Source organism: Ambystoma mexicanum, chromosome 5q (genome assembly GCF_040938575.1).
Source record: "Ambystoma mexicanum isolate Mex_15411 chromosome 5q, UKY_AmexF1_1, whole genome shotgun sequence".
NCBI lineage: Eukaryota > Metazoa > Chordata > Amphibia > Caudata > Ambystomatidae > Ambystoma > Ambystoma mexicanum.
Genome location: NC_090933.1, coordinates 889414125 through 889702482, shown reverse-complemented (window position 1 = coordinate 889702482; position 288358 = coordinate 889414125). Strand labels below are relative to the sequence as shown.

Below are 288358 nucleotides of genomic sequence, written 5' to 3'. Positions count from 1 at the left end.
AGTTAGTAGAACCAATGGGACGTCATACTTTTAGTGACGTCTACAGTAGTCATTTTTGAAGGAAGGGCTTAGACGCCCACCTGACAGTGTTTACCCAATCCCCTCACTCTGTTAACAAATACAGATATAGTACCTATAGTAAAGTTACCTTTTCCTAACCAATAGATTTGCATGTTAACTTTTGAGTGTTACACGTCAATGACGACGATTTCTTAGTATGAAGTTCGTTGGAGTTGAAACGAGACGGACTATTGCATCACTGCTGATTGCCATGACGCCCCGTTTTTTGTACTTGTCATTAAACTGACTCCCTTTGCCAAACCATTGAGTTGTCCTTATTGATTGGTGTGGGAGTAATAAATCTGCACCCCCATCCATCTCAAGGCGCAGCTATCTTGTCTTAAAGTACTTTTGGAGCAAACCCTGACTCTATGGGCCGGCCGGGGGTCTCCTCAGTACACTTGGTAGCAGAGATCTGATGTTTATCGATTATCGATTATTGATTTGAATAAGACACCTATGACCGTAGACATAAAGTAACTCTAGGGGGGTCATTACGAGTTTGGAGGTAGCCATGGCGCTCTTAGCGCCATGGCTACCTCCGAACCCGGGTCCGGGTCCAGTCTGACTGAATGGGGACTTACCGGGTCATTCCGACCTTGGAGGACCCGGTAAGTCCCCATTCAGTAAACCATTTCCCATTCCCATTTGAGCCCCCATAGGACTCAATGGGAATGGGGAAGGCGCTAATAACGGGCCTGCAAATTGCGGGCCCGTTATTAGCTCCAATGTCCCTTAACGGGACCCGCAGAGAACGGCTGATCAGACCAGCCATTCCTGCTGCGACCCGCTAAGGTACCTCGGAATAGGGCGGTAAGGGTTTATCGGCACCGGCATCCTTACCGGTACCAGTAAACCCTTAGCGCCCAACTCGGAATGACCCCCTAGGTCTTCGGCAATATCACAAGTCCTTTGCCATTCGGCCGAGTAGACTGTGAAGCTCCACGTAGACAGTGTTAGATTAAAAAGAAATACTGCAGACGTGGGCCTGAAGGGACCCGTGTTCCCCATGCATCCCTTCCCATTCCTATAGGCAGCTGAGCAGGCGAAAAGTCGAAGAAGGCGGTAACAAAGGCAGTGATCCCGAGGGTCCAGAGAAGAACCACGCGAACAGTGAGTGAAAAAGACTAATTTTCTAGCAAAAGTGCATTCTTTAGAACAAGTAACGGGAAAAAGGTAACGGAGGGAGGCAGGAGAAATAACTAGAATATAGTTAGAAGTAGAGAAGACTGTATATATAAGGGGATAATGACTGGGGAATAATTAAATAAATAAAGGTTACCGGGGCAGACACCCAAGAAGAGAGAGGATACCGGGGCATTACCCGAGAAGTGAGAGGATTCGCCTTATACCTACTCTTTAATATAGCGGCTAGAAGAAACGTGTACCCTGAGTCCCACATAATGGGGAACAAATAGACTACCACAACGTTTAAAGATGTCATGAAAGGGGTACGTTTACACCCCATGAAGGGGTAAAGAATAGAGGCAGAGTTATCTGTGTCCAGCTGGTGTCTGTCTAGTTTGTCAAGCGTCTGTCTTATAGGTTTTTGTTGTGACGTCATATGTAAAAAAAAATCTTAAAGAAAACAGATTTGAATTTTTTGCGAATGGAAAGCTGAGATAAAATCGCATATGAATTGATGTTTTTTAATTAAATCAGAAGGTATAAAATTTTGCGAAAATTTGAATTGGAGCTTGCAGTGTTTGGTGCTTGCTCATATTGTTAGAAGTTGTTTAAGCCACACAGAAACGTTGACGAGTGTTATATAGGAGAAAAAGGAGCAGATTTAAGCATGGAAGACATGACTCCATTGACACACTTATGCAAGCAGTTGCCAAAACACACACCCAAGCTAAAGAAATATAGTACCGAGTGGGTTAAAGGTACCGCCCACAAGATGTTTATACCATGGCCACAAAATGGGTCTTTATCTAAAGCCATGTTACAACATATGACGACATATTTGCATGCCACATATACAGGCAATAAGTTAAAAAAAACACCTTGCTGTTCTCGAGTTGTGGAAAATGTATGAACAGAGAAAGGAGGAAGAGCCGCCAACAGATTGGATACTTAATGAATGCACAGAGGGGGTGAGACGCCTACCACGCCACCTGCCCCACCCGAAACAAAAATTGAAGAAAGTAAAGACGAGGGATTATACCCACTGAGAGAACTTAAAGCAGCCACAGGGTATATCAACCCCGCATATGAGTCACCTACAAATAGTAATGATGAAAATCAAGGGAAAGATAATAACAAGAATGTTACCTTCGCAGTCCCAAGGGACAAGGAGAGATGTGATGACGAAAGAAGAAATCAGGCACAGACAAGTGCATCTCTCGACAAAGATACATAAGGGAAGCGATAGAAGGGAAGCGAAGATAGAACTGATGAGATAGCATTCGCAAAAGACGAAAGGATGGGAGGACAAATTTCATTGAAACTCGATGGCAAAGGCATTGATGACGTGAACCAAAAGGAGAGGTTAGATGAGACATGAAGAAAGGGGAAAGAGAAGGAGTTAAGAGATGAAAGGATAAAAAAGAAAGACAGACTAAGGCGAGAACAGCTATATTGCAAAGAACAAGAGAGACAGCTTGATCGTAACCCAAGAACAGCCAATGATCAAGACAGACAGAAACATCAAAGGTTAGAGGAAGAGCAAAGGATACATGAGAAAAGAATAAAAAGACGAAGAGATGAGGAAATGCAAAGAGCAGATGAACGCAGAAATGAAAAGAGAAAGGAAGACAATAGGGTCAGAGAAGAGGCAAGGAAACGCAAGGAATTTGATGACGATGTAGAACGTAGGCGAAGACAGAGAGCATGTGATCTTGAATATCTGGGGAAAGAGGTTAAAAAACCCGGTCCAGTTGTAGACTGGGAAGACATCGAAGAATTCTTTCCTGAGTACGATTCAGTACCAGGCACGTCTAGAGCAAACATTGACGATGACTTCGACACCAGAAGCATCAGAGAAACGATTGACAGAATATAGGATGAAATGGGGCTAGAACAAATACCCCAAGGGGAGGGGGAAGACGAGCGCCTAGAGAGCACTCAGTTGTATGACACTGAGAATGTCTCCCAAAGTAGTGGGAATAGAGAGCTATCCCTGGATAGATTGGAAATAAGTAGGAACAAAGAGGACACGAGAAGTCACACTAGTTGGGGACAGACAATGTCCAACTCCGAAATGGAGGAGCGTGAGGAAAATGAGGAAGAGGGAAGGAGCAAAAGACGACTCCTGAGGGAAAAAGGAATAAGGTGGTCAGACAATAGCGAATCTGAACCAAGGGCACCAGAGTCCGCCACGCAGCCTGACCGATATGAAGAAGTATCTCACGGTCAGAGGGGGGGTGTCATCACCGCCCTATGTGGACAGACTAATGGCATTACCAGGTCGACAGAGATGCGGGAAAATTACCCCTGCAATAGACAGGAGAACAATGAGAGAAGAGAGAGAGGGCTAAACCTTCCAATTTCCGTTGCTCGAGAAGGGGAGAGTAAGACCGCAATATATACCATGGCCACACATGGATCGAGAACATTTGAAAAATAAGCTTCCAATGCTGACATCAGGAGCTGGAAAGTGGATACATGAGTTAGAAAAAATGACAGGTGGGAGCACGTTAGCTATAGGGGATATCAAAGGTCTATTGATCGCCAAACTTGGTGAGAGAGCAGACAACGTGTGGGCACGAGCAGGCTACCCTGGCGTAACCACAATTAATACTGCACACGACGGAGCTCCATTTAACAATTGTAGAGCCGCAGTAGGGAAAGCGCTACGAGTGCTTTACCCAGACACTTCTGATATGGGAGCTATAATGACGCGAAAGATGAAGGAGTCTGAAGATCTGTTGATTTACATACAAAATTTTCAAGACACATGGGTGCTCGAGACTCATGAATCTTGGTCGAAATCTATACCTGTGTTTTACCATATATTGTGCCAAGGGCTGCCAGAGCCAATACAGAAACAACTCAAGAAGTTGGTGGGAATTGAAGCCAAACCTTGGGCTGAAATATAGTTGACCATTGCACATTATTGTAGACTGCCTCAGGAAAAGAATCGCAAAAAGGAAGCAACTTGAAAGGGTGAGGAAGTGAAACTGTTGCAGAAGAAATTGTCAAAATATGCTCTTGAAGGAGCCATGATAACTAGCACAGCTAAAGCAAGCATGCAGCAGGTGGCTAGTCAACAGCAAAATAATCAAGGCAATATGGAGTTTAATCCAAGGGGAAGATGATTTAGGGGAAGAGGATGCCAGAGCAATCAGGAGGTTTCCAAAATAATCAAGGAGGTTTTCAAAATGTGCAAAATGGTAACCAAGATATGTCAAAAGGGCAAATGATCCGACCACCGCCAGTATGTTAGCTGTGTGGAATGACAGGGCATTTGGCGTGCACATGCAGAAATCATGGCATGATGCAGAGCGGCCAAGGAACAGGAGTAGGCATGGCAAATCCAACTATAGTTTTACAGCAGGGTGGTGCACCCAATCACATGGTGCAGCAACAAGCGCCAGGAGTGCAACAAAGTGTGCAACCGCAAAGAATGGGGAATTTTCCACAAGGACAATCCCAACAGGCATCGCTGCAACTATTGCAGACGATGGGCACAGGGCAGACCACGAATCCTGGAATGGGGAGTAGCAATGGGAATGTGAGAAATTCACCAGCACACAGTGGGGCAAATTTGTATATAAACTAGGACAGATCACTGGGAAACCTGATGTGTTCTATCCTATCAGTGACACCAGACCCTCACAGGAAACCTAGTGTGGATGTCATTATAGGGGATAAAGAATATTCCTTCCTAGTTGATACGGGTGCAACACGCTCATGCATACGTGAAGGCAAGTTTTCCTTGTCCGGCAAGGCCATAAATACTCAGACTTTCACAGGAGCAACGAGTCGTGTTCCCTTTACAAATGCACTCCCAGTCTCTATAGGAGAGTGTGAAATGAATGTGCCCTTCTTATACTCACGTCAGACACCAGTAAACATTTTGGGTTGAGATTTGATGACGAAGTTACACATGACAATCTCATTCATGGAGAAGGGCAAAGTATGTTCGATTCCAAGAATGCACTATTCAAACGTATGCAAGATAATCAGAGCATATGGAGGACACCCAGCCATGAGGGCTATACCATTAGAGCCAGAAATATTTGCATATGGTATGCTTGTTCTTATGGCAGGGATGCCAGGCCTTGCAGACAAAATTATGAGAACCCCTGATGAGTTCTTATTCAGACCCAGAATACTGATGCATGAGGAGAAGGGACACATATTTCCCTTGATGATATACACGGCTGCAGTGAAATGGAGAGTGGCCTTGATCGATGGTTATGACGACGAGGGCTGAAAATGGTGCACAGTAATCGCCATCGAAGAAGGATAACGATTGACTGACGTCACCGATGACGAGCTGTTTGAAGAACAAACAGATATGGGAGAGACAATGGTGGAAGTGAATCTCACCTTTTGGGTAAAGATGATTAAAAGAGAAGTACCTCAGAGAATGATGTTGGAACAAACCCGTCCTGAATATTTTGATGATGACATGGCCAAGGTGCCTGTCTCAGTATGGACTACAGGACCCTATGACGTAGGCCCCTTGAAGGGGTTTGGAGAAGCGAAGATTAAACTGAAACCAGGAGCAATTTTACCCAAGGCACGACAATATCCCATGTCCAGAGAGGCAGATGAGGGGATTTTTAAGACAATCTCTGCCATAATAGAGGAAGGCATCTTAGTCACGTCAGAGTCGTCATGTAATACATCAGTGTACCCTGTGAAAAAAAAAGTAAAAGTGGGTCATGGAGGCTAATTCAAGACCTTAGGCCAATAAACAATATTGTTGAGGCTGAGTTCCCTCTAGTCCCAAACCCGGGTACAATTCTATGTAATATACCTATTGAGGCAAAATATGCATTTTTCTCAATCCCTTTGCACCGTGACTCACAAGATCTGACTCAGTCACGTTCAGACAAATGCATATGAAAAGCACAAGGCCGCCACAAGAGTACTGTGAGTCTCCTTCTATCTTTAACAGAGTCCTGCAGATGGACTTGAGCAATATTGCACTAGAAAGTGTCATCCTGCAATACGTGGATGACATCTTAATCTGCAGCACCACAGAAGAGCAATGTAGGCACGATTCTGTTCAGCTATTGACTATACTGAATAGAAGGTATATAAGTTGACAAAGAAAAGTTACAATATTGTCAACAAGAAGTGTGTACATAGGCCAACTGATCTCACATGAAGGAAAGAAAGTGACCCCAGAAAGAGCTGAAGCCATATTTAACATGGCTAAGCCACACACGATAAAGCATATGCAAAGCTTTTTAGGCCTATGCAACTATGTCAGGGCATGGGTCTTCCACTGCAGCTCTTACACCAAGCCTTTACTTCAGGCCCTAAAGAAGGTCCAAGTGACGAAGGAAAAGATCGAATGGTGTGAGACCATGGAAAAAGGGTTTGCTGAACTCACATCCCAGGAAACACAGACACACAGAAACTATGTGGGAAGATGGGTTTACTGTAGCCCAAATGGACAATGTCAACTAATGACATGGAATAAAGACGAACATATAAGGACAGCAGGAAGCCTGAAAGGAGTAATAAAAATGTGGACTCCAAAGAGACACTTCTTCAAACCATCATGTATAGATCCAGAAGATGAAGAAGGAATGAACCCAGGCGATGGAGTGCAGATAAATATAGAAGAATTGAGTGAATTGCATCCAAATGAGGAGGTGAAAGTGGTTGATGAATCGCCCAGAGGGGGATTGTAAAGGAGGTCCCAAATAAAGCCTGCGCTCCCATCGCCCATTTTGAAGTACCCGGAGCATTCACTCCAAAATATGTGATGTATGATGAACAAATAAATCAGCAGAGAGCCGCAGTAGGGCTCTGCCCAGTACCCATCAGAAGAGCAACACTCATTGAAGTACCAATAACCAGACAACTATTGACAGTAAGGTATCCATTGAGAAAACCCTACCAACAAATGAGACCAAATGAAGATTGCCTAAGTACCGTCCCAGAAGAAACCAAAAAGGTCTTAATGGAAGAAGATTGGTGACATCACGAGAGCCCGGACGGACTCACAGATAGAACAAATGACGAACTAAAAATGACAGAAGGAGACGAAACGCCATGAGGAAAGAGATTGAGAGCTTATAGTGTATGAAAGCTACCAAAATGTATGAGCGTTAAGCTGTAAGCAAAATGACTACAGTCGACCAGTTTACACCTGTACATATGCTGGAAACCACAAGAAAGGTAAGAAAACAGTACGGCTTACTATGCTTAGTAGAAGAATAGCGCGGCAAGCGCCAGTGTACATAATCTACCTCAAAATGAAGCACAGTATTATAAGTGCAAGTCCACTTTGCACGAAAAGCAGAATCAACTTAGGTTACTAGAGGCCAAGAACGACAAGCTTCATATTCTAGCAAAACGGGGATAAACGGCTGAATCAAAACTCAGCAGATGCAACTCATGCCAAAGGAGCCAAGGTCATACCAATAGAAGAAACGAACAGTAGCTACATCTATTTGAAACTTAAGAACAGAATATCCTGCCTCTGAAAGTTCAAGATAAGGAAGAGTAGGCAGGTGGCAAGCCGAATAAGAATTAAATGCACAAATCGAGAGAAACTAGGCAAATTCACACATACGCGTGGCATCCCCCCAGGAGAAGATAGCAGAACTTTCTCAGTCAGAAGATGCAGTTTCGAGGCCAACCACAGTAACATAATTGACACATTGTTGTTGAAGTGAGGATTGATTGTAACCTTAATTGGAGGAAGGCCGGATAGCTGAGGGGGCACCCTGCACCTGGCTGTCCATTCTGCGTGCTGCTAGCAAAGTGGACATTTATGCATGGGGTTGGTGCCAACACAATCACAATGGACCAAATGATCTGGGGTCCTATAGTTAGTAGAACCAATGGGACGTCATACTTTTAGTGACATCTACAGTAGTCATTTTTTAAGGAAGGGCTTTGACGCCCATCTAACAGAGTTTACCCAATCCCCCCAATCCGTCCGCCATATACAGATATAGTACCTATAGTAAAGTTACCTTTTCCTAACCAATAGAATTACATGTTTATTTTTGAGTGTTACACATCAATGAAGACAATTTCTTAGTATAAATGTTACAACTTGTTAAACGAGACAGACTATCGCATCACTGCTGATTGCCATGACTCCCCATTTTTTGTACTTGTCATTAAACGGACTCCCTTTGCCAAACCATTGAGTTGTCCTTATTGATTGGTGTTGGAGTAATAAATCTGCACTCCCATCTGTTAGGAAAGATTTCGTAATTGTAGGTAATTTTCCTTCCATGTGGCAACCCCTAAACTTTTTGCTGTTGTTTTTCACCTTGTTCTTGACTTTGCCAGAGAAGTGCAGCCTTCTGCTGCACTCCTCTGGGCTTTCGCTCCTTTTCTTATGGGGAAACTGACATGCCCTTAAGACAGTCAGTACCGGGGAACGCTGTTTCCCGTAGTTTCTTTTATCATGTTGCGGCTTTAGTGCAACATGACACAAGAGGGCACTGTAAGCTAAGTTACAGCTCTCTTGGGTCTCTAGCCTTCTACAGGCCCTAGATACTCGTTTAGGATTGTATTTGATCAGTGCAAGTCATTCAGGGACTGGAATGGTGGCAGCGATCGTTTTGTGTATTTTGAGCTCCTTTTGGCGTTCTAAGCGCGTTTTTCGCGCTGAACCCAAAATGGTGGCCTGGCTCCCAAAATGGCCAGACCACGAGGCTCCTTTGTCCTGTCCACTGACCGTCTTGCTCCCTTCACCTTCCCCAGGTCGAGCTACCCGGGGCCTTCCTTATTTGGGCATGTACTTTCCCGCGAAACGTGGTTGCTTTCGCGGGCTTCTACATGTCTTTTGTGTGCCTCCAGGGTGTGGGCTGGGATGTCTGGTCCCAATACACATCCTGGGTGCCAGAGAGTCTAGGTTGGTGTGAATGCCTGGGACCACCGTGGTCCGTGATTGGTCCACGTATGGTATGTGTGTTGATGAGCGGATCTCCCATTGGCTCCCCTCCGTTTTGGCGCGAAGGGAACCGTGGATAAGAGGGGGCTGGAAACACCACTACCATGTCGATCTCCTGAGTTCTCACAAACGAAGGAATACAGGAGCCAAATATCCTGCAAACAAGAGGCTGGACCGAGGAATCGCTGGTGACCCGCTGAAGGACTCCTCCTTTGCACTGCTGTCGTCCTGTGAAACCCTTTCCTCCTTTGATCGAACCAGAAGGCCTGTACTGGTGCTTCGACCTTTGGAATAGCAGGAACAGCTATTCTCGGCGACTTCATCATCTCCTGCCAGTAAGCCTTCGGAAGCGTCTCTGGGCCATCCAGTTGACTGACCAGCTTTCACGGGAGTCCTGCTCTGTAACCGCCGCCAGGTTGTGTTGTATTTCGAGTCCTTGTCACTCTCACACGCTTAGTACACTTGGCGTTCCCAAGTCTGAAGTGAGTAGTGTACATTTGGCTCAGATACACACGGCCGCTCCGTTGCCCTGCTGTGGTGACAAAACTGTGCAGGTTTCTTCGATTGGGACGTCTTTTTTCTCTACACGACGACGAGGCATTCCCGGCTCTTCTGAACCTGCCAGCTGCTGAAACTAACGTGGAGAAGCCTGGGTCTGCTTGCATCGGGGACCGGTGAGTAGTATAGCTAGGATCTGGTCGCCCTCCTGCAGTAGCCCATTGCTGTTCCCCGCTGTGTAAAAACAGCACCCTTTTGTCCGTACTCGCGCTCTGCTTCTGCTCACTGTGGAGGCTGCGCTTGAGTCGCGGAACCTGTTCTTCTTCTGTTGTGCACTAACCCGAACTGCCTGACTTCCTCCGAAGAGCTTCTCCTTTTGCCCATTGGCACCAGCGTGTGCAGGTACTTTGAGCACAAGGCTCCACTCTTCGCAGGGCTCGGACTTCCATCTAGTTAGGTGCCTCTGAAGGCGAGCTGAGTCTAAAGCGTTATCGCACTGCCTGTTTTCTTTCCCTTTCAGGTGGACTACACATTTCGTGCAAATAACGCTTGCGACTGTCGTATTTGTATATATATTGTGTTGATATGGTATGTGTTGGCTTAATATTGTGATATTGTGATTTTCTCGCTACGGTCATTATTTTAAAGGCCTTAAAATAAATGTGTATATATTTTTGATATAACAACTGTTTGGAGTAGTTTGTAAGCGCTCTTGCTTTGTGTGCTCATTGCGGGCTTTCAGTCACCCTCACCCCTCTTGAGACCTAGTCTTGACCGCCGCGATCGCTACCTTGATTGGTCTGGCTCGTCCAGAGGTTACCGTGTTCCAAGTAATTTGGTTGGCCTTCTGAACTTCTGCGCCACCAGGACAGAGTTCAGAAATCCGTCTTAACACCATCCATCTCAAAGTGCAGCTATCTCGTCTTAAAGTACTTTTGGAGCAAACCCCGACTCTATGGGCCGGCCGAGGGTCTCCTCAGTACACACGCTTAAACTTAAACAATACAGTGCAGAGTGGATTAAGGGGGCCACAGACAAAATGTTTATGCCATGGCCACAAGGCGGATCATTAGCAAGAGCAGTTCTGCAGCATATGATGACATATTTGCATGCTGTGTACACAGGAAAAAAGTTAGAAAAGCGCCTAGCGAGTCTAGAACTTTGGAAAATGTATTACCACGAAAAGAAGGAGGAGCCTCCTTTAGATTGGATACTCAATAAATGCAAAGAGGGGGGTTAAGAGCCTTCTGCTCCACCCGCCCTGTATGAAATAAAAGATGAAACTAAGAATACCAATGGGTTATACCCATTAATGGAACTTAAAGCAGCGGCGGGATATAGCAATCCGTCATATGAGTCACCTACGCAAAGTAGTGACGAGGGCCCAGAGAAAGATACCGCAAAAGATATAACCTCCAAAGACCTGAGGGACAAGGAGAAACGTGACAAGGAGAGAAGTGATTGAGCAAATACATCTCTAGATACAAGGAGAGAAATAAAGAGATGGAAAGGAGATAAGGATAAAACTGATGAGATAGCGCTATTGCAGAAGGGATGGATGGAAGGACAGATTCTACTTAAACTTGATGGCAAGTATCGAAGATGTAAGACAAAGGGGAGGTCAAGATGAACGAGACAGAAAAGACAAAGAGAGGGAGGAACGATTGAAAGATGAAGGAGCAAAAAGAAAAGATAGACAAAGACAAGAACAGTTATATCAAGATGAGCAAGCTAAAAAACAGAGCAGAAGAGCAAAGAAAATGTGACAATAGAAAAAGAATCGAAGATGATGAACAGGAGAGAATAAGAGAGAAAAGAATACAAAGATGAAGGGATGAGGAAATACGAAGGGCATATGAAAAAGAAAGAGGAAGATAGAGTAAGAGCAGAAGCGAGAAAGCGCAGAGAAGTCGATGACAACATGGAACGCAAAAGAAGGCATAGATGGTCAGACTTAAGAAAACCAATGTCTAAGGCACCAGAGCCACTGACACAGTCAGATCGACATAAGGGGCAACCCCATGCTCAGAGGGGGAGACTCTGCCTTATGTAAGCAGGCTAAGATCATTACCAGGTAGACAGCAATGTGGGAATATTACCCCGGCGGTAGATAGACAAATGATGAGAGATGAGAATGAGTTTGGAGCATCACAGTTCCCCTTGTTAGAAAACGTAGGGGCCAGGCCACAATATATACCATGGACCCATATGGACAGGGATAATTTCAAATGTAAACTCCTGAGTTTCACTTTGGGCGCTGGAAAATGGATACATGAGTTAGAAAAAAGACGGGAGGGAATATATTAGCTATAGGGGATATTAAAGGTCTTCTAATCGCCAAACTTGGTGAGAGAGCTGATGACGTATGGACACGGGCAGGTTAACCTGGTGTGACTACAGTCAACACCGCACATGATGGAGCATTGTTTAACACTTGTAGAGCAGCAATTTGGAAAGCGCTTTGAGTGCTATATCCGGACACGTCCAATATGGGAGCTATAATGACAAGAAAGATTAAAGAAGGAGAGGATCCGTTGCTTTACATTCAGAGTTTTCAAGACGCCTGGATGCTTGAAACTCATGAGGCTTGGGGGGAAGTCTATACCTGTATTTTACCATATATTATGCCACGGGCTGCCAGAGCAAGTACAGAAGCAGCTCAAGAAATTAGTGGGGATTGAAGCCAAACCGTGGTCCGAAATCCAGTTAACCATTGCACATTATTGCAGACTCCTGCAGGAAAAGAATCGCAAAAAGGACTATACGCGAAAAGGTTGAGGAATCAAAATTAGTTCAGAAAAAACTGTCCAAGTACACCTTTGAAGGGGCAATGTTAACTAGTGTAGGTGGACCAAATTCGCAGCAGGAAGTGAGCATACCACTGATAAATAACCAAAGACAGTTTGATCAGACAAATAATGGATATGGTGCAAGAGGACGGGGATATCGAGGAAGAGGTTGGCAAGGTAATCAAGGGAATTGGCAGAATAATCAGGGAGGTTTTCAGAATATGCAAAACGGTAATCAGAACATGCAATATGGGCAGATGGGGAGACCGCCACCTATATGTTGGACATGTGGAATGACAGGGCACATGGCTCGAATGTGTAGAAGCCAAAGGATGGTGCAGAATTATCAGCTTTCTAGACAGGGATTGCCAAATCCATCTGCATATTAGCAGCAGAGTGGAACTGGATTTGCTCAAGATCAAACGGTGAAGCAGCAAGCGCCAAGAGTGCAGCATGGCTTGCAATCACAGCAAATGGCAGGTAATCAACCGCAAGGACAATCGCAGCAATCTCCTATGCAACTTCATCAGAACACAGACACAGAACGTAGACACAGAACAGCCTATGACGCTAAGAATAGGAGGTGTCACTGTTGATGGAGGAAATCCATTCACGAGTAATGGAGTGAGACTGTAACCCCTATAGGACAGCTCACTGGGAGACCTGATGTGTTCAGTCCTATCTATAATGCTGAATCCTCATGAGGAACTAAGAATAGATGTAAAAATAGGCAGCAAATCAATGAATACTCAGGGCTTAACAGGAGCAACAAGTTGATTTCCTTTTACAGAAGAATTACCAGTCTTCATAGGAGAATGCAATATGAAAGTGCCACTGCTTTATTTGAGGCAAACACCTATCAACATATTAGGATGAGATTTAATGACAAAAATGAATATGACCATTTTGTTTACAGACAAAGGCATAATATGCTCAACACCGGGAATGCATTATTTAAACGTGTGTGAAATGATCATGCCATTCGCAAGGCAAATAGCGCCTAGAGCGATACCGCTCCATTATGGGATACGTATTCTGTTAACATGGCTACCAGATCTAGTAGGCAGAACCATGAGAATAACAGATGAGTTTGTATTTAGGCCTCAGATACCCATGGACGAAGAGGAGGGGCACATTTTTCCTTCCCTTAGACATAAAAGCAGCTATAGTCCGAGGAAATATGGCTTTGCTTGATGCAACTGATGATAAAGGTAGACGATGGAGCACAATAATTGCCATTGAGGAAGGCTGTAGAGTGACTGATGTCACTGACGAGGAATTGTTTGGAGATGACCTATCTGATGATTTTGTGATATTTGAAATGTTCATTACTTATTGGGTAGAGCCGATCAAGATAGAATGACACTAGCAAAGAAGCGTCCTGAATATTTTGATGAAGATATGGCGAAAGTGCCAGTTTCATTATGGACCACTGGCCCCTATGATGAAGACTTAATGAAAGGGGTTGGGGAAGTGAAGATTAAATTGAAACCAGGAGAAATTTTACCTCGAGTACGGCAATATCCCATGTCTCAAGAGGCCGATGAAGGCATTTTCAAGACAATTTCCACCATGATGGACCAAGGTATCCTAGTGACGTCAGAGTCACTATGTAATACGTCAGTTTATCCTGTGAAAAAATGTAAAGGGGGGTCTTGGAGACTTATACAAGATTTGAGACCAATAAACCAAATTGTAGAGGCAGAGTTCCCTTTAGTCCCGAACCCGTCTACAATTCTATGTAATATACCTGTTGATGCACGATATTTCACGGTGATTGACTTGATGCGTTTTTCTCAATCTCATTGCACAAAGGCTCACAAGATTTGACATTGTTTACCTTTAGACAAGTGTGATTAAAAAGCACAAGGCTCCAGACGGACTTGAGTAATATTGCTTTAGAAAGCATTGTGCTGCACTACATGGATGGCATTTTAGTTTGCAGCACCACAGAGGAAGAGTGCAGAAGCGATTCTGTTCAGCTGATGACTATACTTGCTGACAAAGGATATAAGGTTGACAAGGAAAAGTTACAATATTGTCAACAACAAGTGTTGTACATAGGCCAATTGATTTCACATGAGGGAAAGAAGGTAACCCCTGAAAGAGCTGAGGCAATTTTAAAAACAGCTAAGCCACACATGATAAAACAGATGCAGAGTTTTCTAGGATTATTAAATTTTGTTAGGGCATGGGTCTTTGATTACAGCTTGTATACACGGCCTCTCTTACAGGCCTTGAAGATAGCACAGGCAACGCAAGAAGAAATCGTATGGACTGAGGCAATGGAAGAAGGGTTTGATGAATTGAAAAAAGCAATATGCACAGCCCCAGTTCTAGGGATCCCCGATTATGCAGAGGAATTCTTTTGATTCTCGTACACAGATGGTACTTTTATGACAGCAGTACTCACACAGAGAACCACATTGGGGTCCAAGCCCCTTGCATATTACAGTGGAATTTTTGACCCAGTAATGAGAGGTCACTTTCCATGCAAACAAAGTTTGGCAGCCGCCGCGTTCGCCATAGAGAACGCCACAAGCATAGTGATGGGATGTTCTATGACGTTATTTGTTGAACACTAACTATTTGGTATTTTGGAAAAACCGAAAGGCATGTTGACTTCTCAAAGGGCTTCTGCCTATGAGGTAGTCATATCTAATCCAGCAATTAAAATAGTTTTATGTAAAATAGTGAACCCAGCTATGTTTATAGCTGAATCAATCATAGAAGGAGAACCTATACACGATTGCACAAGCTATGAAATGTTTTGTGATGAGCTCCCTAGAGTAAAGGAGAATGCACTCGCAGGGGGAGAGATTGTTTTCATTGACGGGTCTTCAAGAATCGATCAAAATGATGGGCAAAGATATACGGGTGCCGCGGTAGTGAAACATCTGGCAAATGGAGAATTTCTAGTGCTTGTGAGTACTCGATTGCCATCTCAATATTCAGAGCAAGCTGCAGAATTATTGGCACTGATACTCGCGATTGAGAATCACGCAGACCAGGACGTAACAGTGTACAGCGACTCCGCCTATGTGACATCGATGGTGCGCACAGGATTAGCGTGCTGGAAAAGGAGGGGCTACCTCAGAGAGGACAGCACGCCAGTACAGAATGCAGCCTTATTGGACAGGCTCATTAAGGCACTACAACTCCCAGTGGGTAGAGCAGTCGTTAAATGCACAGCTCACACAAAAGGGACAGATTTCGCATGTATGGTGAATATTGAAAACATTGATGTGAATGAAAGGATGAATGTGATGATGATTGTCGGTGAGTGATATAATCATATGCCTACAACACAGATAGTGGAGCTCCAATAGGATAATAATTTGTGGAAGCAAAGAGGGTGTTCTTTAAACCCCTATGAAGCATTGTGGTGACAAGACAGCACTGGTAAGCCAGTGATGCATATAGCCTTATTAAGGGTGGCGCAAGAACAGTTACATTACCCAGCATATTCAACTGGGGAGAATCCAGCTGTAACCATTGCTGAGGATTGGTTCGTACCGAACCTAATGGAGCATGTTGCATTTTCTATGGTCAATTGTATTGTTCACCAACAATTTACAGCTGGGCATACACTGCGCATAGTGAGGGGAGTCATCCCAAGACCCAGTGGCCCTTTTCAGCACTTGCATAGCGACTATGTCGACATGATACAAGTATGCAATGGATATAGATACCTGCTTGTTGTAATGTGTCCTTTTTCTAGATGCATAGAGGCATGTCCATGCACACACCCAGACTGTACCTGTGTAGCTAAGTTCTTAGTGCGAGAAGTGTTTCCTAGATAGGGAGTGTGCAGATAATGAGATAGGATAATGGACCTCATTTTGTTATTACAGTTTCAAGCAGATCAGCTTGTTGCTTGGTATAAAAACAAGTTTTCGTCGGCTTATTCTGAAAAAAAGGTAGTTGCATTGCCTACCACTGCCATTATATGCACTAAGGAACCAACCAGGTTCTGACCATCATCTTCACAAAATCTTGACAGGAAGGTGAATGAGAACACCCTTAATGCCACCATCCCGAGTTAGAAGTGATGCTCAGCCAACAGCAGAAGTTTTAGGGCTTGAATTGCAAAACTATTTGAACTGTATGACTTCCAGTTTTTCTGTAATTTCAGGACAGTTGCAGAGACAAGGGTGTAGGGCAGTACAGAACACAGAAGGAGATCCTTCAACAACTCAAACTCCTGAATTTCAACTTCCCAAATGATACCCCGGAGATGCGGTCCTAGTTTGTAACCACACAAGGAAAAATTGGGATGAGCCCAGGTTCAACGGTCCATTTGTCATTGAGAGCGTAACACCATCTGCTGTCAAATTACAGGGTAAGTGCGCTTGGATCTTCCGAGGGGACGTCAACATCTACTCTGGAGAAACTCCTCTGCCCACACCCCCCTGCAAAGAAGCTACAATCATTGGGGAAGAACCACAGCACGTGCAGATGAGATCTATGATGAGGAAGAAGGACGCATAACCTGACAAGTGGAAAGCTTGAAGATCCCTTTAGTGGACTTTGGCTTGATTTTGGACACTCCCCTTTTGAGCTATAAATAAAAGGGTCAAAGGACACATTCAAACACTCTCTGCATCTTAGTTGCAGAGTAAAGGAAGATCTGCATGCTTAAAAGCCACAGAAAGCTTATTGACTTTGGACTGAGGCATACTTAAGCCTTGATAACAAGAAAAGTGAGAAAGGTTTATTGACTTTGGACTGTGGCATACTTAAACCTCAATAAGAATAAGGATATGCCAGATTCTGATTGTGGACACAGCAAATGAAAGAGGGTACAATACCCCGATTCCTTCTACACAGAGTTCTTGTTTGGTTCTACTCATGGTGTGGCCCAGGGATGACCTTTCTAGGCAAATAGTTACGTATTTTGTGTTGGTGTTATGCTCTTATCCATCACTGGTGGGGAGAACTTGCCACATTCCAGCTTTTATTCAAGATCCTGACAATGAAACGCTCCTAAGAAGATTGCTCATAATCATCACTGAAGAATTTTTGAAGTTGCCTGAGTACAGTGAAGAAAACACAAATGCCCTTATCAGCCGACGCAGCACATAGACTGGTCAGTGTGATGTTCTTTCGTCTAATTGAAGAATACCTGCATCTCGTTGGAAGACACACAGACGTGGGAACCTTTTTGAGGGATCCAAGAAACACTGCAAACTTGAATGTAATCCTGGAAGGAATTATAATCCAGGTGAGAATCTATCCTGAAAGAAATCACAGAGCGGTGTACAAACTTTCCTCCGGGGACAGATTGAGGAAGAAAATAAAAGACAAAACTTTTTGTTCATGCTGACAGGGAAGCAACATGTCATCTGGACTGAAGCAGACTCGAGGTATCGATTGGGAAATGATAAATGAAGCAGATCTTATAGAGACTTGCCGAGGACATATTTCTTCACGATAAAGGAACATTTGCATCCCGACTGGTAAAAAAATTGGTTGCAGAAAGAAAGATAAAGTAATTTCTTAGCAACCAGAAAGCAGATAGTTGATTGAGGACGAATGTTGAATGAAGACAACAACTTCCAAAAAGCAATCTAAAAATGCAGAGCCATTAAAGTTTGTTTTTCCTTCCTTAGCCTCAAATGATTGAGATGGGGAACTTTAATAGCAACGTTGTGTTGCCCCATCAGAACAGATGTACACATTGTCCAAGAAGTAGATGCTGCAAGCTCACGTACCACTGCATCATCTACACATGCATTATATTCATACTCCTATTGCTTTCACTGACAGTTAGAACTGCATTTTATATAGGAGCACATGGGGCAAAGACTCCTGTATATGTTTCTGAGCAGAAGGAAAAAGTGTGCATGGCAAGTACAAGGCAGCCTCGACCCTACATAGTTATTCCTGTTCCCAAGAAAAGATGGGAAGATACCTGAGCTTGAAATGGATGTTGTTAGTAATCAATCGCACCCAGCACTTGGTTCAGAAACTGCTTTTAAATGCTGGAGACAGGGTTGGCGAATCAGGCAAAGTAATGGGTTGATAAAGGTTGGGATGCACCGATAATGCATTCAGACACACCTAGTCCAGTGAAAAAAGGCCTAAGCACGAGTCCCAATGAAAGGTTACATGCATAGACTATAGCAGAATCTTTATGGCCGTTTTCAGCTGTTGCTAGAAAGAAACAGATGGATAAAGAAAGACTTGCTGAACTTTCTTCTACACAGGGAACCCAGATGGATGTTCCTGCAAACAAACCAGCCAGAAGAAGATATGTTGATGCTTTAGAGACGTAGTCATAGAAAACTACATGAAGAGTTTGACAACCAAAAGAAGCACCCAAGAAGATAATTATGAATTGAATGATTATCTGGACAGCACAGCACACTTGAGAAATAACATATGGTACCAACACATGAAAGAAGTTGGAAGAAGGACGTCAGATGAAGAATGCTTTGTATGTGCACTCCTGCCATACAGCATGGGGAAGTCAAAGATCTTCATAGCTATTGAAATAGATGTCCTAACTGCACACTGCATTGTGCACCTAGATTTATGTAGTACAAGATGCCAGTTCATGGGTCGAACAGCCTCTCTCAAATGGGAGACTGAAGGAACAGATCCAAATGAAGATGTCTATGTTCAAGACATAAAGACAAGAAACAATGTCAGGATAAAGAATATTGTGATCAAATACGAGAACCCTGGAGTAAAAGGAACTGGAATAAGAAGAGAATTAAATAAAAAACAGAAAGTTCCAGGACACTCTACAGAAGACATCTGTAGATGGAAAAACAGAGGCCAGATGCAGACGTTTGGGAATAAGGAGTAGCAATCTGCAGAGACTGGATAATTGTAACGCTCACCTGACTCCCACAGAGGCGCTGGCCTGGTTTGCGCTGCTGTGACCTCTTCTAAGGTGATTCGCAGGGTTCGGAAGACTAGACCGGGCCCCCAAATCTGGCTTGTCTGGCTCGCAGAAGTATCCTTCTGTAGGCGAAAATAGGGGATTAACTGTCTGCGGGGTAATGCAATCAGCCTCCCACTTTCCCCTCTCACCCTCCTCAAAACCCTTCTGTGATTCCTCGTAGCGTCTCACCTTAGGGTCTGGAAGGACGAGCTCTCCATCCTGCTTCTGATGCAGGGGCGCGTTGGTATCCAGTTACTTCACTGGATTTTCGGATTGGTGAGAACCAAACTTGCTTGGCTGCCAGGTAAGTTTTTTGATAAGAGGTTCCCCTTGTGTCCATGCATTAATGTACTAATGCTAGTGTCTTTTTCCCCATAGGGGCCGGGGTACGGAATGCCGGGGAACAGGCACCGACCCGAGATGAGAGGTGAACTTGTAGAAATCAGGTAAGTGTTTAATGAGCGTTTTTTGGTAATGTCTTTTCATTCGCTCATTAACGCTGATGTCTCTTTTTCCCCTTAGGGGCCGGGGTCCGGAAATGCTAGGATGCAGCGCGGACCCGAAATGAAGAGGGAATGAATCAACAGGTAAGTCTTCACATGGAGATTTAGCTTTCCTTATTCCCTTCTCTCTCTCACCTTTTGTTCTGGTCTTTTTCTCCCTAGGCGCTGGGGCGTGACTGCGAATCCGGATGATCGCTGCTGAACATGGAGGCGCCCTGTAAAGGTGAGTGGAATGCGGCGCTGCAGCGATCGACGTGATGAGCTTTTAAATTAAAGTCTTCCTTTTCAGGATTGTCGGCGAGATGTCTCCGGGATGCGGATTTAGCAGGTAAGGACTCTTCCTTCTTCTGTTCTCTTCTTCTCTTCCTTTGCAGGTGATCCAGGATGCTGGCAGGCGTGGCAGAAGTCAGGATGCAGGAGCAGAAACGGTGAGCGTCCAGCTGCTAGATGCAGAACAACGCGAAGCACGTGTGGCTGTTCGGGTGGGGTTTAAATAGCCTTGGAAGAAGTTCCAGGTATGTATCCTTCTCCAATCAGGTATGTATCCTTCCCCGACCACGCCCGGATGGTAAATTAGTCCCACAGGCAAAGTAGTTCCTTTCAGGCCTCAAGGAGGCCGGGATCCTGCAGCATGGTCTGCATCAGGTAAGTGCACCCAAGCATTCCCATAATGAGCCTGGCGCCTATGGCGCCAGGACTGATGTCTTTTATGAGCCTGGCGCCATAGGCGCCAGGACACTGTCCAAAGGGCCCCTATATGGGGTTGCTGGGTCCTTCCTGGGGGACTGGATGTCTGCTTTCGGGGACGCAGGGCTTGAACCGGCTCCCCGGGAGTGGGCATCATGACAATAATAATGGGTCACTACCAACCAACAATCCAGAATGCACAAATGTTGTGTAAACCATTGTGTATACAACAAAAGGGGTACTGGTAACGCAGGGGACGGCCCCTAAAACCTCATCGGGAGTTAAGTCCTGTATGGGTCCTATTCCCGAAATAACCTCATTGGTTATGTAGAACACTACACCCATTTGTATATTTCAAAGTCATAACCTCACATAACAATTGAGTTTTGTGTAAGATAAAAAACATATTTAATACAAGATATTTATACATACAATTAAGTCAAACATGTAATACACATACATAACAATAAGTGAAATCATTGAAATCATATATTAACTGGTTGAAGCCATATACTACACATGTATATAACAATAGGTGAAATCATTGAAGCCCTGTATTAACTGTCAAATCAACACTTTTAACCAAACAAGGCCAAAGGGCAAAATACAGGAGAAAAAAGAAAAAAGAAAAGGGAAGATGCCAGACCAAAGCCGGACATAAGTAGGAATTCTTAAATTGTTTTCAAGCTTACACTATTACTTAACAACAATAAGAGTTCCTAGAATACATATTCCTTTGAAAATGAAATCCCAGGTTGAAAATATTAGGAAGCTGGGATTGGGTCTGCCTGCGGAGAAAGTGGAATCTTCACAGTTGAGAGACTGTTCCGCCTTCATCAGGGCAATAAGTAGCAAGACCCTGTTATAGTGAGATGAAGGAAAAAAATAGAAAACAAGTGCATAAGGGTATAGACGAAAAAAGAAAACGAATTGCTGTCAATAGAAATACAATGTAAAGAGGTTATGAGACAAACATATACAAACTTGAGTTTCAAGTGTAGGGAAAATACACAAATGTATGTGTGCAAGTATAAGACCATGGTCCTGTATGCACTGAACTATTAAGGGCCATGTAAGGTTGAGCCTCTAATCCAGGGAGTACTCTGACAAATTGCAGATGAATCCCTGTCTGGTAAAGTATGAATAATGGCCCTTGGTCCCTCCCAGGGGATCCTAAACCACCCAGGGCCCCGGCCCACCACATGTATCCCCGGGTAGTCCCCATGGTCTGAGGGCACGGAGGGAGGTGGGAGAGGGGGAATATCCAATCATGCGGGATTCAAAATAAAAAATAAAAGGGGGGTGTAGCTTACCTAGAGTGGTACCAGGAGAACTCGCTGTAGATAAATCGGTTCTCATGTGCTCAAATGAGAAGATTGGATGTGAGTCGAAACCAGCTGATGAGCTAAAGATAGCCGTTTGGGAAGAGCGCAAATCCTAATTGTGGGAAAACAGGAGAAGCTGGACCTATAGGAACCGACAAAAATTTTTTGTTATTTTATCATGAATGGTAAGCATTCCTGTGCCAGAGGGGCAGGAAATACATAAGAGGTACTCCGATGCGCTGAAAGTGGAGGTTACCTTGAAATGGATCCTCTGCAGAAAGTGTTAGTGCGGGAGCTTGCTCCGCGCAAAGGGAGTGTCCGTGTCTTTCATAACATAGAGGCTGCGTCTTAAATCATGTAAGAGCACGTTCAGATGTGCTGGCTCTGAAGTGTGGAGGAAGAAAAAGAGAGAGTCTATGAGGCAGTGAAAAGAACCGCATCTGATGTAAGATAAGTGCATCGCCGTCAGGGCCCGTAGAGGACCTGCAGTGTGTGTGAGAGAGGGTGAAATACCTGGGAGCGGGTTAGGAAGTAGCTCCGAGTCGTCTCGAAGGAACTGGAGCGGCTGTGAATGCCGTCGTGTCCCGTGTGCTGCGTTCGTGGAAATGCAGCTACAGACTGCACTGAAAAAATGCGAGCTGAAGGCGTCCGTTGCTATGGCAACGACGTCACGTTCAGGAGGGCTCGCAAGACAGGGCCCGTATTGGTTGGTTGGAAAGGTATCCAATCCAATGGCCCTATGGGGTTGCCAGGTCCGGGGGTGTGTTGTGGATAGCCAATCAAAGTGCGGCACGTCCACATGTCGGAAGTAAGGCTTCAGAGGTGCCCTAAAGAAGAGGAACACGGGGAGACATGAAGCCGGGATGAACCAGAAAACAAACGGCTTGGTTCTTCGTGAGTACCACATCGCAAAATCTAGAGGGGAAGTGTGTATATTTATGAGCACTAAACTATATAGACATGAAAGTGCCTGTAGGAAATACCGTTGCCCTCTGCATCAGACGGTGTTCCTATATTCGTACGTCTGGGGCGCGTCCCGCACATGATGACAGTGTTGGAACGGGTACCCCTAATTGGATGTAAAAAATGTCTGACATCGCGGGAGGGGGAGTGTGGACCACGTGTGTGAAATGCGGACGTTGCCCCCATCCACTATCGAAGTAGAGAAACCCCCGGGGGTGTCTCAAATGAAAAAATGGAGGGAAGGAGCCGAGACCACTAATGTGTAGTTACGGATAAGTCAAAAGGCCCACAATCCCTGGTTAAAATGGAGATTGCTCGTTGAGACCATTATCCAACAAATCCAATCTGTAGATCCATCGCTTTTCTAGTTCCAAAAGTCTGTTGTGAATATTGGGACCTGTTTGTATCCTGTCCAGAACCCACCAAAGGATGTCATCAGGGGAATGTTGATGGGAAAGATAGTGTGTGACCAGGGGGGAAGTGGTGTTCTTGCATCGGATTCTAGAACGATGTTCTGATATGCGGGTGCCAACATTCTGCATGGTTTGGCCGACATAGCGCAGACCACATGGGCATTCAATGCAATATACTGCTTGGCTGCTTTTGCAATTGGATTGATTGTTCAGCACCCATTGTCTATCACCAATCCTAAACGTTTGGATTTTCTTGGTAAACTTGCATACCGAGCAGGCCCCGCAGGGGTAGTGGCCAGTAACTTTACGCAGGTTCCAAAGCCCTGTGCGTGGTGGTATTCGTGTAAATGAAGAGTGAACAAGGTGTTCCTTAATATTCCTCGTTCTTTTGAAGGCGAACCGAGGAATGGGTTCGTCCACGAGCTGTAGTTTTACAATGGGCCAATATTTTCGAATCACCTTTTTCAAATCAAAGGTGTTGGGGCCATGTGAAATCACACATGTAAGTCTTTCCTCATTGGATTCATTAGTATCAGTTCTGGGTGTTAAAAGGAGATCTCGATTGGTAAAACGAGCCCTTTTGGTAGCATTATTCACCAATTTTTGGGGTATCCACGTCTTCGCAGACGTACACACAATGAGTTTGCATTGTCGTAAAAGTCATTGAGAGAAGTGCAATTCCTTCTAATTCTGAGTAATTGACCGTACGGAAGATTTTCTTTGATGTGTTGCGGGTGGTCGCTCTTATAATGTAAAAGTGTGTTGCGATCCGTGGTTTTTCGAAAAAGGTTACAAACTAGTTTATTAATAAGACCTGAAATTTCAAGATCTAAAAAGTGTATCTGTGTGGCGCTGGATTCCATAGTAAATTAAATATTAGTGTTCCGTGTGTTTAGCCAATCAAAAAATAATTGGAGAGATGTCTTGTCTCCGGACCAAATGAAAATGATATTGTCTATGTAGCGATGCCAATGGGATATCTTCGAGAGCCATAGGTTTGTTTGGCTAAAAACATGTTGTTCTTCGAATGTGGCCATGAATAAAATTGCTAAACTGGGTGCAAAGGTAGCACCCATGGCCGTACCCTTGATCTGTAAATAAAATTGATTGTCAAACGTGAAAAAGTTTTTGCCTAAGGCAAAGGTTGCTAGTTCTATAATGGATTCTGGTGGCACCGGGGGTGAACCCGTGTGAATTGCCTCTTGTGTCAAATGCTCATATATACAGTCTATCGCTGCATCCTGTGGGATAGATGTATACAGGGCCTTGATGTCCATGGTTACTAACAGTTGATCTGAGGAGTTGAAGTCCAACTGTTCGAATACTTGAATGGTATGCATTGTGTCCCGTAGGTACGACTTCGTTTTAATGCTTAGTGGTTTGAGGAAGTAATCGATAAATTGGCCTATTGGTTCTAAAATCGAGCCACAGCCGGAGACGATTGGTCTCCCCGGTGGGTCCTCAGCATTTTTGTGTATCTTAGGGAGGGCATACAAACAGGGTGTGCGACCCGAAGATGTGGTCAGGAAATTTGCCTCCTTGTCAGTGATCCAATCCCTTTCTCGGGCGTAGTTCACCATTTCAGAGATTTCTATTTGCATTTCTCTGGTGGGGTCGTTTCTAAGGGTTTGGTAACTGACACCATCTTGTAGTAGAGTCATGATCATATGAGTGTATTGATCAATGGTCATAAGCACAATCCCTCCTCCCTTATCGGCTGGTTTAATTACCAGATTGCGATTACTCGATAACTCCTTCAGGGCTTTTCTTTCGCCCGTGGTCAGATTCTGATGAATTTTGTTTTTGTGCTTCTTAAGCAATCTGATATCTCGCAAAACACACCTCTCGAAGGTGAGCAGGTCGTTGGGTACCTGGTTGTCTGAGGGTGTGAAAGAAGATTGTGGATGCAAACCTGTGTCTAGAATGATATCTTGACCATTATGATCCTGGAAAAAGACACGAAGTCTGAGACTACGCAGAAAACGGCGTATCTCCATTTCTGTTTTATACCAATCAGTGTCGCTAGTGGGTACAAAGGAAAGACCTTTAGTTAGAAGAGAGATTTGGCATGGAGAGAGATCAAATTGTGCCAGATTGAAAATCGGTAGTTGATTATTGTCCAAGGTCTGATTTATCGTCTGCGCCTCCTGGGGCGTCGTCGTTGTCCTTGATAAGGGGTGTTCCAAAATGGGGGACCCCATCCTCCTCCCTGTCCTCCTCTGCCTAAAAAAGGGAAAGGTGGAGGGTAGGGGTCCTGAAAATGTGGTTGTCCGAAGTGTTGGGTCTGGTAGGGCGGGACGTTCTGGTATGGGCTTCCCCCTGAGGACCCAGAACTACTTGATCCTGAGAAAGAGACTTTACCTCGTCTGCCTCTCGCCGGTGATTGGGGTGAATTCCCTTGTTTTTTTAAAGAATCAATGTAGCCGTCTACCATATATGGATAGATGACTTCAGTCTTGAAATCTTTAAGGTCTTTATTTAATTTGTTTGTTTTCTTGGTTAAGGTGTTAGTCTTAAATTGTTCAAATTGTTTATTAATGTTTGAGAGTTGTGTCTCTATGTCCGTGAGTAACGTATTATCCTTAAATTTTGTTTCTTCTAATGTTAAATTTCTCTGTAGTTCTATGCTGACACGTTGTGCAAGGGTAATAGTGAGGACCATCAGGTCCCGACTGCATTTGGTAGCAATGAAGCTGAAGTTGGAAGTATACTCTTTATCTTCTAAGAATAACCTGGGTTCATTTCGCACTATGAGTCCGCTGGGTATAATGTTTTTTTTCAAATATTCCCTCAGGAAATGCCCATGGATTTCAGTGCGAAAAGTCTTCTTTTTCAATTTCAATAAGTCCTCAGCTGTGCTAGATGAGGTGGAGGGCTGATTAGGGTCTGGAGGGTCAAATAGAGAGGGACCGCGAGTTAACTCAAGGGTTTCCTCTTCTGAGTAGCTTAAGGTTGCATTCTCGGCCATATCCGTGTCTCCCGACCCTGGGGCTGCGAGAACACACAGGTGGGGGGGCCCAGGTGGAAGGAAAAACTGGTGGGGACTGGTGGCAGTGGTCTGCCCTCTGGGTAGCGTACCAGTGAAGGGCTAGTAAGACTTATATATACAACAAAAGGGGTACTGGTAACGCAGGGGACGGCCCCTAAAACCTCATAGGGAGTTAAGTCCTGTATGGGTCCTATTCCCGAAATAACCTCATTGGTTATGTAGAACACTACACCCATTTGTATATTTCAAAGTCATAACCTCACATAACAATTGAGTTTTGTGTAAGATAAAAAACATATTTAATACAAGATATTTATACATACAATTAAGTCAAACATGTAATACAAATACATAACAATAAGTGAAATCATTGAAATCATATATTAACTGGTTGAAGCCATATACTACACATGTATATAACAATAGGTGAAATCATTGAAGCCCTGTATTAACTGTCAAATCAACACTTTTAACCAAACAAGGCCAAAGGGCAAAATACAGGAGAAAAAAGAAAAAAGAAAAGGGAAGATGCCGGACCAAAGCCGGACATAAGTAGGAGTTCTTAAATTGTTTTCAAGCTTACACTATTACTTAACAACAATAAGAGTTCCTAGAATACATATTCCTTTGAAAATGAAATCCCAGGTTGAAAATATTAGGAAGCTGGGATTGGGTCTGCCTGCGGAGAAAGTGGAATCTTCACAGTTGAGAGACTGTTCCGCCTTCGTCAGGGCAATAAGTAGCAAGACCCTGTTATAGTGAGATGAAGGAAAAAAATAGAAAACAAGTGCATAAGGGTATAGAAGAAAAAGGAAAACGAATTGCTGTCAATAGAAATACAATGTAAAGAGGTTATGAGACAAACATATAGCAGGTAAGGACTTTTCTTTCTTCTGTTCTCTTCTTCTCTTCCTTTGCAGGTGATCCAGGATGCTGGCAGGAGTCAGGATGTAGGAGCAGACACGGTGAGCGTCCAGCTGCTAGATGCAGAACAACGCGAAGCACGTGTGGCTGTTCAGGTGGGGTTTAAATAGCCTTGGAAGAAGTTCCAGGCATGTATCCTTCCTCCAATCAGGTATGTATCCTTCCCCGACCACGCCCGGATGGTAAATTAGTCCCACAGGTAAAGTAGTTGCTTTCAGGCCTCAAGGAGGCCGGGATCCTGCAGCATGGTCAGCATCCGGTAAGTGCACCCAAGCACATCCATAATGAGCCTGGCGCCTATGGCGCCAGGACTGATGTCTTTTATGAGCCTGGCGCCATAGGCGCCAGGACACTGTCCAAAGGGCCCCTATATGGGGTTGCTGGGTCCTTCCTTGGGGACTGGATGTCTGCTTTCGGGGACGCAGGGCTTGAACCGGCTCCCCGGGAGCGGGCATCATGACAATAATAATGGGTCACTACCAACCAACAATCCAGAATGCACGAATGTTGTGTAAACAATTGTGGCCAAAACTTGCTAAACTGCTGACATGGGTCGAAGACAGAGGAGGACCCCTGCAGATAGTACCAATGATATGATGTGATATGATATGTTATTTATAACGCGCTTAATAGCCAGAGGTTTCTAAGCGTGGACCCGGGGATCGAACCTTTGTTCCTCCGTGTCGTCTTGCTTGCAAGCCGAGCACGTTGCCTCTGAGCTATCCTCCCGAGACAAAATGGAAAGTTCTAAATTATGCTTCAGAAACAATGGTACCAGAAAAATGGGGGAAAATCAGAACTGTGAACAAATCTTTGATGCACCAGTAATGAATATCGGAACAGGAGTAATCATGGATCATTATTGGGCTTGTGGATCCAAGGCCTACATCAGACTGCCTAAAGATTGGGGAGGATCTGCACATTGGTGAATGTCCATGTTCCTGCGTTGGTGATTCCTAAAAGTTACCTGAACATTGTTAGTTTCCCGAAAGCAGATGCTCATCTAAGGAAGAAGAGATCTGTGGAGCTGATGAAGCGAATAAAGAGAGAGAACTACTTCTCTGCCAAATCAACAGAAGCCTTTGATGCTTTTCCGTATGGACATAGACTGTTTAGCCAGACTTCTTCAGTGTTCATGTTGATCTTCATGCCAACGATCCAGATGGGAATTGCTGCAGACGATTAATACTACCATAAAGGGATCCAATGCAATTAGAGAAGAATTGAGAGCTGTAAGATTGATGACCCTCCAGAACAGATACGTCCTGGACATGATTACAGCAATGGATGGAGGTGTTTGTGCCAAAAACTGAGAATCATGTTGCTCACTTATACCTTTTCATGATGACGAGAATGGAACCTTGACAGAGGCCATAGACATGCTGACGAAGCTCCATGACCAGATGATATAAGAGGTTGAAGACATTGCTGATGACAGCTGGTTTGGATCACTCTTCTCGTGGGTTCCCCAATGGATGGCAGATATGTTCACATTTCTTGGAGCTTTGTTATTATTAGTGATGCTTTGATTCTGTGTGATCAAGTTAATAATCTCACAGTGCAAGAAGACAGCAAAGAAAGCCACAGGGATGAAGATCATGATTGATGGTGAACCAGGATGGAAGCCTAAAGATCTGACTGATGAAGAAATCAGAGACTTTGTGAAGGCCAGTATCCATGCACCTGAGGGAACAAAGTTCCTGTATCCAAAGGACCATAAGAAATATGTGGGAAGATGCATCTATTGCAGTCCATGTGGACAGTGCATGCTCATGATATGGAATAAGGATGAGAATGTGAAATCAGCTGGATGCTTGAAGGGAGTCATAAAAATATGGATCCCTAAGAAGCATTTCTTCAGAACAGGATGTCTAGATATAGATAATGTGAGAGTGGTCAATAAATCGCCCAGCGGGGGGACTGTAGATGAGGAGCCAAGTACCCCCACTCCAACTGCCCAGCCTACATTGCCTGAAATGTATGCACCAAAGTATGTGACGTATACAGAACAGTTACACTAGCAAAGAGAAGAGTGTGGACTCTGTGCAGCATCCATAAGAATACCTATTCCTAAGAGAATATAGGAGGTAAAGTACCCATTGAGGAAACCAGACATGCATCCAAGACAATATGATGGCCATTTGAAAGATTCCTGAAGAAACAAAGAAACTAAATGACAAGGATGAATGGTGACGTCATACAAAGTTGAATCGACACCCATATAGAAAGATAACCGGACCAGAGAGACTGACAATTTATAAAGAACAAAGAAGTACCAAGGATAAGTGACATCTTGGGATCAAGGTGAAGAGACTTATGCCACAGACCTGATGAAGATACTTAGTTAGTTTAAATGTGTACAGATGCAATGAAATACAAGCAGCAAAGCAATCACGAAGCTAGCCACATCCTTTTAAATAGATTAGACCACGGCACGTGCCAACAATATACACATATATACTTCTATAGATACATATCGACAAGTAAAGGATGAATGTTCTTAGGATCTGATCTTCTGTTCTATATAGTTTAGTCAATAGTGTGAGGGATAAAAATAGGCTTTGGACTTGTGACAGTGGCTATTTAATATGCACAAGGACATCCTGACAGTTTCCTTAGTTTTGTTTTGAGGCAGGGAAACCCCTCATAGATAAAGCAACAGGTAGGGATTTTCCTGATTTCCTTGGTTTCTGACAACAAACATGAGCCCACTGTGTCCTAGTCCTACTTCTACACCCTTACACAAGATAGGTGTTTCCTGTTTTAGACACAGAGCTCCCTATTGGGTTTGACTTCCATGCTTTACACTGTAGATCCATCATTTTGGGTATTAGGTGTGTTTATCTATGTTGCAAAGGCTTTTCCTCCATATTTGCTTTATCATTCTCTTCTCCTTTCTGAGGTCATTGAGTTAAATGGAGTACTAAAGGTACACTAAATAAGGATATTGGGGCCAGCATCTTACCATGGACAGCTTTGTGGACCTACCTGTTGAATAAGCAAGAATGCCTGTCTCTATCATGCACCCAACCTTCCCTTGAACCCAAAGTAGTTTAAGCACAGGAGCAGCATGGCCAGTTTCTCCCCCATAGAGTAATAACAGAGTATGGGCGACAGCAGTGAAAGGTTATGCCCCCATACATGCATCACTTTCAATCTGTCTCTCTTTCAGAAACACATCATGCACAGAGCAGAGGATACAGACGACAGTGCTATCACCTATCATCCCTTAAAACAACACATTCAGTAGAGTCAGCAGCAGGGTAAGATTCCTTCACCCATATAACAGATACAGAAGGGGCAGCAGCAGCGTAAGTGACCAATTTGCAAATATAACAGTTACTGTAGACTGTGGAAGCCCAAGTTTCACACACACATTTCTAAACCCCTTGCCATCTTGATTACAGCCAGACTGTTTTTATTGTTTATTTAAATGTTTCTTAAAAGGTAACTGCAGACTCAGAGAGAGGTTAACCTTTTCTCATTTCCCAGACCTGAGTATGGCATCACACCTTTATTCAATCTGGTCGCCTTCACTATAGGAGGCTAGGGGGTTTGGTGTCAGGTGATTGTATAACACTGGAAGATACATTGCTAGAAGACAGAGGAGTGACATGTGAGAGGACCAATGACAGAATGACAGTATTTAACAGTTACGGTTTGACAGTTAGCTTTTCAAAGAAGACGTTGGCTGGGGCCTGGAAAGGGTAGACTAGCTTCAGGTAAGTGCGATGAATCCTACGGAGTACTCACAAAAATCCTACCTAAAGTCTCCTTCCAGGTGGCCAGAGAAAGGCAGATGCTTCCTGATCCTAACCCTGGGGGTGGTGTTAGCCAGGAAGATAACCCGGTAGAAGGGCCCCATGGAAATAAGAGGAGTATGTGGGATAAGACTCAGTATTTGTCTTCCTCAAGCAAGAGAATATCCTTAATACAGGAATATTTAATGGCTTGCTGTCAGAGAGAGTTTGTCTTTTCTCAAACTGACTGTCGGAATATAAAGGAAGATAACCACAAGCAGTTATGTTACCGAGAGTCAGAAAACCCCTCTTAAAATCACTGACATTCATAAACATGAAAGTCCCTACGAGTCCCAGAGAAATAAGGAAGGAGAGTCTTTAAATATCACCAATTTAAATCCTGAGAAACCATACTCTTCTGGAAAGTCTAATAATTCATGGAACCCTTCTAGTACTTTGGGGAAAATGAATATGATGAATAGTGAATGTGGTGATATAATTTCACTAAGCTGAATTTTATATTGTGGCCTACATATTCCATAAATCCCAAAGTACTGGGATAGTCAATCGGGAAAAATGACCCACACCCGAGGAGGCCATGGGATGGAGCAATAGTAGAAGAAGGGGTAGTTTTCCTACTTCCTCGTGGCAGCAAAAGCAGAGGTTGTGTGTGAGCAGAGATGACGGGACCATGGTGGTATGTGAAGTAGATGCCAGTCCTGCGAAGGTCTTTAATGCTCAAGACCTTAATTGAAGAGCTGGCTGTTGAGAGGAATTTCTGAACTCTGACCTTATGGGCAGAGGTTCTGGAGGCCAGCCTAGTTTCTTGGAACAGGGTAACCTTCTGGAAAAGCCAGACCAATCAAGGATACCCAGAGTTTACAGTCTCCAAATGCTCAAGTGTCAACTCGAGACGGCAGCGGTTCCGGGGCAAAGGTCCCTAGTCAGTTCACTGGGCGGTCCAAGATCACTTCCGAAAAGGCTTGCTTACATGTTAAGTTGGAGGTGCCGAGAATAGTTAGTCCCACTATTCCAATGGGTCGTATGCGCCTTTTTTCAGACCTTCTCAGTTCGATCAGAAACAGGGAGTCCAACAGAACGACAGTGGGCTCAGGGTGCCAAACCTTCCAGCGGGTCACCAGCGGTTCCTTGGCTCTGCTTCTTGGTTTCGGATACTTGACTCCTTTACTAGGTTCAGTGTGGACTCAGAAGATTGACCTGGAATGGGTGTAAGATGCGTTCTCTTATCCAAAATCTCCTTCGAGACAAAACAAAGAGGACCTAATGAGAGATCTGCTCAAATACAGCCATCCCAGGTGTGTACCAATCATGGACCATGGTGGTCCCAGTCATTCCCAGCACACCAGACATCTTGGCACCAGGGATGTGTATTGGAACTAGACAGTCCAGCACACATCCTGGGCGCACACACACAAGCCATGCAGAAGCCTGCGAAAGCTTTGTATTTTTTGCGGGGGTCTGCATGACCAAACAAGGAATTTCCTGGGTCTGTTCGACCCGGGGAAGGCAAAGGAACAAGATGGCCAAAGGACAGAACAAAGGACCCCATGACATGGCCATTTTAGGCAATGGCCACTGTCCTGGGCAAAACACGTTAAACGGGGCATGGACCATAGGAAAGGGTTAAAAATACATGAAAAGTAACAGCTGCCACCGAGTCTGTCCAAGGCCCATTTGTACATTCACCAAAAAATCATTTGAGGGTGTCTAGGGCCTTAACAATGAAAATGGGACCCCAGCGCACTGTTTGATATGATATGATATGGCATTTATAACGTGCCTATAAACAAGTATTACAAGGCGCGACGAGGCAAGGGAGGTGAACAGAGGGAAGACAGAGACATCAATCCTACTAGGCCAGGTGACATTGAGATCACGCAAGTGCAGGGGAGGGGGCCAAGGGGAAAAGTGTGAAGGGGAAGGGGAAGTGCAGTACATAGGATAGACAGTAAATAATAGAACAATAAATAAGAGGTGCGGCCAGCTGGTGGCAGGTGCAGATGTAAGTGCAGACATCAGGTGTCGAGTGCTGGTAAGGGGCTGTAGGGATACAGAAGCCACCCCAGAGTGCAAGGGTTGCCATGGGGGCAGTGCAGGTGTGCAACTTGCAGGGAGGGGACTTGAGCCCGAGAATAGTGTGTAGCCAGGTGACGAGTGCAGAATCAGTTTCAGCGAAGAGTTCAACAGGGGAGAGGAGGAGAGAGGTCTTGAGGTACTTCAGGAACCAGAGATGGTTCTCCTCAATTTTCAGAGAGGCAGTGAGGCTGTTCTAGAGGGAGGCCCCAGCCGAAAAAAGAGATCTACTGTAAGGTACTTTGTGCACTGATAAAATGTTGCTAAAGAGTAGCAACAAAGTGAAAGACTAAGGGAAGCAAAGTCTCCCAGTACTGACTGTCTTAAGAGCATGTCAGTTTCCCCATAACAAAATGAGCAAAAGCCCAGCGGAGTACAGCAGGACTCGAGGCTGGACCCCACTGGAAAAAGTCAGGCTAGGATGGTCACACAACAGCAAAAAGTTGGGGGGGTTCACAACTGGAGGGAAAATTACACATAAATGGAAATCTTTCCTAACACCGGCACAGCAGAAAGCATTGGGAATAACCACTCTTCCTCTGAGGAATGCAACTGCAGAGGGTGCGCAGCAGAAAGCGCAACTTCTTGATAATTTTCCAGCTCGTTTGACAAACACCGGCGGCAGGCGAGCCCCAACGACTTCTGGGAATCAGGAGAGCCCTGCTGATTACAGGTGCAAGTTTCAGAAAAACATGGAGAGATTCCCAGACCGCTTGGGGGAAACTGAAGCGGAGGAGCTAGAGTCAGCGAGGCAAACGTATGCGCACGCCAGACCTGGTGAGGTTGCTCTTAGATAGTGACCCCAGAGCGCTCCGTAATGCCTGCTGGCCAAGTCCAGGGTCCTTAAACATACAAATGTGTTAAACAGAGTAAACCAAGTAAAGAAGAAACATTTGTAATAACAAATTAATACAAAGCATGTTAATTCTTCTGTTGTGAACCAAGCTGATTTAAAAGGGCACAGATGGCAAAATAAGAAACCCATTACTATATCAGAAGAGTGTGATTGTGACATTGTGGGGCATAATAAGAAGCAACAACTAAAAGGGGCAATACATATGAGAGCAAAGATAAACCATCATTGCTAAAGCCAAAAGAGAAACATACCCAGTCAAATTAAAAAGAATCAGAATTGCCAAAGCCAAAATAAGGCAGTTGGTGTTTTCAATGTTAATAAAAACCATTGCCCATATAAAAAGGAGAACCTAAGAGAGAAGAACCTAAACCAACATTGCCAATGCCAAAGGACTGTGATATTGAAACAGAAACCTTATCAGCAGTTGGTTAATGGAAAAGGGAAGAAACAAGAGTGGCATGACGGCTGTCCTTCTGAGGGAAGACGTTCAGAGGGAGTGGAGCATAACCTGCAGAGAGTGCAGCAATCACACAGGTATAACAAACAGCACCAGTGTGATTCTTGTTTCCCTTGAAGTGTTTCTTACATTTGATATTGTGGAGCAAAATACATTGCTAACCTGTTTGAGTTCAACCTTTACCACAGAAGGACTTGCAGTAGTAGTTTACTCTGGCCTGGCAGGGGAGTACATCAGGTCAGAGAACATTGTAGTAGTTGGATCTGTTCTGGCAGGAGAGTACACCAGAGCAGAGAACTTTATCTCAATAAGCATGGTAAGTGAGTGGAGCAGACAGAAGCTATTGAAGTACTGTGGTATGGTTAAAGATCTTGAAGAAGAAGTTGAAGAACCACTAAAGTGTTTTTGTGGATTAATACAGAATCATCCTGACAAATGAATGCCATTGAAGCAAGTGAAATGCTGCAGACGTATTTAATATTATCAAACAAGTGGTTGTGTAAACTGGTGCAGAAATACCCTGACAAAGACCTTCTATTTGAAACCAATGAAGTAAGGTAGCGTTCAAAGTTGCTGATTAGAAGTTGTTTCAGGAACTTTATGTCATCAAGTTGGGACTTTGTATTATCAGAGTTGGAACCAAAAGAGAACTAAAGTGGAACTTTGTCACGATACATGATTTCCTTAACCTTTTGGAAACTTGAACACAATTCTGCTGGGATCTGGGGAAGGGGAATTCCCCCAGATTAGAAGGAGAAACAGTTGTTATGATGTGAATTTAACTGTTACATGTATTGCTGTTGAACTGCCATAAATTGCCTTGTTAAGTTGTGTATGTTTCAGTGTGAGGGACAGAATCCTTTTCTTAGTGTTTTCTTGAGGTTTTTTAGGCAGGGAACTTCATGTCTGTGTAGGGATAGTGAGGAGTTTAAGCAACCTTTTGGGTTAATAAAATGGCATTTTTTGAAAAACCTTCATGAAGTTGTGTGCCTCACATTACTGACCCCCTCACACAAGGGAAGATTTTAAACATGGCCAAGGGATCTGGTTTTCTTATTGTGGAAGTTCCTGGGGATCCCAAACCTCCCCATCTCAGGTAGGATGGGAGCCTCCCAACATAAATGACAGACTTGCTGAATTGTGTGACTCACAGCTTTCTGAAGTAAGAGAAACAGGACGACGAGCCAGGGCAGTGCTCCTGAATGGGCTCCAATGCCAGAATGCTGTGTTCCATGACCTGGGTGAGGGGTCAGAAACAAGAGGCAGACACTAAGTTGCTATATTCTCAACATTGGTCATCTTTATTTAAAGACAAAGGGGTTTGGATAAAGTCCTAACCGTCCCTATCCTAAAGAAAGTGCCCCTGCCTAGAAAACGAAAGCACGCTGACCTTGTGTTCAAAATATATCCGACCCTCACACTAATATACTCAATCAAAAGGTGCAAGGTAAATGTCTATGTTTCCAACTCAACAAAAGTGTGCAAAAGTTCAAATGTGTAACACCAGCAAAACAATCTTTGTATCCAGGGGTTGGTTCCCTTCCCCTGAACTGTTTCAGGAAAAGAATACAAAATGTTCTGTTCCAACAGTTATCTGGTAAAGTTATTGAAAATGTCTCTTTCATCTACTGCTTTCCTCAGGATGGCAAGACAAATGTCTTTTCCACAACATTGGCGGAATATAGCAAAAGAAAGTATTTTCTACTTAACAGTATGGCAAAGATGTTTTAATTTCAACAACTATTTGACATGACACGGTTTCTCTTTCACACAACTGTTCCTTTCCTGGTTTACTCCCCTGCCAGCAATTTCTGAACTAAATACTCTGATATCCTGGTTTACTCTCCTGCCAGGAATACCCCCCAGTGTACCCTCCTGACAGGTATCTCTTTCTAAAAAGGGTTCACTCCCTGATCTATATCTTTCACCGGGTATTTTCTACAATGCTCACTTTCCTTTAAGGTATAACCCACATGCACTTCTTCACTGGTTATGCCTTATTGAATATAGGTATCACTTGCTCCAACTTTCCCCTTATTGATATCTAACATATGGGGGTCCGCTCAAGTTCTGTCTGTCAACTTCTTACTTAATGTGTCTTGGCTTTTGGCAATTCTTGTTCCAAGTTTCCCCAAATTGACATCTCGTATAAGGTGATTTGTACCACTTTTGCCTTTTTCCTTCAATTTTACTTGGTCGGTATTCAAAACAATTCCCCAAGTATTCATTAACTTGTTGGCACATCCCGGGGCACCCAGCACCTCTGGGCTGACTCACCGGTGTAACGTGCAGCTGCAGTGAAGGGTTTTCATTTGACAGGCTTCCCCTGTCAGACAGAGTCTCTTTTAGCCCCTCCGTCAGCTTTTCACTCTTTCACTCTTTCACTCTTTCGCCGATCCAACCATTGCCTCTCCACAGGATTGCAGTGAATGTCTCACTTCTAGCGGTCCCTCCAGGGCACCCACTATATCTATAATGGTGTTCCTCTCCTCCGGTATAATACGGCATGATACGCTTCCAGGCGGTTGCCTGTGAGCATTTTTCTCTTTCTGCACGGCTCCGCCTCTGCCTCTAGATTTGCTTCCCATTGTGCGCTCTCTGCAGCTCTCGTTCTCACTAATGCTTGTAGGTGATCTCCAACTGTAATTGCCCCATGCAGCTGATTGTGAACCTGACAACTAGACCAGATATTGTGCTTGGTATTACTTTCATTCCACATTGACTCCTTGCTCCTTTTCTTTTTCTCAGTATTGGAGGATTTCTAGGACTTGGGGTCCAAGGAATTTTATACTGTTTTAAGTTACATTGTTGGACACTTTTGTTTAACTAACAACCATCATAAACATTAGAGTTAAATGTGTTTTAGAGGTGTTATGTACATATGAATAATGACAACTTGCCATCAGAAACTCTGGAATCAGGGGGTCTTCTTCACAGGAAAGGGAAACATACTGCATCTCTCCTGTTGGAGTCATCTCTTACCCCAATATTCATCTCCTCCCATGTGATCCACCCTCAGAATACCACCCCCAGAGAAAATAGTTTTAAGCTATTGCTCGGATGGTATCTTACTGCGGAGCATATGCGTAAAATCACCCCGACCTTCCACCCCAGCTGCTGGAGGTGCAACGCACCCTCAGGTTCCTTTTTCCACATGTGATGGGAATGCCCACAAGTACAAATATTTTGGCAGGTAGTAGTCACCCAGATTAGAGAAATATGCAATTTTGACCTGGAGATGGATTCACTGGTTTTACTTCTGGGAAACGAAGACACACAGGGACACTACAAGTTTACAGCCAGATGCCCCAGACTAATTTCCCTTTTCCTAGTGGCGGCACGCGTAGTAATTGCACAACGCTGGAAGTCACAGAACATGCTAGGTATGAAGAATGGTGGGCCAGAATGTGGTATGGGGCTGCCATGTCAACACTGAGGCAGAAATGCAGGGTGAAATATCAACATGTTGGCAGATTGGGCCCCACTAATCACATTTGTAAATAATTCTGATACTCCTAACATTAACCACAAACCCCACAAGATGTCCTCTTTCTCATTACTGTAGCAAGTGCAATGAGCATGGATGTCATTTAGGGGTTGCCAGGGGTCGCAAATGTGACCCCTGGGGTCTACCTTGCTACCCCTGTGGTCTCCCTTGCTACACCTAAGAAACAATCTTTTAAAAAAAGTGTTTATTTTTTATTTTATTTTTTTCAAATTGAGGCTCATGGGCTGTGGCCAGCAGAATGTGGCTCTTGGTTTCTGGAGTGGCAGGTTTTCTGATAGCTATAGCCGGTAAGATAGCTCAGTGGGTTGAGTGCTGGCTGCTGCAATGTGTTTGTGATCTGCAGGTTGCAGGTTTCACTACCAGCAAGGTCAACTGAGCCTTTCATCCTGCTGAGGTTGATAAATGAATACCAACACAGGTTGGGTGATATTGTATGTGTATTTCTTCTATATGAAGCGCTTAAGCATAAGTGCTATATAATAACACTGGGTTGGTTCTAGGTGTGGAAACATCCTGTGCTAGGCTCTTCTGTTGTTCGAGACTAGTGAGTTATTTAGGCATTGCAAGATCACAGGAGCTGTTGGGGTTAAGCCAGTACCCCAATTTGTTGAGTAGAAAAAGAGAAGTTTTTCTCCTGACTATCTTGCTTCAGTAGTTGAAAAAATTGTTCTAACACTTTAGTTAATGTGATACAGGATTCGCTTTTATTAGTGATAGTGTTGACTTGTTCCTTCATATTACATCAGATAAGCGTTAAGTAAACTCAAAGGCAATAGTGCGCCTTGTTTGTCAGCTGACACGTGTTTCGACCCGTGGGTCTTTATCAAGGCTATTGTCAAAAGGTCTTGAGCCCCCTGTGGGGTCCTGGTCCTGATGTGGGTGCTGTCCTGTTGACAGGCGTGGCTCCTGTTGGGAGCCGTACGGACTTAGGATACAGCTGCTAACCAGGGCCCAAGACCTTTTGACAATAGCCTTGATAAAGACCCACTTGTCAAAACACGTGTCAGAAGTGTTAGAACAATTTTTTCAACTACTGAAGCAAAATAGCCAGGAGAAAAACTTCTCTTTTTCTATATAATAACACATCATTATCGTTTGGCCTTGGACGTCTGCTTACATTCACAGTGATTTGGTTATATGGGTCTATACACACTGATATTAATGATATATATGGTGATCCATTCTTGTATGAAATGTATATTACTTTACAGTGATATTGTAACCATATTTCTAGTAGTGATGTCACTTCTGGGTGGGGTCAAATTACATCACTTGCTGTGATGTCATCAGAGATCATGGGACGCGTGATGTCACTTCGCCTACCCCTGGCATTTTGGTGAAATGACATCCCTGGGAATATTCCGCTTTACCTGCGCCCCCGCATGTGACCTAATCTACAAGCCATACCTCACTAAATATTCATCAAAAGTGTATGAGGAAGTATTTACAAATTTGTTTTGTTTTATTTTGTAATTGATGTGTGCACTTAGATATGATTTGTTCATGGCGGAATGCCAGAGTCAGATATGATCTTATTGATATGATCGGGGATCGAACCTGTGGTGCTCTGTGTCGTCTTGCTTCCAAGGCGAGTATGTTGCCCCTGAGCTATCCTCCCGAGAGAAATGGAGAAAAAAAAAAAACATTGTAAATCTTACAACACTGACTTGTAATGGCATCAATGTTATGGTAACAGAAGCATTGTTGTATATGACTCAATACATTTTAAATGATAAAAAAAAGGTCAATTTATTTTGATCAAGTATGCTAATACCGTTTGTCCAGCACTGTTCCGTCCGAACGCCGGTCCTTTTGTTTTTCTTCTGGGGTCTTCTGCGCAGGACGTGGCATGTTGCCATGGCAACAACAAACTACAAGACGCGTCCGGACGCTGAGCGTCTACACTAAACGTTTTGGGACTTGGAGTCCCTGTCTCCATGGCACCCTCCAATCTTTGCCATAGTGACCACAGAGGCAGGGTAAAAGGCGGTTAGGGTGCCCATGGTTCCTGATAAGAAACATCCAGTGACAAATAGTATTGAGATAGTCCACAATCTGTACTGAGATGACTGGGGTGAAGGAGGGTAAGGAAAACAATATTTGAGTGTCATCAGCAAAAAGGTGATAGTGAAAGCCAAATGGTTAGATAAGTCTTCCCATGGCAGAGGTATAGAGGGTGAAGAGCAGAGGTCAAGGACTGATCCTTGTGGGACGCCAACAGGGAGAGAGGTGGGGTCATAGGTTTGCATGGTCCAAGATATTTTAAAGGATTGACCTTCCAGGTAAGAGGGGAGCCAGGGAAGAGCAGATTTGTAAAACCCAAAGTCCTGGAGAGTGAGAGGGAGAGAGAAGTGGTTGACAGTGTCAAAAGCGGCAGAAAGGTTCAAACGTATGAGTATAGAAGAGAGTTTGGAGTGGTGAGCATTAGAGAGAAAGTTGGAGACATGCATGTGTGCAGTCTCAGTGGAGCGTTTACTATGGAAGTCATATTGAAGTGGATCTTCAAGACCATTATCCTGAAGGCACTTAGTGATCCGAATGAAGACGACCCACTCAAGGACTTTTCAATAATGGGCAAGGAGATAAACAGGGCTGTAGTTTGCTGAGATGTTTGAGTCAGCAGAGGGTTTCTTCAAAGGGGTAAGACAGTTGCAAATATTAAGGAGGCAGGGAAAAGTCCAGCCGAGAGAGGAAAGAGCTCAGAGAGATAAGGGCAAGTGATTGAGACAAATTTGCTGACCATTTGTGGAGCAAAAGGATGGGTGCTAATTCAAAAGGAGGGGAGAAGTAGTTGAGCATAGGAAACGTAGGAGCAAGGGGTGGTGGACAGAAGTACCATTATGAAGGGAGAGAGAGGAGGGCTGTGAGAGTGTCATGAATGTTAGAGTTTTTAGAGGAAAGGTAGTGAGCAAAGACGTTAGCAGAAAGGAAGGAGGCGATGAATATTGACTTGGGGGTTGAGCAAAGATTGAAGGTTGAGGAAAGTTTGCAGGGGTGATTGTGAATGGAGGAGATTACATTTGTGAAGTAGGAGGATTTGGCAGAGTCCAGTTCAGGGGTTAGGGGGCAGCATGGGAATTTTTGTAGTCTAGGAGTAAGGATGGTGTCTGAGAATTTTGTCAGTGTTGTAGGTTACAGCGCATGTTTGTTTTCAGGGCCTGAATTTCAGAGGTGATCCAAGGCTGAGGGCGGGAATGGGAAGGTGTTAATGTGGGAGCAGGATAGTGTTGGTCAAATGAAGTTTTAAGTGCACAGTGATAATCAGAGACAGCACAGTCAATGGAAGAGGCATGAATAGCTAAAAGAGAAAAGAGAGAGGTCCTCGGATCATGAAGGTAAGTGGCAAGAGAGTCCTGCCTTAACTTTCTCTTAGTCATTGAAGAGGGAAGACGAGTAGTAGAAGGTGCGAGCCGAGGTGTTAAAGTGAACAGTGGAATTATCAGAGGGTGCAGGGTTGATGCAGAGGTCGGAGAAGGAGAGTATATTTAAGAGAAAGAGAAAGTCTAGAGTGTTTCCGCCAGAGTGGGTAGGCTTTTTGTGGAGGAAGTTGAGGGATTGCCCAGATAGGATGGATTTAAGTTCAAGGCAGGTGCCTTCAGAGGGCTTGAGAAGATTAAAGTCTACCAGCATGACAATGGGGATGTCGGAAGGAAGTGATTGAACGAGAAGGGTCAGATTAAGGAAGAAGGGGTTGAGAGGACCAGGGGATCAGTAGAAAGCCAGAACAGTGAGAGCAGTAGGAGGGAGGCATTAAATAGTGGCATATTCAAAAGAGGAAGAGTTGATATCAGAGAGGAATAGACAGGCAGAGTTGAGAGCCTTATTGAAAAGGAAGCCTTCACCTCTGTCCTTCCCAACAGGTCTAGGAGAGTGGGAGAAGGTAGCAGAGTCAGTTTAGGGAGCAGATAATATACCAGAATCATAAGAGAAGATCCAGGCTTCTGTGATAGCAAGAAGGGAACGTTGAGGATGATAAGAGTTGAAGTGGTCAGTGATGTAGGAAGACTTGTTGTAGATGGATTGTGCATTCCAGGGTACAAGTGACAGAGTGATAGGAGGTGTAGGAGAGGAGCATGTGCTGTGTGGTAGGTAAGATAATAGATTAGGTTGGAGATCCTGTGAGTACGTGAGTATCTTATTTGAGGGGTGTGGGTGCAAGGGAGAAAGAGGAGGATGGGGAGGCCAGAGAGTAATGCAGATGTTATACCAAGTTGACGCTGGCGGCTATAAGGGAAGGAAAATAGTGAGTAGAAGGAGGAGTGGAGCTATATGATAATGGAGGGTAGAATAAATAGGCAAGTGGAGACAATGAAGAAAGGGTGCAGCCCAAGAGATAGGGAGGGTAGGTGGGTGAATAGAAAGCGAAGGGGTGGGTGGTTGGCTGAGAAGAAGCAGGTGTCCATTCTGAGATGGGCTACAATGGGGATATAGGAAACCAAAATACAGTTTTCAGATCAAAAGCAGCAACGTTCCTTGGTCTGCTGTGAGGTAACAGAAGCTCGGCGATGAATGGATAATCATTGGGTGGAAGGGTCCTGTGGATGGAAGCAGAAGCCAGGGAAATGGTGAGCTTGGTGAAGTGCTGGGGTGAGTGCAGGCTCCCACCCTAGGTCCTTTCCAGCCCTATGCTCCTTTTGTCCCGTGGCTGTAGATGCCCAGGCTTGACGTCCAGGGAAGACTGAATAAGAGAGGCAATATGTCACGTGTCACTCTGGCAGGAAGTCACAGTGTTCCACTTGCAGGCAGAGTCCTGCGTTTTGTAGACCCAGGGAGCTTTATTTTGTGTGCAGGGCCCTCAGATGGTGCCCATGATCTCCCAAAACCTCAATCAAGTCCGACAACATGCAGGGGATTAAAACCATTTCGCATTGTCGGTGACTAGCCAAAGTATCATTGCCCTGTGCTATTCTGTAGATGTTGGATTTCCTTCGTTTCATTCAATAGAATGCTTGACTCAAGCAGTTTATTGATTAAAACAAACAACATTGTGCACTGATGAAATAAAACAGTCCAATGCGACAATGGTTTTTCAGCGACAATAAAAAAAGGATGTTTTTTATTGCCCTGTGGGGGGGATCCGAACTGAGCCCTGTCCGTGACAAGCCAGTGTCACGTTGTACGGTGCTATTTAATTTGTGCTCAATTTCTTTTAGTTTTTTTCAATAGACTGCTTTGCACAAAAATCAGTGCCAATCAACCTATTGGATGAAACAGAAGAAACAGACCAAAAATAGCACAGTGCAATGTAACATTGGCCTGTCACTGGCAGGGCTCTGTGTGATTCCCTAGGGCGGACAATAAAAAAAAGTAACCCAACAACTTTTTAGTATTGTCCCTTGCTAGGGACACGACAGGCCACCCCCATCATTTAGGCCACACACCCTCGTTGCATCCCCCCTCGATTCCTCACCTCACTTAAAGCACTGGGTACCAACCACCCAGTCCATTACGAAGCCTCCCCCGGCCCCCAATCTTCGATGACCACCCGACCCTGTGTTCACACTTAATGTCAGTTCATCAATTGGGGGTCTGTTTGAGATCAAAGCCTGGAATATACCTCCATATCTTAGGTCTCAACTTTCCGCTCTCGTTAAAACAACACATTTCTTTCCAGGGAGCTTCTGAGCAGCGTCCAGAGACACTTTGGGCTATTGGTCAACTCTGCAAGTGTGTTAATCAATCAATCCTTGCTGATCGACTCAGCCTGTCACAGTGCTTGCAAGAGTGCATCTATTTGCTGTGAGGGCACAGGCCATACCTACCCTGCCACCATGTGTCCAGCCCTCGCTTCCTGGTTAGAGGAGAACTGGAGCTCCTGCGCTAATCTCTACTCACTGAGAGGGTTATGCCGGTAATACCATGGTAACAAATATACCCCTCGCTGTTCAAAGTTAGATTAAGAATGTTGATGAGCTCATTAAAAATTACACTAATTACCTTCTGTCTATTTTCAAAGGAATCGTAATTTTGTTAGGACATTGGGGTGTCAGTCCAGCTGTACGTGTGCACGCTGTCAGCACAACTTCTAATGCACAGGGATGGAGTTAGGGCTGTACCCTGGTGCACCATATGATGACTGTGTAGATACCAGCAGCTGGCAAGGGTATTCTCCTGCCAACGAAAGGTGACAAGTAGTCTGGTGAGAGGAGATCGGTGCTGTCTCAGGCTGCATCAAGCCAACCCACCCCACCCAGATTTGGAAAAGTACCGAGGGCACCTTTGAGGATGGTTTCATATCAGCACTGCAACCATCCTCACTGGGGCCCGACCCTCAAAAACAAGTGGAACGGGTGCACACTGGTAGAAGGCTAGTCGAGTCCAGGCACACATACAATAGTGTCTGCTCATTGGGGATGCTCTTCCACAATATAGAAGTCTGCTTTGTGAACTGGGTAACTTGTTTGTTTTCATTGTTTTACGGGCCAGCGACATTTTATTTTGCTTAATGTTTTTGTCATTTAAAATGTAATTGTGAGAAGTATTTCCATTCCCCTTAATCATTGCCATGTTTACTTGCAAATATATTTGATACATTCTTTCATGTTGAGTTCTACACTGCATTGCAAAATATTAGTTTTGTCATATTTCTCTGTATGTCCCATCAATTTAGCACTTGGGCTAAATTGACATTTGCCATGAAAACAAGCTGTTCTGCAGGTCTATGCGTCAAAGGGCACAGTCTGACATGGGCGGCCCATATCAGAAGACTGCTCGTGGTCAGTTCCTGAAATGTGCAAAGTATCCGGCTAACAGCCCTTTCGGGTGCCCCACCTAGCTTTAACGCTTCTTGATAGAGGAAAACGAAGTGTATAGTTTCCTGGCATCAAACACCAGACGTCCCGTTAGCAAGGGGGCTGACTGGAGGGGAACGAGGCCCTTTCACAGTAGAGCAGGCCCTGTTCTCGAGTTTCTGGCACTGCTCGGGACTCGGGGCGCTTGCTTCCAGCATTCCTCGGCTGCCTAAGATGGCAGAGCAAGTGAGCCTTCCACATCTGCTGAGGAATTTCAAGATCACAGTTTTCCCAGTATTTTCCAAGACCGCAGGCTCCCGATCATTTTTCACATTAAAGACATGATAGTTAGCTCTGACTATCCGATAGGGACTCGAACATCCAGCACAGCTGCGAGGGGTGAAGGGACGGAAACCCACAATAGAGCCCGTGTCTTCTGGAGCGAATTTACCTCCATGCTACAGAGACCTAGCCAGGGGACCACTAAAAGAGCATCAAGGCGATTCAGTTCCTCCATCGCATCAGCCACTGGGATGCCCTCGACAGTCTTATTTCAAGCCTCTCCCCGCAGCTGTCATTAGGGCTAAGAATTAAAGGGAGCGTGGAAATGAAAACAGACATAAATCTGTTCGGAAAAAAAAGCACAGACGTGTAAAATGGAATTCAAAAAGGACGTGCAAGTACTGCAGCTGTGAAACAAGAAAGGTCAGCAACATGACAAGTGGGAGTCTTCCAACACTGAGGGGTCCCCTATTTATGCAACTCCCAACACTTGACTGCTCCAAAGCCAGCAATTAGGGGGCCTTCTTGACACGAGAGCTCGTAGCCCGGCTCTGAATCACCCGCCCCCACAACGAGATAATAATGTATTGAGCCCCAAAGGCCACAGAAATTAAGACCCCCAGCCTCCCTGATGAATGTCTAGTTAAAAGGGAAGTTTCCAGCAAAATAAAAAAGAACAAGTGGTCTCAGAAGAAATGTGCCTGTTTCGCAGTAATAACTTAGTTGTGCTGTTTTGCCCAAAATATACCAGGAGATCTCTTCCGAGTGAAAGGAGGGGGATGGGGGAAGGTACGCTTCCAAAAAGGATACAGAATGCCCATAATGCTGTCTGTTGCTCTCCCATTTTTTTGGGTATTCCGAGAGTGCTGAAGTTAGTCAGTCTACACTTATTTTAATAGGGGTATTCCTATAGGGCAGACCTGAAAAGGGTGGGGGGAGGGGGCAGGAGAGGGCTGGTGGGACTGAGGAATGCTTCACAGAGAAGAAAAGTTAGGTTCTGAGATATGTAGGGTTACTATATGCAGGAGGGCGTCTATATACCACAGGGAGACGGAACACAACACTCCTGGAACTGCTGATGGAAGAGTGGGAGTGGTAGAAGGCAACAGGGGGTGAATGTAGGCTGCCTGGGTGTTGGAGGAGAGACAAGGCGTGTTTCTTTTTCCTGAAATCATATAGGGAGGACGTTTCAAGTGGATTGCAAGAAAGTTCCAGAGACTGAGGCCATAGCATACAAAGGCATCTCTCCTGGTCTTGTTCTTGTTGACTTTCTTAGCCTCAAGAACCAGAAAGATTGGGTTGGGAGATGAATATGGGGGCCGGAAAAGTTATGATACATTGTTTCATATTGAGTGTGAGAAATGCTGGGTACCTTCGGGACACTAAGTAGAATTTACAAATCAAGAGTTAGGCAGGAATTATATGAACTTGCTCTAGATTCAGCAATGATGAGTTTTTAATCATTTTCTGAAGAGAAAATCATTGTTCTAGGAAAGGGCAGGGGCTGCAACCTTTGGATCTCTAGATATTTGAACTACCACTCCCATCAGCCATAGCCAGCACAGTTAATGGCGAGGGGTCATGTAGTAGTAATCAAAAACATATGGAGAGCCTCCTGGTGCTGACCCCCTATTCTAAGGTGGGAATGTTCCAATGTGAGGAAGCTTGATTGTCAAATCTTCTCCCTCCTAGTCTGACATTCATGACAAGAACTGTGATGAATCGCCATCTGGCATGGGTGTGAAAGCCCTGGCTTTTTTTATGTTTATTTAGTAACACAATGATGGGGTAATGTCATCTCTAAAAGGGAAATCGGCTAATCAGATTCCCCTGTCACAAGCTCCATGCCAAAAGCCTAGTTTGTACTTGTGCCCTACTGCATCAGTATCCTGATTCATTGCAAATGTTCTACCAGTGGCAAATAGCAGGATAAGAGGTCACGGTTCCCTCTTGACAGCTACAGTGACATCCACGTCTCTGCAGCGCAGGGGCTGCATTCAAAATATGCACCCCTGTTCCAAAAACCCTATAATTATGGGCCTGCCTCTTGGTGGCAGAATAATCCTTAAACAAAAGCCCTACCTGGGTGGTTAAGGTATGATGAATAGTATTCTCATAACTATTACAGCCACACCCACCATCATTTTGCACATGTGTCAGCCCTGTGGACCCAGTTCAGCTGTGGAAGGATTATGTGCATTCCTCACAGACAAGACCCACCCCTGTCCACTGGCAGGACTGTAGCCTTGGGCAATTGCTTCTCTTTGTTCGTTTGTATGGGCAGGTAACATCCTTTGCCCCAAGACAGCCACTCCACAGGAAGCTGGCCTGGGAACAGAAACCAAGAGCACACCCGTTCACAGAGTGCCAGGCCTCACACCAAGGGGCTGTATTTTTAAAGCCCTTTGATCCTATTGAGAGGTAATGGGGGTAGAGTTAGCGCAGCCATAGAGGGATCTGTACAGGTTTGGGAGGGTTCTACAATCTTGATTCTCTCTGCCACTCCACTTCCTTTGGAGCAAAGCACTTGGGTGTGACATCATAACGTAACGTCCACACAATTCAAGAGCAGGGATTTGAGCCTTAAAGCAGGCTAGCTTTACTCCAAATCACCTGGGGACTGTTGATTATAAAAGAAAGGGGTCTCCCACCACTTCTCTGAATGATCTTGAAGCATCTTTGGATCATCTCTTCAGAAGATTTTGCTGGATTCTGCTGAGCGAGCAGTCCTTTCTGTTTGGGAGCCCGAGAACCAGGACCCATCTTGTCCCTGAGTGGGACTCACATCAACCTAAGAAGTGACCTGCTGCTGGAGCAAGACCACCTCTCTGCAAGCCTCAGCGGTACCCTGGACCTCACCATGTTTAAGGACCCTGCGTATTTCAAAAACTGTTCAACACATTTGAACCGCAGGAACCTTCGTTGCTGCTTTTTGCTCTCTCACAATTGTCACACAGTGCCAAGAAGTCTGGTTCGGTGCTGCTGAACCACCAAGTGCTGCAAAGAAGGTACTATGGATAGCTAACTGCCTCTGTGGTCCACCGTTGGGCCCTAGTGACTGGTTAGGTCACTTTGAACCCTTTCTGCTCACAAATACCTATCCTTTTTCAAGAACATTGTTGCTCTTGCTTGCCTTTCACCCCTGATTCATTGCCCAGAGTGCTGCTTCTACTGTCTTTGCTTATTCTGGGTTCTTTCCTCCGGGGTGGGTTTTGTGTAGTGCTTTTGTAGTTGGTTATTATTTTACATGTTATGTCTAATTAAAGTGTATATATTTGTATAGAACCTTGATTGGATATTCCTTTATTTTGGACTGTTCTACTTCGCTGTTTGGATTACTACTGAACCACATTTACACCCCTCTTAAGTGTATAGAAGAAGTGGATGTGGCGGGCGACAGTGATAGCGCTTCCCACCATTCCCACCAGAGAGCAGGTAGCATGACTGTGAGATCCCACAGGCCCCAGGCCTCAGCCAGGTCCCAAACTTCTGTATGGTCAAGGGTTTCTGATAAGTGCAAGTTTAGCCAACCTGGAGCAGATTTAACAGATGGGGAACTCTTCCTGGAGGAAAGAAGTGGGCCTTACAGGTCTGGAAGCATCTGAACACTGCTTCTCTGGTGAGACAGAAACAGAGGGCTGCTGCTGCTCCAGAGAAGCAAAAGCAGAAAGCTGCTGTGGCGCTAGAAGAACAGAATCAGCAGAACGTTGTGCTCCTTCGCAAGATGGAGATAGAGTAGCAAAGGGAAGAAAGGAGGTCTTCAAATGGGGAAGGGATAACCTCCAGTGGTGGCACACAAGAGAAGTCTAGGTGCCACATCCCTAAGGACTTAGTCCCTCCTAATGAGATGAGGAAGGACATAATTGATTCGTTTGAGGCACTGAGCTCGTTTTACGCATGCAAGATGTGGAAGAAGAGTTGTGAGGTGCTGCCCTTATAGGTCATCTACCGACGACTGGTACTGATATAATAATTCAGTTGGCTCCTGAGGAGAGGCCCCTTTAAAAGAAAATAAAGGCTGCCATTCTCAACGTTCTGCAAGACCCCCAAACAGTACCCCAGCGGCTTTAGAGAGCTCACCAAGAAAGAAGTACAAACCTTTGATGGGTTTGTCCAACAATCTCCAAAATATCTGAACAGATTTGTCACAGACACATTCCAAAACATGTTCAATTTGATTGCATGTGAGAGTATCCTTGAAAAATGTGAGATGGAGTTACGACAGCATTTACTGAACAAGAATATCACAGACCCCATGGAACTTGCCAAGGCTGCTGACAGGTATGTCTGTACTTGAGTCGAGAAAAAGGCCCAGTCTAATTAAGCTAAGTCACATGACAAGGTAAATCATAACAAACACAAGGAGGGAAAGGACAGAGGTTCTGAACCTTCCTCAAATAAATTCCCCCTAAAACATGAAGGGAAATCCCAGTCCCACGTTTAATCGGCCCCCACAGAAAAGAAGAGTGAGGGTCCCTCTAGAACTGAAGCGCCTGTACCCTCAAAACACAGAGTTTGTTTTCTGTGTGGGATATGACACATAGAAAGGAAGATCCCGCTTGCAGGGCAGACTTAAGCAAGCAATGGTAACTGTTGTACTCCTGGAAGAGGAGGCCATAGTTAATGTGGGCATCTTAGCAGGCAAAGTCTCACTAGGCCAGCGATTGGCCAAAGGTTCCTTTATTCTAAGCGGGAACGGTATCAGGTCCGTTGAGAGGGATCCATCTCCTGCCAATACTCAGATATTTCCCGACAGTGTGTCAATAAATTGGGAAAAGTCTCACATTTTGCATAATACTGCTGCAAGTATCAAAGCTGTCAGACGACAATGAGTGAAGGAAGGGCAGTACATTCTAGGACCAAAGGAATTGGTAAGAGGGGTTGATGGTCTGACTTACTGTCCCCAGGCAATGATAGAGCTTTGTTGGAGGGGCGACACCTCCCTGTACCGTGTTGTAGTCAAGAACTCCCTTCCAGTAGGGTGTTTGTTAAGAAATGACCTGCCTGACCGGGAGGATAGTTCAGGGGCAACACGCTTGTCTTGGAAGCAAGACACCACATAGCAACACAGGTCCGCATCCCGGTCTTGTGCTTAGAACCTGGTCTCCATGCTCATTATAAAAGAACAAATAATATTATAGTCGAGGTAGTACTTAGAGTGCAAGCTCGAAGAGCAGCACTGGAGGAAGCACTTGAAGACCGAGGCCCTGAGGCTTCCTCAGCTAGAGAGTGAGGGAGACCGGTCTCACCGGTAGCTCCCAGTCCAGGTCTGAAGTCCTCTGAGGCTCCTACTCTTGCAAGAGAGAACTCAGTGGCCACTGAAGTGACTATGGGTTTAGCACCGAATTCAGTGATCTCAGGGTTCCATATGAGAGTAGAGGAGATACTGGAAATGGCGGACGGGGAGGTTTCAAGACCTGTAAGCCCTGCCAGAGATGGAGGAGTGTTCTTCCGCTAGAGGCCCAGGTCAGGTTGACTTTTGCCAGGAACAGAGGCACTGTCCAACTCTGGCAAGTCTGTTGAGGCAGACAGAGGAACAGGTGCAGGGTGTAGGTCCTGAACCACTCCTAAAAGCAGAACAGGTGCAGAGCGAAGGCCCTGGCATATTCCAAAAGCAGGAACCGGTGCATGGCGATTCCCTGGCCAGTTCGCAGACAAGGATCCCAAGAATTCTGGGTTAGGGCATATCCAGGAGTTAGTTTGTAAGGGCAGGTAACACCTTTTTAGCCCATGATAGCCACTCCACAGTATGCTGGCCTGGGACCAGAAACCAAGATGCACACCCATTCACAGTGAGCCAGGCCTCACCCTAGGGGCTGCATTTCTAAAGGCATTTGACCCTATTGAGAAAGAAAGGGGGTGGAGTTAGTGTAGCCAGAGTCGGGGGTCTGTACAGATTTGGGAGGGTTCTGTCATCTTGATTCTCTGTGCCTCTCTTTCTCTTTCCTGCCCCCCCATTTATTCTGGAGCAAAGCACTTTGGGTGTGACATCATAAGGGCAAATTCCAGACATTTCAAGAGCAGGGATTGGACCACTTATGCAGGCTAGCTTTAATCCAATCACCTGAGAACATTTGCCTATAATTAATGTTATGAATGTTAACATGTGCCATACTTAAATGGATTCCTCAACGTAGCCTGCGTCACATCTAGATAGAATTGTGAATGTTAGCATGTGCCACACTTAGATGGATTCCTCAACGTAGCCTGAGCCACATCTAGTTAAAAATGTAATTCAACGATTGATATACGACTCTTTTGCCAAGCCTGGACCAAGCTTGCAATCATGAATCAATAACCAACCTACTAACAATTTCACTCCTCTGCATACACCTCTCAAACTCGAACCAAACACAACCACAAGCCTTAAACGCAGAAAACCGCCCAAACATCACAACACTGCAACAACAAAACAAACTGCACATAGACTTGCACAACAGTACACGATGACTACCGACCGTAAAACACCCCAAACTCAGCCAACGGACCCACCGGGCTGAGCTGCCAACAGCTCATCACTGCTATCTTGCACTTTTCCTGCTCACTCCCACTAACTCACCTCCCCTCTCCCTTTTTTTAGAGCCACCAGAGCGCCAGGGGACCACTCCGGTGGTGATAGTGCGTGGTACAAATATCCTTTAACATTAACATTGACATAAAATAAGGGGTCTCCCACCACTTTCTAAATCATCTTGAAGCATCTTTCGATCATCACTTGAGAAGACTTAGCTGGAAACTGCTGAGAGAGCAGTCCTCTCTAAAGGCCTCCAGTTGCGAGGTGATCTAAGGCAGAGACCCGCTCTGCCCCCTTACCATCCCCAGATACCATTGGGGTGATTTGCTGCTGGAACAGGACCTGCTTCTCTGCCAGCCACTGCGTACCCAGGAGCTCACCATGTTGGAGGACCCTGCAGTTGTGTGCCGTCTCCCTTGTGCTTGGGAGCCTGAGAACAAGGACCCATCATGTCCCTTGGTCAGTGGAGTGGGACTCACAATAAAGTAAGTCAACTGCTGTCAGAGCAAGACCGCCCCTCTGCCAACCGCAGCGGTACTTAGGACCTCACCGTGTCAGAAGACCCTTGCAGTTGTGTGCCAGCCTCCCCTGTGTTTAGTAGCATGGGAATTGGACTCATCTTGTCCCTGAACCGCTGGATTGGGACTCACAGCAGCCTTAGAGCCAAAAGAGCCGGGATCCTAGTGTTTTTTACCATTGAACTGCTTGGAGCGTGTTTCAAGAACTGTTCAACACATTTCAACCAGCAGGACCGTCCATTACTGCCTTTTGCTCTCTCCAGATTGTCACACAGCGCCAAGAACCAAGAAGTTTGGTTCAGTGCTGCTAAACCACCAAGAGCTGAAACAAAGGTACTATTTACTACTAACTGCCCAGTTGGTCAATTGTTGGGCACTAGAGACTAGGTTAGGTCACTTTGAACCCTTTTTTGCTCACAAGTACATACCCTTTTTCAAGAACGTTGTTGCTTTTGCTTGCCTTTCAATCTTGATTCATTACCCAGAATGCTGCATCTAGTGTCTTTGCTTATTCTGTGTTCTTTCCTCGGGTGTGGGTTTTGTGTAGTGTTTTTCTAGTTTGCTATTATTCTTCATGGTCTGTTTAATGAAAGCGTATATATATATATATATTTTTTTTTAAACTTTATTTTGATTTTTCATATACGAATAGAAACAAGACTGCACCATCTGGTGCAGTCAACAAAAATACCTTCATGACTTGCACAATTCCCCGCCTAACCCCTCCCCTCTTGTAATGTCTGATGTGAGCTCTCTTCTGTCGACTTGTTCATTATGTTTCAGCTTGCCGCGTTGATTGATGTCGGATTAGACGCATTAGCCATCTGCGATTGGGAGAGTTGTGGTTGGGAGTCTGAGGTGTCTGAGTTGGAGAGTAAGTAGACGATGTATGGACCCCAGATGTCAGGGGTCGCGCGTGAAGGCGTAAAGTTCTTATGACTTCGGTGTACATATCTTGGCAGTAGATAATGTCTTTTTTCCATGCCGTTATTGTGGGAAGGGGACCACGGCTCCAAGTTAAGGCAACCCTCCTGCGTGCCAGCACCAGGAGAAGGGCAGCCAGTCTCCTCGACGGAGGTTGCAAATATTTGGTCAGACTTAAAAGTGCGATGGACGGACGAGGGGTCAGCTTCTCTCCCACTATGTTGGCCGTTATCTGTAGGATCGAAGGCCAGAACCGGGATATCCCAGGACAGTTCCAGGCAATGGGGAGAAAGTCCACGGCGGGGGCGCTGCATCTTTCACATTGAGCTGAAGCTTCCGGGTGATGACGCTGTTTTTTCGCCGGGGTGTAGTAGGTTTGATGCACTAAGTTGAAGTGAATTTGTTTGAAGCGAGTATTTATGGCGACTTTCTGGGTTTGGCGAAGAATGTAATTGTTCCGGGAGAATAGCTCATTGGCAATGTGCGGGCCTTGCAAGCAAGACGGCACGAAGCAACAGAGGTTCGACCCCGGGTAGGTGCTTAGAAACCTCTGGGTGTTTAAGCGTGTTATAAATATGCAACTAAGACAAAAAAACAATTACGCAACTAAATAAACAAAACAATTCCTGTAACAGCGCCTCGATGCCTGTGGGCTGTATGAGCGCTTTAAAAATGTAAAATGATGATGATGATGAAATGATGTAGGTCCAGTCGTCCTCTGGTATTGTCGACTGGAAGGCATTCTCCCATCGTTGTTTCGCCCGCTTGTCGGTGGTTATCATGTCTGTTAGTAATGATTTGTATATCGCGGACACTAGTCTTCCCTCTCCCCCTGCCTGGATCACGTTATGTAACAAGTCCCATGTCGCTGGTTGCTTGGGAAATGATGGGAACTGGGCTTGTAGGGTATGGCGTAGTCTGAAGTAAATGAATATATCGAGTGATGAATTACCTCCCCTCTCTTTGGCCATCTGAGGGGTTATAAACATCCCTTCAGGGATAAGATCACCTATGGATTGGATATTGATTTTGTTGAGCCATATATGAAATATCTTTGCGCTTGTCAGAGGTATACCGAGGATGAACTTGATTGGCAATAAGGGGGAGTATCTTGTGTGTATTCCGTATTTATTGGCGATTTTCTTCCAAATTGCATAGGTGGATAGGACAGTATTCATTGTGTTGTGCGATACTGGAAGGTTGCTGAGAATAACAGATCTTAGGAGGTTTGGAGAGGCTAGGGCTCGTTCGACCTGTACATGTGGGCGTATAAAGTGTATAGTATACCAATGGTTCAGGAATTGTGCCTGCGCGGCCCAGTGGTGTTTCTCCATATCAGGGAGTGCGAGGCAACCTTGTGATAATGGTAATGTCAACGTTGTGTAAACAACTCTTGCCGGCTTTCCAGCCCATATTAGTTCGAGGATAAGGCTTTTTATTTTTTGGAAAAATGAGCGTGGTAGTATTAGGAGTATATTTGTGAATAAATAAAGAAGAGGGAGAATCACTATTTTGGTCAGTGAGACCCGCTCCCATAACGTTAGTGGGAGAGACTTCCATCTCTGAATGCGCTCCTGTAGGGAGTTATTGTCATACCGTAGTTGTCTTTAAAGATTTCGTTACAGTTCAGTGACATAAAGATGCCGAGATATCAGACTTTGGAGCTTTCCCATTTCAATCTGTGATCGTCCTGGAATTTAGGGGTATTTGGGGTCAGCGGAAATATCACTGATTTGGAGTGATTGGTCTTGAGGCCTGAGATGTTGCTAAATTTGATCACTTTGCGCATTATCGGGTTGAGGTTTGTTTGGGGGTCATTGACAAATAGCATAACATCATCGGCATATAGGGAGACTACCAATCTATGTGGGCCTAGGGTGAGGCCTCTATCAATTTGGTGGGATCTTAGTCTAGAGGCTAGGGGTTCCATGATTAGGGTAAAGATGAGGGCTGACAAAGGACAGCCCTGCCTGATGCCGCGTTCTAGCCTGATATAGGTAGATTTCGTGTTATCTGGGGTAATGTAGGATCGGGGATCATTGGTGAGTAGCGAGATCATTTTGATAAAGAGTTTTCCCAAGCCCATTTGTGTAAGTGTCGCAAAGAGATAAGGCCACTCTACGGAGTCAAAGGCCTTTTCGGCGTCCAGTAGGACGGCGATTGCTTGTTGTGTTGGTTCAAGAGCCGCAATGTAGGGGTGTCACGGTATTAGTTTTATGACGGTACGATAACCTTCTTGCCAAATGACGGTATATCATGGTTATCGCGGTATAGCAGGTGGAGTTAACCAATCTTAACAAATATTTTCTAAAAGGTCATAAATTGTCAGATTTATCATCACAAACAAAACCAGGCACCCTGGCCCAGAATTGGGCTTTTCAACATAATTTCCACTGAAATGCCACCCCTTGCTTCCACCAAACACAAACACACATGTGGAGAGGAGGAGGGGGGAGCCCTGCTGTGACTGGCAAAGCAAACTGAATAGCTTTTCTTAAGTGGTCATTTAGGCTTTTAGCTCTCTCACTGGCTACTGGTGAAGATGAACATGTTGCCATCTTTATAACCTGCATGCCACCGATCAATGAAGGCTGATGGTAGTATACGCTTGTGCGCATAAACACAAGCATGCTCTCTTTACGTTACAGCCTTTAGTTTACTTGCGGGCCAAAAGGTGTTCAGTAATCACAGACTTGTTACCCTTTGGTGTGGCAGCAGGGATACCCACAGAGATGAGTGAAATTCGCAGTGTGACTTATTATATGTAAATTCAATGATAGAACCAGGGAAATCCCCCCATTGTCATATGTTTAGCAAATATTATCCATTATAAATATAGAAACCCCAAAGCCGCCAACCCAAAGTAAACCCTTTTCCTTCTTGGCACTGTATTTATTCTTCCTATTGCTAACATATTGATTTTGTGTCAGGCACGTGTGGTTTATGGAATGGCATTAAAAACTGCTCCAACTGAAACTACTTGGCAGATGGCACATCCAACAGTGCAAGACCAAGACTGTGCAGCACTTGCTCACTGCAGCCTTTCCAAATCAGATTGAAAGCACACTTAACGGTATAAACGGTATACCGGTATAAACAATGTGACGGTTATTATTGTTCAATTGATTGGTTCACGGTATCTTTAACGGTATACCGTTATACCGTTACATCCCTACCGCAATGACACTAAACAGCCGTCGGATGCCGTAGGTTGTGCTACGTCCGGGGATAAAGCCAGCCTGGTCACCTAGTACCAGTGCGGGCATGAGAGGGGAGTAGTCGTGTTGCTATAATTTTAGCAAAAATCGTGTTATCAAGGTGAATTAATGAGATTGGTCTGTAGGAGGTGCAGTCCTCTTGGGTCTTGCCTGGTTTATGTATTAAGAATACATTGGCTTCGCGGAGTGTGGGTGGAAGGAACCCCTGCTCTAGGGCTTCTTCGTATAATCGGAGGAGTAGTGGAGCTATGGTGGCCACGTGTGCTTTGTAGAATTCTCCTGTGAGGCCGTCAGGGCCCGGAGCTTTGCTGTTTGGAAGAGATTTTATTGCTTCTACTATTTCTTCTTGTGAGATGGGCGCGTTTAGTGGTTCACGGAGTTCTTGGACTACCCAGTATAGTTCGGTGTCATTGAGGAAGTCTTGAAGTGTCTCTGGGCTGGTAGTGCTTTTGGAGCTGTATAGGTCTTGATAAAAATTGCGCAATGTATTGACTATTTCCTCTTCTGTATAGACCAGGTTTCCTTGCGTATCTCGGATTTGTTCCACGCAGGCAGGTGTTTTGTCTATTTTTAGTAAGTGGGCCAGAAGTGCCCCGGGTTTTTTACCCTCGCCGTATTGTCGGATCTGGTGTTTGCATCCTAGAAACTTCAGCTCACGCTCAGCCAATTCCTGGAATTTCAGTAGTTCTTCTTTCAGGTCAGCTTGAGTCTGCGGATCTTGTGATGTTATGCCTTTAGTTTCGAGCTCCTTCAGACATTGTTCACTATTTGCCAATTTGCAGCCTATTAGTTTTAGAATTCTGTTTTCCTTCGCCATGTATGCACCTCGTACATGGCATTTCAGCGTTTCCCACAACGTACCGGCAGAGTTAACCGAGTCCTGATTTATTTCAAGAAAGGTTGTGATCTCTTGCTGGAGTTCCGATGCAAAGATAGAATCTGAAAGTAAACCTGCTTTGAATCGCCAGTTGAGGACCGACACCTTGGTGTTAAGCAGATCGAACTCAAGTGTTACCATGGAATGGTCGGAGAAGGAACGTGGGAGGATTTGACAGGATCCCCAGCTGTATGGACTTTGGGTCGATACCATAATATAGTCTATGCGTGAGCTGGTATTGTGGACTGCTGAGTGAAATGTATATTCACGTACATCTCGGTGGGTGTGTCTTCAGATATTGGATAATTCAAATGCTTGACAAATCTCTGTCACCTGATAGCTCGCTTTGGAGGGTTTTCTGACTGTGTTGTGAGATTTGTCGTTTTTGGGGTCTAGTGGGGTATTGAGGTCTGCGCCCCAGATGATTGTTGCAGAGGTGAGCGTTCCTAGTTGAGACATAATCCAGTTGAAGTTGTTTGGTCCATCCGTGTTGGGGGTGTAGGAGTTCACCAGGACTATTTCTTTCCCAGCAAGTATTCCTCTCACCAGGAGAGCTCTTCCTTCACATCTTTCTTTGAGTCAATTAAGCTGAAGTTGGCATTTTTGTCAATTAAGATTGCAACCCCTCTTGCAAAGGATGAGTATGAAGAAAAGTATCTATGGCAGCCCCATGATCGAGCCCAATGTTGTTCAGCAGCTGGCATGAGATGGGTCTCTTGTAGCATGGCAATATTGATTTTATGTCTTCTGAGGTATTGCAGGATCCTCCTGAGTTTAGCTGGTTGATTGCCCCCTCTGATGTTCCAGGTGGTTACTTTAAACGGACCCATGGGGGATGGCTAGATGAAGGCTGTTGGGCTCTGCATGGTTGGCTGGTTTCGGTTGATGCCTGGGCGCGGAAGAGCAGCTGTTGATACTTATGATCATCGTGGAGGGGGTATACGGTTGTTGTACAGTAGAACATTGGTGAACAGTCGAAAGTAACTTAGTGAGGTTAAAATCCCCCCCTGCGTGGGCAACCCCCAACTGGCCCATGGTGTACCCCCCCTTGTGAACAAAACTGTGAACAATGCTGTGCTTGGGGCACTGGTAGCCTTCCAAGAGGGGGGAAGGGCTCCCTGTTGAGGTAGGATTTTGTTTCTGTGGTGATTATCGTGCGTGAAAGTGGGGGTGGAATGGTACCACCAATGTTTGTTGCTGAAATCGGTTGTTAGGGTGGGTCTCTGCGCATGCGGTCTTCATGTCGTGGCCTTGGGTTGTTGGAGGCGGGTCTACAACAAGCGCGATCTAGGTAATGATTGGCTTCCTCTGATGTATTGAAGAATTGGATTTTCCCCTCGTGTTAGATTTGGAGCTTTGCCGGGAAGAGCATAGAATAGAGTATTTGGTTGTCTTGCAGTCTCCGCTTGACCGTTGTCTATGAACGCCTCTGTGCCTGTACTGTTGGGGAGAAGTCTGGGAAGAATTGGATTGGGTCTCCGTCGTATTGGAGTTTCCCTCTTTCTCTGGCAGCCTTGAGTATTGCATCACAGTCTTTGTAGTTTAATAGCTTTGCTGTTATTGGTCGTGGGTTTGCGTCTGGGACTGGTCTGGTATTTGGGATCCTGTGTGCTCTCTCTATGACAAATAGCTGAGAGAGAGTTTCTTTCCCAAATAGTTCCATGCAGATCTGTTCGACATGGTCCTCCATTTTAGCCTGAAGTTGTTGCTCTCTGACTCCAATAATTCTGATATTGTTTCTGCGGGAGCGCCCTTCTAAATCTTCGTTTTTAGCGCAGACTGCCTTCTTTTGGGATTCAAGGGTGGAGACTCTGGAGATCAGGGCTGCAGTGCCATCGTCGAGGTCTGATACGCGTTGTTCAACAGTGTCCAGCCTGTCTGCATGTTTATCGAGGCGGTGTTGAAGTTGGTCTACCTTTGACGATAGAGTGTCTAATTTACTCCCCGGGCCTCCAATTCCAGCCTTTAAGTCCATTAGGATTTCCCTAATGTCGAAATTTGGGGCTTGCTCCTCTATTGGGGCTGTGTCTGGTGCTGGCGACTCTGGTCTACTGTTGGAGTTGGGTTTGCTAGAGGAACTGGCTTCAAAGTTCAGTTTTTTTTGGGACTTGTCTGTTTTTCCCATGGCTTATCATTATTTAATTCCGGAAAGTTTGCGGAAGGTGGTAATTTAAGCCACTGACGGTGATGTCCGGGCGTGGTCAGTTGCTTGAGGTGCCTTTGCTGTTGTTTTACGTAGTTTGTAAGGGACTGGATGATAATTATAGCACGATGTAGCTTATTTGGGACCAGACTGAGGGTACTGTTGGGTTTTCCTTGCTGGTTGGCATGTGCTTGCGATTTTCTGTTCACACAGTTGCAGCGACGGATATTTTAGGGGGGATTGGGTAGCTCTAGGAATCTTTGACTAGCTTTCCTAATCGGTCAGTGTTGTGGCGCTCTTGCTGCAGCCCGGGAGGTGAGTTGTCAGCAGTTCTTGCAGTTTTGTCGCAATTACCCCGCAGGTGAGCCCTGTGGTTGGTGTTGTTTGTTGTGTTGCTTTAGCTGTGCTTTGCAGTGTTTCCAGCTGGATCAGCGTACGTGAGTCCAGAGTGCTTAAGTTCTTATGGCTTCTGTGCTTGGAGTTCGGCAGTGGGGAGCAGCTGTTGTTGCACGAGGGTGGGGCCTGGTGGCTTGAGCTAGCTGTTTCGTTGCTCACCTATTATTGGGGTGCCGTGGGGAACTATTGCGGCAGATAATTCCCAGCTCCTCCGTTGGCCGCGGGGTACAAGCTTGTTGCTGGTAGTTGTTTCGCCTGCAAATATTAACCTGTGAGGGGGTTATGATCAGTTGTTGCTGTAGTATCTATAGTGCAGTTTTTGGTGGATCTGTACCAGCAGCCTGCACAGTTTTGACCTAGATTCATGGCGAGCAGGTCTCTTGGAGGGTGTTATCTACTGGTGTCTGGATTAGCAGTGTTGCGCGGTGCCGCCTTCAGGACTTTATATGCGTACTGTGAATGTCTGCGGTGACCGTGGTATTGTTTAGCTATTAGAGGTATTTATAGCCGAATCACCGTGAGGTCCTGTGGCTTGGGTTATCAGGGCGGTCACCGCTCTATTGTAGGTGCATTGAATGGGCCCTTGAGAGGCGAGTGTGTTGTCCTCTGCGGCCTCGCAGGAGGCCACTTCTTTGCTGAAGCGCTGTTAAAGGAAGCCAGCGGAGGCGTTTGCTTCCGCGCCTTCCGCTGGCTTTGCTGGTTACGTGGGCAGGTCAGGGGGGTTCCGCGGGCCAGTTGGGGGCTCGAACTCCGAGCTGCGCATGCTGCAGTATATTCCTACCTGGTCGCTGGTCTGGGTTCGGTCGCCTGGGTCGGTGACGCTACTGCACCCTGCACCAAGCCGCCGCGGGGACGGAGACTCCTGCGTCTCTTTGGGCGCCGAGGGCGCGCACGTCCACCCGCTTTCTTGAAGTTGCTCTGTCTACTCGGCAGGGCTGGTAGAGCTTTCGCCGCATGCCCACATGGGCGACAGTTTGGGTCTCTGTGGGGCTCCTCCCTCACCGGTTGCAAGCCGGGCCTGCAGCTTGGGAACACAGCCGGCGCGGGCCGACAGGCCTGTGATGTATGGGCTGTAACTCTGGGGATATTTGCCCTTCAGAGACGAAATTGGTCTCAAATTATTCAGAAGGTCTCGTAGATTCGCCCAGCGTTAGCATTGGATAAGCTAATTACCTCAGAGGCATCGATGTCACAGGATTAATTAGGAGCTGCCCAGAGCTCTCTAGGAAGCCGCCATCTTGGTTGGCTCTCTAGTGCCCTCTGTGAAAGTGTATATATTTTTATAGAATCTTGATTGGACATTCCTTTATTTTGGACTGTAATACTTCGCTGTTTGGGTCAATAATGAACCACATTCACAGCTTCTGTGAACCAGAAGAAGGACTCAGACCTGTGGGAGTCATGTTCAAGGATTTTGTTTTAAATAAAGGAATCAAACGCCAAACTTGCCGTATTTCTAGGAGAGAAGTTCCCTACATAGCAAAGTAAAAAATAAGTATGGATGATGAAGTCCAAAATAAAGTTCTTGAGTCTGAATCCTAACCACTAACTGGCCCTACCACTCCTGGCAAAACATCTAGGATATGGTACAACAGCATCAGCACTGCTTCTGCCTGGCCCATTTGACACATAGATAGTTCATAGTCTTCAAGGGTGTCTTGTTTCCAGCAGGTTATTTTTATTGGTCTTTAACTCAAATTAAAGATTTCAAAAGCAACTGTTTCTTGATGCAAAACGATCCCACCCCTCTAAGTTGATTTGAAAACAACAACAAAAAGAATGTTTTTGCCTTTTCTCACTTCAAGGTGTTGGGATTCCCAAATGTTTGGTAGTTTTGCAGTTTCCTTGACTTTCTTAGCCTCAATTAAAACATTTGTGTCTGTTTCTTTCTATCCATTCATAGGTTATTTATATCTTTCGGATTCTCAGGCTCCCATAACTAGATAGCTTTTTTGAGCCGTTATACACCGTGCTTTTGTTTCTCTGTCCCTCTTTTATAATAGTTTCTTACTCTCGGGTTTCTCAGGCTCCCATGACCTCCATAGCTTCCTTAGCTCTTGTTCACAGTTCTTGCTTTACGGCCAATCCCTCTCTCGTAGGATTTTTGGACATCCAGGTTTCTCAGATTCCGGTAACCTTGGTAGTTTTTCCAATCATTAATAACACTATTCGTATTATTTTCACTCACCTTTTCATAGTGTTTTCACCACTTCTAGGTTTCTCAGGCTCCCGTAACCTTGATAGCTTTCCCAGCTGTTATTAACAAAGTTCATGTCTTTCTTGATCCCCCTTTTCATAGGGTGTTTGCACACTCAAGTTTCTCAGGCCCCCATAACGTTTATATCTTTCCCATTCATTAATCAGAAAGTCCGTACCTCGTAACAGTATATTATCCACAGGGTTGGACTGGCGGCATCGGCCCATCGGCCACTGGCTGATGACCTTTGAGGCCCTGGGGTGCCGGTTTTCATGAGGCCACCCCAGGGCCGTTATTTTTCCAGGTAAAAATGTTTAAGAAAAAAATCATGTCTAAACTCATGTCTCTTGTGGGCCGCGTGGCATGGCCCAAGCTGGGGCATTTTTTGTTTTTATTACATTGTTGATGTTGTACTTGTTGCTTGCTCATGTGTGAAAGATGCAGTGTGCACCGTCACTAGTACTGCCATGGGCCGTGGCGTCTATCCGGTCCCGCCCCAGAACCCTGAAGTAAAATCACAGACATATCTCGCAGGCCATTACAATTTGCGGAAAGTAACTGGCACACACTCTGCAGGGGGGGTGCAGGCGGGCTGCGGCGGGGCTGAGGCTGCTGTCTGCTGAGCTGTGTGCAGCATAATTATTTATCATCAAAGCAAGGTAACAACACACACACGTTGTTACCTTGCTTTGATGATTTGATTAGCATGCATGCATCATTCATATTATGAATGCATGCATATCAATGCATCAATGGCAAGAGGGCTGGGGATGCCGGTGGCTGTGACTGAGGTGGCAGGCAGTCTCAGGCTGCAGCCACTTGACTCTGGGGCTGCCGTACTCGCCTCGGGCCGGCCGCCCCGCTTAAAGTGCTAAATATTTAACACCAGCTGGCTTGGCTTGGCTGCTTCCTGTGACTGCTGCTGGGCTGGGAGCTGCCCTGGGGGTGGGCTGCCCCCCCCCCCGCCAGGAAGTTCATGCCATATAATAACAAGTTGCTTTCAACTTTGCAGGAAGTAACAACAACTAATTTGTTACACTTTGCAAAGTTGAAAGCAACTTGTGCCTGGGGGCTAGGGATGCGACTGACGGCTGAGTAGACTCTGTGCCTCCAACGCAACGCCGAATGGACTACCACGTGACTCCCTCTCTCAGACAGAGCCAGAGGATAAAGTTGGCCCTCTTCCTGACCCTGACATGATTTTGGTCAGCGGCAGCCGTCCACACGACACGACTCACGACTATGACACCCGCCATCCAGCACAGCAGCAGCAGGCCTTGGCCCTTGGGCAGTGTGCAGCAGTAGGACTAGGCAGCACCACTGGTAGTGGGCACACAGGGCACCGCACCGCAGTGTGGCTGGCAGCCAGAGCCAAGCACAGTCTCTACCGGCCCGTCCAACTGCCGCTCGGCTCAGCACTTGCTCCTCCACCTCTGAGTCCGAGTCCGAGGTGCAGTGCAGCCTCCGCTCAGGTCGGCCCGGCCCCCAGGAACACAGGCAGCCAGCAGCAGCAGTGGAGACGGAGAGAGACCCCCCTGAGGCAGTCTGGACTGGCACTACTAGGTAAGATAATCGTGCCCCCATGATCTCTGACCCCATGTGCGTCTTCCCCCTGAAGAAATACATTGCCAGCCAGGAGCCAGCCCTTTGTTTGTAATTGTAACCCACCTCTGTCCTCTGCATGCGATATGCTCTGCAACTGACCCTCACAGTTTGTTTCCATGGGTTGGGGACATTTAAGCTCTTTATTGCACAGTTAAGTGAACTTCCAAGGAAAATTATTCATTTAGTCAGGGTGCCATGCCACATAATCCTGCCGTTCCTGTTAACATGTCTTTCCTTATTAGATCCCGCGTGAATAGGCAGGCGGCCTGATCTACCAACATTTCCTCGAGTTTATCATAAAATAAATGTGCAATGCTGCACTGCAGACATCATCATCACACCCACTGAAACATGTTGCGCTAGCCTCCTGCCTCCTTCCAACCCTCCGCAGAGAGCGCCCCGATTAATCTTGCCGAGCCCAGGGTCCAGGGATCTCTGCTGCTCATCACATCAGAATGTACGGGTCTGCGTGACTGCGTCCTCGGCTCCCACCCTCTGCGTCTGGCCCCACACCTCCTGGTAGGAAAGTATGGATGGAAGGGCTGGTAGTTAAGAAAAGGTAAGTGGCCACCTTAATGTTGCAGAACGTGAGCCATCCAGACATCTGCTCCGACCCGAGAGTCCCCCTCGTCAGTGTCCAGTGGCAGTTATTAACGTAGAGAATGTTATTGTTAGAGCCTGCATTTGTATATATTTTCAGGCCATGAAGGGAGTGTGCTATGCATATGGTGAGCAAAAGTAATTGGACGGGACCCATGCTTTGAACTGTAGGGTTGGTGTGTGATGCAGAGCAGCACCGCCCTTTGCTCGGGAAGTGCCAGTGAGGCGCCCAACCTGCACTTCCGAGTCAGCAGTACATACCCCCATAAGCCTTCTGTGCCGTGCGTGCCCCGATCTCGCAAGCTCATGTCCCTTACCAAGTTGCCAGTAGCAGTCACACTGCCTTTAAGCCACCCTATAGGCTATGTGCCGTGCAAGGCAAGGCGCATCAAGGTGATCCAGTCCGATAGTGTCAACTTGACACTCTCGGATGTTTCATATGCTGCTTGTCAACTCACTGCTTCATCCCATAAAAAAGGTGCCTCTGTTATGCAGACAACACCCCCCCAACCCCCATATAAGCAAGCGACCGGTGCCTGCCCAACCCATCTCCTGGACTGTGACAACGCATTTTTTAAAGTCATAGGATTAACCAATTTCTCAACATATTACCACTCAGCAACAGTCGCTCAACCTGCTAGGCCACCATGGTAGCCCGAAACTGTAATGTTCTATTGATCCCTTATTGCTATCCTGCCTACCAATGGTATGTCTTCGGCACTATATGTGAGGATGCAACATGCCACCCAGTTGTTGAGCGCATCTACCCTCTGCTGGCTGCAGAAAGAACACCTTTTTTTTGCTGTGGTATTTAAGAAAGTGGGCCGCCCCTCCAAAGTTTGTCCTGCCCAAGTGGGTGCTTATTGGAATGTCTCTCTTCGCCCCACAAAGAGTAGAAAATGGGAACGTATGGTGTCACTGCGCTTCTCTGTGAGTGATGGTGGTTAGGAGAAGGCACAGTAACCTAGGCCCAATTGATGTGTATGGAAATAGCCTGTCCTCCATAGACACTGCAGCGCTTGATAACTTTGTGCGTTCCCCACGCCTCCATGAAAATTATGTTTCCCGACACCGCAGGCCTCTAATTATTTCTCTGGCTGATGTGACCAATCGAAAGACTATTCAAACCAATGGGGTGCAGTGCAGACCCCCTTTAGTGGCTTTGCACAGTAGATACGGGTGGTGATGTGTTCAGCTTCACAATTAGTCATTCAGAAGGGTGACAGCTTAGACAGGTACACAGTATTACTGTGACAATGGATTCACGTCTAATTCCTAGGGCAGGGGTCTGAACACTTTCACTCGCCAGATGTTTTGGACTACAACTCCAATCACCTCTAAGCAGCATAGTTAATGGTGAGGGATCAAGCGAGTCATAATCCACATCTTGAAAGCCGCATATTGCAGACCCCTTACCTAGGGCTTCTTAGAGGAACACCTTTTAAGTGGTCAACCCTTCGTCTAATTATGCAGAAGAATGTGTCCACTTATTTGGTGAAAGGTGGACATTGAATGAATAACATACATCAGTAGGCTCAACTGCATTTTGCTGTTTTCTGTGCTGTCTTTCTGTCCTTTTGGGGCAACGGGTCGTTACTCCACTGCCCTGTCCTAGCAATCTTTGTGTGATTGTTGAACCATTTCACTATGATCTAATTCAGGTTACTTTCTTGGCAGGGCAATGCAATTCTGCTGACCCACGTTTCAAGAAAGTATTTTGCTCAAAGAAAGATGCATTCTTTGGAAACAGGAATTGAAATAAATGATGGGTGCTCGCCTACTGCACACGTTGAGTGCAGCCGAAATCTTTACTTCAGCCAATACAAATGAGGCCCTAGTGGGGGAGGGTGCAGAGCAAGTAGTTATGGCCTTCATTGAGTGTTTTTTGGTTCCCCACCATTAAATGGCCCATCTCCAGGCGCCATACCCATGCAGGTCCACTCCGGGCATCCCCCCCCCTTTTGTATCCCTCTGTTAAGAGGGGAGGGGGATGTTCCTGTGGAGACAAGGACAAAATCCCTCTGCAGCCCTCGCTTGTTGATTTCACAAATTTGGCAGTGCATCTTTCCAAGGGAGTGCCACCAACCCATGCGAAGGAGTTCCTCCTATGCTGGAAACGTAAAGTGCTGAATGTCTATTACCCTACGAGCGACAAATGACACCAGTGTCAGTCTCAAAGCCTTGTACGGATTTAGTGCTCCGTTCATTCAGAACGAAGCAAGCAAGCAACATATTATATTGGGTCTGTCCGTTCTTCTTCCAGCCTTAAGTTCTGGTACAGATGCCAGCCACCGCACTGGAATAGCCTCCACTGACTACTTTATTATTGTCATAGTTTTCTGGAGTGCATACTTTCTGGACATGTCTGACTGCAGTTTCCCACATTTTGCTTGCTCCATTGGCACATTTAAAAAAACCTATGGTTTAGGCAGCAGCCACAGTGCCGATTCTTGGCTCACCTTAGATAGAAGGCATGGTCCTTGAGCTTTTTAGCACTTAAAAGTTGCCGTGGGTGCAGTTTCGATGTATTGAGTGGACTCACCCAATACATTGTGCAGTGCTGGTGATGAGTTCTGTATGGTTGCGTTTTTATTCCTTTGGTGTAACTAATCTGTTTCTAATAACGCATTCAGTGGCCCTCATTACAAGTCCGGCGCTGGACCATAGTGCTATTAGCACCATGGTCCATGCCGGACTCCGGCATGGTGGATGGCGGAATTACCGCCCCATTCCAAGGTGAGTGGGGCGGTAATTCCCCATTCACCATTTGCCCTTCCCCATTCCCATTTTTGCCCCATAGGGCATAATGGGAATGGGGAAAGGCGCTATGTACGGTGCCGCAAATTGCGGCACAGTACTTAGCACCAAGATCACTTTGCGGCATGGGTTTTAACGCCTGCAAAAAGCAGGCGTTAAAACCCGGGACCTCTTAATCAGGCGTTAAGGGTTAACGGCGCCGACGGCGCTGTTAAACCCTTAACGCCTGACTTGTAATGAGGGCCAGTATTCTGAATACTCAGGTAATGACCTTGGTCTAACTCTGGCACCCTCTCGGCTTAACCCCTGATTAGGTTCATACTGCTGGAGCGGTATGAACGTAGCATACTGGCATACAATGTCTTTCCTTATTAGATCCCGCGTGAATAGGCAGGCGGCCTGATCTACCAACATTTCCTCGAGTTTATCATAAAATAAATGTGCAATGCTGCACGGCAGACATCATCATCACACCCACTGAAACATGTTGCGCTAGCCTCCCGCCTCCTTCCAACCCTCCCCAGAGAGCGCCCCGATTAATCTTGCCCAGCCAGGGTCCAGGGATCTCTGCTGCTCATCACATCAGAATGTACGGGTCTGCGTGACTGCGTCATCAGCCTCCTGTACAATGTACAAACTGCAGAGGCAGCAGCACCAAACATGACATCATGGGGGAATGTTGGCAAAAATGGTGCACATGCATCATGAACGTTCCTGCAGTACCATGTTGTAACTGCAGGCAGAACCTGCATTGAAGTGCATGCCTAGAGTGGCAGCACTTCCAGATTTGTGTGTCCAATCTGTATTTCTCTTTCCCACTACTACCATTTATCTCTCTCTGTCTCTCGTTCCATTCCGTCCGTCCCCCTATATACTCCTCTCTCTTGCGCTATCATTCCCTGTATTTAATTTATTTATTTATTGTGCATGTGTAAGGCGCTTATACATCAAGTCAATTGTGTTTCAAAGCACCCCAATTGTGTCTCGCTCACACACACATTATTTTTTACAACACCTTGCTGTCTATTTGAAAGCTTATATTCAAATGACCTTTACGTGTTTACTGCAATCCCAGTTCCCTGCACTAGAGCACATTACTATCTAGAAATTCTTCAGCAATTTGCACCCTTCAAATGAAACAATAAATACATCCACACGTCCCAAATCATCCGCTATTATTTTCTAGCTCAATTTGTATACAGATTTCATGGTCCTGGATGCTCACTCCTTTTTTTTGTGACATACCACCTATGGTTTAGCCCCCTAGCTATTGGGGGATGCTGCAGTGCTCATGCTGATCATATCTTTGTTACAAGCCCCGCACTGTATTTGTATGATATATACTGTGTTCATTGGGTTTTCATCATCTTTACTTAGTTTCTTTTTGCAGGCAAGTCGCTGTTCAAGTATCAACTCTAGTCAGACCTTAGCAGAGCTACCAACAGCCAGCCAGGCGAGCCTGTGACTGTATATCTTCAATGCAGTTTAATGTAAGGTGGTCCTGTAGAGCACACTCAAACCACTTTGGGGACCTTCATTATGCACTCCTTTGTTCCCCCCAGGAGCACGGCCACCATAGGCTCCAGTCCAGCCTATAAGAAGCAGTGACCAGGCAGAATTCCTATCCTATTTCTCCACACCCAAATTAAAGTTACAGAATCAGTCGCTCTCCTCTTTCAATCCGGCCAAGTTTTGTTATTGTGAATTTGCATCCCGACCTAATGTGTGATAGGGCAAAAGGAAAACCTGGATTATACCTCTCAAACACTGGTGTTAGGGTAGAATGATTACACAAATGTGTGCATTTATTTGTGTGTATCTAATGGAAAGCTCTTGTTTCTTTTGAATGTATCCTACTTTGGATTTTGGCAGGCAGATTACTTAGACCTACTGGGATAAAGGCACGAATCCCAAGACCATTTTTAAGGTAATTTTATTTTTCAGGAGAGAAATGGATTAAAAACAAAAAGAAAAGGAGGAGCAGAAGAACTACGAGAAAAGAAGAAAAATCGGATTGAAGAGGAAGTCCGGCAAAACAAAAAAATGTAAGATCTGTTTACAGGTCAGACCATCAAAATGTCACATGGCATTGCTGGGAGAAAAGTGGAGGAGGGCGGCCAGGCATCTTCTTCAAGTACAAGTGTTAAACCTGGTTCTTCACTGGAGCCATCAACAAGAGCACAATATGTGAGAAGAGCGGAAGTGACAGAAGCCAGAGACTCTGCAGTTATTGGGGACATCTCAACAGAGGCAGATGCTGCAGCAACTACAATGCAGCAATCATTGAAGATTCTCCCAAGGAGGAAGTGTCGGAAACAAGTCTGCCAGAAATAATTGAGGCTGTCCTTCTCGAGGGGGAAGTGTCAGCCGGTGGTAGTACCAGTCTGCCACAAACAATTGAAGATTCCCCTAAGGAGGAAGTGTCAGAAACAAGTCTGCCAGAAATAATTGGAGACATCATCCCCTCAGAGGAAGTGGCATGTACTAGTAATTCGGAAGAATCTTTATCTGCTTTACAACATTCTGAAGACTTAGGGAACGGGGGTGTGAAGCACAGAGCACGGAAAGATGATCTACAGGTGGCAGACTATTTGTTTCAACGTCCAAAACCAGATCATCTTTCCTATTTCTTTCAGCAACATCCAATTCAACCTCCCAAACATAGACACATTAAAGCAAGCTTAGCCTTTTGGCGGAAAGACCGGGGAAACAGATATTGGTTAAGTTACTCTGAAATACAAAAGGCCCTTTTTTGCACAGTTTGTTTAGTGTTTACTAAACGTGGAGAGAAGGGTCTTTTCAACAACGGGATGAAAAACTGGAGGCATATTTACCAGCGCATTGCAGAACATGAGGCAGCCCAAGGTCACCGGAGTTGCACAGATTCATATATGTTGAACTTTTCAGGGGTCACCATAGGCGGTTTACTCTTTCACCGACAGAAATTAGCTTGAAGTGAGCAAATCAGAAAAAGGAGAGATATATTGGAGCGCGTTATTGACGTTGTAAAGTCATTGGGAAAAGGGGGCTCAGTTTTCGTGGGAAATCAGAGTCCATGTCCGAGCTGGATAACGAAGAGCAGGATCATGGCAACTTCCTTGAAATCCTTCTGCTCCCAAGTACATATGACAGACCTCTAAAGGAACATATTGAGGCCATTGAAACCAAATCCAAAAAGAAAACTGGGCAAGGACGGGGTGCTTCTGTGACCTTCATGTCAAAGGCTACAGTTGGGTATGTGATTGAAGCCATTTCCAAACTGATCAAAATGGTAATCTGTCAAGAAATAAAGGAAGCAGGAATATTTTCCATTTAGATAGACTCAACCCAATATGTGAGTGTTACTGATCAGTGTTTTATAATTATTAGATATGTTACTGACACTGTACATGAACGTCTGCTAGCAGTAACGAACTGCACTTTGTCTACTGAAAATGGGCTGTTTGAGTTGGTGCAGAGTGTTATTAAAGATAATGGTCTGGACCTACGCAAGTGCATTGGAAATTCAACCAATGGTGCATCCAATATGCAGGGGCGGTACAATGGTCTCACATCCTGGCTTAGTAATGAATCCCCTGGTCAAATACATGTCTGGTGCTATGCACATGTATTAAATATTGTACTTGTAGAAGGGACACAAGCATCAAATTAATCCACGTCTTTGTTTGGCCTGTTAAACTCCTGTGCCGTTTTTTTCAGGGAGTCCTACAAAAGGATGGATGTGTGGCGTGAGCTGTCTGTGGAAGGCTGCAAAATCCAAATAATAGGAGAAACAAGGTGGTGGGCAAAGGATGCAGCACTACAGAAAGTTTTTGGCTCCTTTAATAACCCAAACAAAGCAATGTTCATTGATGTGGTTGTTGCACTCAATAATATTGGCTCAAATACAGATAGATTCAATGCAAACGTCCGTTACCAAGCTTTAAACTTTTCTGAGACTCTGTGCAAATTCCAAACAGTGCTCACAGCCCAGTTATATCTCAGAGTATTTAATTTGACAACCTCATTATCTAAGTACCTCCAGAGAAGTGGAATGGACATCCTCCAGACACAAAGAATGGTCTCGGACACTACAAAAGCACTTGCTGCACAGTCAATAAATTTTGATTCTGTGTATTCTGCAGCTGAAAAATTTGCAGAATGGGCCAACGTGGGCTTGGAAGAGAGAGGCTATGATAAAGGAGTGGAAACTGCACTTGCAGAGGGGAGAGTTTCACGCAAAAAGAGGATGCCTGCAATGAATGCAAGGGATGAGCCAATCACCTTGGCTAAAGACTGGTTTAGAGTTATTGTACATAATGCCATTATGGACAACATTGTTCAAAGCCTAACTAGTCGTTTTAAAACCCACTCATCTCTTGCCGCAGATATAGCATGCCTGGATCCCAAAAATGTCAATGAAAGTCTACCCGACAATGCTCTTACAAATATTTGCTCCTTGCTTGAAAGACTGGATGACTCCATAACGCTACAGGGGTTAAGGGAAGAACTCTCAGACTTTGCAAGCAAGTGGACTAAACTGAGGAAGACACTACCCGAAGAGTATGCCTTTGAAGCCCTACATAGTGAAGATCCAGCACTACAAGAATTTGGAGAGCTACCTAAACATTTAGTACAGAAATGGAATACATGCCATAACTGTGCAATATGTTGCTATGCAATTCTAATAAGGTATGAACTTTTTAGTAGTGCTTACCGGCAATTGTATTTGGCATTCAAGTTCATCTTGACTTTATCTTGTACACAGGTAGCATGTGACAGAAGAAATTAAAGAACATTAAAACCCGCCTAAGAACCCACCTCTGCCAGGACAGCCTCGAAGCCTTTATGCTCATGTCTGTGGAGCGGAATTTGCTTGTCCAATTGCAAAATTCGGACATAATCGACCAGATTGCACAAAAAAGTGCACTGTTGAAGGACTTCTTGATTGAGTGATTTTTCATATTTCTAGGAAGACTTTAGAGCCAGCTTGTCAATGGATGCAACAATGTTCTTAGATTGCTTTGCCAAACCACATTTCTTGAAGGCAAATAGCCTAATATCGTCTTTTAAAGTAAAACAAAACATTTAAGTTTGGATATGTCACCAACTAACATCTTAAAAACGTACTGTATGGCACCTGCAGGATTCACAATTGACCATCATTACTTCAATTACTAGGACCTTGACTTGGTTCAGTTGAAATGTGCAATACATCATATACGCTGAAACCATGATGATGTGTAAATCAAAGACCAAAGTGGGAAGGGTGACACAGTACTTAGAATCATAACGTTTCTGTGAAGACAGTACCGTTCATCAAGACAGTGTTAACATCAGTGGGGACAATATATGTATCATTCAGCTTTACATCTTTGTGTATCATCAGATTTTGAGTCCAGGCCAGCTACATGACTTTCAACAGAAAAAGACTTTCCACAGATGATAGGGCTGGGGGCCAAGGGGAGGCACCACCCAACAAGCAAGAAAGGCAAACAAGCAATACATAGTCAGGCCAAAGACATTGTAATAGTGCCAAAGACACAGCAACAACTAAAATGCAGCCCAAATGGGCAATCCAGACTTTTAGAAGACTTCTCTCTGCCCCTTTTGTAGGGCAACCACCTAGCAAACTGTTTCCCAGCAGCACCTGGCCCCAGAACTACAGGAAGGCCATGTTGGGAGTGGCACGTCATCGTGCGTGCCCAGCAACAAAGGCACAGTGCTTGTGCTCAGGTCCTCTTGCTGAGAAGACATCTCAGAGCAACTCCGGCTTCATATCATTGCAAGGGGCCTTGCCCCACCAGATCGACATCCCGGACCCTCGCCTGACACAGATAAGTGCTGCAGCGCTCTGCATAACCACGGGGAGCAGTGGGGTCGCACAGGGGGCCCAGCCAGCACCACCAGACAGAGACAACTGGCACCTGCTTCCTTCAAAGGTAACTGTACCAGTAAGACACTGCATGCCACATAACAAAGCACAACACTACTCAGTGCTTCCTAGCCATGCGCAGCACCATAAATCATTGGATAGCGGGCCGGCTTGCTAGCTGTGGACATAATTCGGAACACCTTCCTAAGGCGTTTCTATTACTGCTTAATCCTGCATGCACTAACACTTTACCACTACTTACCAGAGCCACATGCAACCCTACTGTGCATGTTTAGTAGTAGTCATGTGCTTACGGCCTCTCTAAATCTCTTTCATGTGTACAAGCATGTGAACAGCAACATGTGGCAGTGTTTGATATGTGCACTAATTGTAGCACTTTATTGCAGCATTTGAACAGCTATTACGACACATCCTGGCACAACGAAATTGCAGGAAAAAACAAGGGACACTCTGGTGACAACTAACCTATGCTAAGTGCTGCACTACCTCATGTGTGTTTATTATGTTGCTGTGCCTTTGTATAGTGCTAGAGTGATATTGTATATGTGTGCAGAGTCAGAAGCAGAGACGTGTGTTTGTATGAGTGTATGTATGTAGTTCATCACACATCTCCAGATGACCCCTGGCACTTTTTGCCAACATTACATTCACAACCCCTTGTAGGAACTTCCTATGAAAATTAAATGCACATGTGATGTCATCAGTGATGTGATCAATCATATTTGTGATGTCATCTTTGATGTCATGGGCGTTATTCTTAGCAGTGCACGGTGGTGGCGCGAGTTATGGTTGCTTAGCTTACCATAACTGGCGAATTTCAGGGGTTTTCAGTTTAATTGGTTTTTAGTAGCGCAACTTAACCATAACGTCCCCTTATCTAAGTTTTTTCATTGAATTTCATAGGTTTTTCTTAGTGCAACCTAACCATAACGTCCCTTTAACAAAGTTTTTTCAGTGAATTTCATAGGTTTTTATTAGTGCAACTTAACCATAACGTCCCCTTAACAAAGATTTTTCATTCACTATATATATATATATATATATATATATATTACAGGGCCTGCAGTGGTTAAGTTGCTCAACCATAGGAAGAGCACTTTTTGGGTGGCTTATAACTTTGCCCCCGTGGACGAATCCTCGCCAAACTTTGCAAAAAATGTATATGGGCCCTCGGATTGATTCTGCAAAGTTTGGTGAGGTTTTGTCAAGGGGGGCAAAGTTATAGGGGGGGGTCATAATGTGTGGTTTTTCTTAGAGATGCAAGGAAAAAAAGATTGTGCTCACGCCTACAGCCCATACCGCATATTTGCGGCAGGAGCAGCGACTTGGTCCCAAAAGTGTGCTTTTGTATAATTGGTGTAAATCCATCCATTCGTTTTTTGTTAAGTGGCCAAAAAGTAGCTAAAAGAAATTAGTGATATCTGGTTCGGTCCGTGAACTCACTTCCCTATTCACTCCGCAAACAGGTCTCCGATGGGCCCAGGGGCAGTCATGAGGTCTGCGAACATAGGACGCAACTGCTAAATGGATGGTGAAAAGCGTGAGGTGCCTCATATTTTTGGAAACGCCCGCCATGTTGGATCCGCAGACAGCATCTGATGTCCGCGGACAGGGAGGTGGGGGAAAAGTTGGGAAAACACATTTTGTGTTATTTGGTGGCTAAAAGAGGGTCTGGAAAGGGTGGGGGAGTGGAATAGAGATCATATGGGGCTGTTTTGTTGGTGAGAAAAGTGGGCGAGGGTGCTACCTGCTCCGCGGACACTGCGGACACCGCAGACACCGCGGTAGTCCTTGGACAGCGCTGTAAACGGACAGCTTGGGAAACACATTTTGGGATATTTGGTGGCTGAAAGAGGGCTTGGAAACAGTAGGGGAGTGGAATAAAGATGATATGGAGCTGTTTTCATAGGTAAAAAAGGGTTTGCAGATGCCACTGAGTCAGCAGTCCATTTCGATGTCTGTGGACATCACTTGAAACGGGAGGGGGTTCTGGGCGAGTTTTGTTATTTGAAGATGTATTGTATGTACTTGTTATATGGTTCAATTATGTTGGGGTGGTTGTGGCCGGTGGCCAGATTCTTGGGGGCATGGCTGTATGCCATGCCCCCAAGAATCTGGCCACTGGCCATAACCATTATAGAGATATGTGTATAGTAATTTTAGGTACTTTAGGGGGGGTATACAGTATTTGTAATATGGTGGTTGTGGTCAGTGGCCAGATTCTTGGGGGAGTATACAGTATTTGTAATATGGTGGAATAATACAATTGAAGTGTAATGTTTACTTGCATACCATTTCACATATTCATGTACTTTCTAGACCCTCATAATCAGTACATTATATGTACTATGTTTGGTACAACATTAGTGTGTGACACACAGTTGTTGTACGGACATAAACTAATCATTGGGTCATTGAGAAAAAAATCCATATAGGATTAAAAAAAGAACTATTGCACTTATGTGAGTGTAAGTATGACAGTATGTTGTGTTTTGTAATTAAGGGAATGTTTAAAGTAGTCATATACCGGTTGGCGTATTCTAACTATATTGGACGTTAGAAGACGTTTTGTAGTAAGAAGAATTTTGATGGTGTATTTGAAGTGTAGTGCAGTGAAGGGTATTTTTAAAGTAGTTAGATACCAGTTGGTGTATTCTAACTGTTGATTGTGCTACAGTTCAGTGTCTACATTTGGGTTTAAGGAATATAAAGTAGGCATTTGTTAGATTTGCTGGGAACCTATGTTTTAGAGTAACAGGTGTTTCGTTGCATTCAAACCAACCATCTTTTTTTTTTTACATATCCAACATAGTGGCCTGCAGTGGTTGTGGCACCAGTGTGGTATATTATGCCTATTGTTGTGAAGGTTTTCTTTCCAAGAGGAGATACTTGGCCGTGTGTGAAGCTAGTAAGCTTACAGCTGTTTTTGGTACCATCTGCATTGTACTTTAAAAACATTATTATCAGATATTGGCTTTGTGAGTTTATTTGTATGGTGGAATGATTGTCTGAATTGCAAATAGTGCATAATATGCCAAGATTTGCATTTTGCAGACGCTGGTGAAATGGAACGGATTCACAATTTAGTACACAAATAGTTCATTAGGGATGTTCTCTTGTGAGACATGGTTGCAGAGACTGCATGTATGATTCCATGTGTATGAAATCTGGAAGATTTCATTTATAGGTATGTTTTTGGTTTCTAGTACTTGTAGTAAGTACATTAGAAATTCTCGTGTATCTTCCTGTGTGTTTATGGTGAATTCTACCATTCCTACACATTAAGCCAATTCTTGCCTTATACCTGGACACTGTAAGTGGTATCCAGTCCTTATAAAAAGTTTATGTCAACATGCACATATACCAAAAACTTTACAATAACAAACCATAATGAAAATGTATGTGGGGATGGGGTAAAGGGTTAAATATTGCGGTGAAATGGTTTCGCTGGGTTTTTATTGGTGGGAAACAGGGGCTTGGGGTGGGACCCCCCAAAACATTTTTGGCATATGTGCATTCTTTATAAAATATGTTGTTATAAAGACATGTAACCACTGTAAGTGTTTTCAGGATTATTTGTGGTATTTCTATGAAGTACAAGCATTTTTAAACACAACTGGTCTGAGCTGTTCACATAAATGTTTGAACAATTGGTGGAAATTGGAAGAAAATATTTATTGCTACATTTGCATATCAACTACTCCAGTTGTGTTGCAAAATGTAAATGGACCAGAGAGTTGTGTCTCTGTGTCATTTGATGGGCCTGCACTTGTTTTTTGAGAATAAAAATTTGTCTTTCTGTCTTCTGGTGGATGTTTTTACTAGACAGATTTGTGGCTGTATTGCTTGATGGAGTAGCAGTTGTTTTTTGTTTCTTTGGTGGTATTGTTGGGAGGTCTCTTATAGGTTCTGTTTGTATTACTTTTCTTTTTAAAGGTCTAGCATTTTGGGGTATGTGGTACATATCTAGATGGGGGTGTACAGTGCACGTTGCCTGTTGTATTCTAGGATGCGAAGAATGTCAGCATTGACTTTGTTCGCATCAAACTTGACTAGGAATAGACCTTTGAGTGTATGTAGAAGTGAAAGTGCTAAATAACTCATACCTTCTTTAAAGACTGTGCTGCCAATGTCAATCAATGTGTGATCTAGTGTTAGACCTTGCGATTTGTGAATAGTGACAGCATTTGCAAATGACAGAGAGAATTGTACTCTGCATGCGTACATGTCTTTGAAAAAAGGAATCGTGCTATTGTGCAGCTGATTTTTTTAACTTCTTCAAGTTTATCAGAGTGGATACCGACAAACTGAATGCTGTTGCCATGTGAATATGTTTGGAAGCCAACAACAGTACCAATTGCTACAATGACTAAACCTGCTTCTACGTCAAGGTTATGTTTTAGAATTACTCTGCAGTTTAGACACAATGTTAACATTTTCTCCAATCCATCTGTGTTGGAGATAGATTTTTCTAAGCTATTTTGTTATGCTAGGGACATAGGGAGTGTCATACTGTGCACTTTTAGTTTGTGTGTGGAGCCGATATGCAGTATGGGTTGCATTTCTTTTTTTTAACATTATCTCATTGAATTTACAACAGCTTGCAAGGGTTGGAATTACAGACATGCATTTTATATTTTGTTGAGTTATTTGCTCCTTTACAGCAGGAGCAGATGCATTTCGCCCATATAGCTCATGGATTAGTCTAGTATTTAAGATGGATTTTGCATCTTTTGTAAGCAGACCAGTTCTAATGATTTTTAAAATGTTAGCATCAGTGAGATCTGCAGACTGGCACATGTTTTGAGTTAGTTCTTTGTACTGAAAATGTTGGCAGAGATTTACATTTCCTATACTGGCGAGAGTTTTGCGGCATTGTTTGTGTCCTAATGTTTTGAAAATAGGTCCACATTTTACTTGTGTTAACTGTAGGAGATCTCCGAAAACAATAACGTGTTTTGCTCCAAACAGTTTTTTATAGTCCTTTTTCAGGACTTCTTGCATTCTGAAGTGAATTAAGGCCAGCATGAAGTTGGAAACCATGCTTATGTCATCTATTGGAAGCACTTTCATTTATTTTAGAAGTCTGCGTACTTCAGTAGCAGCTTCTTCTGATAATTTGTAGTATTCTAATTTGTTCTGGTGTTCTACCTACTGGAAGGAACAGTAGTCAATGTAAGGTTAAACCTCCAACAACAGCCAAAAAATGTTGTTTGTTTTAGAGAAATTTGCTGATAATTTTAATTAAGAATGTTTTTCTAGGGGGGCGCTAGAAAGCCCGACCCAGATGGCCGCGGGTCCATGAGCTCCCAGCACCACAATAGTATTCGGAATAGATCCAGTCATTTCCCTGACCTAGCAACGCATTTAAGAACCAAGGCGAGCTAGCAGAAGGTCCCTAGCACACTTGGACAAACACCAGAGACCAGAGGGCCCCGAATGCTGAAGATCTGCGTGGGGCGGCCGAGATCCCCGCCTTGCGGCATGACCCACATGGAGCAGATTGAAGTGTAATAAGGAGGCGGCCCTGTAGAAACGGAGGCACTATCCGCACCTGCTAGTGCACAGGAAAAGAACTAAGGCTGGTGTGAGGCATATTGCAGGACGCAACATACCCCAACATTGCAGGAATCACACACCTATGCGGGGGGCCCCTGGCGAGTGGTGGCCTGAGTCAGGCATCCATTTGAACTTGTGAGACTTGACCACTAGGGCTCCAGAGGTCCAGGAGGTGTGGACAGCCAGGCTATGTGGCACACCAAGCTTAAGACTCCTTAAACCCTGGACGGGATGTCGCTTCCATGAGCGGGCGGCTGCGGCTACTACTGCATCTGATATGGCCAACCGCCCAGGCTGCCCATGAGATGTGGTACAGCCTGGTCCTGCAGCAAGGCATGCCGGGTGGAGAAGTGCAGGGCAGGCATCCATCAGCCCAGTTGAAGAGGATCGCAGACCTTCTGGAGCCTCTCAAAGAGAAACACTGATAACAGCAGTAGCTCAGGAAACATACGCAGGGAGGCTAAACTGATCCATGACCAGCTGGCTTGAATGGCGCAAGGAGGTACATGCTGCTCTTTTCTACCTCCAAAGTGGAGACTCCAAGTGGGGAGCCCATTCATCCACCCCCTCAGCCTATAAGAGCTTCCACGCGGAGGAGGGGAACATCCCACAACCACATCCAAGAAGGTGGGGAACCTTCCCCTATACAGTAGGGCACAGGGAGTCCATTTGGAAATGAGCATCAGAGTGACAGCGGAGACAAGGCACATAGGGAGCAGCCCCTATCACCAATAAGGAAGAAGTCTCATATTTCACTCCTGAGTAGGTGGACTGTGGCCCGGTGCCGGGCCTTTGCTCCTGAAGGGGGGCCCAACCAATTCTGAACTGGCTCAGGCACAACTGGGCACTGGCCAGAACTATCTTGCTCCTCCATCCCGTGCTGGTCAGGGCCTGGGGCAGGGGCACAGAGGTGACCCAGATGGGCCATGCCCTGCGGAATACCACATCCACGGACCATCAGAGTCACTTGGTGCGGCCAGCAGCGAAGTGGGCGGGGCCCGGGTTGGGTGTTGTGGTGGCTACAATCTCCTAGAATTCATCAGACAGCCCACTGGTCAATAACTGGCCGCTGTGATGGGCACTAACCTCACAAGGAACAAACACATCGCCAAACAACCACGGGAAGTTACAGTGTCTCTTTGAACAGTGGCCTAGAGCTGGTATACAGAGGATCATACCCCCCCATCTACCCAACGGGGGCATTGTCAAGCTTGTTCACCCCAGCGGGGTAAGTAAGGGAAACTAGACTGATACCTTTCAACATCTAGAACCAGCTGCACATGAGTAATCTGACTACAGAGGGGAGCAGTGACCACCACACTGCAGATAAGTGTAGGATTGGAAGGACTATTGCTGTACACATCCGACCCGGCGGGCCGGCTCTCACCTCGGGTCCTACCATCTACGTGTAAATAAACATACAATTGCCGGTGGGGAACAAGTCGTTTGTACAAGAACCGAGGCCCAGACAGGGAAGCGGCACCACTATCTAGTTTTGCTGCATTCACCTGCCCGGCTGCATAATTGATTTTAGCTGGGCTTTGCAGCTGTCTGTGTTCCCACAAGGCTCATCTCCCTCTGTCTCCTCCCCCCTCACCTCCAAGTGCATCAGTGCTTCAGCCCTGCAATTGTCTTCCCCCACCACATCTACCTACCATGTCGCTATCTATCTATCCTATCCTCTCCAACTGCTTCACTAACACCTATCCTCCTATCACTAAATCAGGTCGGAAGAAACTTAAGAAGGACACTCTGGCCTCCAACCCAGGCATTCTTATTGCAGACACCTATGTCAAGGCTTTCATAAGAGTGACTGTCACTGACATCCTCTTTCTTCGTTAACTCACCTGCGCTATGGACTCGCTACATGGTCCGCTTTCTCTCTCCTATCGCCTCTTCTCCCATTAACGTTGGCACTCGCTGGGAGGTCCTCCTCGACCTCTTCACCATCTCCAGAGTTATCATTAATGTCTATTTCAACAGAAGCATCATGGTTCAAGGTCTTCAACCCAACCTTCCTCTCTTCGACAGGCTCCTCCCTCACCTGGCAAATCTTACCTCCCCCTCTGGCCAGGCTCACTTGTACACTGTGACTTCCTCCTCCTCTACACAGTCTCCTTTGCCCACTATGCCTTCTTCTGTACAGGCGCCTGGGCCCTGCCCTACTGTCCCGGGTCACTTGTCGGCCTTAACTCCTCCTCCATCCACTACCATACCTCTGGCCCTCTTTCCACCCTCGGGGGGGACCACTGTCCCATGCCCCCCCATGGAAGACCTTTAAGGATGTCAAACTGCTCCACATTGCCACCATTAACACGCGCTCCACTGTAAAAAAACTCAACCGATATCTGCAACCTCCTTGAACTCATGTCTGCGAGACTTATCCTTGGCCTCAAACACGGACCACATCTCTCCGGCACTGAAATCCCTCCACTGGCTCCCCGCAGCTGCAAGGATCAAATTCATCTGTCAAGATCCTTCTGTGAACTGATAAGTTATCATTATAGGTTGATGCCAGTATAAATGCGTGGTCATCTAAACATGCGTGGTCATCCAAACATTGTTCAATGGGTTGATTACTCTCCTCCTACGAGGTGTGTAGGATATGGGGGTATAGTCTTGAAGACGCAATCCTGGTCATCCAAAATTATATTTTGGCGGAGATACATAGATGACGTCTTTGTGATTTGGAAAGGAAGCAGTTCAGAACGAACCAAGTTCTTTTAATACCTTTCAACTGCCATGAACAAATCAAACTTCACCCTGGAGATAGGGAAATCAAGTATACATCTTTTGTATGTACTTGTTACCTACACAGGAGGAGAACTACTCACCAATATATACAGGAAACCCACAGATGTCAACGATGCACTACATTTCAAGAGTTTCCATCCTGTACATCTAAAAGAGAGTCTGCCATATAATCCGTTTCTGAGACATAAAAGGATAATTTCCAACACAGACTTATTACAGAGACAATATGTTGTCATGTCAGAGAGATTTAAGAACCTTGGCTATCCTACAGATATACTAGAGAAGGCTATCACAAGAACAGAGATACACAGGAGAGAGGATCTCCTAAGACCAAGGTCGAAAAAGGACAGTTCTAGGATGATACACATTTTATACTTATCTGCACAGAGCCACCAAGTGAGCTGAGTTATTTAAAAAAAAGTGAAATCTGATTAAACTTGATCCCACACTACATCGCCTGTTCCCAGATCCACCCATGATGGCGTACAAGATGGGTAGAAATCTGAGAGATACATTAGTCAGGGCAGAAGGGCCCAACAGGCCCATGCAGAGAGTGCTGCAAAAATCCAAACCAAGTATATACACCTGCTTGTACTGTCAGCACTGTTCAAGCGTCATCAAATGGGACCATGTCAAACACCCTAACAGAAGTAAAAAGATAAGACTATCTGACTCCGCCACACGCAAAAGTAAAAATGTGATCTATGCGCTAAGATGCCTGTGTGGAAAATATTATGTAGGTCAGACTATACTAAAGCTAAAGAGAAGTGGATGGATCATAAGTCCAACATAAGAATGCCAAACTAGAAATCACCAGTGTACAGACACTTCAGGGACAATCATCACACGATAGCCCAGGTGAGATGGGTTATTTTGCAGAAAGTGCACCCACTCCAAAAGAGGAGGCGATATGACTAAAAAGCTTGCACAGCGTGAATTACATTGGATTTACCATACCATTGGGTATGAACGAAGATTTTTCTTTAGGACCATATCTCCAAGAATTTGGATGTGGTCTAATTAATTGTACTTTGATGTTCCAATCTTGTCAACTTTCAGTCACTTAATCTATATATACTTCTAGATTGTAAACTCCTAGGAGGTTTGATATACTCTTTTAATTACACAACCTATACAGACATGCTATTTATTAACTCCAATGAGATAGACACACATGATCTGCTTATAGACTTGAACACACATCAGTGGGGTTATGTATAACAACAAGCAACACTATATTATGATTGGTGGTTGTTGTATGCTTAAAGTTTTATTGTCTGATGTACTCTTTGGATGACACAGTCTATATAGACATCCTGTTTATTAACTTGAATAGGACAGAAACTCATAATCTGCTTAGAGACTTGAACACACATCAATGCACCACGTACCACTGTGGACATCAGAATGTTTGCCCTAAAAGGGATAAGAGGCAATTGGACAATTTATGTACTATGCACCGTAATATAAGAGATATTAGGAGCTAAATTTTTGTTCTCACATACGCTCTTGATTGGGAGGAAACCATTACCTTATATTCTTGAACCTTTACTTGTGGTTCTACGGTATCATCATCACTCTTAACTTAAGGGGACTTTGGACCCTCCTAACTCCCCCTTTCTTACATTTATATTCTGCATCATATTTAAGATTGTTTAACATGGTTTTACTCACTTCACCTATCCGCATCCATAAAGGTGGAACATAGGGACACACATTATTTTTCTAAAATGTATTTGCTAAAATGCATAGCTCTCAACCATTTGTGGCGCAAAGGCTGGTGAAAACACGCAATTTTGTTTTTGGCGGTTGAGAGCCCATTGAAACGAATGGGCATGCAGGAGACATGGCGGGTGAGTCAGCTGTTTATAAGGCGTGTGACACCCGCCAAAAGCGGGTGAGTTGAGAGCTATGAAAATGATCGCAGCTGCCTGCTTGTTTATTCACAAGTATGACATAATTACTATCATTATGGCATGACGTATTCATGCAACAAACGCACGCCGCTATTTGAAGCAGCCATCTTGACCTGCACAATCCTCGGGCAGCTGTGAAAAAGCATGGGAAGTGAGAACTCCAGTTTTTTCTGCATTTTGGACATATTTGGAGTCAGCTGAATAGGTAAAGATTACATATATGATAATCTATGGTAGCGAGGGAATTTAAGTTCCCTTCACGATGATATGACTCAAGAGTATTTCATTATTTTTGTCTTGGCTCCTGTGATGCTGGAAATGCATCGGAGGGACATGGCCTCCGTATCCTTGTCCTTTACCGCTTTTTATTGTGTGTTCTGTCGTGTTTTCTGCGCAGGTGTTCATGTGGGACTCCTGGCGGTGCAGCTCTCTCTTTTGGTTTGGTGAACAGACCCATTGGATACCCTTATGGCACCCATGGGTAGGGGTACAACCCTGTGCCGCTAGTGTAAGTTTTTAGGCACCTGTGTGTGACCCACAGAGCAGGGTACGGGCTGGTGGCAGCTCTGTGCTGAATTGACTGGTGCCCTGAGCGTCCTCCATTTTGGGATGCCCAGGCCCTGTCATTTGAATCGGTAGATTCCTGATGGAGACAAAATGGCCCCCATGGCCTCTTGCCCTCCATCGCCTGTTACCTTGATCTTCCCAAAGTCCTGGGAAGCCCTGACTCTGTCCCTTCCCCCTGACTGGCTGTTGGGTGGAAGTTCCATATATGGTAGTGTGGGGAAGCCAGTCTGGTTGGAGCCTTCTCAACGACCGTATGTTGTGGGTACGCCTGTGGGTGGGACCTGGGTGAATGGAGTGTGTGACGAATACGCATTCTATGTTGGGGGTGTCTAGTATCTGGTGGTTGACACAATGACTGAGACAGCCCTGCCCGAAACCGGTCTGAATGCAGTGTGGAGTGTTGAATGGCTGAGTACTTGTCCCAATACACATAACTTGTTGTGAGTGTCTGGAGAGAAGTGAATGGCCTGAATGCACCGTGAGCCTAATTGGCTGCCTGACTGCCTGAATGCCCTTTGTCGTGATTGGATGCTTGAGTATGACCCAGCAAAATGAATGGGAGATCAACAGTATATATGGGGACCTCTTACTGCTAGGGATCGTGTTCAGAAGCTGAAGTCCACTACGACGAGTAACTGGAGTAACTGAAGCTTGACCTGGAAGCCCTGCTGGACAAGAAGAATTGCTGTTGCTCTCCTTCTCAATCTGAAAGCTGTTGTGCCTCAGAGGACTGACCCAGAGAGCACCTGGTAAGGCACCCTCTTCCCGAGCTACGAGGGACCATCGTACACCAGCAGACCTTTGCCAAAGCTTCCTGGTAGACAGACCTTCAACAGGCCGCCGCCCCGATACTGAACTCCAAAGAGAAGCGCCCGGACTGTTGTCCTCCACTGTCGATGACCGCCGTCACCGACTGGAGCCACCGTGCTCCCGTTTTGCCTAAGAACTTCATTGATCCAAGGACGCTCTCGTCCACCTCGTCGCTGCTGTATCCCGCTGGAGAAGGCCTGACCGTCGACGCGCCGAGGAGCATCCACCGGTGGGTTTCCCGCCACCCAAAGAGACGCGACGACTCGACGCCCTTGCTGGGCCACAGTTCTTCAAACTCTTTGCGATCCAGAACTATCGACACCGAGGTGCCCCGCATGCCTCTTCCTTGCAGGACGATTACGCTTCCCCGTCAACGAGCACCGGTAGGAGCGACTCGGCCACTTCAACGTCATAGCTTGACCTGTTCTCTGTCGGACGTTCAACGACCCGTGACTCCCGCCTGAAAGGGAGGACACTCAAGAAGGGCCATCCATTCCCCGACAAGGAACGCTACAACGCCAAGGTACTGTGGGGTTGTAGAACTATTGGAAAGTCTAGTGTGAACAATATATGGACTGGGCTTGTGATACATCTTTGCTTTACAGGTTGCCCAGGTGGGGGGATCTCCACACAGAACTGTGTGTAGGTAAACGGGGCCAGTATTCTGTCAATTGCTCAACCATCTTGCTTTCCTTCCTCTCTCTACTGCTGGCTTCCTCTTTATTTTGATCTGTGTGTCATTCTGACCGTATGCATTTTAATGAGATCTGATAACGTTAGTGGTACCACTTTAGAACTGTATATGTTTACCATTGTTGATTTTCGGAGTACAAAATTAGTTATCGTGATATTGTATATACCGTTGAATATTAATTATATAAAGACTGTGTTGTAACCGATACAGTGCGTGGACATTCCTTTGTGGGTGCTTGGGGACTACACTGTACTTAAGAACCAGCCCGCATCACCTCCCGAGAAGCTAGGCCTTGATTGCTCGACCACAGCTTCTGCATAGAGAATCTTGGCAGGGGTCCTCTGTGCCTCTCCTCTACCATATAGAGAGCGGAAGTACAGACGCCCCGCACCAGTGGTTTATTTACAGCTCCTTAGGAGAAATCTATTGAATTCCTCCAAAAGCACTGTACCTCCATATCCTACACACCTTGGAGGAGGTGAGTAAACAACCCATAGAACAATGTATGGATGACCACGCATTTATACTGGCATCAAACTGTAATGATAACTTTTCATTTCACAGAAGGATTGTGACAGATACATCATCCATCATTATTATCCTCACCAGATCATGGATGAAATTACAAGATTTTTTTTTTTTGATTATTTGTAGAATTAACGTCCTACAAGGACCCCTGATGAAGAGATGTTTTCTCGAATATTACATCATTACATTTATTCTTTGAACAGTAATGTGTTATGAATTTATATTGAAAAGTTTCATGTTATTATAATGACTTCATATTGATCAATTTACCTCACTGAGCAATTCAGAGATTTCCTGTTAAATCCTTGGCTATTTATTGGCCTGTGATAGTGTGCAGAGGATGCAAGTTCCCTACCTATGGGAACTTTTCCTGTTTTATATTGTCGTTCAGTCCATGTGTCAGGACTGATTTCTCTCCCCTGCACCTTGAATTTAGATAACTACTGACATTAACTCCAAACTCCCCTTTGCATAATTTCTATATTACGATGTGCACTGTGTTACACTTTGGATACTATTCAAACAGTGTCCCAAAAGGAATTGATAGGCATTTGCAACAGTGGGCCACTTTTTCATTGGTGCCCGAGGCAATTTTATTGCCCAGTTCAACCCTGGGAGTTTACACAACTTCACTCCGCACATTAACCTGACCACCAAAGGGTGCTCTCCAACTGGAACACCGTCCACTTTCTCGTGCCCTGCTGAAATAGCCAACCTATACACCCCTATGGTCTGGAAAAACAGGCAATCTTGAGACAAACTCGTAAAATAATTAAGCACCTGCAATATAGGCGCAGAAATGGGATGACCACTCTATTGGACACAACAATGTTCCCATTTGTCCCATGCTCTGCCATAGCTCAGTAGAGTGGAGGGGGCCAAAGAGTCCTTGATGAATTCAGCAGCGACTTCAAATTCCCGGAAGATCCCATCTTTGCCCATAATTGTGCATGCTACCAGCTGAAGGCTGCCCAATGTCATCAGAGAGTGCTTCTGACCCGCCGGGTTCACTATCAGGTCCTGCTGGATCGGATTCATCTTCGGAAAATCCAAAGAAAGTTCTATCCGAACCAGAAACTAGCCCTGAGATTTCCACAGTGGCACTGCAGGCCTCGAAATTACGATTGGATAGGTAGGAGCTAAAAGCAGTTCCTAGATATCCAGCATTAACCAATGACCAGGAGCTACCACCGGGGAACGAGGAGCTAGTGCATAGTATTCCACAATTCTAACTTGCACATAAGATGGAAACCTATAATTGTTTCCAATCTTTATGACCCTTTATGATTTAAATGTTGTATAGATGTGTCCAAATGCTTATTTATAGATTGTCCCAAATGCACAAAGTTAAATTAACTTAGGCGTGTTTGTTTGGTATCATTTGGCCTGGAGAGCCATATGTAACTCCTGGTAGCCGTTGGTGACAAGCTAACCAGGCTCTTCTAGGCTACAAGCAGGAGCTAAATATCTCCCAGCTCCCTCAAATTCTTTGCACCACTACTACGAACTGCATGCTAGGAAGGCGTAATGGACTGTGCCTACCCAGCTGTGCCTGAAAGCGGCTTTGCCCAGTGCCCCCGGCTACAGCCTCCAACTGAAATACATGGGATAGCGTGCATGGGACGCAAGTTCCCTACTTATGGGAACTTTTCCTGTATACTGTTGAATAGTACCAAAAGGTGTTTTTTGATTAAATGTGGTGCAAATTGTGCATTTTAAAGAATATTTTTTCAGCAACACTGGTCAAATCTACTAGCCGAATAGGGAAGTAGCTCATTATACTGGTCCGCATTGGCCAAAAAAGTGGCCCACTTTCACCCGAAAAACTGGCCCACACCAGCATTTTGCATTTTTTGTTCTGCAATTGGCCTATTGCCCTATACACCAGTCTGAGCCCGTAAACCCCATTCGGCAAGCTATGTCGTTCTCTGGGATGTGAAGAAAGTATTTACATTATTTTTTATTAGTATTTTACAATTAACAACAGTCAACTTTTAATACATGTCAAACCTTTCCAAACTTATGTCCCAAAAAATAAAAAATATCACAAATAACATAGCTCTCAACCATTTGTCTCGCAAAGGCGGGTGAAATCACCCGACTTTGCTTCTGGCGGGTGAGACGCCCATTGAAATGAATGGGCGTGCAGGAGACTTGGCGGGTGAGTCAGCCCTTTGTAAGGCGGGTGACACCCGCCAAAAGCGGGTGAGTTGCGAGCTATGCAAATAATCATAGTCAAGAATCACACAACAGCAGTCACATAAAATCCTCCAGTTCCATTCAGATAATAAAAGGCTACATCAAGTGGTTAGGATGGCCAAGAGGTTTGCAATCTTTTTCCAGAAGACCGTCAAGTGGGCCATACAAGCTTCATGGGAGCTCTTCATATAGAGTAACCAGAGCTTATTATCAGGTGTGTCCACTCTCAAACCAGCTGATTTTAGTGAGGCGGTGTCAAGTCAATTGGTCGACAGCAAACTGGTCGACTGCAATTTGGTCGACACCATTTGGTCGAATGCCAAATGGTCGAATGCCAAATGGTCGAATTTTTTTTTTTTATATATATGTGTTTTGTGGGTTTTCGTGTGGGAAAAAAAAAAAAGAAAAAAAAGGGGGTTGGGACCCCCCCAAAAAAAACCAAAAAAGGGGTAAAAAAAAAAAAAAAAAATTTCGACCATTTGGCATTCGACCAAATGGTGTCGACCAGTTGTCCTGTCGACCAAATGTTTTCGACCAATTGACTGGGAACCTAGTGAGGCTTCAGGCAGATGCCTCACAGAGGTACAAGTTACCAGGAGATGTTTAGCTGATTCCAATACCCTGTTGCCACACAATCTACAGTTCCTGGAATGTTTGGGGACTTTTTTCCATCGTTGCTTGGATTTCCAATGTCTTTACTACATTGAATTAGATTTTTAGATATTCCCACACCAGCGTACTGCCCACAAAATGATGTATGTACTTAGGAAAATAATCGCTAGTTTGAATATACTTAATAAAGGGAGAAACAGAGCTTGTGCTGGCCAGATTCACAATCAGTTGGTCCTTGACATTAGCACGTAGGATAGATTTCAATGTGTGTTTATAGCTTGGTAATGACATTACAATGGTATTTTCCGGCTCAAGACCAAGCCACTTGTCAGCAACAGATTTAGTGTTTTCTAGGGAACTAGGAAGCATACGATTAGCTCTAGTTTGTAAGACACCATAGACTAAGTTGTTCAGGGTGCCATCTGACGCATTTGCAAATTTCCAATACGTAATTAGAATATTCAGTTGGTAACACATCAAGATTGAGGCCAAATCAAACTCCAAATATATCACCTCAACAGCAGTATAAGCAGCGAGCCTAAGTAGCCTCTTTGGTGAAGCTGATTACAGTTTAGAGAGCTCAGTGGAAATCAGAGGTGCCCAAGTCTATGTCCCACATAGGATAATTGGCAACATTTTCGCATGATACAATCTAAGAAAGGCCCCTGTGTAGTAGCCACCCCCTGTTCCCCCCATGCGGGCAAAAGATGAAATTGCAACGGCAATCTGGGAAGTTTTCACCTTAATATCATCAAGGTGAGTGATGCCCCATAGTCTACAGTCCAGCTGAATACCTAAGTACCTGTAATCAGGAACCACCTTTACCAGACTTCCCTTCATATACAATTTAAATCCAAGTGGCTTCATATTTCTTGGGGTAAAGATCATCATTTTAGTTTTTTGTATATTAACTTTCATGGAATTAGCCTCAGAGTATGATTGCAGGGTCTCAGCGAGGAATGGTGTCCAGTCAAGGAGGACCAAATCTTAGGCATAACCCAGCCATTGTATGGTAGTGGCACCTAACTGGGGAGGAATAGCAAGTGCGCTTGCAAGTTCTTTATTTCAATCTGCCAAGTATAGAAATAAAAGCGTAGGGGTGAGTTTGCATCCTTGTTTGAACCCCTTCCTAGTCTGAAACCAGCTAGTTAGAGTGTCATGCTGATCTAAACTAATTTTGACCCTTGTTAGCTGGTGGAGAGCAATAATCATTTTTAGGAGGGCAGGTGGGAAGCCCCAGGCATGCAATTTTCTCCATAGCCCACCCCTGTCCACCATATCAAAGGATGAACTGAACTCAATATACGCTACATAGACAGGGGTTTTGAGGGTGGGTCAGGACTGTTGTACGATAGTGGCAAGGGCCAGACAATTGGTGGAGGTGTTCGAGCGCTTGCAAAATCCGGTTTGATTGTAGGGTATAATGTTCTTACTATCTGACCAAGTGTCCCAGATCTTCTAGTAACACTCTGGCAAAGATTTTGTTCGGTGCATTGAGCATGGGCAACATACAGTAGTTTCCCGGTTCCGTGTGAGTTCCCTTTTTATATACAGGGACCACAATGCTGTCTCGCCAAGACTCGGGAATAGTCTGCGTATCGGAAATCCAATGAAAGAACAAGCACAATGCCATGGCACAGATTGCCGATTCAGGTTTAATCAGTGCATTGCAAATGAGGTTGGGGCCGGGAGCTTGAGACGATTATTTCAAAGTAGGCCAGAGAACGAGCAGTTGTTGGTGCACAAGTTGTCAGGGAACCTGCAATGTTGCTCTGCTTGGGGTCTTGTAGGAGAGTGTCGGACATCAAGGAGTTAGTGGTGAATAGGAAGATAATCTACCCTGAAGGGGTGCTGTTTAAAATCGCTAAATGTACCAAGAGCGGGTCGGCAGTGATTTCTTATCTGTATTTTCCGAGCAAGCCCAAACTGTGTGCAGCCCGATGCATTAAAGATTATGCGAAGGCGACTGAGAGCGTGAAGCCGACCGGGATGCATCAGCTGCTAATTGCACGAAAGAAAACATTTCATGTGACAGCTTCTGCCACTATAGCCAGGTGGGTCAGGGAAGTTATGGAGTTAGCTTTTATTGATTTGCAGAAATTCAGAGCTCACTCAGTGAAGGGCACTGTAACTTCTAAATCATTTACAGCGGGAGCATCCTTGCTAGATATATCAAAGTTAGCTGACTGGGCTTCAGATTCCACATTTAAAAGTTTTTATTTTATTTTAAGCTGGTTTCTTCTGTAGCTATAGCCATATTAGGGAGCTTAATACAAGCTTAATGCTCGCCTCCGGTCTTGACCTAGAATGAAGATTACCCAGGGTTACAGCACAGGGAGTCTTGATTCTGTTAAAGACACAGAGGCAAGCATTATACCGACCAGGATACACAGGATTGGGGATGGAATTTGTAATAGCTCTTTGCTGTCTTAATAATGATGGTGAGATTACTATATCCCTACCCCTTACAATGTTGTCTGTCTTTGTCCACAGGGGACGAGCATAAGAGTGGCTGATTTCTTTGATATGGTGCAAGAAAGTTGGAAAGACAAGTCGTGCAGTTTCCACTAGAGTTGTTTGCGGAGTGGCACGGGATGTGGTGTTGTTGCTGGCAAAGGGAACTTCACGGGACCCTGTGTATCTATTGGATTGGTGACAGTTTCAAATCAACAAAAGAAAGAGGAAGGTACACAGGCAGGACATGACTCATGAGGGAAGCTGGGTTAGGATTGGTGGCTGGAAAGATGGGACACAAATACACAATATAGTGCACTTATGGGGCTTTGTAGTACCTTTTACATACATGCCAACCCTCCCGATTTAGGCGGTAGACTCCTGGTTTTTCAGTGAAAAATATTGCTATCTTTCACGGTCTCCTGCTTAAAATAATCATAGCCCCAATGCATTCCTATGGGAAAATGTATGCCTCCCTGTTTCCCTGGGGAAATCTCACTCCCAGGTGTGTCATAATGTTGGCATGTATGCTTTTGGTTGAAGGTTTTGTTGTATTGATGTTTTTTTGGGGGAAAAAAAATAAAAGGTTTATGATTTGAAATCTGCTGAAGAGCATGCATTAAAAGAGTTAAGCATAATGCTGGCCTCCGTGTATTTAATCGAATCAAGACTCCCTGTGCTATTGGCCTGGGTAATCTTAATTCACACCCCTTCTGAGAGTATATCCTTCTCTCTGCCATTGTTATGACAAAAGGCTAAGGATGTATATCTCTTAGCTGTGCCTGTTTTACCTTTATGATTGGGATCACTGTTGGTTTGTAGAAATGTGGGGACTGAGTATGTGTTTAGCCACTAATCATCCTTATAATCCTGCAGAGCAGAAGTAATTTTGTCACAGTCTCACCGGTAACTCAACTGCTGTCCCAAACCCTTGGAAGACATCAACTTCACTGTCACAAACATCAACTAGGCCCAACGGGGGCCTGCTCATCAAACTCACTCAATGCTGATTCAGCATACAACTCGAATTATCTCAACATCTGCCTGACGCGATGCTGTCGAGCACCAAAAGATAAGAACTTTTTTGAGGCCCTCTCACCCTGGCCCATTTTAAACTGAGTTTTTATTTTATTTATCTAGTTTGTTTGAATTGTTTTATTAAAGTCCCCTCCTTTTTATGAAATCATCATTGGACATTCTTTTATTTTTTATCCATTGTACGAAAGCTGTTTAGGTTGCTACTGTTATATACTCTCACCCCTCATGAAGATATAGCCTCTCCTTGGCCCATGTTACCAAAAGCGACAAAGGCGGTATAACTTTCGGGCTCTGCCTCTTTCTCCTTGGGATCACTACGGCATACATTCCAACAACGTGGATCACCTGGGAAGGAGATTTCATTTCGGAAAGCGGGAGAATACAATTTTTCCATTGAATTGCATCAGGGTATTATTTTAGGAGGGAGAAAGTAAAAAATTACATTTTTGATACATCGGGAGCGTTGCCATGTATGCTACTGGTTTAGTGGTGGCGTGTGTAGCGTCCTGGCAAGGAAACAGTTAATGGAGCCGGAGAGCTCTGTAGGCTGAACCAATGAGCATGCGCGAGGCTCGCACATGGGAGGTGAGGAGCCCAGGAAGTGGTAGTTCGCTGCAGGGAAGGAATAAAGATAGTCTAACCTAATGCAGGATCCTGGTCTTATTACAGACCTAGGCCTGTTGCATGTGAGTGTGTGCTGTCTTCCCTACTGTGTGCTGTCGTCCCTCAAGAGAATATTAAAAAGAAACACTGGCAACCTGACAGCGTGGAGCTTAGTAGATGCATAGCTCTTATCCTTTTGTGTCACCAAGGTGGGTGAAAATTCCCAATTTTATCGGGGGCGGGTGTGTACAGACATACTCAGCGAAAGCATGCACGCCTCTCACAAAAGCACGGAAAGCTGGAAGTGAGAGACACAGTGCGCTCTCCAGCATTCTAGGTGCGGACATGTGCGCGGAGAAGCCTGCAGAATCGCTGTCCCAGCGAAGGAGGCAAGGCCCCATCCCCTCACTGCTCTCCATCCCTGTTTACTGGCCCCTGAACACTTCACAGTATATACCACAAGTGTATGTGCCATGCAGTGAGTTAAATGTGTGAGTCTCTTGTTTGGTTGGCAATAAAAGCCACGGTTTCATCAGCATGTGTCCTAGTGATCATTGTGGGACACAACAGGGTGAGAGCCAATTGAAGTGAATGAGTATATAGGAGGGTTTGCGGGTGAGTCAGCTGATTGCAAGGTGGATGACACCCACCAAAAACCTGGGATTTGAGAGCTATGTAGGAGGTTGAGACTACTGATGCCTACGGGTTTGTGTGCGCTCTACACATGGAAAAATAAATACTTCTGCATAGCAGTAGTCATTTTGTCACACCTGGCCATCAAATCTATTACACCCTCTCAAAAAGTGTTCAACACATTCACTTCAATTGGATCACACTACAAAACATTTGACTTCACCCTCCATGGAGACTCAATTAACTAGTTGAAAGGTATAAGCATCTAGCACCAGCAAGCATGTTAACCCAACAAGAATAAAGACATATGTCTATGAACAGTTCAAACCATACTTTCTGATGTATGGACTCAGAGAATGCTAATATATAATGCAGTGACTAAAACAACACAGTGCTTTGAACACGCATGAGTCATTCTGCATTTTTTGAATTCGGTTTTGTGAAGATCCAATCTCTTGCCAACACTCAATCATGTACTTGTGCGCATTAGCACATGTATATATGTGTCGGCAATAAGGTTACACAGTAGTCGTGGCCGAGTGGTTAAGGCGATGGACTAGAAATCCATTGGGGTCTCCCCGCGCAGGTTCGAATCCTGCCGACTACGGGTATTTTTAAAAATATGCCACAATTTTTAATACGTGCTTTCAACAGAGAAAATATTTACCTCTTGCCAGACAAAAAAAAATCTTTCTTCGCACCGATATCCTCAAAGGTTATTTTTGAATGTATATTTAATAAACCAATAATAGGCACTTCGTAACATTTGCACAGTGCATTTATGTCAGGTTTATTTTATTTTGGATTGAGAGAGGCAGCTAATTTGAAAGTGTCTCGGCCACGCCAGAAATTGTTCGAACGGCAAACAGGGCTGCCATTTTGGGATGGGACGTTTATGCGCTGATGTAGCAACTGCCGGGGAAACAAAAGACATTCACTTTCAGAACTGCATGTACTAGCATTTACATTAAAAGACGCGCCGCAGTTTACTATATAAAAGCATTGCATTCCACATAATAGCTGTTGTAAGAAATTATTTATGTCGTTTGATACTTTATTTGGGGACGAGCTTTTAAATCCAGCCCCCAATCCACGGGAGAGTCTGGACGATTGCTTCTAGAGGGGCGTGCTCGCCGTTGCTAAGCAACCCCAGGACTCTTCCTTCTATTCGGCCCGCCCTCATTCCTTCTCGATCCTGGATTACTGGCGAAAGATGGCGGATGATCTGGACCAGCTACTGGATGAAGTGGAATCTCGATTTTGCAGGACCAACGAGGCCAGCAACACTGACACCAACCCTAGACGTGCTCCGAAGGCCAGATCCCAACCTAACAGGTGGTGACGGCGCACCAACCCTTCTACTCTCCCTATGAATACCGGTGGGGATCTCCGAGAGCTGGAAGGGCTTATCACTAGTAACGCAACATTCAGGCATCCCAGGTGCTGCTAGCTAGCATAGACTCCTCGTCGTAAGCACGTCGTCCCTACGTGGAAAAGTAAGGTGTGGCCACGCTCCGCGCTGCCCAATAGAAAGGGGCTCTGGATCCTAAACTCCTCCTTTTAATTAATTGTTTGTTTGCAAGATATTTCACTAGTTTCGTTAGCATTGAGGCAAACATTATTAGAATGATCAGTCAATGTCATTTATCTTCACGTCTTAATTCCCAATACTTATTGAGTCCCAGCCTCCACTGAAAGGATCCTTCTTCAAATGAAAAATGTAACCCCCGCACGGCTCACAGATGGACTGGTACACAGGGAACTCTGTAGATTTCCTATTGGCCTTCTGCATCATGGTGCTCCTTTGTGGGGTTACCTATTTCATTTCCAAATTTTGTTAGGGGAAAGAGGTTGTGCTTGCTCAAAATGTGTAATATGAGGCCACTTTGAACATTATTTCCAGAGCCTTTTATTATTATTATTATGGAATTTATTGAGCGTGGTCTCAGCCTCGAGAAGCAATGGAGTGTTTCAGAGGTATACACCAATACCAAATGAAGCGTTTTACAGAGGTGTTTTGTGGTAACAGCAGAACAGATACAGCAGGGTGCGAGGGGGGTAGAATAGAGGGTACCGCTGTACAGGGTGGTGTAGAGGGGCGGGTGGGGTCTAGCAAGTCCAGTGGTTTGAAGGGCGACATGATGGCTTAGTTGTTGAGGAGGAGAGTGTCCATGAAGAGGTGGGTATTGAGTTCTTGTTTGAATTGTAGGTGCGTGGGGCGAGACTTGTGCTGACTGGGAGGAGTCTTTGCGCGTAGGCAGAGAAGGCTTGTTTTCTGGTCCTTTCCTTTTTGCAGCGGCAGATTCCACGTCTGAATGTTTCCGGACCTCCTTGTGGTTCCCAGTGTACCTAACTTTCCCACTCAACCTCAGATAATTTTTTCTGTCCAGACAGGGACCTTTATTCTCTTGCTTCTGAGTTTTAACGCTGCTGGCAGTGTGTGTACCCACCTTTGCACGTGATGCACATGGGCAATGGACAGAGAAAGCATTGTGCTTAAATCCTACCGTGCTCTCTGCTGTCGGAAGGGTCTTGGTTGAGGTTGGGATCGCTCCGTACTGCCCCTGATATTGCTGGGGCTAAAAAAGGGTGTCTGTCAATCGGCTTTGAAAGGGAATCGCCCCATTCCTGGCCACATGTGAGTAGGGTCTGCCTGGTTTCTTTCTGTGTTTGTGCAGGGCCAAGCGGGTGGATGAGTCTCCCTCCGATCAGGCTGTCACTGGGTACTCTGCTATCTTCTCGGGGAGCTGTGGGGTGCTTTTGGTTTGCACTCTGGCCCAGGGCAGGGTTTTCACCATGCCCAGATTCACAGTACTCTCATCCTACTGGGCCAGCATTGGGCTTGTTCAGTACCATAGTTTACATAATGTGTGGGGCAGCTCAGTCCACATTTCTGGCACCTTTGTCCTGCACAGCTTGATGGAAAATATAAAATGGTAGGTTTGGAGGGGGGGGGTACGGTGGGCCCTGGTCTGTAAGCTTCTGTGCCTGCTGGAGTGGGATGGAATATGGTCATGCTCAAGGGTGGGAGGGGAGAAACATGTTTAGGGGTGTGACTGTGCCAGGCTCCATGATTTATTACAGGTGCTTGATGATTATGTGCATGCCACGCTGGGCATCCTGATTGGCTTCAGATGCTGTGGTGCTATGCTTATGCTGTCCAGGCAGCTGGGGGCAGGCATTTGGTTACAGATGTTGGTACTGGTTTCAAGTGGGGAAAGCCAGGGCTTTTTGTAGGGGCCCTGTAGAACTGTTAGTTTGTGGCTGGACTGTTAGGAGTTGAGTTAGGTTGGTGCTGTGTCCTGCTGTGGCATGTTATTCTGTAGTTGGTTACTTATTTATTCATTCACATTTGTTAAGCGCACAGCAGCCCGTGGGCATTGTGGCGCTGGTTACAGTGGATATTCATATCTTAGTTACAGTGGTCACGTAAATACATACATACAGCATGAGATGGCATTGTGGCTTGTAGCGCATAGGAGCAGATATAGTAGTGCACAAGTATGTACAGTGAGCTAGCAGCTAGTTGAAGAGTGTAGTTTTTAGATTTTTTCAGAAGGCCTGAAGAGGTTTTTGCTCTGAGGGCTGTGGGTAACGTGTTCCAGAGTTTAGGTGCCAGATAGGGGAATCCTAGGCCTCCTGCCTTGGCCCTGGTGATTCGTGGCACTGTGAGTTGGTTGGTGTACTCGCGTCTAGTGGGTCTCCTGGATTGTGTTCTGACTAGAGAGTCAGATAAGTAGGAGGGTGCTGTTAGGTTGATGCATTTGTGTGCGGTGGAGAGAATCTTGAAGGAGATTCGGTCTTTAATTGCCTATTTGTATCATAAACCATGCTGGAAGAAAGGATTCTTGCCAGTGCAATCTTGTGGAGTTGGTTTATGAGGAGGGGTCTGGTTCCTGTGTTTACCCTCTGGTCCTGTGGCATAAGAGGAGAAAACATGAGAATTGGCTTTCTGTCTCTGGCAAGCAGGGTCAGAAAATATTCACGTGATGGGCGGAAATTCAGGTGGTCAGCATAGCCCGGTGGGGGACAGCTGTTATTTCTGTGACATGTTTGGGCCTTTGGTCGTTTGATCTCTAGGCCAATCCAGTGGTACGGCTGGATTACACAATGGGTTCCTGGCTCCTGGCTCCTACCTCACACTCTACATCCATTATAACACCTTGGCCTGGACACATACTCCAGAGATTGGCACTACAGAAGGGGGTCCAGAAAACTTTGGCCAAGAAGGCCATAGAGAGACTGGCAAGGGTGTGTGAGCCCCATTTACTATTAAGTAATCTTTCTGTTCCCAAAAAGCTCAGACAATTTCTACTTGGTGATGGATTTGAAGAGGCTCAACACATTTGTGGCCAAACTTGCCTTCAAGATTGATATGCTCGAGAGGATTATTCCTCTGGTGCGGAGAACAGACTTCCTGGCCTCCATAGACCTGCAGCATGCATACATCCACTGTGTTCTCCCCCCACCCCTATCTTTGTAAAGCTCCCACTTGCTTCCCAAAGCTAGGTCTGCCCTCAATAAATACCCTAATAATCCCGCTCTGTAGGTTAAATCAGAAGTTTGTGCAATTTTGCAGTAGAGGCATCCTTAATTTCCAGGCTCTTCCATGTACCCATTGCACTTATCATTACAATACTTCTTAGAATAATGATAGGGGATCCCTTACTGGGCGAGGGAGTTTTTATCTATTAGGCAATGGTTTTAAGAAACATTTTCATGCCTAATTGATCACATTGAATATGAGAGAGATGCTAATGAACCTTTTAGTGCAACGTCGCCAAATGAAATGGATGAGTCCCACGTCAAGCTCTGTCCATTCCAACAAGCACATTTTGACTGACATAGCAAATCACATAGCATCCTCACCCAGCACATGCATCTGCTAATATAATGTTACAACATTAGACAACTATGCTGAAAAGCTGTAATTTGCATGCCCTACCAAATGTAGCACCCACTGTCCTTGATTATCATATATGTTTAGAGAATGAATTGCGGGACACCCAAACAAATCTAAAGTGCTTTGAGGCCATGACCATGACACGTGTGTGCTATACAATCTCACACACATAACTATGTTGCAAATATCCAACTCACTGATGCCTTTTTGATACAGAATACTTCAAGAAGGTACTACCCTTGACTATAAAGAGATGCTCAACATTAAGTTGAGAATTTAGTATGATGATTGTCTTATAACTGATGAGGAGTAGGCATTTATGACTTTTTTATTCTTCTTCCAACTCTGTATTATCCAAATGTAAATTCCTCTTTTTGTGATGACTATACTTAGATGGTGAAGGGGAAAGGGCTATGGCGCTGCACATATAGCGGATATAGTCGGATGTTACAAGAATGGGGACTCACTACTCAATCCCTGGATGGATTGTTTATATGTATTTGTTGCCTCCCTCGACTTGGATTATTAATGTCTCTCTAACCTTTTGATTAGACACAGGTATTGGTGGTTCTAAATTGTTTTCCTTTTGTTATCACAGCCATAAATAATCAAAAGGTACTGTAGGTACACAAGAGCTATATGCAGATTTCTGTAAAGATGGCAATGGCAACTCACACCTTTCTTCTTGGAGGTAAATTTGAATTTTTGGACTTCATTATCTGTAGCTCTTTCATCCATGAGGGGAATGAAGACCATTATCTCTAATCCAACAAAACGGTCTAATCCACCCTGCCACAGGCATCCTGAGAGTGTAGCAACACGGAAGAGGAAATAATCTGTGCATAAAAGATAAAACGGGCACACAACAGCAGTTTGCCTAGTGTAAAGTTTGTCTGGCAATATAGACATAAGGGCAGTGGTGCACACTTTCATTTTCATCAGCTGGCTGGAGAGCTTCTGAATGTCTTCTTACTTGTTCTAGAGGGGACTTCACTTTGCAGTGGGCCCTACTGCCCCCCGCTACTCCCAACCCAGGTTTCCTGAAGTGATCACTCCGCTCTGATTACCTCAGGTGGACACGCAGGGAGCTCTGTGCTCCTCAGGAAATGGTCATCCCCAGTCCTATGTCGCCACACTCCCAGGTTCCAGGATCCCTGGTAGCATGGCTCTGGCACTCTGGAGCTATCACCTTCACTGCTCAGAGATATCAGCAGCAGGCCTGCCTCTGACCATGGTTCACCGAGTCAGGAGGTCTCTATTACAGGACTGTGCCAGTGACTGCCTTGCAGAGCTTAAGGGGCAAACTTTGTGGACCTCTGGCCTGGAGTCCAGGAGAGGGATCTAGCCAGAGGGGGTATCCCAAAGCCAAACCCTCTCGGCTTTTCCTCAGCCACCAACTGACAAACTACAGAGAAGAAAAACCATTTGTCCGTCTGTTTTAAATGTTCGATTAAGGACTATGTTAGAGGTTTGAACCCTGACATGAGGGTATTGCATGAAAATATTTTACACAAACGTTACGAGGCAGAAAACAATTTACCTCGAAAAAATAGAGGGGGGCTGGTTGCGGTTATTATTTAAAGTGGTGTTATAATGTAGATCTGGCATGAGTCCTTTTCCCATACACATTTGAACAGACCTATTTCAAACTATTGTCCAACCTTTGTTCCCACATTTAATTACAGTAATCTGCTCTGTTCATAGTCCTAGGAGGACTATACACAAATGAAATGGATCAGCTTCCTTTTACCTAATCTGTATTTCAATTTGTGTTTCACCTGGTGCGTACAGTGCTGTCTTGATTGCCTATGATTAGGCTTGCCCATGATCCTCTTAGCTCCATCTTGTTTGAGGCAGTGACAACAGACCCCTGGTCATCAGTCGCTCATGTAAAAACTCACCCTAAGACTCACCGTAGGCTGTCTCTCAGCGCTGAAAGACAGGTGTGCCTAGGTTCATGTGCGTATCAACATGATTAAACATATACAGTCAGGAATTGTAAAGTTCTTAGACTCAGAGATACTGCTCTGACGCGTTGCTCTGAATTATATTAACACAGGAGTTATCATGTTAATGCATTTAATGACCCCCTATTTTATGAGGGTTCTTATTCTCATTAAACAAGCTAAAGCAAAAGCAGATATAACATAACATCACACCTATGAACAAGATTGCCATATGGGCAAAGAGCATGTTTGAATGTGTAAGTAATAGAACAAGTGGTGGTTTAGTTTAAACACACGGGTAACCTGTATCTCTTATTAAGCTACGCTACACTATGCACCATCAGTTTCCATGCACACAACACGCATCCCCTTGTCACTCTAGTTTAGAGCGGAGTGTGCTTCAAATGACGAGTTCTGCTTAGCTGCGATGGGCCGTCTCGCTCGTATGCTGCTGCTGCTCTGCACTCCTCGACAGCCCTTCCAGCTTGAAAATGGACTGGCAAGTCTGTTGCTCTCCCTTCTCCTCCTTTGTGTTGGGATATATATTTATTTAATTGCTTTTTTAAAGAAGCGCTCACACAGCCATGGGGCATTGAGGCGCTGTTACAGGAATATGTCTTAGTTCTGTATTTATAACGTGCTTAATACCCAGAAGTTTGTAAGCGCGGACCCAAGAATCAAACCTGTGCTGCTTCCTATTGTCCTGTTTCCAAGGCGAGCATGTTGCCGCTGAGCTATCCTCCCGGAATATCTAACAAGTAACATGGCAGCCCTGCAAGTGTGGGTTCGTCATATCTACTGTTTGGAACTGTGAGAGAGCTAGAGCATGTCACATTGTTCGTTCGAGGTAGAACACCTATGTGAAATTACATTAGATGGTTTTTTGCCTCTCAAAGTGAGATCTCTTTAACCGTTAGTAAATGCCGTCACTGTACTCTATGGCATTTGTAAAGTTCTGCAATATCACAGATCAGTATACTTCTGCAGGCTATGTTAGCCGGCTGTCTGTTATAAAGGAAATTCTCACTTGTTACCCAGTGTTTCCTATGTTACCCTATGTGCCTTGACTTTGTGTATGTGAAGGATGCTTCTGTTCTCATTTGTCCATTACCTGTTCTTGAATCCTTATCAGATAACACTTAACTGTGTGAGGTTAAATGGCTGCTATAAGATAACACCTAATGGTGAGAGTTTAAAGGCTGCTAGCTGACAGTGTTGTGTGCCAGAGAAGGAAACACACAATTTCCTGTCCGTTGGCTGATCTGAAGGAATTAAAGGGTTGGTCTAGTAAAAATCTTTATTAAAAAAATAGATAGGCAACATAAAAAAAAAATACTAGCATTCTCCGTTTTAAAACGTCCTATGTAAAATTTTGAGCTATTTTGTGAAATGGAGGCCCTCCTGTGCTGGCTTTTGCTTTTGCGGCACTAATGAAGGAAAAGCCAGCCAGCTGTAGTAAACAAAGGCTACCGCTGGGTGGCTTTCCCTTCATTAGTGCTGTAGGCGGAGGACGGGGACCGGAGACCAGAGCAGGAAAGCTGCAGCTGAATCTCGGTAAGTGCTATTTATTTATTTTAATAAATAAAAATAAATAAATAGCCGGAGGAGCCTGAGAAACTTGGAAAGAAAAACCGCAGCGTTTTCCAACACAATAACGTTGTATTTATATTTGCGGTCGCTTCAAAAGCGACCGCAAACATAAATACGTTTTTTAAAGCTGCGGTTTTATTTCTAAGTTTTCTGGGCTCCTCCAGCCTGGAAAACTTAGAAAAAAAACGCATCTAGAACTTATTTTTTGTAAAAAAAATAAATAGCACTTACCGAGCACCTCCTCAACACGCTCGCCCTGGTCCCCACTCGACGCCCTAAGATCATCTGCTACGATGTCCAACAGATCTAGGAACACCAATAAAGCCGGGGCCATGGACAAATTCGCCAAGCCCACCCCGAGGTCCGACTCGGCCCACACGTCAGACGACCAGGCGACCGATATGCTCCCTGCTGAGGCACCCACCACAGACCTCACCTCAATCATGGAATCCATGGCTAGAAACTTTGTAGCGTTTCACGAAAAGCTCGATGACATCAATGCCAATGTGGCATCGCTCAGAGCCAAATTGGACCAGCAGGGGTCGAGAATCATGGAGGCGGAGAACAGAATTGGAACCAACGAAGACAACATAGCCACGCTCCAGGGCACTGTGTCTACCCTGGTTGCGGACATGAAGGCGGTCAGGGCCAAGTGTGTTGACCTCGAATCTAGGTCGCGCAGAAACAATATACGCATCATTGGTGTCCCGGAGAATGCGCTGAGGGGCAGACTGGAACCGGCAGTCGAAAATCTTTTGAAGGAACTACTGGGCAATCCAGACATGTCACCCTTCTTCAGCATTGAAAGGGCACACCGAGCGCTCTCGCCGCGGCCCAAGCCTGGCGACTTCCCGAGGCCCATCATTGCGAAAGTTTTGAGCTTCAAGGACCGCGACCTAATTCTCCGCCTCGCTCGGGAAAAGGGCGAGCTACGTATGGACTCGCATGTGATCAGAATTTTCCCCGACTTTTCAACTGGTGTCCAACAGGAGCGCCGCCAGTTCTTGGAGTGAAGAAACTCCTCAGAGAAAGAAACGTTCCCTATGCCATACTTTTCCCGGCACGCTTGAAGTTCACGTTCAACAACAAGTTATATTTCTTCACTGTGCGTCCGAAGCGGTAAAATTCATTGAGGCACATGTTCCCCTGCAACCTCCTGTCGATTATTCTATGAACAATGACTGAACTCCATGTTGATCTGTGCTATTTATCCGCTATGACCACATACTGTTTGTTCCATACCACTGTTTGCTCGCATCCATGGTCGGTGGCGCTTTGTATCTCCTCCGGTATAACGCTCCTCTATGCATGTTTAATTTTTGCCTTGTTCACACTCCTGCCATGGACCAAATGCTTTTCGCTCTGCTTAATTGATTGCATTTACTCTGGCAGCCTTCTGAACCTTTCTATGGTCACACCTGGTTGCCGGGCCTGCTGAATCACTATGTTCCTTCTGTTGATCCCCGTACTTGATTGTGCAAAACAGGGACATTTACAATACGACCGCTAACACTGTTTGCTTTGTAACGGAACCTGCTGGTTCCAAGCGTTCTACTACACGGCAATAGCGCACCCCACTGCGATTGCACTGCTCTTGGTTATGCCCTTGTTGCGGGCCAGCCCCGGTTGGGCTTCTTGGCAGACTGGGCCATGTTGGGGTCGGCCCAGCTCTGCACTGTCGAGGGTGGGTTTTGTTTACACTGCTGAGTTTGGGTTGGTGGTGAGGGTGGAGGGTGGGAATGGGGCGTTACACAAAAAAAGGCAATCGAGGTCCCTCGGCACGCACGGAGGTAGACCACGTGTGCACTCTCGTCTTCGACCTTGGGAACACACACCACTGCTGGACCTGGGATGTTCACTGACATGTGCACTGTGAATTTATATATCTGCTATTGAAATGTCCACCGTAATAATGTCTTGGAACGTCCGCGGATTGAGCAATCACACCAAGGCTCGTAAGATCATGGCCTTTGCAAGCAGGCATGGCTGCAAGGTACTAGTCCTACAGGAGACACACTCCAACGCCCATATCCTGGGCACCATGGCCCCGTCATGGGGCCCTGCTAGATTCTTCACCTCTTATTCCTCCCAATCCAGGGGTGTCCTCACAATGGTACATAAATCGATCAAATTTATACTGCATAAGAGCTACATAGACCCTGAGGGTCGCTACGTCATACTTCACTGCACCCTGGTGAACAAAGAATACTTACTTGTCAATACATATTGCCCCAATGTCGACTCTCCTGAGTTCTTCGATGCGGTGACCAATATACTGCTGGGCTACGTGGGTATCCAGACTATGGGGGGGAGACATGAACCTCATTCTGGACACTGTCCTGGACAGAACTAGCACGGCCTCCCGCGCCCTATCCAGTGCTGCACGTAGGCTTCACGGCCACATGCGGACACTTAACATACGCGATGTTTGGAGGACACTACACCCCCAGGACTGTCGGCCTGTTCTTCGTGTCCAGTGAAACCATGGGCAGGGTGGAGGGGTCCCAGATCCTCCCCCGTACTCTATCGGACCACGCTCCAGTTACTCTCTAGGTGAAGCTAGGCATGCCCGTCCCAACACTTAGCACCTGGCGATTCAAATCCAAAGCCCTCAGGGACTTTGTGTCCAGAGCCGAAATTCTGGCTGACATCGAATCCTTCTTTGAGCGCAACTCTCTCCGGGGAACTTCGGCTGCGATCCGGTGGGATGCCTTCAAGGTGTATATTAGGGGAATGTCCATCACACGGGAGGCTGGGTTACTAAAAACAATTTGCGCGGCCCTCGGCCGCTCCGAAGCTAAATTGAAGCAACTGGCGCAACAATGCTCCACTGGGGCTGACCCTGCCATACTGTCCCAAATCAGCGAGGAATTGCAAGCATTTAACGCACTCCCCACCCGTGAAATCCAATACTTCAGCCGGCCACTGGTCACCAGGAAATACAGCGAGGGGGATAGGCCGGGGAAGACACTGGCAGCGTTGGTAAGGGGGGAATTCGGCCGAACTCAGATCACCTCCATCAAGGATCGTTTCGACAATGTACAATGGGCGGATCAATAGATCTTGGGGGTATTCACCGAGTTCTATAGGTCCCTGTATTCCCAACCTGCCAAACACACTGAACAACACATACGAGAGTTGCTTGCCCAGATTCCCACTACTGAACTATCCCCTGCCACCCGCGACCAGTTGGATTCCCCCATCATACTTGACGAGATAGTGACGGCCATCTCAAATCTGCCCAAGGGCAAGGCGCCGGGGCCTGACGGCCTCACCTCCGAGTTCTATCAAGAGCATGTGGCCATACTGGCCCCCAGACTATTCGAGGTCTTTGACGAAGCACTCCGGGGTCTCCATCCTTCCTCCTTCCATGCGTGAAGCTGTTATCACGGTCCTGCTCAAGTCTGGCAAACCGGAAGACGAGCGCAGATCCTATCGACCCCTTTCCCTTATGAACCTCAACACCAAAATCTTTGCAAAGATCATAGCGAACCGTTTTCTGCCTATCATGCCACACTTAGTCCATGAGGATCAGGCAGGCTTTGTCCGCGGCAGGTCCACCTCCCATAACATCAGGAGACTGTTCAATGTTTTGTCCCGTATAGATCAGGATGCCCAGGCTGTGGCGGTCAGCCTGGATGCTTAGAAGGCCTTTGACATGGTCTCGTGGAGCTACATGTGGTTAGTGCTGGAGACAATGGGCGTTGGCCCAAACATGATCGGGTTTATCAAATTACTATACGCCTCCCCTGTAGCACGTGTAAGGGCCAATTCTTTGACATCTGACCCTTTCACGCTTTTTCGGGGCACCCGACAGGGTTGCCCCTTCTCCCCGATTCTCTTTGCACTCGCAATAGAGCCAATGGCAGACTATGTGTGTGCACGCCACGCCCGCAAGGGAATAAGGCTGAAAGATGACCCCGAAATAATTTCCTTATACGCGGATGATGTGCTATTGTACATCAGAGAGCCCACAACTCACATGGATCCCATACTAAGGGATATCACGCGCATCGGCACATACTCTGGTTTCACGATCAATTATTCTAAGTCTGAGATCTTCCCGCTTACCAAATCTACCCACCGACCCACCACCGAGTATCCCCTCCGCTGGTCCCCGAACGGCATCAGATATCTAGGTGTGCAGATATCCTTAACTAAACCTACCCTACTGGCCGACAATTATGGGACCGTAGCACAGTCGGCTGATGCCAAAATGTTGAGGTGGCGCTCTATCCCATTGTCCATGGCGGGTCGACTCTCTCTCATCAAAATTATTTTGTTCCCCAAGCTTCTTTACACTTTCGGTAACGTTCCTATATGGCCTGGGAAGGGATACTTCACCAAACTACACGCACTATGCGCGCAGTTCCTATGGCATTCCGGCGCAGTGCGCAAGAAGTGGACGGACATGGTGCTCCCATATAAGCAGGGGGGTCTCACGGCTCCAGACCTGGTTCTCTACTGGACCGCGGCCCAAGCCCAACATGCCACCCACTGGTACCCCGGCTCCCCGACACGGCCGCATGTCAAATTGGAACGACTTGCGGCTATCGACACCAACATGATGTCCCTTATACTACATCATCATTACACACCTGACTCTCCTGTTGACCCTGTCGGTACGACCATTAGGGCCTGGAAACGTCTGCTGGATCCAACTTCCGAGTCCTCCCCTTACTACAAATGGCTCCCGGTGTGGGATTTCCCCGGCCTAGAACCCACACATGACACTGCATTAGCCCAACACTGGGGGGCCTTGGGATACCAGGCACTGTCAGACTTTTACCCCGAAGGCAGATTTATCGACCCCCAAACATGGAAACATGGCCACACCAGATCCGCCTTAGAGACTCTCCAATACTATAGACTACGGGCAGCGTTTCGCACTACATGGCCCTCATTCCCAGATGAGCCCCCAGATAACCCGGCAATTGCTTACATTGGCAACTCTGGCGGTGTCTCCTCACTATACAAGATCCTACAGGAGAATGCCCCTATCCCAGTTCTCCGAGCGCGGGACGATTGGGCGGGCGAACTGGGTCTGGAGATATCCGATGCTGCCTGGGGTGAAATGTGTCTACACACCAAAAAGGTCTCCCTCAACTTCCGCTTCCGCGCCATGCAGTACAAACTCCTCAACAGGCTTTACTACACCCCACGTAGGACCACGAGGTTCATCCGCACCGCGGCTGCCTTGTGCCCCCGGTGTGGTGCGGAGGAAGCTGACCATTTGCATATGTTTTGGGCCTGCAGGGAGCTGTCGGGGTTTTGGGATAGCATATTGAAAACGCTTTCCGCAATAACTGACACCGTGGTTGACCCTGACCCCCTGGCGGTTCTGTTCGGGGCCTGGAAAACCGATGGCTCCAGACGACTGGCCAAATTTCTGAATATAAGTTGCATGATCGCCAAAAAGTGTATACTCCAGAGTTGGAAATGCCCTTCTCCCCCGACCTATCACAAGTGGCTCCGCTTACTCACCTGGGCACGGAATTGTGAGGAAGATTATCTGACTACGCTCCCCACCCAATCTCGTGCCAAGAATATTTGGGGTGAATTTAACACCTACCTTAACAACCTCAGCGAGGACACCCCCGTGTCCGGTATGTCCCCTGCCCCACCGGGCTCTGACCCCACTGGATGAAGCCCCACTGTTGCTCCTCCTCAGGTATTGCCATGTTGTATATGCTGTGATTGCTGTATCGTAATTGTTGTGCTGCTCTACAATGTAACTGCTGTATACGTTTGTTGTCCTTTGTGTGTGCCTTTGTACCTCTGCCGCCAAAAATAAAAACTTAAAAAAAAAAATAAAAAATAGTCTGGTTCATGTCACCCCCTCAAGACAGTTATCATAGATCAGAGATTTGAAGCACTGGAAAGTCCTCATTAACAACTTCTTGGAGCAATAGTTGCAAAACAGGCTGCCTATGTTGGTGGCATAAATAAAGCGTACACATCCTAGCAATGGTGAGTAATGTTTACTGCATGCAAAAGTAAATGAGTTGCTTGGTGAATATGCATGAGCGCCTAGAAACATATATTGTAGGTGCTTCGAAAAACCAAATGAATAAATCATCACACTTTGAAGCAGTTAGCAGTTATGGCTAACACAAGCATACATTAATACATGTATTTAACAGTGACATATTCAGTATAAGTCCAATATTCCTTTACTGGAAATAGCTAAGAACACACAAAGGTATTGTTTATTGAATGAATGCATGCATTTAATGTGAGGTATTTAGGTTCATTCAAACTCCTAACTGGCAATAGTTTCAAGGTAAGAACAGAATCTTTGAGAACCCATTAAAAATGAACAACCAGCATAACTTGGCTCCTGACCTTCCGACGCAACATGCTTTAGAATGTGTGATCTTGAGCTTATGACCACATGTTTAAACCATCAACAGTTTAAATTTGTGCTCCTTGAGGTAGATCAATATGTGAGTGCAACTGTTACCCACAGTGATTTGCAGGTGGAGGTCATCCAATATGTACATATGTTGTGTGCACAAACTTGTACTTTGAGGTATAATGCAATATATTTTCAGTTCTGTGGACCCTGATTGTGATGGCAGTAGTGGCGGATTCTGCAGTTTAAGGCTTTCTGAGCTCCGGGTGTGCTGCTATCTTCTTTTGATGTTTGTTAGGAAGCAAAGTGGTGAAGGAAACCAGATGTGCATGTCAGATTTCTGCAAGGACATGGGCATTGGCTTATTATGCCATGCACTCCTGGAACCGGAGGTATCCATCACTTGTCTCAAATGTGGTAGCTCTCTGGTGCCCAAGGTTATCTTGTGTCTAGCTTGAATCAGGCTTTGCGACTGGAGGCTCAGTTGTTTCACTTGCTGGTGTGTTGGTCTCACGTGAAACATCTGCACATAGTCTTCGTTTTCTGAGCGGTTTTCTTTTCCTTGACATGCTCCAATGGCGAGCTGTGGCTTTTATTTATTTTATTTTTATTTATTTCCATTTATAAAGCACACTGGCAGTCCTAGGGCATTGAGGTGGATGTTATAAGAGAGTGAACTTGGTTACAGGTTACGACATTCCTACTGGTTACATGAGGCGTAGAAGTGGAGCAGGTTACATAGTATATAAATACAAAGTTACTTGGATAGGAGGCAGTGCTACATGCCGGACAATTCAACGCATTTGGAGCACTATGGGTAGCTACTGGGAGATTTCAGAGGAACAGTCGTGTTTTGATTTCTTTATGGAAGGCTACGTGGGATGAGATCTCTCTGAGGTTGGGTGGAAGGGAGTTCCACTGGGTTCCGGCAAAGAAGGGGAAGATGGAGCCTCCCGCCCGTGCTTCTGTGACCTGAGTAGATTAGTGTTCTAGGGTTCTGATTAGTCTTTCTGTGAGTGGTCTGGTGAATCTCTGAGACCGGTATTGAGGTGCTGCGTGGTGGATGCATTTATGGGTGAGGGGCAGTGTTTTGACAGGTAGCCAATGGGCTTGTTTCCTGGCAGCTGAGATGTGTTCCCTTCTTGGGATACCAATGGCAGCCCGGAGTGCATTATTTTTGACAATTTGTAGTTTTTCAATGTTCTTTGTGGCTGTCCTAAACAGCAGGGCGTTGCAGTAGTCAAGTCGAGCCACAATTATAGCTCTATTGTCCTACAGTTTTGCTTTGTAAGGAAAGGTCTAGCTGTGGTGAGGAGTTTGGAGTGGTAGGCCGCTGACGAGGTGATGGCGTTTACTTGCCTTGACATAGCAAGGTTGGAGTCTAGGTACAATCCCAGGGTTTTTACGGCCTGGGAAACTGGGATTGGTATGTTGTCTATGGTGAATACATTATATTGGTTGTCAAGTTTCTTTAGCGTTTCTGGTGAGCTGATTAGAAGTAGTTCCGTCTTGTCTTGTCTCCTTTTAAACAGAGCCAGTTCTGTGCCATCCAGATTTGGATCATGGAGTAGACGGTGTCTAGGGTTTTACAGTTGGTCTCCTAGTCACCCGAAAGTGCTAGGAGGACCTGTGTATAATCGGCATAGTTTGTATATGTAATGCCTAGTGATTAGAGGATTTTGAACAGTGGCCTAGTAAAAATGTTATACAAGGTCGGCGAGATGCACAAACCCTGGGGGACTCAACATTGGATGGTGCTGGGTTGTGCGCTGGCTAGGTCTGAGAAGACTCTCATGGCTCTACCTTGGAGGAATGAAGTGATCCATGTTGTAGCATTGGGCGAGAAGTGTGCAGACGTTGAGAGGTGTTGGCAAAGGGTTTTGTGGTTGATGAGATCAAAGGCTGCCGAGAGGTTGAGGAGGAGTAGTAGTAGGGCTGGTTTGCCAGAGTTTCTAATATCGTCCATTTAGTTCTTGAGGTCTAGTAGGCTGTTTCAGTTCTGTGACCTGGGCGAAAGCCAGACTGGCGGAGACTGAGAAGGTTGTTGGCTTCAGGGTACTGTTGGACTTGCAGGTAGGCTGCTTTGTCTAGAATCGTTGGGAGAAAGGGAACATTGGTGATGGGCCTGTAGTTATCTGGTGTGGTTGGGTCTATTGTGGGGTTCTTTGAGAGGGCAGACCCAGGCTTCCTTCAGGGAGCCTGGGACAAGCCCAGTTGAAAAGGAGACGTTAATGAAGGCAGTGAGGAAGGGTAAAGGGTGGAGGCACATTCATTCATGTGAGAAGCTGGGCAAATGTCACCTTTGCAGTTTGATGGAGTTTATGAGTACCACGACTTCCTGTTCGGTGACTTCTGTAAAGGAGAAAAGGGGTCAAGTTTTCAGAAATGTCAATAGTGATGTGAGGCGCTTGGTGGTTGAGTGCCTGTTGGGTAGCTTGGATTTTGCTGTGTAACATGTCTGCTGAGCATGGCATCTTGGATTTTGCTACACCATGCTTCATCTTTTGTGCTGGGTTGGGGGGGGCAAGAAGAGTAGGTGTTTCTAACTCCCTGAAAAAGAGGAATAACTCCTTAGTGTTGGAGTTAGCTGAGTCTATCCTGGAATTGAAAGAGGTGGCTTTGGCTTTGATGATGGCTAGTTTGTAATCTTTTGCGATTTTGTTGAACTGGCTTTTAGTGGAATTGCAGGGGATGGCTTTCCAAGTGGAGAGTGCTTCCCTTTTTTTTAGTGCGAAGTTCGAGGAGATCGGGGGTGAACCAAGCATTGGAGTGCTTGGTGCGGTTGGCTTTACTTGGAGTGATTGGGGCAATGGTGTCTATGGTTTGTGCGATGATGGAGCTAAATGTCTGAACTAGTGATTCAGGGTCTTTAGAGAAGGGTGGCTTGAGGGCAGGAACTGTGAGGTGGGGTAAGAGTCTATTTTTAGTGGGTTGACGGGTGCTCCTGGTAAGAGCTGGCGGGAGGGGAGTCATAGGTTGGTGGCCTGACTAAGCCACTGTCATGTGGAAGAGGATGACCTGGTGGTCAGTCCAGGGCAGTGGCTTGTTTGCCTTGATGGTGACGGGGCAGTTGTGATGGGCTATCCAATCAAGGTCCTGACCCTTGATGTGTGTGGGGTCTAAGATAGCTTGTTTGAACCCTAGAGTTCGTAATGCTTTGTCTGGAGAGTTGGCTGTTGGGTCTTTGTTGTCATTTAGGCCGAGGTTGAAGTCTCCTAGGAGGATGGCCTAGGATGATTTTTTTAAGTTGTCTGCGAGAAGCTAGGGCGGCAGATGATGTGTAGGGTGATCGTGTAGATAGGGGAGGGTTTGAGTTTAATGAGTAGGTGGTCGCGGTTGTTTTCAGTTGTCCTATCCACCTTTCTGATAGGAATAGTGTCTTTTGCAATAAGGGCGTCTCTGCTGCCTTTGCAGTGAGGGCGAGCCTTCCTAAAGATGGTGTAGCCAGGGGGGAGGGCAAGTGCTAATGCCGGGCCAGATGCTTCATGGAGCCAAGTTTTGCTGATTGCCAAGAGATCAAGATTGTTAGTGGTGATACGATCTTGAATGTCAAGGTTGTGGGCTGGGAACAACCTGGCATTGATGAGGGTGCAACTGAGCAGTATGGGTGATGATTTGCTTGAGGTGGTTGTGTGGGATTTTGGCCTAATAATGGTGGTGGGGGGGGCAGACTAGTCCGTAGAGAGTAAGCAAGCCGAGTGGTTGTCTATGGGTGCAGGTTCTTTAACAGGCAGGTCATCCAGCATTGCACCATGAAATTCAATGGGTGGATCATTTTCATGGATAATCCTGGGTGCATGTACTTCAGGCAGTAACCCATGCATTTCAATAGGCAGTAGGTGTGAAGGTTGGATTACAGGAGTTACAAGGAAGGGGTTTGGAAGGGTTTCAAGGAAATCACAGTAGAACACTTGAGGGAAGAATCTCTGGATGCCACACACATCTCTGTGCACGCACAAAGTGTGGGTTGCTTCGAGGCGCTTCATGTTGTGAACATTCATAATTCAGTGTCTTAGAGCAGCATAAAGGAGAAAGTCCAAGTATTAGCAGCAGTCCACACAATGAACCAATTGGCGAATAAGTCAGTGTTTTAATGGCCATGTCCATTGTGGTCAGCCCTTTTTGAAGAGCCTTTATGGCAGCCATTGTAACCACAGAAAAAACAGTATTCATGCCAGTTAACTGTGAGCTGTCGATTTAAAGAGTGCATGGCCCCTTCCATTGTATCTTCGGAGGCTAGTAGAGATGCAATCTGTTTGACCACTGTGGAGTGTGCTTCAAGATAAGATTCTTCACTGCAGCACACTCTTAGATGGATGTTTTGCAGGCGTGCCATATGCAAGCCTAATTTTGGAATTTGTAAGGGTCATAACTTGAGACTGGGCCAGTGTAGAAATTTGAATTGTGTGGCCTGGGTGGATTCAGAATAAACCCACAGCACTTAACTTGTGTACTCACAGTGACCAGGTTTGGCACCCCAATTGCAACATGACAATAGGACTCATTGAATTGCACACTATAAGAGCCATTAGATAAGCTGTGTACTTGACTGTGGAAAAAATGCAATTGGTGTAACGTGAAGTGTGTATTTTTAGTCTTCCTGTCACAGGAATTCACTGGCTGTGCAAACCATGCGAGTGGACCCTTTGCATTCACGTAATGAGTACAGTGTTCTTTCAGGACTTGAAGATGACACACATGCATGTGAATAAGCCTGTACATAGGCCTTCCCTTATCCAAGTGTCATTAACCAAGTGCACGTTACCCCAGGAATGCATTTCCTGACATACCATGGAAGGTGTCGTCTGAAAGGGAATATTTAACACACCGTGCAAAATCCAGTTAGTCAAGCCTGGTACCGAGGCAGATGATGCTGCAAAATGTTTTGTAAGTAAACTAAGCAACACGAATGTAGAGCCTGACGTTGCCTGGGGCATTGCAACCTTAGACAAGTTGAGCGCATTTATTTGTTCTGGCCATGAAATTACATTCCAATCTCTGACTCCTCTGGAGTGTCCAGAAAATCTGTTGCCACAGAAAGACTTATTGCAGCTTCTTGGTTGACTTCGAATCATAGACAGGTCACTCTGAACAAATCCCACTACATTTGTAAGGACGTCCCTTAGCGCATAGAAGCCCTGCTCTAGCACGTGATCATTAGAATCTGATGCATGAAATCCTAGTCGTACTGCCTCACTTTCAGTCTGCAGGATTTGCATTATTGCTTGTGATCAATTTTACGTTTTACCTGTTATTCATGCTTGTTCCACCTCACAAGATACTCTAGGGACAAAGGTGGTGCAGGTAGCTGATCTCCTGACACGCCCACTCTGTGTGTGCCTCAGACCAGCATGAGAAGCTGTCCAATTCTCTTCTTTTGTGAAGTTATCTAGAAATTGTATCACCTCACTCTGGTGATACTGCAAAAGCATTCCTTGGCACAGTTTGCCCATGGATATAGCTTGTGTCAGGGAGGTGTTATGGGAATTCCAAGCCCTACATGGCCCCACATTGGTTCCTGCTCTTCTTTTATTGCATTCATTTGCTTGAACCGCCCATAATACAGGACTCCCTGATGCATCAGCAATATGCTTGGTGCCATTGCATTCTTTTGCTTCTCAATAGGACGCACTCCAGAACCCACCTTCTTCCCTCTTCCTGTCAGGTTAGAAGCTCAAGTTCCTATTACTGCAAGTGGTCTGGAACTGCGTATTTAAATTTAAAAAAAATAAATACATAAACTGTGGGAATCGGTGTCCAGTCATTTGGTCGACTACAAACTGGTCGACTGCAATTTGGTCGACGTCATTTGGTCGAAAACCAAATGGTCGAATTTTTTTTTTTTTATTTATATATGTGTTTTGTGGGTTTTCGTGTTTAAAAAAAAAAAAAAAAAGAAAAAAAGGGGGTTGGGGGGGGACCCCCCCCCCCAAAAAAAAGGGGGTAAAAAAAAAAAAAAAATTCGACCATTTGGTTTTCGACCAAATTGATTCGACCAGTTGTCCAGTCGACCAATTGTTTTCGACCAAATGACTGGCAACCTGGGAATCTACATGCCATGTCCAACGTGTGAACACCTTTGATTTGACATATCTGCTGACCCCAAGTAGACCACAGAGGGACAGTTTCCCGTCATTGTTTGTTCAGTCATGTTTGAAAAGTATTCTCTGTCAAAAACGACTGTGCACCATTTGGCTCTGGAGGGAACTCTCTGGCATATTTACCTGCTAATGCATTGCTAATGGTATGAATGTGCCCTTTAGTATGTGCTCTTGTGTGCATCACCCATAGCAAAGGGTACATCTGTTTATGGTCCCACGCTTGTTTCCAGAGTTCCCTGTAAGCAATAGTTGTATGCCTAATGTCTCCTAAAGTCATTTTGAATCCACCAATGCAAATTAGTGTTATAAGCCCTGACTATGCGATCTGAATCTGAGACTACTAGTGGGGGCTTCTGAGTCTGCTTGGAGCAGTGCAAGCAACAATTCGTGCAATTCAGCAGTCAGACATGTGTTCCAGGTGCTTTGATGCAATATCAGTGTGTATAAATGCTTCTTCATGTGTAAAATGTCCTACCACTGCCGCACATGCAGCTGCATATTTGTAACTTGTTCCAACAGCTGGTATGGCAGAACCCTCACAGTAAGATATTTGGAAAAAATCAAACCATGGTATGTCAGGCAGGGAGGTGTCTGGTTCTGTATCCATTGTCCAAGTCAATCCACTCATTCTTTGCAATTCTGCTTTATAATCATACTTTACATCTGGAGCTTGTTGAGATGCTGACCATTGAATCCATCTAGGATGTAATGCCTTTGCATTGGGCACGCTAGCTTTTGTGGCAGTCTCAAGTTGAGCTAAAGGTGTATTTATGTGTGCATTTATGTGTGCCTTTGGTTCTGATATTTCCATATTCAAATGCAGCCACAAAGCACTGTTGGAACATACAGAGCCTAATGGGACCTCTATCCAGTCAGTGTGTCTCTTAGTGTTGGGAATGATTCGATGAGTGTGTGGACTCTGCAGGGCTGCAGTGTTTTTTTTTTTCTCAACTTTCAGATCCGTCCCTGGCCCTCAATTTTAGAACGGTCTGGAGTCTTTGCCTGTGAGCAATGAGATGAACTCTCATCAGTGCCATACTTTTGTGGCCTCTTCATTTGTCTTCTGTCACAACATCATAGTCTGTTGGTCTAAACTGGGACTGCCCCCCAGGTTCACACCAAGATCGTCTACCCCTGCGAGTGCCTTGCCACTGCAGAGCATCCCTATCTCCTGTAGTTTTCTCATTCTTTGGTTCATGCTCTGGGCAGTTTTCTTCCTCTATTGGTAGAAGCTGTTGTCAGTGTGTTCTACCACCACTTTTACCTTGAAACAATCCCCCTTCCTTTTGAAGGTCTCCCTTCCTGGTGTCTCTCCTTCTCTGGTCTGCTATCCTTGCTAGCCTTCTTCTGTGCCTCTGTAGGTCTCCTGCCTAGGTGATCTTAGCCTAGTGATTGATAAGTGCATCTCACTGTCCCCAAAGTGCTCCCTTTTTTCTTGCTCATTTAACTGGGACAAGTTTCTATGAACTTCTAACCTTGCAGGCTCTCCTTTCAATAAGGGCAGAATTATGCTCTCAACCATTTGATAATTATTGGATGCTATGGACTTAAGTTCATGGCGGTAGCAGCACCCTCTGTTCCCATAACATCTGCCAATATTGATGCTAAAGATATGATAGTTGGAGTGCCTATTGGCTGTAAATAAAGCCAGCTATAAATTGTGATTCAGCTGTCACAGCTTGCTAAGGGCGGTGTGCGGCCAGAGGGAAGGAACATGGCTAGTGCCCTATGCCTATGCTGTGGTGTAACCTGGGGATCGGCGGTTTGCAGCTGTCCTAACTTTTCCGAATACCACTTGAGTATGTCCTCCTTTCTGGAAGGGCATGACTCTAATATAATTCTCAATGTCTAGCTGCACTCCCCCTGCCTCTTATCTGTCCTTGTGGCTGCTGGGCAGGTGCCATGCCATGCTGCACAGCATATTGCAATGCAAGGTAACGTACAGTGTCAAAATATGCAGCTAGTAGTTGATGGTCTGTTTGTAAAAAGGCGCCTCTGTGGCTGTGACATCGGGCTAAACATTCTAGTGACAGGTTGGGTGTGGCTAATGGTCCATGTCTAGCATTTGTATGTGGATAAACCAGATTACTTCCAAACCAGTTGACATGATTTGTATGTGTCAAAGCTAATTCAGGATACTGGTATTGTTACTGGAGTATGAGGTTATTATTAGCAATGCTACGGCCATCTCTAAGAAATCCCATCTATCTGGGGTGCTACCTGTCTTGATGGTCTATGATTAGGCGTGACCACAAGCATCTTATCTTCACCTCGTTTGAGGCTGTCAAAACAGACCCCTGGTCATCAGTCACTCATGTCAAAACTGCCCCTGGGCTGTCTCTCTGCGCTAAAAGACAGGTATGCCTAGGGTCATGTGCTCATCAACGTGATTAAACCTATACAGTCAGGAATGGTAAAGTTCTTAGACTCAGAGATACCGCTCTGATGATGCGTTGCTCTGAATTATATTGACACAGGAATTATCATGTTAATGCATTTTTTATCTGACCCCTCTCTCTTCTGAGAGTTCCTATTCTCATTAAATAAGCTAAAACAAAAGCAGATATAACCTAACATCACACCCATGAACAAGATTGCCTTGTGGGCAAAGAGCATGTTTGAATGTGTAAGTAATAGAACAAGTGGAGCTTTAGTTTAAACGCATGGGTAACCTTTATCTCTTATTAAGCTACCCTACACTATACGCCATCAGTCTCCATGTACACAGCAATTGTCCACCTGTCACTCGAGTTTAGAGTGGAGTGGGCTTCAAATGAAACCGCTCCTTTTGGGGTTTGATGAGTTCTGCTTAGCTGGGACTCACTGTCTCGCTCGTATGCTGCTGCTGCTCTGCACTTCTCCCAGCCCCTCCGGCTTGAAAATGGACTGGCAAGTCTGCTACTCTCCCTTCTCCTCCTTTGTGCTGGGCTATATATCTACCAAGTAACATGGCGACCTTTCACGTGTGGGTTCGTCATATACAATGTTTGAAACCGTGAGAGCGTTAGAACTAGCGTGTCACATTGTTCGTTCGAGGTAGAACTCCTATGTGAAACGACGTTGGATTTTTTAAACATTTTTTACTTTTTTGCATCTCAAAGTGAGATCTTTGTACGCAAATTCCTTCAGTGTACTCTATGGCATTTGTGAAGTTCTGAAACATCACAGCATCGTATGTTTCTGCAGGCTATTTTAGCCGGCTGTCTGTTATCAAGGGATATCTTTCTCACTTGTTACCCAGTGCTTCCCATCCCATGGTACCCTATGGGCCTTCACTTTGCGAATGTGAAAAATGCTTCAGTTCACGTCTGTCAATTTCTTGTTCTTGAATCCTTATCAGATAACACTTAACTGTGTGAGGTTAAAAGGCTGCTAGCTGACAGTTTTGTGGTCGGCCGACCTGCCAGAGCAGAAAACTCACCATTTGCTGGTTCTTCACTGATCTGCAGGCCATAAGAACACTTGTCCCTCAAGTGTAGCACACTTTGTATGCATCATTACATTTTATGTTAAAGTGTTTTATGACTACAGGTAGTATGAGATATGAAGAGCTGTCTTAAATTAGTCGAGTTCATGTCAGTACCTTTCATCAGTAGCTGTGACTGTCCCTCCAAGGGACTTTCTCAAGAGCTGTAAGGTGCTGCTGCTTCATTACTACCTCCTATTTCTATCTGTAAACCTGGCACATGTTTAAAATGCATTTTCTGGTACCAACATTATTTAAGCATGCGCAGAGATACAGCTCTTCGGCTGCAGGAGTTGCACATGCATTTCTCGCAGAGCTTATTGGTGACCACATATTTACACCGGGGTTACACCCTCACTCTCCAAGTAAATCATTGTCACAGATGATTTGTTGGGGTCTTGTAACACTGATAGATCTCATGATTTACAGGCTTAAAGTATGGGAAAGTGTCCAACAGTTTGTCGATGGAATGGCATCCCAGAGTAAAAACTGTCTGAGGCACTGTAGATAGTTGTACTGGTGCAGAACAATGCATTCCACTCATGTGTTATTCATACTGAAGTCTGGGTGCTCCATAGCAGACTTTTTTAATACAACCCTCATTTCAGTCATGATCTACTTAGCAGAAAACAAGAGGGTCTGTCTGGGTCTCGGGCAAGCCTACTTCCACCTGGTCTGGTTTGCAAGGCAGAATATCTGAAGCATCAGTTCTAAGTTCCATTAATTTCATCCATGTTCTGCAAAGGTGAGTCCTCACTTACATGGCTTTTGGGAGGCATTGCGGGGCAATTTGCAAAGTTGGTCCAGATGCTGTCTTCTATTTTCTAATCTGTATCACTGGAGATCCTTTTCTCTGATCCCTGGCATGCTGAAATCTCTCAACATCTTGCTGTGGGTTTTACAGAGGATAATTGCCAGCCCTGGGCTAGTTACTGTTCTTTTCCAACTAGTGTTGGCTATGACGATGGCATCTGATTCATGGAAACCTGGGATTCCTTTGGCACTTCTTCACCGATTGACATAGGTGATTTTCAATGCAGTGATTTGCAATTTTTAGGGTCTTCTTTCTTCTCGAACTCTGTTCACCAGGAGACCCAACAGCTGGTATTCTACCAGATGGTTCTGGTATTCCCATCTGTCTCTGTTCTGGCCTCCACATCCCAACCTTCGAACCAAGACAGATCTCCTGAGTGCAGTGCATTGAATCTGATTCTCCATTCTTTTCGGCAGCAGCTTGGGCTAACTGGTATATTTAATCATGTTGCTGTTGTGTGACATACTTCAGGTCAGTCAATGGTTCACTCCCATCGGGAATCTCGCCAAAACACAGATCCACTGGCAGTAGGGCATCACGCCCAAACATTGCATATTATGAGATTTGGCATTACGGGTGCAGGTGTAGTCATTTTCCAGCATTGCTAGGTGCTGCTTCCACTTTGTCTACTGTTTGAGAAGTAGCATCACCAGCATGTCTAACAATGTTCTGTCAAACTGTTCAGCTTGTACCTCTCCCAGTGCTTAATACAGTGACATTGTGATTTCTTGACAACCAGAAGCTGTAATATCTGCTTCACCTAATGTTGACTCAAAAGTAGCTCCTTGGTAGGAATACATTTATGATGGTCAACCATAATTACTTCTCCCCTCAAATCCCCCTCCCCCCAACTCATTTGGCTACTGTCAAAGCATTGTGGTCTTTGGTCAAAAACATCTGAGCATAGTGAGTATGGCCTGTCACCATCATGCTATATTTTATTCCATTACTATCTCCAAACACAGCAAGACTAAACAGATATGATCTGTGGGGTCAGAGCTCTAAATGTGATTTAGGTTGACTGCAAGCCTGTTGGCCATCGTCTGGGCAATTGGATCAACTGCAATTGTGGCAATATTTGTCTCTCTTGACTGCCTGGGTCAGTAAAACTGACAAACTAGCTCCATGAGTCTCTCAGTTCCCAGATGTCTGTAATGATCATGTGATGTAACGTGTACAGTACTGCCTGTCAATATTTTCTGCTGACTGATTGCTGTGTTCTCTCTTCTAATTCTTTGATACAAGGTTCTTCCTTTTTACCACAACATTCTTCCACTCCCTCAGCTACAAACTGGCTTTGTGGGCTGCATGATAGGCAGGCACAGTCTTATCATATCACACGCAGCTTTAGCGGTGAGCACATCATCAATCCTGATATCTTAAAGCTGGTCTCGTCAGATACCCTCTCGTCAGCACTGGTAGATCTGACAACTTCAATCTAGCCATACCACAGTAACCAGGCAGCATAGCTGCAGAAGATGCTCACGGACCCTCCACAACCTGTACTGAAGAGGCTGCAGCTGGCCTCAGTGGTGTTGTCTGTTTGGCAGATGGCCTTCACTCCTGGTACAGGAACCTCCACCCAGTCCACATCAATTTTAACATCTGTGTCATGGGGTCTTTGGGACAGGACATCCGCATCTGCATTTGTTATTCCTAGTAAATGAAATAGAAAATCGTGGGTCGATAGGGCAGCAAGCAACCAATGTCCTGTAGCGTAGTTTGGCAGATGGTTAGAAGATTGTTATCCATACTTTCTCTAAACTGAGAACGAGAACCTTAGAGGTGGTCCTGAAACATCTCAGTGACTGCCAAACTGATTGCTAAAACTCAGGTTTGTTAACAGGATTATGTTTCTCGGTGGATAATAACCCTCTACTGATAAAAACAACAGGTCGTAACACAATCAGTTTCTTAACCTAACCCTGCACTTAAACTCTCCAGCATATACATGTGACATCTATGGTAAGTGTGGATTTGCATCAGCTAGGACAGTGGCATCAGTGAAGGTTTGTTTCAACTTTTGGAATGTAGTTTGACTTTATTCAGTTCATTGTTCCCCAATGGCTCCTTAACACGGAGGAGGGGTCTGGTTTGGGTGTGGAGGGGATTGAAGGAGTTTAGTGTCTGACACAGGTCTTACCCCTTTGGCACCGGTAGGCTATCAAGAGAGACAAATATTCCCACAATTGCAGTAGGACATCCCTTGGCAAGGTCAGTTAGTGGCTCACTGATTTTGACAAAGACGGGGACACATTTTCAATAGTTATAAAATCCCAGAAAAAGATGCACTTCTTCCAGGGTATTGGGTCTCTGCCAATTCTGCAGGGTCTACTGATATGCCATCAGCTGCAACTATTTTCCCAATGTATTAATCACTGCTTCTACAAAACGGACATTTCTCCATTAACACTGCAAGCTCTTCATCTTTCAGTCTTTTAGTACTTTTAGTGTCTTTCGCATCATGCTCTTGTAGACCTTAACCAAACACAATGATGTTCATGTTGCCAAACATTCTTTCCATCAGAAATTAGCTGGTGCTCCCGAGATTCCCTGTTGCATTCTGGTGAATTTTTAAAATCCCACGGTACAGATGGAAGCTGTCTTCTGTTCTTGAGGGTGAATTGGTATCTGGTAATAAGAATCCAATACGCTAAAACCAGTGCTCCAGAAAAGATATTGAAGTAGGAGTATTTTACTCCATATTTTTGAAAGTTGGGAGTAAAATGATTTTTTAGGGAGTAAAAACATGAGTCCCATTCACAATGGGAATATTTTATAAAACGAGTAAACATATGTTGAAGTGTAAAACAGAAAGGTTTTCTTGACACCAAGTTATTCATGCATATTAAAAGATGCATTTGACCTCTTGCATAATGATAGTAGTTTCTTCCTGTGGAACTACTGGTCCAAATACATCCGTGGAACTGTTTGGGTGAAAGCAGGGGCAGAAGTGACAATGTTCCATTTCCCCATTTTATTATTTGGAGTATTTTTACCTCCCGTTTTTATTTTTGGTGTGTTTTTGCCTATTTTTAGGGAGCAAAAGTGACCGTTACACCCCTTATCTGTAGGGCTGGCTGAAATGTTCCCTTCAAAGGCTTCATCCACAAGAGGTGTGGAGTATTGGTCAGGGCCTGGTCTGCTGTTGAGCTTGCAGTATTTGATACAGATGTGTATGTAGTAGTTGTTTTCAAGCAACCAGTATAGGTGAGGCGTAACAACTTGATTCTTGTTGATTTCTGCAAGGAGCAGCTACCCCAAATGTCTCCTCACATCTTCAGCCTCTCCTAGCTTTAAGCAGTGAGGCCTCTTGTGACAATGCGTCTCATCAGATACTATAATTCGGTGCTTAACGCCATGGGCTTTTCTGATGTCCTGTTCACAGGTAGAGAAAGTATCAGTATTCTGCGCTTGATTTTCTTGTAGCCTAAAATGTTCTCATTTTGACAAGGACAATGTCAAAGGTTCACCTTCTGTGGGTCAAAGGCTGCGACTGCATGTGACACAATGAAGATTACCCCTGCTAATAGTGCAGGGAGTCTTGATTCTATTAAAGACAAGGAGGCGAGCATTATGCTTCTACTTCTATTTATTCCTCTCTTCAGCAGTTTCAACAAAAAAAATCAACTTTCTTTTAAACGTTTATCTTTTTTCAAAAGTTTTAAACTACATTTCCTTCTTAACATGGTCTAGTCAGTCTCATATCCTGTCATGTGCTTGTTGTCCTTCCTGTTCCCTTGATCCACCTCTTCTTTGCATGCCCTGAACTGCACTCCGAACTAAAAACTGGAAACATCGCAACTCAACTCAACGAATCGCTGAGGAACTGTCAAGGAACTTCTAGGTTGTCCTGTGACAACCTCTCCGCTCGCATCCAGCCGCTCCTGCCGACCTCTTTAAGCCTGCCTCACAGGACATCCTGGCTCAACTGTTCTTCTGGTCATCTCCTATCAAGATAAAAAGGATATGTTTAGGGTGGATAATGCAATGCCCCATTTCATACAGAAAAAGGTAAATGCTTCGTTGCACATGTCAACATGTAAAATTGCAGTGCTTGCTTTGGGTGGGAAAGTAATGCTCGGCACCAATAGAATTAAGACCACCAGCGGTTTTAGCAGGGGTAATGTTCATTCAAGACCGGAGGTAAGCATTATGCTTGTTCAAACCGTCCCATTACTGCTGATGCCACTGATTGGATAGTTTTAAAGTAAAAGGTCCTGAAGGCGCTATCGCTAGCCCAGTCGGCTGCCTGCAAAATATCCTGTAGTGTTGCTCCCTTAGCTAATGCTTTAGAGGCCATTGCCCTTCTCATTGAATGTGCCACAGACTTGGACAGGTCTTCTCCCGCTAGTTGCATAATCTTGCGCACCCATCTCGCTATGGTGGCTGTTGCTACTGCTTTGTATGTTTTTTTCTGTGCTATCAATAATTGTGTTGTCCCTGGCGGACGCAATTCTGCTGTTCTGCTGGTATATTCTCTTATGCATGCTGCTATGCGCCACTTTGGATGGTTGTGTAAATAAGGGTATGAAATAGCTGTGGATACTGTCTTTGTCCTCCTGACAAGGGTAAGTGTAAGCCCCTCTGGGCCGAAAACCTTTCTATCCATGTCTACGGCCTTCACATCTGCTAATCTCCTGCATGACACTAGACATAGGAGCATAGCTAGTTTGCCTGACAACTGTCTCAAAGACAGATATCTGTTCGCTGGCCAGCTAACGAGAAGCATTGGCACTACTGTTATGTCCATTAAGTGTACATATTTCGGCTCTGGTGGTTTCCTAAACCGAACTCCCTTTATGACTCCCACTACCACTTCGCTCTCCCCCGTGGGTACTCCGTTAATGGGTAGATGTCCTGCTGAAACCGTGGATCTGTACACTCGGTTTGTCCTAAAAGCTTTTTCGTCTTGCAACAGCTCTGCCAGGAAGTTTAGAATTGCTACTATAGGGGCAGAAATAGGATGAACATTTCTCCTTCTGCACCATTGCGACCATTTACTCCAAGCCGCGTCGTTTGGATGGCGCCCACGACTCTGCGATGAGCTGTGCAGCTTGATTCGGAATGCATGGCAGGGCCCAATGCCTCTGGCTATCCTGCACACCATTAATGGGAGAATCCCTTTTACTCTCCGAGGATGAAATTACCCACCTAGGTCCGGGAGCAGATGTTCTCCTGCTGGTAAGATTCTCGGGAAGTCTGTCAGTCGTTCTGAGCGCCAGAAACCATACCTGTGATTTCCATATCGGCGCTACTACAATCAGATTTGCTCCTTCTCTGCGTGTCTTTGCTAAGACTCTACTCGGCATCATAAATGGGGGGGAAAGGCGTAGTGCATGTTGTTGCTCCAGTCTTGCAGAAAGTTGTCCGTTCCTCTCGCTGTCGGATGTATCCTCCAGCTGAAGTAGCTGCTTTTCTGTGCGTTCAACCTGGAAGCAAATATGTCTGTGTGGTTTGGGCCCTACAGTTGCTGTATTCGCTGAAATATTTCCACATTCAGTTTCCAATTGCTAGTATCCAACATGTGTCGGGAGTTTGTCTACTAAATGTTGAGCGCTCCCAGGAGGTACTCTGTCACTGTGGTACCTGACTGAAGGCAGTAGTACCAGAAGTCTTTGTCTAGTCCGCTAGGATCTTGGAGTTGGTTTCCCCTAGGTGGTTGATATACTTGACTGATGAGATCTTGTCCATCTTCAACAGAATACATGAGTTCACGTTGTTGTTTGTGAAAGCTTTGATCATGAAGGATCCGCTAACGGCACTAGGTAACTTGTCGCTGGAGCTCCTCTGATCTCCACTCCCCTCCCGTTTTTAGTGTCCCACACTGGGCTCCCCAGCCTGCTCTGCTGGCATCTGACTCTAATCACCAGGTCGGGCGGGCCCCAGATATGGCTTTCCCAATACAAGCGTCTGCATTCTGTAGCCAACATTCCAGTTCTGTCCCGGATTCGAGGTCTAGGGGCACCGCCTGATGGCACTTCAGACATTTCTGTAGGTGTCTTATCTTTGGTCTCTGCAGGGCCTGATGCAAGGGCTCTGGAGATATGGCTTGAATAGACAATGCGAACAGTCACACTATCCTCAGTAGCTTTCTCAAGGATACTATTTTCTTGTTGAGACATCCTCTTATCTCTCTTGATGTCTCTTCCCTTCCTGGCTGGCAACTCGAGTTGCTGTCTTTGTGTCTACTATGAACCCGAGGAAATCTATCCTCTTTGTCGGGATAGTGTCAGACTTCTCCTGATTCACTAGGAACCCCAGAGATCAGACCAGGTCTTTTGTCCATTCTGTCTGATATCGGAGAGTTTCTTTGCTGTCTGCTAGTAGCAGGCTGTCATCCAGTTAGATGATCATACAGGTCCCTTTCTCCCTAATCGCTGCTGCTATCGGTCTTGTGAGCTTTGTGAAGGCCCATGGTGTTGATGCTTGATCATCGTAAATTGCCAGTATTGCTCGTCCCAGGTGACTGCTAGGAAGGGTCAGGTATGCGTCTTCGAGGTCGATCCTTGAAAGCCAGTCGCTTTGTCTTAGCGTGCCCCGCAGCTGGCAAATCCCTCCATCTTGAAGTGGCGGGAAGTCACCCAGCTGTTTAGTTCTTTCAGGTTTATCACTGGCCTCACTTTCTCCTTTCTGTGTACCAGGAACATGTTGCTTACGAACTTTGGTGGTGTTTTGCATGGCTCGATGGATCTCTTCTGTGCTTGGTGTAGTAGCTCGTTGTGCAAACTTTCTCTCTCTGCTTGGGCTATGTGTAATGGAGGGGGCTGTGTCTGATATGGTTCTTGCGTGAACTCTAGTCGCAGCCCCATGGCTGTCTGTAGCACCCAGGCGTTGCTGGAAAGCGCATGCCAGATTCGCCAAAATTGTCGTTTCTCCCTCCCCCACCCCACTGGTGGGTATGTGGTGTGTCTCGCCTCCGGAGAAGTTCTGTCCTCATCGGCCCCTGGCAGGGAAGAAGGTGTCTTACTGCTTATTTTCCCAATACTGAGCTCTGTTATTCCGAGGCCTCCTTGTGCGTTGATTGTGACCGTTCGTTCCACCTCGATAGCGAGAACCTTGCTAGGAAATATCTTCCTAATTGAGGCTTGGGCCTTTTCTAGGGAGGTATATGTCCCCACGAATCTCCCCACTTCCTTTCCGAAGGTCTCTCCCAAGAGAAGGCCCTGGGTCACCTCACCTGCTTCATAAGAGGATAGGTCTCCTCGTTTGGAATCTATTCTAGCAAGAGCCCTCATCCCCTTTCTGAGGAGATAGCGCAGTTTGCGTTCCCCAGGAGGGATACCGCTCTCTGTGCTCAATTCGCTAGAATCTCTGGGTCGTCTTCTTTTGCCCATGTCTCTTGACCGGTCCACTAGATCATGAGCTTGGCTAATGGCCGTGCGAGGTCCAGCACCTTTTCATCACCGCTCCTCCATGACCTGTCAATTCCTTTCCGGGGATCTCTAGATGTTGTGGATACGAAAGCTAGCATTTTTGGGTCAAGCTCGGGAGCCTCTGCTACCTTTCCTGGTAACTCTGGCTTTGGGCATTCCGCTCTCATACGCTGACTCGTTTCTTCCTCAAAAGCTTTTCACAGCCTCTGTCATGTATTTGGCCACTCGAGGGGACGGCTGCCAGTCCGAAGATCTTGTGTTTCTTAGGTTCTCTGGTTCGAACATAACCGAGATCTCTTCAATATCCTCCAGGTGTTTCTCTTTATCTCTTACTTCCAGAGGGTTCTAAGTCTCTCTCTCTCTCTCCTCCTCGTCCTGTGAAGAGCGGGGGGACTCTGATGACTCTTATTCAGAGTCTATCCCTTCATTTCCCATATTGTTCTCCCCTCGGTCAGGGGTCGTGAGGCTTGGCACCATCGATTTACGTAGGAATGCCTCCATGAGCTTATTGAAAGCATCTGTAGATTCTGGGGGCTCCTTGTCTGCCCCGTAGCATTGACCATGGGGATCAGAAGAGGCCTACCTCTTCCGGGTCTCAGTACGCCCCTGAGGGTCCCCTTGCAGGACTCAAGTGGATGTGCTTTCAGTTTCTTCGGTGCTCTTTTCTTTTTGGCTCATGAAGGTTTCTATTGTAGTCAGCCTGTCTTGCAAGGGTCTTAACCCACAGACCACGGCTCCCACTAGCGAGTTCCCCAGCACCTCTATAAAGCTGGCAGGGAGTGTGCACTGCGAGCACTACGGCTTGCTCATTGTGGTGTTGACCGCCATATGTGGCTTCTCCCTGGAGTCGTTCAGCTGACGAGCGCTCCTGCGGCCCACTCCGCTGAGGGAGGGGGCCACTGTTTCCGCTTAGGCGGCTGGCTGCTGAATCCCTAACTGTGCGGAAAGTACTGCAACGGATCCGCCTCTTTCGCTCTCACTCTCGCACTCCTGCCTGTGTGTGTCTGTGGTTTACGGCGCGTGCAATAATCTTTGCCTTATCCCTAAGGTACTGGCTGTTTGTGACCTAGTGCCCTGGCTGCTAGCGCACTGGCACACCTCCTGCTGCACTGATGTGGCTCTTGTACGTTCTTAAATAACAATTCTTAACATTCTACAAACATTCTTGCTCTCAGCTTAGGCAAAGGGGTACTTATCTAGCTGAAGATCAGGAAAAGAGGTGGAGCAAGGGAACAGGAAGGACTATAAGCACATGACACGATGTGAGACAGACTACATAAGAGACCACGTTAAGAGGGAAATGTAAGTTTAAAAAAAAAGTTTAAACAAAGTTGATTTTTTTTGGGTTGAAACTGCTGAAGAGAGGAATAAATGGAATTTGAAGCATAATTCTCGCCCCCGGTCTTGACATAGAATGGAGGTTAGGGCAACTGTAGCAGTAAGATCGAACTGTGCTATTCAGTTTCCTCCCGGTAGAGTGAGGTCATGGTTGGTAACACTGATGATGGAAACTAGGGGGAATCTCCCTCATTTAAAAAAATAATATATATTATATTCTAGGCTCTCTATTAATGGATTCTGCCATGAAGGTTGGATCTGCTAAACCATCTTAAGTTATAGAAAGAACTTTGTACTTCACAAATGTGGCGTTGGGTCCATCATTGAACTTTCCAACATCCACCTACAAGATACTTGCTGCTGGGCAGGGGTAATTGCAATGTCATCAGCATGTGTAGTTGCAATTGTGCTTCACATTAAAAATTGCCAAGTTAGTTCAATAAAGTGTAAATCTGATTTTTGGTTACCAAATTTGCTACAAAAGTGGTAACCGTGTACATTTTGGATGGACCATTCATGACTACGCAGTAAGATACCCTTCAACGGATTTCTGCCTGTCAAGTATAGAACCAAGTTATTCTAATTTTCTTATTGACTTCAGGGTTCGCAAAATCTATTAGCCCGCTAGCATCGGCGAGTAGTTTTTATGACGGGCGAGTACCATTTGCATGATACTCGATCTTGCTGGCGAGTATGGGGAAGTTAACATGTTTTTCATGAACTGCAAACACACTTTGCAGTAAATGGCAAATACAAGTTTCACTGTGCATGCTTGACGGGATTGCATAAAATATGAAGTGTGCTTATGGCGACATGCACCATTTTACAAAAGCACCGATGAATATTTTGTCACCAGTCACCTTGAAGCAAGTGTCTTTCTCTTAGGTTGAGTATGTAAACTAAAGAACTCGCCCTGCCGGTCTAGTGGGATTTTAAAGATTTTACAAGGCTTGGGCTTTTTTGCAATAAAAACAGGAATACGTTTGTTTGATGTGAACAAGCAGTTTTGAAACTGTATCAATGTATGCTCTCTAGAGTCTGGTAGCAGCTTGTAATAAATAAATAAATAAATAAAAGTCATGTTTGGTTTGAGATGGTGGTTCCGGTTATTATTCAATTATACTAGCCACAGCCACTTGGTGTCGTGATCATCTTGGTCTCAAGTGATCGTTTTCACTGACCAAAGGCTTCCTGTTTATTCACTTGCCTGGATGCTGGGTTTTTCCCAAAAAGGACCATTTGGGTGTAGCCCCCAGGTCAATTTCCTAGATTTCTCTAGGAAAGGCCAGAGCTTCTTTCTCAATTGACAGTAAATTCCCCAGGTGGTGGACAGTGACTAGGGTGTCCAAGGCGAGCCTCTGCCAGGGCAACAGTCATTTCCAGCCTTGTGTGATTCCTAGAGTCTTTTTGATATAGGCAGACAGGGGAAGGAGGTGGAGTCTGAGTAACCCAAGCAAGGGCTACAGTCCACAGAACGGTCTCACTATCGTGAGTTTGGTAGGGCTCCCAAACTTCCTGTACCCATCCACGTTTCCTGCATACAAAGCACTCTGGGTATGATATCACCAGGCAGTAGACTCTGAACACGGTTGCCAGGATTTCACCTCTTACAGAAGGTTAAAGGGGAACCAATCTGTGGTGGCCTTTTTGATTATATATAAGGAGATTGGACCCTCCACCTACTGGATTCTTCTTTGCACTACTGGACTGTTAACATGGAACCTGGTTGGCAGTACGGTCTGCTTCAAAGTCCTCTGCCATATACGTGAAACCCACGTCTCCAAGGTAGGAGCAAGCCCACATTCAGGGTGATTGCTGTTTCGACCAAGGCCTGCCTGTTGAGCAAATGGTACCCATCGCTTTGCATGCTGCAGTGCTTCTACTGCTCTCTGGCAACATTTCTGGCTGGGTAGGGCAGAATAAGACTCCCTTTATCCTTTAGGACCCCAGGACTGGGTCTTGCAGCAACCCAGCACAAAGGAACAACTCTGGGCTCCGGTTCCTGCCTTTAAAGAGTTGCACACCAGGCTATTCAGCATTCGCCTAAAGTGTAAATTATTAGATTAATCTGATTATGTGACAGAAGAATTATTAATTTGAACAAGACAACTTTGTTTTATTTCTGTAATTGAAGGTAACTATCCTGTGATAATTGTCTCTAGGACGGCCATATATATGATTTGATAATTCATTGGGCGCTATATTTCAATCATGTTTTACAGAAATGTTGTAAGGAATGTGATTGGACCAAAAGAAATAATGTAGAAGTATACATGGGCTAAAGCCCACATCTATAAGAAGGTAATGTAGGCCTGCTATAAATTGGTAGCATGTGCCAGGAGCATCAACAGTTGTTTAAATCTTCTCTTGTGAGTTTGTTTTGTAGTCCTTGACAAAGCACACATTGTGGACATAGATGTTCCACTAGAGTGTGAGAGGCTTGTTGGCAGAATCTGTAATGTTTAAAGGATCATTTGTATGTTTTTTCTTTTCTTTTGTTGATTATTGGTATTATACCATAAAGTATGATTTAGATATTTTTTCTATTGGAAATTGTTCACGTCTTAATTTAAGGATCATAAAATGAATTGTAGATTTGAATGTTCTTGTTATATCGAATAAGTGTTAAAAATATAGTTGTTAGTGAATTCCAATATATTCGTATTTCAGATTAGTTGGACATATGAGAAAATAAAATGCATTATATATAAAAACATATGGTATTTTTTTTTCTTTTTTATCTACGCACATTGGTATTGCTCAAAACATGTTTACGGTTTCTCTAGGCATCATAACCCGTGCAATGCACGTTGAGCACCAAAAGCAGCATAGGTTTATCATAAAAGTGAGTATATATATATCGCAAGGCTCTATCCATAAATCCTGTCTTATTACTTTATCAAAGCTAGTGTTAGTTGCATATCCCACAGGCCCAATGACCTTCCCTTGAAATGTCATGTCTTTCCTTGGGAAGCCTGTCAACACTTTGAGTGAATGGTCAGTCATTGCATAGTTTGGCTCAGTTATGCAAGCGGATGGCTGGGCCAGAATATCAAACCTGGTTGAATTGGTAGCAAGCACCACAGGGCTAGGCTTCTGTTAGACAAGAGCAAGAGTGGTGATGTTGCTTCTCCCCACCCCCAACTATTTCTAATGACAGTTATATCTTCACTTAGATGTACCCCAGGATTTTGCAGGTGCAGTCTCCCACTATGAGGAGGGTAAATCCTCCCAAGGGTTTCAGAGTGAAGTGGTTAAGGTAGGTGCGATATTAAGGTGAAATAATATTCACCTGTGATCCACTGTCTAGCAGGGCTTTCGTATTTCTGCCTTCGAAAGTCACAAGAACTTCCACTTTTGGTCCCAGATCGTCTTCTGGAATAGCATTGGTTTGGCATAATTTCCGACTCCCAACTTCAACCGTATCCTTCCTGGCAGCTTTACTAATATCAGGTGGCATGCCAGTCAATTTGAGTTGTAGATGTATCTTTTTTGTAAGGAGCTCACTTCGTTCAAGGGGCTAGATGCCACTGTACTGGTACCTTGTTTGCGTATCCCGACAGTGTCTGTGCTGCAAACCTCTACATCCCTCCCCCGTTCTCTCCCCCCAACCCCCTCCCTGAATGGTGGAGCTGATCCTTACCCTTACTCCTGCCCAGGCCGAGTGTGCATCTCTCTCACTCTCAGATCCTTTTAAAAGAAAGTGGATTCGTAGTGTTTTCAATTTCAGTTTGTTTCATCATAGGCAGTGTCTTGGCACCACAAAGAATCTGTTGCATGCAGTACACGTCCATGTTCTGGCACTCAATTCCCTTCATCTGAGTGGCCAGTTTGAATATTTGATCAATTCGACTCACTGGTAGCTGATAACGTCTTTCCAGGCAAGTAGGAAAGTTTTACCTTCATCTCTGAACTGGGTACTACCAAAAACACCGTCCAGTGTATTAATCATATCCTGAGTGTTTAGATAAGGTTGTTCATAGGGTACACCCCCCTTTACTTCGCCTAGAACATTTCCCCTACACTTACTGGGTCTCCCTTCATTTTGCCAGATATTTACTTTGTCTTACATTTACTTCTTCATGCCTTTTTAAATTGTAAAGATGGCAATGCATGTGGTTAAGGTTAGCTATAGGTTAGGGATCAAGTTGTGACAGGGGGGTGGTATATGGGGTAAAAAAGAAAATTGGTACATCAGGGTCTCCCCTGTAATGACAAAGTGAATGCTCTGGGGAGTGAAAAACCGAAGAAGTAAAGATATGGATAAGTAAATGTGACTAAGTAAATGTATGGCGAAGTGAATGCAGGGGAAGTAAAGAAATACATCCGATAACTTTTAAGACGGCTCCATGCTGACTTTCAATGATGCGTTTTTTTTTTTTTTTCTTCTCACCATCTGCACTTTCCATTTCCTCAACATTTGTCAGTTCTGCTCCAATACTTGTCCTCCCCTTTGGGTACTGGTATATCCCCAGAGAAAGCCCTCCTTGTCAGATAGCGGCTGTGTTCATCAGGCGCACCAATGACTACCTTCATGGCTCCATTAAATCTGTGCTATGTGAACGGGGGAAGGAGTCTCTGCAACTAGCATGGCATCCAAGGTTGTGACTGCGTAGTGCCGATTTGTGACACATCCTTTCACTTTACTATGTTTTTAACAATCATCTAAGGTGTCCTGTTCATAACACAGTACTTGCAAGATATTAATGATACTTTCTTCAATGCGGCCAACGTTTTAATCCTCTCAGGTATCTTTTCTGTACTAGCCAGAAGTTGCAGTATTTCTGCTGTGCATTTCCCCCTGCCCCCCTAGCACCAAAAAACATTGTCTCGAGGATGGCTCAAGCGCAACATGCTTGCCTTGGGAACGGGATGATCTCATGCATCATGGGTTCAATACCTTAGCAAACCAATTCAGCCCTTCCATGCCCTCACACCCCTATTCACCATGTCCCAATTCAAGTACCATATCAAAACCTGCCTCTAGCTGATCCAGTCTTGGATGTGCAGTGCATACTTAAAGCTCAACCCCTCCAAGACTGAATTCCGACTCCTCGCCTAAAACATTGAACACCCAGTCATACAGACTTGGCCACCATGAACTCGGAGTGCTTCACACCTGAGCTCAACTCTTGCAGCAAGTCCCTCGGGTTCCACATCGACAAACACCTCTCTTTCAAGACGCACATAGCTAAGAAAACTCAGACAGCTTGGTATTAGCTCTCTCTCCTGCGAAAAGTCAAGTCACTCCTCCCTTCGGTTAGCTTTAGATCCATTGTTCAAGCACTGGTCCTATCCCACCTGGATGGGGGCAATGCACTCCTGGAAGGCCTCCCATCGTCCTCTCTTGTACCCCAATGGAAGTGTGCTACATGCGACCACACGCCTCAGATATGGCCACATCACACAGGCCTGCATCGAACTTCACTGTCTCCCACTGCAGGCAGTAGTCACCTTCAAGTCTTGTTGCATCATCTATAAGGCAGTCACCCTCAAGTTACCCAGCTACCTTGCAGAGAAACTCAGCATCTGTGGCAGACAGCACACCACCAGAAGACAGACACGTGCAGACTTGAAATCCGCCGCTGCAAAAAGGAAAGGACGAGACAAGCAGCCTTCTCTGCCTCTGTCCCAAGACTATGGAACCTCCTCCCCAACAGCATCAGACTCACCCCCCACACTTCTACAATTCAGAAAAGAACTCGAGACCCACCTCTTCAAGGAATCTCTCTGAGTCAACACCTAGGCCATCACATCACCCCTAATGCCACCTGACTCACTAGATGCCACCCGTCCCTCTCCTCCCCACCACCTGGTACATCTGTACCCCTCTGAATCCCACCCTCTGCTGTATATCTGTTCTTTTGTTACCTCTGAAAAACGCTCAGTTGGTTCTCGCAGCTAGGTCCGCGCTCAATGAATACCATAATACTAATGGGTAATAATGATGGCAATAAGTAACATCGTAACAAGTGCTTTGAAACTAGATTTATGGGAATAGTGGCACTATAAAACATAATTTAAAAAATATTGCTTTGGCCCATTTCACGATACTCGCCTGCTGTATTGCGTGATGCTTTTCATTTTCCTGCAAAGCAAAAGTTTAATTTCAACACCAATTTTTAGAATGGTTTCAACTATCAACTAAGCTGCAACTTCTTGAACATTTAAATGCACCCTGTAATCAGATCTCGGCAGTTTCCTCCAAGTATGTAACCTCCTCTATGTATGTTAATTCTCACTAGATGCTGATGGGCAGGTTTTATGGCGCTGCACCTACACTGGTCTGAATCTGTTGGGTGTCAGACTATTAACAACAAGACGCGGGGTACCCTGTGACTCGCATGCACTTGCACTGAATGATGGTTGAACCATCATGGTTCAAAACCTTTTCTTATCATAACCATTAACAAATAAATACGCGGTAGCGTAGGTACACAACAGCTATACATATGTCCTATATGAAGTGCTTTAGAATAAAGCACTATATAAAAAATGTATTATTGTAGATTGCTTTAGAGATGACGATAAGCCTTATCCTTGGAGCTAAATCCTTGTTTCAATTCTACAGCCACTCCTCTGATCTTGTGTCCGTAGCTTCGCCAGAGTCTTATTTTCAGTGAGGGGAAATGACAGAGATCCTTAGTCAAGGGAAAACGCAAAATAACTCCTCCCCCGACTCCATGGGTCACCTTAGGGTGAAGTGACAGGGAAGAGGGAATTGACATCTATGCCCAAAAATAAAACTGACACCCAGCTGCAGCCTGTGTTAGTATCCAGAGTTTCTGGCAATATATAAAAAAAAAACACAGCGGTGTGCACTCGCGCTTTGATCAGCCGTTTGGAGTGAGACAAAGTTCCACTTGCATGTTACAGCGATGTCTTGCTTGAGCACTGGTTCTACTGCTCAACAGTTCTCTCAACCCAGGTTCTCTGATGTGAACACTCTTTTCAGAACAACTCAGGCGGGTCCGGAGAACTCTGCTCTCCTCAGGAAGTATTCGGCAGCTTGTAGAGATCTCGCCAGACAGCCTGCTTGTGAGCACAGTGCAATGGGTTAGGGTGTCTGAGAGATTGCCTTGCAGAGCTGAAGTACAAATGTCTGTGTTGGGTTCAGGGTCTGGCCATAAATGATTCTGACACTCCAGTGAACTGTTGAGTTATTTACTTAAGTTCAGGTACATCAAATACTGTTCTTAGAGTCAGGTAAGTAAAAGGGGACATAGGACACCCACCGGCATCCTCTCTCAGGGCTTACATCCTTGCAACTGAGAAACCTGGAACACACTCATAGATAAACATTCTAAGCCCTGCATTCCATCTCAAGATTCTAGTCACTTGCTCCAGATGCATGCAAAATTAATCACAACACATCTTCCCTCCATAGGAACAACAAGAACAGCAGTAAAATATGAGTGACAAGATCAATATTTCATCAATAAATTGTGTCCAGTAAAGTCCCACCTGAAAAACAAAAGATTAAAGAAAGCATTTCACAATAACCAAAAACAACTCCAAAAGTGTAGACCTTGTCACCACTTCAAAAATCTATTAACATTAATGTCCATCTGTGGAATAAAATGAATAGTCCACCTGTGGAGAGAACATATTAATCTACCTACATGGAACAGCTAATGATGAGCACTGTTATCAACTTAATAACTCTAATGAAGAAATAATCAACACTCATAACACTAATATCTCATGTGACTCCCTTCACACCACATCCACTGAAGCTACACATCATACACTTAGATCTAAAAATCCATGCACAGCACCACTCCCTACTCCTGCTACATCACCAGTGAGTAGTTTACATTTGCATTGCCATATATATCACATTGTTTTAGCTGAATTTAAAACCACACTCTTCTTGCAAGAGCTAAACACTATAACGTTGACATTGCACCTGAGTCAACAACCACCATTCCCCACACACATACCATATAGGCCAATTGAGCATTGAACATGGTAACCAAGTAAAGGAAACGCCCCATCAATGTCCAAAATTCAAGCCTGCAGGACCTTTACTGATAATGTGCCTGTGGCAAAATGTAGGGTTAAAGAGCCAGTTCCCAAAAACATGTGTTTTGACACTCATCCAACATCACACTTGTGTCAAAGCAAAAACTAAATAGTGCATCAAATTTTAAGCTTTAAAGTCCACCTGTGGAGAAAACTTGTTAGACACAATATTCCTACCAGCAATCATTGTACTGAATACACTGAACCCAGAAACCTCCACCAAACTTCAAAACTAGGAGCCAGCCCCTTCTGTAATGCAGCCACATAACAAAGGTGCTTCCATTGCACCTTTCTCCCATCAACCGCTGCAATGTTCATCTACGTGACTCCCTGACACAGCATTTTCTCATTTAAACTTTAACCAAAGTCACTTCAATTTTCAGCTCCTCACAGCGCCTGTAGCGCTACACTGAGCTCCAATCCACTGCAGCTCCTCACAGCTCCTGCGCTTCCTTGAGACTCCAGCCTCTGCCATTCCTAACCAATGGACCTCTTGACTTTCCACTGGCACTTTTAAGCAGCTCCCTTGACCTCCTGTCCAATTACTTTTACTCTGCAATGGCGCTTGACAGCCTCTTGCATATCACATAGAGGCTCACTTGCCCTTACTAAAGCGCATCTTCACTTCAGCAAAGCGCTATACTTCAGCAAAGCGCCTCTTCACATCTGCAGCGCCTCTTCAGATTTGCAGCACCTCACTGTGCCATACAGCGCCTTGCTGCCTCTGAAGCACCCCTTATGCAGCGACTCTTCACTGCATCTTGCAGCGCCTCACTGTCCTTGCAGCATCACTTCACTGCCCCTGTTCACTGCCTCATGCAGCACCTCGCTGCCTCTGCAGCGCCTCTTCACATCCTGTTGCAGCGCCTCACTGCCCTCGCAGCACCTCTTCACTGCCTCAAGAAGCGATCCTTCACTGCCTCATGTAGCACCTCACTGCCTCTGCAGCACCTCTTTGCACATAACAGCGCTCCACTGCCTCTGCAGCACCTCACTGCCTTTGCAGCACCTGTTGACAGCCATGGCTGCTCTCTGATTCCAGTGCCTTCGCAGCGCCAATGCCTGGGCCTTTCTTGCGCCACTGCCTCTATAGCACCTCTGTCTGGGCCACGCTTGCCCTCACTGCGCTTGCCCTCGCAGCGCCTCACAACCATCCAGCGCTCTTACCTGAGAGAGAATCACTTCTCTTAGGGGGGCGGTGGGTGTCTCTCTTTGGTGCTGTCCCCCCAGCACAGCCAGCTTCATCCTCGTCGCCAGTGTTGGGTTCAGGGTCTGGCCATAAATGATTCTGACACTCCAGTGAACTGTTGAGTTATTTACTTAAGTTCAGGTACATCAAATACTGTTCTTAGAGTCAGGTAAGTAAAAGGGGACATAGGACACCCACCGGCATCCTCTCTCAGGGCTTACATCCTTGCAACTGAGAAACCTGGAACACACTCATAGATAAACATTCTAAGCCCTGCATTCCATCTCAAGATTCTAGTCACTTGCTCCAGATGCATGCAAAATTAATCACAACACAGGTTAGGGTGTCTGAGAGATTGCCTTGCAGAGCTGAAGTACAAATGTCTGGGATCTCCGTTTGAGGTTTCAGGAGGGGGGGATGCAGTCTGAGAGGGTCTCCCAAGGCCACTTAACAACAATGTTAAAAGATGGGGTCCTGGCTTGATCCCTTTCCCCATACACATTGTAAGGAACCCCTTTCAATCTGTCCAACGTTTTATTTTTTTCCACATTTAATTGCAGTAGTTTGCTCTCCTCGTAGTCCTAAAAAGTCAATAGACAAATTAACCTGACAACCTTAAATGTATCTAATTTACCTGTGTTGCACATAGTTGAGTGCCTTTCACCAAGAACAAGCACCCCCGAGGGGGCTTGCTCATGGGCTGCAACATGGTATTGCTTCTTTATTATACACTCATACGTGTATCTATATTCCTGACCTGTTTAAATTACGTTCTTTTTGTGCCAATTGCAACCTGTTTAATCCTGTGCAGAGACTGCTCTCCTATGCAATATATTGCACACAGGCAACACAGTACTTATTGGTGCAAACATGCATGGTTATATGGGGTCCAGAAATCCATTCACAAAACCCTAGGGGGAACAAGTTCGACGGATATAGGCTCTCTATGTATCTGAATTATATTATGTGGCATCTTTAAAGAAAAAAAAAAAATATATATATATATATATATATATATAATTTTGTGTCCAAAAATCATTTTATCCACCAGTGCACCCTGAAATTCCCCCTGAAGGAAAACCAGGGAGGATAAAGGGCAGAGGAAAAAGAGTGGGCTGCTCTCTACGGTTCTAGTGTTTGAGGGAGGCAATGCAGAGGTTTGCCTATATTAAGAAGCTTAATCACAAGGCAAGCAATTTAAATTGTTGCACCCTTGAATCAATTTCAGTTGAGTATAAAGCAATGTGTTGATGGATTATAGCACACATAATAAATCAAGCGCTCATTAAGTACAGTGACCCATTCAAAACGCAATCATTTGTTAGCACATTTTTCATATGAAAACCGTACAATTCTGAATAAGACAGCCAACGTGTTTGAAGCCCGTCCGTGGTATTTTTGAAGACTGCAATTTAATATCTACATCAATTAAAAAATAAATGACCAGCTGTGTTTTAATTGTTAATCATTGGTTCTGATATATTTTTAAAATGTATTGATTTTGGGCCAAACCCTGATTGCAAGTGATCCAGTAAATGAAGTCTCTGAGGCTCTGCACATGGTTCTGTAGTAGGGTCGCAACCTTTTTTAAGAATCCCATAGGGTAAAGGAAAGCCAGCAGTTAGATTTGTTTTTCAGGATACCAGTATCTACAGATGACATTTTTACTAGATGTGTAACGGACTCTCCAAGCAAAGTAGGCACTTGTCGTTTAGGCAACGATTAATAAAATTAGTAGAAGAAATGGCGAGTGATTGAGCGTGTTGAAGGGCTGCAGTTGCTGGCGAGGCATCTTCCAAACAGCCGGCGGTCTTCAGAGTTTTTAGCAATGGCCAATATCTCAATTTGCTACAAACTGGAAGTCAAAAAGGCAATGCATTAAGGGGAGGGGGATAAGCTGCAATGGAGGTGAAAGGGTATTCTTTGTAGTTTTATAACCTCCTAAATATCAGTTTGTGTATATATTTTTTTTAAAAAAGTGTTAATGGCATCTTCCCTTTTTTATGGATGGTTTTAGAGTAGGCCATTTTTGTCTACCTTTGGTCCATAGTTAATTTGGACTGTTTGTAGTAATCTTCAAATGGGCATTAACAAAACAATCGTCCTTCATAGGAGTAGGAACCACTATCCAGTGGAATCATCGACCGAGCAGGTTCAAGGGGAACAAAGGATCTAGGCCACAGCATACCCTGGTGGCTCAACAGGCAAATGTGGATGGCACACCAGCAAAACACTCCCTGTAGCAGGCTAACGCTGGTGGCTAAGTAGGATGGGCCAAGAAATGTTGATTTGTTAGGGTGTTGAGGAGGAGGGAGGCAGTCCCAGAACACTTTCAGGCGACGACTGCTTCCATAACCAAGCCGAAGGACCCTCACAGTAAGTGGTGGTAAAATAGCCCGAAAAACAGTCCCAGGATGGGATGCCTGGCCCAGCAGATGAGAAGGAGCAGTAGCAGGGCAAGGAACATTAGTGATGTACAGCCAGCAGGCAAAATTCTAAACCGGAGATCTGTCCAGACCACTGTATCCAGCCAGTATGGCTAGAAAAGGGCCTACAAATTTAGCCACAGCGGCAACTGAGAAATATTCTAGCACGGAAGCTAATTTGCGTTCCTTCCGTAAATCCAGCGGCACTCGGTTAAGGTACAGGGTTTCCCTTGCATATACCGTCAGTCACAGGGGCTGTCTGCCAGCTCAGGAATCTCATTAGTGGATTTAAACCAAAGGTTTTCATGGCCAGCCATATCTGTTTGGCCTCAAAAACTGTCAGACAGGCAGGCCCAGGCCCACCCCGACTGGAAGAGTAGTGGCCTAGCCAGGGCCAGAAACTGGTGGACACAAGTTCAAACTACTATGGAGGTTACTATCTAAGGCTCACAAAGAATCTAAGTGGGGAGAGTGACATTTTAGGCCTGCCTCGTAGGTTCCATGGGGAAATGGAAGCACCTAAAACAAAATGGCAGGGAGGAGGACTTTAAAAATAATAAAACAATCGTACCCCATTTGCTACCATATATGTACATTGGGCTACTAATGTGATAAATCTGCTTGACCACCTGCTGAAGCCGAATAATAAATATTAGCTGCCACCAGCCTAACCCCAACAACCAATATCTGGTAATAAAACTTCCTTAGGACAAAATGAGGTGTTCAACAAGCATCCCTGGGCCTAGGAGACTAATGGGTGACCAGGACCATATACATAAAAAAAGGGATGTAGTGGCAAGGGGATTTCAGCAGAAGTCCCTTTTACCACAAAACCCCAAAAAATAAGGGGTGGGGAATAGCAAAAAGAGTATGGGTCACATAAAGTGATAAATGCAACCCCCCCAAAAATGGGATTCTGCTCCATGACACTGAAAATAATAAGGGTATTATTAATCAAAGAAGTTGTTTTGCTTACCGTGAAACAAATGTCAGCAAACTTTTAAAAAAAAAAGAAAAAATGAATGCACGCCTTGAGAGGGTCGGGGGGGTGTGTATGTGTGTGTGTGTGTGTGTGTGTGTGTGTGTATTCCTGTCCAAGTGAGCTTGGTTGGTTGTCTTCTGCATTTGTGCATGCGTTATCCAAAAGTGTGACCATTTCCAAATGAACCCTGGTTTGGGTTGTGGGATAGTGGCATGGCATGCTTCGTTGTTGTGTAGGTTTGTTTAGTGCATGCATTGTTCACAGTAAGTCTTAAAATATTGGTTGTTGGACATGTGTGTTTGTCTTGCAAATGTGTAACCCATATGTTATGTTACTTTGCATTCATATAGCGCCTTATGTACCATTGGTATGATCTCAAGCTTGTAGGTTGAACGCCCACGGGAACCGTAGTTCAAGTCAGTAGACCCAAGCTTCCTTTAGGCTACTAGGGACTGAACTTCTTTTGAAGGAGGCGTTGATTAGGGCTGTTATGAAAGGGGCTAGATCGCTGGCACCTTCCTGGATGATGGGTGCTGGACAGGAGTCCCCTTGGCATCTGGAGGGCTTGAGGAGGTTTTTGATGATGCTTTCCACTTCTTTCGTTGACACCGGGGGGAAAAAGAAGGGGTGACAAGTTGGAATTTTAGTGGTAGGTGGTAGTGCAGAGTTTGCTTTTTTGGCTAGGCTGAGCTTTTTCTGTTCAATTCTGGATTGTAGCATGGCAATTTTGTCTGCCAAGGCTTTTTGGATTCTCTCACACCAGTCTACATCTTTCACACAGGTTTCTGTGGGTGAGGAGGGGGACTCGAGTTCCCTGAGGATAATGAAGAGCTCTTTTGTTCTTGATTTGGCATTCTCAATTCTGTTGTCATAGGTCTCTTTTTTGGCCCTGAGGATAGAAGTTTTGTAGGTGGTGGTTTCTGCCGTGAATAGTGTTTTGTTGGCCTGGTTGGGTGTTTTTCTCCAAGTGGCTTACGACGCTCGTTTGGCGTTCCGTTTCAGCGAGTTTGATTGGGGCAATGGTATCTACTGGTGATTCAAGTGTTTTACTGGTGATTCAAGTGTTTTACTATAGAGGTCAGCAAGTTTATCCACATCTAGGTTGGAGTAGTTTGCAGGAGCAAGGATGTTGTGGATTAGAGGGCGAAGGCTTTGCAAAGTAATGTTGCAGGTATTCCTGGTGAGGGTTTATCGGATAGTAGCTGGAGTGGTGTTCGGATGTGTCTTCCCTTGGATGGAGAAGGAGATGAGGTGGTGGTCTGACCAGGCGATTGGTTCATTTTTAAGGATGGAGGTGGAGCAGTTGTGATCCGCCAACCAATCCAAGGTTCTGTCTTTGTGTTGGGGCTGTGACCCTTTGCTTGAACCCTATTTGGGAGATGGTGTTTTCCAGTGAAAGCGCATTGGCGTCATTAGGATCACCGAGACCTAAATTGAAATCCCCAAGTAGGATGACTTGAGATCCTGTTTTGGTATTGATGGTTAGGAGGTCGGATATCTCTTCCTCAATTGAGGAGATGAGGCCTGGCGGTCTGTAAATGAGGTGCATAAGAATAGTTTGTGTAGCGGACAGTTGGAACTTAACTGACAGAAGTTCAGCAGACCGGAAGCTGGACAAAGCTTTACAAAGGGGTCACTCTAAGGCCAAGGGATGTTTTGGCGATAAAAGCTACTCCTCCTCCTTTACCTGAATCCCTGTCGTTCCTTAGTATTGAGTAGCCCTCTGGGATGGCGAGGGACAGAGCTGGGCCTGCTGCCTGATGCAGCCAGGTTTCAGTAATAGCCAGGAAATGCAGGTTGTTAGCGGAGATGAGGTCTGCAATGTCCAGCAAATGGGCGACCAGTGACTGAGCATTGATGAGAGCACCTTTGATCAGAGGGTGTTCAATTATGTCGATGTTTTTTTTTTGGGTGTTGTCCAACATTTGCGTAGGGCTGGCTTGATATTGGTTAGGATAAGAATGACAGGGGTGTTTTTTGATGGGGGGGTGAGAACCAGGAGCCACGTCTCAAGTTTCTGTCCTTCACTGGGCATGGGTTCCAAGGTGTGGGAGGACCAGCAAATCGGCGAATCCATTCTAATGGCGCAATTTGGAGAGTCGATTTGTTCAGAATCAACATACCCCATATGCCTGGTGTGTGTGTGTGTGATGTTGAGGTGGAGGTGATTGAAGTAGTGGATTTGCAGGGAGGAAGGTTGTGGTGTTGGGGTGGAGGAGGTAAAGAGTTGCCGCCAAGGTAAGAGTGGTTATGTAGAGGGTTGCCATGAAAAAATTGTTTGGGTCGTGGGTTCACTCGAGTTTGTTCTGGTACAGTAGTCTAGTATAATCGGGTACAGTTGGCTGGTATTGTTGGGCACAGTGGGCTAGTTCAATTGGGGAGAATAGGCTAGTTCAATTAGGCCGTTTTGACACAGCAGGCTAGTTCAAATTGGGAACATAGGCTAGTACAGTTTAGGCATAACAGACAATTTTCCGATGAGGAAAAGTAGGCTAGAGAAATTGGACACCGTAGGCTAGTACTGTCTGGCATAATGTGCAAGATAATTGAAGACAAAGTGGGCTAATGCGCATTCAAGCATACTGGGCTAATACAGTGGAAGCATAGGTGTTCGGTACGAATGGCTAGCTCAATCATGGCATACTGGGTTAATGCATTCAGTGGTGCACAGGGTAATATACTGGCAAAGTTGCATGAGTTGCAATTGACCCGACCTTCTAGTCTAAGTCATGACAAGATGCACGCTTCATTGCCTGGGGGTGAGAGACAGGAGATGGGTTTGGGTGTGCGCACAGAGCAGCAGGTAGAGTACAGGCGCATAGGTATATGAGGACAATCCATTATAACAAGAGTGAGGGTGGATACGGTATATATCGGTGGAGGGTGAGGGGATTCGCAGGAATCATGCCTTTTACTTACAATAAGTCCATGCTTGCGAGTAGGCGTAGAGGTGAGGCTTGGAAGTTAGTAGGTTGTAGCCGGGAAGCGGCACAAGATCATGTGGAGCAGCGGCTCGCCGCGGCGAACAGGGACAAACGGGACTACAGGCCTTATAATGGGCTTGAGATGGCCGCCGGCTCTTCCGCATGCCGGCGGATGTTTGCAGTTGAAAAAGAAAATGAACGCGCGTTGTCTAGCAACGCTGAGGAAGCTTTGCCTCGTTTTCAGGCCGCATCGCACCCGAGTAGTGCCTGTAGCAGACCAGATACTGTTGGGGGGCTGGGGGGATGGGAGGGAGGGGCAAGAGTACCGAGGACGACAGGAAACCTCCTCTCAAAAAGTGTCTTTTGTGCCACAATGTGTTTGGGGCAGAAGAGTTGCTCACTTACTCACTCACTATACGTTCATGGTCCTCTATTTTAGATGGTTCACAATGCTATCAGGGCCATCCTACTAGTGAGGACGCCGTGAGAAAGGACAGTGGTAGTGAGCCATCAAGTGACGGGTATTCCATAGTGAATCATTTAGGTCACTTCTGGACCACCCCTGCTGATTGATTCTTGACAAATCCGTTCTACGCAGTGCATCCCTGGTGTCTGCAGGAACTGGACAATGGGGTTTCCTGTATCTGGGCCCCAATAGACTTGTGGACCATCTAGAATAGAGGATCGTGAATTGCAGTTTGCTTCATATAGTTATTGGTTACTTATATACAGGAAAACGTAAGTGCTTTTTTTCTAGGACACCGCGGTCCTGTTCATTGAGGAACTGTGTTTGGACTAGTAGAGACTGGTTGTATGTATGTATGTATGTATGTATGTATATATGTATGTAAGTGAATGAAAGTGTATGTATTTTGCGATTATGCTATGAAAATTTAAAACATTGTATCTATTGATGGTGGTAATTTCAGTTATTCTTGTCTGTCTTTGGACATATTTATTTTCTTAATTCATAAATACATATTTTTGTAATTTAACGTGGAATTGTGTGTACTGACATACAAGTGAGTATCAATATTGCAGAGGAGATTGCATTTTTCTGGTCGCATGAATGAATATAGTTCGCCAATCGGTTCACAAACAATGGAAATATTAAAACGTGAGAAATGCAGTGTTCTATTGATTAATTTATTTATATTTTGCCCCCTCTTCCTTGCGCCTCTCCGTCCCTCCACCGTCCATCAGCTGTCAATTTTTGCCTGCTTTCACTGCTTATTCTACTGTAAAATCTGAATGTACTACATTTATTAAAACTAACGTTTTAAATTTGTAGGACTAGCAATGCCAGTGTGGCGGCTTCTAAACATGATGACATAGATGGACTAATCCAAGATCTTTTTGAAGATGTAAACTTTGATGAGGAGCTTGTGGTGAGTATGGTACTTGGTTATTCAATTCATTTCTAAATGCTTTGGTATGACCTTTCCTCTGCAACTCCTTCAAGCTTTGGGAATCTTGACTAAACCTGCATAATTTGCCTCTCAAACAGTAGCAACGTTTATGCTTCTTTTAAAAAAGAATTGTTTGATGAATTCTCAAATGCAGCATCCATTCACCTTGTCAATTGGTCTTTTAAAAAAAACCCAATGTAAACCAATTTACTAAGGCAAGTGATTGTCGTGGCTCCATACTTTGACTTGGGATAAAAGAGATCACGAGGAGATTAATATAGTATCACAAGTGTATCCAGAATCATTGATAAAGCTCAGACTCTGTAAACCTTTTATTTTTTTCAGAGCCTGGTAATAGTTGCCTATGTGTTACACTCCGATGTCTGTGTGTTTGTAATTACTTATGGTTTGCCTTTGGGCTAGAAACGCTTTGAAGTGATTTGATATGCTTTTAAGCAACAGACTGTATGCATTACTTGTTTGTACACAAGCAATGGCTGTTGAGGCTGTGAGAGAAATGTCACAGTATTATTTTTATTTTTGAAATGGTAGTCCAACATTCTAGGTTCACTGAGTCCAATTATGAGATCTGTTTCAGTTCTAGGCAGAGAATTCCTCTTGAGGCAGTTGTTTACCAGAATTGAAGGGGAGGAATTTCAATGTAGTTGAGCAAGGACAACAAATGGTAGACTTTGTAGTTGGCATGGGAGTTGGGGTGATTGTCATTTGAGTGTTTAGGTATGGAAAAGAACGAGCGGGTTACCAACTATTTGAAATGGTAAGAAGGGCAGTTGAGGCCATAGATCTATAGTGTCCATACAGGGTGGGTGCGCAATCATCATAGTACATGTAGTATAAGCTATATGGTAGATGCCGGTGTAAATGCCGTCTTGGCAAGCGGCAACCATCTTAGCAGTTAGGCCCAAGTGCGGCAAACAGCATCTTGTGTATTAGTATTGGACCCCTTGCATTAGCGCGAACACCACCCCCATCCTGGCCAGGTCTCAGAAATCTACAACCTCCTCCATTGTTTGGACAGTTACAGGCCTTCGAGCCATGGGAAGAATGCGCGTAGCAAGGTCATGAGAAGGGAGCGGTCCCCTCTTGGCAGTTCCATCACACGGAGCAGATGGCAAGACCCTGCCCCCAACGATACCCACATAAGAAATACAGCCCTTCCATGTTTTCATCCAATGATCCCCGTTGCCAGAGAACCATCCAAATTCAGACCATAACCTTTTACACCCCTCGATCGATTGCTAAGATCAGAAGGCAAGGCTATCGCTCCTTCAGCAATGGTTCACGTGGTTTGTGCAGCGAGGTGCAGGGTGGCATCAGTATTATATCTCAAACTAAGGTGGAGGACCTTTGGCGTTGCTGATCTGTCTTACAACGAGTGAGGTGTTTGAGAGTAAGTGTGCCTTTGGTTCTCCCCCGAGCCATCCCTGTGTCTGCCAGGTGCAATCGTAAGAGTAACATTGTGTGTTTGAGTAGCTAATTAATTGCTAGGTCCGCTTTCTGCGGATGACTAGCCCAGCAGCACCCACATGAACAGAGATGGACAGATGAAGATGGACCAATGGCCTGGCATCCCATATGCAGCAGGCCCTACATCTATAGGCCTTTGCCAATCTGTACTGTAGAATTATACTGTATAGTATGACGCCATTGGTGACACCTTTTGTGCTTATAAAGTATTGCCTATGCCAACGGACCTCGGAACATTCAGTGGCAGCAGAGTTCTTTGCTGATACATTCTTATTTTTGTGTAAATAAATACTTATCCTTGTAAGTGTGTCTTGGGCCCTTTTCCCTGGTGCGTTGTATTGTATTTATTTCTGGAGTGAACGTGCAGAGGTGTGCCTTCAAGTGTCTGTGAAAGCTAGATGGCTTAATATGCTCGAGTGGAATTTTTGGGCTGCTTCGTGGCAGTTTAATCAGTGGGTGGATGGTGACGTTGAAGGCCTCTTTTTAAAGGGTTGGTGAGAAGCCTATTGCAGTAATTGAGTTTATGGAGGATTTTTTGATGACTTGCCAGCTAGGCAAGAGAGATATCGATTCCAGGTGAAGTAGGTGTTGGGACGGAGGGACGCTCACCCCAAGCCCCCTCAGCGCTTTCGTATGAGGCATGGGTTTAGGTCTGTACAGTAGGCGCTTGGAGGGTACAGGAGGCAAGGGATGTCGCTAGGGACAGTTATGCGAGGAGAGTAGTGTACTTTTTTACTCTGCTATACATGGGGAACCAAACACCATCTTGGATAAATCAGCTATATTAAAATGACAAGGCCTAATGTTGCAATGCAGTTAGGACCGCAGGCACCAAGGCGTACATGGGGAAGTAGGTAATTGCATGCGAGAATAGGTCATAGCAAAGGCACCGGTGAGAAAGGCCAGAGTTGCAGAGAATCATAGACCTTCCATTGTCTCATATTGCCAGTGTTCGTATCCCAGAAAGAAAGTGCCCTGCGAGGCCACAAGGGGGTTGAGGGCTATCTGTAAAAAGCTATCTCACGGGAAAGAGGGAACAGCCTCCGACCTTCCCTGTTTCAACTGTTTCAACTTTAAGTAATAGCATTTAAATGCCCTCATCCCAAGACCCCTAGCATTCCAAAGTACCAGCCAGTCCCAGACCACCGACAATAAAACAGTTAGACCCACGATCGATCATAAAGGATCAGAAAGCAGGGACCAGTTGCCTTCACACCATAGGGCATGTGATTTTTGCTGCAAGGTGCCAGGAGGGATGAAATAACCTAGCTAAAACGAGGGTGGGAAGCTTTGGAAGGGCACCAACATGTCTGGAATTGAGTTGTAGTTAGTTAGAAGCAATGGCCTCAACGTCCCTTCTTAGCCCATGTGTGCAGTACCAGGTGCACGTTAGGTCTGAGATGGAGAATGTATTGTTTTTTCGCAGCCTAACAAGCAATTTATTGCAACTTTGTGCCAGCTGACATGTGAGGAGGAGCCCATATGGAAGAAGATGCACAGACTGAGTTGGGACCAATAGCCTGGCAACCCATATGGAGCGGTTAGCCTATGTATAGGGTCGCACCAACCAGCCATTCGGATTTTCACCCTATGTAAATGACATCACTGATGACGCTGTGTGTCTTAATAAAATGTTGCTCAAAATACTTTTGGCTGAACGTTAGTTGGCAGCAGAGCTCTTAGCAGGCGCATTTCTGTTTTTGTAAAAATAAATCTTTGTTCTTGCAAGAGGTGTGCTGGGCTTTTTTCCCTAGTCTGTTGTATTGTTTTCTGGTATGAGCATTGATGGGCTTCTCTACATTTTTGGTGACCCCTGACATGATCCCAGCAAACCCCGTGAAGTTGGAAGCTTCCAGGCTGCACCTGGAGGGGTAACGCCCACCTACAGTGACCAGTCCCAAGCACGCAAACCTGCAGTGGTGTACAGGAGCCGTTTTTACAGAATTTCTGTCTGCTCTTTTGAAGCGGGGCGTGGCTTCTAGGAGAGTGCAGGTCGTTGTTGGGACCCCGTGATGGAGGCGCTCTGGCTCTTGCGAGTGACGACAACGGGAGACGCTAGTGAGTGCAGGGTACGTGGTATGTGTTGAAGGATAATGTAAAAGATCATGTGGCAACATTTTTTGTTTTTTATTACATTTATTATTGAGATAATGTGGGGGAAAACAGGAGTGTGGGATCCTTCCTGAGTGAGGGGAGGAGGTGGCGCCTTTTTGTATTGTGATGAGGAGGGTACAAAAAATAGGAGCTCCGTACAGTTGGAGAGCTTGGATTCCTATGGAGGAAGGAAAAGTAGTGGTTGTTCTTTTGGCTTGTTATTTTAGTTTTAGTGTATTGAATTATTGTGGAGTTGGTGAAGTCCAAAGGAGGGCCTACCGAAGTGTTGTGAGTGCGTGGGGAAGAGTGAAACAGGGCGACTGGGAGGTGAACTTGGGGCTCTGGCAGGGACAAGTCTTATGCGCAACGTGTATTAAAAGTTATTATTGAGAATACAATTGTTGATATGGGGGTAATGACTCAGCTGGAGTATATGTATTGTGCTTTACCACTGTACAAAGATAAAAAGAGAAGTATCATCGGCAGTGCGTGACAGGGGGGATGCCCCGCCTTTGGCTGGAGCAAGGAACTAATAACTGAGAGATACAAGAACTTATGATCACATTCCTAGCAGCTAAATGCTAGGGCAAACAATTGTAGAAACTAAAAGAAATTTTAGACCTGTGGAAGATGGTAGAGGATGTAGACGATACCGCCAGGTGTGTGCCCTAAAACATAGTAACCACTGCAGCACCAAAGGAAGGGCCACAGACCGCACTTAGGGGGGGCTTTACCCACCCACTCGCCACCCACCCAGCCACATGATATACTAACCCGACATATGTGCCTGCACCCACCACCTCCATATCAACTAACATCTAGCAGCATTGTGCCACAGGAAAGCAAGTCTCTGTTACGCTCACCTGGTATCCACGGGGACCCCACCCAGCCAGTTGGTCGCTGGTATCCTCTCAATGATCCCCTGGGATGATTCTCGTGGAAGTTCTGCCTGGAAATACAGGAGGACTGTGTTTAGGCCTGGCTGACCGAGGTCATTTTCCCCCCCACCTCCCGTGTGACTTCTTCTCACCTTGTTATAGAAGTTGGCGTGCTCTCCATCCTGCTTTCTGGGCAGGGGCGTGTTGACTTTCGTGGGCGTGTGCGGTCCAGTTACTTCACTAACAGCGGCCCAAGTAATGTCTTTCAGGTAGGTCTTATTGCTGTTTATGAGTTGTTATTCTTGCATGCCTTTCTCTGTTTGATAATGTCTCTTTTATCTCCTTTAGGTGTGCGGAGTGTCAGCGTGGCGAACTGGCTAGCTGAGTCTCGCCGGCCAACGATGGCACACAAAAGCGCTATGATGCGGTAAGTAAGCGCTTTGCACAGCGCTGCAATGTCTTGTCTTTGCTGACCTGTGTTTCTCCTTTTTTCGTAGGTCGCGGTGTGCTCCCAGCGCGTGTGGGTTTCTGGAGCGATGCCGGTCGAAAGGCGATCAGCCAGGTAAGTCTTTTAAGAAATTCGTGGTTGTAATGTCTCTGATACCTCCTCTAATGATGTCTTTTCCTCTTTTTTCAGGTCCTTTGGTCCGGGCGAAGCGCAGATCCAACGGATCTACCCAGGAGCTGCGAGCAGTCAAGGATGGAGATCGCAGGTGAGATGCTGCTGCTAACAATGTTCTTTTGTCTTTCTGCAGGTTCTGATTTCCAGAGCTCGTGAGTAAACTGGACACAGTGAGCGTCACATTGCTAGCTGCAAAGTAACGCAAAGCGTGTTGTCTTGCTTGGGTGTGGTTTAAATAGCCCCAACAAAATAGTCCAGGTAAAGTAGTCCCTAGGCTACACACCCAAAACACTAGACTGCATAGCTTGGTTCCTAGGAACCAAGCTATGTGGATGCCTCCATGTTGGCTGACAACACAATAAAATAGTTCCCAAGCACATTGTTTTTTCATGGTGTATGAGCCTGGCACCATAGGCGCCAGGACTGGCCCCAGGAGGGCTTTTGAAGAGGATGCCAGGCTCTAGAGGCCTGAGTCCTGACTCCACCTGGCCAATGGGTTTGCCAGAGGGGGTTTTGGGCGAGGGTTGTGACAGTCGTGTAAGGAGTTAGAAGAGGCTCTAGAGGTGACGCAAGCAGAGCTGGCCCATCTGAGGGCAGTGAAGGAAGGAGAGGGCAACAAGCGATGTGAGTTGAAGGGTTGAAGGGTTGAAGGGTTGAAGGGTTGAAGGGTTGGAGGGCGGGAGACATTTTGTTCAGACCGGATAGCGCCGCAATAAAGGATGTGCATGTGGAGAGAGGGACGGGTGACCACCGCAGAGCGGAAAACCTATGATATGGAACAGTGAGTCAGATAAGGGTGCAGATAGGGGACTGCAGGAAGGAGAATGGGATGCTTTTCTCCCCACCATAAGGTCCTATGCGTTCCACATGTTGATGGTTTCAATGCATCTTGCCTATCCTTAAAGTTCCCCCAGCCCGGAGCATCGCAGCCAGGCCAGCACACAGGCCCCAGGCGTGATTGCCATTAGTTTGGATTTGGTTACTTGGTTATGGGGTTATCTTTCCTCTATTTGGGGGAGGGATGTGGGTGGGTGTGGGTTGGGATGGGTGTTTTATAAAAAAAAAAGGCTTGATGTTCACAAGGAGGGCAGAGTGTGAAACAATGCCAGGTTGGTCACATGCTAAGAGAGGACTTGTCTCCCTATTCCAGGCTCTAAGTCCTTGGTTGCTATCCTGCCAAAGCTCAAAGGCTATTCAATGTTCGTACTCCAATGGGCGACGATAATTAACATTCATGAGCTGGAATGTGCGGGGGCTGGGTAATTATAAGAAGATGCGGCAGCTACAAATACATGCTAAGCGTCATGGGTGAAAATCCTATTTTTACAAGAAACACATGCATGTGCTGAACACTGTGAAAAATTTGCCAAAGGTTGGGGCCCCCAGATATATTATACCAACTACTCCCAGAGTTGGGGGGTGGGGGGGAGTTATGACTAAACCATAGGAGCCTAAAATCCACCTGTAAATCCTCACAGACAGACCCATTATGTAGATACGTACTGCTCCATGGTGTCCTACAAAATCAAGAGCTGGTGTTATTAAACATCTATGGTCCAAATGTAGATGACCCCGAATTCTACCTCCACTTAACCTCTCGCGTGGACAGTTTCCCCGATGGTGCCGATACTGTGGGGTGGTGACTTAAACACAATACTACACGTGGACCTTGACAGTCTACGAAAGAACTCGAGGATGGAAAATGAAACCACACTCTTTGCTTGACATAGCCTTCGTCTCAGAACTTGAGACTGCCATTGAAGACTTTTTTGAAATCCACACTAATTCGGTCTCTACACCGTCCGCCCTTTGGAAGACATTTAAAGTATATATCAGAGGTATCGCCATCTCTAAAGAAAACTGCATTCTGAGAACGATCCGTGGAGCCATCCAGAAAAGCGAGTTGGCACTTGCTTCCCTTGAGTCTCAATATGCTCTCCTTCAATCTCCCGAGATTCTAGCATCCTTGGGCGCGGAACTAGATATGTTTTGAGCTCAAGCGGAACGCAAGGTGACATTTCTTGACAATCCCCAGCAGGCGAGAAAATATGGGGAGGGTGAGCGGCCAGGCCGAATCCTAGCAAGACTCCTCTGCCGAGAGTTTGGAGCCCCCAATATCCCTGCCAATGAGAGAGCCGACGGTACCCTAGCTACTCTCCCACAGGATATTAACACCGAGTTCTCGGCCTTCTATGAAGTCCTTTATTCAGAAGGCGAAAGTACCCCTACAGCCGAGATCGACGACTACCTTGACGGTCTTCCCCTTTCGGTCCTCTCCTATGAAACTAACAGTTCTCTAGAGAGACCGTTCACTCCTGAAGAACTCTCGGAGGCTATTGACTCGCTGTCATCTGGCAAGTCCCCAGGCTCAAGCGGCCTCCCGGTAGAGTTCTACAAACGCTTTAAACTGCTCTTAATTCCTCACCTGATTGCGAAGTGGGCAGGCTTACTCCTTCTCTATGGGAAGCTATAATAACAGTCCTTCTTAAGCCTGGCAAGCCCCCCTACCCAGTGCGGCTCGTACCACCCTCATTTGCTAATCAATTGCTGGTCCCTATTCCGAGTCACCAGAGGCACGAGGCAGGGATGGCCATTTTCCTTTGCTATAGCCATGGAGCCGTTTGCAGACAGGATGCGCCAATGCCACGCATGCAGAGGGCTATGAACAGCAGGCCAAGTGGATATCATCTCTCTATATGCCGATGATGCTCTGCTTTATATCCGGTCCCCCTCTGTTAACCTTGCTCCGATATTGGAAGATGTTGTTCACTTTGGGCGCATCTTTGGGCTCAGAGTGAACTGTTGGAAAGCTACCCTATTCCCATTCACCGAATGCACGCGTTCACCCTCCCGATCACATGGGGTTCACTTGGTCCCAGTTGAACTTTACTTACCTCAGTATAGAGGTGACTCGCCGTCCAGAGATATTGTTTGAGGAGAACTATCAGAGGTACCTTGCGAAACTTACTGAAAAAGCCTCCAGCTGGGCGAGACTCAATTTCCTTGGCGGGCAGGATTGGGCTACTTAAGATGGTTGTGCACCCTCATCTATTATATAAGTTTATCAACCTACCCATATGGTCATGAGACAGCTTCTTCGAAGCGTTAACCCTTACTGTCGGTGCCTTTCTGTGGCATTCTGGGGCAGTCCGACTAAAACTTGTGACATTGACCACCCCTATGGGGGGGTCGCAGATTCAGCGCCCCAGATTTTCTCAAATACTGAGTGGTAGTACAGGCTCAGTTCGCCTCGCACTGGTTTAACACACAGGACCCTCCCCTGCATGTCAGGCTTGAGGAAATAGCAGTCAGCAACCGAAATATCCGCTCCTTGTTTCTCTTTCCCCTGCCAATCATGTTAGTCGCAGGACCCTGCCTTTCCAAAATCAGGAAACTATCAGACATGCCCCATCCATTCCACAGCGATTTACCACTATGGAACTTCCTCCTAGGGGTCCCACACTTACCACCATCCATCACATGCAGGTGGGCCGAAACAGGCTACGTAACAATCTGAACAGTAATTTCAGTAATTTCATTGAGTGGCCAGATCTTCCACCCACCCTCAGATAGAAATCATCCGCATTGCTCCAACATTCATCCCTCTGAAAAATTCTTAAAACTAGATACCCTGTTTTTCCCACAATACCTCATGATGACCCAATCGTAGCGAGTTATGCAACTTCTATTCCTTTAGGGGAAAGGTATCCAGACTATATGCCTTACTGCAAATCAGACCGACCCCCCGCCCTCATTTCGATAAATTGAAACACAAATGGGCAGAGGACCTGGAGGTGGAGATGACTGACGAACGTTGTAAACTCATGTGTGCACGCACCCATAAGGTGTCCTTTAACTCCCGATTTAAATTGATCCATTTCAAAGTCCTACATAGGTACCACCTCACACCCATTCGGCTGCACCTCATGTCAAAGGACCACTCTCCCAGATGCCCCAGGTGTGGAACTGACAGTGCCGCATACATATACATGATCTGGTCTTGCCCTAAACTGGCGCAGTACTGGGAGGAGGTATGTGCTACCATGGCTGCTATTCTGGACTGTACATTTGCCCCATCCCCATTAACATGTCTCTTCCATGACTTCCCTGAACTAGGTCGCGACTCCAAAAAGCTGGCTGGCCTCTGTATGTTACTTGCTGTCTGCTGCATCTTACAGTGCTGGATCCGCCCCGCTCTACCCTCACACATGCAGTGGCTTAGAGCAGTAACCTGGGCATCGGACACGGAAGAGTCCTGGTCCAATCAACAACCGACGCACTCTAGGCCCAGGAACATCTGGCTGAAGTTCCACTCATATATGGCATCTACAGTTATAGACTCTGACGCTGCACCCCCTGCCTCCTCTTCTCCCAATTCCACCACGGCTTGAACTTAGGGTTACCCAGTATGTCACTGTTTCTGTTGTACCCCTTACGTCTAGAACTGTAAAGCTAAGTACAATGTTGTGACCTAATTGTATGAACTGTAATTGTCAATGTTTGCCCTGGTTGGGCAACCACTTGTGCTCTTCTGTGTTATCAAGCTAAATAAATGATGGTTTAAAAAAAAAAAGAAAAAAGGTTTTCAGCTCTCGTTAGAAACTGGACAGACTAGGGCATAACCTCAGGTCGAGGGACTGGGTATTCCATAGGCGTGGGGTTGAAAATGGAAAACATACATTTTTTTACCTGTGTCAGTTTTGTCTTGGGTATATAGAGTAGACCAGTGTTGTTAGATCTAAGGCTGCATCTACCCGTTAGCTTTTTAAGCTGAGCTGTTAGGTAGGACAGACTCTTGACATACAGGGATGGCTGTGAGATGCAAAGCATGCGAGACATGATTCTCTTTGCTAGGGGGAGCCAATGTAACGCTCTCCGAGCTGTTGACACATGATCAGTTTTACACAGACCTACTACAACCCTCACTGCGTTGTTCTGAACAACTTGCAGATGGTTTAGTTCCCCTTTACCAGCGCCCAGTAAGGTACTGGCACAATAGTCCAGGATGCACCTAATGATAGCCTTCACTAAAGTAGCACCGCTGGCCACATGAAGGTACGGTCTAATTTGTGCCAGTAGTTTGATGTACTACCTTGTGTTTGACACTAGACAGCTGATATGGGCCCTCATTGAGAGCGCTTGATCAATGGTAACACCCAAGGTTTTCACTTTCCAAGGTTTTCACTTTCTTGAGGGTAGGGAGAAGACAGCCTGCAATTTAGAAGGAGGAATATGTTTGATCCAGGTGGTGCAATTTTTAGGGCCAGTGCCCAGGATTATGAGTTGTTCAGGGCTCGGCCATTAAGCAACATCCAGAGATGGATTTGGTTATACGTGGCATTGATGACCTCAGTGTCTTTGGTGTAATCACCTGAATGTGGAAAAAGACACAGAGTATCGTCAGCATAGTTAGCCTAACGGGTACCATCATCCTCCAGTTGATCAAAGTGTAAGCATGAATATATTGAAGAGGGTAGGCGATAGGCATGAGCCTTGTCGCTCTCCGCACTTTAGGGCAAATCCTTCTGACCTGGCATCCTCATGGAAGACCTTGGCAGTCTGGTTTTACAGAAACGATAGTACCCAGCTGACCGCTTCATTAGAGAAAAAGGGACGCTTTAGCAGTCTGCTGGCTAAAATGGAATGATCTACTAAATCAAATGCTGCCGTCCGGTCTAGGAGCATCAGCAGAGATGTTTTACCCTTATCCATACATTGAAAAATGTTAGTCTTGTGGTACAGCAGGGTGGACTCGGCGCTATGCACGCTCCGAAAGCCTGATTGATTATGGCCTAGTATGACAAAATAGCGCATGGACATATGCAGGGGTGCACATAGCAAACACCTTCAGAAGGAAAGGGGAATTTGTAATCTGGTGATACTTGCCCGCTATACATGAGTCCAATGAAGGCTCCTTCAAAAGAGGTGTGATCCATGCTTGCTTGACGTCTATGGGTACTGACATGTCACGAAACGATGCATTTACAAACTTGGTAATCAGCGGGGGAAGCGACAGGGCACAAGCTTTTACTTTATTAGCAGGGCAGATATCTCCCCTACAACTGGTGGGTTTTATCCTGCTTAATATACCCAGAACTTCTGCTTCACTCGCCTCTAGAAAGGTAAAAGATTGATTGGGGGTCACTGATGTTGAGCATGGGCAGAGAGAGATGGCGGATTCAATTGGACAAGCCTGGTTTCAATGTCCCCTTTGATCATATATATCTTACTGGCCATAGCCTTTTCAATTTGGGTGCGCCAGTCTGAGTCTTTCAAGACTGTGACGTTGATGGGGCAGGGGTCTTCCACTTCTTTTAGGATCTGAAAAAGTTCCCTTGTGTCTGACGTGGCCTTTATTGCAGGGCCTCAAGGAGACTCTGAAAAAAAAAGACTAAGCTTACATGACAGAAGACCTTCTCACCATATTCAAGGATTTAAAAGAGGTCCTATCTACTGCCCCAGTACTAGCTACACCTGATTATAGACAGCAGTTTTATTTATTGTCCCTTTCTAATGGTCCGTTGATGACTGCAGTTCTAACACAAAAAGCACTATGGGCCACAAGCCATTGGCCTACTACAGCGGGCTGCTAGATTCTGTGATGCAGGGCCAGTTGGCAGGCAAACAAGAACTTGCTGCGGCTGAATTTGCGATTGAGCAGAGCTCCTCAATTGTCATGGGGGTGCTCTGTAACATTGTACGTGGAACATGCAGTGTTCACAACTTTTAAAGCATTCCAAATCAACTATAATCATGCAGAGGGCATGTGCGTATGAGAATATTCTGTCCAGCCCAAACATGCACATTGTAAAGTAAAACTGGAAATCCTGTCACATTCCTGACAGAACAGTGCACTGAGGAAGACCTTGCAGCACATGATTGCGTAACTTTTGAAGGGGAGGAGGATGACATCCCAAAGGCAAAGGATATTCCTCTTGAGGGGGGAGGGAGGGTACTTTTTGTTGGCGTGTCAGCAATTATCGATCAGAGCACGGGTGTGAGACATACGGGGGTCCACCTAGTAGATGGGATCTATGGTGCATTGGTGCAAAAAAGAAAACCCATGCGCTATTCGGCCCAAGCAGCAGAATTTACAGCACTCATCGAGACGCTCCTGTCATCTCAGGGGTGCTGTGTCACCATCTATTCCCATTCTGCCTATGTCACCACTATGGTACATGCTGGTCTGGTGCAGTGGGAGAGGGGATTCAGAAGGGCTGACAGATCCCCCATACAACATGTGGTGCTGTTAGACATATTAATTAACGCACTCACGCAACCCTCCTTGACAGCAGTGGTGAAATGTACTGCCCAAGCTAACGATGCAGACAAGGTCTCACTCAGTAACGTTGCAGAGGATGAATCAGCCAAACAAGCAGCATACTTAAAAATGCTGAGTGTTTCTGAATACAGAGTCATGTCACAGGGCAAAGAACAGCTGCCTGATTTTCTTACAATGCCTTACCTGTTGCACAGCTAATTGAACTGCAGGGACGAGCTCCACAAGAAGAAAAAGATTTGTGGTTGAAACAGGGGTGCAAGCAGTACCCTACGGATTTATTTTGGTGACAAGAAACGTCAGGCAAGGTGGTTATGGTGCAACAGTTGTTGCAGGTCGCTTTTGATCAGCAGCAGCATCCATTCCACGTATCTGAACCGCATATTGCTGAAGATATACAGGACTGGTTTTTCCCCAATCTGCAGGAGGCGATAACTAAAATGGTTAACTGCATCACATGTCAGACTTACAGTACGGGTCTCACTTTAAGAACAATTCAAGGCATACTGCCCCACCCTAATGGGTCATTCCACGAGTTGCATATTTACTACACGGACATGGGAGAAAGGTGTATCAAATCAAAATACCTCATAGTTGTTGTGTCCCTTCTCATGATGGGTGGAGGCTCGTCCTTGTGCATACCCTGATGCAAAATGTGTGCCCAAATTCCTGGTCCGGGAGGTTTTTCCTCGATGGTGTCTGTGCAAAGTTTTAAAGTCTGACAATGGTACGCACTTTTTCAATGAGCTCTATAAAGACATCACTGCATCATTAGGTATGAATCATCAGATGTGCACAATTTACCACACCCAGGCCAATTGGGTTGTAGAACGAATCAATGGACTTCTCAAAAGTAAATTGTCCAAGCTGTGCACCACATTGAAGAAATATTGGGTGCACTTCTTACCCCTTGCTCTTTTTAGCATACGGACACAACCCTGTAAGGATCATCTATCACCCGTGAGGTGGTAACAGGACGATGAATACATACACCCATATCTCCATCAGGAGAGCATCTGATACTCACAGGGCTGCGTCTATTTTGGGGGATGAATATGGGAGCTACTTGCATGCCCTAACCAAGGTCATAACATTTCTTTCTCAACTGATCGCACCTCCAAGAACTGAAGGAACGACCAGCGCTGCATCTGATTCACAGCTCAAGTCGCCCCACCCCAGCTTTTTGCAAGGGATTTTGTTTTTGTGAAAAATGTTGTTCATCAATGAAGCAACCCTAGGTACAAAATCCCCTTTGAGGTTGTCTATGCTACCCCTCTTCCAGCAAAAGCTTGTGAATTTGTGATTTTGGGTGCACCTATCTAATGTTCGCAAAGCACCCCAGCCCACACACTGTGCTCAAGCTCTCCAATTGCGCAGCCTGGACCGAGCTTACTGGCTATCCTTCTGGCATTGCCCCCCCTCTCCTCTGACCCCAATAAAAGGATAGGAGACTCCCCTGCCTTGTTTTTTTTTTTCTTTTTTTTTCTTCATGCAAGAAATTCCCGTTTGTGTGTTTTTTGGTGTTCTGATTTTCCTTTCTAACAAAAATAACTATTCAACCGCAACTACCTCAGTGATGTATAAAAAGCTGCTATGTCTTGCTTGCACACACAAAACTCTCTCATTCTCTATCTCTCTATCTCTCTCTTGCTTGCTCCTTTCCTCTCTTTTCCTCCTTTTTCCAATGGAAACGCAAGGGTCCAACAACTCCATTTATAAAGAAAAATACTCATTGGTATGAATATTCTCTTCTAACTGTGTATTCCTCTATGTATATTTGTGTTATGCACTGTGTTACTATTATTTTTGCTATTTCTATGTTAGGATTAGGAATATATTTGGGATGTGAATTTATATGGGGTGGTGTGAGAAAACCTGCAGGTGTCTCACCTGCTATTCCCCGGGGATCTGTCATCCAGGTGGCCAGGACACAACCATTGCATTTATATCCAGTTCTGGGGGTGGACCAGTGCGGGAGGATCATCTGGATGAGGGCTCTTCGGGGAGTGGAAGTCGGACACCGGATGGCGAGACGCGGTAGTACCTTCCCTGTATCACCTTTTCCCCATCCTACCAGGTAGGATACTTGGGAACTCAACCCCCCCACCCCCTCTTCACGAAACAAACACTTTTTCAGGGACAGCTCACTGTGACAGAAAACACCCGAGCCGTATACCTGACATGTCCCGACATAAGGGTCAGGTAGACAAAAAGCATCACCTAAAATGGCCGACAATCGCGGACGCATGACGCCATGACGTCATCACATTTAACGTGAAACGCATGACGTCAACGCTCCAACACACATACACGCTATATATAGCGGCCATTTTCGCAATTGCATCATGGCAATGGGACCATCAAGACGGGTAAAGCTACATTACCAGACCCTTAGGTAAGATCGTTTTTTCTAATAGGAGTTCCTTTTAGAAATTTGGTTTTAACAACCAATATTGGCTTATCCAATAGCCTAAATTTGCTAACACTTGGTAACTGTCACATCACCGCCGTCTACTTGACTTATACCACTTATTTTCTTTATCTGAATACCCACTTGTCTCATACTATTTTTCATAAATTGAGACATTAACAGGATAACTTAATGGATAGCGCAGACCATTTAAAGCTATAGAAATATTCTAACATCAATTGTTCTTTGCAACCCGAGGAAAACCACGCCTATATCACTATCAATTAAATTAACGATACTTTACTGAATCACCATCTGCAGCGTTGAAGACCTAGAATTAACATGAGTATACAAACCTTAAGTGTCAACAGCCCAACCTGTAATCGAGAGTGTGCAAATGAATACACTACCACCATTTAATCTTTTTAGGGAAAACCACACAGCAAAAAATCTCCCAAATGAGCATTAAACTGGAAGCAATGGAACATATCAAATTGGAATCATTTGAACTTAACAACAATTGGAGCAATTCTCCTCATTAAGATCTACTCACCTTTTTTGGAGCAATTCTCCTCATTAAGATCTACTTACCTCCTGAAGGACCACTCAAAACCTAGAGTGGGGAAACGTGTGTTGAGGACCGTCAAGGACCTTTTTCAACACTCGGGAGTATTGTCCTCAACCAATTGAGGAAATTTACCAACTGAACTGAGGACCATATAACAATAAGGAGCTTCTGTATATACACTTTTCCCTGTGGGTCTCAGACCATACAACCCAGGGCAACATTGAACGCATAAACCAATTGAACAATTATTTCTGTTCTCAGTTCTCCATTATTTTCTACAATGGTCAAGTTTTTTTCAATATTTTTTTTTTTGATATACAGTAAAATTAGATTTATTTCAAAAATTCAAATTGAATCAATCACTTGATTTCACAGAGAAGCGCGACTTAGGGACTTTAAGTTTTAGACAGTGCGGGAGGATCACCTGGGTGAGGGCTCTTCGGGGAGTGGAAGTGGGACACCGGATGGCGAGATGTGGTAGTACCTTCCTGTATCACATTTTCCCCATCCTACCAGGTAGGATACTTGGGAACTCGACCCCCCCCAGCCCCTCTTCTTGACACAAACACTTTTTCAGGGACAGCTCACTGTGACAGGAAACACCCGAGCCGTATACCTGACGTGTCCCAACATAATGGTCAGGCAGAATCGGGCAATTACTGATAATTGCGCACACTTGACTTCATCACACTTCCCCACACGGATAAAGTTTAATATGTGGAGAAAACGGCAAGAACGGAGAGGGTTGCAAGGCGGGAAGTGCCGTTGACCTTTTCAGAGAAAGATTGGTAATTTCAAAAACCTTTGAGAATAAGAAACGTAAGACCTGGAATTAAAGCTGAAGAAACCTGCATTGTTTGCCGGAGGTACCTGGGGCTGTCCCGCATTGATAGCCAAGGCAGGGAGGAGCGTTTGCTGCCGTGGTAATTTGGCTCCTACAGTAAAGCAGCTCCAGTAAAGTCAGAAAAACTGGTGAGTCGGAGAGACTGATAGTAGACCGCGCTGTGTCAGCGCCTAGGTTACAAGCGGCAACATTGTGTAGAGAAATCTGAAGAGAACAGTGTGTGAAACGTATGTGACGAGCAACGTGAATAATGAAACAGCAGATGTGCCCTGATGCCTATGGTCTACGGCGCAATATAAATGAGTGACTGAACTTTTGAAACGAAAACAGATACTGTAAACAGTGGTCTTGCGCCACGTGGGTGCTGATTCGAAGATCTCTGTCAGGCAACCAACCGAAAGGTGTTGTAAAAAGGAATTGTGAAAACGAAGTGGTGCTGCAACGGGTCAAGCTAAACCTTGTGCACATTTGAAAGTCTTTTGATAGTTAATACTCCAGGTAATTGGTCCGAGTCCGGCCGAGGGAGACTAAGGGCCTCATTACAACTCAGGCGGTAAGGGGTTTACGGCGCCGTAAACAGCGCCGACCCTTACCGCCTGAGTACGAGGTCCCTTAGCGCCATGGCGGATTTTACACCTGCTTTTAGCAGGTGTTAAAATCCATGGCGCTAAGGGACCATGGAGTTAATTACGCCACCGTAATTTACGGTGGCGTAATTAACGCCTTCCCCACTCCCATTATGCCCTATGGGGCAAAAATGGGAATGGGGAAGGGTAAATGGGGATTGGGGACTTACCGCCCCGCCAAGGTCGGAATGGGGCGGTAAGTCCGCCAACCACCATGGCGTAAACATAGTTTACGCCATGGTGGTAAAGTCACGGCCCAGGCGGTAACTTACCGCCTGGGTCGTAATGAGGCCCGTATTGTTTTAAAGGGGATCTGAGCCCAGAAGAGGGGGATCCAAAGTATTTATTGTTGTGTTCGATGGATCTGAGCCCAGCTGAGGGGGATCCGGGGTCAACCGTGAATCACCTGAGAGCGAATATTCTATGAACATTGTATATAGGGATCTGAGCCTGGCTGATCGGGACCCGGGGTGAAGAGTGAATCACCTGAATTTAATGCTTGTAAGAAGAATAGGACTTTCATTTTCTTTGGTACATCAGGTCCTCTGAATCAAGAGACTTTGATGCGTAAATAGGCTTGGGCACAGAAGGTCCTGATACTAGTGATTGAACTGTATCCTCGTGCTGAAGAGTCCAGAGATTGTGCTATGCTCTAGTGAACCGCCTTGTCCTGTGCTGAAAACATGGGGAATGGAGGTCAACGGCCTAAACATCCTGACATATCCTTTTTGTGAGCACTTCTCTTTTTCATAAATGCTACTCCCACACTATTTGTATATAGAGGTAAGGATTGCCAATAGATTTCTTTTTGTATAGGCTCTTTTTTTATTTGACAAGACACCACTAGGACTGCGTTACTATTTTTTGATGGTCATAGCTTGCTCCCATCTGTAGATTTAGGATTTATTGATTAAGATTAAGGGTGTTTATCATACCCTTGTTGAAGTTCAATAAACACCCTTGAATTGTGGTCACTTGTGTCTGTCTTACTGTTGATGCCATGCCTTTCTTACAGTGGGCATATAAAAAAGCGAGTATAACGAATGCAAATACTTCAAACATCACCATAAATGTAAAAATAACAAATGCCACTGTAGTTAATGATTCCTTTGGGGATTTTTACACATCCCATGGCTGCAAATGTACCTGTATTAACTAATAGATGCCATTTTGAATTATTTTCTTTGTTTACTAAACTTGCCTTGGCGCAGAGGGGCACATTGGTGTGGCAGTCTGGCCCCGGGGGCCCAAACCTTACTGCCCCACTTACTATGGGGGGGATATGATATGGCATTTGTAACGCGCCTATACACAAGTGTTTGAAGGCGCGACGAGGCAGGGAGGGGGGGAACAAGGGGAGACCGACACACGATCCTACTAGGCCAGGTGTCATTCAGATCGCGCAAGTGCATGGGTAGGGGGGACGGGAAAAGTTCAAGGGGGAAAGGGAGAGGGGATAGTGCAGTACAAAGTGATTAGTAAAATACAAGATAAATAATAAGGGCCATCTGGTGGCAAGTGCAGGATAAGTGCAGACTAGTGCTGGGAGGGGGGGCTGTAGGGATACAGAGACAGTCCCGTAGTGCGGGGGTTGCCAGGGAGGCAGTGCAGGGGAGAGTGGCTGGGCCAAGGGGAGAGTGGCTTGGCGAGTGGCCCAGTTGCTGATTCAGTACAGTTTCAGTGATTTAGCAGGGGAGAGGGGGAGAGAAAGCAGAAGCAAAGAGGAAGGTTTTGAGGTGCTTCCGGAACCGGAGATGGTTCTCCTCAAGTTTCAGGGAGGCAGGAAGGCTGTTCCAGAGGGAGGCCCCTGCTGCGGAGAGAGATCTCCCCCCAACTCGTTGCTTGGAGAAGCGGCTGACCCTGATGGAGTTAGAGGCGGATGAGCGAAGAGCTTGAGAAGGAAGATATTTAGGAAGAGAGAGTTGAAGGTATTTTGGCCCAAGGCCCCAGAAGGCCTTGTGGACAATGCAGAGGGTTTTGAACTTGATCCTCGCAGCCACAGGGAGCCAGTGTAGCGATTTCAGTCCTGGAGAGATACGGCCCCTGGGCTTGAGGCCAAGGACAAGTCTCGCAGTCCTGTTCTGGATGAGTTGCAGCGGGCGGAGAGTAGAGGCAGGCAGATTTAGGTAGAGGCTGTTACAGTAGTCCAGCTTCGAGAGAACCTGGGCTCTGGAGACAGTGAGCTTCCGGGGGAAGGAGAGGAAAGGAAGGATACCTCTGAGGAGGTGCAGCTGGTAGAGTGACTTCTTAGAAACGTCGGAAATGTGAGGAGAGAAGGAGAGTGTGGAGTCGAAGATGACCCTGAGGTTTTTTGCCTTGCAGGTAGGAGCAGGAAGAGGGCCAGTCCCACAATTTTTGGGGACCCTCTCCCCCTCACCCAAAATAGGTGGCAGGGGTACCTCATGCAGGCCTCCCTGGAGGCAGATATCTGCCCGTAGGAAGGGGAAAATGGGTTTTCAGTGGTGGGGTGAGGTTCAGTAGACCACCAGGTATGGATTGCAATGGTTGGGGCATGCTTGAAAATTATTTAATTTTGCTGGTGTGACTGTAGGTAACATATCACATGTTTTTTGTTTAGTTTACAGCTTTTTCTACGCGAGCAGCTGCAACGTTATGCGAGTACTGTTTTTTTAAATTATTTTATGGTTAGGGCCCACTGTCAGTGGGGCGGGTGAGACTGGGGCTGGATTGGTGGTGTGGGTGGGAATGGGCTGTCTGGGCAGATATGTTGGTAGGTTGGGTCACAATTGCAGGGGCAAGCCACAAATTGCCCCCATGCCAGCAGAACATTGGTGTTTCCCTGGGAGCGGAACCCTCCCATGTGGGTTGTCCATCTGCAAACCCAGGCTCCACCTCTGGCTGTGCTATGTTAGAGATGTCACCTCTGGGGAGGAATGGGGATCCTGCCAGGGCTCCATGGAGCTGCTGATGTGCTTAGGGGACGGTAGACCCACATGGTACATGGATGTCCAAGGCCAGGGACATCACCTCCAACTGTCCTGGAGTTGCGGCTGGGCTGCATTACAGCTTTTCCCTTCGAGGAGGTATTGGCACACTGCCAAGACTCCCTGGTGGGGAGAAGCTGTAATGGAGGGCAGCCAGGGCTCCAGCAAAGTCGGCGATAATATCCCTGGCCTTGGGCACCCTTCTCCCATGTGGGTCTTTGCCGGGGGTTCTGGGTAATAAATTCTGGGCCGATTTGCGCAAGTCAGACCTCTGTGGATTGCCACGGGTATCCTCTGTTGGGAAATGCATGGGGTTCCCTGTTTCCCTTGCTGGCTTTGACACACTAGGCACAAATCTGTAGGTTGTCCACATGAACAAAATGTGCTGTGCCCAAAGGCTTGGGGTTGCCAGTGGGTTACGCTTTTCCTTTTGCGCCCCCGGTAAGTGCACCCACACATGTGAGGTACTGTTTTCATCGGGACAAATGTGGGGACGCGGGAAGGTAGGCCATGTGTTGTTGGCGGTGTGAACATTGTGTTTTTTCCCCACCAAATATCACACTTTGTCTGGGATTGTGGCTAATAAAAACTGGGCCGATTTACGCAAGTCCGATCACTGTGGATTCCCACGGGTGTTCTCTTTTTGGAAATGTATGGGGTTCCCTGTTTTCCTTGGAGGCTTGGACACCCTAGGCCCATATCTGTATGGTGTGCCCGTCTGGAAAAATTGTGAAATTCAGCTGTTGGAACAGACTTGGGGGTTTGGGTGTTTTAGGCTTTCCCCTTGGCGCCCAGGTAGGTACACCCACACATGTGAGGTGCCGTTTTCATCGGGACACCTGTGGGAATGCGGGGCGGTAGGCCATGTGTTGTTGGCGGCATGTTTCGGTGAGTGAGCCGAATGAAATGTGCAGAAAATGCGGGGTTTTTTTCCCCAAATTTCAGACTTTGCTGGGATTTCTGGGTAATAAATTCTGGGCCGATTTGCCCAAGTCAGACCTCTTCGGTTTCCCACGGGTGCCCTGTTTTCGGAAAGGCAACAGGCTCTCTGTTTTCCTTGGTGGCTTGGACACCCTACACCCAAATCTGTAGGGTGTGCGCATGAGCAGAATTCCTGAAATGATGCTGTGCCAGAAGACTTGGGGTTACCCCTGTTTTAGGCTTTCCCCTTGGCGCACGGGTAGGTGCACCCACACATGTGAGGTACCGTTTTCATCGGGACACCTGTATGAAAACCACACAAACACAACAAATGTCATACCTTCCCGCGTTCCCAATGTTTTGACCCATTTGCTGGTGCCCTTTTTCACACAACCCTTTCATTTCCCAAATGTGCCCTACATTTAGTCGCTGCTTTAGGCACCATACACTTTTGTAACCTGCACAAGTCACCTACCCTTGAAAAGGTCTGCCTGTGCTCTTTCAAAAAAATGTATGCTTGTCGTTCCTCACCACATTGGTTTTCCTGATTTACACATGCTAAGTACGTCTGTTCAGGCCGTAAGCATAAAATTCCTGTGTACCATGGCTCAGTGTTTGGCTTGTGGTGTTGCTTGTTTTGTGAAACACTACAAAAAATGTGTGCTTTCCTCACTGCAAGAGTCGGGGGAATGTAGCAGAGCATTGTTTATCTCAAAATTAATAGAAGCCATTGCTGTACCAAGCCAACCGTGTCCACCACTTACCTTTTTTTCTGTAATTTTCCAGCTTTTTCCCCAATCTATGGCATTTTCCCCAACCTAGTTGTTGCCCGACTTGCGCAGATCACCCCTTCCTAAACTTGGAATTTTGTCTACTTCTCAGAAATGTATGCCTTTCTGTCCTCCAATTCGGCTTTACTACCCTTTTCTTCCATTTCGTCCATGCGTGTCCAATTGGCAAAAATGGCCAAAATAGCCTAACTCTCACAAAACGGTTGATAACCACATCAAAATAACGTTTCCACTCAACCTGTTCTTGAAAGCCAGCAAACCATTTGTTCTTAGCTCTTACAAGGAAAAAACCACAGGCTTCTTTGTACATCATTTTATTCACATTTTTTGAAAAAACACAACATTTTCGCCCTTCTTGGTTATTTTCTGACACGCCCCTACAGCAACCACGGATTCCTGGGTGGCGTTACGACCACCTACATGTGGGAAAAAAAGGGGCCAAATTTGGCTGAGATCGGATGTAACAAAAAAGTTACAAGGCATTGAATGGCCACATACTGAAATCGCCAAAAAAGGCCTTGGCACGGGGGAAATACCCATGGCACTTAAAGGGTTAAAGATGAGATTTTTAAAGGACTAACTTGGCTACGTATGGGGAGAGAAATGTGTGCTCCCTATCGTTTGGATAGCCTTTATACTATGGGGACACTGTTACATAAGAAGTTAAAATTACAACCAATAGTGGCAACTAGACAAGCTTTGTGGTCATGGTTTAAGGTGAATAACAAGATTTATGGTTTCAGTCCGGACGCGTCTATTTGGCATAATGAGACATTACAACCCACTAATAGGTGCTTGAATTGGCAGAGTTGGGTCAAGAGTGGTATATTGAATCTGAGCGATATGCTAGATGGTAAGCGGTTATTGTGATTTGAGGAATCGCAAAGGAAGTACAATCTAGGTAAAAGAGAACGGGCTAAGTATACAGATTTGATCTTGCTAATTAAACACTGGAAAAGTATGGCTGGCGATTTGTTAGGAAATAAACCAGAGGTTTGTAAACTATTGATGTGACAGGAATATAATGTGTGTACTTATATGAATTTCATGCCCCTGAAAATTGGGCATTTTGCAGCTTGGAACAAACTAAAAGATGCATGGTCGACTGATGTCAATGAGATCATTTCGGATGAGGATTGGAAAGATATTCTTAGCTAGAGTATGAATTTGGGAACGGATTTAACTTTGCGGTTGATCAGACAGAAAATAATTGCCAGAGTTTATTGGACACCAGTTATGATGTCCAAATTGGGGTTTAGGACCGATGAATTGTGCTGGAGTTGTGGAAGTGATAGAGGTACCCTTTTACATTTACTTTGGAACTGCTCAAGAGTGCAGGATTTTTGGAAAGAGATAGTTGATATGATTTTTGGTATTGTCATGCAAAGATCTTGCTTCAACATAGGGGAAGATCTACAAGCACTAGGAAGCATAATATTTGGATTGATATGGCTATGTTGGTGGCGACTAAGTTGATCCATAAGGTCTAAAACTAACTGTTGAGGATTGGTTAGTGGAGTTGCAGATTTTATCAAAATATAAAAAAAATCTCAATGAAGGCTAAGAGTAAAGAAGGAGATTATCTTTCATTATGAGGACAATTCAATGAATTGTATGAATGAGTAATTAAGGTGATGGTGGGAAGGTGGAAGAGAGGAGTAAGAGACCCCCTCCCCATTTTTTTCTTTTTTTTCTTCTTATTCTTCCTTCTCTCCTTGCCTGTTGTCCTTTCTGTTGTCTTTTGTATGGTTTAGTGTATGTTAGTGCATATCATAGATCTTGTATTACCTTTTACTATTCACATAGAGAGATTATATCTTGATGTATTTAGAGGTAAGATTATTGGTGTTTTGGATGTTGTTTGATGAGGGTATTAATACGATGTTATTAATGTGTTAACTTTATTGTACAATCCAATTGCACCCTATGTGATGGAACTATGTTTTGTTGATAAACTAATAAAAAGATTTTACACACAAAAAAAAGAAGTGTAAAGTATGACCAATATCGAGGACTTGGATTAGATACAATGGAGGATGGTCACCATCCAGAGTTGAGCAGACATAAGCTCAGTGGGGAAACCCAAAGTTAATGGAAGTTGTTACGTGTGTTCCTTGATTCCACACACATCGGGGTGCCCCCAAAGTATGAATGCCGCAAGAAATCCCTGTGGTAGAGGCGCAATGTTTACTCCATCTGATGTTGTGTAGGCTGCGAAGCATGTTCCAGGCATGAAGCGTAGAGTTAGAAGTGGCGGACCCTAATCAATTGTACTGTGCCCAAAACCCCAAAAGTGTGCAGTGCTTGCAAGGACCGTATCTACAGTTGGAAGGTGTAAAGTTCATGGCACACAGATGGCAGGGAACCGGAAGTGATAGACCAAGTGAACAGTGAATGTAGCAGATACTGGAACGAGCAAGAGGCACAACTCAAGTGTATCGAGGCAGTGGAGAAACCAATAAAAGTGCAAAAGCAGGAATAATATGAACTATGTTTTTATAACGAAGGAAGGGTCTCTTTGGGGTTCATTAGTAGGTGCAACAAGACTTTATCACTGACCTCACAGCAGCTCTGATGGAGAATTACTGGGTGTGCGACCAGCAGGCCTTCTTGCACCTCATGGAGGGGCACCTTCTTGCTAGCGTCGCTACAGTCAGCACTCCTGGTGGTCCCTGAAGAACATCTGATAGTGGGACGAGGTGGCTTATCAACCCCGAAATCTACATAAGTGTCCAGCGTACCCAATGCAATGCCACGGCAGGAACCAATATTATGTATTCTCCCAGGAAAGGTGAAAAAAGAAAAAATGCGCCGAAGGTCAAACGACCTGTCGCAAGAGTTGCTTAAAGAGATATCAGATGAATATCTACTCTACAGCAAATAAGATTATTTATTTTTTTTTGCCTCCCTGTTTCTTCGAGGAGTACAGCCTGCAAATGCCAAGAGGCTGCAAATTATGAGGTAGGAAGTGATCCAGCTGACCAAGGACACTGAACAGGGGCTCAACATGATGAAAAGAGAAATGTGTGCAATCAGGCTGATGACACTGCAGAACAGATACGTGTTAGACCTCCTCACAGCAATTGTGGGAGGGTTCTGCAAAAAGAATGGGGATTCATGTTGCACTTAAGTATCCCCTAATGTCGCAGAAAATGGGTCTCTCACCAACATACTAGGGGCCCTGCACGTCCTCAGCACCCACATGCAAACAGAAGCTAGCATCCACAGGACTGACTGGTTTGATGATGTTTTTACTTGGGCACCGTCTTGGATGGGAGCTATCATGAAGATGTTGGTCCCTGTAATTGTGTTCGTATTGGTGATATTCTGCATGGGCCAGCTGGGACTTTGGTGTTGTGCCAAGGTAATTCCAAGCAGCGTAATGATGATGGTCTCAATCGGCGTACAAGTGGCAACAACGCCTTTATGCCCCAGGCACCACCAGAGTCCCACCACTCGATCCAGAACACTACACCGAACACTCGGTAGATATAGCAGGGGATGGATGGTGTATTTACATGACATGTACTCCCGAGCAATATGCACAAGCAGGGGAAAGTTGGTGACACGTGTGCAGGGCATGGGTACCAAAGGAATGGTCACCCCCATATTTACAAGCTCAAAGATTTGAAAGGGAAAGGAGTGAGGAGGGCAACACTCTCATTGGAGTTTGTTAATGTAGTATTAATGAAAGGGTAATTTAGGGAAGGAGGGACGCTCGCCCCATGCCCCCTCTGCACTTTCGGATGAGGCAGAAGCCTGGGTCTATGCAGTAGGAGGTTGGGAAAGGAACATGGGGCAGAGAGTGTCGCTAGGGACTGTTAAGCGTGGAGGGTAGTGTACTTTTTTCCTATGGTATAATGGGAACTAAACGCTGTATTAAAATCGAGGCTTAGCGTTGTGCTACAATTAGGACCACAGGCCCCATGGCGTACATGGGAAGTAGGTGATTGCATGCGAGAATAGGTTGTAGCATGGGCGCTGGTGAGAAAGGCCTGAGTTGCAGAGATTCATAGACCTTCCATTATTTCATGTTGCCAGTGTCCGTATTCCCAGAAAGAATGTGCCCTGCAAGGCCACAAGGGGGTTGAGCGCACTCTACAAAAAAAACTATCCCACGAGAAGGAGGGCACGATCCTCCGACCTTCCCCATTTCAACTCTAATAGCATTTAAATGCCTCATCCCAAGACACATACCATTCCAAAGTACCACCCAGTCCCAGACCAACCATAAAACTGTTAGACCCACGATCAATCAGAAAGTAGGGACCAGTTGCCTTCCCACCATAAGGCACGTGATTTGTGCTGCAAGGTGCACCGAGGGATGAAACAAAAAAGCTAACACGAGGTTAGGAAGCTTTGGGAGGGCACCAGTGTGTTAGAAGCAGAGGCCTCTTTTTAGCCCATGTCTGCAGTACCAGGTACACGTCCGGTCACAGATGGAGAATGTATGTTTTTGTTTTTTTTGCCTAACTAGCAATTAATTATAACTTAGTGCCTGCTGGTATGTGAGGAGGAGCCCACGTGGAAGAAGATGGACAGACTGGGCTGGGACCAATGGCCTGGCATCCTGTATGGAGGAGGTGGCCTATGTATAGGGTTGCACCACCAGCCATTCGGATGTGCACCCTATGTAAATTATGTCACTAATGACACTGTTTGTCTGTCTTTATAAAATGTTGCTCGTATTACTTTTGGCAGAACGTTTGGTGGTAGCAGAGCTCTTTGCTGGCGCATTTCTATTTTTGTAGCAATAGAACTTTGTTCTCCTTGCAAGAGGTGTGCTGGGTTTTTTTTCTTAGTGGGTTGTATTTCTTTCTGGTGAGCGTTGAGGGGTTTCTCTACATAGGCTTCCAAAGAGCACATAATGTTGAAACCATCAAGTATGTTGGTGTGCGCATGAGCAGAATCCCTGAAATTATGCTGTGCCGGAAGACTTGGGGTTGCCCGTGTTTTAGGCTTTCCCCTTGGCGCCCAGGTAGGTGCACCCACACATGTTAGGTACCGGTTTCATCGGGACACCTGTGGGAACGTGGACAGTAGGCCATGTGTTGTTGGCAGCATGTTCGTGGGTGACCCGAGTGAAATGTGCAGAAAATGCGGTTTTAGTACTAAAAGAAATAACCGTCACCATGGATTGCTAAACTAGGTGCTGGTGATGGCATAGTTGCTATTTGAGTTACATTTCCCTTACGCACTGAAGGTTAAGAACACCCACAGCTATGCCATATCCAGAAGCCTCTCTTTTCTCATGAAGCCAGTGGTGAACCCCTTTCCCTACTGTAAAACAATTTATGGTCTCCTAGCTTGTCAGATTCACCTGCCCTGTAGGCTCTTTTGTCTGGCATTAGGTGGAGCTGTTCCTGCTTTTTGTTTTTCTTCACCAGTATACTCCTTCACATTATGATCATTGCTCTTGTCACTTCCATCATCAATAGAACACTGTTATGAGGTTGAGTGATGCGACTGGTACGGCTCTGGGGGCTTTGTACCATCAGCCACACCATGATGTAGGACCCGTTTGGAGGTATATGGAGAACCCCACCCAGTTCTCTCTGGCCCAGAGTTCCCATAGTACCCTCAATGCAGTGGAAGAGGTGTGGGGGGGCTGAAGTGCCAGCTTCCTGGAGATTATGGCAAGAGTATGTGTGTCCAAAAAGAACGAAGAACCTCAATTCTAATTACTGGATGCTCCCATGCAGTATGTAGTACTGAAATCTGTAAACTAGGTGTAATTCAAATCCACTGTTTTGTGAATACATTGAGAACTTGCATTCTCTTGAATTGGCCAAAAAGTTATATTTATTAATGTATCTGAACAGGTGAGTACCTCTTGTCCACCATCATCAGTTCATATCAGTGCATCCTGGGTATATGCAGAGAGGTATGAGGAAACCCTATGGCCTATTAGTGTTACAAGGTCTTTAAAACTGAGCACATAGTGTCACCATCATGTGAGAGCAAGTAAACTGACTTTCCTGGACCGCTGGGTGGTGGGTACTAAGGGAGCAAGGTAATGACTGGCTATGGTCCTAAGGAAAATGGATTTCTTTTGAATCTTTGAATTCCAACAAACGTAATACGTTTTACCCTAGACCTTTAGCTTTTATTTTGGATGGATAAAAATCCTTGAACCTAGTTTCTGGTTGTCTGTTGATGCCTTGGCTGTGATGTATGGTATGTAAAGTGGGTTCACAGACCATGACTAAGAAACGTTGACCCATCTGTACCTATTCGTCCCATTCTTGGGGGTGTGAGAGAATGGGTGAAGTGAAAGAACACTGAGGAGTTCAGCTTTGCTCTTGGAAGTAGTAGACCCACTAGCCTATGTTTCCTTCCCCATTGATAATGGAGTGTTGGTTTCAGAAAGCAAGCCAGACTATCGCGAATCCTCCCCAACCAGCCCACGGAGCATAATGTCAAGAGTATTCTAGAAAGAATGAGAAGAATCGCTAGCCCAGGCACAACACCACAAGCCTACGCAATACATCTGTTGGATAAAGCTAGCACTTTCAGCCTAATGACTTGTCCACACAGATGAGGGCCTGTCCAATAGATCTGAAGTTCTGAGGTGCCAGACATTGACCTTACCGTCTGTTGGCCAATACCCACAGAATCCAGGGGACAAGAGGACAAAATATCTTCAGGGAAGGCAGAAAAATATCAAGTACTCGCAGCCAAAGGTTCCACGCTGGACTCATCAGAACATCCAAGGCACACTTGCAGTAGCTAGTTTCTGTTTTTTTGGTTGACCGGTTGGTCGGACTGTGGAACAACACCCTATAGGTATGTACTTGGGGAAAGTGAATGTGGAGATTACCTTGTCCTGTCTGGGAAGGTAAGCAAAGGAAAAACCACACGTATGAAGCATTGTAATTTAACAAAAGATCACACAATATGTAATAATAATAGTATTGTTGTCCTCTAGTCCTAAACCAGAGCATTTGCAGGAAGGTTCTCATATGAAACCCCAGAAATTTAAAAAATATAATGTTCTTTTAAAGGAAGGAGGAAGATCCTATTATAGACTGGCTTGTCAGGGAAGGAATGGAATGTAAAGGGGAAAATATCTGAAATGGGAAGCAGATGGGGCAGTTGATGAAGGGAGTAGAAAGCACTCTCCATAGAGACTCAACGCTACATTTACTTGTAATGCATGTACATACTCTATTGACAATTGTCTCACCTTTATCACAGTTTCAAATTTCCATTAGAAAGCTGATGCATTAGTGAATTACTTCATAAACTGTTCTATTTCTTTTGTCTTTCTTTACAGACTCCAAAAATTAAAACCTCACATCAGTCCTTTGCAAAATGCTCGCACATGCAGAGTAAGAAGTAAGTTCACAGTTCAGATTACTCTTTTTGAAAACCTTTGAATTTTTGGTGATGGCTACTCTTCCTCTAACCCATGGGTCTGCATCCTGTGGTTCTTCCAAGGTTTTGTCAACCACTCCTATGATCCCTCACCCTTGACTGCAAACTATAGTTAATGGGAGTGGCAGTCCACAGCATCTGGAGAGCCAAGGGCTGCGTACCCTTACTCTAGTCAATAACAAAGAATCCCCTTTGATGCCAAGTAATTCATAGTTATGAATTATTTTCTTCTTTTTCAAGTTTGCAAGAAATGTACTTCACATTAATTTTGCAAGTGTTCATCATTCAAAGATGTGGCAGTGTTCTATTTTCAGTAAATCTTTGTATTATTCCCTGTTTTTACTATGGTATCATAAAATACAGTGGCAATTGTCAATGACTTGTTAATGCCATGGTTACTACAATGATAATCCTTTCTTTTAAATTCAACTTTTATTTATAGTTTGCATTACAGTTGAACCCATACATGCGCTGTTCATAGATCAGCGAATGGATACCTAACCTAAACGCAAATTGAAGCAAATTAAACAATCAAAGCTTGCAGTCGACTTAAAAGACAGAATACAGCAGACCTTCATAATATTTATAATCGAAATCCTGAGTGATCTTTGGCCTTTCAATTATGGGAATGGTGGCCCTTATAGTTTACTACATATAATGAATTCCTTAAGAGTAGTGTTCTTTAACCCTAGACAATGTGATTTATTAAACATGTTTCAAATTCTGAGTGAAATTTTCATCAGGGTGGATTCAGATCAGAGGGATAATCAGTCATGGTAAGAAAAAGGTCCTCGATATTGTACAAATTGTCATCCTTATACTCCTGTTTGCATGGTCATCTTTAGCCATTTCTGCAGGTCCTCTCTCCATTTTTCCAATTTGGAATGCACTGAATGTTTCCATCACAACGCAATCCATCTTATCCAATACTAGGCCGAACATTAAGAACCTGGCTATTTACATATTTTTCCCTTGAAGTGGAATTGGGCCAACCTGGCACAACTCCAAAGAGCGCTGAAGTTGAACCCCCAGATACTCTTGTTTCCTCCAGCTTTTTCCTAGAATCTTTCCAAAATTGGGCAGCTCCACCAAATGAGTAGAAAGTTACCCTCAGTGATTTGCATCTGGGGGCATTCCATTTTTTTTTTCATCTGCTATAATAGATTTCAATTTTGTTGTTGTGAGATTGCAGACACTTTTATTTGTGCAAATTAAAAAAATCGGACACTACGAGAGACCATTTTATTGTTCTGTCAGGCCCTACCCCATTTGTTACCTAGGAGGTATCTGCCAATGTCGCACTTTAATTTGGTCTAGATTGCAGTTACCCTGCCTAAACCTTACCACAGGGTGGTTATCCTCTGCTCCACCCCTCCACCCCACCCCTCCGCAATCAACCAGCTTTAGAAGTGTGCTATTAACGTTATGGACGCTGGTTCTCATAGAATGTTTAGCCATAGTTTCCTGGTCTGTGGCATATAGCTAGCATCCGTTGGAAAATTAGCACTACCTATTTGACACTTCTCCAAGAGCATCCCCCCCTCTTACGGCTGCCTAATGCTATTAGGCACCACGTCTGCCAGAAAGCCCACCCTTCAAGGAGCTAGATCTAGTAGGAGCGAGTTTATTACCCCATACTTGTAATCTTCATTATACTGAGCCCTACTCTCTCACCCACTCCTAATCAAATGTGAGGCCCACCCACAGAGATGGGCACCTGTTGACTTCGTAAACATAGACAAAAGAGAAACAGAAACTTCTCCCCTACTGCAGACCACATAATTACTGACCCCTCCATCCCAACAAACTTAATGAGCCCTCTATTAAAGGAGAATAACATGCTCAAATGTCTGATTCATAAGATAGTACAGTGACAAGGATGGGAGGACTCCTTGTAATGATGATCACAAATATATTCTGTGCTTAGAGAAAGACTTCAGAGTTTTTCATCATCTTAATTGTAGCACTGCCAATAACTCCTTAGACCTGCCCCTCTTTTGAAGGCTCTGCCGGGTAGACACCAGCCGGTTATGCACATTCAAATCCAGCTTGAGCATGCAATACTGGTCACTACAGAGAAGTAGATTTTGTTCGGTACATATTGGGGCATTCGCCATCTGGAGAACCTTTGGAACACAAGCCTTTCACCACCGTAATGGTATAAAAATAACCCCCATAGACCCTCCGTTCTTCTCTTGTGCATAAATCTGGCATTCGAAGGAAAAACAAAGTGGAAATTCCTGATAAGAGATCAACCCACAAGTTGAGCAGTACATTGACAGCAGAGTATTCCCCAGGGTGCAAATTGGTAAAACCTTGGAAGACCAACCCTTTTGCAGATTAGAAAACACTTTCAGGTTAAAGTAGTAATCTTCTGCTCGTAGGAAAACCCTGCAGAGTTTAACTTTCTCTGTTCTGCAACCCCACTCTGTCCTCTAAATTTCTGGATGTAATTTGGTTTGTAAGGAGGAGATTGCATTTTGCCCACTTGAAAAATAAGCTGGGCGCTTCTTCCACTGATCTGGACCTTGTGCCCCACCCGGTTTGCATATACCTTTGCCATCTGGTTGCCTATTCAAATAAGAGCACTTTTCCCTTTTAAGGTATGTTTAATAACTGTCACCTTGAGGATGGCGTAGAACCTTTTCATTTTGAAGATTGGTCTGCCTTATGAGCAACATTCAGTTTGCCCAATTTCCTTACCAGCCTTTCAGACTGGTGTTGGTTTGTATCCCATGTTGCTCCAAATGATACAGATATGCCACCCAATCCCCTTTCGAATCTCTATCGCCCTCCAAACCTGAAGATGGTGAGACTTGACCAAGCCTCGGGGTCTGATTAAGTCTGAAGACCAGAATTTCTTGGCATGTGTCACAGCTGTATCTTGGTCAAGAGAAGCACCTATTCACAGTAAACTATGCTCCCTTACACCACTAGCCAAGTGTGTAGGTGCTGATCTGCTGAAGAATGAAGCTGAACCTGCATTTCCTCACTTTTCGGGCAGTGGGGAAGAGACCTCTTCAAGCTAAGGAGTTGGCTGGTGATCCTTTGAACTCCAGTTAATGACAAGGTGCTATAGAAGATTCGGCCTTGGCTCAGCAACCATCTAGTCTCCTGGAATGGTGCTCTGGCCACTGAGGAAGAGTGCCTGTGTTTAACCATTCCAGAAGAGTAAGATTTATTTTGCATGCAACAATCTCATCAAGTGAACAAGGCCTTGGTGCCTATTGCCTCTGACTGGCAGCACACTGAATTGGAACTGACCATCTGGAATATCAAAGGTAGAGATCTCTGGTGGGGGTTAATGCTAGGACAGTGAAATAAGGTTTCCTGGTCCCCAGAGAAACTAGCTCAACCTGACTCACAAAAGAGGCAATTCCTTGAAGCTTCTCCATTAAGATGGACTAGTTCCTTGAAGCTGCTCCTGTTGATATAAACCTGTATCCTTTATTCAGAGGGTCTCGGAACAAGAAAGAGAAGGTATATTCTACTTTCCATACTCTTCTTGAGGGATTGGGACACTCTCCCTTTTCGCCAGAGGGTTTGAACCCAGAGCAACATTACCCTCTTCTTTATCAGGTTGCTAGGTCAGGAGTTCAAAGGGAACTGGAGTCTGTTTGGAGAAATTAATGGAAAAGCTGCAGCGGTCCACATTCAGAAACCATGCTTATGAAAGGGCTTTCCCCCCCATGTGATCCTTTCAATGCACTGAGGTAAAAAGATCTTCTGGCTGCAGCAATTCATATAGGGATACAGGGATACAGTGAGTCTGCGCACATCAGTATCTCAAGTTAACAGTAGTTTCTCGATTTCCAAAATCTGGCTGCAGCCAGACAACTTCCCCATATTTACGTGCTGAAGTTCTTCAGTAGTTACTGAGCCATGAAACATCCCAATGAAGGGCAAAGCCTGAAGCTCCATGAGCTATGTTTAGGTGCTGGAAGGGAGATATGGCTACTGTCCTCTTATGCACCATGTTTGAGGGATAAGCATCCTGGGATGCCATGGACCCTACATAAAATGACTGTGAGGGGTACATTTTAGGCTGGCATAGAGGACGTCAATATCCAAAATATGGGTATTTTGAGTTATCTGCATCCTGTCAGTGAAGCGTCTGCTGAGGAGATGGAAGGGACTGCACATTCCTGTAGACCTTAATTCTCTTAAGTCTGCCGATCACCCTTTCACAACATTCTTGGGGGTAGGGCAGGTGTTTACCTGGAGCCTTTACATCGAGCTCCGGTTGTTGGACAGGATTTGTTTTGTATAACAGAATCTTTCTATTAATTGTTGTGCACTAAGGACCTGGGATAGAACATCAGGCATTTAATTACCTTAAGTAGAAACATGCAGGGGTAGGGGGAAGACTATGGTGTGTAGAATGCGCTCTCATACCATAGAAACTTCAAAAGATAGAAAGCAAGCTTCTCTAGATGAAGTGAAATGTCACGGTTAGGCTCCAGAACAACACCTACCTCTTATACTCTGCTCCTCAGTCAGTCTGAAAAGGCTATCACCACACTGAGCTCCTTATATCATCGCACTCTCGCCAAGTGGATGAGACCATGTGCCTCTACCCTTACTGGAGAGCAGCCCATGGTAAATTTAGTATCGCACTTAAGGTTGCAGATATAACATATCTAGTTGCATAGTATGATAACTGTTGCTTTGCCTCCTTTTGTCCATATTTTCCATTCTTCACTGGTGGTGCACCACCCAGTTAAAATAACACAAAAAGGAATAAACCATGTCAGTCTCAATGTTTACCTACTAGAACTACATGTGCCTGTGTCCAACTTTCTGTGGGAATGTGCAGCACCCATATGCTCAAACAGTTGGAGAAATAGAGAAACAAAATTGTTAGATTAAGGGGAACTGCACATTATTTTATGTTTTATTTATTCAGTGGATCCAACTTCTCTTGGTTAAACTATTGAAACAGTGATTCTTCCGTGGAGTCTACTAGATTCAAGACACCTAATCTGTTATGGAATCTGATTTCTATTCAGGTGGAAGAGTTATATTTATGTCCACAGTACTATGGCTCACTGCTCGCCAATAACATCTTCCTAGGTCTAAACTCCCTGTCTGTAGATACCCCATCCATTTACTACTGTGTGTTTATGACTGTATATTTGCATATGTAGTTAACAGGGTGACACATTGACTGATTTACTATTGTCTGAACTCTGGGTGGTAAAGAATCTACCATCCCTTCTTCCCCGTGAGGATCTGCTTTAACTCTATAGGGGTTTTTATCACCATCAATTTGTTTTTACTTTGCAGCTATCGAACAATTAGATTATTTGAGGTGACTTGCCTTAGTTTATATCTCAAAGATTGTAATCCCAAGGATATGCATTGGAATTCTTGCCAATGCCAGTGCCTGGCATGTCGTTGCCTCTGAGTATGCAAGACAACTATAATCCCCATGACTTCCTTTTTATATACTTAGGGTCAAAGAGCATTGTTATGCAGGCTCTGACTATCGGATGCACCCAAGCGCTAGCACGAAAAACTGCCTCAACATGGATGCATTTTAGACCACCCAGCATGCCATCTTGTTGGTTGTCAACATTATATCCATCACCACTTCATACTGCTGGTTGACTGGGCAAACATAAGGTAGATGAGCAATATTTGCTGGTCTTCCAAAGGCCCTCTTGGTTCTGGTCCCTATCCACTCTTGTCCTCAAAGCAGTAATGTATATGTTCCTCTCAGTCTTCACTAATTGGATTATTGTGCGAGTGCGAAAACATTATACACTGTAATGGTTTATATTCTTCTTTGCTTTTTTTTTTTTTTTTAATGGGCGGTGTCCTGATGTGATGAAGCTTCTACTTGTGCGAGCCCATTCTGGTAGATTTGAGTTGATTTTTATTTATATAGCGTTCCATACACTGGCTCCCAGTGACGGTGAGGATTAAGTTCAAAACCCTCTGCATTGCCCACAAGGCTTACTGAGGCCTGGGGCCTCAATACCGATCTTCCTTCTCGAGCTCTTCGCTCATCCGCCTCCATCTCTCTCGGGGTCAGTCGCTTTTCCAAGCAACGAGTCAGTGGTAGATCTTTCTTCGGCTGGGCCTCCCTCTGGAACAGCCTCCCGGAAACTTGAGGAGAACCATCTCCGGTTCCGGAAGCACCTCAAAACCTTCCTCTTTACTTCTGATTTCACTCCTCCTCTCCCCTGATGAACTCCTGGCTGAAATTGAAACTGCACTGGTCACCTGGCTACCCTCTGATCTCGGGCCCAGGTCTCCTCCCCCGCCAGTTGCACACCTGCACTGCCTCCCTTGCATCCCCCACACTTGGGGACTGTTTTCTGTATCCCTACAGCCCCCTACCAGCACTTGACACCTGATGTTCTGCACTTAGCCTTGCACTTGCCACCAGCTGGCCGCACCTTGTACTTAATGCTTTTATTTATTCTATTTATTTGTACTGTTTATCCCATGTACTGCACTGCCCCCTGCCCTGCAATTTTCCCCCTTCCCCTACACTTGCGCCATCTCAATGTCACCTGGCCTAGTAAGATCGTTGTTCCTGTCTTCCCTCTGTTCCCCCCCCCCTGCCTTGTCGCGCCTTGAAACACTTGTGTATAGGTGTGTTATAAATGCCATATCATACACAAAAGTGCTTTAGAGGAATAAAATAAACTGTACAATTCATGAGAAACCATCAGAGAAACCCAAATGAACAGACAAGGCAAATGAGTTTTAAGGCTTGGAAGATGGTAAAGAGATCAAAGAGGGAGAGGAAGTGCATTCCAGTGTTTGGGGGCAGGAGAGTTAGTGCAAGGTGCGTAACGAGGAACAGTAAGAAGAGAGATTGAGAGCAGGATGAGACATAGAAGGAAATAAGAGAAGAAAGTTGAGGATGGGCCAGATTGTAGAGACATTTAGAGACCAGAGAAAGGAAGTTAAAATGCAAACGTGATCAAAAAGGGCGCCAGTGGAGTGAGGCAAGAGCTGGGGCAATAGTTACGAGAGGATAGAGAATAAAGGAGACTAATAGTGTTCTAGCTAAATCGAAGGCAGAGATGAATAGCAAGGAGGTCATGGAAAAGAGAGGAACAGAGGAAGAGATGGGAGAAAATAAGAGATGAGACAAGATTGTTTTGTAGCAGGAAAAGGGAGAAGGTCCCGCCTTTTGGATATTAAAAAGGTGAAACCAACAGGAGCTGGGAAAGAGTGGAAATATGAGGGGTGAGTAAGATTCCCGGGCAGAGAGCAATGGGGAGAGAAGAAGGAGGGAACTGAACTAAAGGGCAAGGTAGAGTAGAGGCACAGTGATGGCATGGAAGAAGAACACTTCAGTCTTGGAGGGATTGAGATGGAGGAAATGGGCCGATAGCCAAGACTGAATAGCAAGAAGGCAAGAGGTGGTAGTAGAATGAATAGATGGAGAAAATTAAGAAATCGAAAAGAGCTGGGTATCGCCAGCATAAAGCTGATTGGGTAAGGCAGAAAAAGGAGATGAGGGAAGCAAGAGGAATAGTATAGAGAGAGAAAAGCAGGGGACTCAGGACCGAGTCCTGGCCTACACCATACTGAAGAGGAAGGGTAGGAGAGTTAAGGCCACACCAGGATGCTGAGTAAGTGCGATTAGAGAAAAGTGGATGGCAATAATTCAGAACAGAACCACAGAGACCAAGAGTGGACAGGGATTGAAGGAGGGAGTGATCAACGGTGTCAAAAATCGCTGATGGATCAAGTAGAACCAAGAGAGAAGATTTCTTAAGAGTGATGACCAGAAAGAAGTGCATCACAAACAGAAAGAAGGGCTTTTTCGGTGGACTGGAGAGGACAGAAACCAGATTGCTGGATAGGAGGAGGGAGGCAGTGGAGACTTTGAGCATAGACGATCCGCTCGAGAAGTTTGGATTGAAACGTTAGGAACGAAATGTGTCAATAATTAGATGGATGAGAAGAGTCCAAACAAGCTTTTTTTTTTTTTATTTTTTTTGGATAGTAGAGAGAGAAAACGGAGCTGGGAGACGGGGGGATAGGAGCAATGGAGGGGAAGACGGCGACAAGGTAATAGATCAATGGAGAAGGGAGACTTTAGGAGAAAGGGGAAAGGGAAGGATCGGGTAGGCAGAGAAACGATATCATTAAGGACTTGGAATAAACGGCAGAAAAAGGAGGAGAGTGAGTCAAGAAGGTTGATATAGAAGTGCTGTTTTGCAAGACGAAGAGCAGTGTCACAGTGACAATGGAGAGTGGAAAGATTAAGAAGGTCCGAAGGGGACAGAGCGTTCCTCCCAAGGTGTTCAGCGTAACCCAGAGAATGACGTTAAGAATAAAGAGCTGGAGTAAGCCAATGTTGAGAAGACTTGCTTGAAGGAAAGAAAGAGGAAGAAGGGTAAAAAGAATCAAGGGTATCAAGAATAGAGGTTGATGGCAAGGAAGAACATAAGTCGACTGAAAAGGATTCAAGAGCGTACAAAGTGGGGAGTGAAGATGTTAAAGAAGAAATAGGGAAGTGTCGAGAGACCAAAGGTCACAGTGAAATAATGAAGAGGAGGGATGAGGGGGAATAAGAAGTCAGAAAGATGAGCAGAACGGAACAAAACTGGAGTAAGGTCAAGCAGAGAAGAGAAGATGTGCTCCAGAGATTAACTATAAGTGTCGGAAGCAGGAGTAGGGAAAGGGGCAAGATCGGAGACTCGTGAACAGTGTAGGGGAGGATTGGTCAAAAAGACCCCCCTCCCATGCATCCTCTCCCCCGGTGAGGACCATGGCTCGACAGGGGTCCCCTCCCTACCACCAGGGCCCAGGTTGTGGATGGGTCACCTGCCGAAGACATTGACCAAACCTGCTGAATTTAGCTAGGCCTCAGAAATCATTTTGTCTAATAGCGATGGTTTGAGCCCTGCGCACCGCAGCGCGGCCCCCACCTTTGGAGAGTTTCAATTATCCCTGTGGCCACAGCTCTCTGGCAGATCCGCTGAGAGCCCGTTCCCACGAACAAGACGGACATGAGCTAGTGTAAGATACCAACACTGTAACATTTCACCTTCCGCAGTGTATCGCTGCTCCCAGCATGACCCGGCCAGCAGGGCCTGGGTGGAAAAAGAACTGTAAAATGGTCCTTTGACAAAAGCAAAGTTCCCAAATACTAATCAGAAAACTACCTGCGATGGAAGTGTTCTCTCCAAACCCTGTAAAATGTATACATATGGCAGAATGTGTGCTCATATGACATTAGGAATGAAGCACCACATCCCTGCAGTTATGCGCAAATAGTAAAAGCATCCCGGGGGTTTTTTGTTATGTGTGTCATTGAAAAGATTACACCCCACGGTCCCGCGCCATAACCAAACTAATGCTGCTAGAGTGTAAAGTAAGACAGATGCTACCATATTGAGGGCTTGTGTAACTGGTGCACAAAAATGCACCATATGTGTGTGTGTCCAAGCCCACTATGTGCCACTACCGTCAGTCTCAGTGGCGAGTTGTTTCTATGTGCTCCACCAACCTTACTACTACCTCACTTACCACGAATGTATAAGCATATAATAAAAATGTTGTAGTTGTCAAAAACATAGTGTGTAAGTAATGTGCTCGGATTGGCTATATGAGAGGCATTAGCAATGTTAAAACGTGAGCTTTGGAATGACTCAATTAGTATTGTATATTATTTGAATGTTTATGCTTCTTCCACCTAAAATCAGCAACACACGAGGAAAATACCTTTGTGAGCACATGCAAGGCCATTCCCCCTCCCTCCCAGCGAAGCCTGCCAGACGAAAAAGCAGAGGCCTGTGCCGCGCTGCTCCACCTCCCCCAACTCGGCTGGAGCCGCTTCAAAGATTTGTAGTTCCCCCTGCAGCACCCAAGGCCACGGCCCGCCACCTGTATTATTTACAACCCAGCAGTAAACCTCAGCCTGAAAACACAAATCCAGAGGCGCCCTTTCTTAAGCTCCACGACCTACTGGCTCACCTTAGGTTAATGGCCCCTGTAAAATTAGGACATCCAATATTATGGCAACATTACAGCAACACATCCATAATGACTTCTAACAAGACATGATGACATGGACCGCCTGTCCCATGCCCCGAGACCCAACCCCATGACCTACGGTACCCGGTCAACAGGACGCTGGTAACCATCTATTGATAAATCGCCAACAGACCCCACTCTAGGTGCATTCCTTCTGTGTTGCATTAACCTGTAGAATAACCTATTGGAGGATTTACTAAGGAAGATAATATTGCAAATGGTTGAATGACTGCGGTGTGCATGGCCTAGGGCAAAGAAGTCAGGAAAAGCCATTCATCTCTGACACTGGCCACAGTGGCACAACAACACCGCCCGGATGAACCCAGCTGACCTGCCAGGCCCAGCCCAACCCACGAGGCTAACCAGTGACGTCCTCCAACCGCGGCCAACCACATCGCAGCAGCACCTATAGCTAGTCGTCGCCACCCAATCCCCATGAACTTGTGCCCCCTATAGTATGTAGGTTCTGATGACATTCTTTGTAAATATATACCCCTGTCTTTGCTATTGTCAGACAGAGCGCTCTCGGAGTTTGCAGAGTTCTTTGCATGCCCTATTCTGATTGATAAACTCCCATTTACGCTCACCCGCACTTTGTCTTGGCCTTATTCCCATCCTGGGAGAGTCCATTATTGTCTCTCATTGTGGGGAGGACGTTCTGGCTGGGGACGCTTGCCTTCAGTGGTGACCCCGAAAGCGTGATTATTATTTTTTTCCAACATATATATATATCCCTACCGTCCCCTTTGGCACGAAAATCTCTGGACGAAAAGGCATAAGCACGATGCGCCGGCTACGGGAGGCTGCCCGCCAACGGCGACCGGTACGCTCAGAAGTGCGCACTCAAAAGAGAGAGGGTACGGGATCCCGTTTGAAAAATCCCTTTTGAGTACCGCTCGCCGGGGCTGACCGTTGAGCGTACGGCAACACTGCCTGGACGGACCCAGTTTCGGAGACTCTCGGTTCAAGACGGGCACGTGAGTATTGAGTGCGAGCGATCATAAAGGGAGTAGGGGAGGAAACATAGGACAGGGAACGAGGCTGGTTAAAAAGGGGCACTTTGGGTCTACTAAGGACCATCCTAAACTTTCTTTGCTTTTTTCTTTGCATATGGCCATTAGGATTAAGAAGTGAATAGAGATAAAGTGACGGGAACCTAGCTCCGCGAGGGGGTGGAAGGCGGCGCCGCATAGTGCTATCTTGACTAGTACTGGGAATATATGAAGAAGTGGAAAATGAGATAAAGGTGTCTGGTAAAGGAAGACACAGAGAATATATTAGTGACTGCTATTCTTTATATTCTTTTCTTTAGGTTTACGGGAAAATAAAAGTGGGTTAGTACAAAAAGACATAAGCTAAATAGAAAGAAAGACAATTTTACATTAAAATTAAGAAACAAATATATATATATCAGAATAAGATGGACAGGGACAGCTGGAAAGGGAGGATAAACTGAGTTGTGAGTAGAGTGCTGCCTATGGGTGTGTAAACATCGTATGTGTCAGGACACATTTTGTTATGATGAGTGTATAGAAGTGGCCAGGAATGCATAATTATGGAATGGTCATGGTAAGTGTGACGAGACGAAATATTATAAAAAAGAGAGTAATGTGGTGAAGTGAGTGTTTACTTTTTGATTTGTTGGGTAACATTGTCGAAATTCCTGATGGTTTGCTCTTGTACGTGCCCCCAAAGAGGATAGAATAGAGGAGGTGCGCAGCCATTTTTTATAGTGTGCAGGGGGAGGGAAAATACGCAGGTCCCCACGATTCCGTAAGACATAAACACGCAAACTCACATGGTTATACGTTTATATTGAGATACCGAGATATATAGAGACACATCTGTGTCGGGTGAGCACGAAGTATGGGGGCAGAAACACCCTTATCACATATTTGTAAGAACCTACCTGGGTATGCAGAAAGGATTAAGAAATATCATGACCAGTGGATCACAGAGTTGAAGGGGGAGGGGTTACCTCAGATATGGCCCGAAGGGGGATCGTTTGACAAGAGTGTCCTAGATATGGTAGCCACATGCATTTGTTTGAAATACAAGGGGAAGCAGTTACATAATAGGAGAGAAATATTAGACCTATGGAGACTGTTTGAAGAGATACCCCTGCCTAAGGCAAGGGAATTGGATCCTGATCTACCATCTACCACTGACAATCCACTAATGATACAAAAGGATGATAAGATATTGCCAGAAGAGGCACCGCCGATAGAGGTAACTAGGTTGTACCCAATACTAAACAAGCCAGTACCTGCGGAGGGATATCGTGACCCAACTTATGTACCCCCACCGACAACTACCACCACCCAAGGGCCAACAGCACCCCCGCCATATGAGAGTCATAGGGAGCGAGAACAGGTGAGCACACCAAGGGTGGACATAGAAAAATTAACAGGAGATTTAGAATCAAGGCTCTCTATAGCCAAAGATGAGCTCTCGAGAATAAAAAGCATATGTGAGCGGACTGCACTCAATACAGCTAGATCAGAGCATGCATCCAGAGTGCAGAGCGAGAGTAGAACATTTGAAGAAGGGTGGAAAAAAGGAGAGATACTGTTTAGGATACAGGAAGAACCAACACGGATAATTGAACTAGAGGAAAGAGAGGGATGTACTGATAATGAAGAGAGGCCCACAGGAGGCAGGGAGGAGCTACTATGTGATATAGGGGATGATTTAGAAGAAAGTGAAAGGCTAAGTATGGCGATAGGAGGGGGAAGCGAAGGGTTGGATGGCGCATGCTCAATGAGAACGATGGATGATGAGTGGACAGGGCGACTAAGGAACAGGTTGGGAAAAATGGCATTGTTAGGAAAATCAGGAATGAAGGTGAGTACAGATACAACGACGAAGGGAAAGTTGCAGCTCCCACTAATACACAGGGGAGGAGGGAGGCCGAATTACATACCCTGGGCTCAGATGATAAGGCCAATTTACTAAAGTTACTGCCCCCGCTATCAGGAGGGGCGAGCAAGTGGATATATGCTTTTGAGAAACACACAGCCGGGGTACCTCTAGTGATAGGGGAGGTGAAAAGTTTGCTAGTATCAGCAGTTGGGGATCAGGCTGACAGAGTATGGGTCAAAGCTGGCTTCCTGGGAGTAACGTTAGACTGCGATCGCCATGATGGTGCCTCTTTCAACACAGTGCGTGCAAGGGTGTGGGATGCTTTGCGGGAAACGTTTCCAGATACCCCAGATTTGCAGTCAGTAATGCAATGTACAATGAATGACGGGGAAGATGCTATGGATTACATTTTTCGGGTCCAAGAGATGTGGAGAGCAGAAACGGGCACACCCTGGTATCAATCGACATAATTATTCTACTTCATAATAAAGAGGGGGCTCCCAAAAGAAGTGCAAAAAGCACTTGACAAAATAGCAGGTATTGAAGCAAAAGGATGGCCCGAAATTCAGAGCATAATAGTCCACCACTGTAAGCGAATAAAAGAGAAGGAGAAGGAGGTGGCGCAGCGAAGATTGGCAGATGAAGCGAAACTAGTACAAACAAAGCTGGTGAAGGTCGCTGCTGCAGTGGCCGCGCTCCCACACAGCAGGGAGGGAGCCGAGGAAGAGGAGGGGCTGGTAGCAATACAAGGAAGGATGGCAACTAATTGGGAAGGAGCAGGGCAGCGGCAGTGGAACGAGCAGGAGCAGAGTGGAGGTCCGCAGTGGCAAGAGTGGGCCCCTCGAGGGGGATGAGGTGGGTACAGGGGCCGAAGAGGAGGTGGACAAGGGTATGGGGGAATGGGAGGAAACCGATGGCAGGGTCCCAGAGGTGCGCAAGGGAGTTGTTGGAACTGCGGGAGGTGGGGACACTACTCAAGAGAGTGCAGAAATAGACCAAACAGCGGATTTCCAGAGGTAGAACATTATGGCCATCCCCATCCAGGGAGCCCATATGGTCTCCCAATGGGACAACAACAAAGGAACCCAGGGCAGGGGTACCATGAGCAACAGCAGGGACACCAATACAGAACAGAGAATCACCCACAAAACAATGACACTATGCACTACACGCCAAGCAACCCTTTCGCGACAACAGCAAACGGAGCCCCAGCACCAGCCCCCTATAGTGGCGTGTCAGTGGTTTCAGGGAGTGTGTTCAACCAAGGGGGGGCAATGAGACACCCCGCATAGGACAGCCCAAACAGAACAGTTGCGTGTCCTGTTCTATCTACCACCTACGATGCAGCAGAGGAACCATTGGTAGGGGCGCAGATAAGAGACAAGCAGTTCATATTCATGGTGGATTCGGGAGCGGAGAAATCATGCGTTAGGGAGGGCCGGTTCCCGTTATCTAACCGGAAGTTAGAGACACAGGGGTTCTCTGGGGCTGTAATTGAAGTTCCTTACACAGAAGCTTTGGATGTGACAGTGGGGGGTAAAACTGTAAGAACACCCTTACTGTATTATGAACATTCGCCAATAAATTTACTAGGGAGGGACCTTCTTAGCAAACTCAACATGACAATATCATTCACTGAGAGAGGTATAGTGTGTTCAACACCAGAAATATGCCCATTACGTGTAATGCTGGTAGTACAGGCTCACACAACTGCACCGGAAATACGTGGCTTGCCAGTGGACGAGAGAATGTTTATTGAAGGATTAAAGACGCTGGCCCACATAGTTCCTGAGCTGAAAAGGATGGATTGGAGAATACCCGCGGAGTTCCTCTTCCGCCCAATAGTGCACCCAGACATAGCACCAGGATCAGTGGTATCATTAGACTTGCATGCTGTACAGGTATCTGCAAAAAGGATCGCAGTGATTGGAATGGACATAGACGGGTGTGAATGGCGCACAGTGCTGTGCATCAATGCCGACATAGCCCTGAGAGACTTAACTGATGAAGATCTCTTTTCCGATTTAGAAAGCAATGGCAAAATAATAATGGAAATAGCAATGCCCTGTGACATTTTGATTCAGGCTAGACAGATTCCTGTCCAGTTGATGGCGGTGGTGGGAGCACCACCGTCATTTTTTGATGATGACATGGGACTAGTACCAAACAATTTGTGGACAACAGGCCCCCATGACGCAGGGTTGTTGCATGGAGTAACACCAGTGATAATAAAGCTCAAACAAGGGGCAATTCTACCCCGAGTGAAACAATATCCATTGTCCCGCGAAGCTGAAGAAGGGATAAAAGAGACAATAAATGCACTGCTAGCACAAGGGATAATAGTGCCTTCAAACTCCCCATGTAACACATGTATCTACCCTATCAAAAAAGCAAGGGGAGGGGCTTGGAGGATGATCCAGGATTTATGCCCCCTAAATGACGTAATACAGAAAGAGTTCCCTTTGGTCCCGAACCCTGCATCAATATTATGCAGTATCCCAAAAACGGCATCACATTTCACAGTGGTCGATTTGAAAAACGCATTCTTCTCCATCCCCTTGGCAGAAGAAAGCAGATATCTGACAGCATTTACACTAGGGGGAAAGAGATATGAACATTGCAGATTACCACAGGGATACTGTGAGAGCCCAAGCATATTCAACCGCATACTACATGAAGACTTAGGCAACTTATCAGTTGAAAGCACAATCATTCAGTACGTAGACAATTTACTCGTCTGCGCACAGAATGAAGAGACATGTAGAAAAGATTCGGTAACACTCATGTCCCTGTTGGCAAATAAGGGGTATAAAGTAGACAAGGAAAAGCTACAATATTGTCAGAAAGAAGTCCTATACTTGGGACAGCTAATATCAAAAGACGGAAAAAGAATAATCGCTGACAGGGTAGAAGCAATAAGATCAGTAAGAGAACCCACAACAGTGAAGGAGATGCAGACATTCTTGGGAATGTGCAACTATTGTAGAGCATTGATATTAGATTATGCAGCATACACCAGACCCTTACTGCAAGCACTCAAGGAGGCCCAACAAGAAAACAGGAAGATAGAATGGTCAGAAGAAATGAGCGCCTCATTCAAAGAGTTGATTTCGAGTGCTCCAGTACTCGCCAATCCTGATTATGAATGCAAATTTTACCTGTTCTCACACTGCAAGGGGACACTCATGACAGCTGTACTGACACAAAAGACTTCCCTAGGACACAAACCGTTGGCTTACTATAGTGGCACTTTGGATGCAGTAATGCAAGGGCATTTACGTGCGAGCAATCACTCGCTGCAACCGCGTTCGCAATTAAGAAAAGCGCCACAATAGTAATGGGATGCCCTGTCACATTGTTTGTTGAGCATTCACTATTTGCAAAACTTGAGAGATAAAAAAGTACACTGACCACACAGCGAACAACTGCCTATGAAATAATATTGTCCAGCACCAATCTCCATGTGGTACGATGCAGGACAGTGAATCCGGCAACATTCATTACAGAAGCATGCACACTAGAGGACATGCAGGAACACGATTGTGCGACTTACACAGGGGAAAGAGGGGAGGACACGGTGGTGTGCAAGAATGCCCTGACCGAGGGGGAGGTGTACTTTGTGGACGGGTCAACATCGATTGACATGGACACGGGAGAGAAACATGTGGGATTGGCAGTGGTGAGATTAGAAGAAGGTGAGTATGAGACACTAGTGCAGTACCGCCTCCCATCACATTTCTCAGCACAAGCAGCAGAACTCATTGCCCTAATAGAGGCCCTACGAGATCCCACAGTGGTAGCAATAGTGAAGTGCCAAGCACATACGTCCAACACAGACGTTGTGTCTTTGGGAAACGCGGCAGCGGACGCTGCTGCCAAGGAAGCTTCATACTTTGAAAAACATGAAACAGGTGAGTGTATGCTGCAGCACAAGACAAACGAAGAGTTCCCAGAAGGGTACAATGCAATGCCTATATCACAAATACTAGAGTTACAGGAAGGAGCAAGTGAGGATGAAAAGATGATGTGGGTAAAACAAGGGTGCAGCCAATCAGCAACAGACTTACTCTGGCGACAAAATAACTCAGGAAAAGTGGTAATGCCAGGAAAAACTATTAGAAATAGCGTTTCAACAATTACACTTCCCAGCATACAACACGAAACAACACATTGCAGCAGAGATACAAGAAGAGTGGTTCGTGCCCTGTCTTCAGGAGCACATATCTAGATTGACATTGGAGTGCACAACATGCCAGATATACAACTCTGGAATGACATTACATACACTCGGGGGAACAATTCCAAAACCGATTGGGCCATTCAGAGAGCAACACATTGACTACGCAGACATGGGAGAAAGGTGTAATGGGGCACGCTGCACGATTGTGGTTGTATGCACATTTTCGAGATGGGTGGAAGCAGGCCCATGTGCGCGACCTGATGCCAAAAGCGCCGCAAAGTTCCTAGTAAGGGAAGTATTTCCGCGCTGGGGAATTTGTGACGTAGCTCGCTCAGACAACGGCACTCACTTTGTGAACGAGCTCTTCAAAGAAGTAACAACACTATTGGGAATAAAACATAAATTGTGCTCGATTTATCATCCTCAAAGTAATGGCGTGGTAGAAAAGATGAACGGCCTGTTAAAAGGAAGATTAGCGAAATTATGCTTCTCATTAAAGAAGAACTGGATTTACTGTTTGCCCGTTGCGCTGTTTGAGCTGAGAAATCAGCCAAGCAAGGACCACCATTTGTCCCTGCACGAAATCGTGACCGGGAGATGAATGCACACAGCACACTACCCGCTGCGCCAACACTCAGACGCGCATAGAAGCGCTGCGATATTGGGAGATGAGTTCACAGAATACTTGAAAAAGCTAACTAGGGCAGCACGCGACATGTCAAAGCAGCTCTCACCACCATTCACAAGAGAAGAAGGGAACACAACGGGGTCCCTTACGAAACTTGAAACACAGGTACAACTGATGCCGGGAGAATTCATCTATGTCTGGAGCTTTGTGCGCCGGTGGAATGCACCACGGTTCCACGGACCATACGAAGTGGTGTTTTGTTCTCCTACAGCTGTAAAAGTGAAGGGCCTTAAGTACTGGATACATTTGACGGATGTACGAAGGGCATATAATAGTGTGCAGGGAGAGGTGGATGAGGGAGCACAGACAACAGCAAACAAAACAAATGAAAATAATGAGTGAATGTGAACATGTGTGTGACAGAAATGCACCTGATTGAGAAAGTTGATGATGAGAACCATTACATTTAAGGGTATCTATAAAGATGAAAAGATTGAAAAAAAAATGTGGACTGATGTGTAAATAATAATGTGATAAAAATGTATAGTGTCTGCACCCTTGTCTGTACATCCCCTACCCCACTCCCCTACCCACTTCCATTCCCCTACCATGATATCTCGGCACTGATAGTGCATCTAACGGGCAGCCTGCAACGGATAGATTTATTAGATATAGAGAATTCTTAGCTGAGAGATGTAGATATTCGTATGAGTGTGGATTATCTGTGTGCATTACATTGTTTTTTTACAATTATGTTTGGCCTGATTACGTATTGGTTCATAGCGTTCATCTCTATTGAGATGAACGAGGGGGGAGGGATTAACAGGACTAATGTGACAAATGAAACGGCAATTGTAAATACTAAAGAAGGTGATTATTTTGGTATGGGATAGAACTAAACTCGTATGGGGATATTACACGACACCATCCAATGCTGTCATCTCGAAAAATGAAGGTCTGCAGGGAAAAATGCAAAACAACACAATGTCCCTGCCAAAAGTATCTAATTACAATGCCTGCAGTCTAAATGATCGTAACCCCTCTGCTATATCCTGGTTATGTAACACCCCCACCAGCCAGTCCGCCACCGTAACCAAAAACACACTGTTAGATAACATAAAGGAAGAAAATGAAAAAATGACAGCGACATATGAAATATTATATGATGATTGGGCAAAGGGGGCGGGAAGGAGAAAGGGGGGCCCACATTGTCCATCGCCCATGAAGCCGGGAAATACATTAGACAAAGAAATAACAGACGGAAAAGGGAGGCGGGGAGGAGGAAGTATGAGTATTATGGGTTAGGATTAGACAAAATGGAAGAACCACGACACCCCCACCAGACAAATAAATGGTATGCGGATATGAGTGCAACAGCTAAGCAAACAACAAATGAGAGCTGTTATGTCTGCTCCCTCATTCCCCATGCTTCAGGCACACCCAAAGTATTGTTACCCAAAGAGTTGCCTATTGTCGATGCCCAGTGTCTCCTTCATCTCACGTTGTGCAGAATTAAGAACACCTTCCAGGCACATGAAGTAACTTTTAGAATGCTGCAGAACGAGAAAACATGCTATCCAAAGACAGTAGGAGTGGTATGTCTGGAAGAGCCATTTTTTATAATACAAGGGACACTTTTTTCAGACAACAAGTGGAAGGACGAAGAAGTAATGTGCAAGGCTGAAGCACTGAGGGGTGTGGCACCAGAGAAACTGCAATGGATTGAAGAAACATGCACACCAGTATGGAAGGAACACATCTCAAAACTAACCTGGGTAACGGCCATTGAAAAACCCTTCAAGCTACAGAAGGAAATAAACTATGAACTGTGTTTTAAAGGAGACGGGAAAGCCTGCATGGGGGCAAACAAGAACTGTAACAAGACCCTCACAAGACCCTCACCATCCCAGATCTGAGAAAAGGGACAGCGGCCCTCATGGATACGTATTGGGTATGTGGCAACCAGGCATACCTGCACCTCCCACAATCGTGGAGTGGCAGCTGCTCGATGGCCACCCTGCACTTCGCACTAATGGTAATCCCGGAAAGCCACATTGATGTGAGCAAAAAGATGCGAGAAAACACCCAACAGGGTGCGGCCCAGCCAACTGCAGAGCCACAAGTATATGTCCTGTCTTCCGGGAACAAGGAAGGGGTGCTGTCCCGAAACAAACGATCATCGAACTATATATCAAAGGCATCATCAGAATTGCTGGCACAGATCCCGGATAGATATTGATTATTCAGCTCTGCAGAAACATTCTTCGCCTCACTCATCCCAAGTATCCAGGCGCGAGCAAATGCAAAGTGGCTCCAAATCACACGTTGGGAGCTGATCCAGCTGGCAAATGACACTGAAAAAGGGTTTAACGTAATAAAAGTGGAACTGAGAGCACTACGGCTGATGACCATGCAAAACAGGTATGTCCTGGACCTGTTGACAGCGATGGACGGAGGTGTTTGCCGAAAAATCGGAAGTGCCTGCTGCACTTTCGTACCTTCCGAAGACGCAGACAACGGCTCCCTGTCCCATGTGATCGAAGCAGTACATAACCTAGGAGAAAGAATGAGAATGGAAGGTGGAGCAGAAGAAAGCACATGGTTCGACAATATCTTCTCCTGGGTTCCATCGTAGCTGGGAATGACTATGAAATTTTTGATGCCGGCTGTAGTATTCCTCCTCTTTATTTTTTGCCTGTGCCAGGTGGGTCTTCGATGTTGTCCTAACGCAGTACCGAATGGTGCAATGATGATGGTGACAATGGGCAACACCCGTGGTACAATACAAGCTATGCAGGAAGTACAGGTACAAACAGGAACAGATGACACACCGAGATATCAGCTAGTGCCTAGGTACCACGACAAGGATATAGTAGATAAATTGTGGCACACTACCATTAAAGAGCCCCGTATACTAGAATGGTACGAGGAGGTGTGGGTGGACTTGGAAGGGGAGAACGGATGCATATACCTGACTTGTACCCCAGATGAATATGCTAGGAGAGGTGAGAGCCTGAGAGGGGTGTGCAGAGCATGGATGCCCATAAAAGGCACACCTGCATGGGATGACGCAATCATTGACGAGGAAGAGTGTAGGAGATTGGAGGGTTTAAAGAATTTGTTACTTAAGTAACGAAAGGGGGGAAATGTAGGGGAGGATTGGTCCAAAAGACCCCCCTCCCATGCATCCTCTCCCCCGGTGAGGACCATGGCTCGACAGAGGTCCCCTCCCTACCACCAGGGCCCAGGTGGTGGATGGGTCACCTGCCGAAGACATTGACCAAACCTGCTGAATTTAGCTAGGCCTCGGAAACCATTTTGTCTAATAGCGATGGTTTGAGCCCTGCGCACCGCAGCGCGGCCCCCACCTTTGGAGAGTTTCAATAATCCCTGTGGCCACAGCTCTCTGGCAGATCCGCTGAGAGCCCGTTCCCACGAACAAGACGGACATGAGCTAGTGTAAGATACCAACACTGTAACATTTCACCTTCCGCAGTGTATCGCTGCTCCCAGCATGACCCGGCCAGCAGGGCCTGGGTGGAAAAAGAACTGTAAAATGGTCCTTTGACAAAAGCAAAGTTCCCAAATACTAATGAGAAAACTACCTGCGATGGAAGCGTTCTCTCTACAACCTCTCTGACTAAAAAACCTGTAGAATGTATAAATATGGCAGAATGTGTGCTCATATGACATTAGGAATGAAGCACCCACATCCCTGCAGTTATGCGCAAATAGTAAAAGCGTCCCGGGGGGTTTTTGTTATGTGTGTCATTGAAAAGATTACACCCCACGGTCCTGCGCCATAACCGAACTAATGCTGCTAGAGTGCAAAGAAAGACAAATGCAACCATATTCAGGGCTCGTGTAACGGGTGCACAAAAATGCACCATATGTGTGTGTGTCCAAGCCCACTATGTGCCACTACCGTCGGTCTCAGTGGCGAGTTGTTTCTATGTTCTCCACCAACCTTACTACTACCTCACTTACCACAAATGTATAAGCATATAATAAAAATGTTGTAGTTGTCAAAAACATAGTGTATAAGTAATGTACTCGGATTGGCTATATGAGAGACATTAGCAATGTTAAAACGTGAGCTTTGGAATGACTCAATTAGTATTGTATATCATTTGAATGTTTATGCTTCTTCCACCTAAAATCGGCAACACACGAGGAAAATACCTTTGTGAGAACATGCAAGCCCATTCCCGCTCCGTCCCAGCGAAGCCTGCCAGACAAAAAAGCAGAGGCCTGTGCTGCGCTGCTCCACCTCCCCCAACTCGGCTGGAGCCGCTTCAAAGATTTGTAGTTCCCCCTGCAGCACCCAAGGCCACGGCCCGCCACCTGTATTATTTACAACCCAGCAGTAAACCTCAGCCTGAAAACACAAATCCAGAGGCGCCCTTTCTTAAGCTCCACAACCCACTGGCTCACCTTAGGTTAATGGCCCCTGTAAAATTAGGACATCCAATATTATGGCAACATTACAGCAACACATCCATAATGACTTCTAACAAGACATGATGACATGGACCGCCTGTCCCATGCCCCGAGACCCAACCCCACGACCTACGGTACCCGGTCAACAGGACGCTGGTAACCATCTATTGATAAATCGCCAACAGACCCCACTCTAGGTGCATTCCTCCTGTGTTGCATTAACCTGTAGAATAACCTATTGGAGGATTTACTAAGGAAGATAATATTGAAAATGGTTTCCTCCCCTACTCCCTTTATGATCGCTCGCACTCAATACTCACGTGCCCGTCTTGAACCGAGAGTCTCCGAAACTGGGTCCGTCCAGGCAGTGTTGCCGTACGCTCAACGGTCAGCCCCGGCGAGCGGTACTCAAAAGGGATAGGGCAAAGAAGTCCGGAAAAGCCATTCATCTCTGACACTGGCCACAGTGGCACAACAACACCGCCCGGATGAACCCAGCTGACCTGCCAGGCCCAGCCCAACCCACGAGGCTAACCAGTGACGTCCTCCAGCCGCGGCCAACCACATCGCAGCAGCACCTATAGCTAGTCGTCGCCACCCAATCCCCATGAACTTGTGCCCCCTATAGTATGTAGCTTCTGATGACGTTCTTTGTAAATATATACGCCTGTCTTTGCTATTGTCAGACAGAGCGCTCTCGGAGTTTGCAGAGTTCTTTGCATGCCCTATTCTGATTGATAAACTCCCATTTACGCTCACCCGCACTTTGTCTTGGCCTTATTCCCATCCTGGGAGAGTCCATTATTGTCTCTCATTGTGGGGAGGATCGTGCTGGCTGGGGACGCTTGCCTTCAACAGTGACAAGAGGAATGGCTCAATGGGTGAAGGAAAGATGGAGGTTGAAATCACTAAGCAGAATTAAGAAAGCATCAAGTGGGAGAAGAAAAGAAAGTAAGATCAAAATTGTTACAGATGGATTTAGATGGCCGTTGGGAGCGATTGATCAAAAGAAAAGTGCAGAGAGAGGCTTTGTGAAACGGGAGAACGGTTATTCATTGACAGTCAGATCTCATGACTGTCCTATAAGAGGGCTTTGTAACCTTTGGCTCTCCAGATATTTAGGAAATAGAACTCCCATCAGCCCTGTCCAGCATTGTCAATGGTGGGGGATCATGGGATTTGATGTCAAAAACATCTGGAGAACCAAAGGTTGCAGACCCCTGCCCATAAATATAATAAGCTATGTTAGGAATAAGGCTTCTGTGTGGAAGTACATTCATAATGGAAAGTATGATGAAGTCCCTTAATGTAGGCTAGGTGATGGGACTGGTGATCTTGGGGGCTGTGCACCATTGCCTGCTCAATGATGCAGGCAGAGCGAGAACCTCCTCAGGCTCTGCAGTCTCTGACCAGCATCTTGTCAGTAGTCCCCCATGGAAAACCTCACTACAAACTTACTCGCTGGGCTATCCAGACTGGGTCAGTTCAACCGGGACTATACCCCGAATCGTAATTACCAAAGTGGGCTAGGCATGGGTGGAAATTGGGTTGGCATACAAGGAAGAGAGATGTGTATGAAAGAGCCCATGACTAACCCTAAAAGCCTGTACCTTCACACTTTTGAACCCCAGAAGGGTTAAGAACCACGGTCATGGTTCCTTTTATCAAGGAGGGTGCCTGTGCCTTATAAATCCCTCAACAACCCTAACGAGCCCCTTCCCAGAGGGTGAAGACATCCTGTTCATTTCTTGGAATATTCTCTGCATTCACTGAAAGTGACATATCTAATGAGGATCAGAAAAAGCTTGCTAAAGCCCCTGGGCTCCCTTTACATAAATGGCAGCGATTGCTGTTTATGTAAAGGAAGGGGACCCATTTATTAAGAGATGCGTATCTTGGGCCTTGGCAGACCATGAATCCATTTCTGCACCTCTCTCCGTGGAACACAAAACCTAGTTTGGTAGAATGATTTCATAGGAGATGTTGGGTGGTAGCAGTGGATTGGGGATTACGCATGGGTGCATGAACCTAGATTGCCAGTGTCTGCAGGACCCAGCAAAGTGCAATATAACTCTACCTCATTTCAAAGAGATTAGCCTTGGGCACTGCAAAGACCAGATCAAATCCAAAACCGAGGCCTGCAAATATAACCTCTGGTCGCAGAGCCACACAAAGTCCCACCCATCAAGTACTACAGCTTGTTTCTTTTGATGTCTCCATGCACATGGATTTAATGCTGACCAAGTGGTATTTAGAGAGGCCCCTGGATGTTGTGTGCAAGCAGCTTCTTGGGTGAAGGGCTGTGCTTTCTGCAGCATAATGAATTTAGAAACCGATTTCATTCCATATTCTCCCTTTGGAAGGCTTTGCCATGAAGTGGTTTTTGCTCAGCGTTCTGCGTTGTGGGCTTCTGCCTCCTTCTCGTTCCCACCCCTATTGCATTTTCCTGTATTCAAAATGGAATAATACTTTAAGTTAACCAGAGGGGGAACAGGGATGCAAGGTTAAGTGTAGGACTAGCTCAGTAGTGATTCTTCTACTCCTAGTCCTGCAGACACTTCCTCTAGACGGCTCGCCAGCCATCTTTGCTTTCTAGTGTTCAGTTCATTCTTTCTATGGGTATGATGAGATCTGAGGTGATGTGACGCATCTAGATGAGTGCTCTTGGCCACACATCCATTCACGCTTTCTGTTTTGAATTGGCTATGGGGGCATCCGATCAATTTAAAGGGTTGGCGGTAGTAGCACAAAGTGTTACAGTAGTCCTTGCAATGAAGAACTTGTTGTCTAATTTGTATTATAAATTAATTTAGTACTTTTCTTGTTCAATTATTTTAGATGTTGCCCGGTATACCTTGGTGGAAGTTCTGCACCAAGCGGTTTAGGAACAACAAGTTCACAGAGGTAAGAAAAGTGAAGTATTGTAATTTATTGATGGTTTGCAAAATGTTTCTTTCTAAAATAAAAGGTGAGGTGGGTGAACTAAAACTGTTGGCAAATATTTCACGTCACATCAATATGAGCAACGTCTTGCACAAACAACCTTCAATGCATAGAGTGCACTTTGGAACTCTGGGCTTTTGGTGCAGTGCCTTTTCCTCCTGGGCAAACCCTACTGTCCCCTCTGTTTATTGCCAACATTTCTTTGACCCTAAAAATATTGCATCAATATTTTGGGCTTCTTGGGTAAATTGTTTGCTACTTTCCATCAGGCGATCAGTATAGATATAGGAATCTAGCAGCCTTAGTATATTGGATGTTTCCTTGTCGCAGTTCACTTTCTTCAGTTGCAGAGTTTCGATTTTGTATTTATTTGCATGCACAGTTTCTGAACTTTTTGTTAATCCTAGTTACCAAATAGTGTTTCAGAAACTGGAATTTCATTCAGTCCACCTCCATAGGCCGAACTACGGCTTTCTCTTCCTCTGGTGTAAGGTATCTATCATTGAAAAGATGTTCTAACATCTCTGTCATGATGTAACATAACATGATTCTCTTTGGCATTCAATGCTTCAGAAGGCCATGATTTCAAATCGATAAGTATTTTCCTTTTGTCTGACCCTTCATAGAAGCTATAGTTTCAACGGACGACTCGAGTAAGATTCAAGGGACTTTATTTTAGCAAACCTAGAGTAGGAGGATTCGGTTTAACTGAGGTCACTTAGTGGAACTTCAACAAAACACAAATCGGGCTTCTCTACAAGACCATCTGGATGACCACTGGGCTATACTTCTTTTGGCCTTCCGAGAGTCTCCAGTTATCTTAATCCCCATTTCCTCCTTCCAGTTAATGTGCTTCTGTGCCCTTGCTGTACTACCTAATGGAATCGTCCTCTTACACAGAGGCTCCATTTGGTTTTGCACTGTTAAAAAGTAAGTGTCCCCCTCCCCACTTATATAGCTGCCTCACCATTGTAGGACCTCTGCTGTGCCCCCATGTCCGCAGTGGGCCAAAGGATTATCCAACAGGCCAAGAGAGAAGTTTGGGGTTGCCAGTACTTGTGTTACGGGACCAGTAAATGGGCAAGCCATGAGTTGCTTAGTTACATTGCAATCAGAATGAAGTTAAAATCATTGGAGTTTTGTAAGTAGCCCCTCAACAGGCTTGTTTGGGGTGTGTGTTGGAGTTTTCCCCGTTCATCCATTGGAGAATATGAAAAGCAGAGTCCCTTAGTCTACACCGCCGTCCCCCGTGCTGACTCTTTCATTGCAGTGAACACCTGACACCAGAAGCCGGAGGGCGGGATAATAAAAGATGAATCTCAGAAGTGTGGGTAATTGAAGTGAGGTGGCAAAAGGATACACAGAGCCAGAGTCTGAGGTGCTGAATCAGATACCAGGGCACCTGAAGCAGAGCACTGTGCAGCAGGCGGTCAGAGAATGCTGGTGGAAGGGCAGTGGCAGTGCAGGGACGTTGTTGGCACCCTGATTGCAAGAGGCTGTGCCACAGAGGTCTAGAGCATCGGGCAGTCTATTATGTACTTTCACTGGAAACCATAGCAGAGCATGAGAAGGCTGTGAGAACCCGGACCCCGAACAGCTGGGATACTGATAAGAAGGGTCTAGTGAAGAAGACCTAGAATGCCCTGCCTGGTGAGATAGTGAGATTGTAGAAAGTAAGGAGAGCTTGAGGAAGACCTAAGAAGGTGGGTCTACGAGCCCCAGGGGAGTTGGAAATTCTACAGTGAATTACAGGAATCTGATGAGGGGGAACCCAGAGATAAAAATCTGTTTTTATAGGAGCTGTGGCGCCGACATTCGAAGCAGCCAAGTGATGCTGACAGGCCAGGGGAATGAAGGAAGAATTGGTCCCAGCAGGGATGCACTAATCAAGGAAAGTGTAGAAGTTGCGTCATTGAAGTTGTGGTTCCAACACTCCAAAAGAGTGCAGTGCCACGGACCAACCAAGGGAACAAAGAATTGTTACATGCGTAGAAGTGTGACGAAAGTAAGTGAGTCAAATGGGGAGTGCTGGGTAAGTCTAGCGGGGTGTGCTAATCCAGTCAAAATAATTAAGAATACAAGCAACGAGGAAGCCAAGTGAGTCCATTGTGAACGTACTAATGCAGGCAAGTGAATTAAACAGAAAAACACTTGTAAAGCACAGGGATATAGGTAACGAAAGGTCAAGGAAACCAGATAAACAAGCACTGATCTGCTGTAGTACCGTTAAGTACAGGCATTAAGAAATTGCAGGACAGTTACTTCTCCGACAGCAGAGGCAGAAACATTTGTTGTATAGGCGATTAACAAATATCTAATAAATAAATGAAGTATTAGAAGGATTTAGTGAGAGTTGCGACACCAATTCTTCTGCAAAACTGTACAGGGGCACCATTAAAGATGGTGGACTTGAAGCAGGACTGTGTCACGTAACGTGAGGGCTGGGTACTCCAACCCGCAAGACAATTGTGTCCACGACCTAAGGGAATCCTCTATTGTTTTTATCTCAATGGGACAAGCTAGTGTCTCAGGGGTTCCAGTTTTGACACTGCTGAAAGCCATAGATTTTCTGGAAAGACACCTGGCATTTGATTATCTTGCAAGTTCTCATACAACCTCTTTTGAAATAAACAACCCTAGATCCAGACTGCCTCGCCAACCACAGGCCCATTACGAACCTCCTGTTTTATTGGCAAAATCTTGCAAAAATGTGTTGCTACACAACTACCTGCCAGACTCTTAACAACCCCATCTCCTAAATAACTATGTTAGGATTCCGCCTAAAGTGTAGCAACGAGACAGCCACAATCCAGGTGGTGGAGGATGCTCTCCAAATCATGGATAAGTGCGACTCCTACCTCCTAATCCTCCTTGACCTCTGCTGCATTTGACACCCTCAACCACTGCATCCTTCTCGCCCTCCTTGCTGACAGGATAAGATTCTCTGGCATGATCCTGAATTGGTTTACCTCCTACCTCTCGGGCAGACACCAGACTTTCCAGATGAACCTGTTGCGTTCTAACCGACTCCAGGTCTCCTGCTCAGTCTCCTAAGATTCCATCTTCTCACCAATCTCTTTTAACCTTTGCATGGCGCCTCTGGGCACTCTCCTAAAAGATCCCAATATAGCCATCCACCAATACGCAGACAGTTGTACATGAGAGTAAATAGCGTGCAGGACATCATTCATCTCCATGATTACTGAGCCATCATCCAGTCTTGGATGTCGACTGCCTACTTCAAACTAAACCCATCCAAGACTGAATTCACCCTCATTGGTCCGCGCGCTAAAAACAACTTGTCCAACAATGGCTCAATGACATGCGCCTAGAAGGATTTGATCCACAACTCTCTGACTCAGTAAAATCCTTAGGCTTCACCATTGACAGCGATCTGTCCTTCCAGAAACACATAGCCAAGAAAGCTCAAATAGCCTGGCTCAGAATCTCTACCCTTCTACCCTCCAAAAATCAAACCCTTCATCCCGCTGCAGGACTTCCTCAACATAATGCAGGCCCTTGTGGTCTTGCACATCGATGGGTGAAATGCTCTCCTGACAGGGCTCCCAGCTACTCAATTGGCTCCCCTAAAAGCAGGCCACCACCCTACAGCACAGCTTATTACGGAAGCACAGTAATCTGATCGAATTGCCCCCATCCTACACAAACTGCATTGGCTTCCACTCCAAGCCACGATGTTGTTCAAAACTGCATGTATCGTTTACAAAGCAGTCATGAGTAGCACACTAGCGTACCTGGTGGCTAAGCTCCACATATCTGGTGGCAGACGCTTGGCGCACTGCAAATCGACTAACCGGATTGAATCACAACTCATCCGCTAAGAGACGACTCACAAACAATCCTTCTCTTGTCATGCACCCACCCTCTGTAACTCAATCTCGGTGTCGGCTTGGAATGCCCCAACAATTCTCCAATTTTGCAAATCTCTCAAAACATGGTTCTTTCAACAACACCTGACCAAGAACTAATTACAATGGACGCACATACCGACACTTAGACCTCACAGTACTAAGCTACTGTTAAAAGATGCCAGCCCAAATGCTAGCTACCCAGACTCCGCTACTCTCGAGTTAGGTCCATGCTTTAAACCATAAATAAAATATATAAAACACAAGAAATCAGTTTCCTTGGAGTGTGGTTCATGAGTTGTCTTCCACACACCACCTCTTCTCTGATACTTTGGCACACCATGCAAACACCAGAGCTATTTGCTCCCAGCCCACCAACAACTGAGTCCTATAAAGTATTCATTGTGGCTGGCTTCTCAAGAGCTTCTTATTAAAAACGAAACCAAATATGCTTCTGGAGCTAGCCCTTTCTTTTCTAGGGAACTGCATGGGAGGAGCATGGAACACAGAGTCCTCCGAATTAGATTCATTTTGATAGCAGAAACTTTACCAAGTCATGAGATTTTGGCCTGGTTCAGGCCACAGCTACATTTTTAGGGGAACTATTTCAAGTCAGTCAGGAGAGGGTTTCTCTAGATGTATAATGAGAGTTTGAGATCTTTACATTTCATTTCGTATTATTTAACAAAGATCTTCAGATACTGCTTAGACAAACAAGATCCTGTTTTCAGTTCAGGTGATGTAGTTGTGTCCCTGCCGTCAAAGTTTGTATCTGTTTTCCCTTTGCTGGGGTGTTGTTGATCCTCCCTTGGGAGAGGAAGTCCTCACAGTAAAATGTACGTCATCCAGCATAACTTGGTGTCTCCATTAAATGCAAAATTAATGGGGAGCAAAACCTCTAGGTAGGTTCTGCTAATCATCCATTTCTCTTATAAGGTTGTTGACACAGGCTATTATGGTAAAGCGATACAGTTTTCCTACTGTTCTTTCTTCCTTTAAATTAGCTATCCCAGGAATTTTTATTTTATCCTTGGTGCCCTTTTTCCAGCACCTCCTACATTCATTTAATGGTCTCATCAACTCCCAGAATGTGTTCACACCATTAGCATGTCAAAATGGATGAGACAAACTCTCAACAATGTTGCATTTTTTCCTTTTTTTACTGATAACCGGCTTTGTCCAGCTCCATTTCCTTTTCTTTTTTCGGTCTGTGTAGAGAGAGCTTTAACAATTGTATGGGAGGATTGGTCCAGAAGACCCCCCTCCCATGCCTCTGCTCCCCCGGTGAGGTTCATGGCTTGCCGGGTGCCCTTCCTGCCACCAGGGCCCAGGTGGCGGGTGGGGCACTCGCTGAAGACCTTGACCAAACCTGTCCAATTTAGCTAGGCTCTGGAAACCATTTTGTATAATAGAAATGGCTTGAGCCCTGCGCACCGCCATACGGCCCCCACCCGTGGAGAGTATCACTTATCCCTGTGGCCACAGCTCCCTGGCAGATCCGTTAAGAGCCCGTTCCCACGAGCAGACGGACATGAGCTAGTGTTAGATACCAACACTGTAACATTTCACCTTCCGCAGTGTATCGCTGCTCCCAGCATGACCCGGCCAGCAGGGCCTGGGTGGAAAAGAACTGTACAATGGTCCCCTGACAAAAAGCAATGTCCCCAAATTCTAATGAGTAAACCACCTTTGATGAAAGCGTTCTCTCCACAACCTCTCTGACTAAAAAACTTTAAAATATATGAAAATGGCAGTATGGGTGCTCATATAACAGTAGGGTTGAAGCACCCACATCCCTGTAACTATGTGCAAATGGTAAAAGTGACCCGGTGGTTTTTCATGTTATGTGTGTTATCGAAAAGACTGCATCCCACAGTCCCGCGCCAAATCTGAACTAATGCTGCTAGAGTGCAAGGGAAGACAAATGCAACCATACTGAGGGCTCATGTAAGGGGTGCACGAAGATGCACCATATGGGTGTCCGAGCCCACTATGCGCCACTGCCGCCAGTCGCAGTGGCGGGTTGTTCCTGTGTGCTCCACCAACCTTACTACTACCTCACTTACCGTGTATGTATAAGCATATAACAAAATGTTGTAGTTGCTAAAAACGTAGTGTACAAGTAATGTGCTCAAACTGGCCATATAGATGGCACCGGCAATGTCAAAAACGTGAGCTTTGGAAAGACTTAATGAGTATTGTATATTATATGAATGTTTGTCTCTTCCACCCCAAGTCTGCAACACACGAGGAAAATACCTTTGTGAGCACATGCAAGGCCATTCCCCCTCCCTCCCAGTGAAGCCTACCAGACGAAAAAGCAGAGGCCTGTGCCGCACTGCTCCACCTCCCCCAATTCGGCTGGAGCCGCTTCAAGCACTCACATTCCCCCGCAGCACCCAAGGCCACAGCCTGCCACCTGAATTATTTACAACCCAGCAGTAAACCCCGGCCTTAAAACACAGATCCAAAGGCGCCCTGTCCTAGACTCCACGACCCGCTGACCCACCCTAGGTTAATGGCCCCTGTAAAATTAGGACACCCAATATTATGGCAACATCACAAGAACACATCCATAATGACTTCTAACAAGACATGATAACATAGACTGCCTGTCCCATGCCCCTAGACCCAGCCCCACGACCTCTGATACCAGGTCAACAGGATGGTGGTAACCATGTATTGACAAATCGCCGACAGACCCCACTCCAGGTGCATTCCTCCTGTGTTGCATTAACCTGTAGAATAACCTATTGGAAGATTTACCAGGGAAGATAATATTGCAATGTTGAATGACTGCGGTGTGCGTGGCCCTAGGGCAGAAAGTCAGGAAAGACATTCATCTCTGACACTGATCACGGTTGGCACAACAACACTGCCCGGATGAGCCCAGCTGACCTGCCAGGCCCAGCCCAACCCACGAGGGTAACCAGTGACGTCCTCCAGCCGCGGCAAACCACATCGCAGCAGCACCTATAGCAAGTCGTCGCCACCCAATCCCCACGAACTTGTGCCCCCTATAGCATGTAGGTTCTTATGACGTTTTTTGTAAATATATACGCCTGTCTTTGCTATTGTCAGACAGAGCGCTCTCGGAGTTTGCAGAGTTCTTTGCATGCCCTATTTTGATTGATAAACTCCCATTTAAGCTCACCCGCACTTTGTCCTGGCCTTATTCCCATCCTGGGAGAGTCCATTATTGTCTCTCATTGCGGGGAGGATCGTGCTATCTGGGGACGCTTGCCTTCACAATCTTCCAGAGCACTTACAGCAGTATGTGAAGGGCTCTGCTTTCAAGCAGCTGCTTCACGATGCAGAAAGCATGCATCATGGTGAACGCTCTGTTAATTGCACTAGCTTCTACTAAATGACTGACACATTATGTACGTTGTGGGGAGAATTGTTAAATGTTACTTTTTAAGAGCCTCTTTTATCTCCATCCTGCGTTAAATTGATGGGTGTTTCCACGTGTGTGTGTTGCGTTACCATGTGGTGTTAATGAAGATTCACAATCCATAATGACCAGCTGATCTTTGTTGCAAATCGCTTTCTTTGGGCCATTGCTTCTAATTTAGTCCTATTTTAAGGTCCATCTCGGAATGGAAGGACACAACTGGCAGTTATTGTTTACACATCTCTGCTCTGTGATAATGTCTCTATTGTGATAGTGCCCTCGAAAGTGCCTGAGGGAAGCCAGCGAGGAGTACTGAATAGAAGCCTCCCGCACGTCTCTCTGCATCTAATTCCCTGCAAACCACAGTGTGTTGCCGAGCCGAAATCTGCTCTCTTCAGCTGTAACGTTCCATGGGATTGGAAGTTAGGGGCGTAACTTTAGTGTAACATTCCATTGTATTTTGACTTTCTCTGGTATTTACTTTGTTCCTTTTTTCTGCCATTTCAGTGCTATGTGGCCCAGTCCCCTATCCCAGCACACTCGCTACATAAGGCACAGCCATTTTCTTGTGTTCGCGAGCCCCGCAAGTGCCTGTTGAGCTTCTTTGGCTCTGTGTGGCTAGGTGTGTTCTTTACTTTGCTAAACTCCTTTTCTGCACACTTCGATCATTTATTCTTGGTCTTTCTCGCACTTGTCATTACTGTTGTAAACGCTGTCATTAAACAAATGGAAACGCTGCAACACCCTTTGTGTTAACTCTGTTTTCTCATCAGTTTAACCGTGTTTGATTTAGCATCTGCTCACTGACTTGAAATAAGTAAAACAACATTTGGTTTCTGTATTTTACAAACTCTGTGCATGGAATTATACAGATCAAGTCAGTGAAATCGATGCTATTTGTTTCCTACCGCCTTTCTGACGGTTTGGTTAACCCGTCACGTGTTGTTACTTGATATGATATGGCATTTGTAACGCGCCTATACACAAGTGTTTCAAGGCGCGATGAGGCAGGGAGGGGGGAACAAGGGGAAGACAACGATCCTACTAGGCCAGGTGTCATTTAGATCGCGCAAGTGCAGGGGTAAGGGGAAGGGAAAAAGGGGAAGGGGAGGGGGGGAAGTGCAGTACAAGGTAAGTAGAATAAAATAAATAAAATGGGGCCAGCTGGTGGCAAGTGCAAGGTAAGTGCAGACAAGTGCTGGGAGGGGGGGCTGTAGGGATACAGAGACAGTCCCGCAGTGAAGGGGTTGCCAGGGAGGCAGTGCAAGTGGAGAGTGGCTGGGCCCAGTACCGAGGTCGGTGAGAGTGGCTCAGTTGCAGATTCAGTGCAATTTCAGTGAAGAATTTAGCAGGGGAGAGGGAGAGAGAAAGCAGAAGCAAAGAGGAAGGTTTTGAGGTGCTTCCGGAACCGGAGATGGTTCTCTTCAAGTTTCAGGGAGGCAGGAAGGCTGTTCCAGAGGGAGGCCCCTGCCGCAGAGAGAGATCTACCCCCCAGCTCGTTGCTGTGAGAAGCGGCTGACCCTGAGGGAGTTGGAGACGGATGAGCGAAGGGCTCGGGAAGGAAGATATTTAGGAAGAGAGAGTTGAAGGTATTCAGGCCCCAGGCCCCAGCAGGCCTTGTGGACAATGCAGAGGGTTTTGAACTTAATCCTCGCAGTCACTGGGAGCCAGTGTAGAGATTTCAGTCCTGGAGAGATACGGTCCCTGGGCTTGAGGCAAAGGACAAGTCTCGCAGTCCTGTTCTGGATGAGTTGCAGAGGGCGGAGAGTGGATGCAGGCAGATTAAGATAGAGGCTGTTACAGTAGTCCAGCTTTGAGAGAACCAGTGCTCGGGAGACAGTGAGCTTTTGGGGGAAGGAGAGGAAGGGAAGAATACCTCTGAGGAGTTGCAGCTGGTAGTGTGACTTCTTAGAGACGTCAGATATATGAGGAGAGAAGGAGAGTGTGGAGTCGAAGATGACCCCGAGGTTTTTTGCCTTGCAGGTAGGAGCAGGAAACTTGTGTTTCCATTGTCTCATTTCTGCCTATGAGATATATATTTAAATGTGATATTTTTGATAATGTCTGTAATTTGGGGCGTTATATTTGAATACTCTTATTTTAGTCTTTTCTCTAACAGATACTGTGTAAATTTAGCCTCTCCTTCATGGTAGGCGAAAGTGCCTTTCCTTTCCAAGCCCTCTATCCCCGCTACCACAGAAACTGAACTGCCCTCTAAGCAGACTACTAAAAACCCCTTTGATCGGGCTACCATTACTGATTTGTGTACTAATCATCCTCCTCTCTCTCTCTCTCCCACCTTTCCTATTAAAATGGCCAGCTTTGCTAAGTCAACCACTAACAACGTGGCTTCGGGTGATCTAGTGATTTCTGCTTGTGTTCATGAACAACGGAGCCCTGATCCATCGTTGGTCAGTGATCGTGCCCCGGAAAACCAACTTTCTAACTCCCTGCAGGAGATTAATTCCTACTCCCTACGGGAAATGTATGATTTGGACAACTCTGCTACGAATAATCATAAACATAACGTTGGTTTTCGTTGTCATTGAATTCTGTGGTTGTGGAAAGTGAATCCACCTCTGACGTTTCGATGATGGCTCCTGCCGTTATGGCCAAACTTGAGAAGAGAATTAGGCTCTCTCGGTCCCTGCACTTCCCAGTCACTACAACCCAGAAATGTGGACGAAATTAGCTTATACTCTAAAGAAAACCCCTATTTTAAACCTCCTAAACCCACACTCTCATCTGCCTTATTTAAAAGAAGCACTCTGAAAAACTGTTCATCCAGTTCGCCTGTTTGAGTCTCATAAAAAACCCCAAGACCCAGAGGGGACTCCTAATTGCTGCATAGTTGACTCCCAATTCATTGAACATTCTTATGTGTGAGTACGGGTAAGTGTGATGAGGAGAAAAAGATTCCATCAAGTCCTAAAGCCTGAACTGATCCTGATGTACATACCTTTCCAGTAATGTCCCACATTTTAAACCTCCTTGATAAGGGACACAAACTCGCACATTTGGAATTCAGAAATATGAAATTTACTCTTTCAGATATCTTGTCTAAAATAAACAGACGTGAGGGATTTCTAATTGCTAGAGCGACGTGTAGACCTCCTGTTCCAGTCCCTGTCTCATCTGTAACTTCCATTAGGAATGCACAAACGCAGACCAATTGGATTCCATCTAAGCATGTTTCTTGTCAAGCTGATTTTGTTTCAGCAGAAACGTCTTCATATAAAGTTGCCAACTCACAGAATTCACTAAGTGACTTGAACGTGGTAGTTGACGAGCCTTTACCTGAATCGCTTAAATTGTAACAAAATATAAAAACGTTAACTAATAAAAGTTTGGAAATTGAAATACAAATGAAGTCTTCTATAGACAAAGACTTAAACATCAACTTGAAAATCCTTTGTGATGCGCAGCTCTCATCATACAATTCCTATCTCATGCATCCTAATAGTCCTTCTGCACGAACCCACATCCTTGATTGCGAACAAGCCAAACCAGTTGTGGATATTTCTACCTCTAGTATAAGAGACTCCAAGTGAGACCCGCTCAGAGAAGAGTTCAAAGAAAAAATGTGAGTGTGGACTAATGTAAAAAAAACTAAGAACATGCCCCTACCTAAAATTAGTGGCCATAATTCAAATATTAAAGGCCTCTGTGCCATTTAGTAATGAAGACTAGACCTTAGATCTTTCACAATTAACAGATGAAGTAGAGCATATTTGCATTTGGAGGATGATTCAAAGCGGGGCACGAAGTTCATAGCCAAACTCAAATCCATCAAGGTAACCATACTAATCTTAAGGAAGAGAAGAACGCAAAACAAGTAATTCCCATAATTAGGAATTCTCTTCTTCACAAGTCGATCAATGATATACCCATATCCTCCAATGATTTGGAAGAGCTTGGTGATGGGAAACGGGCACACCTGTCCAGTTTTTATCCAATAGTTGGGAGGACCAAGTGCTTGTGTCGGACATCTGCAACACCTATTGTAACCCTTACTCTTCCCGCGTCTGTCCCTAATCTTGCTCAAACACTAAATTCTTCAGCTCAATGGGTATCCAACTTGTTCTATGCCGAAGCTGTTTGGTGTCAGACAAATAGTATCTCTACAATCAACCCTACTCTTCCAATTTGTGAGATTACTAAAATCTCATCTACCTTGAATGGTTGTCCTTCATATACTTCCAATGCAACTTCATCTCATATTACACTTGAGCAAAATCCCTGCCTTGAACCAAATTCTGATGCTTCTTTGATCCCATCTCCTCATGGTTTGAGCTCTGTTCCCTCCGGCTCAACCGACTTTCAAACCCAAGTGCAACTGAACGTGAGCATTCCACCTACTGCTGATAATTCTACGCAGCAACTAGTTTGTGGACCTGCAATGAATACTAATCCTGTTAATTTGCCTAAAGCTAATCTCATTTCACATTTAAGAACACATTTTCAATCTACCATAGATGCCCTTCTTCCTGGCTCTAACCTGTTCTTTGTCTGATACTAATCAAAGGCCCCCCATCGTTAACAGGACCTCTTCAAATGCATGCAGTTCTAACAGCCTGATGGCTCTCCTGAAGTTGATTCAACAATATCTAATATTAACAACCAAACATCAAACCTTATTGGTTGGGAAAGTGATCCGAAGATCTTAGTCAATGCCCTTATCAATCGTTCGTTTCTACTGGGTATCATTAATCAAATTCCCTAATTGAGAATCCTAAAATCTGGAGACTTGGATTGGATTGCACTAGCACTTCATAACAATCATCGGATGGTCTGCAAGACACATTCTAACATTGTATCAAAACTAATCTGGGATTATCGACATGATTTTCTCCACCTAGGACTTTCTATTCAACTCTTCAAAACTAAAGATGATGCAATGAAGTGTTTGAAGGCTCATATTGTTCAAGAAGTTGCTTTGGGAGGTCCTACTATGGTTGGCAATATAGATCAAGCATCTAACAAAGATATCATTGCACAGTTTGTGTCTCTTACAGGCTCAATCATAGATTGGACTTGGATCAAACCTCTTGTTAAATCCATTTGTCTTCCAAAACCTGTGGTTACTTCGGCATAGCCAGCATATTTATCACAATTCTACTTTGATCTTGTGGAATCCTTGTGGCTTTAATAACTTTCAAAGGTGGTTCTCGCTTCTCCCGAATTCACTCAAACCTAATTTTATATTTCTACAAGAGACCATGAAGATTTGTCAATTCTTAATTGACGGCAATGCCGTCTACTTTTCATCAGCAAGCATAGTCCACACTGGAAGACCTTCAGGTGGTTTATTTATTGCTATTGATAATAGTTTAAATTTAGTTTCCAAACTCATTTTTTGCTCCTAACATCTACTAGTTGTTGAAACGTTTTTAAGGCAAATGGTAGAAAAGTGTCTTATATTGGTATGTCTGTATTGGAACCCCGTTAAAATCATTCAGGAGGATCTTTTTGACCAAATAGATTCAATCCTTGAAGATGCTCTTATTCGCAATTCAGCTTATGAGTTTATTGTAATTGGTGATTTTAATTTGCACTGCAGTGAAAGTTCAAACTCTGATAATTCTAAAATCCAAGTTTTTAAATATCTAAATGTAGAGGAATGAAATGGGTTGAGTATTTTTGTGAATGGGACTCATACTTTGTTAAATTTGTAGAGCATACTCTGAAATACACCTGCACTCACGGTGTAACCTGTTCCTTAATTGATTATTTCTGTGTTTCAAGATCTCTTAACAAATGCTAGTTTATGATGGGAAACTAAGCGTTCATCTGATTATCCACTTAGTGATATCCATGCCCATGTTAAAATTCCATATCAATCCAGTGCTGCAACTCTTACCTTTGTCAGTGCATCACCCATATGACTCTAGTAGAGATACAAAAGGTTGGATATTTCTAAGGCCAATGTGTGTCTTGGTCTCATTGAAGATCAAATGAAAAACATAATTTTATTGAATCTAAAGCACTTTGCAAATGAACAAAAACCTCCAAACAGCCATCATAAATACTCTTTCGATTTGGAATTGAATTTGTTAAAACTTCAAAAAAATAAAGAAATTGGGTCTCTGAGAAAGAGTAACATGGATTATGCTCAGTATTGCCATGATAAGAAGGGTATTCTCCAACTGTATAAAAGTAACTTGAAACATATTAAAATCAAAAGACCTATTGCTGACAGCCAAAATATGATACAGTGATTTGCAAACATGGCAGCAAATCAATTTGGTCTTTGTTTAAGCATGATAAACATGGTGTTGATCAAACTCTAACTCTTTGATTTCTGCTGAAACATGGAAGAATCATATCACTAAAGTTTATCAATTACCATCTCGATTCCTAGGTCTTTCCCATACAATGTTCTCACATAGTTTGTTGGGTAAATGTGAATGGAATCTTGTTGACATAGAATTGGCTATCGCAAAGTTAAATTCTTCGAATGGTATTCCTGCTTGTGTTTACAAAGCCAATCCTACATTTTTGGTGCAGATTCTCGGGGTCAAATTCGAACTTCATTTTGAAACACAGACCATCCCAAAATCCCGGCTACTTTCATTAATTGTACCCATATTTAAAAAGGGAGCTCCTTCTTTCCCTTCAAATTATGGACGTATTGCCCTTACTGATGCTTCCGTTAAGATTTTTTTTTCCATTCTTATTCTTTATAAACTGGAAAATCATATCACTGCACACAGCACTTTATTGAAATTCCAAATCAGTTTTAGGAAATGTATGGGGGCATCTTTAAATGCAACCATTTTATCCCACGTCTTGGCTCAGACCAAATGTAAAGGGGCAAGTCAATCTATATCGCTGCCTTGGATATGTCGGCAGCTTTCAATAGTGTTATTCGTGAGCTATTGTGGGTCAAGATGTCAAAAATGGGTATTCCTCATTTGATAATCCTGCTAATTTCTATGCTACATGAGAACACTGCCTATACAGTAAGAATTAATCGAGAGGGCGCTTTGACTGAAAACATTCCCACTCATGTAGGAGTAAAACAAGGGTGCACATTAGCATCCACACTTGTTTATTTATACCCGTGATTTAGATAATGAATGGGACTTAGCTAATACTTTTTCTGTTAGATTGGGGAAGATGCGGCTACACTGGATAGCCTTTGCAGATGACATTTTTATAACTTGATTCCACCCCATCTGGGCTTCAAAACAAACTCAATACCTTTTCATTATATGCATTTAAATACAAGTTAACCCCCAATCCTATGACATCCAAAATCATGATACTTACTGGAGGAAAGAAGTTGAAGCCCTTCAATTGGTCACTTGAAGGCATCTGCATAGACCAACCATTAAGTGTTAAATATTTGGGATACACTTTGTCCAATTCCACTTCTGTGTTAAAATGGAGAGAGATACTTAATCAGAAGATTCAACCGCTTATCCAAATACTGCAAATTTTCAATGCTTTCCCTGATAGATTTTTACTCTTTAAAAGTAGAGCCTATTCTACTGTATGAATTGGATCTTTGTCTGACAGATCTTCGTTTATTTTAAAACATTTTATAAGGTAGTGCTTGGAAGATGATGCTACACCTAGCTCCTTCTGTTCTCAATGCTATAATTCACCATGAATTGGGATTCATTTCATTGGCCACCAGGTATGAATGGCGAATGTTGAATAATTTTGCTAAATTGTAAATCCTCCTACTAATTCATGAAATGATGGGTGTGAATGGAACGTATTCCTTTCTGTCTTACTGTAAGAAAAGGCACATTTTATTGACTGAACTCAATGTCTCGGTTGAGAATCTAGCTACTCATCCAGGATATGTTAAAAAAAGCTTTTTTAAATGGTTTGTATTGTCACCATTGAAGAATTGAATAAATATCATATGTATACTGAATATGCAAAATGTTTCTGAAAAAGAAATATGCGTAGTCCTTATTTAATCTCCTTTCCATGTCCTAAGGCTCGACTACTGTATTTTCGTTTCAAATTGGATCACTTCCATACTAGAGAAAGAACACTCCCCTGGGTTTCTGATGACGCTATTAAACCCTCACCGAAGTGTTGTTTCTTACATTGTGAAGATCCTAAGGAAACTCTTAAGCATCTGGTCCTGGTGTGTCCTCATTTTAGAAATATTAGACTGTCCACCCTAAACAATTTTATCATGAATAAATCGGAATTTTCAATGAATTGTTTATGGACGAGAATGATGTGTGGTGAAAATCGAACATTAATTATTGCACTTTGTCAGCTATTGTTTAAAATTGACGTTGAATTATCACAAAATGTATAACTTTCTTTGATCTGGCAGTAATTTAGGTAAAAATTCAGTTTTATTTTCATCTGATTTTAATCGTGTAGCAGAGCTTTTCTTTACTTGCTACTAATTCTAATGTTTTGTTGTATGTGAGGTATTTATGTTCTACCGATCTTAGTAACTTGAACCTTCCATATCATTGCACATCTGTTTTATGAGAATTTGCACTTGTATTCCAGTTTTAAAATTGATATTTTAAATTCTAATGTTTTTATCCTTGCCAAATGTAATCTCCTACTATTATTATGATGACTGCTTTCTTGCACAATCTAATTTTCACACTTTGCTATTTTGCACTCTGTTTTTTTTACACTGTAACTTACATTTTGTAATGGAGCTCGCTAATCTTGTGTATACTTTGATCATGGCTGACTTGTATTAAAAAATGTAATGTTTTGTAATGTGTGCTGAATTAAAACTGCATTCTAAAGGTTATACAAAGCAATAACAAAAAAAACAAAAAAAAGTCTGTTCCTTGGGTATGACAACTTTGAGCTGTGACACACAGTGCGTTATTGTGCGTAAATTGCGTTTGTTTGCAAACTGTTTATGCAAGATATTGTAATTTGTTTCCATAGCTTGTGTGGCAGTTCATTGGGGAAGAGCATGCCTTTCATTTAGAGCTATTACAGTACACCAGTCTGACAGTATGTAACCCGTTAAAATAGGATTTTATTTTCTTTCTAGCATAATCTTCGTTCCATTGATTCAGGTTTACTACGGGTTATCTCTTGAATTTCAAATTAAATAGATCTGTAGTAAAACCAGAAAGTCACATCAGCAAGGCTAATGTAACGCATTAGGTTAGCAAAAAAGTTCACTTCTTTGAAAAACACTGCTAGGCCATTTGGCGACAAGGAATGAAGATACTGGCGAAGTGGTGCAACAGTGGTTGGTTTAGACGTTTATTAAAGGGAAACCAAACCTATCTATCCCTAACTCTAAGGGGGTTTCCCCGCCTAAATTAAAGAAACTCTGGTGCTCGTCAGGAAGCCTGTGTGAGTTAAAACAAAAATACACCATCCCGGTTACAAGGGCACCTATTCTGTCAATACAACAAAACACTATGAAGTCCAGTTGTTGGTCATAATCCAGGAGAATGACTCCCTTCTCCTGGATTTATATCGTCCAAGCACCTCACACGTTATTAAAAATATTAAGTACAGTATTGGGTTCTTCATGACCCAATAGAAAATAAACAGTTTTATAAAGATACTGTAGGGCTAGGAGAATGACTCCCTTCTCCTAGCTGGTTCCTCATTGTCTCTCACAATCCTCAGTAAGCTTTGTAACTCCCTTAGGGAGGCTTTTATGCTCTCTCTCGGTTGCACAATTCTCGATCCGCCCCACCAGGATGAAGAAGCTGTTCCCTGGAACCTCTTCAGACTCTCCAACACCACACTTCAATGGAACTAGACTGGGAACTGTATCATGAATAGGTTAACGCTTTTCTGTTTCTTTCTACTTTACAGTCTCAAAGGATTTTTCCTAGTTTCCTGTCTTTTTAAGCTTGAAGAACACTGACAAGGTTAATGGTTTTCTTTTATCTTTGAGGTAGGCAAGGCTAAGGTCATGAGCTGATAAAGATGGGACTCTTGGCAGGATCTGGTGTCGACTAATCAGCAGTTGGTAACCTTGGTGTTGACAGAAGATGATTGGGGTTAGCCTTAGATGGTTCTGGGGCGTGTACAGTAATTCTCTCCTTTTGGCAAGGGTTTCCCCCAGTTCTTTGATGTTTGGATGGGGAAGAAGAGCATAAATCATCCCTGGGCTTCCAACCCCTTTAAGCCCCTCTTGTACACTCCAGGGTCGATAAAATAACCCCCTTCTATGGTGTCTTTAAGGGAGTTGCGGTTTCGGGTTCTCGGACAATATCTTCTCTCATTTCTGATGTAGGTGTTTTCAGCTTATGCTATTCAGTTTTCCCTTGTTGCTTTAAGTTTCATGGAATGTCTTAAGCGTCTTTTTAAAATACTTCTCTGCTTCCTCCTGGCCATTCAGTAACTCCCATTACCTGTATTGAGGTTGAGCACTAGGTTGGTAGGATTTCGGACGACGGTTGATACCTTCTCCCACTCTCGTTGGGGTTCACTTCTTGGGCCCTGTACAGTTGACCATCGCAAAGCGAACCACGGTCTCGGCCTTCCTTCCCTGTGGAGAATGTCCAGCCACCACCTCTTGGGGATACTGTTCAGGTTGGGGTAGATAGCTGGGTCAATGGATAAGGTTAGCGGTTTCAGCAGAGTTGTTAGACTGGGTGGTTAACCGACTACAGGTCACGCAGCAATAACCAATCTCTGTCTTGCTGTAGGGCCAACTCTCAGCCAACTGACACTTTCTCCGCGTGTTACGAACAATGTACTTCTGTTCAACCGGTGTGTTCTGACACTCTCTTGGCTTGCGTCTCACCCACCGGCCACCAGCTTGCAGGTTTATATTTATTGCCGTTCTGCCTCCATGCAGCATGCCTATTCCCTTCTTCATTTCTGCTTTCTCCACGGCCATCACCGTGTCGGCCTGCAAGACGTCCTTGTGCATTCCCTTGAACCACAACTTCCACTTCTCTTGCTCGAGCTTCTTGGGCCTACCTTCGGGTGTTTTCTCAGCTTCGATCTCTCGGCTTCACGATTTCTCTATCCACCTCGACAGCTCTCGGGTTCTCTCTAGTACTCTCTCCAGTATCGGATAATAAAATCATGGCAAAAATGTTGCCGGTAAAAAAAAATTGCGGCCGTGTTTTGACCCGGTAAAGGTGTGCCCCATTATACCATTTAAGGGGAGCAGGGGCTGCGGGGTGTCCCCCGCTCCACTTAAATGGTATAATGGGTCTGGGGGCTGCAGGGATGTCCCCCGCATCCTTTAAATGATTGTGACGGAAAAACCACGGCATTTTTGCTGCGATGATTTTGAATCCAGAGCCATTTTTGCCGTGGTTTTCAGACATGGAACCCTCTCTCCGGTATCCTTCCCGATACCCTTCCGCCTTTCTTTCTGATGCCCTGATATAGTAGGGTCTCCCCTGACGTAATTTCCATTCCATTGACTGCAGCTGCTCTGGTGGTTTTCTTGCGTGCTTGTAGTTTTCTCAGGAGCTTCTGTGTCGTACCTAAATCGTCAGGGTAATTCATTGTTTTACAATAACACATAGTTTAGAGTCATAAGATTCAGGTGCTACTGTCAGCCTACTAGGTTGAGGTTTAATGAGGCTGTGCCTCCCAATCACGTCCTTATCCCCACGAGAGATGTCCCTTTCTGTGAGATTCTCCCACAAATATTACCACCCCTAGGGGGACTATTGGTTAGCGACCTCACCTCCTCTGCCTCATGGAGAGGGGTTCTCCCCTGGAGAGAAGTGACGCCATATGAAGGATCGTCAGAGACTTCTCAAAACTGAGATGGTATTAAATTTGCCTTTAGTGACCGATATTACTTCTAATCATTGAAAAGGCAGAAGCACGCCCATAACTTCTACTATGTATTCGAAGTGTAATCCCTGGGTTCTCCCACAGTATGTTATAAACCTGTGAGATGATTCGAATCCATGTTCGAGTATGTACTATTCCACTGCACAAGAATATTATTTTATTGAAGATGTAGTCTGATGAGCAATTCATTTAATTTATTTTGTGCACAAAGTTTGGTAAATGCCAAGTGCGACTATTTCTTAGTGTTCATTATATTCTATTCAAACTTGTATGTTCTCTGTAATTGTAGATCAACATACGCTGTACTTCTGCTGTCTTGTTTAATGGACGCATATAACAGTGCGCCCATTTCCCTGGTTAGTCACTAATGAATTTCTGTGGAATCCAAGAGTCTGATATGCCAAAAAAACAAGCCTGCACAGCTCTCCGCTGCTCTAAAGCTAAGTCTGCACTTTAAACAATACAAAATAAAATAAACCTACAAACGCTGATGGTAAACTGCTGCTTTTGGACGGAAATGCACTCCACATCTGCTCCCCTCCCCAATATATTGATTTGTCTGTATCTGCATAATGCTTGAGCTGAGACAAAGCTGTGGCTGTCCTCTCGAAAAGCTAATTTGCAAGCATGCCAAGATATTTCATGAATGACGTTTCTGCTTTCCACATTTGGGGGTTTAGGCTTTTTAGCAAATTCATTGGCTTTGGTGTAAAGTTTCATTTGTATAAAATGGAAACCTATACATGGCCACTAGGTGGCAATAAAGACCAACTATTTTAGTGAATTTTTATTTCAAGAAAACTTTATGAAAGCCCACTCGGTTTTAGCAGAGACCAACCGTGTGTACGGAGAGGCTAAGAAATATTACAAAATGGAATGTCTCAATAACGCCACACTTGCTTTTTGCCTTGCAGCTGCCCCCCCCGCCCCCCACAGCCACTTTGGAGTAGCCCTACTATAGAGCGGTGGTTAACTCGGGGCGAATTCAAATTCATTCATGATTAGTGGTCATCTTGCATTCCAGGAACTGGTCTAACTACCTGTTCTGTTCCTTGTAGGCTGCTGGACAAAAGCATTGCTGCTATCGCTCCTATTTCCATGCTGCTAGACCTGCTGATCTCAAGCTGACCATGTCAGTTATAAGTAGTCATCCAGTCCTGTTTTTTTTGCATTCTGACACTTCTGTTATGTTTTGTAAAGCGCACATACACCACAATGTGCTCTCTTGACACAAGACCTGACAAATTGCCTCAGCTACTGGAATTCAGCAAGAACAAAAGAGAAAAGTCAGTTGCAAAAAGCCTGGTAAAAGAGCCCGGTTTTTAGTTTTTGACAAAAGGGCGAGAGTAGATGGTCATGGATGAAGAGGAAAGGAGTTGCTCAAAGAAGGAATAGAAATGGGGGAAGACCTGTCAGCCGGTCAGACCAGACCATTTGAACAGCAAGAAGTTAATGCTGAGCATAAAAGTTAACCTATTTACAGAATGAGCGAATACGAACTGGGAAATCCACTCCAGTCAAAATGGTCTGGCACAATAATCAACTGATCCTACAAGATTGTGTCCACGATAATTTTATAGCTGGAGAGGAATTTAGAACAACATGGAGGCATAATATCTAGCTTCTCATGTGGTGTACAGTAAGAACACGTCGAGCAATGCCCATAGTTTGTCAATCGACGAGCCTACCATAGTAAAGAAAATGATGAGAAGGAATTAGTAGATAGTGTCGGGAATGCTTGTGTGAACTACATTCCTGAACCCTCAGCCGGCTATACAATGGGTCCCCATAGTCGTTCAGTGGCAGACTTGAAGGCCAAATATAAAGCTTTACTTAATCAACTCCAGGAACTATTAATCCTAACGGATGCATAAGAAAACAAGAGATAGATGCATATTATGTTTTGAAATGGATTTCTTGAGCAATTGTAAACTGGAAAAACTGCTTTGTGAGAACAACAAACCCCTGAAACGCGACAAGTTAATCCAAATGATAGCCGATTTAGTGGCATCAAACAGAATGACCCTATTTTGGAAAAACATGAAGAGTCGAAAGTTAAAGGTCCAAATAAAACCGGAAATGATCTGGCTAATCAAATAGCCCAAACTAGAGCAATCAAAGGTGAATACATTGCTAAGAAACATCTCCTTGGAGAAATGCAAATGACTTCAGTAACCAAGTCACTTTCTCAAGACTAATAAAAGCTTTATTTTCTGCAATGGAGTAGAGATGCTCCAGATCAAGACCCAATTACCACCCAAAAGGAAGAACTATTATTGGGAAATAACATCAATCTCTAGAAGACCCAGAAAACGTTCCCTTATCTGAACTGGATTGGCAGGGAAATGAAGATCTTCAAATACTAATGAAATTCCAGAAAATATTCAAAATTCAAGATGGACTCTTGGTTAGGAAACACCAATTTATTTACTATCAGTGGGCGATACTTCATTTCAAAGAACAATCTTAATCATGCCCATGATGCAGCAACAGCTGCTCATTGGGAATTCCAAAAGACAATGGTGATCCTAAGTGAGGTCACATATTAGCCACACATGGGTCAGGACATAAATATATATTAAAAATTGTGCCTAGTGTTTGCACTGTTCCAAATAAGTTCTCCCACTCGCTGGGCTTCTGTACGAAGAGAGGAAGGACCTTGCCATGGTCTGATTTTCAGATTATTGATACATTGACTCGTTTTGCAAGTGGCAACAAATATATGTTGACCATTGTGTCTCTTCACTGAATGGATAGAATGCCTGCCTGCCCCGAATTTCAAGGCAGAAACTGAAACTATCTTATTGATCACATATTTTCTACTTTGGACCTTCCTCAAATGATTGTCATTTCACTATTGAAGTAATGACTAAGATGTGGGAAATATTAGGCCTGAAAACCAAATGCTGATCACCCAGCATCTAACGGGGGTGGTGGAGATTACCAATATATTAAAACCATTGTGGCATTCTAAAGCAGTGCGTAGTGGATTCTGGAGCCACTTGGAACTTGCGACTACCACTGGTCCTCATAGCTTTGAGGTCTACTCCTACCTCTGCTAAGATGTCTGCTTTTGAACTTGGAACTGGCAGAAAAATGGTCTTGCCTCAACCTCTGTTGTACCTATTGCAGGAACCAACGTTGATCTGATCAATTCTTCTACTACCCATAAATATGTAGAAAATATGCAGAAGGACCTCCCGCATGCTTTTGCCTAAGTGAAGTGCAGAAGCACTTAGGCAAGGCTGCAGTAAGCATGAAAAAGACTGTGATCTTCAGACATCCGACAAGGAGTATGAGGTAGGAGATAGCGTTTACCTTGATAATTTCGAAAGCAACCAATCAAACGGCACAATTTCCTCCCATCTTGGCGAGGATCTTAGTAGATCACTAACAAGAACTCTCCTGTTGCATATAAAATTAAAATGCGAAAAGGGCAATGACAGAGGAATGCTTGATCCATGTGAACCAACTTAAGACCTGCCATCCTCAAACGTCCCTTCATCACATTGAGGGATTAGTTTCTCCTTCCGATCAGACATCTGATTAGAATAGAATGAAATCTGCGTTAAAAGGGTAAGTGCCAATGCTTTAATGAAAGGATGAATGTTTGTGTAGTGTTTAAAACAAAAATTACCATTAGTTCTATTGACTGAATTCTATGTAGTGATTAGAGTAGAAAATATGACATACAAGGGAGTATGCATATTAAAAATGTCACGTTCTACTAATATGTCAGCCTTTCGACCCTTCTCTGTAGTGGAATAGTACAGAATTTCTTCCAGCCCTCAAGATTGAGAGAGGGGGTGTTAACCCCTCACCCTGCCAAAAGTGATAAAAAGGTGGTGAGGATCCCAGCATCCTCAAGCCAGAATCAACCTGTTCTGAGACAAGATATTGTTAACATCCCGAGATTTGAACTTAAGCCTTAAGAAAAGAAAAGGCTGCGACTGAGGTTTTTTTTCTTCTCGGAGAGAAACTTTGCATCGACATATTGAAACAAAAGTTTATTCTGTCCATTATGGTAAACATCCCTGCTCCTCCGTCTTTCCCTCTGTGTCATCGGTCCCAGGGTAGAGGCTGGGATATCTGTGGAGGTAAACTGAGCACAAAAGGGAGACTGCCTCAAGTTTAAGTGTATAGGTGTCGTAATAATGCTGTTTTATCACTTGTACTTTAACTAGCACTGCAAGGCAGTGATTTGCTCCCTTAACAGAACACCCCACTAATGACATGGCTTCACACATCAGAAACACATGTGATCTGGTCCAAGGGCCGGGTATTGAATAACTTAATATTGATAGCAGAAAATGCTGAAGGAAGGCTCCAGTGTAAAAACACTCTCTGTATTTATGGAGAACTGGAGAAAAAATAAAGGGCGCCTGGCGGATTCCTGATATGCCCAGGAGGGTACATATATTGATAACAAAAATAATCGGGATGCGAGATCCTCACAACAATCCACAGTTTTTGGACATATTTATTTCAATCTCAAAAACCAGTGTCTTAAATTATTACAAACTTTCGCTAAGCACGAAAGCGATGACGGACAGATTTCAATATAAAAACATAGGGAAGTGCAGTTGTGCACCCTCTTCAGGATGTGGAGGATGAGCACCCTAGTGAAAAGCACATAAGAGTATAGGAAGTTGGTGACACAAGTAACTCAGATAAGTGCTACCCGAGGCTGTTCTTCAACCCGGGTGTGGTTTAAACAAAAACGGTGTACACAACACGAAATTAGAAACATACAACAAAGGGTATTTTCACAGTTGTGCCACAAGTGATCGACACAGTTGTGTTTCGGCCACAATGGCTTGGTAGAAGCTTGTAGTTGTGGTGGCCTTCATCAGGAGAGACTAGTTGGGAGAGTCTGTCCGTGGGTAAGATCTGTGGGAGGGAGGAGAACTGAGGATCTCAAAAGGTACAAATTAACTTAGGGGTTAATAAATAACAGCTCATTGATGCAAGAGAAATACACCAGTGGTGTATGGGAAAGCGCAGCTTACCGTCCAACCGGAGTGAGGTGGTATGCGGTCAGCCCACCTAGATGTAATCCTAGGTCTGGTGGTGTGAAAAGATTCACCAGTGGGTATGGATCGGCCGTGCCGGGAAAACCGGATTCAAACGGCGCTGGTTTTATGATTAGCCATTGATCTAAAGAGGGGTAAACACAAATATATACCCCTATCGGAGCAAAATGGTGATGAGAGGCACAGTTAAGGAAACAAGACGTGTCAAAAGTGCAACAGTCTTGCAAAGTACAGGAGTCATAGGGCTCTGGGGCCGGCCGGAACATGGCTTACCTGATTCGCATTCTTAGAGTTCTTGCTGAGTTCACGGCGGCGCTGGAAATGGCTGCCTTCCGTGAATCAGCAGATATGACTGAAAGGGTGGACACCCCCCCCCCCCCCAAGTGCTGGGCCAATCCCAGTGGGGGTGTGTGGGGGACTCGTAAAGGTGTTGTATGCATCCTATGATAGGCTTCTAGGTGCCGTCACTCAACAGGAGCCATCCCGTGTTTGGGGTGTATGCATCCAGTGTGGAGTAGAACAAAGGAACTATACTGGGATGTATTGTGGGAATGGTAGTCCCTAAACAATGCACTGGTGATAGGTGAGAGAGGCGAGCAAGCCCGCTTGTCAGGGGCTCGTGTGAATCATCATGACAATGTGGTCACGTGAGGTAGGAGGGGGACAATAATACCACAAACAGTGACTTCGGGTTTTTTTTATATATATCTATACGCATGTCATTCTGGGAGAAAAAAAAACACCAAAGCAAACTGAACATGCACGTGTCTGTTTCTTACACAAGTATATTCATGTCCATATTTTGCAGAAACAGTAAAACAACACAGATTCTTGCTGCAAAAGTGTGTGAACAAATCAAACGCATAAAAACATTTTTTGTTGCATTTTTTCTGTACATTTGTGAACACAAATCCAACCTATTGTTGGCAAGAAACCAAAGTATGGTGTGCGGTTGGTAACAAGGAGGTATTAGGGTCCCACACTCAGGGTACTAGTCATGATTCTGGGTATGGGGTGACGGGGTAAGAGTGGCATCTGTATGCAAGATAAAAACTCCCAATGGCTCTATAGGGAAGTAGGTGGCTGGCAGGGATGAATAGTCTGGGCAGGAGTGTGAAAAAAACCTTATACGAGAGTGGGGACTAGTCCCAGAAGTGTTTCCACTCTACTGTAATATTGAGTCCATTCTTTACAGTATCCAGTCTATGGCCCCATTTCTGCTCCAGTCTGGTGAGAGCGAGATTTATATCTCCTCCTCGTTTATGCGGTGTTAGTTGCTGGAGGACGGTCCATGTAAACTGTTCATGTGTGTGTCCTTTTTTGGCAAAGTGCTCAACCAAAGGCTTGTCTTGAACAGAGTTTTTGAGGCAGGATCTATGCTCATTAATCCTCTGTTTCATGGGCCTTATTGTTTTGCCAATGTATATGAGATCACATGGGCATCTGATGACATAAATGACGTACTTGCTCTCGCAGTTTGCGTGGTTTTTCATTGTCCATTTGAAGTTTTTGTGGCTGAAAGTTTTGCTGATCTTGGTGTATCTACTGGCTACACAGTGACCGCAGCTGTAATGTCCAATGACCGGTGGTAGGTTCCATAGCGTGGGTTCTATTTTTGCTGGTTCAAGGAAGGTGTGCACTAAGGTGTCCCTGAGGTTTTTATTTTTCTTAAAGGCGAAAAGTGGTTTTTTGGAGAGACTCCCTTCATTCTTGACGAGATGCCAGTGTTTGTTGATGGTGATCTTGATTAGATTGCTCACAGGGCTAAATGTGGTCACACAGACTGTTCTGTCTGTCAGATGTTTGATCTTGGTGGTGAGGCAGATGGTGCGGTCCGTGTTGGCAGCTCTTTTCTTAGCAGATTTTATGGTACTCTTGGGGTATCCTCTTCCAGCAAGACGTGTTTGTAGCTGTGAGACATGTTGTTCAAACTTGTCTCTCTCTCGGTGCAGTTCCTGCGTATACGAAGGAATTGTCCGTAGGGCCGGTTGTATTTAAGACCTTTGGGGTGGTAACTTGTAAAATGCAGTAGGCTGTTCCTATCGGTGGGTTTGCGGAAAAGTTTGGTTTTTAGCTGGTTTCCGGAACGATAGATATGTAGGTCTAAGAAATTGATGGCCTGAAAATCCCATTTGATGGTGAAATTGATGTGTGCGTTCTGTTTGTTAAGCCACAGGTGAAATGCTGTCTAGGCTTCTTTGCTTCCTTCCCAAATCAGAAGGACATCATCAATGTACCGCCGCCAGATTTTGATGTGATCTCTGTACGGGTTGTTTTCATGGTATATGTGGTTGTCTTCATATTGGGCCATATATAGATTGGCCACATCTGGTGCGAACGTTGCGCCCATACTCACGCCTTTGACTTGCTGATATATTTGATGTTCGAACAGGAAGAAGTTTTCTGACATAGCCAGGCGGATACATTCAATAATGAAGTTGGTGGGTGTTGAAGTAACGTCTGTTCTCTTGTTTAGGCATTTTGCGAATGCTGTTAATCCTTCGCTTAGTGGAATAGAGGTGTATAAGGCCTCGACATCCATGGTGACTAGAATGGAATTAGGTGTCAAATCAACTGTTTGTAGAATTTTGATTGTTTTCGTGCTGTCCTTAATGTAAGACTTAATTTGGCCCACAAATGGTTTAAAAAAATGGTCCGTGTAGAGGGACAAAGGTTCGAGTAGGGAGTCACAAGCGGAGACGATAGGCCGCCCTTGTGGTCTAGTGGCATGCTTGTGGATCTTGGGAAGGATATAGAAGGCCGGTATCCTTGGGTGCGTTTTCTTGAGAAACCTGTGCTCGTCCTCGCATATCCACCCTTGGTCTTCTGCGTGCCTGATTAGACTGCTAATCTCGTCTTGTAGCCTTTGGGTAGGATCTCCATGGAGTTTTTTGTAGGAGTTGGTGTCTGCTAGCAATCGCAGGCATTCCTTGTTATATTCTGTTGTATTCATGATGACAATCCCACCGCCTTTGTCAGCTGGCTTGATTGTGATAGATCTGTCCATGTTCAGTGTGTTAAGTGCTGCTCGTTCTTCTTTACTCAGATTTTCTTGGTAGAAGTTTTTGCGTGTAAGGCTGGTGGTCACAGTTTGGGTTACCATTTTTTCGAAAGTATCGAATTCACCCGGGATGGTGTGTGTGGGCAGCATGAAGGTCGATTTTGGTTTGAGGCCACTGGTATTCTCACGTGGTACCTCTGGGTCCTGTGAGATGTTTTCCAAATCTCGTTTTTCAGGTAAGTATATTTCGAAGAAATATTTCAGTCTTAAGGTGCGAAAGAATTTCTTGAGTTCTGCTTTAGTCTTGAAAATGTCTGCTTTGGTGGCAGGGATGAAAGACAAACCTCTCTGTAGGAGAGTTTGTTCTGGATTCTTCAAAATTCTAGATGATAGATTAAAGATGGGGATGGTAGTCAAGGTTGATTGAAATAACACTGGCGCGTCCGCATGTACTGGACCGCCTGCTGTGGTCGCCTCCTTGGTCTGCCCCGTTGGCCTCCCCTTTGAAAAAAAGGGTGTTGGGGAGGAGGTCATGCGGACTTGTTTCCACCTGGGGAGCTGGGGGGCCACCGCTCGATGATCCAGAGCTACCAGAGAAATTGACTATGTGGTTCCGTCTATTGTAGTTGGTTTTCTGTTGTTGTTGAAGGTCGCTATAGTATGTTTCTTTTAGATAAGGGTACGTTTTTTCTTCGCCGTATTGTGCAAGGTCTTTCCTGAATTTCTGCACTTTTTGGTCTACAGTTATCTGTTTAAACTTATCCACTTCCTCTTCAAGTTTCTCTAGTTTCTTTTTTGCTTCTGTGATGGCGGTGTCCTCGCTGAAATTTTTCTCAAGCTCGGCTAGTTCTTCGCCCTGCTTTTTGCATTCCTCTGTGTCGATTATGAGGATGACCCAATCTCTGCTGCATTTATTGCCAACCCCACTGAAGTTGATCTTGAACTTGGGATTGTCCGTAAAGGCACGGGGGATGTTCTTGACTTGTAGTCCCTCTGGTATAATTCCGGCCTTTAAATATTCAAGCATGAAGGTGCCATGCATCTCAGTGCGAATGAGTTTTTTCTTTTTTTGATGTATGAGGTCTAAGTCATCTTTATGGAGCCTTGCGCTATTGCTCCTCCTTCTGAACCGAAGGCTGATGTAGTGCCTAACAATTTTTGAAAGTATTCATCTGTGTAGGACACAATATTTACTTTATCCATTGTTGGTGGGTGTAGGAGTATGGGTGTTAGTGTATACTCCAATCAAATAAAATGGCCCTACAACCACGGGTTGTACTGACTCGGAGAAAAAATAAAGGGCGCCTGGCGGAGTCCTGATATGCCCAGGAGGGTACATATATTGATAACAAAAATAATCGGGATGCGAGATCCTCACAACAATCCACAGTTTTTGGACATATTTATTTCAATCTCAAAAACCAGTGTCTTAAATTATTACAAACTTTCGCTAAGCACGAAAGCGATGACGGACAGATTTCAATATAAAAACATAGGGAAGTGCAGTTGTGCATCCTCATCAGGATGTGGAGGGTGAGCACCCTAGTGAAAAGCACATAAGAGTATAGGAAGTCGGTGACACAAGTAACTCAGATAAGTGCTACCCGAGGCTGTTCTTCAACCCAGGTGTGGTTTAAACAAAAATGGTGTACACAACACGAAATTAGAAACATACAACAAAGGGTATTTTCACAGTTGAGCCACAAGTGATCGACACAGTTGTGTTTCGGCTACAATGGCTTGGTAGAAGCTTGTAGTTGTGGTGGCCTTCATCAGGAGAGACTAGTTGGGAGAGTCTGTCTGTGGGAGGGAGGAGAACTATGAGGATCTCAAAAGGTACAAATTAACTTGGGGGTTAATAAATAACAGCTCATTGGTGCTAGAGAAATACACCAGTGGTGTATGGGAAAGCGTAGCTTACCATCCAACCGGAGTGAGGTGGTATGCTGTCAGCCGACCTAGATGTAATCCTAGGTCTGGTGGTGTGAAAAGATTCACCAGTGGGTATGGATCGCCGTGCCGGGAAAACCGGATTCAAGTGGTGCTGGGTTTATGATTAGCCATTGATCTAAAGAGGGGGAAACACAAATATATATACCCCTATCAGAGCAAAATGGTGATGAGAGGCACAGTTAATGAAACAAGACGTGTCAAAAGTTCAACAGTCTTGCAAAATACAGGAGTCATAGGGCTCTGGGGCCGGCCGGGACATGGCTTACCTGATTCGCATTCTTAGAGTTCTTGCTGAGTTCACGGCGGCGCTGGAAATGGCTGCCTGCCGTGAATCAGCAGATATGACTGAAAGGGTGGACAACTGTGTCGATCACTTGTGGCACAACTGTGAAAATACCCTTTGTTCTATGTTTCTTATTTCGTGTTGTGTACACCGTTTTTGTTTAAACCACACCCGGGTTGAAGAACTGCCTCGGGTAGCACTTATCTGAGTTACTTGTGTCACCAACTTCCTATACTCTTATGTGCTTGTCACTAGGGTACTCATCCTCCACATCCTGATGAGGGTGCACAACTGCACTTCCCTGTGTTTTTATATTGAAATCTGTCCGTCATCGCTTTCGTGCTTAGCGAAAGTTTGTAATAATTTAAGACACTGGTTTTTGAGAGTGAAATAAATATGTCCAAAAACTGTGGATTTTTGTGAGGATCTCACATCCTGATTATATTTGTTATTTTTGTTATCAATTTATGGAGAACTGTGCCTGCTGCACTGGGACAGAGATTGACAGCAGTATACATACTCAAAGGATTGGTGAGATAAAGAGCAGCACTACATGTCAACAGATACTGCTTCATTCCCTACCAGTCATGGAACTGAACACACAAAACTACCAAAGCCCAAATGTGTCATAACAATGTAATTAAGCTAGCAGGAGAACACAGGCTGTGTTACAGAAATACACATCTGCTGCATATGAAGAATTGACTGCAAAAGAAGATTCTAAACTATATCCGAGAAACTATGTTTAATAGATATATTATTTAAACTACTGTCCATTGTGGATGTATTCAGAGTTCCCCATATTTTATGATGTACATGGCAAAGTAGTTTTTCATTGACTTACACTTGTCATTACAATAGAACTGAAAGGGTGATTCAGGCATACAGAAACATTAGATGCTCTGAGGTGGAACAATGCTGGGTACATTTCCTGTGTAACCACTTGCTTCTTCACTTCTGCCCTGCATACAGGTTACCACCTGTGGGAGCTTGACTCACACAGGATTTGCCTAGACCATGTGCAATGTATACCATGTTTGCCTATAATCTTGAAAAACCCATTACATTCCCAGAACAGAAGTCTCTATGAATAGGCCTGCTGAGTTAATGAATAGCCCCCACCTTATCAAGTCCATCTAAGGAAATTATATTCTTATAAATTCAATTTTATTGTGCATTTGGTTAACATTTTTACAGTCAAGACATCAGTTCATCAAGTTACACAACAATTACACAACAATTTTGTTCTAATACAGACAATTCATTTACATAAAAAAAGAAGCAGCTCTTTCAGTGATTAGTTACATTTTCCTGGAGATTCCTATGAATTACATTCAAAAGGTAAGTTTTTCTAAAAGTTCAAAGATTGCAATGAAAAGATTTTTTTCGTTCAAATTTAAAATGCAGATCCTTAAATAGTCTATTGGAATGACCCCAAAGTTGTGGATGCGACTACCCAACTTCTCGTAACGGAGCTGGGTAAACTTTAGGCATTCCACACATAGGTGTTTTAATGTCTCCTGATCTTGATTACATTATTGACATAATCTCAAGCTGGGTGGCAGGCCTTCTTGTGTACCTTGTACCAACTTTGTTAAGAATAGATTAAATCTTAATCACATGGCCTTCATCCGGTAGTCCCTAGATGGATGCTTTCTCAAGTAGACAGACAATGTATTGAAGCTTTTTATGATATAATGAAAATGGTTGTTGAAACAACAGTAGTTCATGAGAGTCTACCTATTCTTCGTCCATTCACTAGTATAGAGTTTACTTTTCACCTTGGTAGGGTTGCTGACAAGTTCCAAAGCAGACAAATCAATCCTTGTTAATATCAGCTCACAGTTGACCTGCCAGGCCACCAGTGGTTTGCAGATTGCTCGATTGAGTTCTTGCCCCAATGTTGTGTATAGAGATGATTTCGAGGGAGCTAGAATTAACTACGTTTGTAGCGTTTTCCATTCAACCAAACAGCCAGCCGATATCAAACCCAGTTCATGCCTCGATGTCGCCATAGGAAAAGAATTTGGCAAGTGCAGTGCCTTTCTCAACAGGAGGGCCTCTAGTGATGACCAATCTATAGCGACTACCAAGTTCTCAAAGCCATAAATATGGCCGGGCAGGATTTTTTGCTTGTACAATTTCGGCATGAGCAGCGACCAAACTTGTTGAATAGTCGCAACTGGGAATCCAAAACCAGAAAAGATGTTCCGAGTTTCATATAAGTGTCAGCTTTGTTTGTATGCGATGAGACAATGCTGCCCAAATATTTAAACTCCTTTATCACTTCCAAAGATACCCCTGGATCGTCCATGGGTAAGCTTTCCATTTGGACTTTGCTACATTCAAAATCAAGACCTTTCATTTTGCACCATTTATTTTAAGGTCCAGCCATTCAAAGTAACAATTTAGGCTGTCCAAGGCCCGTTGAAGTCCTATCTGAGTTTTGTCAAAGATAATGACATCATCCGCATAGTGGATCTTGGACGGCTCCAGGAGAGGTGGATTGGTGCAGACAGATTCCCATGTCCATGATATAAAAATTAAAAAGAAAGGGGGCCAGCACACCACCTTGTCGCAATCCCCTGGTCGTGTAGTGATCCAGGCAGTACAGGACCCATTGGAATCAAGTCGAACTCTGATCTTTGTATCGCTGTGTAATGCTACCAGGATGTCTTAGTGCCTCTGGACAGTCGTGCTTTGATAGTTTTACCCGTGAAAGCTCTCGATTTACACAGTGAATCACCTTACTAACATCCAGGAACTCCAAGAATAGTGCCTGTTGTTGGCCCCTTGTCTGAACATCTAATAGATTTACCAAGAAACTGTTTAGGCCCGTCCCCACTCCCATTTTGAAACCAAATTGAATAAGATCATGCTTTCCTAGATCTCGGGCCCAAACCTGCAAGTCACATAGGATCAACTTAAGAAAGAATTTTGCAACTAGCGTCTAAGAGCGATATCGACCTTTTTTTGAGGGGCGGAAATCTGTCACCTTCTTTCAAAATTACCATCACGGTAGCCAATTTCCAAGATTCGGTAAGATATGGGTTCAGGTTCAGATTTTGATGTCATGACTGACAAAACGTCCAGGCCTGGTGCATTTGAGCTCTTACTGGAGCCAATAAGGGACAACAGATCATCCAAGTTCCAAGAGAGAGAACCCTGCCATGGTAACTTGTAGTCCACTCTGAACCCTTCTTTCTCGGCATTATAAAGGGCTTCGAAGTGAGTAACCCAACTTGTCTTTGATATAGACTGCACCTGTAAAAACGGAACCATCACATTTGAAATAATGAGCCGCAAAAAAAGTTTAACAGAATTAGACCCTAACAAACCACCCAACATTTTTTCAGCGTTGTTTATTGTCCTCAGGAACTTATGCCCTCGTATCCAATTTAAATTTGGTCTGTAAAGCGCACCTTTCTGTTAAGAAAGATGGGATGTTTTTATTCAGTCTCCTTATGTTAAGCGCCATTCTTTCTTACTGCACTTTTCTGCTTTGTCAAAGGTGTGTGCCGTGGGCAACAACACCCACCCCTTTTGCCAGAGACTTTGCAGTGCATAAAATCCCCAGAGTCGAGGAAACGGTTGGTCCAAAATTATCACGGGAGCATAGTCCAGGCATATTTTCCTCAAACTCTGCTTCCATTATCCCGTTAAATTGCCTCGCAGATTTGTGTTGCTAGCAGATACTATGGTCCCTTGGGTTGACCATTATTGGCAATTCTACATTTTCGGCTGAGCAGGTCCATATTGCTTTGAAATTATACACTAGCATTGAATGGTCACTCAGCAATTCCGAAGTTTATGGTTGATCGCCAGAGATTATTGTGCCATGAGAAACTGGGTGGAATGTCAGGCTGAAGTAGTCCATTCAAGGGAGACCGATCCCACGTCTAGAGTTCTTGGGAGATCCGACTCCCATTTTGGCATTTTATAGCGGACACCCCCAACCGATCCTGTTTTTGGTACCAAAACCACTCAAGACATTCTGCGTCAAAATCACCCACAACTATAACGTGGCCCCCTTCCTCAGGGGATTCGCTGAGCATTTAATAAGAACAATCAGACAAAGTCATCCAAACTTGCACGATCAGGGTTAAGGTAAATATTAAATAGGAGATACTTTGTGAACTCAGTTAAGGCTGGTCTCTTCAAGACAGAAGAGTAATTAACATTTCTGATCTTGATGAGTTCATTAAGTTAACTTCAAACCCCTGGTTATGTTTAATAAGCCTCGCATAGCAGCGGCCTCTTTGCCCCCCCACACCCCATTCAGCTTTAGTTGCAAACACCTCATAGCCATCCATAATAGGGACATCACACACTATGGTTTCCTGTAAACAAACAATATCAAAAGCTCTTAAGACATCTTTGTTACTAAGAATGCTGTTGAAACCCCTTGAGTTCCAAGACACCATAGAAGTTGTAGACAATAATGCGCAAGCATCTGAGTTAGCTACTTCCCTGTGTAGTACATTTACAATCCTGACCCAGTCATAACCTGCTCTTCTATATCCCTCCTGCATAGTAAGTTGAGGTTTCTGGGCTCCTTGGGATTGGTTAGTACACAAGTTAACTGTTCGGTGTTCAGAGTGTTCTCTGGAATGCCAGTTTTCAGCAGTGCTGTCCCCGCCAGGTGAGGAAGCCACAGACACTAAATTCTTGAAGATGTCGTACCCCAGTGATAATAGGGCCTCACCCAAGTTCACATTGTTTACTATGTTTGAACATAAAGAAATTTGTAAAACATTCAGGCGATCTTTGTACACAAAAACCACCTGTTTTATGTCAATAGATCTTATTCGCCTTAAACTTGGTATTTCCAAAAAAACACAGATGGAATATGGCGTCGATTGAAGGGGTTGTCGTATTCCTCAAACAAACCCCGCTCGTAAACCAAATGAGGCTAATCAGCAAATTCCACATTCATATTACGTTTGACAGTAGGCCCCTGTCTTTTTATTTTTATTCTGATCCAAGGTTAGACCCCTTTTTTTGAGGCTGGCGCTGGGGGGCTACGCGCCAATGTGTTGTTGGGATTGACATTAAACTGTGGTCTGTGGGCCAGGTACCTTCTTTTCTCTTCTAAGGTCTTGAATATTGGGAATAACACCTCTTTTTTTCAAATCCTTGGTTGGTGGAGCACCTTAGCTCACAATATTCATCCCAGACATCACCGGAGTTTCAATCAGTGTGACATTTTCCCAGGCCAATTCTTATACAGCTTTCGTTGGTTCTGCCCGTTTGCGTTGTCTGAAGGTCATTCTTCGCCTGTGCCTGGTTCCCCGCATCTGAATAGACCGAGATTTCACTTAGGTCAAGAACTTCACATGACTTGGGTACCGGCATCAGGAAACGGGTAATAGACCCTTGAGAAATACCGGGCGTAACTTTTTCTGTACAAATTGTAGATTTATTTCCCATTCAGTCCCCCAGAACCATTTTTCTTTCCCTGTTTTGGCATATGAGGACCACCTCCAGAACTCCGCATCAACCTTTAGCCTTAGGTTGTGCAAGAATTTCCTGGAGCGGTTGTTCACTCTTTTTCTGTGTTTTTATAGTTTTTAGATTTAATCTGATTTTTTTTGGGAATAACTTCCTTTGTTATCCCTATGTGTAACACTTTTAGGGGGCCACCTCTGGGGTTTCGATCTTATTCCTGTTGTTGGTAATTTCGCCCACCCTCTCATATATTGCAGAGCATAGAAAAAGTAGGCAATGGCACCTTCTCAGGTGTTGATTCCACAAGACTCTTCTGCACAGCAGCCTGTATCTCAACGACAGAGTAGTTCTCGAAAGGCAGTGGAGCAGCTAGCCACATGTTAAAATCAGGATTGGGGGTCTTTCGGGATAGTGTTATGTATAAAATGTACCTTTGTTTCCTCGGGGTTTACTGAGGTACTAGGATTTTTTATTTGAAAACCTGTAATGAAACCTTCAATAAAATCAACTTTTACACAAACATTCTTTAGTAATGATCGCACCTCCCTTAGTTGAAAGTTAAGGGTGTAGTAACCCCTGTCCATACAGTCCAATAGACCGGATAGAACCGGGAAAGATAGCCCATCAACCTCTGTTTGCTCAAGGGTAGGGTTACTAACCCCAGCTTCTGCCAGATTGGATGACCAACAAGTCCCCCAGTCTCCCGCCTTAGGGGCTTCGGTAGCATCGAGGGAGCCAGAGTCTTTTTCTTCCTTTGTAGAGGTTTATAGTGCATTGGGCAAGGGAAGAGCTCCGGAGGGGCAATTCGGCAGATAGTAAGATGTAGAGGGCCGGTGTAACATGACCTCAATAACGTAGTCTTCCTCCTCAATAGGGCCTGAGAAAACCCACTGGTTGGATTTAAAATCCAGCAAGAGTCTCACTCGTTTCCGTAGTTCGTGACAAATTGCAGGTGCCAGGATAGACACGTCAGAGACAAGATTGTGATTATTTGAGTCCAGTGCATGAGCGCCAGATTCCAGTTGGGACCAAGGAAACCCCATAGGAGGCACAACCATTGCTGGTGCAGGACTTTGTAGGCTCTTCAATTTGTTTCAAGTTAGATGGAGAAGCGCTCTCCATTACAAGCCTCACTGGCCTTTTATCGACAACGAGCACTGAAGGCTGAGGGTTTTCATCAAGTGCAGGCAAGGCAGCCGCCCCCAGCCTCAGGATTAGGGATAACTGCATTCAGTGAGTCTGAAGAATTTTGAGCGGGGGTATGGGTGGTTATTGACGATAAGGAGCCCTGGGCGCCCTCCACATTATTCTGATATGCTGTCAGAAGCACAACCACCATAGTCGCTGGCAAGCGTAGGAGGAAGGAGGGGAAAAAAAGGTAGACATGCTCTGATGTGGATCGCCCTCGGTGCGGATGAGGTTCAAAGGACCCAGTCCCGCAGTCACCTCACTGCAAACACTTGAATATTTAGGGCGGACCACGTAGGGCCGTAAACACAGGCCAGCCTTTTCTGACTAAACAAGGTCTTTGTTCTTTGTAGTTGCGTTAGTTGCGCAAAGTGTTGCCAACAAGCGGCTAAGATCCACAAAGGGGACGGGAGTGGAGGAGCCAGCCGGCAACTGGCTATGAGAATTAAAATAAGACCAGACCCAAACTCCCAAGCGTTTAGTCACGATATAGTTTTAGCCCAGAATTCTGGGGAATATAAGCGTGCTTAACCCCCTGGAGCTGTTTTTAGCAGTGGATGCAAAACGGTTGTAACGCTGTCTTAGAGACCATGTGCTCAGCAAATGTAGCTCTGGGCAACTGAGCCACAGACTGCCTCTCGCAGCACGGACTGCACAGACTGAAATTCTGCTCAAACCCCGCTCCGCAGTCTGTCAGGGGTTTTGAGGTCTTATAAAAGTAAGCTAAAATACCAGTAGAAGAGATAAGCATCAGGTCTGTTTTCCTAGGGCAAACCTTAAAAAAATCACCTTGCACTTAGCAGATCACCTTTGATATCAATTAAGGGCATAAAGCTTGATCGGATAGACAGCCTAATGCAAAGAGACCTATCATGGAGGACTCAAATCAATGATTGGCTGAGAGGCCTGCTAGCATTGGTTTCATTATCCGCAGAAACAAAACTATGGTTGGAACTATCCTTGTGAGATAAATGGACCATTTAAATTAACATTGTAACTTGCATTTGAAACGTTTTCTCTCCTTAGATTACAACTTGCCAGTTACAAACAACCCGAAAAAATGTCTTTTAAGGCTCAGAATCTCTTCTTTCAGATGAAACCAAATTCAATTGCTTTCGTTTTTTTAATAATTCTTGTAATTATTAATATCCATAATATTTGTAAAAATAGCTGACCTAGTGATGCTGCATACCCGGAACTGTGCATGGGCAGCCGAATTACAGAAATCCATGATTTATTCATGTTGCATGTTGCTTCAGAATACAATTCACAAAAAAGTGATATAGAATGCAATATTATTGCGAGCAAATGATCCCCCATATTCTTTTCGAATGCACAGAAATGATAATCAATGAGGATTGGGGGTGTATTCTAGGGTGTCCGACTATGAGGCAAGCCAATGGAAAGATTTGATGAATCAAATGGTGTGATCTACTCATGACATAAGTGTGGTAATGTTGTACATTTTAAAAAGCAGGGGCACATAGGGAATGGCATACTGACTCTGGAATTAAAAGCTGCAGGAAGGAACACAACCTGTTCTATTGGATGAGTTCTGAATATGGATATTACCTGAAGATGCCTTGTGCCTGAGGGAATTCAACCTGCTTGCCTGATAAAGGGGGACTGAAGGGGAAGGAACCAGAAGAGGGTTTCTGGTTCGGACTTCCCTGTAAGCACTCGTGTTTCTGTTGGCTTCATGCCTCAAAATAAACATTTCAAAATGACTATGAAAAGCCCCAAATGTAATCAGAGAAACCCCCTAGAATCATTGCCCTAAATTCCTGGGGTACTAAGGAATTGGTAGGTAATTTCCTCTAAGAGCCGTACATTCCAAATAGAATATCTCTGTATTTTTGTGGGACATACAACAGCACTTCCCATTATATTGAAAGCCTTGAGATTGCACTGCATGTAGAAAATCTAGCATTTCTGCATGCAGAGCGCATGGCTTGACTTCTTATTCGTAGAAAAAGAATGGAATATGGTAGTTTACCGTTATATCCTGTTTTCATTGCACGTAAAGCTGATGGAGGTTACATTTACATAAATACAAAAAAAAATGCTTTCCATGTTCTGGTCAAATGTCCCAGTGCTGACAGTGAAAGTTAAATAGTACCCAAAGCATTTCCATGGATCTTAGATATTAAGAAGTGAATGAGTAGGTGAAAGAAAGATAGTCAACCTAATGTTACTTGGAAATGATAACACTATAAAATACCTTCTCACTTTTGTCATTGCACAAGAGGGAAAGGGCTTCACAATAGTGACACCCAATATAAAAAGGGAAGTGGGAAGACTGGAGGGGGGTGTCTGTACTTCTGCTCTCTAAATGGTAGAGGAGAGGCACAGAGGACCCCAGCCAAGAATCTCTATTATTGGTACGTGGTCGAGCAATCAAGGCCTAGCTTCTCAGGTCATGCAGGCTGGTTCTTAAGTACAGTGTAGTCCACAAGCCCCCACAAAGGAATGTCCACACACTGTATTAGTTAAAACACAGTCTTTATATAATTAAGTTCAAGGTTATGTACACAATCACAATAACTCACTTTGTGCTTAGTGAATCTACAATGGCAATCATATTGATTCTAAGTGGTAGCACAATTATTATTAGATTCCTTTAAAGTGCATCAACTGTACTCTGGTTAAATGTCACACAAATCAATTAATAGAGGTAACCAACAATAGATGTAAGAGGAAATCAGTTGGTTAGAACAATAGGCAGAATACTGGCCCAGTTTACCTAGACACAGTTTTGTGTGGAGACCCCCTCCCCCACTTGGGCAACCTATAAAATTATATCAAAAGTGCAGTCCATATATTGTTCACAAGGATCTTTCCAATAGTTCAGCCACCCCAAAGTACCTGGTGGTGTAGAGTTCCTCGTCAGGAAATCAACGGCCCTTCTTGAGTGCTCTCCCTTTAAAGTAGGAGCCACGGTTCGTCGAACGTCCTGCGATGAACACAGTGAACTACGGCGGTGAAGTGGCACTTTGTTGCCAACGGTGCTCGTCGATGGGCAAGCGTAAACGTCCTGCAAGGAAGAGGCGTGCGGGGCACCTCGATGTCGAAAGTTCTGGTCCGCAAAGAGTTTGAAGAACTGTGGCCCAGCAAGGGCATCACGTCGTTGGCGTCTCTGTGGTCTTTGGGTGGAGGGAAACCTACCGGCGGATGCTCCTTGGCGCGTCGACGGCCTAGCCTTCTCCGGCAGGATAAGGTGGGCCGCGGTGCGGATGAGCGCATCTGTGAATCGAAAGTTCTTGGACAACGTGAGCACGGCGGCTCGCGACGGCGGTCGTCGATGGTGGCAGACAACAGTCCGGGCGCTTCTCTTTGGGATTCCGCTGCGGTCCCTGTCTCTGGTCGGCAGCCTGTCATAGGTCTGTCTACCAGGCAGTTTTGGCAAAGATCAGCTGGTGCACGATGGTCCCTCGTAGCTCGGGAAGAGGGCGCCTTACCAGGTCCTCTCTGGGTCAGTCCTTGGAGACACAGCAGCTTTCAGATTGATGAAGAAGGGCAACAGCAATTCTTCTCTTCCAGCAGGGCTTCAAGGTCAAGCTTCAGTTTCACTTCAGTTACTCTTTGTAGTTTGGACTTCAGCTTCTGAACACAAATTATAGCAGTGAAAGGTCCCCAGATATACTAGTTGATCTCCCATTCATTCTGCTGGGTCACCTTCAGGCAGCCAATCGGTCAGAAGGGCATTCATGCAGGCAGACAGCCAATCAGGTGCATAGCGCATTAAGGCCATTCACTTCTCTCCAGACACTCGGAAGAAAGTTGTGTATTGGGACAAGTAGACAGCCATTCAACACTCCACACTGCATTCATACCAGTTTCGGGCAGGGCTGTCTCAGCCATTGTGTCATACTCCAGAAACCAGACATCCACAACAAGAAGTGCATATTGGTCACACACTCCATCCACCCAGGTCCCACCCACAAGGTGTACCCACAAAATACAGTCACTGGGAAGGCTCATGCTAGTCTGGCCTGCACTTCACAACAACACCATATATGGAACTTCCACCCAACAGCCAGTCAGGGGGAAGGGACAGAGTCAGGGCTTCCCAGGACTTTGGGAAAATAGGCGATGGAAAGCAAGAGGCCACAGGGGCCATCTTGTTTCCTATCAGGAATCAACTGATTCCAATGGCAAGGCCTGGGTATCCCAAAATGGAGGATACTCAGACCACCTGTCAAATTCAGCATGGAGCTGCCACCAGCCCATACCCTGCTCTGTGGGCCACACACAGGTGCCCAAAAACATACACTTGGGGCACAGGGTTGTACCCCAACCCATGGGTGCCATAAGGGTATCCCATGGGTCTGTACACCAAACCAAAAACGGGAAGAGCTGCACTGCCAGGAGTCCCACATGGACTCCTTGGCAGAACACAATACAGAACACAAATGAAAAGGACTACAGGCCAAGGACAGGGAGGCCCTGTCCCTCCAATGCATTTCCAGCATCACAGGTACTCCTTGCCATTTTTCTATCTTCAGTGGGTGACTGACATCCTATGTGTTCTACATTGATAGCAATGCTTTTCAGACACCTGCAGAATTCTGATGCAGCTCATTGTGAACATATTTTGAAATTGCACACACACACACAGTAGCAATGCACATCACCATATTTACATGGCCAATGTGATGTAGGAAAGAGTTATCGAATTTCAGCAGTTGTTGGTGTTCTTTGGGGGAAAGCAAAGTTCTTTCAATAATTTGGTGTAACTTTGTGTAATTTTAGAAATGTTTTGAAGTCCAGAGAGTTTTGATACACTGACCGACAAGCGGCAGAAAAATGATTGGCATACCTAATGCTATTCAGAATGAAACATATAGAGGTTTGATTATGTAAATGGATGCATGTGTATGGGAAACAGCAAGATTTATGCAGGAAGGTTATTTTCATTTTTGCAGAGAAGCTACCTACGATTGTGTAGTATTGTGGTGAGGAAAGAACAAATTGGCAGAAAAAGTCACGATCCACAGCGCTTGTATGTATAAACTGGACAAAAAGCGTCAAGGCTGCAGGTATCTGGGTAGTGTGGATATACTGCCAGTATGATTCCACTGAGGTAAGTACAAATGCAACACAAACAAGTCCCAGTTTCACTGCGCCAAGTATAGCAAAATAAAAATCGGGAGTCCAAGTGATTTGTACGAAAGAACATCCTTTAAAGTCCAAGGTTTAGTACAAGCAACAGCCTAACACGTGTTTCGAGCCTTCCACGGCCCTTCATCTGAGGCTTGATAGGGATAGAGCCTGAAATTTAAGCTGAAGGGACAATGCCCAAAAAGTACTCCGAAAGCTTCGCAACTGCGGTTAAAGCTCGTCGGCTGTTTAGACAGACTGCAAAATCAATGCGCGGTGACTTCACCTGCCTAAGGTTTGGGGCTACCTTTGCATTGATTATACTTCAATAAATCAAAATATTGATTCTTAAATTAGTCTTTTTCTTGTCCCCAGAATTGTGGGATGGGGTTGTATGTGTGGGGGCATTATATCAGGGGGCCGTCTTAGTGAAACCAATATATAGCTATTGATATCTGCAACAGAGCACAGATGTGCAGTTAGTGGGCCACTGAAGTAGGTGGGCCCATGTTTGAGCCAAGTGAATCATGTGGGTTCAAAAGCTAGTGGCACATTAGTGAAGAGCCTCAGGTGTGATGCTAGTTACCAAAGTGTAGTATACGTGTGGGTGAGAGGCTAGGGTCTTGCACAGGTGTGAGGCTACTACCTGTTCAGCAGATTATCAAAGATTTGCATGTGTGCAAAAAAAGTGGAGCACGTGAATTCAGCACCAATTCTGCTGCTCTGATAATGGAGAATGGAGCAAGCAATTTTAGCCCTAATCGAAATTATCTAAAAAGGTTTTCACCGGGGTGAAATTGAGCAGGCAGTTCTGTTTACTATGTTTTCTGCGTAATAGGAAAAGAAATGCAGTAGACACCTTTTGTACAAACATAAAGAAGGGTGAGGCGCGCACTCCCGGTCCTGGTCAATTAAACCTGTTGCAAAAATTAAATAAATAGCTGGGTCAAATCCCAAAATGGACAAGTATTCACAGGGTTTAGATCCCTTCTGCTGCAAAAAAGGTACTCCGTGTTCACAGGGTTAGATCCCATCAGCTGCAGTTCTGTGGTCTGTAGTTGTTCTCCAAGCGCTTTCTTATCTCAAATAATCATCAGGGAGGCTGTGTTTTCTATCGCAGGTGTAACTTATTGGACTCTAAGGATTGTGGTAGCTGTAGTGAAAAGTTTTTTTCTGTTCAGGTGACCAGCAACCGACACCCCTCCAACAGCACAAGTACTTCCCAAATTTGGGGGAGGGGAGAGAACCATCTTTATGATTCTCCAAGCTGGGGCACAGTCACCCTGTGGCGCTCCCATAGCATTATGTGCAAAAATAAAGAAGGGTGAGGCGCGCACTACAGCTACCACAATCCTTAGAGTCTAATAAGTTACACCTGCGATAGAAAACACAGCCTCCCTGATGATTATTTGAGATAAGAAAGCACTCAGAGATAAGAAACCGCAGAACTGCAGCTGATGGGATCTAACCCTATGAATACTTGTCCATTTTGGGATTTGACCCAGCTATTTATTTAATTTTTGCAACAGGTTTAATTGACCAGGACCGGGAGTGCGCACCTCACCCTTCTTTATTTTGACACCTTTTGTATGTTATGCAGCAAATATGGTGCACAAAACAGCCTAATTAATTTTTGGCCTACTGCAAACGCTTTTAGATCATATGGATTGTGACAACATCGGTTTGCTCCATTTTGCATTACATTTGCTCACTTTTTAGCACAAGCGGAAATGTTAGATAATCTGGCCCCTCGTGTTAGGCAAGTGTTCTAGGAGTGATGGAGCCCAAGCATGGCAAAACCAATATAGAGCCCAGTTGTGAAGCTGTGGTGTCTGGGCTGTATCGGTTCAGGTATGGGGCCTTCAACCCTTGGGGTATTTTGAGTTCCAATGTGTGGCTAGTGACCCAAGGCTTCCCTAAACCCGAGTGTGAGGATGGTTATCACTCAAATATCTCACCCAAATATGAACATAGCAAGGAAAATGTCTCGACGTGTTTAAGCCCAGGTGTGAGGACAGTGGTGGGATTGCTGAGTTGTTTTTCTGGCTAGTATTGGTGTGAGGCTAGTGATACAAGGATGCACGATACCAGGTATGAGGCTAGTGAATAAAGAGATGTAAACACAGGGTTTACAGTTTCTGACCAATGGATTTCTGAGCCCGGATGTGGGCCTAGAGATAAGTGTATATGAGCCTGGGTTTGAGGCGTGTGACTTTTGGAGAAGAGGGTGAGGTCTGGGTACAGATGTGGGTTAGACAAGGTTTGTAATTAGATTGGATAAGCATGAGTTAAGTGACTCATGGGTATCCCTCATTAACCAGTGGCCAGGAGCTACCGCTGGGGAATGAGGAGCGACTACATAGCATTCCCTAAACCCAACTTCCACATAAAATGCAAATATATAATTGTGTCCATTATTTATTACCCTTAAAGCTTTAATGGTTGTATAGAGGTGTCCTAATGTGTATGTATTGATTGTCCCAAACACACAGTTAAATTTGCATAGTTGTGCTTGTTAGCGTTGGTTGGCCTGGGGAGCCAAAAAGTAGCTCCTGATAGCTGTTGGTGCCAAGCTAACCAGGCTCTACCTGGCTACACGCAGGTGCTAAATAGCTCCCAACTCCCCTCAATTTCGAACACTGGTTAGATCTGGATCTTGGTTCCTAGTAATCTAGTACCTGTTGTGCATTGCCCAGAATCCTCTATCGTGACCGGCCCTCCTACCCCAACCACCAGCAGTCTGTGGGACAAGCTATTTTGGTGGTACCCAAAGGCCACTTCTGCTACACAGTGCTTGTTCAGTCAACCTCCCAACTCTTCCCTGCATTCAGCTATTCGATCCCCTGCAGCCATGGCTCTTCCAGCTCTCTCTGGCCTCTCCCTCCTGTCTGGTTTGTATCCACATGCTACCAATCCCTGCTCTGCCATCAGCCTCCCGTCCTATTCTTCCTTCTGTGCTATCAGGAGCCTGTCTCTGCCACCCTGTCCTGCCACCCTGTCTCCTCTTACTTGACCTGCAGCCAGCCCCCGGTCATCTTCAGCCCAGAATGCCATTAAGAAGAGTACAGCTGTCTCACATACACCAGAGGCACAAAGTACACAACAATTCCCTTCTTACTCAGTTTACTCTACTTCTTCCAATGGCTGCACTGACTACACTTTTAAGCATGCATCATGTTCAAGATGACCGACCTGCATTACCTGCACAGTAGTCCCTACCAACATACCTGTCCAGGAAAAAACCATCTCAAGAAGCCAGCTCCCCATTGCAAGCCACAATATCGCCAGACTTGAAAAGATAACTGCAAGAGAAGGAGGGAAACTAGCAAACTGGCCAATTCCTTCTACACACCGTGTCTTCAGAAGTTAGCAGTACCGATCAGACTTGCCACTTCAGGAACATCTCACTGATGGCTCCACTCAATCCTTACTTGTATCCTTCCAGTGCACTTATTCTCCACCTCCCCATCCCTGCTACTGCTGCACTGTACCTGTAACCCCCTGGGAGTGTCTCCTAGGTGCAGCGATTGTTGCTTATCGGCTAAGTCTGAACCTTATAAACCTATACAAGGTGCTGATTAAAGTAGTGGATCTACGGTAATGGTCTACTGTGCAGCAAACTGGTTGAATTATGAAAAAGTTTCAATTTCCAGGTCTGATTCAAATCGTGCCTAGTGTGGTCTTTCTCAGAGATGTTGTGTGCACACGTGGAGGCCAGAAAAATGATGGAACTCTTCAGATGTGAGCATCTGAAAAGCTCATATAGTGGTTGTCTTCGCAATACCCCCAAACCAGCAACCAGACCGCTTAGCTCTCCCACACTATTTTCATAATAAGCAGTCTCATTAGTTTCTTAGATTGAACATATTAAATGCAATCTATGGATATTATAACCGTTACATAGGAAATAATTGGGTCAAGGCTACCTCTCCCTTTAATGCCCAAAACTATAGTCTGCTAAGGGTTATTTCCATTAGCCATTTATGATCACACCAACATATTTCTAACACTGTTAAAACCATGTTTATTCAAAAGGATCATAATAAAAACAGGCATACAGATATATCTGACATTGTCATTCTTTATACAAAAACAGAGTACTTAATAGGTGAGGTTAGTAACAGAAAGGTGTTCTTTATGTACTGAACACACATTGACAGCACATTTCTACTGTCGACAGTGTTGTGTGTTTCCAGATCGGAGTATATACAGAATCATGTTTCTAGATAATGCAGTTTTGCAAAGCACTCTGAGCTTTCCTCAGGACACTTGGTGCTACAGGCAGCGGGAGGTTGTTATCAAAGACGTGTTACAGTGGATGTAAAATGTCATCTAAAAAAGCATGTGTTTAAAAAAGAAAAGTGTATGTTGGTAGTGCTCGATTACTGCTAGACTGAGGACCCCGAGCAGCACGAGCTGAAAAGATGGACTTGTGCAACTCAACCTCATTAGTGTCTAGCACAAACCATTCAAACTAACAAACCTCAATGTAATGCAGGACAAAAAAGAAAAAAACAACTGTACCAAGCAGCGTGGAAACAATCCCTTAAAAGCTCTTTGAAAGAATCTCCCCCAGCATACTGTGCCCCTCGCTCTCACAAAATAACTGCCATTATTTTAGGTACTGCATCCTGGTGGAGTCATTCTTTGTCGCAGGGCAGCTGACTGGCTCCAGGGTTTTTCGTATTGATATATAGCAGATTGGACCATATCAGCCAAGTTGCACACGTCGGAGTGCCTCCTAGTAACCATCTCTGAAAGTTCGCCTCCAGTTCAGAACCAATTGAAAAATGTCTTCAGATATGCAAATTAGCTCAAATGTCAAGCCTTTGCTCCGGTAAAATGTCTACCGATGCTGTTTTATACAGAGCCTTTTTTAAACCAAGACACACCACTCTTAAGGATTCAGACATGTGTACTCCTGTTTCACCCTTATTAGGAATCATCTGTGCAGTATAGTCTGAATCCTTGTAGTTCAAGTATCGGGGTATGTTTAGCAAACACCAGCAAAGTTATGGTGGGTTTAAAAGGGTTGGTGAATTATGGTGGATTTCAAGCTTTTTAAAACGGAAAGCTCACTGTTACGTTGCTGGTGTTTGATATATAGCAATGAAGCACTGCACGTGTCCTAAGCAAAACATTGGTAGAATGTGTCAAGTCATCAAGTAAACATTAGTAATGATTGATCACAGTACAATATGTAGATGAGGGGGGGTATACAACGTAGCTGTAATCTAGGTTACTCCCAGGTGTTGTTGAATGAGCCAGCTATTCAGTTCTTTCCTAGAATGAAGGGAATTTGGATCAGTCCGGATTGCCAATGGGATGGAGTTCCTGAGGACCGAAGCGTGGCTTGAGAAAGGTGCTTTCCTAGTCTTCTCCTTGTGGGCCAGTCTGATGATTATCCTGCTATAAAATGACAGTGCGCCCAATGTTTTTAGTTTGGCCGTTAGGTAGGCCAGTGTACCGATGGTAGTTGCCTTGTCGGTGAGGCACCCAGTTGTGAACCATGGTTTAGCGGGCATCAGGAGCTAGTGTAATTTAGTTTTTGTTTTTCTTCTTGAAAAACATATTGAGCACTTGGTCTATGACTTCCTCTTCAGTTATTTATGTCTGGCTTTAGGTCACATCACTCTATTGAAATTGACCATCGCAAACATTTACTATTGCCTGCCACTTAAAACTGTGCCTATTAAGGTAAGCCTTTGTGTGGGGTGTGCCCTCTCTCTCATTTCATATCTTTCAGCCAAGTGTGTAGTTGTGAATGCTTTGAGGGATTTCCAAAGAGGATGAATTCTTTGTTTGCTTTAGATTTTGTTAGTGCTTCACATCAATGGTGGATAAGTGGAATGCAGAGTTTCAGGCATAACATGTTTTGGACTGTGCTGATCTTTAGATGGGATAGTGTTATCTGTATATTGGTGAATTTTGACATCAAGATTAGTGACTAATAGGTTGAATATAATGGAGAGTATGAAATCCTGGGCAATGCAGCAGGTGACCGTACAGCATTTGGATTTGTGGGAGCCCGTCTGGAAGAGCTGGTTCATACCAGTTAATCTAGGTTGGCTCTTACAAATACCAATGTTTTGGGAAGATCAGATAAAAACCAACATAGGGTTGACTCTTTGAAATATATGTCTGAGGAGGAATTGTGAATGTTGTTGTCAACCAAGTGTAATGCAGCAGGCAACTAAAACAGGATCAGTGGGTAGGTGTCATCCTTTCCCAGAGTGTGCCGTCAATGGCCTGCATGATTTCCATCTGGATGCTGCATTTCGGGAGGAATCCAGATTGGTAATCTTAGATGAGGCTGACTTTGAGAGAGAAATAAATAAAATAAATACTTAATTTGGTTTTCACCATTTACATCAAAACATGAGACAATACAGTTCAAAAAGTCGAAATCAGTCCTCATCGGCCTCAAGTGAAAACGATACAGTTCATGATACAGAAATTAAGCTGTTTAAAATATACAAGATTTGATCAAATTAAAAATGTTCTTTCCATGCGTTTAAAAACCTCAGTAATGTATAATAAAACAGCTATCGGCACAAGACCGTACAAAACTCATGGCATCAGTCACATGCCTAATATTATTAGCCTCGAAATGGCTCCTTAGCCATGCACGTCTGAGATCTAAAAACATTTGGCATATAAATAAAACATGAGTAAGATCCTCATCTGCCCCACTTCCGCAAGTACAGCTCTTTTTATCGAACATCCATGTCATCCGAGCCCTCAGTGGCAGAACATTCAGACATCATCTCAATGAGGCGTCTTTACACCAGGGATCAAATGACACTAGGCAAAAAATCATTGCAATAAATGCGCCGAGCCCTCTCCAGGTGGCCGAGATACTAGATTTTTCATACTGTTTAATGCCATATCAATTTCCCTCCTTTGGGCTTTCATAATCAAATATTTTCTTGTGATCTGGCCACCTCTTAATTAGTCAAAGACGATTTCCCATTTTTTTGGACACAATTTAACACCTCTTGTAGGTAGCATACATTGCTGCCTTTGTTAATTCTTCCCTCACATTTGTGATGTTGGGGTACACTGCCGTATCGGAGTGGAAAATAGTTTAAAAACCTACATTCTGCCTGGACTTCAATGTTTGGGACACTGGCCTCCAGTGCAAGGGGAGGTCCTGGTGTGCTTTGCAGCGGCCTAGCCACTTCCTCAGACAGATATATAATGTACGGTCCAAAGAGGTGCAACCTGCACTTCCCCAGATCTCACTGCCATACAATATGGCGGAATAAATCTTGGCTTCCAGCACCTTGATACATTTATCGAATCAAAAGCCCCCAAATTTACGATAGAATCTCCTAATGCTTCCCAAATGGGCAGACCACAGGCAACTGCTTGAGAATGTAACACCCAGATAGCAGCATGAGTCAGCCACAGATAACTTCACCTTATCAATGCACCAGTTGTAGGTGTTTTCTTTTTTCGACCCAAAAACAGCGATCTCAGTTTTTTCAAGTTTAATTTCAGACCATTGTCTCTGAAATAATCTGATGCATAATTAAGACTATTGGCAAGTCCCTTTGTGGTCCGGTCCAATTACATAGCATCATCTGCATAAAGATGGGTAGGGTACATTACCCCATTTAGCGAGGGTGGGAAAAAATGCCTGGGAGGCATGGGATTGACATCAAATCTGATAAGAAAATAATAAACAGGAGCGGAGCTACTGGGGAGCCCTGCAGCACACCTTTTATTGGTGGAGAACACACAAATCGACTGCCTCTGGGATTATCTCTTACAGTGGTGCTGGTGTCTATTAGTTGTAATAGAGAGACGGGAACTCCCATTCTCTTAAATTTATTCCAGAGAAGCTGGATCAATAGAATCAAATGCTTTGGCTAGATCTAAAAAGCCCGCATACACCACGGTGCTCCTGATATTCACATATTTATCTAGAACGGTTGAGGGGACAAAGACCTGGTCAGTTGTAGAAAAACCCATCATAAATCCAGTCTGGTAGATAGGAAGTATATTATTTTCCACCGCCCAAGTCTCTAACCTAACCTAGTCTCGGGAGGATAGCTCAGGGGCAACGTGCTCGCCTTGGAAGCAAAACGACATGGAGCAACACAGCTTCGGTCCGCACTTAGAAACCTCTGGGTATTAAGCGCATTATAAATAACCTATCATATCAAACCGTTGATATACATTTTCAAAATGCTGTCAAGTAATTAAATTGGGCAATAGCAGTGTGGGTCTACCCTTGAGCCCTTTTTAAGGATAGATTTGATTAGACTCTGAGACAGAGACTGAGGAGTAGTTATTGACATAACTGAGTTGAAGAGTGTTAATAAAATCGGTGACCACCATTCTGGGAACCACTAATATAATTCTGGCCTGATGCCATCCAGCCCTGGTGCCTTGCCCGTCTTGGTCTCTGCAATAGCACTCTCTACTTCCTCAATTGAGAACACTATGCCTGTGCCCTCATTAAGGAGTGATTTTTACACATTGTCAAACATAATGGCCACAAAATGCTCGGTCCATTCGAGATCTGATATTGGGCAGATCCCATCCTGCCTAACCTCCCGGCAGCCATGGGACACTAGATTCCAAAAGCCCTTTACATCTCTGTCCCTTATAGATGCTTCCAATGTTTCCCAATGTGATAAACCACACCATTTTTCCTTTTGCTTCAGGCTGACTTTGATACGATATGATCGCTTATTTATATAGCGCCTATACATAATATGTTTCAAATCGCTTCAAGGCAAGGGAGGGAAGAAGGGAAACTACAATGACATTCTTACAGGCCATGAACAGTAAGGATGTGAAATTAACTACCATACTCTGCCTGACGACCTTTCAGATAGTGCAAGAGCTAAAACATGGATAAGGAAGTGAGGGGGAGAGTGGGAAGGAAATGGAAACAGACAGGCGACTACCATACTAGGCCTGATGATATTTCAGATAGTGCTGCAGGCAGGGGGGACACAAGTAAGGAGAGGGGTTAGGGGGCGGAGACATGCGAGGCTGCTATCATACTAGGTCCAGGGACAATTCTGATAGAGTAAGTGCATAGAAGAAAGTAAGGGGAGGATTTAGGAAAAGGGAGAGGAGGAAACAGCGAGAGTAAGCAGTCGAAAAGAGGGGAGAGCGAATACAATTGCAGAAGTCAATAGTAACAGATAATGTTTCAAGACTGGATATAAGATGAAGCTGGGAAGAGCATGATTCAGGGCCACCATGAGTAAGGGTGAAGCACCGTGAATCAATGAAGTCCATAAAAGTCAAATCAGCATTGGCCACAAGACAGTGATGGTGAAACCAGAATGCATCAGCACAGACTCCTGCAGAAGTAGGCTGGGGGGTAGGGTTATGTTTGTGGGCAACATTTCTTCAGTGATCTTGCTGATGAAGGCCCAGTGTGCAATGGAGCAGTAGCTTCCAAAGTCGTCCGGGATCCATGTGTGTTTCTTTAGAAGTGGATATATCTAGCCTGCCTTCACTGCATCAAGAAATATTATTCAGTTGGGCACTGCTAATATGGAGCCGATGGGGATGACGTCTAGCCCACTTTTGTCGACCTACTCTTTCGCCAAATGCGTTTTTGACAATTATCTTTTTGCACTTTTATTTCTGGCAAAATGCATATGGTAAGTAGAGTTAAGGTGTATATATGGGGGTGGGGAGGTATGGGTAGTAAGGAATGCGGGGGCCATTCTGCCGCAAAAAAGTAAAAACATCAGTAAAAAGTCTGTGAAAGTGTAGGTCTGCGAAAACAATGCGGCAGTGGTTCATAGAACTGGGGGATGAGAGCTTGCCCTGTGATGGATCTGCTGGGGAAGGCTGGGATGATGTAATCCTCATAGGAGGCGGCTTGTATGCTGCTTAGTATCTCTTCTCACTATCAACTCTATAATATCTGTGAAGTTGACTCTTTCCACAGTTTCGGGTAGCTAAAATTCTAATTTTCTCAATTCCTTATCTCGTCCTGCCTGCTCTGCTTCTAACACTCATTTTAAAAACTGCTGTTTTTCCTGCTCTTTAACCCTTTCTTCCCCTCATATAAATCTCCAATCCTAATGTCCCTATGTTGGATCTCTGCAACACTACAGCTGATTCAAAACCTTCCTGTCATCACTCTTTAACCACTGTCCTTAATATGGGAAACCTTCCAAACCATTGTTTTTTCAACCTGCTTTGCCATTAGGGAAAGGGAAAAAACCTTCAGGCTTGGTCCCAACACATATTCAGTAGGTTCTCCTGAACTTCTAGTACACATCTTATTCATGAGACCACAAGCAACCACAGGCATATTGCTGCCTCATTGTTTGTCATTGGTGAGCTGTAGTTTGTGACTCAAGGTACATACAGCAAGGTCCATCCCCATGTCTGGGCATACCCGTCCAATCAGCTGTAGCTTGTGACTCTAGGTACAGCAAGGTCCATCCCCATGTCTGGGCATACCCGTCCAATGAGCTGTAGCTTGTGAATCTAGGTACAGCAAGGTCCATCCCCATGTCTGGGCACACCCGTCCAATGAGCTGTAGCTTGTGACTCTAGGTACAGCAAGGTCCATCCCCATGTCTGGGCACACCCGTCCAATGAGCTGTAGCTTGTGACTCTAGGTACAGCAAGGTCCATCCCCATGTCTGGGCACACCCGTCCAATCAGCTGTAACTTGTGACTCTAGGTACAGCAAGGTCCATCCCCATGTCTGGGCACACCCGTCCAATCAGCTGTAGCTTGTGACTCTAGGTACAGCAAGGTCCATCCCCATGTCTGGGCACACCCGTCCAATCAGCTGTAGCTTGTGACTCTAGGTACAGCAAGGTCCATCCCCATGTCTGGGCACACCCGTCCAATGAGCTGTAGCTTGTGACTCTAGGTACAGCAAGGTCCATCCCCATGTCTGGGCACACCCGTCCAATGAGCTGTAGCTTGTGACTCTAGGTACAGCAAGGTCCATCCCCATGTCTGGGCACACCCGTCCAATGAGCTGTAGCCTGTGACTCTAGGTACAGCAAGGTCCATCCCCATGTCTGGGCACACCCGTCCAATGAGCTGTAGCTTGTGACTCTAGGTACAGCAAGGTCCATCCCCATGTCTGGGCACACCCATCCAATGAGCTGTAGCTTGTGACTCTAGGTACAGCAAGGACCATCCCCATGTCTGGGCATACCCGTCCAATGATGTGTGGCTTATACCCGAATAATTGATGATGGTTTGAATCCATAGTAACCACTCATATTGTACTAGGTAGCTTTCAAAACCATCGTATTTCTACCAGCTGTGCCTCCAGGAGCAGACCTAAATGCTAATCAGACTTCCCACCCCAGAATGAGCGTCCCGCCCCAACTGTCGACTACCCTCCCTCATACACGTGTCTCAAGTAAGCCTACACATGTTTTGTCATGGTTGTGTCATCAGCGAGTTATAGCTTGGAACTTTAGGAAAAGCAAAACAGCTCAGGAAACATATCTGGGCATAAACGTCCCACCTAGGGTGACCTATGCAAAATTGAATATTGATGGATCTTGAATAGTCTTTTTACTTCTCCCTTTCTTGCGTGACTCACTGATCTTCATGTCCCATCTTCGAGTTGGTAGTTTGTCTGGTCGTCCGTTGATTACACAGCTCTTTCTAGCATTTCGTCCTTGCCTCCTTTTGTGATCCCACTCAGCCCATCCAATCAGTCTCTCAGTGCCATTGTAGCTGTACCTTCCCCTTGCTCTCCATTTTGCTCCAGATCAGTTAAGCAGAATGCATCACTGCTACAGAATGTCCTTCCTCTTCGCTCCAATGTCTCTTTGAATATTTTCCAACAGCTCACCATCGTTCTGCTACTTTTCCCATTTGCATATCAGTCTGGCCCCACCCACAAGGGCAGTCCCAGACCTATTTTTGAATTTTCATGAATTTTGGGTGTCACCCTAAGTTACCATGGGTAATCCAGAGGTGGGCCTCTTGCTCACTGTGCTTCGAGAGGCACAGCTACACCAGACTGAGGCGCAACTAGGCCGAAACAAGTGTCTGGGGTTGCTGCTGGTACTCTTGTTCAGAGGAGAATTGCCTAGCATTTCAGTGCTGGACTGGCCAAGTGGGTGGGACCAGAATGATATGCAAATGGATATTTTTCCTCTATGAAAGCTACAATGAGCAAAAACGTGGCTGTAGACCCTGTCGTGTGGGCACCTTCGCAGAGAACAGGCTATTTGCCCTTGTTCGTTCTCGGTAGAGGGTTCTACCAGACCTGTTGTTGAGTAATATGTTAGAAGATGTGTGATTTATGTGTCCATCCATTTCACCACCAGCAGCAGTGTACAGTACTGGATTATATGTGCATCCGTGTTCATTTATCTACGTTAATTTGTAGAGGCGTGCTGGATTATCTGTGAGAGGGTACACAGTGAATAGCCTTGACGTGTTTTAATGTTTAGCCGGTCCTATACAAACCCTTTTGCAGTTTTCTTTACCTTTGACCCGAGTTGGGTTGATAATCTAATCCTAAGAAAACATTTGCTTTTCCATTTTGCTTTTCCATTTGAGAGCTGGTCAGTAAACTGTTTTTCTCCTTTGTCTAGAGCATGTAACCATCTTCGTTGCACAGCCTGTGACTTCTCCGTTGTGAGTTATGATGACTATCAATGGGATAAATCATGTGATTACTTGTTCTTCAGGTATGTTCCTATAGAATCTGCGTGTTTCATTCCTCAATAGTAAATGTTGTTTGCTAGAATAAGTGCAAATCAGCTTGTTGGGTGGTGTCAAAATGCTGCATTAGAATTAGTATTTTATCCAATTAATATCTAGGAGGCAGTGCAAAGCGGGCAGGAATATCACCATCCAGCCCCTAAAGAGTAGTTTGTACCTGTATGTCTCTGAGACCTAGTCCAATCTCTTGAGTAATGGTACATATTTATTTGACAGACCAAGCAAGTAAAATGTGGGCCATGTCATTAGCCTTTCCTCTAATGTTACATTTTAACCAGCTGCAGTATCTGTCCTAAGGACTGGAGTAATATGAAAAGCTCTTGTTCACATGGTACGGTTTTATGTTGGCCAAATGTAGTCTATTAGTTATTACAACTTGTAGAATATATACTCGCTACAGCTACGTGGGGGAGTAATAATAAACCGGACTCTCTTCTCCGCTGGTCTGTTGTCCATATGCTAGCAGGATAGGCGTGTCGTGTGTATCTGTGGGAAGACCCTGGGCCTTCCAGAGCCTTGGGATAAAGCTCTAGCTGTTCAAAGGTCAAGGGTACCTCTTGCTTCGCCTTGTAGCTTGCATATCATACAGGAGATAGCAGTGCTGTATTCAGTGTTGGATTCACTGCTTGTATGGCACATGGCAGTGTTGGATTCCGATGTATGGCTAGACCAGGGTTATCATGCACTATTGGCATACGACAGGGGTCTGCACCCTGCGGCTCTCCAGATGCTTTGTACTATGCTTTCCCATTATCCTTCAGGTAGGGCTGATGGGAGTTTTAGTCCAACACATCTGGGCAGCCAAAGGTTGCAGATCACTGGCCTACAGCATAAGGTACCCACAGGTATTTTCAGAGGTGAGGATCCTCTGAAACACCTCTGATACAAAACCGCATGTGTGGCCCCATCTCTTCATCAGTATTTCCGTAGCCCAGTGTTTAAAACTATGGCAGCCATGATGTATGTAAAATATAATGTTGCCAGACTAATTCACTGGCGCTTATTGCATAAGATACCTATTTTCAACCTATTCTGAGTTGCCATCTAACCCGTTTCCTTGATTTTAACCAAGAAATGGAGTTTATTGGTTGACATAAAAACCACACATGTGGAACGTCTATCTTGGGCATCTAATAGTTGTGTAGCTGGTTACATCAATAGGGACACTGTCCCCAAGAAGCGTTGATCATCTTCATGAAATTACTATTCCTACATCCTGTCCGTTATCACAAAGCCAGCCGTGTGACGTGTGAGCAGCCTCTGGGCCCGCCTCACCAGGAATCACCTTTTGGCTTTAGCATCAGTCCTTTTCTCTGCACAAACAGGACAGGACACTTGCACCAGGCAGGTTTTTTCCCAAGAGCTTGTATTCCTTTGTTTTTCTTTTTCACTTGCAACTCCTTTTCCCTGACGTCCTCCGACTTTAGGTTCCTCTCCACTTGTGCCAGGTTAATACTCTGTGCACGTTTTCTGACAGTCACTTTACAGTCGCTGACTGCTATTTTGTGTTCGGAGTTCCATCGGTAGAGCGCACGCCTTTGCTGTGAGGCCACGTCAGTAATGTATTTGAAGGCTTCATTGCTGGCTGGAGGTCTTCAACAGATTTCCTTCTCCATGTTGTCGGGCATAATATGACGAAAAGTAGAAAGGAAATCTAAGCAATCTCATTTTCAGAACATGGCCCGGTCTTTGGGAGCAGCCGTTCTGGTCCTTGCACATCTTCTCGCACCATCAGGGGCCACTGGTTGGGGAGGAAGGATAGCTCAGGGGCAACGCGTTTCTCTTGGGAGCAAGACAATGCAGGCAACACCGGTTTGAATCCTGATCCCGTGCTTAGAAACCACTCGTTATTAAGTGCGTTATAAAAGAACAAGCGCTATTTCTCCTACCAGCCACACTCGAGGTTCCCTGTCAAAGGGCCAATAGTGGTCATTTAACTGACTGTTCTGTTTAGGCACCTGGTGCAGAGGCTAATGGGGGGGGGGATTTCCTGAGATTCACCTGGCAGGAGATAAACAGCGCAAGATGTTACTGGTGACCAAGTGCAGCGTCCTGGTGATATCAATTGGTACTGTGTCCTCTGATGTTATGGATCGCAGGCTTTCATTCAATTGCAAGATGGCATGGAGTCCCTCTGTCTTTTTTGGCAGGCTTGTGCTTCCTCTAAAGATGTGACGCTCATTATTAAAGTCTGCTGTCACAAAATGGCTTACCACACCCGGGATGATGATGATGAGGAGGAGGAGGAGGAGGAGGCCTTTTTAGGATCCATGGTTGTTGCCTCAGGCTCCTCAGAACCTGCTAGCCTAAGAACCTATGCTTCAGTCTTCTTCCACCAGTGACTGTTTGGCGAGGGAGCATTTTGCAAATTGCATGGAGTGGTCGCCTCCAATCAGAAAGTCTCTTCTTCCCATGCTCGTACTACTGAATTCCCTTTTCAGTTTGTAAGTTTGATTGTCCTTCTAGAGACTCTTTGACACAACCATCACTCCTTGGTTTCCAAATCTGTCATTTTGGAGGGGAAAAGCTTTTTTATAAGGTTTTCAAATCATACGCACTTCAGAAACACAAAGACTTCTGTTTGAGACCTTATAAAGGAGACCATGTCACTGGCTCTGCTTCTAACCGCTAGTCACTCTGGTGAATCCGGCTGCTCTTCCTATTGACATGGATACCATAGATGAGGCTCATAGCTATTCAGCTATCCCAGTAAGAGGTCCCCTTCTTACCACAGGCATTCTTGATGGACTTCCTAAAATGTCCACTCCAGCTGTGTCACATGTTTTCTTGATCAAGTTTGCAGATTGGTCTGACATTCCCTTACATGACCCCAGAGCTCAGAAGTTGTAGCAGGAGACACATTCCATGCAGGTAGTGAAATATATTGACAGGCGCTATCAATACCCTCTTGCCTTTTGAAAAAATATCTTGCCTCAAATCCTCAGCCCCTCGGTTGAATTGATGTGACATCCGTGACATCCGCTTTGAACACATGGTCCTCTCCTACAGGATCCTTATCTTTGGGCAAGGTGTTTGAGGCAGTTTGCAAGAAAGGGTACCTTAATTATGCTGTGCACCGCAGACAAACCAATCCGGAGCCTTGGATGGAATGGTCCCATTTTGAGCAGTACCTCCCAGCCAACAAGGTAGATCGTTTCAAAGTGGGCTTGTGCTAAATAGCACAAAATGTGCCTAAATCAGTGGCTCACCACATAGACACTGCTTCCTGAGGAATGTGCTTCAGGATAAATATCGGGCCTCAAACCTTGCTTCATGCCCAGAAGTTTAACCAATATGTGATGACTTTGGTTTATCATGTCTTGGGGAGTCCACATCTCTCCTTACCTAGAGTCCATTGGTGCATCCAGGCTTTTTCCTCTTAGGCCAGGTCGCTGCTTCAACTTCTCCTCAATTTGCGTTTTGACATGTGCTAGTCTGAGAACTTGAAGTCCTACTTGACAGCCTTTTAGAACCTAATCTTTAATTTCAAATGTAAAACAGAAAATGCTATGGGTTTTCCTACAAAGGAGAAAATATCACATATTCTCAATACTTGCACCCTGTTTCTTAATCAGAGGAGTCTTTCAGTTTGGTTGTTCGAGAGCTATGGCCTCTTGTTTTCGGCAGTACATTTTGCCTGTCTTAAGATGCAGCTTTTGTTATGTTTACCCTGGTGTCAGGCACCCAAACTCAAATCAGCTGTTACCATGATTCCTCCAGAGGTTTTCCCAGACCTTTATTGTGGTGCCAGATGAAAAACCTGGTGGTGGGGCAGGCATCCCTTTTGTGGAGACTTTTATCAACTGCCTTTTACAAACAACTATTTTCACCTAAGATGGGAGTCCACCCTCGACAATCTTCCAGTCCACGATCATTGGTCATCGAAGGATCGACAGCATCTTTTCAGTGTGTTGGAGGGGAGAATGCCCCCGGAAGGTCTCAGAGTACCATCTATTGCACTCTCCATCTATCTCCTTGAATGACTGTATCCTGATCAGTTAATCTTGGAACCACCTTGGGTTTCCCAAAAAGAACATGATGGCAAGACAAGCGGCTCGGAAGGATTCCCTTTAATCATAGTTTAAGTTCAAGCAGACTAGATTCTCTCACAAGAGGCATTCAGTGGGAGGAGAGTCATCTTCTTTTCATGCTCTCTTAATGATATCATCAGTCATATGTGCCCTAGCGGCTTCAGGCCTGAGATTGAGTGGTCTCGCACCTACCTGGCAGTTGTGTGGATCTATAGAAATCCTTCTCATTCTCATATCCTGTTGTGAGATGCTATTTTGATGAGTTATCGTCCCCCTCACAAAACTGGTTGACCCTCAGTGGCATGTGAACACAGTATTTGCATTTATTGAGCACTTTACTCCAAAGCACTGAACATAAAAAGGTTACAGTAAAGTCAAAATTGATTAGATTACAAAATATTTCCAGGTAAAGAATTGGGTCCAATAATGTAAGGATTGGTTGGGTTACAACACAATTTTAGGTAGAGTAAGAAGTAGTAGAACATGGAGGCAAGGGGAGAGAATTCCAATGATGGGGAGCAAGAAGAATGAATGAGCGGAACCAGGATTGGGCACAAGGGGTTTGAGGGACTGATGGCATGAACTGGGATTGAGAACGAAGGGAATGAGTGGGGGGCATAGAAGGAAACCAAGGATGATAGTTGTGGGAACAAGACCATGGAGGGATTTGATCATCACACAAAGAAAATTCAATTTGAGCAGGGAGGAAAAAGTAAGCCAACCAAGCGAGGACAGAGATTGTGAAATGGAGTTGCGAGGGGATTAGAAAAGACATATAGAAGCATTAAAAATGTATTTAAGAGGTGCTAAGTGGTAAAGGGGAAGACCAAAAAGAGTAGAAGAAAAGCAAAAAAGGCGATAGAAAAATAAGAAATTAGATCTGGAGTTTGCTGGTGCCAAAGGTCAGGAAAAAAGCAGGCTTTACGAATATTAAAGTGATAGTAGCGACAAGACCGAGAGATAGTAGAAATGTGGAGAGAAAAGTATAGGTTTGTGTCAAAGTAAAGACCGAGATTGTGAGCAGTACTGAAGAGGGATAAAGAAGGTGGGAAAGAGACAGAGGAGGGAGGAGAAGGGGGTATACTGGTGGCAGGGAAGAAGAGAATGTCCGTTTTTTGAGTGGTCTGACATCCAAAATTTGATAGCAAGTAAACGGGAAGTTATCGTGAATAGCAGGAATAAATGTAGGAAAAGAGAAAAAGTTGTGTGTCATCAGCATAGAAGTAGTGGGAAATCCCAAAGGATGAGATAATAGCAGCAAGAGGAGAAGTATAGGAGGGACAAATAAAGGGGCCAAGAGCCAAGCCTTGAGGTACGCCATGCAGGGGAAATATCTGAGCAGAGGAGCCAGCCCAGTAGACAGAATAAGTAGTGTTGGAGAGATAGGAACCAAAACAAGCAAGAACAGAGCCGACAAACTCAAATGAAGCCAACAGTAGAGTTTAATGAAGTGTGTCCAGAGCCGCGGACAGATCTAGAAGTATGAGAAGAGAGGAATACTTAGTCTAATGAGCAGAGAGCAGGGAATTGCAAACAGAGAGAAGGGCAGTCTTAGTTGAGTGGGAGGGACGGAAACCAGATTGGAGCGAAGGAAGGATAGGATTGTCATTAACAAAGGGATACAATTCTCATTAACAAAGGTAGAAACCAGAGTATAGACTAGCCTCTCTAGCAGTTTTGAGAGATGGGGAAGAAGTGAGATTGGGCGAAAGTTAGAAGGGAGAGCAGGATCGAGAGAAGGCTTCTTAAGAATAGGGAGAATAGAAGCATGCTTGAAGTAAGAGGAAAGATCAATGTGAAGAGGGAGGTGTTGAGAAGAGTGATAAGATAGGAGACAAGACGAGGATTGACTTTTGGAATTGGGGAAGATGGAATGGGATCAGAAGGTGAACCAGTGGGATGTGGAGAAAGAAGAGACTAGACAGGTAAGGGAAAAAGGAGCAGGAAAAAGCATTGAGGGACCAATGGCAGCACAAAGAGAAGCAACTTTGGTAGAAAAATAAGTTGCCAAGTCGACAGCAGTGAGTAGAATGGAGGGAATTATCAGGGGTAGGCGATGTTAGGCGGCTAGAGAGAGAGATTGAAAAACACGCCAGGGGTGAGCAGATTTGGCATGCACAGAAGGTTTGAGTAGGGCCTCATCATAGAGTGATGGGATGAAAAAGAGAGAATTTGATTCAGAATGGGACTTGCCCAGCGATGTTCAAGACGCAAAGAACTTGCTTTATTGTGTGGAGCTGGGAAGAAAGCCAGGGCTGAGGGTGTTTGCGAGAGGGAGAGAAAGAAGAAGCAGGATAATGAGGAAGGAGCAGAAGAAAGAGAGAGAGGTTGCAGCATCCTCAGCTGAGAGGGCAGATAATGTGGAATGAGAGGGAAGAGCAGCAATGCAGGACGAGATAAATGGAGAGGGATTAAAAGTATAGAGATCGTGAAGGAAATGGGTGGATGCCTGCGTACCAGCTGAGGTAGGTGAAGTAGGAGGAGCGACAATGGAGAAAGAGAGAAGATGATCACAAGAATAGATGGGCAGAGCAGAGACAGGAGAGTACAGTACTGGGGAGACCAATATAAGGTCCAGACTGGAGCCCGAAGCATGGGAAGAGAGAGTCGGAAGAGCGCAGATATGGTAAGAATCAAACATAGCAAGAAGTGGAAGCGAGGAATAGATGGAGGAGATATTAAGATTGAAATGTCCCGTGAGTATCAGTGCAAGAAGGTAGAACAGCAGAGAGTAAGACATCAATATCCTCACAGAAAGTAGCAGTCGAGCCGAGAGGACGATAAACCAGTAAGAAAGTAAGGGAATACGGTTTTACAAAGGTGGTTAAGGAATATTGAAATGTGGGAAGAGATGGTGAGGGAGAGGTAACCAAGGATGAAGAGTAGAGAATGCCTGTGCCACCTCCACGTGACGTAGGATGGGCAGTGTGCACCAAAGCAGTAGTCAACGTAGAAAGAAAAGGAATCGAGGTATTGGCAGATGAGAGCCAATTGTCAGTAATACACATAAAATGACGATTTAGACAAAGAAAAATATCAAGAACTGAGTGGGATTTGTTACATAGCAAATAAGCATTCCAAATGACGCGATTGATAGAAGTAGAGTAGGGGAAAGAAGGAAGATGGGTAAGTTTTTATTTAAATTTTGTGTAGATGAACAAGAAGTAGACGAGTGAGATGTGTAGCGAGTAGGAATGAGAAAAAACGGCATCCGACATGATAAAAAGAGAAAGAAAAATAGATTGCAGGAGTACAAATGTAGCCAGCGCAGGGATGGAACATGCTCTGAAACCAGCCACTGGACGTGCTGGGTGCGCAGCGTTCAGGGAAACCAGATAGTCATTGTCCCAATGGGTGAAAAAGATTTGGTTACCACATTGAGCCAAGAGCCACGTTTTGCTGTGGAGGTTTGCCCAGGCAAGATGTTTATAGGGTCAGTGCGAATGTCGGGCCAAGGGGAGCAAAGCCAAAGTATATGGTTGTGGAAGCGAAGTCCGGATAGCAGGTGATCAGCCCAAGCACTGGGGGAAGTGCAGAATTAGTTTGATGCAACACGTTGCCCATATCCATCCATGGGCCATAGGTGTAAAAGAAGACAAATGCTGCTACCGCCGCTGGCCCAGCCCAGATCCTTTCTCTGCTGTGATTGTAGCATGCAGACCTGTCCTGGCTTCACTGTGGGTATCACCCAGGTGTGGTGTTGAGAGGGCAGAGTGCAATGAAAATGCAAGAAGGGGGTGTGGGCAAGTAGCAGGAGCATGATCTCGAGGAGCAGATGGCCAATACCCACACTGGGTGAGGGAGGTGCTGCAAGGTCAGTTGAGCAGCACCCAGAGCCTATGTCTGTGAAGCAGAACAGCAAAAAGCCCAGGAGCCAACGGGGCAGCAGGCCAAGGAGATAACCTGCCTCAGGTGGAGGAGTAGTGAAGTAATTTGTCTTGACGTCGCAGTGAGCGGTGACCAGGTGTGATGATGGGAGGGCAGTGGCCACGTCCAGGAGAGCAGAAGATGTTTGAGGGCAGTGGGCAGATGCCGGGTCATGGAGAGCGAGTGGACCGCCCTCACAGTGCTTGCAATGGCACAATCACAAGCCATTGAGCTCTTGGCTACATCTGGAATTCGACTAATATCATGGAAAATTGCATTTTGGTGGCAGTCACCTCTGCCAGAAGGCTAGACAAGCTGCAGGAATTACCAGTTGGAGAACATTTCAGGCTCCCACATGGACAAGGTCACAATTCAGATCCACCCTTTGTCTCAAAAGTTCTCTCAAAATGTAATCTAATCGGCAGATCTCCCTTGAGTCTAATTTTCCTAGCCTACTTAAGAATTTGCGGCAATGTATAGATGTTCATAGTGTCCTTAAATTGGTAGGACTACAGAGACTTTTCTTTACTTTCGGAAGACCATTAAAGAGTGATCAAGCCTCCATGGCCAGTATTGCACACTTCATTGTCTCCAGCATAGTTGAGTTATTTGATCCAAAAACGCTCCCTTCAAAAGGGTAGGGCCATAGGTGGCTTTCCAATGGCTTGTCCGTTAAGATGCCATTGCCAGGGTTTTTACTTGTTCCTTTTTGTCTGCTTTATTCAAGCTTTACTGTAGGAACGCCTGGTCCAGAGCTGAAGTTCAGTTGGGCAAGGCCGTGCTGAAGAACATTTTCAGGTTAGTTAGTCATTGTTCCATCCTCTCTCCATCCTTTGCTTGAGAATATCCCAGAGGTCTGGAGGAAAGGAGGCAGGGCATAGGGCTAGTTTTGAAATTAAGATTCAATGAGCTTTTGCTAAAACAAGCTCCTAGCTGTCGGACATCACCAAGTAGGCAGAAGCTACCTCTGGGGAACCAGGAGCCACTCCACAGCGCATGGCAAAGTTCCACATGAGATGCACACTTTAGCGTCTTTCTCATTCGTGTAATCCATCGATCTGTCTATCTATATATAGAGTGAAAAATGGTTTGTTTGTGGTGGGATTTGTTGGTGAAGTATTGTTCCTTATACAATTTCACCAATCTGCACCACATTTTTCATAGTTAACCTGTTGGGACCCTCTGGCCATTACTGGCTACATGACATTTGGGCACCCCACCCGTTACCCAGATTTCAGCACAAGTCTTTGTGGGTTTGTGGGTTGGTGAAGCATTGTTCCTTATATAATTCCACGCCGTTTCACCAATCTGCACTGCTATTTGCATAGTTACCTGTTAATACCCTGCAGACATTACTGGCTACATGACATTTGGACATCCCACCCCTTTCCCCGGATTTCAGCACCTTCACACATAACAGTTGCCTGAAATCGATGAAACAACAATGTGGATGTAGATGAACCGGTCCCGGCACGAGCAACAACATTCGAGGTCCAGGCCCGAGCATGCCTGTTTTCCAAGATATTTGCACGCAAACGAACTGCACCACGCCAGGGTGAGGCGACAGGTGGGGAGAGCACATAGAAGGTCTCTCCCTCCAACATCTGCTGCGGGGTATGTCAGCCAGCCACACACGCACATTCTCAGTGGAGTTTACATCATGGTGCAAAGCACATCAAACAATAAGGGAATTGCAATAGCGACCTACAGGATCGTAGATTTTCAACAATTGATGAGTGTTATCATGTCGGTCTACAGAAGCCATTCGGAGAACGGGTACTTTTTGCTAGTTATATTCAAATGTGTCCTCCGTGTGTCCTAAGGTAATGTCACATATGCATGATTGTAAGGCACCAGTTGGCATGGGGAGTCAAATATAGCTCCTGGTAACTGTTGGTTTTAAGCTAACCAGTAGCTTAAATAGCTCCCAGCAATTTTGAACCCTGTAGGAGTAAGAAAAAGTACCTCACCATATTGACTGCTTCTTTTCCCACATATACACTCCCACTTCGCAGTCAGTTAAGTGAGGCCAGGTCAGATGGAAAAGGATTGACTGGTGAAGACAAGGGGCGTGTCTGGGGAGGTGGCGCCGAGTCCACACATGCACCCTGCTTTGCCATGAAATTCAAGTAGGACAATTATTTATTTGATGCTTACATTAATATTCACTATAGACTCACATGTGCCCACCCAACCGTCTTGTGATGCAAAGGACTAGCAGAATAACATGCTCTAATCTAATTTATGATGGCTTTCCCAATAATGTCAAAATGGAGTTGATTATGGTCCCTGTTAGACCTCGAATGATCTAACCTCAGTTGGATTTGGAATTCCTTTTGTGTATTGTCGGCTCTTGTTACTACTGTAATTTCTCATTGGCCAACACCACATTGCCTAATGTTAAGAAATTATGATGCAGCCAAACCAAGGCATGCTGAAGGGTCCAGAGCAATGTAGTGAACAGTTAATTCACTTTACTGTATTAATTATCACTGGAAGGATGGACATTGGATCAAACCTCACCAACATATGTGCTTGTATTTATTCTTGGCACTGGGGTCGAGTGGTAGTCCCTGTTTTGATGGTGGTCCCCTCAATAGATTCCTGAAGGCTTCTATGTAATATGACGACCATTTTATTGAATTATCCAAAAGAGACTTTTTTTACCAACATGATTTAAAAAAAAAATGTAACGTTAAAACCCTCTTACCGATCGTGACCCAAACCACCCCTCATCCTTGCCTTTTCCTTGCTCTTCTCTTAACCTTCTCTTTTTTTGGTTGGCATTAAAACTTATAACAAAGTTGCATGTATCCTTTTTTCTTCCTTGACGGCTGCTGCTGCTGGTCTCCTCCTCCTGAAGTAAGGCCCTTGGCTGGGGATTCCCTTTCATTTCCATCCGTACGGGACACCATTTTTAGCTTGGTGCCTCAGCAACCAGCTCCTACCCATGACCCTCCTCTTCCCCACTCCTCCTCCCCCCAGTGCTTCGAATAGGCCAGTGCAGCCCAACTGCCCAGAACACCCTAACATCAGAGGCTCCCTGGGCAGCCAGCTAAGGGCCACGGCAAAGGGCACCTCCCTTAGACTCCTCCCCATTGCCTGTTTGCCATGGGCGCCCTTCGCAGCTGTTTACCTCAAATACCAGGTAGGGTGGTAAGAGTTGGGAGCACAGTCAGTGCTGTGCTTCTGAAACCCTGCCACTACTCTATTACTTGCATGCGATTCTTGCCATTGTGTTGAACCGCGCTGTGGTCTAACGCTAGCCACTGATTTGCATTTAGCTGAATGTCTGAGTTTAGACATTGTATTGAATTTAGCCAGACTTTGAGTATAGCCACAGTATTTCATTTTGCTGACCCTATGAGTATAACCACTGGATTGAATTTAGGAGCACTTTTGAGCAAAGTCCCCTATGCTTTAACCCAGATGTATTTCTGAGTATAGACACCGGATTGAATAGGGTACTGCTGCCCTCTGAATCCTGCCTCTGTGTTGAAGCATACTACACTCTGAATTTTGCCACTGTACTATCCACGCCTGCTCCTCTTCAGCATACCTCCCAAGTACCACACGTGTCCTAAAGGTCCCACCATACTACACACAAACCACACATCCAACACATCAAACATCTGAAAACGACCCAGACACTGACCCTTATCCCTCTGGAAACAACAAGCCACTGTGCACAAACAAAGCACACTCAGAAAGCCGACACGCACAGGTGCACGTTTCTCTGGGCTCTGCAAGCATCAACAGAAGAGCACAACCTCTATCCTATCCTCACAAACCTACCCCACCCTCTTTCTCACAGTGCCATGTGAGCACCTAGAGACCATGCAAATAGTAGCGGTGCACCGTATAAATCAACATGACATATAGGGTTGTGTGATATATCGAGATTTAGAGATATATCTATATATTTTCAAAATCGATATAGGATGAGACAATATCATTAACATCGAGACATATATGTGTGTGTGTGTGTATATATATATATATATATATATATATTATACACATTACATATAATACTTTTTTATTTACAGCTGTATGTATTCTCAAATGAGAAGAGGAAACCTGTATTTGCACTTTATTTTGATCAATGTCTTATAAAGGTGTTTGTTACATCTCGTATGCAGTTGGCGGCTTACAATTGAGCATTCACCCCAGATGAACAATATTGAGATAAATATTGTAGATCCCCATTCAGCCCAAAAATATTGAGATATGACTTTTGGTTCATATCCTCCAGCCCTGATAAAACATATTGACTGAATATCGCCTTAAATCAGTTATTGCCAACATAATCCTATCCTGCTATGTGAGGCTTCTGTAAATAACAAGTGAACCAACACCTTCTTAGGCCTCTCCCACAGTCCTAGTTCTTGACTTGAGGCGGGAGGATGTTTATAAAGGGCTGACTCTGATTTCTTTGCATTTCGTAATAACTGTGCTGTTTTGTAAACTTTGTTTCCCTTAGCCACACAGCTGCATGTTTTTCTTTTTTAATACCAGTATCTTGTTTCAGAGGGAATCTGGATTAGTGGTTTACTGGCTGGCATTGGCTCTCAAGGACCTGGGTTTTAGTCCTGGTTTAAGTACTTGGCCATACCTATTGATATCCATGCCAAATCACTTTATCGCTCTGTTCCTTTCTTAAAATTGTGTAATGTAAAAAAAAAGAAACTGCTCAGGGAGCTATCTAATAGTGCCCCAATTACATGTTCCACGTTCTTTTCCCCCAGTATTCTGGATTTTGTTGTCCAGTTGCAACCCGACCACACACACCAGAGAAAGAAAGATTTATATATGCTCCACTGCTCCTGGAAGTTAGATTTTCGCTATATTTCCTATTAAAAATAAAGTATTTAAAATAATGTGTTCCAGTTGCTGTAATATCAAGGGATCAACAGACGACTTGGGCAAACATAGAGGTCTGCGCTTATTTTATTAGCGTTGAAATAGAAGGGATCGGGTTGACTGATGGTTGAAGGGGTCTTAAAAGGGGTTGGAAAACAGTTGGGCTGACAACTAGATCTCTTATCTCCTCCGGCTATCTTTCTGTCCCCTTTCAAGGTGAGTCCCAGATGCTTCAAGCTGTCTCTCTGGGATTTTAGTGTCCTATGAATGTCTTCATAGGCTGTGGCTTTTTGACTGGTGCAGGATTGTCTGGCTCTCACGTTGGTCCTCCTGGACTCCTCTACCAGGCACTGATGACCTGAGTTGTCTGACTGGCCCAGGCTACTTTACCTTCCCCCCCCCGTTTGTAGCTTTCACCAAGCAGATAGTACTCGATATTGCAGACTCTGGCTGGTCTCTTTATCTCTTGGCCCCTGCTCTGGCTGTCGCCTCTAGCATAGGAGCAGCTGTGTAGCCTAGATCTTGAGATCCACTCCCTGGCCCTTTCCCCTTATTCCCCCTCCCCTTCTTTCCTCCTGTTTCCATCCCCTTTTCAGTCCTGCTTGATTCCTCTCTCCTCCTCAAAGGCTTGTTCTCTTCCACCTTTTGATTACCCATCTCCTTTTCTGTCTTTCCCTTGCCTCGGTAGTTCCTTAACCGTTCTGTTTTGGTATCCTTCCAGGGCCCTTCATCTCCTCCTTCAGAATCTTGCTCCTTTTATTTCCTTGTCTTTCTCTCCCCTCCCTTTCACCTCCTCTTCTTTGTTGTTCCACTACCACCACCTCGGTCTATCCCTCACCTTGATTGTTCCTGGCCCTTTTTCTTCTTTTTCCTACCCTTCATCTCATCTCAGATACCACTCTCTGCTCCTCCTTTCTCGACATGTTCCTCTTCCTCCACTACTTCCTCTCATTCTTTACTTTTGAGCCTCTCACCACCTGTCTCCTACACATTCTTTTGGGTTCACTTCCCTTTCTTACCCTAGCTGGGTTTAGGATTGGTATGTGAAGGGAGAGGCAAGCCAGTTGTGTACCAGCTGGGGCAGGCTCAATGATTGGTGCACACTCCAGCAGATTGCAATCTCCCAATCTGAGCTAGGTTGTCTGGCGGACCGTTTCTCTGTCCCACACACTAAGATTGCATCCGGCTTCAGCTATCCTCTTGGAATTCTACATCATCCTTCTCTGGGGCTTTGCTCCTCAATAACTGCACCTCTGTCTGCTGTCCAACTAGTGCTGAGGTATAGCGTCCAATTACTCATACCAGACGGCAGTCTTCCACAGTAAGAGGCGGGTGGCGTATGTGGCTGTGTCCGCAAACCTGTTTGTCTGTAATCAGGCTAAGCCTGCAGTTAACACATGGTCTGCGAAACCCCATGATCGTAGGTACGCAAATGGTATATCAACTTGGGTTCTAAGAAGCTTTTTTTAGATTTCCTGGTCGACAATTGGGGGGTCTTCAGGCCTTCCAACAGACCTTCTATGGTGACCATGGTCTGGTTCTGGGAACAGAAGAGTCCCCTGACATACAAAGCTCAGAATGGGGTGGAGAACTGGTGGATCTTCCTGTATACCTCCTCCAATGCCATCATCGCAGAACGGGCAGTGGCCCCAGGTCTGCAGTGTACTCCATTTCTCATACCTTGTCCTCCTCACACTGCACTACTCCTATTCATGTCGGGGTGGTAGAAATGTACCATTTAGAATGCCATTTTTTCAAGAAGAAAGCAGTAATGTTTAATTCTTCTAATGTTTTGATACCTGCTAACGTTTGCATTTCCTTTGGCAGGAACAGCATGCCAGAACTTGACAAACTAAAAGGAAAGCTGATGAGGAGGAAAGGTTTCCGAGCGTATGCGTGTCAATGTAGCTGGAGATCCATCCAGCAACTAACCGAGCTCCAAGCGGATCCACAGCTCCGCTGGGTCTGTGGAAAGCATGCAGAGTGAAGTCTCTGCACGTGGTGGACATGGACTTTAAATTGCCATCAAGAGGGCATGTGGATACACAATCTACACTGAAAGGAACCAGTAAAATATGGCCAGTGTCAGGCATAAGGTGTTCCTTTTTAATATAAATGTAAATTATTAGATCTGCCGGATCATTATGAAGAACAGGGTGTTGCTAGTTCTGGAAAAGATCAGGAGCTAAGCTAATGTTGGGACTGGCGGGATTCGAGGCTAGCTATAGCCTTTTGGTTGTAGTCCCCGAGCCTCTATCCGGGGCTACAACCCAAAGACCCGGGCCTATAGCCCCCTCCATCCCCCCCACCCCCAGCAACGCCTCTGATGAAGAGACTTGTCTGTAAGAACTAACTAAATGTATAGTACTAGTGGTTATGGATGAAGGGTTATGCCTCTGTTCATAACATACTGGAAGAAATCTTAGCTAAAATGCAATCTATTTTCATGCCACAACACGTAAGTATTTTGTTGTATGTGTGTCAATAGAGGTTCATATTAAACAATGGTGTGACTGCACGTATACGACGTTTCTGTAAAGCACCCCAGCAAGTCTGGAAGCCAGGAAAAACATGGTTGTGTTAATACATATATCAAGAGATCATATGTTTGTACGCCTGGAGACTTAAAACACATAATTAATTGACTATAGTTCTCCTTATGTGCTTCAGTGAAAGGAACCTTTTTCACAGTGTCGCAATGGAAGGCAGACCGGTGAGTTACTTCCCGATTTTTCTTCCTCACTAAGCTATAATAAGAGCTTACGAAGTATTTCCAATCATACAACAGGATGCATGCGAGATACAATTACTTTATCATATTGCTGTATGACCTTACATAGACTTTTATAACATTTCTGTTTGCCTCATATTTATGTCTGGTCATGGCAATCAATAGTGAAAACCTGTGCAAGTCGAATTTCATGTTATTGGAATTGCAGTGACCTCTACTATGCTTAATTTATGTTACTTTTACACGTGAAATTACCAACGTTCTTGACATGATGAACCAGTTGAAATTGACTTTAATTCAGATTGTTTCTTTGGTGGAGTTTAGATATTTTTGGTCGTATCATTTGGGTTCTGTCCAGGTAATTTAAACCTCTAGTTGGGCATATGATGACACAACTGCAGCTTAAATGTAAGTGGGTGTTTCTTTAGACCATACCTGCCATTCCTGTTGGTCTGTTATGTTTGACATGGCTATTTTTAAGTTTCCACCTGTATTTTAATGTATTTCTGCCCTTGTTCATTGTACAAAATGAATGCACTCACACATACATAAATGTATATTTATATACACACAATATATTTTAAACAGTGTTTTGTGTCGTGCTGGAAATTATTGTAGATGTACATTCATTAAATTGCGAATTATACCATTCCTATACAAACACATTGTATTGAGTATACATTGAAGTGTAATGTATTTGAAAGCAATGAAAGTACAAAGCCTTGCTTTGACTTTAATTCCTCAATATGTGCTACTTCATACAACACTGGGCCCTCAGTGGGGCTTGAACATAGGATATGGCCTGTCAAGCAGAGGATCTAATCAGGAGAAGTTCACCAATCTTATTTGTTTGGCTGGTAAACAACAGTGCACTCATGTGGATATATTGAGAATTCTTGCACACACTGCAACTGGACACACCTCACTTGAGAATATCCGATTGGTCAATGTTTATTTTATGTAGTTATTTATAGACCGACAAAGCCCTGGGCCATCAGGGCGCTACATTAACCCAACAAGACTTTGAAGACAGGACAACAAAAAAGGAGCAAGAAGTACCTGAAGGATTGGCAAAATAGGTGGTTTTTCTGCATTTACCTAAAACGCATCCAGTCGGTTTCTTGTCTCAACGACATAGGAAGGGCATTCCAATTTTGAGCTACTAATGCAGGAAACGATCTCCCCAGGCCTCTGCGTTTTTTTATTCTAGGGCTAGTAAGCGGACCACTAGTGCTGGAATGAAGTGATCTTGATGGATTATAAATGGTTATATGCTTCTTCAAATAATTGGGCGCATTACTATGTATGCATTTATGAGCCAGGCTAATGGCCTTAAACTGTACCCTAGCCACTACAAGGAGCCAGTGTAGCTCTTTCCTCGCACCCGAGATGTGATCTCTATTAGGAATGTCATGAGTGACTCGGGCTGCATAATTCTGTATGATACGTAGTGCTTCAATGCAGATAGAATTTGCCCCTAGAAGTAGGGTGTTACAATAATCTAACCGCAGTGGAATGATGGCTCTCGCCAAGATGGCACAATTCTTTTGTTAGCAAAAAGGTTTAGTGTCTTAATACCTTAAGATGATATTGAGTACTGTGAGCTACACCTTGGGCATGAGTGACTGAATTAACGGCCGCATTCATGTAAACGCCTATGTCTCTGGTAGGAATAGCAATATTATCAATTACCAGGCATGAGTAGTCGGCACAGAGCTTAGTTCTAGCTGGAGTAGGCCCAAAGGTCATCAGTTCGGTTTTTGCAAGGTTGAGACACATAGAATTCAGGTTCATCCAATCATTGAGTCGGTAGATGTCTTGCACGTAAGCAGAATCCAGATCATAATTGGCACTCAGCTCCAGAATGAGCCGAGTGTCAGCTGCATAATATGAGTAATGGATATTCTGAGATGTTAACAAGTCACATAAAGGCAGGATATATAGGTTAAACAGGGTGGGTGACAAACAAGCCCCCTGCGGAACACCCTCCGTTATGCATTCTGTTATGGAGGTCGCTTTCCCCCAGCATACTTGCAATTGCCTATTACTCAAAGGATGAGAACCATTCGATTGCGTCGGAGGAACATAAGTGGAATGCAGCCGACAAGTCCAACAGTGCCAACAGACCGGTCTTGCCATTCTCCACAATGGTAAGCATTTCTGTCTGTAAATCCACCAATGCGGTGTCTCAGTCCCATGTAGGGCCCTGAAGCCCGGTTGTTGTTATTGCAAGATGTTGTTGGCCTCCAAGTGGTGCTGAAACTGAGTTGCAGCAATTTTGTCAATGATTTTTAACATGAAGAGAGAATTTGTTATGGGGCGTTGTTGTTTGGATTGCTAGGATCAGAGTCTGGTTTCTTTACTTAAGGGGGAAACTACAGCTTGTTTAAGGCTATCCGGTACAGTCCTGTGACTAAAGCATGAATTAACAAAACGTGCAATAAGTGGGGGAAAAAATATTGGGGCTTTGCACAATGAGTTTAGAGGGCAACATTTCGCTGTTGCATGATGTAGGAAGCATCCGTTTAAAAAAATGTAAAGCCATAGTCTTCAGAAACGCTTCAGAAGGAGAAGGTGTGTAGGGGCTTCGTGGCACCCTCCCTGCTCTGAGAAAGTTGAACGCTATGTGCCTTGCGAGCAGCTGCAATCATAGCGTGCGCTTTGGAGATCTTGCTGGCAAAAGCTTGTTGGATTTGATTGCAGATTTCGTTATTGCGTGTAAACTGCTGAGATTGGAGTGTGGGTTTTTCCAGATTACGATAAATATCAAATAACTTCTTTGCATCATTCTCAGCTGACTCAATTTCCCCATTAAATAAATGTTCTTTGGCCTCATTGTTTATAATCTGCATCTGTTTCCAGGCTGTTTTATTTTCAACAGTAGGGTGTTTTTCCCAAACCTTCTCAAGCCGTCTCTTGTTGGCTTTAGTCTGGGATAATCTAGGGGTAAACCAAGATTGCTTACTGTTGTTATCACTGGTTTTATGTGCACGGTGTAAGGAACACATGGTGGCAACAGTAAAGACAGACACAAGTGATCACAGTTCAAGGGTGTTTATTATACTGTATGTAGGTTGGAAAAATGCCTAATCTAAACCTAAATCTAAGATGGGAGCAAGCATCGACCACTACATGAAATAAGGCAGTCAAGTGGTGTTGTGTCAAATCAAATGAGCCTATACTAAGAAACCTATTGCCAAACCTTACAACTAATCCAACAAGGGTGTGGGATAGTTTGCAAGAAAAAAGTGTTCATAAATAATATGTCAGGATGCGTTAGCACGGATCTCCCTTTCCCATGTTTTTAGCACGGGGTATGATGGGAACATGTAGCATAGTACTCTCTCTAGCTTCCCCAGCACAAGATGACAGTTCCGCTTGCAGCTCTCAGGGCCGTTGATTGCTAAGTCTTGTTTCACTTGAAAGTCTCTTGGCTTTGAGGACCTGATGTATTCAATAACAAAACAAAACCTCCTTCAACAAAATTAAGGTTTGTTTCCACAGCTAATTTTTGGTGATGACTTCACACCTGGGTCCCCCTCTTCCAGGTGCCAACCCCTCACGTATACCTTTTTGGTGATGGTTTCACACCTGGATCCCCCCCTCTTCTGGGCGCTGACCCCTCAAACAGTTCCTATCGATATCAAGGCCTTTGGGGCTGCAGGTTCCTGATCCCAAGGGCCTGATAGGTTTGCCAAGAAAAACAACAAACATAGTTCTGCTTCACGTATATTTTGGGTGTTAGCTTTCAACCCCTGGATCTCCCTCACTTCCCTTGCCCTTGTCTTGTAATCTTCTTGCTTCACAATTTACTTTCAGCCTCCCTCCTGCGGGTTCACTATAGCTTTTCCATCACTCACAAATCTTGATGTCTTTTTAAACAGTTGCAGTGGACATCCCTCGGCCGGGTTCACCTTAGTCAACACACTGTTTTTTAGGACTTTAGACTTTACCCCCTTCTCGTCGGCATCCCTCTTCAGGATTCACTCTTGCCAACTTCACATTCATATTTAGTTTCAATGTTTACAGGATTCACTTCCCTTGATTTCTTTATAGATCTTTGGTCAAAGGTATTCGACTGTACAGCGATTTTGCTTGACCTCTTGTATGACCACTTTGAACTATCTTGGGGGCTCTTACGGTCCTCTGGTATCTGTAGTTTCGCTCAGATGGGACTTGACCAGGGTTTCTCGGAGCTGCACCCACGTGGTGCCAGTTCCTTTCTGCAGCTGGTCTCCCCTTCACAATTTTACAGTTCTTTGAATTTCTCTCTCTCACTTTGCCACTGTGCGACTTTCATTCACCAAAGCCCAGTTCTTATTGGTTCTTCCTTGGACTCACCGGCTGTGATGAACCGTCTGGCTTTTCTCGTAGCTGGAGTCAAGGCCAGTACCACCATAGCAGGAGTTTCCCTCGCTCCTGCTTATCAGCATTGACGCACTCCGTGTACCGTTGACATCTGCTGCAACACACTTGGGCTATTGCCCTCGGTCTTCCGATTCCTTCTGCTGTGGTTTCGCGGGTCTGCGTCAAAAGGGGCAAGGTTGTGTCCCTCCTTGTCTGCCTCTTGATATTCGCCGCCTTTCTCTTCCACTTCCGGGTCTGGATAGCTGTCTCATTGTGCAGTCTACCTTGCTCGTACTGTGCTCTGTTGCTCCACCTTTTATCCCTGTGGGGAAAGGATAGGGCCGTCAGGTGTGTGCGATTATGGTTAATTGCTTGACTCTGCCTGACCCTTGTGTCGGGACATGTCGGGTAAACAGCTCTTGGGTTAGTCTGCCGTCTGGGGTAAAGAGGGGTTTGTGCAAAAAGGGGGGTTTTTGTCATGGGAAATTATATTCTTCGTCCTAGGGGGGGTTAGTAAACTCTGAAGTGTAAAGTGACTCCAATTCAGCACTCCAACTAAGTCAATGCCTAGTCTGGGATGCCCAAGGGAAGCCCTTATTTACATATTTTTTGACAAGTTCATAATCTGGATGATAAACCCTTGTATAACGCCCCTCTCTTTGAATCCCCTTGAACTCACTGAGCCAAGAAGTAGGTTTGTTTTGCAAATTAAAACATTTATTTGAAAAATTAAACAATATATATCACACTTTTTTATGAATAAATAAATATTTGATAGCACACTTATGAATATAATGTTGATCAACAATGGGTAATGTTACAATTGCACACTCTTTTCAATCGGTGAGGAGTTAGTATAGAAAGGATAAGGTAGCAGAGAATACTTTTATGGTTTCAAGGAAAAGCAATGATGGAAAGAATGCAGCATAGAAATAAACTGATATGGTTTCAACAAGAGATAATATGATCACTTTTTCTTTTGACAATTCACTCCACCCCCCTATGCAATATAAGGAGATGGAAGGAGAGCACACAGTTTTCAGGAATACAATCAAACGCAGTTCAGTTCCCCCCGTAGCAAGCTTAGAGCAACCGGTATGCTTTTAAAACATGCAGAAATACTTTTAATGTGATTTGCAATGAAGTGAAAATATGCTAAAAATGATTTTAATTCCCTATAGGAGATTCAGGGTGGGTCACAGCTACTTTGAATTAGTTCAGGTCAACACTAGCAATGATTCATGAGGGATTATCAGGTTGAAAACAATTTTCAGCAATGGAAGCAAAAGACAGCTATTTTTGACAGGTGAAGAAGTTGAGTCAAATTGCAATTCGCTGCACATTTTCCGAGTGCGTCGAGCGCGATTATGGAAAAACTATAAGGAGTAGAAAGTCTTAGCTTGAAAATGAAAGTTAAATCTCGTTCCTGGCACGTATGGTTCAAAAGATACGGACGATTGAGTGGAGGTAGTTTCTCAAATTAAAGTAAAGCTCAGAAGGACAAATGACACTTTCACAGGTTTGAAATCACAGAATGGACACACGATTTCCATGCAGTTCTAAATAGGTTGAAATGGATGGGATGAGATTAATTTAGACTAAGAGATTGGTTCTGCACAGTTCTGGCTGGATACTCACACTATAAATTTGAAAGAGGCCGTCAAGATCTGGTCAACAGGTTTAGACTGGACTTCTAGCGGGTGGTTCTGAAGTCACAGCTATCTGGGTCAGCTCTGCTGGTCTGGATTTCTGGTTCTGGCAAAAGTTATTGGCACCACAGCGGTCTGGTCTGGTCTCAGGATACAGCACTGCTCTCTGGGTCTGGTTCTGGCAAAGGTTCTTGGCTAGAATCAAACAGCACAGTCCGGCTGTTTTATTCTGATGTGCCCCTTGGAAGTCTGGGGTAAATCAGTTTGTAAAATTGTAAGGCCAGCTGAGAATACTTTTAGCTTGCAGTAGGCCTTCTGCTTCAAAGTTCTGGAGGCTGGTTTTCTAAGTTCTGGTCTCTGGATCGTGCCTGAATTTGGATGTCGTCCGTCAAAGTGCTTCGCAAGAAAGTGGAAAGTAAATCTCTACCTGGGTCTCAGTGGCTCTTTTTATGTCTTTTGAAAGTGGGTGGGAAGGCTAACTTTCTATGCCCAACCCTCTGAGGATCCTGATAGGCTAGAGGATTCTCTGTCGCCTGACTGGGGAACTGAGTTGTGAGTCAGTGATGCTACCATTTTACAATCTATTGAAGAAACGCCCCTTTGCTTTTACTGAGAACCCAATTTTTCATAATCAAACATGTTTCCCAAATATACAAGTGGTTCATAATACATGTACACATCACAGATGAATTAAGACCAGTCTCTGTTCAAGCCTCATGTTCCTGCGAGCTTGGGTTCAGAAACGACAACATTTTGTGCTTTTAGTGGGTTTTGCCATGTTGGTTTTTCATCAAATCTTCCACAGAGGTACACCCCCCCCCCTCTACGCATATTACAGTAAGTTTTCATTTTTCTAGCATAAACCCTGTGTCTGCAATATTGATAAATCCCGGGGTTTAGCCTCAGAACATCCCACAACGTTGAGCTTAGTCTCAAAATGTGGGTACATTTCTCATATTAAGAATCCCCAAATTGTACATTTATGTCAGCTTAATACAATATTTTATAAGCAATTTAATAAAACATACATTTGCTCTCAATTCAGTACACCCTTTTGCTTGTCCCCGCCCCCGGGAACTTGGCTTGACTCAGAGATCAAATGTCTTTCCTTCCCCCAGAGCAACTGTTGACAATTACACCTCAAATCAGCATATCCTATTCAGTAGAAAGAGTCTATTGTGTTGCCTGAGGTCAGCAGACCAGGGTGCCACTCTGCATCTGATTAACACGACCATGTGATCTCCTGTGCTGTTGCTGGTAAGAGCAGGTGTCTCGGCTTCCCATGGACAGAGGCCTCTTGAACTTTTAATTGAATCAGACTGCCTTCTTGTGAGGAGTTTTGAGGTGTGAAGCCTTCCCATTGACCAGCAAGGCTTTGAAGTTTCCAGCTAACTCAGGTTCCTTCTCAGCTCCTGAAATATCGGTCTCCTGTCAGAGTTTATATCGCTAGTGCCGGTTAGTGTCAAGCGCCGGTACTGCACCCATTTTTGGGAGCTGTCTTGAATTAATACATTTCAAAAAGGGGATTTTACTTGATAGCATATGATCCTTGCTAAAATTGTATTAATGTGGATTCTGCAGTAGAGTAATGTAGAACACCCAACCAGAAGTGGGATTTTTTGTCCGGTGGTTTTGTCCCTTGATTTTAGTGATTTTTGACATTAATTAAAACAGATTTTGAACAGCACCATATTCCTTTGCACTGATTTCGCTCATGGCGCTTCTGGCCCATCACGCTCGCACTGGTGGGTGGCAGGTCAGGTGACCATTTTGGTGTGCGCAAAAACTGCACGGCTGTCCTGGATTCTGGCGCAAATGTGGGCTTTTCAGCCATCTTGGATTTTCTAAGCCCACAGCACCAAATGCTGCAGCATAATAACTTGAATGTGGGTCGATACACCTGACAAGCCCCCCTGCCCGACTGCACTTTGATTTCGAGTCGAGGGGGAGTCGGGTGCACACGATGTTTTGATCCACACGCTGGGATGTCCGCATCATCTTCTTCAGATTCCGCAGATGGCAAAGTTCAGCATCTTTTCCTCCATCAGGGTGGATCGATCGGTTTTCCTCACCGGTCCTGATGGGAGTATTGGGCAGTACCCTGGGCCCCTCGGATCTTTGCTCCCGGTCCCCGGGTCGTCCTCCTTGGTCAGTCTCCATGGTTTCATCTCTCCTAGGATGACAAAGCAAAAGCGGCAGAAACATATTCGTAGACATTTCTCCACCACTATTAATGGTGGGACGAACATATACATTTTATACATCAGGAGACCCTTGCATTCAATTTTATAGGCTATATGTGGAATATTTTAGGGTTGGACTTGTATTAATCTGGAGCGGTCCCCTCTGGGATTGCAGAGGACTCCTCCAGTTGCTGCAGAGTGTGCCTGGGATGGCAACACTTTAGCTGATTTATATGGACCCACTTGTCTTCCCCTTCCGCTAAACTGCCTTTGGGGATGGGGATCTTGTAGGCGACTGGGGAGATCTTGTCTACAATTTCAAAAGGTCCCTTCCATGTAGGCAGAAATTTCCGCTGTTTGGCCTGGTTCCTTTGGAAATTGTATAGATAGACCCGGTCTCCCACATTGTATTCTTTCCTAGTAGTCTTCAAATCATAATGAGTCTTCATGCTATCGGCTGATCTTTCTAGGTTTCGCTGAGCATAGGCAAAAGCATGTTGGAGGTGTTTCCTTAAATTTTCAACATACTCATGAGTTGTGGAGGCATTGATCAATGTCTGCTCTTGGGTCCTGTAAAGCAAATGCTGGGGAAGCACCATCCCGCGTCCAGTCATCAGCTCAAACGGTGACATTTTGGTTGCAGATGAAGGGGTAGATCTGATGGCCACTAGGACAAGAGGTAATCGAATATCCCAACCTGGCCCAGAATCTGCCACAAACATTTTTAAGATGCTCCCAATGGTTCGGTTGTAACGTTCTACTGCCCCAGAAGAAGCTGGTCGGTAAGCAATGTGTAGCTTCCTTTTAAACCCCAGTATCTCCCACATCTTTGTCATTACTTCGCTAGTGAAATGGCTACCTCTGTCTGACTCAATCCTTTGGGGTAGACCAAAACGGGAAAAGATGTGGTTGATCATCAGGGCAGCTGCTGTTTCTGCCTTGCAGTTTGGGGCCGGGAGACATTCCACCCATTTAGTAAATAAGCATGTCACCGTCAACACGTACTTATTTCCCCTAGAGGAGTGAATGATGGGGCCTATGAAGTCGACTTGCAAATCTGACCATGGCAGTGTCCTCCCCCTCTTTTGGAGAGGCGCACGGTGTGCGAGGGATGTTGGCTGAAATTGTGCACACACAAGACACCAGTTCAAGTATTGGTCAAGGTCCTGCCCCATGTGTGGCCAGTATGCAACCTCTCTTAAGATCTCAAGTGTTGTATGAAACCCCCTATGACCGGCGGTGGCCGCATCATGGGCGTGACTTAACATCAGGCTTCGGAATGAGGTAGGAACCACCCACTGATCATGGCCAGCTTGGGATTTCCTTACCAACAAACCGTCTTGGATTCGGAACATTTTTGGACATTTCATCAACACTCTAAGGTCCTCTTTCCCAATGTAATCGGTATCCGTCAGGGGAAAGTTCTCAGGGTCCTCAATGTGTTGGTAAAACTTACTAATTATTGGATCCCCCTTCTGAGCTGTAATCAAATCAGCATCTGGGGTCTCCTTACTTCATTGTGCAGTTGAAAGATCATTGTGAGCATTTCTCTGGGACCTAGTGATAGCAGTGACCTGGATTTCCCCCAACAGGGACTCAATCTCTATTAGATCCCCTTGAATGGCCCCGGTTTTGGCCAGCTGATCAGCTAAGTCATTTCCAGTTTTGTCTGGTCACTCTACTTTGGAATGACCCTTGATCTTCTTCCAGTAGATGGTCATCCCATTCACGGTGACCAGATCATCAATGTTTTGAATTAACTTCCCATGTTTCTTCAGGTGCTCCATGAACCCGTTCCGTACATAATCTGAATCTGTGATTATGACCAGTTTGTGGAGTTGATGTTGGACAGCAGTGAGGATGGCTTGATACACAGCCATCAACTCTGCCACCTGACTACTTCGGGGACCAATCTTGTACCCAGCTGAGGGTTCTGGGGACTCATTCACCCATGCATTCCCTACGCCGGCCACAAGTTCTTTTTCCCCATTGTTGTCAACATGGTAAGAGCATCCATCCACATAGACAGTGGGCATTCCCTCACACTTGTCTTCTTCAAAGACTTTGGGGGGAATTAAGGTATGCCTCCATGTTGTCCTTGATTTATAGACTTTCGTCCTCGAGACAGTTTTCTCTGGCACAATCATGCAAGTCAGCCAGACCTTGCGCGAGGGGACTCTTCTTGTTCTGGCCATATCTGAGCTCCACAGGAAAGCCTTGCATTGACAAAATCCAGGAAGTAATTCGGGAATTACTCACATTTCTGGCTCGGATTCTGTCACTTTGGAGGTATTGCAGAGGCTGGTGTGGAGTCTCCACTATGATGTGTTCCCCCTGGATAAACGGGCAGTAATTCTTCAATGCCCACACCGTTGCCAGGAGTGCCTTCTCACAATCGTTGAATTTTTCCTCCACAGAGGATAAAGTTTTGCTCGCATAGGAGATTAATTTATTGACCTTGTCATGCTTTTGATATAATACTGCAGTCAAGCATGTATTAGAGAACCATGTCTCCAAGAAAAACTCCTTGTTTCTGACAGGGTGGGCTAGGCAAGGCGCTTGTGAGAGGCTTCTTTTGAGCTGTCTTATTGCCTCGGATTGTTCTGGACCCCATTCCCACTTGACCCCCCCCTTCAAGATATGAATCAAGGGTCTGGTGATCTCTGCGTAGCCCTCAATGAACTTTCTGCTGTAATTAGTCAGTCCAAGGAGGCTCCTTAGTTCACGCAGAGTTGTGGGGTCTTGAAGTGCTTCCACTTTCTTTTCCTGGGGACGGAGACCCTGAGGAGTAATCATGCCCCAAGAAATTAACACGGGTTCTACACCACTGTGCTTTCTGAAAGGAAAGTTTTGCTCTGGCGCCCTCAACTGTGTCAGAACATAACGGATCTCCGCTATGTGTTCTTCCACAGATGAACTTTTGATGAGGACATCATCTACATAAGCCAGGTTGCCCCTCGCAGCCAGGTCGGGCATGGCCTTATGTAGGAAAATGTTGAATTCATTGCCGGAGTTGAGGTATCCGAAGGGAGTCTGGGTCCATGTGTACTGCTGGCCCCAAAAGGTAAAAGCCAGTTTGTATTGGTCCTCCCTACTAACAGGCACGGTCCAGTATCCTTTGGTCAGGTCTATTTCAGTGAATACCTGTGACCCCTGGATCTGGGCCAGCCCTTGGTCAATGTAGGGAAGAAGCCATCGGGAAGTATGGACCCGTTTGTTGAGCTCCCTAAGGTCGGCGCAGAGTCTCCACTGGCCATTTGGCTACAATATTCCCAGCACCGGATTATTGAAGGTGCTGTGAACTGGACGGATTATCCCCTAGACTCATGGTTCTTAATTATTTCAGTAAGGGACTCCATTGATGCGAGAGGCAAGCGATATTGCTTCACAAACACTGAAGTCATGCCAGGGTCCGTGGGAATTGTTGTGTGGATGCCGGTGCGACCACAGTCATATGAGTCTACCACAAAGAGATCTTGAAAATCCAAGAAAACTTGTTTCAACTTTTGCTTCTGTTCCAGAGTCACACAGGCATCAGATAGGTTGACTCTCTCTTCCACCATCTGCCTGAAGTATGGAAAGACTTCTGGTTTTGCTATCTCAGCGGCCTCCTCCAGCTGGGTGGAGATGTCCCTGGTCAGAGTGCTGATTTGGACTGGAGGCTTCAGGTGGGAAAGGCAGCCCTCATGCACCTGGAAAATCACCTCATCCCTTCTGAAGTCACAAGTCACATCTTCCTTACCATAAGGGCAGAACGTGTACACCAGGAAGTTCCCCCCCATGCCGGGTAAAGATCCTGTCTGGTGTTGTGTTGTCATCACTGTCACTGTCAAAACAGTCCTTGGGGATTGGTCCTAACAGTTCATTTCCTAAATCAATGGAAAAATGTCGGTCATCAACCGCCATTCCAATAATGGTGCCTGCGGCTAGAGTAATACTCTTTAAGTCGCTGTTATCCACCTCTATTGGAATGGTGTCATGTTTTATATTGACTAATGGTGTTGGGTTTACCCCAACCCTTGCTGTTGGCGAGAAGCATTTAGATGAATATAAGCATCAGGGTTTTTCAATTGTTGTTCTCTTTTAACTTTCACTTCCAGTGAGAATTGTCGGGTCCTTTCTGGGATGGTGACTTCCTCTCCAATCTGAATTTCAACTGCATAAGGCAGCAGTTGAGCTGACCTAAATGCTTTCTCTGGATCATCAAAGCCCATGGGATTATCCGCTAATCTGGACCAAGCTTTGAAGTTTATTAGGTCCAAACTAATGGCAATGCAATTGAGAATGTCACTGCCTAAGTAAAAGGCGGCAGGGATGTCTCGCACGACCCAACAATTATGGACTATGCTCTTGTTGCCAATGGAGATTTTGAGCATACACCTGCTTGGCAGGAGATGTTTGGAATTGGGTGTTTCCAGATCCATTTCCCATTTGTCTATCAGTTTGAATGTGGGAATGGCTGGATCTTTTGGGAGTTGGCGGAACATGGCTTCGCTGATGAAGCTCTTACGATTGTTCACACACACTCGAACGAGAACAGAGTCCTTCCCATCATTTAACTGAACAGGGATGAACAACTGCTCTCTAATTTGCTGAATATCAGCCAGGCTCTGAGCTGATTTCACATCTTTCGGAACTATTGGAGTGGGAATGTCTGATTGTGGATTATGAAAGAATTTCAGGGTGTTTCCTTCCAGTGTGGAATACCACCTTAAACTGGAAGGAAGGTTGATTTTCAGAAATACAGAGGACCCCCCATCACCGGTCTGTTGTCCTACTGCTATTACTGTCACGTCTGGAATTTGGTTGTTCTGGAAGTGAAATTCTACTTGGTCAGATTTTTGTTCAACCATGTGGCATGTGCCGTTTAGACTAACATGGTTGACACTCTGTTTTAATTTTATTGGTCGGCTAGTCTGGGTCCATAGGACCTTGTTTACGCATACTATTAGGGGTGACAACCTTCTCAGGAGGTCATTCCCTAGTAAACAAGGGGTGCCCTCTGGAGTCACTACTATGACCGGGTGTTTCACCTTGTGTCGCCCAATTTTAATGTCCAAATCTGCAGTCCCCTCGACGGGAATTTCCTTCCCGTCAAAGTTCTGAAGTTGTCCAGGAAGAGAGGTGAGAGGAATTCGGTAATTCTCCCCCCTTCCTGCATTTAGTTCATCAAAGGCCCTTTTGGACAGAAGGGTAACTTGGGATCCAGTGTCCACCAGTGCTAATATTGTACCCTGCCCCTGCACTTGAACCGGGGCATAGTATCTTCCCTCCTTCTCCTCAATGGGGCACAGATAATGCATATTTTTGGGCAACTGGTGGGCTAATTTTTTAGTTTTAGACATTGCGAGAAAAGAGATCTGGGCAGAATTCTGTGGAGAGTCATGGGAATCTGCAAGAAAAAGTTGGCAACTGGAAATCAGAGCCGTTGTGGGTTCCCCTGGTTCCGGTTCTGGGCCGCCCCCCCCCCCTTTTTTGGAGGCAGTCACCAGAATGGGTTTGAACCAGGGGATTTTCTTGCTGTTGGTTCTGGGATGAGAGGATGGGCGGCGCTAGCTCAGTCCCCACATCTACCCAGTCTGGATTTGGATCCCTTGTGACCCATTTTTTCTTTGGGAGGAGTTCCCCCATCTCTGAAGGAGAAGATCCTTTTCCCAGGATCCTCTGAGGATCCCTCTCCCTCAAATTGGAAGATCTGTACCTCCTCCACAAAATGGGTCTGTTTGGGTCCTTTGTTTCTCCTACCTCCTCTCTGCTCCTTGGATGGCAGACTTTCAGGGGTAGGAGATTTTGTTTCCGGTTCCTGGGTTTCCAGGGGCTGTTTACAAGTGGGGAAGGAAACTTTCTCCCAGGCTTTGCACCCCCCCTTCCCCTTGTGCCTCCTCCCTGGGAACCAGTGGGTTATCTGGGTGCTGCCCCGTCATTGTTCTGGGGCACCAGGCCCAGAGTTTGGGGCATTCTGCGCTGGCATGTTCATCTGAGGGTTCTGTTGAGCCCTCAGCATGTGACCCAGATCCCGTGCCATATTTTGGACCTGGCGCTCTAACTGTGAAACCCGCTCAGGCTGATACAGGGTTCGGTTTTCTCCCCTGGGCTGGTCCCGGGAAGGGTAGCTATCCCTTCTCTGGTAGTACCCCGGGTTGGGAAGATTTGGGTACCCCCCACCCTTGGCCTCCCCTCTCCCGGATTAAGTGGTCTGGGCTCAGGGAATTGGGGAAAGAAGGGTGGATGATTTTGGGGTTGGAAATTGGGTGGATACCTGGGAAAAAAGTTCTGCCCAGTGTTTGGGGAATTTCTGCCCTCCTGTGGGAAGTTAGGAGGGGGGTTTCCTGGGTTAGGTGCTTGGCTGGATCCCCCCCTTGGGCCAGAGGAGTCCACACATAACCCAGAATGGGTCGGTTTCCCTTGTAACGGGGACTTACATAATCAGGGGAATGAGGGATCCCATTTGTGGGACTACCTCCTTGACTCCCTGTTTGTGACTGGCCCGAGGGCCTTCTGGGCTTAGAGTTATTCTGTGCAGGCAAGTTTTCAGGCCCCCCATCTCCAAATCTAAAATGGGGGCAACCTTTACCTCTGCCACCTTAGCAGCAGCAGGGGTGCTGGTTGATTTGGGGCTTTTCTGGGCATTATTTTTATTTTCTATGGGCTTCTGCACCTCATAGATCCGGGTAGCCTGTTCAATGACCCTGTCTAGTGACCTTTTCTCATGAAAATCTCTCACTAGCTGGGTCATGATGTATTTGGGCAAGGCATGGAAAAATGTTAACAAATTCTTTGCTGTCCGTGCGCACCCTTCTGGTAGTCTGCGCAAAGGCACACTTCAATTCCTGCACACATTCTTGTGGGGCCTGATCCTCCCCACATTGCAAATTTTAGGCTGCCTTGCGAGCCTCTTGGGGATTCCGGTGAACAGAAAAATGTTTCAAGATGGCCGCCCTATATGTGGACCATCTTGAATGGTTTTTGTCCTCCAGCCCCGCAAAGAAACTGGAGTATTCTGGGGAGAATGTCCATTTTACATACTGGATGCAGCTACTGCTGTCCTTCAAATGGAAAGTCTCCATCATTTGCTTGTAAAGCTCCAAGTGTTCCCAAACAGAATACTTGGCGTTCTTGTGATAAGGGGTGATGACACTCCTTATTGCTTTAATCTGTTTTAAGGGGTCCTTAAGCAAGGCCCTTTTTGCCTTATTGGCCTTTTTGGTTCGGGTAACCCTGGTCCATTCATCCTCTGACTCAGAGGCACTGCTCCCAGAGCTGCCCGTCTGATCTTCCAGGTTTTCCTGGATTCTGCGAGCCTGGGCATGGCTGGCAGAATGTGGGGACCTGATCTCCTGTGTCCTGTGATGCTCAGAGGAGTCTTCAGATCCCTCCTTGCTGCCAGGATTTGATGGGTACTCCCCCCACTGACCTAACTGGGCAGAGGTTTTCAGGATGCCCTTAGTGGGCTTACTCTCCTGGGGTTCCCCATTAAATTGCACTTTACTTAGGTGCCCATACCCGGATGCCCGCCCATCCATTCCTGGGTGGTACTGGCCTATGAGCCCCATAGTTTTAGCTGGATAGTAATCTGCCATCCCTGTAGCCCTGTGCTCATGTGCGCCAGGGGACATGGGGGTCGCAGAGTCCAGGGACTGGGAGAGGTGAAAGCCTCTGGTACTAGGGCTCCTGAGGTTATGCTCAGGTGTTTCCCTTTCCCAGCGAACCTCATCTCTATCAGCCCCTGCTCCCTGTTGCCATGCAAGAGCCTGTGCTTTCAGTTCCTCAGTCAAGGCCTTACTACACTCTATCAGTCTCTCCTGCATGGCTACCTGTTGCTGGAGCCTATCATTGTCCTGGCACAGAGCCTCATTCTCTCTCTTTGCTTCCTGGTTAGTCTTGGAGTACTGGGCCAGTCTTTGCTGCAGGAGGGTTACCTCCTGAGTCCCATCCCTACTGGCCTGCTCCTTTCTTGCCAGAGCATCTTCCACCCTCCGGGTGTGCTCTAACAAGTTTTGATGCTCTTTTTGGAGGTAACCCAGTTCCTGGAGGGCCAGGTGATTTTCTTCCATTTTTCTTTTTAAGTGGCAGACTTCCTGGCCTAAGGTGTCCCTTTCCTGACTAAGAGCCCGCCTCTGTGCCGCCAGGTCGTCCCTCTGCCTTTGAAGGGCACCAGCTTTCTGGCGCTCTTCCTCAAATTCTGTCTGGGTATCCAGGTCTTTCAGAATCAGTTTGTTGCTCTCTGCCTTCTCCCTATCTAGGTGGTTTTGCAGGGTGACTACCTGCTCTGCGCATGCCCTATTGAAGTCCAGTTGTTTCTCCAGGTTTTTCTGGCTCTGCAGTAGGACGTCCAGACCTTCTTGGTACTCCTTCTGCAAGGCCAGAAATCTGGTATCCTGGTCAGACTTTTCCTTTTGCAGGATACCCATATCCCCTTTGATTTTAATGAAATACTGTCTACTCTCATTTTCTGACTCCTGGTTCCTGTGCAGCCTCTGCTCAGAAGAGACCAGGTCAGATTGGGTCTTCTCTAATGCCATCTGTTGCCTGGCCTTCTGCACATTTGTCCTGTATGGCTCCCATATATACATATAAATATGCCGCTATCCTGACAATCTTGTCGTGCTCATCTTTGGCTTTAGGGGCCATATATAGTTCACTCAGGGCCACATGTAATGGACCCTGGTCTCTCCATATGTCTGACCCTGTTCCAGTGATCTGGGGTGCGATTGCCTGCAACCACACCGTCTGGTCCTGTTCCGTCCATTCGCCTCTCACAAATAGCTTATGTAAGAGGTGCTCTCTGGCTATTTTGATATCTACCAAGGTCGTCATTCTGGAAATTGATTTCCTTCCTGATTTACAGAAGTTAATATTTTATTTTGCAAAACAGACCGTCTCCTTAGAGCGTCCTTCTTTTGAGGGGTGCTTTTACAGTGTAACACAGCGTGGTGATCCAACAGGATTTATGTATCCTGTTAGTTAGCACACTGTATTAAGCTGCACAAGTGTAAGATCTAATCCAGACATCCCGACTCGAGCCCCCACTCTGTAAAGTGACTCCAATTCAGCACTCCAACTAAGTCAATGCCTAGTCTGGGATGCCCAAGGGAAGCCCTTATTTATATATTTTTATGACAAGTTCATAGATCTGGATGATAAACCCTTGTATAACGCCCCTCTCTTTGAATCCCCCTGACCTCACTGAGCCAAGAAGTAGGTTTGTTTTGCAAATTAAAAGATTTATTTGAAAAATTAAACAATATATATATATATATATATAACACCTTTATGAATAAATTAATATTTGATAGCACACTTATGAATATAATGTTGATCAACAATGGGTAATGTTACAATTGCACACTCTTTTCAATCAGTGAGGAGTTAGTATAGAAAGGATAAGGTAGCAGAGAATACCTTTATGGTTTCAAGGAAAAGCAATGATGGAAAGAATCCAGCATAGAAATAAACTGATATGGTTTCAACAAGAGATAATATGATCACTTTTTCTTTTGACAATTCACCCCCGCCTCCTATGCAATATAAGGAGATGGAAGGAGAGCACACAGTTTTCAGGAATACAATCAAAAGTAGTTCAGTTCCCCCTCTCCTCCAGCAAGCTTAGAGCAACCGGTATGCTTTTGAAACATGCAGAAATACTTTTAATGTGATTTGTAATGAAGTGAAAATATGCTAAAAATGACTTTAATTCCCTATAGGAGATTCAGGGTGGGTGACAGCTACGTTGAATTAGTTCAGGTCAACACTAGCAATGATTCATGAGGGATTATCAAGTTGAAAATGAATTTCAGCAATGGAAGCAAAAGACAGCTATTTTTGACAGGTGAATAAGTTGAGTCAAATTGCAATTCGCGGCACATTTTCTGAGTGTTACGCGATTACGGAAAAGGAGTAGAAGGCTGAGGATCGTAGCTTAAAAATGAAAGTTAAATCTCGTTCCTAGCACGTATGGTTCAAAAGAATCGGAAGATTTAGTGGAGGTAGTTTCTCAAATTAAAGTAAAGCTCAGAAGGACAAATGACACTTTCACAGGTTTGAAATCACAGAATGGACACATGATTTCTATGCAGTTATAAATAGGTTGAAATGGATGGGATGAGATTAATTTAGACTAAGAGATTGGTTCTGCACAGTTCTGGCTGGATACTCACACTATAAATTTGAAATTGGCCATCAAGATCTGGTCAACGGGTTTAGACTGGACTTCTAGTGGGTGGTTCTGAAGTCACAGCTATCTGGGTCAGCTCTGCTGGTCCGGATCTCTGGTTCTGGCAAAAGTTCTTGGCACTGCACAGCGGCCTGGTCTGGTCTCAGGATAGAGCACTGCTCTCTGGGTCTGGTTCTGGCAAAAGTTCTTGGCTAGAATCAAACAGAACAGCCTGGCTGTTTTATTCTGATGTACCCCTTGGAAGTCTGGGGTAAATCAGTTTGCAAAATTGTAAGGCCAGCTGAGAATACTTTTAGCTTGCAGTAGGCCTTCTGATTTAAAGTTCTGGTCTCTGGATCGTGCCTGAATTTGGATATCGTCCGTCAAAGTGCTTCGCAAGAAAGTGGAAAGTGAATCTCTACCTGAGTCTCAGTGGCTCTTTTTATGTCTTTTGAAAGTGGATGGGAAGGCTAACTTTCTATGCCCAACCCTCTGAGGATCCTGATAGGCTAGAGGATTCTCTGTCGCCTGACTGGGGAACTGAGTTGTGAGTCAAAGTAATGCTACCATTTTACAATCTATTGAAGAAACGCCCCTTTGCTTTTACTGAGAACCCAATTTTTCATAATCAAACATGTTTCCCAAATACACAAGTGGTTCATAATACATGTACACATCACCGATGAATTAAGACCGGTCTCTGTTCAAGCCTCATGTTCCTGCGAGCTTGGGTTCAGAAACGACAACATTTTGCGCTTTTAGTGGGTTTTGTCATGTTGGTTTTTCATCAAATCTTCCACGGAGGTACACCCCCTCTACGCATATTACAGTAAGTTTTCATTTTTCTAGCATAAACCCTGTGTCTGCAATATTGATAAATCCCGGGGTTTAGCCTCAGAACATCCCACAACGTTGAGCTTAGTCTCAAAATGTGGGTACATTTCTCATATTAAGAATCCCCAAATTGTACATTTCTGTCAGCATAATACAATATTTTATAAGCAATTTAATAAAACATACATTTGCTTTCAATTCAGTACACCCATTTGCTTGTCCCTGCCCTTGGGAACTTGGCTTGACTCAGAGATCTAATGTCTTTCCTTCCCCCAGAGCAACTGTTGACAATTACACCTCAAATCAGCATATCCTATTCATTAGAGTCTATTGTGTTGACTGAGGTCAGCAGACCAGTGTTCCACTCTGCATCTGATTAACACGACCATGTGATCTCCTGTGCTGTTGCTGGTAAGAGCAGGTGTCTAGGCTTCCCATGGACAGAGGCCTCTTGAACTTTTAATTGAATCAGACTGCCTTCTTGTGAGGAGTTCTGAGGTGTGAAGCTTTCCCATTGACCAGCAAGGCTTTGAAGTTTCCAGCTAACTCAGGTTCCTTCTCAGCTCCTGAAATACTGGTCTCCTGTCAGAGTTTAGATTGCTAGCGCCGGTTAGTGTCAAGCACCGGTACTGCACCCATTTTTGGGAGCTGTCTTGAATTAATACATTTCAAAAAGGGGATTTTACTTGATAGCATATGATCCTTGCTAAAATTGTATTCATGTGGATTCTGCAGTAGAGTAATGTAGAACACCCAACCAGAAGTGGGATTTTTTGTCCGGTGGTTTTGTGCCCATGATTTTAGCGATTTTTGACATTAATTAAAACAGATTTTGAACAGCACCATTTTCCTTTGCACTGATTTCGCTCATGGCGCTTCTGGCCCATCACGCTCGCACTGGTGGGTGGCAGGTCAGGCGACCATTTTGGTATGCGCAAAAACTGCACGGCTTTCCTGGATTCTGGTGCAAATGTGGGCTTTCAGCCATCTTGGATTTTCTAAGCCCACAGCACCAAATGTTGCAGCATAATAACTTGAATGTGGTTCGATACACCTGACAGAAGGTGGGATTGGTAGGGTTGGTGAAGCAATAGAGAATGATCGGGATTATTATCGCGAAATAAACAAGGGTGTTTGTGGGAGTTGTGGTTTTTGATGGATTCTAATAAGGGAGATTCATTGGGTGGAACAGAGGTAGTTGTAAAGCAGCCTATAAAAGCCATAGGGACTTCATCCTCCTCCCCTTTTCCCCTTGTATTATTCCAGGTCTCGCCTTGATTATTCCCCCCCCACAAGCATAACTGTCATGATCTCTGCTTCCAAAAGGTCAGGGTTTTCCCAACTCCCTTGGAAGCAGATCCATAACCCAGGTTCCGAGGGCCAACCAGTCCCAATTGGGACCTTTTGGACCCAGTCCTGGCGCCAGTGGCACCAGGCTCATAAATGTGCCCAGTCCCAGCGCTGGAAGCGCCGGGCTCATGATGCTTGGGTGGACTTACCTGCAGCAGACCATGCTGCTTACTTGCCTGCCAGCTGAGCCTCTGATCCTCTTCTGTTTGGAACTACTTTTCCTGTTGGGTGGGGCAGGAGCCACTCCCTAGATTCAGAACACTGGAACTCTTCTGGAAAGCAGGAACTCTTTTCTTACCTAGGCGTGGCTGTGGAAGGAGAGACCTAAGCACTACAGGAGGCTATTTAAACCACACCCGGTGGATGAATCTTGCTTTGCGTTATTCTGCATCCTCTGCAGCAGAACGCTCATCGTGTCTTCTGCATCGGATCCTGGGCCTAAGGAAAAAGGCTTACCATCCTGAATCCAGTCTTCAGCAACACCTATAAAGACAAGAAAGAACAGGTTAGCATTCCGGCATCTGAAAGACAAAGGCTTACCTACTCTTCGTGCGCTCCGGAGGTCTTCACACTGCATTCCGGCATCTGAAAGACAAAAGCTTACCGACTCTTCGCACGCTCCGGAGGCCTTCGGCGCTGCATCCTGCATCTGAAAGACAAAACAAGGTGCGTTTAAAGACATTGGGGAACTTTGATACTCACGTGCCATTACTCCTTTCCACATCAACCCCAGTGGCTATTCCGGCACCCTGCAGCCGCTCCGAACTCGTACCTGCAAAATAAAAGACAGAGCGCATCGTGAAGCAGGCAACAAGCGCTTACTTACGTGCTTCCAAGCGCTTCTATTCATCATACGGACTCCATCTTCAACTCACTTCAGCCCGTCATCCGCCATCGCCGGAACCTGCAAAACAAGAGACATCATTGCTAAAGACTTTAAAGACAATAGAATTACTCGAAACTTACCGTTCGTGCAGTAAACGACGGACAGCAGTCCTCTGAAGTCAAGAGGCCTGCGCTACCGATCCAGTGAAGAAACTGGTTACAGCACCCTGCCCCGAGGCAGATGGAGAGCTCGGCATTCACTTACCTAAGACATCTTACTCTTGAAGTCAGGCATACAGTGCACAGAGGTCCAGCCCAAAGAGCCAACCGGGTGCTA

At 45.0% G+C, this 288358-nt stretch overlaps 1 protein-coding gene and 1 non-coding gene across 5 annotated transcripts; both read left to right on the top strand.

The window, feature by feature from the left end:
- The first annotated feature begins 92107 nt into the window (after positions 1-92107).
- Positions 92108-267341, top strand: CFAP418 (cilia and flagella associated protein 418). Of its 4 annotated transcripts, none has more exons than XM_069621394.1 (6): positions 92108-92318; positions 143469-143565; positions 172329-172390; positions 197386-197451; positions 251059-251154; positions 265777-267341. In XM_069621394.1, exons 1-6 carry the CDS (start codon positions 92287-92289, stop codon positions 265934-265936), a joined length of 513 nt encoding a protein of 170 aa, XP_069477495.1. In that variant the 5' UTR covers positions 92108-92286; the 3' UTR covers positions 265937-267341. The 4 variants fall into 4 exon arrangements, with proteins under 4 accessions (XP_069477495.1, XP_069477494.1, XP_069477496.1 ...); XM_069621392.1 differs by lacking the exon at positions 92108-92318 and adding an exon at positions 93909-94077; XM_069621393.1 differs by lacking the exons at positions 92108-92318; positions 251059-251154; positions 265777-267341 and adding exons at positions 93904-94077; positions 212708-213470.
- Positions 93268-93349, top strand: TRNAS-AGA (transfer RNA serine (anticodon AGA)). The gene has a single exon. It is a non-coding gene; the product is annotated as a tRNA-Ser (tRNA).
- Positions 267342-288358: the final 21017 nt, after the last annotated feature.

What these genes read in the sequence shown, in the direction of transcription:
- CFAP418 (XM_069621392.1), top strand. Translation starts at nt 93,956, where the DNA reads ATGGCGGATGATCTGGACCAGCTACTGGATGAAGTGGAATCTCGATTT. An exon ending in ACTTTGATGAGGAGCTTGTG is followed by an intron (nt 143,566 to 172,328) that starts GTGAGTATGGTA and finishes CTTTCTTTACAG; the next exon opens with ACTCCAAAAATTAAAACCTC. An exon ending in GGAACAACAAGTTCACAGAG is followed by an intron (nt 197,452 to 251,058) that starts GTAAGAAAAGTG and finishes TCCTTTGTCTAG; the next exon opens with AGCATGTAACCATCTTCGTT.